Below are 288358 nucleotides of genomic sequence, written 5' to 3'. Positions count from 1 at the left end.
CTTCCACTGAAGCTAGCTCTGTTGCCGCTCATCCTTCCTTACAGCGTTCCCATACTACCCCTCCCTCTACAATGGCGCTGACGGTACTGGCCCACTGGCAGTCGGTGCCCTGATTTCGGTCTCAAATTTTTTGCCTTAATATGTCGCTTAAGCCTTCGTCGTCCTCTTCTTCCACAGCTGGCTCCGAGGCTGCTCAGGATGCCAGCGTTCCCATAATAACCCTCCCTCTACGATGGCGCTGACGGCACTGTCCCACTTTCAGTCGGTGAGTTGACTTCGGTCTCAAATTCTTTGCCTCAATATCTCGTCCTCGCTTTGATCGTCTTCTTCCACAGCTGGCTCCGATGCCGCTCATCATTCAGCGTTCCCATACTGCCCCTTCCTCTACGATGGCGCTGACGGCACTGGCCCCCCGCCAGTCGGTGCACTGATTTTGGTCTCAAATTATTTGCCTAAGTTAATTGCGAAATGAAAATACGAATGTTTATATTCGATATATAGCACGAATGAATGCGATGTATGAAAATACAAGTACGTGCGTACCTTTCGTGACGATAACCTCCGCTCATGGCAGTAAATGTGGTCGTACCTTTGTTCAAAATTGTGTGTCACCTCTTTGTCATGTGCTACACCGCTTCGCTGGTCACCCACCTGCATATAGTGGCATGGATCATTTTATTTTCATGAGTCGTTAGCATTGCTTACTTCCCGCCGTGGTTGCTTAGTGACTATGATGTTGGGTTGCTAAGCACGGAGTTTGCGAGAACGAATTCCGGCTACGGCGGAACGCGGTGCCCTCGACGTGGCGGTCGAACGCATGTTACATCGGCTCCGTGAGAAACCGATGAGCCTCGTGGAAATTCGTCAGACATCCCCGAAACCAGTCTCAGCGTCTCCGTGAAATCTTCAGGAACCTCTGGATACGCTATTTATCAAAATTGGCCCTTTTTTGGCAAATTACGACTAATTGAAGTCATGCCATTCCCTAGCCCAACTAAGCCAAAACCGGCGAGGCGCCACCGAGGTGAACGCCGCGGCTTCCCAGCCATGGCGGTCGCCGCGTAGGCAGGCTATGACCCCAGCTCGATGCAGTGGATTGAACTTGAGGCCGCGGAAGCACGGCAGGACCCTATCCCCAGATAATATGAATATCCTCAAATCATGGTTCACCAAATGCAAGAGAAGCACGCTAGGACGAAGCCACGAGGCTCGGCGGCCGCGTCCCAGCAACAAACTGGCAAACCAGGATTAGCTCCCGCAGCTGGCGCCGCCTCCGACTCCTCGATGGGAGGAGAAGGGCTGGCTCTGTCGAGGCAGCTGGCTCCGTGGAAGCCGACACAAACACAGGGGATCCGGCCGAACGAGTTGGTGATAGTGCTCAAGCCAAGAATTACTATGGATCTCCATGCTGCCTTTGGCCCAAGCGGTATCGGCACCGCAGTGCAAGGCCTCACGGGCAGTACCGCGAGCGCCGGTGTCGCCGTGTGGCCGGTATGCGATCGGAATATCGTTGTCGTGGGTGTGAAGACAGAAACCTTGGCTTCGAAGCTCATGGGAAACGTAACGCTGACAACCGGGGACAAGCAGATACCGTATCACTGACATTTAAAATCGGCTGCAGAAACCTGCAATGACGTAGTCACCGTTGTAGCCAACAAAATTTCCGAATCCCTGCGGCACGAACTCGAATGGATCGACGGCGAAATACAGTACATGTGGGAACTAGGAAGATCTAACATTGCAAAGGGGACTTTCAAGGGACGTCGCGTTTCAAGATTCATTCACTAATGTTCATAAAACGTGCCAATGCATTACTATAAGAAGATGGTTCCGGCATCCTACCGGTGGGGTTTGGTGGACCACAGACCAAATGCATGCCCCAACCCGGACAGTCAGAGCTGCATTCGCTGTGGCGCGACAAGGGGCATCAGCCCGGATGGCTCAGCGGAGCACAGCTGCGAACCCAAGTGCATCACTTGCAGCGAAAACCACTTGGCCGACTCTGCGGAGTGCGTGGGAAAATTCAGGAAGGCGTGGAAGCCCGCTCCACTGCAGCTGAAACACAGACAACCGGCACAACACAAGTCAGGCGAACCCGAAACACCTCCCAAGACTGGCGTAATTAAACCACCGGGTTCCAATCAAAGCCAAACTGGACAGCCAGTACCCAGCAACGTACAGGCCGGGCCGAGGTCGAAGCCGCCTGCCTTCGAGGCCGGGTATATCCCCCTGCTGGTAAGCCTGCAGCAAAAGGTGAGCAGTTGGTCAGGGGTTGCTCTCTGTCTCCCATTACCAACTCCCCCTCCCCTTCCGAAATCAAAATTATCAACCAGCTAGAAGTCATCAAAAACATATTGCCACTCTAGAACGCGAAAAGCAGGTGCTGAAACCGACGCAGGCTCCACCACGAACGGAGCCGGACTCTATGCATGCCTCAACCATCTCGGACAAGGAGCAGGAGTCCTTGTCGGACCTATCAGGCTATGCTAGCATTTCGCCAGCCATAGTGGCAACCTCGAAGGAGATAAGAGACACGTCTCAGCAGGCTGGAAACAAAATTAGAGGAACAGAATAACACGATTTTGGAACAAAGCAAACTCATGATGGAACACATTATTCTACAACAAGTGAACCTTGCAGTTCAGGCGGTGATCCAGGACCTGAAGCAGAGTCTCATGCAGATATTCACGGCCAGCGTAATTCAGACCTTCCAAAATGGGCTTACTCCCCAAATGGAGGAAATCAATGCTAGCATTAAGATATCGGAACAACTCCGACGCAAAATTTTTCATCGTAACCCGGCAAACTCAAAATCCGAGGATGCTATGGAGCAACCCATTTCATAACAAATCGAGACTTCCATGCCTACTCAGTCTCCCACGCAGGCCCCAGTTGTGATGTTGCCACCCTCTCAACAATGAATTGATGACAGACATTTCTAAAGACAATCATAAAAAGTTAAAGCAAGAGAAATTACAGATCATCCAATGGAACTGCAGGTGCTTTAGAGATGGGAAAAAGAGGGCCACTCTCCATCTCTACCTGCAGACCCTAAACCGGACTGCAGGCAGAACTGCCTGGATACAATTCATTTTAGGGGGTTACGTCCACCTGTATTCACGTATATAAGGAGTGCATGGCTCGTCAGGTAGATCTCGAGATCTCGGAGGGGCATGAATACACGAGGGTCAGCATCCTACCTTGTAGAACACGAGACCCTAGCTTGTACATTCTTAATCTTTACAGTTCCCCAAAATGCAAGCGAAGCGTCTTCAACGAAATCTTTGACAAAGCAATTCAGGAAGCGGATAAGCACCCACTAGTGATCGTGGGTGATTTTAACACTCCCAGCTGCCACTGGGGTTACACTCGCGAAATCCCCAAAGGTCGCAAATTGGCAGAACCCATCTCCAGTCGCCGTCTATCCCTCGTTATAAATACATGCCCGGATCTATTATTGGTTGAAGATATATCTCATGCAACGTGGGAAAACTTAGATGACACGCTTGGTAACGATTTCTGTATCCTCAAAATCACCATTTCCGCTAAAACAGCCCGCAGAACTTGAAGCCATGCCAAGCTCACAAATTGGACGGCTGTTCGCTCTCAGGCAATCCCCAGTGTTTTGGAAGCGGGCGGATACACAGAATGGGCGAAACAGCTCAATGCAACCAGTTCAAAATGTCTTACAATTCTACAGGCCACGGAAGACATTCCTGCAGTAGACAACCACCTGCTCCACTTTTGGGAGGCCCACAGGAGTTTACCCAAACGCTGGCGGAGAAACTAACTCAACCGCAAGCTCAAACTTCGAATAGCTAAGCTGAGTATGCAAGCGGCGGAATACGCGGCACAAGTCAACGACTTAAACTGGACGGAACGATGCAATGCGGTAGTTAGGCAGATGACCTCGAAGGCGGCATGGCGCCTTTTTCGGAGTTTCATCAACCCCGCGCAAACCAGAGGAGAAACAGAAACACAGTTCCACCGGACCTTGCATGGCTTTCATGGAACCAACTCTCAACTAGCTGATGTTCTTTGTGATAAATACCTGTGCCGCACGCTGGACCCGGACAGGACCGCATACAAATAAGCGGGCAGGGGAAACCATAAACTCGATGTTCAATTTGTCATGCATAATCTGAAAGCGGCGCTGGCCAAAATGCGCAGGGGCACCGCGCCGGGCCGGGATCAAATAACGGTAACACTTCTAGTATATCTGTCGGATGATACCTATCGGCATTTATTGGAATACATTAACGCGGTCTGGGACGGCCAACCACTCCCAATCGATTGGAAAACAGCATTAGTCACCTTCATCCCCAAACCCGGCATGTAAATTAGCGCAGACCAACCTCATACCCATATCCCTCCCTTCGTGTGTAAGCAAACTCATGGAAACCATGGTTAGAGATAGCCCATCTCCGTGCCTCGAAAGAAAGGGATACTGCGCGGATACCATGCTTGGTTTTAGGTTGCACCTCTCTTCTCAAGGCATCCTCCTTCAGCTAAATGGAGACATCATCCAACCCATCTATTCGACGGACAATGACACGGCAATTCTTGCTCTATATCTTAAAGGTGCATTGGATAATGTTAAACATGAAAACATTCTAACTTAAACGACACTCATTGCGGTAGGAAAACCTTTGCATACATCAGCGACTTCCTCTCAGATGGGCTGGCGATCCTCCGCGTAGACGATGAGGAACATGGTCCATTTAAAATGGGTACGTGAGGGACCACGCAAGAGGCGGTCGTCTCCCCTCTACCATTTAACATAGCCATGATGAAGCTCCCGCGGGCCTTGGCACAGCTGGAGGGGGTACATCCTTCACTCTACGCCGATGAAATCCCAATTTAAACAATCAAGGCAGTATAGCGGAAATAGACTACCGCTTCCAGCAGGCCGCCTTCATTGTGGACGTCTATGCGACTGAATGCGGATTGCAGTACGCTCCAGATAAATCTGAACTGCTACGTATGCGGGCGAACTGAAAAGACAGGATGACCCTGGACTTGACTCTATCAGGGAGCTCCATCTGGGTGGTCTCTGAGATCCGAATCTTGGGCCTTCTCCATACATAACAGAACCAAAAACGGAGCTACGTTGTACAAGTTACGCAAAGTTGGGGAACAGTTAGGACGTGTGATGCGCCTAGTCTCAAACAAACGCGAGGGCTTACGGGGTAGGGACGGGTTTCGGCTTGCCCATGCCTTTGTAACTAGCAGAATTTTTTGTTCAATTCCATATTTAATCATCACTAAACACGAGGCGAACAAGGCTGATGCAGTCCTCAGGAAAGTAACCAAACGCACTTAGCCCTGCCCGCCAGCACTTCCAATCAGAAGCTCTCTGCCTTGGGTGTCCTTTTACTCCATTCAGGAGCTGAAGGAGGCCCACCTGACAAATTAATGCACATGGCTTATGCAGACCGCCCCGCGGCGTCTCTTGCTGGAACGCTTGTGCATTTAACACGATTGCGAACTTCAACACACAGAGCACATCCTTGAGCTTTGGCGCACCAAAGCCTAGATGTCCCCGCTTCCTCGTAATACGACGAAGGAAACACATGAAGGAAGACGACAGGCACGTGACAAAGTGCAAGAAAGACAGCTTGGCTCCCGTTCTGGGGTTTACTATGTCGATGTAGCCGGACCACCACCCAGGGGATATTGCACGGCGGCCGTTATACATAAGGGAACTCAGGTGGATGGACTCTCATTAAGAGCCGCGAATCTAAACCAAGCAGAGAAGGTTGTTATCACCTTGGCGGCTGCAGACCCGAAATCTCAACGCATACTCACAGACTCTCGAAGGGCCTGTGAAAGCTACTTGGCAGGGGAAATCTCTGCTAGCCAACAAAATTCTCAGACTCTGCATCAGGGACCGAGATCCTGTGCCACAACGGATAATCTGGACTACAGGCCATCAGGGCTTCCGAGGTAATGAAGCTGCAAATGCAGCGGCCCGCGCACTCATTCCCCGGGAACCTCACTGTTGCCCTAAACAGCCTGAATCTGCTACCTCCCTGCTACGATTCAGCGCAATCCCTGATCACTTGGCGAAAAGCTTATCCAAACAGAAGAACGCGTCCTACGGCACCTCCTATATAATACGTCGATCTGCCCAGCTGTAGTTAAACATTTCGATCCAGATATCAATAGACAATGCCAGCACTGTGGTGATTTGGCAGATATATATCACATTGTCTGGCCCTGCCAACAGAATCCCAAGCTATCCCCTATTTCACACCACACTGGGGACTGGGAGGTGACACTGCTCAGCACCTCCGGACTAGAAGAACAACGAGCTCTGGTCCAACGGGCTTGAACGGCGGCTTCGACCCATGACGTCCCGGACTAAGGACGACACCTAGTTTAGTGGAGCCCACGAGCCTCACCCTCTCTTTCCCATAAAAGTTTTCACCACTACCAGCACCGGCTACGGCGGCCGCATTTCGATGGGGGCAAAATGCAAAAACACCCACGTACTTATTTATTTATTTATTTATTTATTTATTTATTTATTTATTTATTTATTTATTTAGTACATACTGGAGACCTTTCGGTCCAAGCAGAGGGGCAATAGAATGCATAAACGCAAAAGAGAATAAATTAGGAACAATTTATACAATAAGATTTATACAATTTTTAGTCCCACTGTGTCTGTAAACTGTCGTTCCAGTCTGATACTGTTCTGGAAAAAAAAGAAAAGTTAAACGTGTCAGTCCGAGCATAATAGGGTGTTAGTGAGTCCGGATGATGCTGTCTTAAGTGCCGTGTTATTGCAGGCGTTATATAAGTCGATGGTTTAATTTCAAGCCTGTTGTTCAGAAGAAGGGAAAGGAATTCAAGCCTTAGCAGCTTTCGGCGTGATTCAAGAGTAGGTACGGAATTTTCTGTCATAATTTTAGAGGGAGAGTCCAGTCTTGCGAATTTATTCAATATCAACCTAACTCCCTTTCTTTGTATTTTTTCAAGACGCACGATATTTGATTTAGTGTAAGGATCTTATGACATACATCGATACTCTAACTTTGGTCTAATAAATCTAAAAGAACACAGTAAGTTCACATTAGGAGGGGCATCTTTCAGTTTGTGCCTTAGGAAACAGAGTTTGTGGAAAGCAGAAAAACAAATATCAATAATGAGCATGTTTCATGCCAATGTGGACGACAAAGTAACACCTAAGTACTTGTAATTGTTGGATTCACGCAGAGCTGATGAACCTAGCGCATAAGAAAACGTTTGTGGTTTTTTTTATGAGCAATACGAAGAAATACGGATTTATCAGCGTTAATGAACATACCCCATTCATTACACCACTTCAATATGTTATTTAAGTTCTTTTCGAGGACAGTCTGATAATTCTGACAAGTTATATCACTGTACAAAATACAATCATCGGCAAACAATCAAATTTGCACACCAGAAGTTATGGTCTTAACAATGACATTTACACACATTAAAAACAGTACAGGCACCAAGACACCACGTTGGGGCACCCCTGATGTGACTGGGAGAGTGACCGAGCTATGTTCACTGATTGTAACGTACTAAGTGCGTTTGCTCAGGTAAGCAATAATCCAGTTTATGAAAATGTCAGGTATGCCAATAATTCTAAGCTTGAAGATTAATTTGTCTTGCGGAACCTTATCGAAGGCTTTTCTGAAATCTAAAAATATTACATCTTCTTGGCCATTATTGTATTATATTTATGTGCTAGTTAAAGAACCACGGGTGGTGCAAATTATTCCCGAGTGCCTCACTACGGCGTGCCTCATAATCGGATCACAGGTTTGGCACGTAAAACTCAACGCTTTAATATTTTCGTATTGCTTATTGGAAAGCGAAGCAGTACTGAGACACATATCATTCACCCGCATTTCACGCGCCCTTGATAAAAAATAATTTGCCGGAGAAGTAACTGAACTCCGGATGATTTTTTTTTAAGGTCAAAAAAGCAGGCAAAGCGATTTGAAGTGAAATGAACGTACATCAACATATTGATTCGCTTGGCATAGGCTACCCACATTATTAAAATTATTGTTGGCTAGTGCCCTTCTTTTTAAAAATATAACAAACTTTGTCCTGTGCATATATTTAAGTATAATGTACCTGCCCAACCTGTTTGCAGTGGAAATTAAAAAATAATGTTGAATTCACAAAATATGGATGAGGTAGCCGCTGCTGGTGCTTCAAATGGGCTTCTCCTGCTATTTTCCTATTGTATGAATTAAAAGCCGCGCACGTCCGCGCGAACAATGATGCAGTAAGCTGTTAGGCCCAATAAAACGTTGAAAACGGAGAGGCAACTCAAAAGAAACTAAATTGATATGGGTGACAGAACTCTGGTAACACAGACACACAGGGACGGGGAGGTTCTCTGCCCCCCTCCTCAGGAACTTTGGAGGGGACTCTAGCCCTGGAGCACTCCCGTAGTCGGCGCCGGGGGTATCTATCTATCTATCTATCTATCTATCTATCTATCTATCTATCTATCTATCTATCTATCTATCTATCTATCTACCTATCTATCTATCTATCTATCTATCTATCTATCTATCTATCTATCTATCTATCTATCTATCTGTATGTATGTATGTATGTATGTATGTATGTATGTATGTATGTATGTATGTGTGTGTGTGTATGTGTGTGTGTGTATGTATGTATGTATGTATGTATGTATGTATGTATGTATGTATGTATGTATGTATGTATGTATGTATGTATGTATGTATGTATGTATGTATGTATGTATGTATGTATACACGCACGTACGCACGCACGTACGTATACCGACAGACAGACGCTGTAGCACCAAAACTTGTGACTAGACATACATGGCATAGATCCTTTGAGTAAAGCTTTAAAAAGCACTACACGTGTTAAGCCAAACACAAGCTTATGGATGAGAACAGCGTATTGGCGCTTAGTTCTGGCCCCAAAAAAGCTTCACGTAGCCGCTCTCGCCGACGCAGGTGGAAAAGGATAACGAAAAATGAACAATTTCGTTTTGTTTGTGTCATATTCATGAAGTTTCAGGCACGTACCCAGGCGGCGGGACCCTGCTAGAAATTTAGCGGCGTAACCCTCCCCCCTCCTCGCATCTGTTCAACGGTCACGCCCATCGCTGTTGCTTCGTTAAATCAACCTTCTTTGTTTAGGCTGAACAAGGAACCGACAAAGGGATTTAGTTCTTATTCAGCTGGCCCGTATGCTCGTGGAACGAGCATACTGGCGACTGGCGAAAAAAAGCAAACGCGACTGGCGAAAACGCCAGTCGCGTTTAACTTTCCCTTTTGCTTCATGATTTCCTCGAGTGACGGCTTGCCACGACGCTGGCAGATACTCGGAACCATATACCCGCGACATGGGTTAGATACGGTGGAAAATAAAGCAATGCGAGACAGCGCCCATCATCAGACCCTTAAACCTATAAGCAATATGACTGTCAGCCGTCACCTCGTCCAGTTTTTCCCTAATTGTACAGCACTTTTCATGCAAAATTGGCAACTGGAAAGAAGATTCGCAAACAGTTGAGAAATTAAGCGATCTACTAAGGGAGGGAGCTGAGGCGACAGCCAGACAGGAAGGAAAAGCGAAAATTAACAAACTTCACCGTTGTTTGGGACAATATTTATGGATCAAGATCTTTTTACTCATAAAGGAAGTAGAGAAAATGCCGCCAGAAGTGGAGAATAATTCCGTGTGTCTTGAATGACGCTTATACAGTTATCAGGCGAGCCGCCTGACGTAGCCATTTCTCTGCTATGCTTGTGTAGGTGCTTTTCTAACCTTCCGCGGTGGGCGCAATATGTCAAGACCCACAGCGTCCTGCGCTCAACGCGGCTGTACAGGACTGGTAGCCACGCATCCTTACACAACTTCCCAAATAATAGCATGAGTTGGTTTTGGCACTAGGTAGAGCAGTAAACGAAGGATAGAAAAAAACTGTGATTGTTCCGCAAATATATATTTAGCTAAAATTCTTCCAGAGCTAATTCGAAAAACGTTACTAGAAATCATTGTTTTACACTTTCGCTTGTTTACTTGCTCTTGGCAATATTTTACCTGCGCTTCTTTCGTGAGCGAATCCATTGGATGTGGTTTGTTGTTTTCCAAGTAAAGGAGTGGTGTATCTCACAGGCGTACCTGTGAGATACACCTTATTTCATTTCACTTTTGTTGGTTTACCCATTTTTTGGCGAATAGTCGGCATTAATAACATTTGTGGTAGTAATAGTACCCCCCCCTCATTAGCATAGGAAAGTCACCTTCAGTTCGCCCCCCCCCCCCCGAAAAAAAAAATGCCGTCTACGTACCTGTGAAGTTCTTTATCTATATTTTAGGCACTCTTTTGGCTAAGTATTGTAATATCAAGTGTCCCTTAGCGCGAACTTGCATAGCACTTACTTTTCTGACTGATTAACACGAATTATACGTAGTACTCGCACAAAGTAAGGACAAGAGTTATAACTTGCGCACGGTACTGTAGAGTTTGATGCTATTGAGTGCTAACAACGGATTTGTTATTTTCAGGACAGCCGCGTTCATGTTGAATGATCTGCCCGGCCAATCATCTTCTAATAACAGCGCCAGCTGTCCAAACAATCCCAGATTTCCAAATTTCGTCCAGGCATTGCCACAACGAAGGCCTTCAGTACTCTCAATTTGCAATGGCGTTACTACGCGACGCCATAATATACTTGCGCCTTTTTCCTCATCAAGGACGCAGCCATAGGGAAAATGGCTCTGTTGGTTTGCTCACCACCATTATTTAAGAAGTAGCTTTATTTTTAGTTCGTTAACAGCGTACGAAGGGCGGTTGCTCTGAGGTGTAATATGTGACCGAGCGAGAAAAGCAGTGTAATCTGGTTTATCTTAGCCGCACACTGCGGCAAGGCTGTAAATAAGTAAACGACGGCGGCAGGGCTATGGCGAAATAGGAGAAATAACGATGGGTGCGGTGGTTGGCAACAGCGCGTGGATTCCAACAAAAAGGACGACAGAAGAGACTTACAGGTCGCGAGATAACAAGTGCCTCCTGTCGCTGTGCCGGTCGTTAGAGCACAGCAACAGCAATTGTTTAATGCAACATATGAACTTACTGGATTTGATTCCAGACGTTCTTTTTTATGTGTATGTATAAGATTACCCGACCGGTTCAGTAGACGCATTGCAGACATGCATCTGCTCTATCTTCTTGTCGCCTGTGTTTCTGTCCGTTGCCTCAAAATGAACGTGCTCCGACTATTCAAGCAACTGCTTCTGTGAAACCGCATTTCCACCCCAAACTGACTCATCATCTCTTCCCGGCATTGCCACACTTTGCCACATTCAGCGTTTTGTGCAGGTTCTATAGGCTTAAAATACTCAAGGAAAGATAGAGATATATGGAAAGAGGGAAAGTATGATAGTTAATCTCGATAAACCTAAAGAGCTGCCTCCAGTGTTGCCTTTAGACGTGCAAGTCCAAAGTGCACAAGAACGTACGCAAGCTCTGTGAAGCACACTTACATCAGCGATTGCGTAACTATAGTGCAATGCTTTTTCAATTAGAATTTATTGTGTTCTTATATCAGCGTGTCTGAAACAAAACCGAAAATACAAAAAAAAAGCGAAAGGTCGGGAGCTTAACAAGTTGCCCTTGGTTTGCTATCCTACATAGAACTGAACACAGAGGGGAAAAAAACGAAAAAACAAGAGGTGCAAGAAATGACCCATGTGCTCACGGGAAAGCTTTGGAATATAGGCCAATGGGCACACACATTCCATGCGTTTTCGAGAAGCACTCCATTGCTTTTGGGGCTCCTTGAAGCTGGGGGCAGTGGTCTTGATTTTGAACGTCCTTAACGATATATGGAGCGTCGGACAAACTTACCCTCAAACTGAAATCCTTCTTCAAGCACAAGCAGTCACGTGGAAGAGGATAAAAGAAACTTTCACAAATGCAGCCTTTAAAATATATATATATATATATATATATATATATATATATATATATATATATAGAGAGAGAGAGAGAGAGAGAGAGAGAGAGAGGCAGACATGCTTTATTCTCAATGCGTGCATGTGCGCTCATATCGCCGCCTTCGGTACGGAGGTTCAAATACACCACACATTTTGGCAGTTCGGGTTGCGATAAAATGATATGACGGAAGTAGCATACTGCCAACGACACACATTACGGGAAATAATTGTAATGACGCCCTTGCTGTGCAAGAGTGTCATTCCGTCTACGTTAACGATGATTATCATCATCAAAAACATATTTTTTTATGGGAATTCCCATTAAAATTGGGCCCCTACAAACGGTCCCAAGCATGACTCAACCACAACAATGTTAACAACATCCAGTGCCTCAAACATTTTGCCTATCGGTCCTTCGATCCTTTTTCTTTTTATTAAAACGTCCATCACTTTACCTATGCCTGTAACGATCCAGACTTTTTTTTGCTTTCTTTTCCTCACTGATACTATAGACATCTCTGGCTTAGGTTGGCTGCTGGCCAGTTACGTTTTTATCTGCGTCAACGCTACATCATCCCACCACAGTGGTGCAGAATATTTGTCATGATTTTTCTTAGATTCAAGTGCCCTCATATAGACAAACATGCCTAAAGATTGCCCGTGTTCTTGATATGTATTCGAGTCATTTAGATGGGCTGTCGTATGTTTATAACTGAATCGTACGTCAATGTATATCGTTTCCTGTTAAATTGAATTTAAGCAACGCATAAGGCTTTAACAGTCACCAGCATATTTGTTCTATAGGCTATAGCTATTGTGTCGCGACTTGAGAAGCTGACGGCACCCTTCATAACTCAGGAAGATCTCACCAGAAGCCTTGAGCTCTTCACACCTACCGGTGAGAAACATCTCCGTACTAGTAAAGCCTCCCCTAACGTCGCCTCTCACACGCCGCTGGCCTTTTCTCTCTCTCGCTCTCTCTCTCTCTCTATCTCTCTATCTCTATCTCTTAATGCTCTGACCTGTTAATGTAAGTTGAGCAACTGAGGAGCTTTCATTAAGAGTTATGCTTGCGCTGCATATAGTCCCCCCTACTCCCCACCCCCTCCAAAAAAAAGGAGTCGAAAATGTTTTCCACTATCCTATGCAAAGAAAATATTTCCTATAATATTCCAGCATATCGACTCTCAGGAAGCATCAGGCCTCGCCTTAAGCCTGGCAATTCATTGTCTTCAGGCTTCCATTTTGGGTGTCACAGGCCGAAACTGGTGACGCAAGCGCCTGTGCAGCGTGTTGATTTAGGGGCCATCAGTGTTTCTTCTAGACAGCCGAGGTTCTTAATATGCGTCGGCGACAGCAATGACAAAATGAAATAGTTTGACGGAAATCTATGTACCGTTCACGCGGCTGACCGGTCAGCCGAGCCGCGCTAGATGTTCGCGCCAGTCTCGGGAGAGCAGCGACAGCTTCGGGGCGTACTTATTGGCGATCGCTATAGTCACTTTCGTGCGGAAAACTTCTCGCATTACGCGTCGCCCTACGCACGGCGCAGGACGAGTGCACTTGGGCGCGTAATTCCCGTGAAACGGAAGGCGGCGAGCACGATCGACCTCAATTCCGACGTAACAGTTTTCACTTGCAAAGAGCGGAGCCACAAATAAAATTTAAAGTAACGAATGAGAAGAACTGAGCTATAAATAAAGTCCCTGCGATATGTGCGAAAATTTATGAACTTCGCGTTTTTAATGTTTTGTTCTCCTCCATATAGCAGCGTGAGATATTCGCATGCATATCATTTTGTAACTTTTATACGCACCTTCATTTCATTTTCGGTCCAGGTTCTGTAGTAACAAGCCTTTTGAAGAAGATATCATACAAAAGAATTCAATTTACTAACAGCGATTCCGATTTCAGCGAAGAGATGGCGACAAGTTCGCTAGCTTATATTACATGGACATAAGTTATTGCTACGGTATCTCGGATTTTTTTTTTAATCTGACCTTAGCTAAGAGCTCAAAATATAGCCTTGCTTGGGCCGTGCTTCCATTGATTCCACTTCGCTGGTGACTACCATTCACTTCAGTGAGGTTGCTGCTTCGTCAGACCACCTCACGCACTTTACCAGCGTCTTCTGGCGAAAAAAAAAAGCTTCGTTCATTACAGCCACTTCAGCGCACGCCCTGAGGAAATGCTAGTATGTTATTCCCGACCAAACACTAAATTGCCACATGATGCCTGCACAATGTATATGCAGGTCCATGTAAAACAAACAGCCCTGTCATGATAACAGCCGGTCGTAGTGAATGTTTTCATATTATAGGTGTAACGCTCGAGCGCCTGCAACATGTCAGATAATACATAACAAACAGACAAAACGCCTGAAATGTGGTCAAGTACGCGGTCTTAAAACCATGCTTTGCTAACTACCGTGTCTCCTCGCTCATACGCACACGGCGACATAAACAACGGTATGTATTAGTCAGAAACTGGAACATAACCTGTTCTTCTCTGAAAATGTACGTAAATTTAGAACGCGAACAGCATCATTATGAAAACAATTCACTTTCCTTTTGCTGTGTGGACGACAACGCAGTGGTCTATTCAATATGCATCTTCCACGAACGAGCAAGCTGAAAAAATGTTGCAAATCACAGACTCACAAGTCATGTTGATAAACGTCTTCCCCTGATTTTAGCGAATGCGTCTCAGTTACAGCTCCGATGTCCCATAACACAGTTATTAGGAAAGCAATGCTAAGGTTAGCTACAGGAAAACGTACTACTGAATCAGTAATTTATCAGCCGCGGTTGTTCAATATACCGTAATGATTGAAACTGGTACATGAGAAGATTCAGGCATAATGTGTAGCTAATATAATAAGAGAAAGCTCATGTTCCTCTCCGCTGCCGGCGTTGGCCTAATTATCACCGCTATGCCAGTTCGCGTAACTGCGTGCATTTGCGAGGTATCGAACCTCCACACCTTGATGTACAGGAACCTTTCACACGCGGCCAGTATCATTTGCAGCAGGGAATACTGACAGCCGCTAATGACACACAATGGAAGTTTCATTTTATGCTTTCGTGGTGAAGTGTCCGTAAGAAGACTAGACTGTAACACTCTTGTGTAACACCTCTCGAAGATAACCCTAAATCATTCTCCTGGCAAGTTAAGGAAAGTATAAAAGAAAATATTTGACATAGCTTCAGGCAACAAGCTTGAGATAAGATTTTTAAAATTCCAAGAAGTCCCTCGTACCTTATCCTACAACCTTCTCAAAAGACAGCAGTAGTTACATAAGGAAATTGGGAAGGAGCTCTTCGTTGTTGTTGCTGTTGTTGTTTTTTCCAGGGCCTAAACGGTTTCATGTTATATCACTCGCATACCGTCGCATTGCACGAGTCGCTGGGTGAAACTTAAGCGTACAGTGCCTTAATAGTTTATTCACCTTTCGTATAACTTGGCTCTCTAGGCATCAAGATGCTGATGTTATGCACCGTCGCACATATACAAAGCCGCTCCGTAGCACGAGGCACTGCAATAATCTTTAAACGAACGCTTCGCACGAACGTTTCGTTGCTTCTTCGAGAGTGGGATGATAACGCATAACTTGTTCAGACACCATTAATGTACCGGCGGAACGTCCCTCACAGCGCCAATCCCATTGACTCAGCGATATACAGTGAATGTGACAATAATATAATGCCAAAGGTAAATAAGCATAACATAGCTCTGTTCCATAATAAGAACGGTCTGCCAGCCGCCGTCCGACGGGACTGACCGAGTTTTTCTTGTACATTACGAGGGCGACTGGTAGTGACTGGGGGATGGGTGTAGGGGTCGTACATCTGACGTTCCTGGGAGGGCTTAAGCTGAATGAATTGCGAGCTCAACACGCCTAACTGTCCCCATTGGTGCGCACATTTACGAAAGGAGAGATTTCTTTGCTATTCTGATCAATCACTGCGAATGTCTGCGAAAATTACGTTTTGATTCAACACCTGCACACTGAATGAAGTGTAGTTTGCACAAACTAGTTTCTAAATATCTTAAGCGTGCAAGAGTTGCAAGGACAGCCGTACATACAGCCTGCCTTGTATAGCACTGCGAGTAAGAGTATCGTAAAGTTTTAAAAGATCAGGAATTAAGTTTTAATATACTTGCCTTACGAACATATTGGAATGTACAAATTGTAGCCGGTCAGACTGCAAGTCATATTCACTTAAAAGGAATTATGTGTATGACGCCATTCTTTAGATATGCGCCATCATATTAAGAAAGAAGTGCTATCATCGCACTTGCTTTTTTATCAAAACGTAATCCAATGCATTGAAGCAGAAAAGTAACTTGGCCGTCAATGTATTTTTTCGAAAATTTAGAGAATTAGAACCTTGAATCTAGCATCATCTAGCGAATTCGATACAAGTGGGTCCACCTTGTGAACACCCCAGCTACGATTTGTAACTTCCAATTAGTGCCGTAAGAGTGCCAGTTAAAACTTCATTACCTAATTTTCCTTGTATAGTTTATTATGCAGTTTGATTTCTCGCACAAATACTATCCGGCTCTTTCAGTATAACAGCTCAAGGACTAGAATGGTGTCATCTGCCGCAGGCGAAATATAAAAAAAATGCGGAAAGTTTTTGCAGGAACGCCTGATACGTTCGCGTTGCTGCATCAACCAGTGAATCATGCTAGATTGTTAAGCAAGCTGACATAATCAATGTTTACTGATGCCAGCATCTCTTATTTGGGAAGCAAGTTCATCGCACAATCAAAGCTATTGTGTCGACTGACCGTTTACTGCATTGCATACTTACGGGGCCGTGCATAACATGCCCGCGTACCTTCCGGGGACTTCTCAACACTTAAAGACTCCTAGCACGTCATTTGAGCGGTGGGAGGTACAGCTGACCGGCGATACCCTGGCGGGACAGGAAGCTCTCGTTCAGCAAGTACATCGAGCAGCCATGGCCAGTGGAGTCCTGGAATGAGGACCCCACCCACTCGACCTGAAGAGCAACCACCTCGATAGTCCGAATAAATGTTTTCTCTCTCTCTCTCCTACGAACTGTAATTTCACACCCCTCCCACCCCTTTTTTATTACCTCTAATACTTCCGCAGAGCAGTCCTGACACCTTGCTCAAACAGACGCATTTATTCATAGATTGCTGCAGACGTCATTAGCACAGCATCTATGAGACTCTCCGACAGCCTCTAAGAGGCTGAAATGCATAATCATCCAAAAATTACAGTACGGTCTCACATACAATCCATCCAGATTTAGTCGTCTGCTGTCCATACCACTTAAACGCCCAACTTTATATGCGAACTTTATCAGTTAACCTGAATCTGAACTTGTATGCATGCTCTATAGTACGAAAATTGCGTGCACCGTAGTTGTAGTCGACCAGGCCTCCCTCAGTGAGGGCTCCATGGTTAAAGCCTGCATGCATCTCCCGCAGCTGGGTGTTCTGCGGCGGCAGTCGCAAGTGCACTTGATGGACGGATCGCGTGGGATGGGAAATGCGCTTCCCGGTCACTTTGAGTGCCGCCAGATTTTCTGCCCTGTGTGCGGTCGTCTTCGGAGAAGCACTCGCAATTCTTCGCACGCGTTGCCTCAGGCATTAATCCAACGCGTCCGAGGAATCATTAAACATATCACCCGTTCTGCTCGGAATAGCGAGGGATAGCGAAGCCTGAATGTGGAAAGCACTTTGCTGACGATGGCGAAATGAGGTTTCGGGCGTAAAGTCGATAAGCTTGTCAGGAACAAATATGCGCGCACAAAAGGGACGCAAAATACATCGAGACGTCACTTTCTCTCTCTCTCTTTGTTTCTTTAGTCAGCTTCTTTGTGTTAGGGTCCACATGTCTGACAGTGCTTCAGTGATTCCTATAGCACATGTTACGTCTCCACCCAACCACCCGATGGCAACCTAGACGAATCTTTATATTTTATTCGTCTTCCTACTTGACGGTATTCTTATTTCTCTGGTACGCACGTTGGATCTGAATAACTGTCCGACGATATTAGAAGTGAACAAGAACGATATTGCTGTGCAGTGTCGCTCAGATAAAGTTGAAGTTACCAGTGTACGCCAAGCCGATTGCTCAAGAGTATAAAAACAGACGTGTTATTTACCGTCCAAAGCGGAACTATGTCAGTGCCCACCGACAGGCGGCAGTACGCTAGCAGGGCTGTGCAAATAGGTCGCTTGAAATTGATTGGGTTGCGAAACGGAAAGTGATGTTGCATAAAGGCGACAATGACGCACCGCCTTTTACAATGCGTATGTTTCTGTTGCTTGCGCCAGCACTTCAGTCAAGACGCGTCAAGTTTCACCGGAGCGTATACTGGGGTCTCGTGTAAGGTGGGCAGACACTTGTGCAGAAGCATCGAAAAGCAGGCGAGTTGCAACCTATCCATTCTTGGGCAGCGCACATACCTAAGAAATACGGGAAAGAATACAGGACAACCGCTGGTCTAACAACGGAACCTTTTTTTTTTACTTGATGAAAAAACGATTATATACACAGCGATTATGAAAGTCATGTGAGTGAAACGCAAAAAATTATCACATATTGACAAGCAATCAATGAACGCGATCTCTTCGTTTGACAGGGAAACTGACGGCTGACTTATACGTTTGTTCTTGTTCGTGGCAATGTTATGCACCTCAGCAATAGTAGATTTGCGCTGATCGTGTTGTTTCGTGATGATTGAGGTACTCTCATAAGAAGGCGGGCAGCCGCAATCACAACAATGGCTGGCAAGCTGCAACAGCGCTACTACCTTTAAGCAATTGGCATCTTCGCATAGCCTGATAATTTACACACCGCCAACTCCGATGTGTACAGCCCCTCAAGTCCTGAGAATAACGTTATGTTAGGAGGCTGCGAATCCTTGAGGAGACAGCCTGGACGCACCTGTTTTCTGTATAGTGCTAAGTATTGCAGGTGGTGTTTATTTATTTATTTATTTATTTATTTATTTATTTATTTATTTATTTATTTATTTGTTTATATATTTATTTATTTATTTATTTATTTATTTATTTATTTATTTATTTATTTATTTATTTATTTATTTATTTATTTATTTATTTTAGTACATTTAGGGCCAGAGGAATTAGAAAGAGGAGAAGCATACAAAATCAGCGGCGGTTTTCTTAAATTTGTTGGCGTCGGTGAAGGCAGCCAAGAAGGCAGGGAGATGGTTCCAGACATTTCCAGTTCGAGGAATAAATGAATTTATACAAAGGCTAGTTCGGCATTGCGGTATCCCTACCTTGAAGTTCTGGTCAATGCGTGAAGACATATAAGGTGGAGAGAGGAGTAACTTCTCGTTGAGAATTGGGTTGATATAAAAAATTGTCTGAAAAAGACATAAGCGAAAATATTTACGGCGCAGAGAAATAACGGGAAGACCAAGTGCAGATTTTATGGCAGATACGCTTGCTGTTCGGGAATAATTTGAAACAACAAAGGAGGAGGCGCGGCTTTGAACAGACAGAAGTGGGAATTAAAGTTATCTGATTAGAATCCCAAATGGAGCAAGCATATTATAGTTTAGGTCTTATTAACTTCCTATAGAGATTAAGCTTAACGATGCTGTTAGAAGCTATGAAATGGCACCGTAGGAATGCGAGCGTGCAGTTAGCGTGTTTACATATGTAGTTCACGTGCGTTTTCCAGGACAGACTGTGTGTTAACTAAATACCGAGGTATTTGTACGATGAGACAGATGATAATGGTGTGTTATTAAGAAGATAGTGATGGTGTATTTAGGAAGACGGCTGCAAATACGCAGATGTTTGCACTTAGTGGTGTTACGTGTCATGAGCCATTCGCTGCGCCATGAAGAAATTGCGTTCAAGTCCGATTGCGAACATGCTTCGTCAGAGGGATTAGTAATTGAACGATAAAGCACACAGTCATCTGCGAAAACATTTATATTGGAGATAACATTATCAGGAAGATCATTAATGTAAATTAAAAACAGGAGAGTACCTAACGCAGAACCTTGAGGCACTCCAGAAGTTACGGAAACAAGAAGTGAGTCATAATAAGTAACTGAGACGTATTGACTACGGTTGGGTAGAAAACATTTAATCCAGCCTAATACCTGATCGTTAATATTAAGAGGACCGAGTTTACATTGCAATAGATCATGAGAAACAGTCAAACGCCTTAGCAAAGTGCGAAAAAATGCAATCCGCAATAACGTTAGCATCCATAGCGCGAAATAAATCATTAGGGAAAGATAGGAGCTGTGTCTCACACGAAAAAAATTTTCTGAACCCATGTTGACATGAACTGAAAAAGGTTCTTAGATTCAAGGAAGGTAATAAGATGAGAATGAATAATGTGCTCAAGAAAGTTTACAGGGAACGTTGGTTAATGAAATTGGCCGATAGTTAAGTATTGAAGCGTTACTACCTGATTTATGCAATGGAACCACCTTCCCCACCTTCCAATCAGGAGGGATGGAACAACTCTGTAATTACTGTTCAAATATTTGACGAAGAATCAATGATTAGCAGGTAGATGTACTTTTCAAGAACTTTTTTGTAATGCTGTCAATACCTGAACAAGATGAAATCTTCTGTCTTTCAATTAAACATGTCACACCAACGGAATCAATGAGTATTGGATCCATGGGTAAAAAGTCACATGCACAAGGATGAGGGAAAACATTCGGCAAAGTAGAGGAAAAACACAAGGCAAAAAAAAATCATTTAACACTTTGCAGCAGTCGCTCTGATGTATTGGAGTGTTGTGACCTACCAAAAGTTCCTCGGATTATCTCTAAGAAGGAGCGAAGGCGTGTGCTGGCAATTTTTTATTTTTCTTCTTTTGCTTGAGACGAAATTTGTTTATAATCCATCTTAGCGGTGGCGTAAACGTGCCAGCGTTCGGCCGTTGGGGTTGCCTTGGCCCGCCGGAATAGCCTTCTTTTTTTGTTCATCAGGGGCCGCAGACGCGCGTTAAACCATGGAGCATGAGAGTCAGATACAATGCATTTCTAAGTGATGAATTGATTAATTAAAAAATTGAATTTTTCTTTGAATTAGGTCCAATTTTCATCAATGTTACGCGTGTGGACACTTGGAATGAAGTTAATGACAAAATCCATTAGTTCGCGGTTTATAGACTCAAATTCAGCGCTTTTATATTTTCGGATAACTTTTGGCGTTTTGGTAGCGGGAACAGACCTGCGTAGTTCAAAATAAATGAGACAGTGATCACTCAAACAAGGTAAAAATCTTAAACAGAAAACAAACTGGGGTGTAGTAGTGAGAAGGAGGTCAAGAATGTTAACAGATTTCTGAAGAGATCGTGTAGGCTGAAGGACAAGTTGCTTAAAAGTAAAGTCCAGACAGAGGTTTATGTAGAGAGAGCACTCAGCTGAGCAGTCAGATGAAGGAGGAGAGTCATGGCAGTTAATTGCTGGAAAATTAAGAACACCAAGAAGGGAGAGTGGACATGATGGTAACCGGACAATTAACTCATTTATTATGTCATGTAAATCTGAATTAAATGTCAATGGCGAACTGGGCGGCCGATAGCACACACAAAAAATAACAGCACGATATCCGGGGCGACACACATACACACGATTTCCAAACGAGTAGCAATATCTATAACAAAACAACTGAAGCCGTCACGTAAGGTGATCAACAATCCGCCACCAGTACGCGAGATGCGGTCACAGCGAAAATACTTGAAAGCTCTATCACATTTAAAAAATTTCATAGTCTGCAATATCATTCGAGAGCAAGGTTTCAGTCAAGATAACAACGTAAGCTGAACACGAGCCAATGGCTGAAGACAGGTCATCACGTTCATTACGCACGCTGCGCACATTGGATCAAAGGAACGAAATTGGTTTAGCGACCGGCCGAGCAGGTAGCTATAGTGATGAGCTACTAGCGGCGAATGAAGCCATTCCTGATAATATTCGTTGAAGCCGAAAAAGATGTGCCTCTGTTCACTCTGGAGCGACTTTCGACAATATGTGCTTCAGAAACAGGATCGGTGGAGGAACAACAGTCGTAGCACTTTTTCTTGATGTAGAATCGGTTCAACCGCACGAGCTACATCTCTCCCGAAGCCTTACCGAAATCAGCCAACTTTTTACGGGAATGGCGTGTCGCGCGACAGAAGCCCTCACTAAAGGATCCTTTGGAATTTTGGATACTTTCTACGTTGCGATTTAATCTTGTCTCTTAATTTGGGAGAACCGAATTTAACTATAATGGGTCGACATTTCTCCAATACGTACGATCCCAGTCTGCGAGCACGATGAATACCTTCGTCGGCAAAAGATAGATCCAGTTTGTCTGAAAAAAATTTGCGAACGTATTCTTCAGACTCTGCCCAAGTTTCAGAGCTAGTGTCCGGGATACTGAAAAAAATCAGGTTATCTCGACGGGAGCGATCCTCGAGATCGTCTAGCCGTGAATTTATTGCACCCGACGCCGCACGAACAGCCTCGGATATGGCATCGTTGAGTCCAGCATCACGTTCAATGTCCAACGACTGTACCTGGGATTCGACATCCACAATCCTGTTAGTAAGGTCGCATAGTTTCTGCTCTAGTTCAAGTTGGTTCGCCTTAAACTGTGTAAAAGTATCCATCAACTCATTGTGACGGGCATCCGATTTTTTCAGACAAGGCAGCAATAGCAGCTAGCACATCGGCACTTGGATTAGTATCAGTTGTTCCAGGGTTTGACTCTATGTCGTCTGCTAACATCAAAAGTTTAGCAACATGTATACAATCCCGTATTGTAGAAACTAACACTAGCGGGCAGGGGAAGGGAGGCGTACAAATGTTGTTGGTACATTTAGCGTGCAAGGAAGGACAGTCACCAACCTGCACAGCAAGGAAGCAGAACAGCTTGTCAAGCGTGCGAACGGTAGTCGCTCTTCCCTGCTCACAAGCTCATATTATTGCTAGCTCGCATCTTCCCTGCCCAATAGCTCATATTGCTCCCAATGAGCCAGTTCACGAAAGCTAACTCTGCCACACTATCCTTCTTTTGATGGTCACCGCGAAACTCGATCAGTCAATGAGAACTTCGCGGTTACAAAGTTTCCAGTTTGACGAAGCCATATGACTTCCCTTAATCCTGTCTGCAATCCCATGCCGTCTAGCACCTTCCGCTCAGCGTCGCGGGGTCTTCAGCCCCTGCTAACATTCTGGCTTCCAACTGCGGCGCCAGACAGCTTATCACCGAGTCTGTTCCCATTTCCGCCTGTCACCGCAATCTGCGACGTACTTCCGATGCTGTTGATCTTAACTAGAAAGCAGGCGTGTATTGATCGAAAGGAGAAAGGAAACGGAGACGTTATAAAAATAAATAAATAACGCCATATCACAGAGGGGAGCCTTAAACGCTAAGCAGCATACGCAGCCGGCAGGAGGAAGAGTGCGACTAGTCCTATACACAACGCTGGGAACGTGACCCGTTCGCAGTGTATCCAAAGTCTCTCCCGCAGCACTACCGGAAGGCCACCAAACGAGTCTTTACAGCGACTTCCCCGACTTCGCAGTTGCAACGCGCAGAAAAGCCGTGACAGTTATTGCTCTCGCGGCAACTTTTACGGTCGCCAAGACGGCCAACATACGTTTACGCAATTTCCCTGCTTCCTGCGGCTAGGCTCTTCTTTCCCGTCTACACTTACGTCCGTGTTTTTCTTATCTCACTGCTTTTCGCAGTCCACACCTTTCTGGCCTTACGCTGAAGGTTATGGTGGAGCGAAAATCAAAGGTAGGAAGCATTTAACAAAAGTTAATGCCGGTTCGGCACAGCGCTGCGTGAATTAGGTAGCGCAGTTTCGAATGGGGCGAGAGATTTAGGCTAGTGTTGCACCCGTTACTAATGAGTTCACCTTGATTAATTAGTTGTAATTTGGCCTGCGATATTTTAAAAGTGTTAGTTCTCTTCGATTTCAATTGATTATAATAAGAAAGTACCAATAAAGGCTTCACAATTGAGCAATTTTGAGCCGCATGCCACCGTGGTTCAGTGGTTCTGGGGTTGTGCAGCTAAACAAGAGGTCGTATAGTTTCGATTTCCCGGCAGCGAATGCCGCGTTACAAGGAAAATGGCATGTGAAAACCGTGTTTATTTTTATTTGCGTTCACGTAAAGTAACCTAATGAACACAACAACACTTATTAGCCACCCTCCTCTCCTCCTGATTGCGCCTCACAGCCACGGCATTACTTTGAGACGTTAGCTAAACAATTCGAATTGGAATGAGCAGTTAGCCGATGAGCCTTAATCAGTAAGGATACGGGATAAACCACGGACGACAGAAATGCGATATATTTGGTAACCGACACCTGATGGAGTAAAAGTTAAGATGGCAGCAATGTTCGACGAACTCATGAGTGTTCTTGCGCATATAAAACACAGGCTGTCCTCTGACCGTCCTCCATCTCCTGGTGCGTTGTTTTTAAAGTACGTTGCCAAGTAAGCCGGTCACGCACTTTGCTTCAAGTCAACAGCCCCACGGAGAAAATAAGCAAAATTTAATCTGCGCGTGACCGTCCATGAATCTCCCGTAGCTCTTGCGACGTTGATTTTTTTTTTACTATTCTGGGCGGACGGCTTCTTTATGAGGCTCTGCATTCAAAACTATAAGTCGGAACCTCCTGTGGGTGTCACAAGTAATATGGGGCCATAAGCAATGTCGTGTAGAAAGCGACAAGGTGAGTGACGTCATCATTGAACACGAAACACAGATTGAAATGGAGTATTGAACCAATATCGCATCTGCTCATTTATTCTTATGTCAGAAAATATAAACTTAGGAGACGGGGGAGGTTATGTACAGAAATTGCACAGTGCCTTATTAGAAATGTCGTAGTTCAATACTCCGGAGTATTTTGACAACCCAGACTTATTCAATGTGCACACGAGCGGTTTGTATTGCATCTTCCTCAGCACGCCGACGCCGCAGAAGAGAATCAAACCCGAAATTTAATCCTCAAAAACCCAACGCCTCAACCAGCGAGCGAACGCGAGGTTTTGTGTGTAGTACGCTTACCAAACCTGGGATGTGGTTCGTAATTTTCTTAATAAAATCATCTGATGTCATATTTAAAGGGACATTAAATATTACTGTAGATATAATTTTCATATTTTCTATTACGTGGTATAATATGATCCGAACCTACAGAGTTTACGCGCACTTAAAACAATAAAAACTGAAAAACGGCAAAGAGGTACCCAAAAATATGGGGGGTTTTACGTAACCTCTTGTGGACAACATTATTTATAAGCCACCCTTCTCCCCATAGCCACGGTATTAATTTGAGACGTTAACTAAAAGATTCGAAAAGTAGCATCCCGCCCAGCTACACGAAGGTATTTTATATTCACTGTTTGCATACGCCTATGTTCTTGGCTGCATAGTGTAGGCTAGATTGCCCCCTTGAAATTGCCACAAACGATGTAGTTGTCGCCATACTGCAATTAATGATCACAACCAGTGCATTTTAGTGGTCTGTGGGCCAGGCCTTGCCAGAGGGTGCAATGGGAGTCAGCATGTATTTATACTAGAGCAATGAATTGTGAGAAAGTATGCTGCAAGTGCACGCATGACCTTGCTGATCAGCAATAGCTAAAAGAGCGTTTACAAAAAAGTCCAACCAGCGCCGGTAGCATTCATAACAAAGTATTCAAATGCACTCTCAAACACAAACGCCATTGTACGAATGTAATAATCCCGGCAAGCACTGAGCGCTTTAGAAAAACGTTTCCATATGTACCGGCAGTCACCCGTCAGCGCAATGGATATTTAAAATACATTTTGTACATGCAAAAGTAAACATTCAGTGAACCGTCCATATAGCAGCCAGCGCTCGTCCTGGGTGTCAGATCTGCAAACACCTTCAAAATGACATGAAAGTTAAAAGCAATGCAGGCGATCGTATGCACGAAATCAAATCCAGCTTTTCAAGCACTACTTCAACTGCTATCTACATGTTGGAATGTGCAGTGTGCCAGATACAATGTATCTACAAAAGAGGATAGCCATTTAATGTAACACTGAACGGGCTCCCGCGGGCACGGCCGAAGAATTTCGCCATACAGTGCCGTAATGCTTTAGTCCGTTAGGTCACAATTTTGATGAAATTAAATTTCGAAACCTACAGTAAAACTTCCGATTTCCCAGGGATAGAAAATTGGAAGTTTTATCCCATTTACAAGTTTAATTCCTTCCAACCAGTAGGGTGATCTTTGCTTTCCCCTTTCCCATTCCCCCGGTGTAGGGTAGCCAACCGGACGTTATTCTGGTTAACCTCCCTGCCTTCTTCTTTTCTCTTTCCTCCTCCTCCTCCTCCAACCAGTAGGAATAAATATTTTTAAGGAAGGTCTTGAATCCATTGGCTATACTTATCGCTCAAGTATGCCCAGTAGCACTTAATTAATAATTCTTTAACTATAAGTATATCTTTAGGCTTATTCCTTCAGCAGGGAATATTATTAAGCCCTATATCAATTTATTCCTTTTATTACCATGTGCATTCCTTTGTACTTTCTCACACGTCGTCTACTACTTAAATATCATAATGAGCTTAATCCTTTTTTTACATAACCTTTCTTTTACCTTTTGCAGTGTACATTTGTAAGAGCCCTTGTACAGTACGCGCACGTTGCCTTCAATATCGTTTTCAAAGTTCGCTCGGAAACGTTTACTCAAAATATTTGTTCTGGATACCCGTCGTGGTAGCTTAGTGCCTACGGTGTACGGCTGCTAAGCACGAGGTCGCGGGATCAAATCCCGCCCACGGCGGCCGCATTTCGATGGGGCGAAACGCCAACAGAACCCGTGTACTTAGATGTAGGTGCCCCTTAAAGACCCCCAGCTGGTCCAAATTTCCGGACTAACCCCGTTACTCCTTGCCTCATAATCAAATCGTGGTTTCGGCATGTAAAACCCCATAATTTAATTGATTTAGTTAATTTAATTCTTCCAGATACATGGAGGTGCAGCTCCAGCCATCTGACTGTGGTATTTAAAAAATAGTTTTTCAGGTTTTCATAACACCAGTGGGCAATATAAACGATCATGAAGAGCGAATATCTTCCAAAGCTATATATATTCGGATCTGAGCATAATAAATATCTTCCTATTGTTTTTAAAATATTTTATTATGTATTTATTTACTATTCTTTCTGTATCCTTCATTTCCATGTCTGTGTGTATCCGTGCTCCTTCAGTTTTCTTTTGCACTCTTAAACGAAACAAAGTCCTTTATGACGCTCTTCTGCCCCACTCATCCCCCTCTCCCCCCTCGTTTGAATTCAGCAGAGAGTAAACTTTAAATAAAGTTATTTTCTGGTTGCGGTTTCTTTCTCCACTATTCGATAAACTGTAAAAAATGCGCCGTTATATATACTGGACTTTTCTCAGCAGCATCGGTAGGCAACTGTTTCCCGTAAACTGTACAGACATCAGTAATTTAATTCCACAGCACTGCGATAAATGGCCGTCGTACTTACAGGAAATACTCTTAAAAACACAGACTTCGGTCATTTCATCCCATGGCATCGCGAAAACATCACATTTCAGAAAATCGCCACAATAACTACAGATGTCTGTTATTTTATTCCATAGCACCGCAATAGCATTCCGTCATATTACCGAAATTGTACATAAAATATAATACCATGTGTAATTTCATTGCATGATACCTGAGTGACATGCTGTCCTATCTGCAATTTTAACAGTCTTTCTGTAAATTCTCCAGCTGTTATGTTTGATAAAAGCTAACCTGCTACATTTATTATTTATCAATATTACATTATCCCACTTACTGGAAAATTGCCCTTTATTGCCCGTGCTGTAGTCTCTTCCAGCTTTACCATGTGTTAGTTACTTTACAGTTTACATGTTATACATTTCATCTGAAGTAACAAAAAAGAAACTCATGAGTCATTCCACTTTGTGAAATGGCTCATTTATATTTCAACCACAGCTAATTTCCCCAATGCTTTCCTTGGCTTCATTGTTCGGTTGGCTGTGTAGGTTCTGTAGGTATAGGAACATCAGACATATGAGCGCTGCAGCAGTGAGTCAAGCAGTATACAAGCAGATAATTGTAGAGAAGCTGCTAGACCCAAGTAAAAAAAAAATAGAAGGTAACGATTTGTGATCTCCGGATAAAACTCCAGCGGCTGTGCCTGTACCATTGCTTTTTAACCGATCATAAATGTGAGTGTAGAACGTTCGAGCGCTAAATTGACAAACAATAATTTCCCGCCTGCCTACGACGCCCTCTGCTCATAGCCTACAGGAAGCATGCCAGTGGTCGGTAAACATATTCCAATACATCGCTTCCGTATAGGAACATGTCACCACGCCGCTGTTCTGTTCTTTGTAGGGCGCATCTCATTAGCAGACAGGATGGCTCATTGTCACCGTCGTGCCAGTTGCTGTTTTGTTAGGGAAGACGTGTCCCTATAGTTCAATGAGGCCTGCTAAGAGACTCTTCTGGCGAACGCTGAAGTCCTTGATAAAGGAAGGCCGAGCCACTGGACCTCGCCATGTGGCATTAAGTCCTCACTAAAATGTTTGAAACGATATCTCTGCTATAGAATGCGCAAAAGATTTCTGTTTGCAAATCGCTAGAAGTGTTCTCTCGGCTATGCGTCCATGTCCACGCAACATGTCCACGTACCGGAGTGGCCCTGTTTGGTGCTGCCCTTCCGAACGCCTAGTTGTTTGTGTTCTGACGCTATACATTCTCACGCATCAAACATGACAGCCAATCACGCAACGCAGGTGAAATCGGAAGGTCTTAAGACTTATGCAAGGGCCTGATTGTTTCTCCTAGTGAATGGAATCCGTAGGTCTAAGTTTGACGTGTACAGCAGTATATACACAGCCTGCGAAGAAAAAGTTGATTGCTCCATTTTTTTGCATAACGAGTGCGTTTGTATAGCTTGTTATAGGCGAAAGGCACAGACCGTAAGCGATTCTTCAAGCGCATAAATTGCGCAAATCAGATTCTCGTACGTTAGGTTGTCTGCCCGCATTAAAGACAGATTTACCTGGACAAACGAACAAGCGACGGTCTGAAGAGGCTGGACAGTGCTTCGCTTTGTTCATTAGCGACTTTTGTTCATTTGCGCCCGTCCCGCTTTCTTGAAGTTTACCATCTTTCAAAGGGTTCCAACTATCACTAATTGCAGCTGCATTGTTGTATTTTTTTTTTATGTCAACCACCTCGTTTGCGTACATTGAGGGGCGATTGCTTCGACCGCAGTGGCACGCTACAGTAAGTCAAGCTGGTCTGTAGATGATGGCCGAGTTAAAAATTAAACCAGCCCCCGGTAAGAATGCTGGTCGACTTCACGTTTGCCAGTAGTACAAGCCATCGCAACGACACAACTGCTTCGCTTTGGGGACAGTTAAAAATAAGTCACCTAAGTTAGGTATGATAAGCTTATATTTGATGTTATATATTACATTTTGTGCTGAATTTTTAAAGAAAATGCTTCATTTATTGAGCAGTGCTTCCTTGTGCTGTGTTGATTTTTATTGGAGAGTTATTGCCTTGTGCGATATTTGACACGTTACAGTGAAATAACTTCTTTAGGTGTGGGGTACGCGATAGAGAGAATGTATAACACTTCCCTCATTTACGTTAGAAAACATAAAATAATAAAAAAGACTGTGAAGTCGCTCGCACTGAAATGTCACTTTGCACGGCTTTGGAGTGTTGTTGACTGGCGACCGTACGCTGAAAGATTCCTCGGTGGATACAGTTATGAAACTTGCCAAGTTTGACGACTGGGCGTGTTGGTATAGCGTATTAGAGGTTGGATTGCGCACCATTTTGACGAGACACACAAAAGAGAAACACACACCACCAGAGCGCTACTTGCAACTATCGTTTTATTCCCTTGTCAATGGAATAAATACAGGAAGATACTCAGGGGGGCAGGCAGTAGCGACAAAAAACAAATAAAGCCAAAAATGTTTTTACAAACATGGCCATCTACCAATGCGAAGCCGGCTTTGTCATGTGATCGTTCTTGCTGCACTCGACATCGCAAAAAAGGAACAGGATGCGAAATTTCAGATTAGCGCGTGAGGAATTCTATTTCCTTTGCACCAAGGGAGACTGACGGCGTGCTCACGCGCATACTTCCCAAACGCGCAATCTCAGCGGCTTCGATTATCTCTCGTGTTATTTGGCCGCCATCTTTGCTCACAATCTTGCAATTCGTAAAGAATGGCCGACATCCGGAATCTCTATAATGTATCCCAAGGTGTCCAGCGACTGCTTTTGAAACGTTATATTCATGCTCCATTAATCTTTCGTTCAAACATCGTCCTGTCTGTCTGATGTACTTTCTGCCGCACAAAGTGGAATGGAATATACCATGAAAGAGCGTAGGTTAGGGCGTGTTGGTATTCCAAAACTGAGGTTTTTTAGCGCACGAAAAGGAACGAGAGACAGAGGCAAGACAGAGGCAAGCGCTGTGTCCGCATCTTGCCTCTGTCTCTCGTTCCTTGTCGTGCGCTAAAAAACCTCAGGTATGGAATATACCACTCCCATGGCCATGTTTGTCAAAACACTTTCTTGCTTTTTTTGTTTATTTCTTTTCCGTCGCTACTGCCCTGCCCCCCTGAGCATCTTCCTGTATTTATTCCATTGACAAGGGAATAAAACGACAGTTGCAAGTAGCGCTGTATGGTGGTGTGCTCTTCTGTGTGTCCCGTCAAAATGTTCCGCAATCCAACCTCGGATACAATTAGTTGCCGGGTTTCCCTGGGCGGAGCGCTGTGCTTATCGCACCATTCTGCACAGCTTGCGAGAGTATATTGCTTGACCGCGACAGCGACAGTTGCACGTATAGCACTGCGCGACGCCGAGTGCCGTGCTGTCAACGAGAAAGTCGCGAGAATGAGAACACTCGGGGCAGCGACACAGCGCTATTGCGCCAGGCATTGCCTCGCTTTGCGGTCAAGTGTCACTCGAGGTGTCGCCACGCATTCGCACTGAAGGGTGAAGGACGTGACAACAATTAAACCATTACCGGGGGACCGTGCAATGCAATCCTGCCTCACGCGCCCAACAGCCACGCTTTTTCCAGCCGCTGCGGTGATGGAGCGACGGCGCCGAGCATCCATCTTAGCCGGCAGTGCACTTCACGCTTCGTCGTGCGAGCCTGTGCACAGGAGCCGCCAGCACATCGGAGCGCCAGTGCACGCCGCTACGTTGGCGCCTGACGTAAGGCAGCTGTGATAGCAGCGAAGTTTGATGGCGCAGGACTGAAGGCGGTGCCTTCAGAGAACCTCGGCTCAGTGAATGTGTTTTCATTCATGCACCTATTCTTTCCGTCGCCTGCTAACTAGCAGCACAAAGTGAAAAGTCCTCAGTGGCCAGCAACTCAATCAGCTGCCGATTTCTGTACTTTCGTAGAAACTGACGCTCAAAGAGAGAGAGAGAGAGAGAGGGAGAGAGAGAGAGAGTGGGGGGCGAACATTTTTTGGTAATGAGGTGGAGTGACTTCCTCGTAGGGTGGAGCCCTTAGTTCAGGGCCCCATAGGCTCGTGCCACTCAGCGTGCTCGCTGGATCAGCTGTCGCTGCTCTAGCGGGTCTAAGCTGGTCGGCGCAATTTCCCAGGAGGAACTTGGAGGAGAAGGAATAGGGAAGTAGTTCGCGAGTGTAGCAGCAGTTCCAGATGAAGTGATGCTCCGCAGTGGTGACAGTAATAGGGATATTGTATGGTGTGGAAGAGGTGAAGATAAAAGATACCTTGAAATGAATTAGTTTGAAGCTGTCGCCACGCAACGGTATCTTCTCGGTTAACGGAATGGCGTGGCGTGGGGAAGTGTAACCTGCTGTCTCTGTGATATTGTAAAATTTCAATGTAGTTCAGTAGTTCTGTCGGTGCGTCGTCTGGGTGGCACAGCTCTTCCAATGGTGCCCTGTTATCGAGCTTTCGGGCTATCCCATAAGCGCGTTCATTACCATGCAGAGACACGTTTTCATGTGTCCAGTCGACACGTACTCTGTGTAACGCTGTGGGGTGTAAAGATGTACGGATGCGGTTTGTGTAGGGTGTCACCATCCCTTTTGCCAAACTCGTGTAGCCAGTTTGTGAATCACTGACCACTATGATGGGTCCATCCGGTGCCACTATCCACAGTGTTGAACATGGCCGGAACCCCCAGTGCGTCTGGTCTACCTAGTACGACTAGACAAAAATAACGTCTCTGTTGGTACCACGCCGGGTCGGTGTACGGTACCGCTATGTCCGACGTGTCATCGCCAAAGAGTTAAGGCAGGGCTTGTGCTCTTGTCTGTCTTCATGACGGACAGGGTTAATATTCCGCGGAATAGTGGATGCGTGAATTTTATTTCGAATGCTAAACGCAAGAAGTGCGAAGTGTCCCTGTTGTAGTTTTCTTGGTGTTTCGTATCCTAGCCGGTATAAAATGAGGCACTCCTACCTTGTTAGCTGGAGGCGTTGTACTGGCTCTTAGTGTGGCATTCCACTAGTTCTCCAATGGTGTTGTACACACAGAGTCATGGTAGGAGATGTGTGGACGCATGTTGGGGTAGCCCCAGTGCTGCTTTTAGTGCCGTGTGGATGAGGGTGTCCATTTGGTTGGCCTCGATCTGAGTGAGGTTATAGCAGGCAGATTATGGTAGATTAATCTCCAATTATGAGGCTTGAGCAATCCGAAGTAGATTTTTTTACAGGAGTCCTTGCCGGCGGTTCGTAATGCGCTTGATCATGTACGCTACTTGGATGATTCGTCGACGCAGTATGTGTAGCGCATGCGTCGTCTTTCTATTGTATTGTAGGTGAAGGCCTAGTACACGGAGTCTGTCTGCCCTTTAAATAAGATTGCCATTGAGATGCAATGTGACGTTTGGTGGTAGATAGGCTTTACTGCATTTTGCGATGCAAGCAGGAGCTCCGAATTCTCAGCTGCGTACGTGTTTTGCAGCTGTTGCATGCTCTTGCACTGTAATGACTGTTTCCCGTAGTGCGTCTTGAACGGTGCCATACGGCGCTGCAGTCATCTTGATTATGACATCATGTTATGACATCTATATTATGTCAAGGCGTGCTGCACGTTCGGAACTTTATCGAGTAGCAGTGATGCCTTTTCCATTGCTACATTGAAAAGTGTGCGCGAGAGAAGTGAACCGTGTGGAGTGCCTTGCCGGAACGTTTTTTCATCCCTGACCTAATTTCACCTAGGCCGATGGTGACCGCGCGGTAAGATATAAAGGCTCGTACGTAATCGTACATGCGTTTTCTACATCGGGAGGATGCAAGATTGCTTAGAATGAGGTCATGAATTAGGCCAAAGACCCCTTGAGGTAAAATGCCGAAATTGTTCTGGTTTTAGCTGTACTGGGACCATCCACAACATCCTCCTTAAGTGATAGCAGTATGTCCTGCGCAGACAGACCTGAACGATATCCACCTAAGGTATTGGGGGAAAATTGGTTCGCCTCGAGGTAAGACCGGAGGTGCACAAGAACAACATGTTCGAGGAGTTTGGCAATACAGGAAGCCAGGGAAATGGGTCTGAGTTTTTCGAGGGATCAGCGTTTCCCGGCTTCGAATTGACGTAATATCCGCGCGTAGCCATTAAAGTGGGAGCGTTCCCTTTTTCCAGTTATCTTTGTAGTATGCTGTTAGTTGCCGGATGGCCTCGTCGTCGAACATGCGCAGGAGTGCATAATGAATGCCGCCAGCTCCGAGTGCCATGTAACGTCTTAGGCCATGTAGGGCTGTCCTCACCTCTGTCTCTGTAATATCGGCATCGAATCGGGTTTCTTCCTCGTGTGAATCGTCTTTGTACTCTGGTCGGTGATCTGCAGCTATGTATCTTTGTTGCAGTCTTTAGAGAAGAGCGTCATCATCCATTTGTTCTTTCTGGGTAATAGTGCGGACGGTGTTGGTTGTGTGCGTTTTGGTGTGCGCTTGGTTGAGCATTACTCTAAGGAGGGATCATGCTTTGGATATACTCAGTGTGTCATTAAGGCGGTTGCAGAGGTTGTGTCAATTGCTATTATTGACGTTGATGACGTATTCCGCTTTTGCTGTGATCCGTGCGACTCTTTGCTTCAGCCTACGTTTGTGCCGCTGCTTCTTACATTGTTTGGTCAGGCCTCTTAGCGCATCCCAGAGATGGAGCAGATGTCTGTCCACACTCGGTTTCTCCGGTGTTGCAGTGAGTTGCTTGATGCTAGCATTAAAATTTCCTTGTAGCTGTTATGTCCACTCGTGTAGGAAGGCTGTGTCGTGTTCAATCTTAATTCTGGTGCTCCGGAAAACGTCCCAAATGGCTATTTAGATTGCACGTTTTGGGACGCGTGTGGCCACCAGTTGGACTTTTGTGGCTAGAATGCTGTTGTCACTGCCCCTGTTCTTCAGTAGATTGTTCCAGGCGCATTGAGTCAACAAAATGACTACTGTTAGGTCGGGGCAGAGAGAGAGATATATATATATAACTTTATTATGTCATTGATGGGGTTCAGGGGTGGCGGCGGTCGGGAGACTGACCCCCAGTCCCCACTTTCCTCAGATGGCGGCCAGTGCTTGCTTTCTGGCGGCGTCTTCGAACATCCGGACGGCCCAGAGCTGCTCCTCTGGGTCCAAGCTGAGAAGCAAATTCTCCCACGTTTTGGCCGTAGTTATGATGCGTGTCTTAGTGCGCTAGGTGTTCGTGGGTGAGGCTTTGGGGCATTGCCAGATAATGGGATCGAGGTGAGCGCGGGCCTTGCACGCTTTACAGAGTGCGGAGTATGCATCGATGTAAATGCGGTTGTAAAGCGCGGGGTTCGGGAAAGTTCGCGTCTGAAGGAGTCGCCAAGTGGTGGAGTGATACTTATTCAGTATTTTGTGTGCTGGAGGGTAGCGTAGCCGCTCTCTGCGGTAGTGGAGGAGAATTTCTCAGAACGTGACCATTCGGTCCCGCGCATGACCGCGATGCAGAGCAGAGGGATCGTCGGCAGCGGAAGACTCAGGTGAAAGATGACGCGCCCGGTGTGCGAGAGCTCGCGGGGCATCGTGAGCGGCTTCGCTTCCAGCCAGACCCGAGTGACCAGGGGCCCAGATGATCTGGACGTGGCGTTGCCTTGAGGGAGGAGGGCCAGAGAGTATCTCCTGCGCTTGGGGCGCTATCAGTCCTCTTGTGTAGTTGCGAATGGCCGTTTTTGAGTCGCTGATGATGCAGTGTGCATTGGTAGCCGCGTAGGCCAAGGCGATGACCGTTTCTTCGCCTTCTTCGGGTTGCGTGGTGAGCATTGATGCGGCCGCAGCGAGGCGGTACTGCGAGCCCGCGACTGCGGCGACCACCATGGCGTTTTGGTTTGGGTATTCCGCTGTGTCCACGTAGGCTACGTCAGCGGCTTGGTTGAAGCGCTTTTGTTGTTGTTTAGCTCTTTCTACACGTCGCTCCAGATTGTGTTCAGGGTGCATATTGTGAGGTTTGTGCAGGATAACTAGCTGAGCTCGAATGCTTGGAGGGATGGGTACTTTTGCTCCGAAATGGGCGGTGTCGGTTATGCCTAGGGTGCCTAGAATGTGCCGTCCCATGGCGGAATTGGCGAGTCTTTCATATTGGCTAATACGCTGCGCCTCAATAAGCTCGTCTATATTGTTTTGAATGCCGAGGGCGTCCGGTTTCTCGTTAGAGCTGGAGATGGGAAGATGTAGGGCTTGTTTAGAGGCCCTCTTGATCATGGTATTGAGTTTGAGCTTTTAACTTGCATTGAGGCTGAGGAACGGGGTTACATAGGTGATCCTGCTCAGGACGTAGGTAGTTACCAGGCGTATAAGGTTGCTTTCTTTCATGCCGTGATGTCGATTTGCCATGCGTGCTATGAGGTAAGTGGGTTGGTGTACATGAGTATCTAATAGCTTGAGTATCTCCGTACTTTTGCCGTTTTGTTGGATGTGAAAGCCGAGGGTACGGATGCTAGGTACAATAGGTATGCGTTGCTGGTGCACGTGGAGCTCTATCTCGGGCGGGTGAGGGTCTGGACGTCGACCTCCCCAATTAGGCTTGTACAGAAGCAGCTCCGATTGTAGCCCTGCTTACGCTGTTACTCGTTTTAGTTGGTGTGCCAGGTTCTGTCAGCAGAATGAATCGATCAAAGGCTATGGTGTGAACTAGACGGCGACCTTTTTGGAGTTTCTGCGTGGTAACTGAGGCTAGGTGGGACGCATTGAAATCTCCCAGAATAATCTTCTTTTTGGTTGTTTGTCTGTTTCTTTCTTTTTTTTTTTTGTTGTTGCTGGCGGCCGAAAAAGGATGGCCGAAGTCGTCCCGACGCGACATGGGGCACTGTAGGTGCTAAGTAAAAACAAGCTGGTTTGATATCGGTTCCTAGGTACAATGTTTAAGAGCAAATGTGTAACATGCGAGTTGTCAAGCGCGTGCTGCATCACTGCGATTTGTTTGAATACGCTCAAGGAGGAGGAGGAGACAAAGGAGAGGAAAGACAGGGAGGTTAGCCAGTGTAAGTACCGGCTGGCTACCCTGTGCTGGGGAAACTTATACTTCATGCGCAAAACTAAAGCGCCATATTCCTGTGGGAAATATTTAAGCTTTAAATAGATCAGCTTGGCAGCCTTGGTAACAGCCATTGCACTTTCTCACTACATTCAGTTTTCAAATACAATCATACATAAAGCATTTATTGTATTGTCTTTGGGATGTATCGAAAGCTATTGTATTGTCATGGTAATTAGGAATTTTATGGTATCATAATGGAGAAGGTCCTTCGAATATGTTGTTTAATATTACTATAGATCATTTTCGCGCTTGTCCAATCGTTATGCCCACATTATATGGAAAGTAGTGCATTGAAACAGTTGTACCGTAGCGTTTCTTTTTTTATTGTTTTCAAAATGCATGTCCCCATGTCACCTCCGTTTCCTCGAAAACCTACAAAAAAGATTTCCCATCTCCGTTGTCTTCGTTCAAACTTTTGAAATTGTACTATGGAGTTAGTCACCACATGGTTCTTCACTCAAACCTTTGTGCTCATTTTGTGCAACATTTTAGCAATAAACATGTATTCCACTAGGCGTTTCACGACAAACTGCCACCGAATATGTTCTTACCTTTGATGTTGCTGCACTACACAACAGGCTGCGCAAATACGATCGTGTCCAGCTCGCTGTCCCACATTTCTCACCTCGATGTACCTCTTTACATATTTATTCGTTCTCAGGTTTGTTACTGGCAACCATGCTCTCGCTCCACCAGTCATTGCTCACTGAGCTGACATAAAATGCATATTTATAATTTCCTGCGTTTTACAGGCAAACATTGCGATATGCGTGAAGTTTTACTCCATCTCGGTGGCAACTTTCCCTGACGTATCGTTGGTGTTAGATCATCGTTCGACACAAGCAGCGATTGTCACATCCGATATTTCACTAACGCTGTCGTCAATTCCGTAGCATGTACTAACAAAATTGTGGGGTATATCAAATGCTAAAGAGTCTTGGGCAGATACCGAATCTAAACGATCGCCTTCGATCGTGTTCCCCATAAACGGCTAATCATGAAAATAAACAGCCTTAAGTTAGATGAGAAAACTACCCAGTGGATTAACGAGTTTTTATCTGGTCGCTCTCAGTCGGTAACTATTAATAACAACCAATCTACTTTCTGCCGCGTTAGGTCAGGGGTACCTCAAGGGTCAGTGTTAGGCCCATTATTATTCCTAATATATATTAATGACATAGCTACGAATATAACTTCAACAATACGGCTGTTTTCCGATGATTGCGTAATTTATAGACAGATAACCACCCCTGATGACGTTGCCATATTACAAAAAGATTTAACCACATTAGCTGAATGGTGTCGCGTATGGAAGATGGAAATTAATGCAGAGAAAACTAAGGTCATGACATTTTCTTCCAAGCTAACCTTTCCATCTAACGTATACACTCTATGCAATTGCATACTCGAACGAACCTCTTCCTTCAAATATCTGGGCGTTATTCTTACATCTGACTTAAGCTGGGCCTTGCATGTTGAGCATATTACTAACAAGGCAATAAAAAAACTTGGCTTTTTAAAACGCCGTCTGTACCTTGCAAACAGTGGCACAAGACTTCGTGCATACATCTCCCTTGTCAGAACAACCCTCGATTACGCCTCAATTATTTGGAACCCTCACACAGCTAACCTTTCTGATTCCATCGAATCAATTCAAAATAAGGCCGCCCGCATTATTTTGCGCTCCTACTCTCCATATCAAAGTGTGTCAGCATTAAAACAGACCCTTAATCTTGCGGATCTTGACACACGACGGAAATATTTCCGTCTGTCTTTTTTTCACTCCCTTTACTATAGTGGTTCATCTTTTTCATCTGCTCCCATCTTACCCGCCCATTATCTGTCCACCCGCAATGACCATGTATGCAAAGTGGCTCCCATATTTGCTAGGACCAAAAAATTCCAAAATTCCCCTTTCGTGTTATCAGTGAACGAATGGAACGCCCTACCTGAAGATATTGTAACAATCACTGACCCGTCTGCCTTCCAATCAGCCCTGCGCACATTTTTAAATGTATAAAATGTTCAGCTGCCACTTCTTGACTGGCCTGTGTTACATATATGTATAATTTCTAAATTTCCATTTACCCGCACCCACCTGCCACTTGTGCCTTGTTGAAAAGTGCCATGTACAGCAAATATGAATTATACCATGTACTCTCGCCCAAATTACTTTTCGTTTTTCTTCCCCTCTTCTTTTTTTTTTCATCTTTCTTTTACAAAGTGTTTCTTCTACCGAAATCTGTGCTTGTTGCCTTCAGTCATTTTTATTACAATATCATGTGTGAATTGTATCCCCCCCTATGTAATGCCTCTCGGGGCCTTTAGGGTATTGAAAATAAAAAAAAATAAATGATTGGAAGCATTAACTGAGGTCGTCGACTCGTGCTCTGGTGCTTTAATTCATCGCGTACACCGCCTGGGCATTTTTTCACATGATAAGTGTCGTCCTGTCATAGTCAAATTTACCGGCTCAAGAATGAAAGAAAAGATACTCTCCTTGCGTAATGAATTCAAGTCGGAAGGCGTCACTACCAGTGAAGATTTCTCGCCTGCAACACGCTTGGCTCGAAAAAAAGTGTTTGAATTTTGTAACACCCACGCTGGCCCTCGCTATTTTAAACTACGATACAACAAGCTATGCTTGAATAACCGATACTTTATGTACAACGGAATCACCGGCACTGTGAACGAGGTCGTGACACATGGCGAACATGACGTGCAGGGGACAGTGAACGCTGACACTGCCAATGAGATTGTCACACATGGCGAAGCCAGTGGATTAGATACCGATTCTGCATCGGAAGTTGTATCGTAAAGAATCGCGAGGGGCAATGGGAAGTTATCTCCTGTGTATGTCCTTTATACCAATGTCAGAAACGTTCTTAATAAACATACTAACTCATCTTCTGCCATTGATACATGTACACCTCACATTGTTGCACTAACGGAAACTTGACTCCCAACGCAAGTGTCTGATTTTAAAATCTTTCACGACGCTCATCGTTATTCGATGTATCGTTGCGATAGGAGGGCAAGACGTGGCGGTGGTGTTCTGCTTACCATTTCAAAAGATATTCCTTCTACATGCATTCAAATCTGCAGCGAGTTGGAACTAGTTTTCGCTTTGGCAGTCATCGATCGTATGAAAATAATTATTGGTGCACGCTACCGCCCTCCATCCTATCCGTCCACATTTACTAACGAACTCCATGATGCGATAAACTTGATTCGCACACACTATCCCACATCACCGCTTTTTATACTCAGAGACCTTAACTTTCCAAGTATCTTGTGGACTGCTCATCCGCCTTATTCATTGCCGCCCTTGTGACAAGCTAAAGATTTCTTAGATCTATGTAAATTGCTTTCGCTAACACAGTTGGTCACGCAAGCCACTGGGACTGTAACAAGTGCTGCAAATAGTCTAGATTTAATCCTAACCACAAATCCAGAGCAAGCTACAGATCTAACATATCTGCCAGGTATCAGTGATCCTCTCCTGCTAAATTTCGTTATTAATACGCCACGTCCTAAAACGGATAAAATAAAAAAATACATCCTAGAAAATCAAACGGGCTAAATTTGCCGCTATTAATAATGAACCATCTGCATTTATTGGTCATTTTCTTGTCAATTTCGATACTCGCTCTGTCAAAGAAAATTGGCTACCGTTCAAAACGAAGGTACGCCAACTATCAGACAAATATATTCCTAACCGCGTTGTCACCTCTAACCTCCAAGCACCCTGGTGCAATTCATACATCAGGCGACTATCTAACAAAAAGAAACGTTTGTTCCGTCTTGCCAAGCTTTCACTTTCTATTGAGCGATGGTCGACATACAAGACTGCTTCCGATACGTACGTGAAAACCCTGAAACTTGCAAAGAACAACTTTCTGTCTTCTACTTAACCATCAGTTTTGAAAACAAATCTTGAAATGTTTTGGTGCATTATACACCCGGCACACGACCCTTTAATTATATTGTACGATGCCTCCGACAACATAATCCAAATAATCTCTGTGCTACCACACAGAATAGAAAATTCATTGAAAGCTTTTCCTCGAGCACGACACTTTATCTTCCAGATATGCCGCACCACGGATTTTCCACGACGTCACCAATAACTATTGATGCGCCTGGCGTTGCTAAATTAATCGAGTATTTAAAACACGATTCATCTCCGAGGTGTGATGAAATTAGTTCTAAAGCCCTAAAAGATACTTGCGCTTATAGTTCAAATATACTAACATAACTGTTTCAGCAATCGCTCGATTCATCAAGCCTCTCTAACCACTGGAAAATCGGGAAGGTGGTCCCAGTTCACAAATCCGGTAATAAGCACTTGCCTCAAAATTATCCTCCCATTTCACTCACTAGCCACATGCTGCAAATTACTAGAATATATAATTTTTAAAAACATCGCCACTTTCTTTTTCTTCTACGCAACGTGGTTTCCGGCAAACACATTCCTGCGAAACGCAGTTACTGTCATTCACTGATAAATTAAATTGCATTCTTGACCATGCAGTCAGCTTGCGCCGATTGCAACTTTTTAGACTTCTCGAAAGCTTTTGACAAAGTGTGCCATCAATTGTTGCTTTATAAATTCAGTCATCTTAACCTTGATCCACATGTCTTTAGATGGATTCAATCTTTCCTTCTCAACCGCTGGCAGTTTGTTTTCACTAATGGCACAACCTCACCGCTTACTAACGTGCTATCTGGTGCACCACAAGGATCCGTCCTCGGATAACTTCTATTTTTCATTTATAATAATGACCTTCCGTCCACCCTACCTTTTTCCAGCAACCCTTTTTCTGACCACTGTGTAATTTTCCGAGAAATATGTAACCTCAACGACATTAATACTCTCCAGACCGATCTTAATTTGATCTCTAACTGGTGCAAAACTTGGAAAATGTAATTCAATATTAACAAATGTAAGTTCACGCGCGTTTCTCGCTGCTCTAACACTTCCGCTTCTTATTGTCTTAATGACATTCCTCTTGATTCCGTCGCATCATATAAATATCTAGGCGTACATATATCACGAAACTTAACATGGAATGCCCGTACTGAATACGTTACCAATAACGCTAATCGCATGTTAGGGTATTTACATCGCAACTTGTCTGCTGCTCCATCGTCCTTATAACTCCTACTCTATAAATCACTAATACGACCTAAACTAGAATACGCGTCATCTATATGGGACCCTGGGCATGAACATCTTGGATCTTCTCTCGGACTTATACAAAATAACTCCGTTCGCTTCTTCTTTCCAAATTACAACCGTACCGCTGGTATCAGCGCCATGAAAACTAACCTTCCTCTCCCACCTCTAAAAGCTCGCTAGAAAATCAGTCGCCTCACTCTATTCCACAAGGTATAGCATCACGTCACGCTACACGACGATTTTATTTCATCACCGGAATATATCTCCCATCGCATGAATCATCAGCACAAAGTTGGCATCAAGAAATGCAATACTAAAGCTTTTTTTTTTCAGTCCTACCTTCCCCAGACATCTGCCGAATGGAACCACCTCTCTCCCGATATTGCATCCATTGAAGATAATCAAAGATTTCGCGATGCACTAACCTTTGTTTATATTGAAGAAAAAGATTCACTATATTGATTTGATTGTCTTTGTAACCTGTATTATCCACTCCCCTCTGTAGTGCCTTTGGCCCTGAAGGTATAATAAATAAATAAATAAATAAATAAAAACCACTCTCAATGCTGCGTCCCCCCCGTGTAAATGTATGGCATACTTGATCAATGGGATCAGGTTCGACGAAGGTCCAATGTACCGGCCCCAATCATTGTCACTTCAGCATTACTTACCTACCTGCGGGAACTTAGATCAATAAATGCTTAATTTCATTATCAATAATTATAAAAGTGTTTGTGCCCATTCACCATTATCGTTCGTAGTATGCTCGTCTAGAGAAACGAAAACCGATGATGCATTCTTGACTATCAAGAATACTAAAACCGCTTCTTTGTTTTTATGAAAGCATTTGGTTTCTTGTCAAGCTTTTTCAAGTTGAAATAAGCTTTAATAGCGGAATAACTCAGACCGGATAAAGAGCATTAATAGAGCAGTTGAAAATTTTTATCTTTATTTAACGAGAACATATTGCAGAAAAGCACTGCAAATCAGACATGGTTTTTAAATGCACTTTGCATGTAGGACGCCTTCTTCAAGACATGCCTGAATACCTCAAGGAAAAGGAACGCAGCATGAGTAATGCCAGCTATCCAAAGCAAGATTTTTCAAGAGCGAAGAACATCGTCAATTCGGCCCGATAACCTTCGTAAACTGCAGTCATACTTAGGTTTTGAGTAAACGTGTTCCAATTTGACCACATCACAATTGCCGTTTCCAACGCTTCCGTAACTAGTTGGGGGCTCTCACATTACATTGCTACATTGGCTAAATCACGGAAACAAAGACATGATTATATCATCAGGACAACAAATAAAGACGCACTTCACACATTTCGAATTGCAGATAGTATGAAAAATCACGATTTTACACTAAATGCAAGAGACACGCGTCGCGCCTCTTTGAGGTCCCAGATATATGATTAAACCGTGTTCACTACAGTGGCATGTGGAAGCCTACAATACAGATACTGAGATGCATTTGTATTTGACGTAACGGGATATTTCGGAGATGCTTTTGCAAAAAGACGAAAAAGGTATCCCGGAACACAGATACAGCAGTACAGGTACAAGAGTATACAGAGGCTGGAATCTTTTTTTGCTCGGTCTTGTGATGTGCGCTTCGGTGGTGGTGCCTTGCCCGTCGTCACAGTTACGAAGACTGCAATGGGTACGACACATGTCGCGACTCGAGGGCCCGACTGGGCGTACACTATACAACGAGACGCCACTTAAATACAACAGCGCCGGCTCTCCTAAGCGATGCCAATCGAGGGCCGTCGTCCCTCTACTTTGGGACAACTACCACTATCTCTGCCCCTCCCCTCCGATTGGGCGATTGCTGTCAGGTGATAGCGCGCGCTTTCTTTTTCTTGGCATGTTGGACGGCATGTTGAATGGACGGCATGTTGAATGTTCCTCTGCGCTCGCCACGTGCGCGCGCAGCGCCGATCCGCGTCTCGCTCGTCGTCTGCCGTGTTGCTGTGCGTCTGGCTGTTGTGATCCCTCAAAGGGGGAAAAGCGATGGCACGTGCTGCGAACGCGGCAGCCCATTTCCGACGAGAAGTGACGAGATACCCGCGTGTCCGGCACAGTATAGCGATATAATCTGTACATCGTAAAATGTTGCATTACTGAGATACAAATAGATTTGTCAAATGGATCTCTATACAGAAATAGAGGTACTCAACATTTTTGCATCGCGATACTGCTCAGGCATATATATATATATATATATATATATATATATATATATACGATTTTCTATCTTTGACACTGCTAATGTTAACGCATTACAAAAAGTTATGGTAAGCTAGAATGAATGGCGCGTATGACAGTTTTTCGGAGCAAGATAATAGAGAGAGAGACAGACAGATAGTTTATTTGAATGAAGGCAGAGGTCGGCTTGAGCTAACGCACTCTAGATTGCTACTCTGCACAGGAGGAGGGGAAACAGGGACATATAGGTGTGATGAGGGATGATGATATAGAAAAGGGGATGCACAACGGTGAAAGCAAGTTCAACATTCTGATAATGAACATTCAGAAAGCTCATTCATGAAGCCACTATCTGGTTCCGTATTGAGTCAGTAGTCACTAGGCCAAGTGAAGTTAACGTCGCTAGGACGAAGCTGGTGTGCGGGCCTACCCTGCGTGAGCAGTGCAAGCGCCAAACAAAAGCGTCATAGCTTTAAAACACAGTGAGCTCAGTGCTTAACACAGTGAGCTCAGCTTCGCGCAGACAAAACACTGTAATCATTATTTAAAAAAATTATTTATTTAGCACATGCGGGTGTTCTTCAAGTTGGTCCTCATAGCTAATGTTATTGCTCATGCCACAACTAAAATACAATGCTCGCGCTGCACGATAGGTTGGAGAGGACTTGGTGATAGCCATGCTTAAAGTTATTGAAAACCAATAAGTGCTAACAAAACTTCTCCGCGATTCGTACAGGAAAAGGCTTTTCTTTATGTGCGCGACGTTCCTCATATTAAGCAACGTTTCACTGGGGAGTATGGCGCGGGGAATGAAGTGCAGCAAAGAAAGCTGTGTGTCGACCTTGCTATCTGCCGTGACCAGCCGCTGCGAGACAAGGCGAAAACGAAAGCCAATCAGCACTCTTCCAAAGGTCCAGAGATATAGTCCCGCGCGAGAAATGTGGCTTTAGAATGTGAAAAACCAGCCTACCTATACAAGTACTGATGCCCGTTTTAGGGTGACAGGCAAGCCGCAAATGTGAGGAAAGTTGTCGCGGATAAACGTAGTATCACCAACTGAGCGAGCAACTGAATTCGAAGCGCACTATCCTATGCGCGTTCCCGCACGCGGCCTTACGCCGATTGATCCTGCGGCCATACGCTTTGCAAACTACGCGCTTCACATGCTTGTCTGACCGTAGCGATGCATAGCGACGGAACAGCGGGCGCCATCTAGTTTTCCAAGCAGAAAACAGGCGCAATTTCTAACCCGCGGAGCGGGTCGCTTGACTCTGCTGTCGCTTTGAAGTAAGAAAAGTTAGAGAGAGAATCGCGACAGATAGATCGAAGCGAAACTAATCTGTTAAACACGTGATCATCACTTCAGAGCGTGCGGCAAGTTTTAGTGCCCTGGCTCTGACTAGTTATTTTCCTGGGTTCACGGCTCTCGCGATGGGGATGGAAGACGAGAGCTTCTTTGTCGTATTTTCCTGACCCATTGCAAATGCATGATGTGCGAGAGAGAAGCACTTTGCCGTTGCCCAGGTGCCTCGGAGGACGACGCGCTTTGTTCCCGTTTAGCAGCCGCTTGAATTTCCGCCCAAACGGAATCATACGGACCGATACAGAGTCCCTAATGCCGAATTGGCAGTTTTTTGTCTCCAGCGGTTCGTTCGTGTCACTGGGGCGTACGTAACGCAACGTTTGATGCTTTGCGATGTCCTTTTGGCACTCTCGCAATTTTTTCCAGTGCCACTACTGCCAATGCCACGGTCGTCGGCAACGCCCCAGCGACAGGCATAAACGTAACTATATCCTGCAAATAAATATTTTACAATAATTCGCAGTGACTAAGTGTCATTATTCATTGGTCTACGGCGACTACAGCGGCATCTACCTAGTTCGTGTTTTCGTGGCGCCCCGTAGAAACATAGCACTGATGATTACGAGGTCCACTGTTGTACCCTGGTGTACAGCATACTTTTAAGTGAAGCTTTCTTGGCGATTTCCTGGCACTTTTCCGTACCTATCTGGCCTCTCACGCCAAACGTTCCTACTCGTACAATGCGCCATCTAGGAATGGTGCAGCGAAGACGTAGTTTATGAGTTTAAAATTTCAAGCGCGGACTTTAACACAATAATTACTAGCAGAGTGATTCAGCCAGAATAGGTATGGTGGTTACAGATGGAATTGCCTAAACTTCATCATTCTGACTTGAAACGGCATTGTGATTTTGTAAACTCATCGTTTTCAACGAAATGCGGCATTAAAAATAATTAGGTAAACAATAATAAATTCGCCCAATGGCAGTTCTCGAACATATGATCTCTAGAACACAGGCCTGATATCGAAAGCATTATGCCATGGAGGCTTTTCTTTTTCTTTTATTTATTGTCTTATACGCAAGTGCAGTCATCAACACCCACGTTCAGAGAACAAGTACGTAAAAGGTACATGTACATCTACCAACCAGCCTGATTGCAATCACATCACAATTCTCTCAGTTTTCTCAAGGGTAAAATTTTACGTCTCCAACCATTACGGTGGGCATTCTTGCGTATTTTTGACATCCATGCAGGTCTTTATACTTTCTTGGAAGTGCATTTGCGCCGGTAGTGCGTCTGGATCACAGTAATAGCCAGCCATTCTGGAGTGTCAGAGGCTGTGAAGGCCAACGAGCATTATTAGATCAAAAGAACGCCCAACATCGTTTTCTGTCACTAGGTACGTGATGTCGTGGGGTCTAATGTTTCTTTTTTTTACTTTCCTTGGTAAAGCATCCCAAAAACACACTCCTTCCCAGCAATGCAGGAATATGTGATCGATTGTCTCGGGTTCTTTACATAATAAAAATATGTGTTCCCCATAATGCAGAAGAAAGAAACCTTTGCTTTCAAAACTGTCTTTAGTATAATCATTCCTGTATCAACATTTAAAAAAAAGACATCTTCGTACCTGGTGAAATTTGCAGACTCATTGTTAGTACATTGTGGCCATGCCTACCAATGTACAGGGAGCTATATAAATGCACAGGAAACTCAACATTGCGCACATCCTCATGCAGCTTCTTTCTTTGGAAAGGACTCATTTGTTCTTTTGATAAACGTACTCTTAGAAAGCGCCCAGTGGAGACAACCACCATAACGAAGCCCGTAAGGGTTCCGGGAATGCTGTTTGCAGCAACGATAAATTATGGTAGTGCTCTGCTCATCTCGTCTGACACACATTACGCTATAAACAGTCTTGGACGTGCAAGAAAAAAAAATATAAATCTGTTTACGAGCTGACGCAAGAACAGGTGCCCCAGCAATACTCCCCCATCTTTCACGTGCCTCAACAGGTTCGTCCCACTACACTACGGCAAATATGCGGTGAAATTCCTGAATGTTTAACGGCGAACAGTATGACCCTGCATTGCATACCAAATCTTACTGATAAAGTACAAATTACACTCTTGCTCTGGCGAAGAAAGAAATATTAACCACTTTCCATCACGTCCACCTTTCATGCATCTCTATTACTTGTTGCTGCCAGCACTGACCACCGACGCATGCGTTGAGAAGGGCCATAGAATACTCTTTCTCACAGGCAAGCCGGCGCGTTGAGACGCTTGGCGCGTTTTGATCGGCAGTTGTGCTCTAGAGAAGAAACTGACGCATCAGAAACATCACGAAGAAAGCACGACAATGTTGACACCGCTTGACATTTGAACAAATAATACAGATTGGACTCAGTGCGTGTAAATATGCGTATTTAATCTCCAGCCTGTCTATAATTCACTGCAAACAATATAATTTCTTCGTATAACATGCTGCTCTTTAATACTAACGTTTATACTTCGAGAACCGCACTGCATATACACAAACGTGTTTCCCGAGCCAATCATACCAAGAATGCTTCACTTTACGCCGAGTTCAACTGGGGTTGCGGGTGCCTGTTTCTTGCTACAGCGAAGCTGTTAAGCTCTACCTCCCAGTGGGTCTGTCGTGTCCGTAGACAAACACTCAGGCCGCGTACGCGCTGCTTTCCTTGAAGCACCAGGAGATGGCGCTCGCCTCCACACATCCACGGCGGCGGCGGCGGCGGCCGCCGCGCGCGGGACAGATAAAAAAGAACCACAAATCTCGCGTTCGCGCATAGCGTTTGCTGCCAGCGTTTCCAGGTAAAAATCACGGTTTCATAAGCTGCAGTTGCTGCGAAGCGGCAAGTGTAGCGTACGAAAAAGGGAGGTGCCGTAGCTACACTTACGCATACAAATGAAGGACCCGCCTACCAATTCATTTTTGTTGTGACAGTGCTATGCGAAGGTCACGTATAGTGAGCACTCCTGAAGAGCAGCGTGCATAAGAGGCGCGGCGAAGTGTAGTTCAGTTCATTTCCTTTCTCTCTGGTGCACTCTTTGTAGGTACACGAAGTAGCGGCGCAAGCCAAGTCGTCGGCCGTTAGAACGTGATAGGCTAATAATTAGGTAAAGCGCGTGTTAATGACGGCATGTGCACAATTTCAAACTACGTCGCAATGAGTAATCTTCCTTTTGTCGTTTACAGCTTCGGTGTCCAACCAACTCCACAGCGTGGATTGGTGACCATTGCTTTTTCCCAAAAATATTGCTGCATTATGAAAATTAGTCTATGTTTGCACCTTCTGAGTCGAACGCTCCGTTATTCCGCTTTCAAATGCGTAGGTGTCAGTGAGAGCCGACGACCCTCGCAGTGGCGGTAATGACGCTGGCAAAACGTCGACACCGCCGACGGTACATGCGGAGCGCCGAACCGTACGCTACGTGGACCCCGTGGCATTGGCTATAGCCACGGGTGACAAGAAACATCCTATTCACCATTGCGGACTCTGTATCGGCTGCCGTGATTCCCATAGGACGGAAGTTTAAGCGGTGATTAAACGGGACCAAAACGCGTCTTTTTTTTTTTTTGCGGTACTACCACCGACGCAAAGGTAGATTTTGAGAAGCAAAACTCCCCAGATTTCTCTCTAGCAACTCACACCTGCGCAATGGATTGCAATAAAGAAGCTCTCGTGATACATGGCATCTAATACATTACGAGCGGGCTTGGTCGCGCAGGCCACGCTTGTGACGTCGCTGGCAAGCATGCACGGCGAAAGTGGTCGTGGCAGGACCAGTGACGACGGAGACCAACCTCCTTCTCGGGGACGAGCGCGCCTCGAGTGACCATATAAACCGTTTAGAACAATGGTTTTCGGGGCACAAAAGAGATGGCGCCACCGGTATTGACCCCATATCACTCCTTCTGAGTTCAGCTGAGGGCTTCATTCGCTCGGAAAGAGCTTGTGATTACTATATTGACTGTGTGACACATAGGACGCCAAGTGTGGCGCAGTACACTTGAAGAAGTATCCTGTAGTGCTATGGGACATTAGCGCATTCTGCAGTAACAATGAGGTGTAACGCGGGTTGGCGACTCGTGCGGACTGTGCCTTCTACCAAATAATTGGCTGCCTGTGGTACATGAACCATTATTTTCTACAGATTAGAGCACTCAGCTAAAAAAAAAAAGGTGATTTCCGATATGAATGCCTTATGAACGATTATGAGCTTCAGTGAGCCATACATAGTTTCATGTCGTCGTTTTGTACACTTTGTTGTCGCCGCACTATCGCGCTTATTTACAAACTTTTCTGTCCCGCAATGCGCATTTTATTACCAGGAGGATAAAATAGTCAGGCCTCGCACGCATACGCGTAATCGCAGTGAACTTCGCATCTAGTCATGGTAATAAACATGGAACTCCTCCTGCGTAAACGTATTTTTACTGCGATGGCAATTGTGTTGACACTGAAGGCGAAATTCCGCCGTCACCGTGACATCGCAGATATATACACTGGGTGCCCAAACTATCACGCATCAAGAGCTAAAAGTATGCAAATGCCGCGTGGCTGGACAGAACCAATGTAACGTGGTACGACGTGGCTTGGAGATACTCAGATTATTTTTGCATTCCGCCTAATTAGATAATTAGTCCTAATTAATTATTAATCTTCTCAAATATAATAACTACATAAAAAGTGTCAATGACAAAAATTGCGGAGCAACACGAGGAACTCCCGATACAGCTTTCTGTTGCTCAGTACGCGCAACATAAAGGTGTTTCTCCTATCGTGAAAGAAGGCAATATTGCGTGCATTTAGGCGGTACAGAACGCTCTTAAGAGGAAGCTTTAGCTCGAGCTCAACTCCAGCGCCCCCTATCCGAAACATGTAGAACGCAGAGACGCTTTTCTGAGATTTACGGATGGGCCGATTTTCATGAAATTTCTTGTATTTGAGAGAGATAAATTATAGTCACTGTAGGAAGCGGAAATTTGACTTAAGGCCTGAATTTGCTAAAAGACATTTTCAAAAACTAGTAGACTTGAAAAAAAAAACAGAAGCACCACATATATAAATTCGCGGCTTTGCACCAAGCACAGATACTGCAATTGTGAAAACTGCATTCATTAAAGCAGCCAAGGCGGACAAATTTTACATATAAATTTATACCTTGGGCAAATTATTACAATGTTTATGAGAGTTTTGCAAATGTCCTGCTCACATATTCATGGTCTAATTAAGAGCCATGTACCATACATCAATTTGTACGCTTTGTATGTACTGTTACATTCAATTTACTGAATTGTGATATGAATTTTCATAACTTAGTTACAGAGTTGTCAACTTAATAGTATTTTTTTCTGAAACTGTTCAGTTTCCAGCACTTTTCATTGAGTAATCGGCAGCGTAAGAATGAATAAACAAATAAAAGTGGTTGCGGAGAAAGACAATTTCTCCTTTTTGATGTATTCGTATCGGAGCCCCCGAGCATAAGCGTCTCCTTAAATACAACAGAAAAGCCATGAATATCAAATTACAATGAAGGCAGTGAAAGGACTGTTTCTGCGTCCACCATTGCCGCCAAAGCGGCGTTACACGAATCTGGCAGTGTTCTCACGTTAAGATATGCGTCGGTATGAGCACGCTGTGCAGCTCAATACCTGCTGACCTCGCGTCAGAGCTAATTCTGTCCGGAGCATCCCGTGCAGGCCGGTGTGCTCATCACTGGTGCAGCAGCTGCCGCATCTGCTTCGACTGCCTTGATGCGCGCGTTCACAGTAATACAAACACATTCCATTGGGTGTAACTCGACGCGATGCTAGACAGTTTTAGTTTCACGGCTTTGCGTATACGTAGAGCTCTTACGTGTGAGCAGTGCGCCTGCGCAGAACGCAAAGGGTTTGCGTGAGTCTCACGGACGTACGTGAGACTGAAAAGTTTGCTTGCGTTCGTTGCGCACGTAGGCAGCTCCGCGCGTCGGTCTCGCGAGATCTCGAACAAGCGGGAGCATCATTGCAAGATGGCAGCCAAACACGCCGACAAGGTAACTCCGCGCCTTCGTTTTTCTAAAAACGACTTGGATTTGTTGCGAGACGTAAGGAAATGCAACCCCTTCGAGGACAACATGCGGCATAGCACTTCTAGGCATTGTGAAGTTCCCATCGGCACAAGAAGACACTTTTTACGTGTTTTGCGCGCCAATCCAACTCCATTGGCTTGGCTTTGAATTGTCTTGGATGTCAGTGGCTACAGCAGTGTTTATACCTGGCAACAGATGGCGATACGTGGTCGCTTTTAGCGTGCGTCGCGTACGTGTAGCTAAAAGCGTTTCAGGTGCAGTTCGGGTATGGTACGTAGACCTTTCACGTTTGCGTGCTGTTGTGACTTCGGGGTGGAGGACAAAAGACGGACTCGTTCCGTATATGAAGAAACGAAAAGCTCTATACAATATTTAATGATAGTGGATAGTGGATAGCGCCTCAGACCGACTGGGCGGCTGCAAGGGACTCTCTCCTCACAAATGGGCTGGTTCGCCCTTAATCCCTTTGGCGACCCCTCGTCGGCAGGAACCGGTTTTGGCGATTTCTCGTCGGCAGGTACCAGGCGAGGCAGGGTGATGACCTCGCCCGCGTCGAATTCTTGATTCGTCGCGGAGATGGCTGGGCGCGCCGCGGAGATGGCTTGGCGCTTCTTGTAGTCGCCTCCCGTGTCGAATACTTGATTCGTCGCGGAGAAGTGGGTGTTTTCGCCGCCTCGCGGTCGCCTCGTGGTCGCCACGTGGTGCTCGTACTATGGCACAACAGCACCCCCGCCGCAAGATAATAGATTCAGAAGTCGAGCTGTTCGACGTGGCTCGACGTATGCGATGTGCTGATTGGGTGACGTCCTTGATGGGGCCAAGGAAATGGCTTTGCCGCCCTTTTACCCGCTGGTCTTTTCGTTGCTTGGATCTGAGAAAGCTCACAGATGGACCGCAAATCAACGCCAATCACTTCGGTGAAAGTGAGCACCCTCCCAATGCTCTCCACAATGCCAGACTAAACTCTATAAAAAAAACGCTCTCACCCCCCCCCCCCCCTCTGTGCTCTCAACTGCACTGTTACGGTGCAGTTGAGAGCACACGAAACACGCTCCCGATATGGGGCTCTTGCATTGCCTAGGGGGCGCTGCGAAAAAGATGCTAAAAAGCGCCCTCTGTCCTAAAATGGGTCGTACCATGCTCGGTCGTCTACTTCGGAAAGCACGTTTACAATACGGACCCGCCACTTTCGGTTGTGTTGTATCACGGCCTGCGGCGAATATCGGGCGCCGAAGATTTTTTCAGGGGTGGCACGCTGCGTAAAGGCAAGAAATTATGCAGTGCCGAATACGTGTACGCCGTTCAAGAATTAAGCGGCGAAGTTTTAGCGCGGTGTCAATCACAAGTGAAGCGAGTCGCGTACGAAGTGGAACTTCAGGTAAGGTTTGCACGCTGCTAGATTCAGGCGCACAAACGCGAGGAAATGCTTGCTATAAATGAATCCACAGCAGCGATAAGTAGACATCATGTGTACGGAACTATACTCGGACGCACGACGGTACGCGCCGCGACGGCAGCGGTCTTTCGACATGCCGCGAAACGGTGGGCCTCCTGCTATCTTTGTTGACTGCCTGCCGCTAGACAAGTAGTTATGCCTGCGCTGTAGTTGCGGCCATCTGTCCCTTTAGCAACTGACAAATAACTGCTGCAATACATATGAGCTCGCAGTAACGTACGTGCGAATCGCGCTGCAGCGCGAGTTCGTGCGCTGCTTTTGATGTAGCTTTTAATGACAGCGCTCGAACATCGATGTGCTGCAATCAATACTACCTTGGTGCGCAGCCTCAACGTGCTGGCTTGAGGTCAAGGATGAGCACATTTAACTCTCTAACCTGTACGTGCTGCTCGTAGTGGCGTAGTGAATTGTTACCGAATCAGCCCTACCATTTGTGATAATTTGCACACACCTGGTCACTTCACCACTTCGCATCGGTCAAATTGTTAATTGTCGCTGTGACCGAGTCTCGAATCGTGAATTACCAGCCATGACTGCATGCTGCTATGTCGGTCTGCTGTCGGGACTGTAGGTGCAAAAGACCGAAATTTAGAACGCAGATAATCAAGCAAGCTTCAAGACAGGCGAAGCAGTCAGCATGGCGCGAAGTTTCGCTTACTCAGCGCGACGAACTGCAGCTATGCAGCGCGCCCGACGCTCCACTTCGTGAGGAAGGAAAACGGTAGGATTTGATGTTGGGATTTAGGCCTTCTTGTTCATGGCAGCCCACGACGCAGTAGTAATGACGGTGACCCCTTTTCGAGGCTGGGCTAGGTCTCTCCGGATCGGCGTCACCGATTCCTTCTGTTCCCAGCATTACGTCCCACGGCACACGGAGAGTCCGTTTTCGTTAAACTATAGGCTGCGGCGAGCTCGCAGCGTGGTTGGCATGGTCTGTGAGAAGTGACGAGCCTTTTCGCACTCGCAACAGGGCAGAAAAAAGTGCGAATCGACGCAAAACTCGGCCTAGTAACGTGCTTCGCCGCAGGCAGGGCTCAATACGACCCAAGCTGGTACGACCCAGATGTCGTTTCCGGCGCCGCCACCAGGCGCCGCTACTATACCTCAAACTCCAGCGCAAGACGCCCATAGAGCCCGGGATACAGACCGCTATATATAGTGCTTTCAAAGAAGACACATTTAAAGAGAATTACCAGCTAAGGAATAGATTGCAAACAATTCTTAACAGTCATTCGGGAAGGCAAGACACAGCTGAGGCGATCGAAGAAAGTTTATATTTTGCCCCATCTTGCTCCGAGTGAAATGCTGTCACTTGTCATTGAGTTTACCAACTTGCTGATTTGCGTCGCATGACCGAACAAGTGTTTCAAGCTCTTTCCAGCATCCTGGCCAATAGAAATCTTGCACTAGCCTATCCTTTGTCTTCTGGATACTAAAGTGACCCAGCCAAACATTCCGACACACTATCTCTAAAAGCTGTGGTCGGTACTTTTCTGGCACGAGTAGTTGGTTGTATGTCCGACTCTTGAAATCCTGATATTTCTCGTACTTGAGACCTGACCTATAGTGTAGAACGACATGTTCTTTTGGGCCACTCCTTCATTTACATTAGCCTGCAGCACAGTTAGCGAAGGATCACTTTTTTGTGCCGTGATAAGCGCCTTTCGTTCAACCGTACTAAGCTGCTCCCAGCAAAAGGAGGCGGGAGTTAGCAGTGAACCTTCCACTTCAGCCCTAGGCGCCCCATTTTCCCGAGTCTCGAAAGGCTCCTGAACAACTGTGACTGATACGGTAATTGATCCATCATAAGTCTCAGTCGTCTGCTTTTCATCAGCCGTATTGATGGATGGATGGATGTTATGAGCGTCCCCTTTGGAACGGGGCGGTGGCTTGCGCCACCAAGCTCTGGCTACTATGCTGCCTAATATCCTACCTAGGTTAACCAATGAAAAAAAAAAACACTATGAACTACCACGTCCAAATTTTCTGATACCCTATTGCGAACTGTGCTTTTGTACGTCTCCGTCTTTTGTCGTTTCCCTACTTTTCTTCCATCAATCCTCCAATCGCCTCTTACTGATGTCTATTGCGGACCTGTTTGCTTTACCACTGCTCCCGCTGAACCCAAGAGCTTCAAGGAGGCCAGTGGTGCCTAAATCGACCGCTGGATAGACGTCTTCACATTCTAATAAAATATGCTCCGTCGTTTCCCTAGCTTTACCGCAGCAAGCACATGCTTCTTCTTCCTTCTTATATCTTGCTTTATAGGTGCGTGTTCTAAGGCATCCCGATCTCGCTTCGAAAAGTAATGAGCTTCCCTTTGAGTTATCATAAAAGGTTTCTTTCCTAATTTCGTTTTTTCCCCTTAAGTAGTTACTCATGGCAGGTTTCTTTTCCATTGCCACCACCCATGAGATTAATTCAGCCTCTCTGACTTTCCGCTTGACCTTCTTTGTTGCTGTGTTGCCCACCCCACAGGCCGCATACTTGCTGGTAAGCTTCCTAGTTCTTTTCCTCCACTGTGAATCAATGTTTTGCCTGTACAGATACCTGAACACTCTCCCAGCCCATTTACTTTCCTCCATATTCCTCAGCCGTTCTTCATACTCAATTTTACTGCGAGCTTCCCTCACTTCAAAACTAGTCCAGCCCATATCCCCTTGCACAGCTTCATTTGTAGTCTTCCCGTGAGCGCCCAATGCGAGGCGACCCACTGACCTTTGGTTCCCGTCGAGTCCTGATTGTACCCCTGATTTAAAGCAAACAACCGCATTTCCAAAAGTAAGTCCTGGAACCATTACCCCTTTCCACATACCTCGGAGGACCTCGTACCTATTGTATCCCCATAGCGCTCTATGCTTCATTATGGCTGCATTTCTCTTCCCCTTGACTGTTATGGTTTTCTCCTGTGTTTCCATATATCCGTTGCCTTCGTTTATCCATATACCAAGGTGTTTATATTCTGTTACCCGAGGTATTTCTTGGCCCTGTATCTCCACTGTCTGTTCACTGTTTTCATTGAATACAATAACACCTGATTTTCTAACACTAAATTTCAAACCTAAATTGTTGCCTTCCTGTCCACAGATATTAGCCAGACGTTGCAAGTCACTTTGCTTGTTTGCGAGCAACACAATGTCGTCCGCATAAAATAAACCTGCGAGTTGCTGCTCTATTACTGTACCTGCCTGTTTGTATGAGAGATTAAACCCGATATTACTTCCTTCTAGCGCCCTCTCCATCCTCACCATGTACATCATAAACAGCAGCGGGGATAAAGGGCACCCCTGCCTCAGTCCCTTGTTGATATGAACTTTCTCCGCGCTCCTCATCCCTTCCCATTCAACGCAAACAGTATTTTCTAGGTAAATCTCTCTCAAAAGCTGTATACAATCGTTACCTAAGCCTTCCCTTTCCAGAATATCCCACAAAATGCTGCGGTCTACGTTGTCGTATGCTCCTGTAATGTCCAAAAAGGCCACATACAACGGTCTGCTTTCTGCTTTTGATATTTCAATACACTGAGTAAGAACAAACAAGTTATCATCCAAACGCCTACCTATTCTAAAGCCATTCTGAAGCTCTCCCAAAATGCCATTATTTTCTGCCCATGCTTGAAGCTTTAATTTGATTGCCTGCATTGCTAGCCTGTATATTACCGATGTAATGGTCAACGGTCTATACGAGTGAATTCTGTCTTTCTCCCCCTTACCTTTATAAATTAAATTCATTCTACTTTGTCGCCAACTGTCTGGTATTCGTCTATCTTTTAAAGTTTTTTCAACTGCTTTCACGAGAGCTTCCTTACTTTTTGGTCCCAGTTCATTTATCAGCCTAACGGGAACCTCGTCCAGCCCTGTGGCTGTGCGCTTAGGAATTTTCTCTTCCACTTTCTTCCAGTTTAAATTTGTAAGCACTAGCTCCTTTCCCCCTTGGGTCTCTTTCATGCTCTTTTTTTCTTCAAATACAACCTCGTCCTTGCCTTGGAAAGATTCGGCTGTTACTTTTTGGATGTAATTTATTGCTGCTTCTCCTACCAGTCTGTTTTCATCTTCGTCTAGGATATGTTGTTGTATTGTTGTTGACTTCCTGCCTAATAATTTTATGTGATTCCAAAATATTCTAGGTGCGGCCTTCTTTTTCTCACGTATTTCTGACAACCAACTTTCACTTTCACCTTTTAATTTTGCTTGCACCAGTATTTGAACCATAGACTTTTTCTCCCGGTATATTTCCCATTTACTGGTTACTTCATCCTGTGGCAACTGCGCCTTCTTTGCCTGCCTGTGCTCTCGAGATGCTTTTCTGTCGTTCGGCGATCGCTTCTCGTATCTCCTTGTTCCACCAGCTTTTCGGTTTCTTTTTTTTCCTTTCCAATGAACATGTTGTTTCTCTTTCCGTATTTCTGTCGTTACTACACTTAGAAGCTCACGATATTCCCACCCCTTACTTGGCGACTTGCCAATTTCTTCCTCCACTCTAGTGACTATATTTGCTATTTGTTCAGCGTTCAAATTTGGACTGGCCATTTTGCTTTCGTTGCTCTCTTTCCCAACTACATATCCCATTTTCAAAATGATGCGTTTATGGTCACTCCCTATGCTGCTAAACCCTTCCTCATCGATGACCATTTCTCTCAACTTATCATGAATTCCTTCTGTCATCAGACAGTAATCAATGGTCGATTGCCGGTTTCCCACTTCCCACGTGATCTGTCCTTCACACTTAGGCCCTGTATTCACGATCACGAGGTTATGTTGCTCGCAAAGGTCTAGCATTGACTTCCCGTTATTGTCGGTATAGCCATCTAAATCCTGTATGTGGGCATTCATGTCACCTAGTAGGACTATCTCAGCACCATTCCCGAAACCCCTAATATCAGCGCTTATGCATTCCACTAACTCTTTATTCTTCTCTGTGCAATTTATTCCGGTCCACAAATACGTAACTCCAAGCCAAGTTTCTTTCCCACTCATTGTACCTGATAACCAAAGATGCTCTTGACATTGTGAATTTACTCTTTTCCATTTGGCTCCCTGATGGATGAGCATTCCGACTCCCCCTCCCTTTCTTTCCGACTTAGTTCTGTTGCACCCTTCCCATACATAATTCTCAATAACTGGCGGCTCTTCTGAGTCTCTAAGGTGCGTTTCTGTAACCGCATACACCCCTATTTGTTCTCTATGTAACTGCTCCTCAATCTCTGCCCACTTTTCCTTTCTTCTGCCGCCCTGCATGTTTATGTAGCCTATTGCATGGCGAGCTCTTGTTCTTGCTTTCCTCCTTTTTCTGTTATCGACGGCGATGCTCTTCTGATGTTCCCCTAGGGGACCTTCTTTATTACTACCTACTCTGACCTCCTGAGCGCCCGCGGGCCCCCTAAAGAAGCAACAGCGCGACCCCCAAGTCGCCAGCCCACTTCTCGTGCTAGCCTGTAATTGAAGTGGATCCCATCTCGTTTAAAACCACCACAACTTCTCACTTCCCTGTTTACTTCGACAACCCTCGAAGTCTTTCTCTCGGCTCATTTTCCATATTGCCTCATTGGCAGCCATCACGGCTCTTTGTACGTGATTGTCACGCACAGGCACCTCCGGCACCGTGCACACCACGATCTGCACCTGAGGGGATAGCTCGCGCAAGTCGTCCACCCCCTTCGCCAAGCGCTGGGCTAGTCCTGGCCCTTTCCTGTTCAGGACGTCATTTAGCCCACCTGCTACTACGACAAGGTTGCGCACGTGGGCATTTTCCGTGAGCTTTTCTTTTGCTCGCTCCATGACAGAACCCAGTGTCTGCCCTGGAAATGTCCCTACCGCCACTCTTTTGTCGCCTTTCACCCTCTCCACAATTGCTTTTGAGCACCCAGCCATGTTTGAGTCGCCAGCGATAATCACCCTTTCACTCTCGCCTACCTCTCCCTGCTTCCCGGCTTCCTGTGGCTGCAGCGTCGCCTCACTCGGGGCGTGTTGCGCTGCTTCGCTATAGCTACGCCGATTCAGCGGCGGCGAGCTGGCGACCGCTTGCTTTGGCTCCCTGCCTCCCACTTCACCCTCGCTTTGGCGTCCTGACCCGACATTATCCGCTGCCCGAGTCTCAAGAGCGTCGAGCCGCCTTTGCAGTTCGGCGCTCCTTTCTTTCGCCTCCCCAAGCTCGGCCACAGTCCTCACCAACTGCGCGGCCTGGGCCGCCTCCACCTTGACGAAATTTTCAACCTTCGCCTGCAGTGCTACCCGCTTCTCCTGCTCCTCCCTCAGGTTTGCCTTAAGCTCTTCAAACTTAGCCGCCCAATTCCCTTCCAGTTTTTGTACGGCTTCCCTGACGCCCTCGCACGACCTGCACGTGAAGCTAGACCCCACCGCGTCTGCTAAATTCTGGAATTTAGTCTCGTCGAGGAAGCACCAGCGAGGCACTCGTCGCACTGCACTTGCTCCCCGTCCCCCGCGGCCTTCACGTTTTTCGATTTCATCGCTAGGCCTACGTCCCTAGGCCCAACGAGCAAGTTCGCCAAATCACTCACGCAAACCCGACCTCGACCGCTATCCCAAACAAAAACAAAGAATTATCACTCTCTACTCCATGTAAGAATCCGAAGAGCTAGCTGAAAGAACTACCCCCTAGGCCTAACGGGGGAGCCGCCAGACCTAGACAAAGCCGGTACGTTTCCTACTCCTACCAAAAATTCAAAATTTGCGCCCCTACTCCATGCAAAAGAAAACACTTCAAAACACTAGCTAATAAAGATAAAAGAGTACTTAGCTACGAACGAAGTCGCTGCAGCCTCGTCCACAGGAGCGTCCGCGAGCCACGACCGCGGTGAATGCCGAATGCCGTGGCGAAAGCCACGAATGCCGTATCTCCCGGCCTACACTGCCGCCGTGAGGTCGCTGCATTGTCAGTTTCCTCGTTTGAAGATGTGCTTTCACGTTTTTTTGAGAGGGCGCGTGACCGCGATCGCGTTACTGCCATGCAAGCTCCACTGGCAGAGAACGACCGGCCCTCCTTTTCTAAAAGCTGCTCCGATTTGTTTGAAAAAAAAATATGAAAAGTGTTTGGGTAAACTTGGACTCACAGCTGCCTCCGTTTGCAACCTTCCAAACGCGCCCTCGAGGGTTACCTTGGCAAATGGCAAGCACGCGCTCTGCTCTTCTGCGACTTGTCTGGTCCAGGCGCATTGTCCTGTATAGTCTCCGGGAGAAACACAGCACGGATGGGTAACATCCATGGTGGTGGCTGAATCGCGAAGTGCCCTGCCCCTTTTCCTGTTTACCACAACATCCTGCATATATGGCTCGAGAAGCCTCAAATTTTCGTCCGACTGGCTAATGCTGGCGAACGCGATTTGCTCCATGCAATTTGAGGAAATATGGCCTTTCTTTCTGCAAGGGAAGCAGATGATTGGTCTCCGGGCCTCGAAAGCGCGCACTACGTCTGCCTTAGCTTTAGCAGCCCCAGCCGACTGGGCTGTCTCTGCTAGCCCATCCCTCACCACCTCCGCCTTAGTGCATACACCCTTGCTGAACTCGTCACTCGTGGATAATGTCTTATTCGGCAAAACTGGGTTGTGAGGGGAAAAACGCTTTTCAGAATAGTCCTTTGTTTCTAGCCTATCTTCCTGAATCGGTTTTCCTTGGAAGTTTCGGCGCGTGTAATATTCCTCCGCGAGCTGGGCTGCCTTCTCTTGGTCTGCCTCTGGGAGCCTGTCCTGATGCCAAAGTCTAACTTCGTCTCGAAGAACTCGCAAAAACTTCTCCAGTGATATGCATTCAAGCACCTTGTCTAGGTTGCCATACAATTCTGCCCTTTTGAGCCACTCTTTTAAGTTTGACTTAAACTCGTACGCGAACTCAGTAAGCGACTCGTTGCCCCTTTTTGCCTGTCTAAACCGCTGTCGTAATGCCTCGGCAGAGAGGCGGTATTTGCGAAGGAGCGCGGCTTTTACCTTTCCATAGTTCTCGTAGTATTCTTTAGACAAACGTGCTAGAACTTCCGCGGCCTCTCCTGGGACAACCGAAAGGTGTTTTTGAGACCAAAGGCTTTCGTCCAGCCCAGTCTTTTCACACATGCGTTCGAAATTCACGAGAAAAAGTGCGATATCACCGCCTATATTTTACGGTAACATCAGGTCCTGTATTCTCAGTTTAGGCGTATCGTCTCCACCGGAAAGTGGACTTGAGCGCGCCGAGCTGATTCGAATTTGCTCTATTTCCAGTTCTCTCATTATAAGAGCATAATCTCGCTCCTGGCGCCTTTTCTGCTCCTCTGCCTCGTCGCGCCTTTTCTGTTCCTCTTCGCGCATTTTGTTCTCGCTTCTCCTCTGAAGAATTTCTCCCCAAACCTCTTCGACTTCCTCCTCAGTTAACTCTTGTGCCCTCATAACGTCCAGAATGGCTTTCTTTCGCCTTGCCGCGGCAACCGAAATTGCCATCTCCTGACAAACATCAAGCAGGTCCTGTATCCTGAGCTTCTCCATCGTGATCTGACGTCTCGTCTCCGGTTTTTTCTCGAAATTACCTTTGCTTCCGAAGCCGCAGTGAACTAAGACAAAACCACTACAATCCTTTCAGAATACTTGAGCAATGGTCCTTAGCATTTACGTGCGCGACAAAGGTCTGGCGATGCGAAAGGCAAACGTCGGGCACTCGCCCCCTCCAAAGTAGCTGACGCCGGTGGTCCTCGTGGCTGTCGTTGAGCAGTGTAGCGGGCGTTATCTGGCTTCGAATCCCACAGGTTGCCATCCACTGTTGTAACTTCGGGGTGGAGGACGAAAGACCGACTCGTTCCGTAGACGAAGAAACGAAAAGCTTTATACAATATTTACTGATAGTGGATAGTGGATAGCGCCTCAGACCGACTGGGCGGCTGCAAGCGACTCTCTCCTCACAATGGGCCGGTTCATCCATAAATCCCTTCGGCGACGCCTCCTCGGCAGGAACTTGTTTGGGCGAGTTCTCGTCGGCAAGTACCAGGTGGGGCAGGGTGATGACCTCGCCCACGTGGAATTCTTGATTCGTCGCGGAGATGGCTGGGCGCCGCGGAGATGGCGCTTCTTCAAGTCGCCTCCCGTGTCGAATTCTTGATTCATCGAGGAGAAGTGGGTGCTTTCGTCGCATCGTGGTAGCCACGTGGTGCAGGTAGTAAGGCAGCTACCATCGCCTCGTGGTCGCCACGTGGTCTCCACGTGGCCGCCATGTAGTACTCTTACTATGGCACAACAGTGCGGGAAGTGACTGCGTACATGTAACTAAAACAGTCCACTATATGACAACGTGTGGTTATCGCAAGTACACCAATGACGCAATTACGTCCCGCGACCCATCCACACAAGTGATCGGTGCAAATGCGTCCTTGTTGCAGCGTTTTCCAGTTACGAAGATGTTGATGACCAAATTGCGATACACAAATGAACAGAAACGTTCCCTAATTCAAGCAGAGGAGCGCGACTGCTTTAAGTCCCCTTCAATTTTTGTTCCCGAACCGGCGTCGCTGAAAGGAGTTCTTTCTTGACTCTTCTTCGTGAGTCTGCATCAATCATACCGCTACGCAGACCAGTGATGAAAACTTGTAAAAATTGCAAGCGTGAGTAACGGAACCGTATAAGACGTCGTACTTCTGCATTCATGTAATATCACTTTCAGTCGTGTCTGTAAATACATGCCTGTACTTTAATGTTCCTTCTATTTAATGTAGTGAGTGCCGTATATATGGGGTTCCTGCAAACGTAATGGATAGCATACGCGCTGCAACTCACTTCGATGGTAATCAGTGCCAACGCGGCTGAGGGCTCACTTTGTGGCGAAACATATACAGTGACTGTTTCTGGTCAGTACATTATAGATAGAAGGTTAGAGTAGGACTTATGTAAAGTGCGCCAAAATAGGCTTCTAAAAAGGCTGAAATAAACCGTAATCAAGCGACAAAAAGCAGAAATGACACGATCTCAATCGCCCGTTTTTTTAGCGTTGCAGTAATATTTATTTATTTATTTATTTATTTATTTATTTATTTATTTATTTATTTACTTATTTATTTATTTATTTATGATACCCTCAGGGTCAACAGACATTACAGAGGGGATATCTCCGATAGTTGTGCTGAGAATCTGGGTTGAATTCGAAATCAATCTTTTTTTTTTCATTCGTTTCGCTTTCTTTCTTGTTTCTATTAATAATTATTTTTGCGTCAGTTTGCATGACATGGCGAAAACGCTTTGCGCATCCTACGTGCATCTAAGAAGGAAATATCACAGAAAGCGCTGCACCCTCACTGCTGCTGGACAGCGACACGCATCGGACAGTGGGGCCACGTGTTTAGGTAAATTTATTGCGTCGTTCTTACATGCGCTACAGATCACATGTAAAATCATCTTAATAAACGCAGTGTAGAAACTGCACAATAAACCTACTCATATGCATGCTGTGATGGTGCAGTATATCTGGCTGTCGAGTGGCAGTGAGAAAGCGGCAATTTCTGGCCTTTGCCAGATAGGTACTAGCAGCGACGACGTTTTCCATAAGGATATAAGGGTATAAGGGTGTATAACGGTAAATCAAATTTTAATTTATTTCTGGGATTTTACGCGACAAAACCACCATATGAAGCTCGCCGTAGTGGGGTACTCCGGATTAATTTGGTTAACCTGGGGTTCATTAACATGCGCCCAATGCATGGTACACGGGTGTTTCCTGCATTTCCCCCTCATCCAAACGCGGCAGCCTTGACAGCGATTTGATCCTGTGACCCCGGGTCCAACAGGAAAACACCGAAGCTAGTATGCCGAGAAGGGACGGGGGGGGGGGGGAGGGGTGTATGTCAAACGGGCGACCGTAAAGTGGCAATCAGAAATGCTACAGCTTCGACAACGCTGAAACTTACAGAGGTGCTTTTCCATGTGTTGTACTGACCACCGCCTCAAAACGTTTCAGGCCCTTTCCGCATTACTTTTGTTAATTTCGGCGTTGAGACGTCCCATTTTTGTGCACTTTATGTACATTCTGCTCTAGAATTTAGTCCTGCAACACATTTAACGCCTACATCCACTTTTAAACGCGCTTTTCTTAAGTATAGCGATGCTTGCGCCGGGCTAGCACTGATTGCCGTCGAAGTAGATTCCACTTAGCACATTTGATGGCGGGAAGGTATGCGTGTAGCATCGGCAGCGTCTTGCGTATTCTGGCCTCGGTACTCTAAAGGCAGCGCGAAGCTTCGCAGAATGCGGTCGCGGTGGAGCTTTCTCCTTATGTATTGGCCCTCTCTTTAACACGACAAACTGGACGGTTTGCGCGTACCTCCGGCGTAGCGCTAGATACTTTGATTATAATTACCAGCAATATAGTAGGGTCTATATTGTTCATAATCGTCATATTTATTGTCTCATTAGTTCAATGTCACTGTAAAGACATAACAATGTGAACCAATGAAAACGATGACCAATTTTTTTTTTGTCGCATTAGTTCGTTTTGGCACCCATTGGTCAAGCTTGTCAAGGACAGAATTATGGTACATCGGGAAAGTATACACAAAAGTCATGAACAAATTCTAAACGAGAACTACCCACATATTGGGCCTTTTCTCGGCAATCTCATGGGCGCCGCCATGTTTCATCACGTGGCGACGCATCCATTGCATGTCTCAGCTGCCTCTGTGTTTACGTTGGGTGTGCTTAACACCTGGTGCAGCTCAGCAAACCTCTATTTTGACTGATATCGTAGACGGCGGCTGGGTGGACGACACGAGGCTTTGGTCACAGCTTCAGAGGACATGTAAGCACTTTCAATGCTCATTACGAATTGTCTAAGCAGCGCAAGCTGGGTATACGGTGCTGGAACGTAAAGCGGGGCTAGAAAGTTATTCCAAGCTCTCCATACTTCCCGCTTATTAAATCAGAATCGGTGTGTTTGACTCTTCTTTCTTTATTAGGCAATTACTTTGAATCAATTCCTCACCATATTTCTGGCTCCAAAAACGTTCCTTGGTGCGGTCGCTATCTGATTTTTTATTTTCTGCCTAATTACTCGTAGGTGTGCTTAGTTGCTATAGATATCTAGTTGCTGCGCACAAGGCTTGGAATGTAGGTTATCTGTAGTTTGCAATAGCTTGTGGCAAAGACTTACTATCGCTCACTCGTTCACATTGGGGACTGTCACGAAACGTTCAGCTTCGAACATTCGTGTGCGTCTACACACGCGTAGTCACCGTCACCCATGCTTCGGCGTACTGATTTAAGAGTGAGGCCATTCACTCATTCTTCATACGGGAGCGATACAGCGATACAGTGGGCGTAAGTTTGTGTTTGAGCTGGAGTGGATACGTGTAGATAAATTGCGAGTAACTTCATGTGCCAGGAAGTGGCGATACTCCATAACGCCTCTGTTTAGCGTATGGTACGCACTTTTGTAAACTTTCCGGGGTTGAAGTCCCTTCCTTGAGGTAAGCGATACAATGCTGGTGGAAGAGTTTTTTTTTTTTTTCATCCTCGAGGAAAGCCGTGAACCGCGAAGGGTTGGCTGGCAACACAGCCAATTCTTGAGTAGCAGTGGTCCGCGAACTTGGTCACACAGACTCATTCCATTCCTTATTATGCCAGTCACTATCTTTGCAGCCAACCACTGCACATGCCCTCCCTCTACCGTTCTCCATTTTTCCACCGCGAATGGAGCGCAGTGCGTTAGCGAACACCCAGTTGCGTTTCCGACATCTTATCCCATACAAGCTGGGCAGAAGCAGTAATGGTTTTGCATTCGTGCGCATTCGCTGAGACAACGTGTGGTGCGCTGCCGGAAGCGCCATGTCGTTCCTCCCCCCCCCCCCCTCCCCCAGAACAAACTGCCCCACGAAAAGGTTCAATGGAAGAACAACAAAATTACTGCGCGACGTGTTACTTATGAACGAATTCACTAGTGTTTCTGGTAGCACCTTAAATTCACATGAATAATATAAAAAAATAGAATTCCTGCCATCCTTTTATACTGTTAACGATAGGAAATACCCACCATGGTAGTGTGTAGTAGTTATGACGGTGGGCTGCTAAACCCGAGAATGCGGGATCAAAACGCGGACGCGGCGGCTGCATCTTAATTGGCGCTAAATGCCAAAACGCCTATGTACTATAGATTAGGTGCAGCTCAGAGAAACCAAGGTGATCAGAATTGATCTGCAGTCCCTGGCTAGGGCACGACTCAGAGTTTTGGCACGTGAAACCTCATAATTTATTTCAAATAAATCAATAGGAAGCACCGAACCACTATAATAGAAATCGCCTTTGAAACTAAACAAATTTTAATCGATAACTTGGTTGAACAATTGCGTAACGAGAGAATTTCTACACATATCATATATGTTAATGGAGGGTAAAACGCAATACTTAGTCTGAAGACATTATTCTTTCGATAAGCGAGTCGCGAATTCCACAGAAACGAATTTTACAGATAGATGTCCGACGGTTTACTTTGCGAAAATGAAAACCGATAACAAGGGAATTTTTTCATGGATCTGCTGAAGATGTGTTATAGTTTATTGCGTTATTATTTAGTGGTAACCTTAATCAATCACGATGATTCGTTTACTACATTACTGAACATTTCGTGCGGAAGCGTATTTCTTGTCGATACGTGCGTATACTATCGCAGAAAATAAGCATGTCGCACACTATACGGCGACACTTCGTCCACAAGCGCGCACTGCTTACTGGATTTGAACAACATGGTAGAGTTGAAGGGGGTACTGACGTCGTATTTTGATTTATTCATATTTTGCGGTTAATCAAGGTCCGAGACATCTAATCACTATAAAGAATCCGCCTCTTTCATTTTCCTGTGCTGCCCTCTGCCGCACGCCGCTGAAAACGTTTTGGAAGGGTCCTGGGGCTTTCGCCGGTTGATTTGTGTACCTGCGCCTACGTTGAGTGCGCGTCGGTTGTGGGTTTCGTGGATTGCGAATAATTATTAATGGCTTCTTCGAGACAGCATGTACTTCCTGAAGTCATTTAGCACTCAATGACTACTGGGTGAGCAAGCCTGAGTGCGCTGTTCTGCAAACAGAGCGGCCGATAAAGGCGCGCTGAGTTCCGTTTGGCGGCACGGCAGCCTTGGAATTCCTCACTGATTTTTGCACTTGGACGTCACTTTTCGTATTCTTTTTACGCATTATTTAGACGTTTCGCAGATTCAAAAAGACTTCGAGCGCAGCCTTCTGCGTCGGATTTATTAAAGTAGTGCTCTTGTTTACGTCGACATCTACAGCCGCAGGTCGTTGTTATCGTCAAATACTGTGGAAAAGGTCCATCGCTGATATGAAATAGTGTCAAAATGTAGCAAAACATGCATATCTGCGCATATGTGCCATGTTGTTACACCCTGAGACGAGTCAATATATGAGTGGCCGAACCACTTAACAATGGCAACTGTGATCCAGATACATATATTACGGGCTGTTAATTTATTCTCGGTTTTCTTTACCACCATCATACTTACAGTTTTAGCGTGCCATAGAACATTATTAGAAAAAACTGTGCTCGCATAAGTGCTCATTTGTAGACCATGTTGTTCTCACGAAAACGCGCGGATGCCACCGCTCACACGGCGTTGGTATAAATGAGCGAGGCGGTTGCTTATGCTGCTGTATACCGAATACACCGTCTCTTGTTTGCCGCTTGATGCAGAGGCAAACAGTGCATCTCTGAAATTGAGAAATGTGTAGGCAAAGCAACACATACAGGTCCACCCATATACGTAGCGAAGGCGGCCGACAGCCTACAGGTACAGTGACGTACAGATGCTGGCACAGCGCTTTGTCGCCGTTTACCGCTTCTTGTGTACGCGCCGTGGGAAGTGAAGTGTAGCTGATTTCAAATCGCTAAGGCCAGAACTGAACTATACAAGCAGTTTCGTTCGACCTAAATGCTTACATTTCAGTTCAGGTCCACCGGTAGCGAGTGCACGAACTCGATGGCGCCAGGTTAACCTTCGCTGAACAGGATGGACATTGGCTGAAACTTCGTGGGCACGGCTTGAGAGGGTTAAAGTTTGTGCATTTCAACTTGGTATGCGTGCTGGACTCATTTTGAGCACGACTAATTATATATACAAGCGAAGACGCTGTCGTTATTGTTTTGTTCGGTCGAACAATGGTCGGCACGCTGATTTTGCTGGTGCCTTCGACAAGAAAGCCTGTCGCAGTACAACTCGCGCTCGTCGGTTGCGTCGTTGTCGACCTGGTATGATAAAAAGGTTTCAGTGACGCACAATAGTCGGTCAATCATTGGAGTGAGCGTCTTGTCGGTCTCGTATCGACCCAGCGTTGCCGCGCCTTACCAGTGCGCGCAGTCAGGAACGCGCTGCCACCACTAGCAAGTAAGGACCGACGCTGCAAAAGCATTTCGTCAGCAACGTGATTTACTTAAGTGTCGCCCAAGTGCAACGCACGGGTTTTTCGTTAAATTAGCGAGCCATTCATGAAAGCCGGCAACTACCTGGCTCAAGGTGCAGTCCCGACAACTCGGACGATGCCCTGGCCGTTTTCGCTTTTAATCTGGAGCTGCGGTCTTACGCTACGCACGTTTTCGGCACTGCATCGACATCGAGCTACCAGTAGAGTTTCAACGTGGTTCACGGCACGAGTGTTTGCAGCAGTGCGCGTCCGAGCATTTTTTTTTTTTCGGGGGACTTTCCGGCGCGCGGCCACGCGCGCGTCCCTTCCAAAACGTTTCGCGACTAATCCGCTAGGGCAGGGCGCATGCGCCGTGGAGCCGTGAAAGAAGTGATTAGAAGCCTCAGAGTACCGTAAATTTATTATTTTAGCTATTTATTAAATTAGTAGATATGGTCAAGAAGAAGCAAGACATTGCGACTTTTGGCGCTAGCACGGGCTCACTAGGTCACCTCGTATGCTGCTACTTTTTTTTAGGGCCGTTGTACAGCATAGCGGACCGAGTGAGCCACAGTTGGTTTAACAATGTCGCGATGTACTACTGCGCCTATATACTGTGTCGTGACGTCCCGATACAGCAATGTCCTGAATACGGAAGCAGAACTGACTATAGGAAGGCTAATGCATTAAATTAACAACGTCGATATGAGTCTTTTCGTCATTCTCTTCAAGGTTTAGAGATGTAGGACTTTCATTTGATCCGAGTAATGAGTAGTGAGAAATGCCACGTCAGCACACATTTAAGTTTGCCGTCAGAACCGAGTGCCCGGTCCAACGTGTATCGGCCACACATTCGCTACTTCCACGTGGCACACGCTCCCATCTTCATCTGGAGCTACTACATACATCCAGCTCCTCGTTCTCTGTATTTCTTAAAAAGTAGCAACGTATCGCAGCAAGCACCACCTTAAGAGGTAAAACGAACGCAATTCAATGCAAATTTAACAGCAAATATTAGTGCAGTGTCACACCCCTAAAAGCATCTACATTATATCGAGAACGAGCAGACTTGTTCGATTGCATTAGTCTACGACGAGGCGTACTATATATGAAAGTGCCCATTGCATAGCACAATGGTTCGCATTCATGCGCTGCCTTTGCCTACGGTCGCAAACTCCGTGAATACGTCTTCTAGAGTCGTCGGTGAGAGCCAGATATCGTCCAGCTGTAAAGCGACCTTCAGTTCCTCAATTTTGCTGTAGATGGTTCCCCACGAGAGACTTTTGTCCAACTGGTATTCGTGCCTTCCCTGCGGAAAAGAGTATATAAACACAACGGTGCTGTGAGCAGGCTACCAGGCTTTATATTAGTGATCTTTTTATTGAATCGTGCCTCATTGCTACTTTTTCAGCAACATGCGTAGTCATCTTAATTGTTATTCAATGTAGTAAATAAACTTCACCGCACATATCAGGTACTTAACCATGCAAAGAGCGCCTAGTGACAGGAGAAGCCACTGATGTGCTTGTAAACTGTCTCACATTCCATTAATAGCGAAGCAAGCAATGTGTTCGTTAAAACGGAAAACAGATCACGCGACCCGCCGTGGTGACTCAGTGGGTAGGGCGTTGCGCTCTTCAGTACGAAAGGTTACTGGCTCAATTATTCCTGGCGGCTTTGTTAATTCCGGTGGGGCGTTGAATGTTTTTGTGTACCGTGATTTGGGTACCCCTAGTACCCGGACAGGCCGCCATTGGAATCTGAACCTGGCAACGTTTAACGTTAGAACGCTATCTAGTGAGGCGAGTCTAGCAGTGTCATTGGAGGAATTAGAGGGTAGTAAATGGGATATAATAGGGCTCAGTGAGGTTAGGAGGACAAAAGAAGCATATACAGTGCTAAAAAGCGGGCATGTACTGTGTTACCGGGGCTTAGCGGAGAGACGAGAACTAGGAGTCGGATTCCTGATTAATAAGGAAATAGCTGGTAACATACAGGAATTCTATAGCATTAACGAGAGGGTGGCAGGTCTTGTTGTGAAACTTAATAAGAGGTACAAATTGAAGGTGATACAAGTCTATGCCAATACATGCAGTCATGATGACCAGGAAGTCGAAAGCTTTTATGAAGACGTGGAATCGGCGATGGGTAAAGTCAAAACAAAATACACTATACTGATGGGCGACTTCAATGCCAGGGTAGGCAGGCTGGAGACAAGTCAGTGGGGGAATATGGCATAGGCTCTAGGAATAGCAGAGGAGAATTATTAGTAGAGTTTGCAGAACAGAATAATATGCGGATAATGAACACCTTTTTCCGCAAGCGGGTTAGTCGAAAGTGGACGTGGAGGAGCCCGAATGGTGAGATTAGAAATGAAATCGATTTCATACTCTGCGCGAACCCTGGCATCATACAAGATGTAGACGTGCTCGGCAAGGTACGCTGCAGTGACCATAGGATGGTAAGAACTCGAATTAGCCTAGACTTGAGGAGGGAACGGAAGAAACTGGTACACAAGAAGCCAATCAATGAGTTAGCGGTAAGAGGGAAACTAGAGGAATTCCGGATCAAGGTACAGAACAGGTATTCGGCTTTAACTCAGGAAGAGGACCTTAGTGTTGAAGCAATGAACGACTATCTCATGGGCATCATTAAGGAGTGCGCAATAGAAGTCGGTGGTAACGCCGTTAGACAGGAAACCAGTAAGCTATCGCAGGAGACGAAAGATCTGATCAAGAAACGCCAATGTATGAAAGCCTCTAACCCTACACCTAGAATAGAACTGGCAGGACTTTCTAAGTTAATCAACAAGCGTAAGACAGCGGACATCAGAAACTATAATATGGATAGAATTGAACAGGCTCTCAGGAACGGAGGAAGCCTAAAAACTGTGAAGAAGAAACTAGGAATTGGAAAGAATCAGATGTGTGCGTTAAGAGACAAAGCCGGCAATATCATTACTAATATGGATGAGATAGTTCAAGTGGCTGAGGAGTTCTATAGAGATTTATACAGTACCAGTGGCATCCACGACGATAATGGAAGAGAAAATAGTCTAGAGGAATTCGAAATCCCAAAGGTAACGCCGGAAGAAGTAAAGAAAGCCTTAGGAGATATGCAAAGGGGGAAGGCAGCTGGGGAGGATCAGGTAACAGCAGATTTGTTGAAGGATGGTGGACAGATTGTTCTAGAGAAACTGGCCACCCTGTATACGCAATGCCTCATGACCTCAAGCGTACCGGAATCTTGGAAGAACGCTAACATAATCCTAATCCATAAGAAAGGGGACGCCAAAGACTTGAAAAATTATAGACCGATCAGCTTACTGTCCGTTGCCTACAAAGTATTTGCTAAGGTAATCGCAAATAGAATCAGGAACACCTTAGACTTCTGTCAACCAAAGGACCAGGCAGGATTCCGTAAAGGCTACTCAATAATAGACCATATTCACACTATCAATCAAGTGATAGAGAAATGTGCAGAATATAACCAACCCTTAAATATAGCTTTCATTGATTACGAGAAAGCGTTTGATTCAGTCGAAACCTCAGCAGCCGTGGAGGCCTTACGGAATCAGGGTGTAGATGAGCTATATGTAAAGATACTGGAAGATATCTATAGCGGCTCCACAGCCACCGTAGTCCTCCACAAAAAAGCAACAAAATCCCTATAAAGAAAGGCGTCAGACAGGGAGATACGATCTCTCCGATGCTATTTACAGCGTGTTTACAGGAGGTATTCAGAGACCTGGATTGGGAAGAATTGGGGATAAAAGTTAATGGAGAATACCTTAGTAACTTGCGATTCGCTGATGATATTGCCTTGCTTAGTAACTCAGGAGACTAATTGCAATGCATGCTCACTGACCTGGAGAGGCAAAGCAAAAGGGTGGGTCTGAAAATTAATCTGCAGAAAACTAAAGTATTGTTTAACAGTCTCGGAAGAGAACAGCAGTTTACGATAGGTAGCGAAGCACTGGAAGTGGTAAGGGAATACATCTACTTAGGGCAGGTAGTGACCACGGATCCGGATCATGAGACTGAAATAACCAGAAGAATAAGAATGGGCTGGGGTGCGTTTGGCAGGCATTCTCAAATCATGAACAGCAGGTTGCCACTATCCCTCAAAAGGAAAGTGTATAACAGCTGTGTGTTACCAGTACTCACATATGGGGCAGAAACCTGGAGGCTTACGAAAAGGGTTCTGCTGAAATTGAGGACGACGCAACGAGCTATGGAAAGAAGAATGATGGGTGTGACGTTAAGGGATAAGAAAAGAGCAGATTGGGTGAGGCAACAAACGCGGGTAAACGACATCTTAGTTGAAATCAAGAAAAAGAAATGGGCATGGGCCGGACATGTAATGAGGAGGGAAGATAACCGATGGTCACTAAGGGTTACAGACTGGATTCCAAGGGAAGGGATGCGTAGCAGGGGGCGGCAGAAAGTTAGGTGGGCGGATGACATTAAGACGTTTGCAGGGACAACATGGCCACAATTAGTACATGACCGGGGTAGTTGGAGAAGTATGGGAGAGGCCTTTGCCCTGCAGTGGGTGTAACTAGGCTGATGATGATGATGATGATGATGATGAAGAGGAAGCTTCTCCTCGGGACCAACTCCGACGCGGCCTATTCAAACACATGTAAAACGCAAAAACGTTTTGCTGAGACAACCCCTTAACCGATTTTAATGAAATTTGCTGTATTTGAGAGGTAATGTTAAATTCTAGTGACTGTTGGAAGAGGAATTTCGATTTATTGCCGGAACGTCTTTAAAAACATTTCCGAAAATTCGAAAGTTTAAAAAAAATAGAAGCACGAAGTTTATCAATTAATAGCCCTGCATCAAGAACAGATATCGAGGTTCTGTAAACGGAACCCCTTAGATTATTGAAAGTCGACAAATTCGTTACGTCATTTTATACCTTACGTGAATTTGTTACGTTGTGTACAAGGGTGGGTTCTGCGAAAGCTGTATTTCCATATTACCAAATTTCTTTATCTTCATGTGTTGCATATTAGACTTGTCTGCTTTAGATGTACTATTGGATGCAATTCCCAAAATTTTGATATCATTTATCGTTGCTGAGTTACAGAGTTGTAAACTTAATAGTTCTGTTTTCTGAAAATTTTCAATTTTTGCCAATTTTTAATAAACAATTGACAACCTAAATTAAAAATTCGAAACACACAGTCACTAGACTTTAAGTATTTCTTTTAAATGCAACAAACTTCTTGAAGACGAAGAAGAGCACGGAGCAGACACGTCTCTCACATCGGCTCCGTCTTTTTCGATGTTCCGCTGGCTAATTTTTCGAGGTACGACGATTTCAAGCACATCATCAGATTCGTGAAGTTGCCCAGACTCGACTGATACGAAGTTTCGAGGTGGGAACCAATTTTTGACAATTTTATTGGACTTTCTCTGTTCATCTCACTACGTGCGGAGCTAACCCTAGCGAGGAGCAGGGCCCATTAGGCCTTGCCGGCCTACGTGCCAGGGGGACATGGCAGACTCCCGTATGGAAGAGGAAGAGGACAACAACGAGGAAGATTTCGGTTGGCATGTGGCTACCGGACGACGATCCCGTGCTGGAAAGAAGAGCAGCAACGCGGCGAACGCGACGCCAAGTACCTCGCAAGCGTCCGGCGGAGACGCCGCTACCGGTGGCAGCAAGGGACCCGCCACCAACACCGGCTCGATCAAGTACCGTATAGTCAAGGCCTCAAGGATGCCCCAACTGCCCGAGGAGCCCGAATCTGCCCGAATCTGCCCGAATCAGGCCACGAGGAGGGCTAAACTTGAGCAAAGTAAGTACCACCGCTATTGGAACTGCAGTGATCGAGGCTTCAGGCCTAACGGCAGAGCAAGCAAGTGAAGACATGGTGTGCCCCAACTTCACGCAAAATATCGTGGTGGTGAGCACGCCTGAACCAGACCATGCGGCAAGGTAAGTGAGAATGAAGTCCTTCAAAATCGTGGACACGGAGTACGAGGTCAGTGCGTACGAGACGGCCCCGCACGCCACGTGCAAAGGGGTGATTAGACAAGTCGACATCAGGGACTCCCAGTCTACTATCACAAGGAATATCGTGCATGAGCGCAACCCGCTCGCTTTGGCCGCAAAGCGCATCAAGACGTCGGGCTCAGTCATCGTCCTCTTCGATGGACTGAAAGTGCCAAACTTTGTGCGCTACGGGCCGACCTTGTTGAGATGTTATCTCTACAGGAAACAATTTGATGTGTGCTTTACTTGTGGTAGGGTAGGACACCGCTCGGACGTGTGCCCCACGCCGGACTCTGTTCAGTGTAGAGGGTGTGGAGCCCCCAACCCACGAGCGGACCACGTTTGCACGCCCAAGTGCAAGTTCTGTGGAGGAGACCATCCCACCGGAGACAAGACGTGCAAGCAGAGATTTCAAACACCCTATGTGGTACGAGCTCGCCGAAGGGAACGTGCCCGGTCACGATCGGCCACGAGGGAGAGAAGCCGCTCCAAGTCGGGAGGATCGCAGGTGCAAAGGGAACGCGCCCGGTCGCGATCGGCCGCGAGGGAGAGAAGCCGCTCCAAGTCGGGAGGACCGCAGGCGTGCTTAGAAGATGGAACACCTGGTGCCAAGCCGACAGTTGGGACCGCCTGGGCGGATAAAGTCAAAGGTACGGTGAGAATCGTTGGTGGCGCCACTACGCCGGCGGTGACTGAAAGCAATGATGCCAGAATAGAACAGTTAATTAGGGAGGTAAACTCTTTGCGTAAAGCTAATGAAGAGCTGACCAAACAGGTAGCAGAACTGAAAAAGAAGGCACAGCCGAGCACTGCCAGCGTAGCAGTAGCCCGACCAGTAGGTCAACGCAACGAACCAAGCGAGGGAGATAACTCCCCCGCCCCGAAAAAAAGAGCAGTAAGCCCCGAAACTGACTCGGTTTTCTCAGTCCTCAGCGAGCTGAAAGAGGTAATCAAAGAAATTAGAGAGACGACGGAAAGGACTAACTTTAAAGTGGATAAACTATGGAAATGGAGGTTAACGGCCGAACAGCGATTCAAGAAACTCGAAACGAAATGCGACGACGACGAATTCTTGCCGTCAGAATCAGAAAGCGTAAAATCGCTCTCCGGAACGTCAGGGGGCGCTCCAAAGAGATCGATCGCGGGTAACAGCAAAATTAACCCATTCAATAATCATGGATAGTGCCCACAGTTTTAGTGTGTGGCAGTGGAATTGTCGCGGATTCCACAACAAAAAGGCATCGCTGCGCCAATTAATTAGATCGATGGGGGTCAAACCAAAAGTAATTATGCTGCAGGAAACTTTAGCGGACGAAGTAAAGCTAACCGGGTACAAATCGGTATGTAGAGAAAAAGATTCCGGAAGGGGATTGGCCACCCTCGTTGACAAAAAGCTACCCTTTATCGAACACGATATCCATCTCGGATTGAGTAAAATCGAGTATATCCTCGTAGAAGTCGTACTCAAAAGGCACAAGGGCAGGGCGCAGAGTATCTTCTGCCTGAACATTTATAGCAGTCCCACCTACAAGAAACAAAGCTTTAGGGCACTTTTCAACAAGGCACTCGCAGTCGCAAAGAGCTCCCCGCTCATCATCGGAGGGGACTTTAATGCCCCCTACCAAGCGTGGGGATACGCTTGGAATACAAAGAAAGGTGAGGGGTTATGGAACCTTGCCACGGACCTGGGACTGTGCCTGATCACCGATCCGGCTTTCCCCACCCGCTGTGGCACGTCCACGTGCAGGGACTCTACGCCCGACCTAACTTTTGTCAACAACTCGGAACAAGCTAGTTGGGAAAACTCGGGCACCGATCTAGGCAGCGACCACTATATCATACACATAGGTATAGGTATGCCGAAACAAGAGACTAGAACCTTTCGGTGCACGGACTGGGACCTTTTTAGGAAAGTTAGAGCGAAGAGACTAGAATCGGAACCGATAGAAGCGGGCAGACAGTCCTTCCAGACCTGGATCGACCAGCTCGAAGAGGACCTCAGGGAGGCCACTAAAGAAATTAAGACCGAAGAAAACATAGAGAGCATAGACAGTAGGCTCGCGCATCTGATCGAGGCCAAACAATCCATTCTGCAAAGATGGAAAACGCAAAGACTGATCCGAAAGCTCAGGAAAAAGATAGCGTTGCTAAACAGACAGATCGAGGAGCATTCGAGAACGCTCGTGAAACAGCAGTGGGACGAAGTTTGCCACTTGGCAGACGGCAGAATCAAACATGGAGGCAGTTGGAACATCCTCAAACATCTCTTGAACGAGAGCGACACTAAGTCAAACAAGAGAACAGCAATTACAAAACTGGTACATCAAGTCAGCCAGTGCACGACTCAGGAGGTAGTCATGAGACAGCTCGCGGACAAATATCTCCCGCTCGAACAACCGGGCGATAGCGACGAACGCGTGGAGTACATGGGAGGACCGTGCGAGGATATGGACCGCGATTTCACCGAGGGTGAGGTACGGGCCGCCCTCCATGGTCTCTCTAGTAGATCGGCAGCCGGACCCGACGGTATTACCAATAAACTCTTAATGAATCTAGACGATGAGTCGATCACTTTCCTGACGGATCATTTCACCGAGTTGTGGAGAAAGGGAGACTATCCGGAGGAATGGAAGATAGCTAAAACCATCCTCATACCAAAACCGGGCAAACCACTCCATCTGGATAACCTACGTCCAATATCGCTTACATCGTGCATAGGTAAAGCTATGGAACACGTTATTCTTAATAGACTCACTAGATACGTCGAGCAAAATGACATACTCCCGTATAACATGATCGGTTTCCGGCCCGGACTATCGACTCAGGACGCCATGCTCCTGATCAAACACCAGCTCATACACGTTAGCCCGGTGCACGCGAGAGCGATTCTGGGACTAGATGTCGAAAAAGCTTTTGATCGCATAGAGCACAAGGCCATCCTCGAGGTCCTGTCCGAGCTGGGGTTGGGCGAGAGGCTATACAGTGTAGTCAAGGCGTTTCTGGGCGGTAGGCAAGCGAGCCTCACGCTAGGTGAACTAAAATCGAAGGTGATGAACCTGGGAAACAGGGGCACCCCGCAAGGGGCCGTACTTTCGCCCATGCTATTTAATCTAGCAATGACCAGAGTCGCGAGGAAACTGGAGAGTATAGAAGGTATACACTTTGCAATATACGCCGATGATATAACCATATGGAGCGCCAACGGTAACGTAGGGCAAACGGAGACCAGACTGCAGGAGAGCATACACGCCGTGGAAAGCACGCTAGGCGAGATGGGACTCAACTGTTCGGCGGCAAAGTCTGAGCTTTTGGTCCTAAAACATCGACGCAGGGGCCGAAGACCCAGGGGCTACGTCCCCGGGGAGGAACCCAAGATTATGTTACGCTGTCACGACGGATCCGCGATCAGGCAGGTGGAAAATATTAAAGTTTTAGGCTTCCACATAGCAGCGGGAGGTACCAACATGAATGCCATTCAACACATTTCAAACAAGACGGACCAAGTCATCAGATTACTAAGGAGAATAAGCAACAGACACAGAGGCCTGGGTGAGGACAGCGCTCTAAGGCTAGTGCACGCCTTCGCTCTATGTCACTTCACCTACGTGGCAGGTCTATTTAAATGGTCGCAGGCCGAGCTGAACAAGCTAAACACTCTGATCAGAAAGTTAGTGAAGGCTACCCTAGGTATACCCATCAGCACCTCGAACGTGAAGCTCATGAACCTAGGCGTGCACAATACGATAGAAGAGATGGCGGAAGCGCAACAGATGGCGCAGCAGGAAAGACTGACGAAAACGCGAGCGGGCAGGCTTATACTCAAAGCGATAGGGACAGACGCAAATAGATCGATGAACCCGAAGGAATCCGAGGTAGAATTGAGCGGGCAACTTAGAGACGCGATCAGAACCACCCCCCTCCCGAGAAATATGCACCCGGAACACAACGTTAGCAGGAGAAAAGCGAGAGCGAAAGCTTTGTTGAAAGAAATTGAACAGCTAGGACAACAGGCGGCCCTTGTAGACGCTGCCTGGGTCCAAGGCAAAGAGGCCTACACCGCCGTGGTGGTCGACAGCCGGGGCGAGGTACGGGACGCCGTCACCATCTTCACTAAGGATTCCACGGTGGCGGAGCAAGCCGCGATTGCTCTAGCCATCAGGAACCGTAAATGGTCTTTCATCTATAGCGATTCCAAAGCAGCAATTAAGAGCTTTGACAAAGGCTATGTAGCTGGGACTGCGGCTAAAATTATCGACAAGGTCGAAACTATCAAAACAGAAATCCGATGGTTTCCTGCACATATGGGACAAGTGGACGAGACTCGGCCCAACCTCAACAAGGTGACGAACGACCTGGCACGAGGACTTGCTTGCCGTGCCGGTCAGAACCGAACCGACGCCCACTACCATTCCGGGGAACATAAAGATCAGTTACTAACTTACAACGACATCACTAAATATTACTACTTGGGGCGTAGGCAATTCCCTCTGCCACACGTAAAATTGAACAGGGCTCAGGCAGTGACGTTACGTTTACTGCAAACCGGGACGTACCCCACTCCGTATTTCATAAATAAAATTCACCCCGAAAGAGAAATTAGGAAAGAATGTAACGTGTGCGCTGGCATCATTGATATCAGACACATGCTGGCGGGCTGTCCCGCGACTCTCGCCGACCCGGAAGAAAAATGGCTTTACCGGCACAAGTTGATAACAAGCTCTTCATATCAAGATCAGTTACGGGCTGTCCAGAGGGTCCATGATGACGCCATAAGGCTCGGCCTGGCGGTGCCGACGTGGACGCGGCCCACCTCGGTCTGAAAATACCGGGCTTGAGGACACTAATAAAGTTTTGTGAATGAATGAACAAACTTCTTGAGAATTGGTGCAGTGGTTGCCGTGAAAAACTCCCTCTTAAGAACAGCACTTGCTCAAAATTATTTCCGACCACTCCACAATGCGATGTACCTCATGTCTGTGCATACCACGCATGCTTATCTTTGAATGAAGAGTAAACGCAGGGCTTCCTTTTAATATCTAAATATGTCACTACGCGAGCCACAATACGCATCCTAATAGAGTTCGGCAATAAATTTTCTTCGCTTTATTCAAAGCACAGTGACAGTTCAGTACGATTTCGGAGCGTTATACCCCACAATTTATTTATTATTATGAAGGCCACGCATTCACATTTCATTAGCTTAGCGATGTGTTGAACTGTAGAGAAAGAGCGAAACCGTGGCGGGTTATTAGGGGAGAGGGATGGAGATGTGGCCCTAGTGATTTTTACCATCTTGGCTTCTTTAACATACATTCATATAACACATAATATGTTCATATATACATGATTCCTATAATATATAATAAATTCATATATTTCTATAACATAGCCGAACCCACTATCACCGGCTTAGGAGTGAAACAACGTTGCAGCTGAACCGTCACGGTCAGTACGAAAGGTAATCCTTGCAGAGCTGCCACACCTAGCTACTCCCTCGTCCAAGCACAGATACACAAGCCACGGTTTCTTCATCTTGAATTTTGAGCGCGATAACGAAACCAGGTTATAGAAATTATTCTCCTTTTCGCACTGCTTCATTTGCCAACACTGTGCTCTACCTGCGTTATCAGCAGGATCAGTCGGTTTTAAATAGTGGATGATAAGAATTAGAACAGAGCGAAAAAAAACACTATGTTATTCCGGCCTTGTCCCATCGCTTCTTGTATTATTATTGAAATGGATAATACGATAGGTTGGCGCCTTTAAGACGGCACCAGCTACTCCTTTTCACTTAGCAAAGGGGATAAACATGCGCAAAAAGAGAGAACAATGTCACAAAATATGGCACACGTAGAACACTAGATGTATATGAACAATACAGTCCAACAGTGGAATGTGCATGTTTCATCTATTTGAAAACACCTTTTTCCTTCTTGCATATTGTTTTATGCCTGGATGATACGCTCCCGACCGTGCTGGAAGCGCTGCACTTCGATCAGCAGAGCACCACATCTCCTTTCCAAGAGGGCACCCTGCGTAACTTCTGCTATGTGTCTGAATAATTTATTGTTAGAAAAGTCAAATAATGCACATTGTTTTGTGTGCCAGCTTATAGCTTTAGATTATTGTCTCTTTCGTTGCAGCCTATAGTTTTGGGTGAATATTTTCATCCTCTTCGTTTGCCTGTAGGTCCTTTCTTTTTGCTTTGATTTTGTTTCATTGATCAAATGGCGTTTTATATTTTTGAAGTATGCTTCGAATCAGCTCACGTTATTAGAGCTTTCCAAAATGTTCACAGTGTAAGATGGCAGCATGCTTTCTCTCTTCCCGCGAGCCCCTGGACTCCTAAATACTGCTATCTGTCTGAACAGAATGTAGGCCCAGGCTCACGGCACGCGTAAAGCCACGTGGAGCCGCTGTGGTACCAGGAACTGCGCTGCTCTGACATTACGAGGACGGTTAGCACCTCCGGCGGGTACGTACACCCCGAAAATTCAGTAGCGTCAGCAAGAAAAGCAACCTACTAATATTCATCCTGAGCGACAGCATCTCACGTGAAAATATGCTACAGACAGAAAAAAGTGCAAGCTATATAGTAACGGACAAAAGGGCACACCGACACAACTCACCTTGTATACACGCAGGCGCTTGCTCTTCGGCAGTATTTCGTTCACGGCTGAGTCTATCCGTGCTTTGTGTCCGCGTTCTGCGTCGTTTGCGGTGAACGCAAGCGTGCAACCACGGCCGTAGCGCTGCATAATATGGCGTAGCGGTCCGAGGCAGCGAAACTGCCCTTCAGCCATGATGCCCACTCGATCGCAGGCAGCCTCGCACTCTTCCATCCTACGTCGAACAGAGCTTATCACTCGTTCATGCTTTAGCATGAAACAAAGAAACACGGAGCATCTTTCTTTTCAAAAGCAAACAACGATGTATATTTCATGCTGCAACGCCTCAGTCTTTAGGTAGCACTATTCTCCCTTTCTCGCTCTTCGCCTATCGTTATTCTACATGGGGCGCCGCTACGGCTCCCAAAGATTTGAAATTTACCAATACGCGCGCCAAAGACAAACACCTTCTAGTTGTCGTCGTGCTACATATATCGTCAACACTCGTTCGAAAACTGCATTTCTCGCAGTAGATCCTTATTCATGCGTATGTTGGCGTAAACCATGCTACGTGAGAAAACGTTTGCACCTTCTGAGGGAGCTACCGATGAGTACAATCACGTGGAAATCCCACATGACCGCACTACATTAATCACACGTGCGCAATGGCAGGAAAGCACGAGGATGAGAAGGATGGCTGCGAGATGAAAAAAAATGGCGCCACCTTGAAACTTATTTATCTAGGAACTTCAGCCAAGGCAAGCCTGATAAGGCGTCTAGGGGACGCGAGACGCTGGCAAGCACCGCTACGTTTGTTGCCTCTCGACAACAGAAAATACATCTGGACGCGCTATAAACGGGACAGTTTTCACAAATTCCGCTAGGAATATTGACCTGTTTTCATTGCACCCAGGAAAGTTACACCCAGGACAGTTGGGACCATTCGCCACGCCCACGGCACGACGAGGTATGAGCGCACATCAGTGCTGCTCTCTGCATAATATCAATTTTTAGCAGTGTATATCATCAACTTCATTTTCTGGATGTAGTCATTCGTTTCGATAAAATTATGGGTGGGCATGTGTAATTTCGCCTATAAAACTGCGTCTTAAACTGAACAAATTATTGCGCTTCAGTGGATTTAATTACGAAAGTTTACGAACGGAAGTCTTTCATAATTTGTGCAGTCTTCTACGTACAGCGCATACAAAGACAAATAAATGAAACTGTAACGGAATACACACATCGATGTGTGCCATTCTTTCTTTGCGTCTTGTTTTTGTGCGTTGTACATAGAGGATAATAAATCAGCAGCTTTCCCAAGCCCCCATCATAGCAACATTTCTGCATGTTATGAGACGGGTTATCGTGAGCATCATTATTACACTGCTAATGCCGCACAGGAATGGATAACTTGCGCGTGTCGTCACTATGACCAATATGGCACGTTGGATGATGGCGGTGTCATTTTCACTATTACGCGTCATCTTTTCCGTGGAGGAAGGTTAGCTTATTAGAGGCCCGTGCTCTACAGGCTGTGTTGAAGATTGTTGAAGTCACGCGAGACGCCATTGAACGCAGCTGCTCACCGTGGTGGTTCACCAGCATGGCACCTATAGGATGATGTCATGCAAGCCATCGGTAGGGTTAGCCCCACAAAATAACAGCATTAAATGTAGTTTCCACCTGTTTTAGGCAAGGTGTCGTTCGGCGTGACTTCTTTCATTTCGCGTGGCCCGATTACCGAGCTGTTATTCCTGCAAAAGTGTGTTCCTTATGTTACCCGGGGAAGTATAATGTCAATAGGAACACATCTCGCTTCAAGGTGAGAGATTTGTTATCGAGCGGAGTGATACTAGACCTGCCTATAGGCAGAGCTACGCCACACTGACCATTTGCCCTAACTGCATTGACGTCGTGAACACCTAACACGTGATCGTACTTGTGCGACGTCATGACGACCGCTGTACCGCAGGTGGCGCTGATGGCCCTCAGCGCTGCCAGAATATCCCTGCGCGCCATGACATCGACGCCGGCCGAGGGCTCATCGAGGAACACCACGCGTGGCTGGCCAATCAGCGCGGCAGCCACGGACAGCTTCCGTCGGTTGCCGCCACTGAACGAATCGGACGAATGAAACATCTGAAAAGCGCACGACGAAACACTGTCTCCTAGTGAAAACCGTCCGTTATGTCTACCTTTTCAAAAGTCTCTATATAAATGATCAGTCTCGTTTTAATAAAATGCAAGTGCATACGGTGCCCTAGTTTTTCAAAGGTACACTGTGCCCAGCTGGCTACTAGATAAGAGCTTTCTCTAGAAATGCCTGGTCACTGGAAAAGTTCTGGGCGCACTAGAGGATTGAACAGAGTAACTTAGATTTTGCTATGTTTGTCAGCCATAGTAACTCACTAGTTATAACCTTCGTATGCGGACCCCATGCAGCGGGTCCCATTCAGGGTTGTTTTAGAGACTTTGCAAGTGCGCTTGCGTATCGTAATTTCAGTCTAACTCAACGACCACTTAATAGAACAATATAGTCTCATGGTTGCAAAATGTCTATTCCCTTGGTCTCCTGAGTCAGTCTCGTTCACTCTGGAGTAAGGTTCTCGACTTAGGGAGCCTTGACCTATTGAGCCAGCATACTAGAGTTGGTACACAGGCCCAGTAAACTCTGGGCTTTGTCATCAGGATTCCTTTAGCTCGATTCTATACATTTTTTCTCCAACGTTTGTGGCTGGCCGAACATAATATATAATATCGTAGGCGAAGCGGCGCTCCAACTACTAATGGAGCTCGAAAAGGAATATCACTGGAATAGAATTGTTATATATTACACCATCCCGTGCCATTTCAAACTGTTGTAATGACAAGTCCAATTATGTATTCAGTTTAGGAGGTGTTGGACATACGACGCCCTGTTCTCGCGTAGCTCCGCATAACCGCGCGACGGCTAGGTTGCACATTCAGGTACTTAGGTGCCTTATAACGTGAGAGAAGGGACAGCCGTAGCCGTAGCCAGAGTACCACGGGTATCACGCATAGTTGCTCCCTCAATTACGGAAAAATTGTCTTGATTCCGACTTCCGTTCCATTTTTCTTTAGTAGAATACTCGTCTCATAACACCGAGGACGTAATTAAAAACAATTCTTTCTAGTATGTTTTGCAGTTTCACTCCTGCAGCTAGTGCTCTTGCTGAAAAACTTTGCATAGATATGTCACACGTTTTTGATGACGGTAACACAATTATAGATGCAAAGAAATGTTGCGAATGTATAGGAATGAAATCAAAGCAAGAAGCAATATAAGTGCTCTTCTAATTAAAATCTAACTGAGACTTTGTGTATGATGCATGCGGTGTTCTACCAGTTGATCCATGGCGACGCCTATCCCTCGATCCACTTTCTCATATAGGTTTGGTTATGAGCATGCAGGCGAATAGTACTAGTCAACGCCGCTCGTGGCAGATTTGTTAAGTGTCGAATATCTAAGCCTCCGGTTTCACGACAGACGTGTTCTTAAAAGCACGTGCAGCTGTTGGTTGGTATTAACTGTTGACAAATGACAAGTGCTTCTGTTGCAAAAAGACTGAAAGGCGGCCTAGTTGGCTTGACTTCAATGTGGAAAGTTTTGCGCAGGCTCAACGAAGACAACAAGAAAAAGACACAAAGACCAGCGCTGACTGACAACTGAATTTTTACTCCTAAACACAGCACATACACACCCTCGAGACCTATCACATGATCACCACGCATGGGCAACAGAGCAATCGTTCCACATGATAACAACACTCATAAAATACATCATAATCGACCCAATATCGTCTAATATTGAGCAAGTTGATTTTACTTTCATTCAAAGCGACAGACGGATGTCTAACACATGCTCCCTGCAGTCTTGATATGTGCCAAGCTTCTGCAATTTCTCTTGTGGTCTGATTAGGACTAACATACAAAATAGATGTTTGGTCATACAGTGGCTTACACGTGCTCAATGAACATTGCGCACACTGCATCGTCAAGTGCGTATAGGGCCTTCCCTTCAAGCTAGCTAAGGTTAAGAGAGCACATGGCCAGTTTGAAGGGAAGGCCCCACACGCATTTGGCGATGTAATGTTCATTGGGTATGTGTACACCACTGTTTGACCAAACTGCTATTCGGCATACTAGCCCTAATCAGACAGCACGAGAAACTGCAGAAACTTGGCACATATCTAGTCTGCAAAGAGCATGTGTTAGCTATCCGTCTGTCGCTTTGATGATAGTGAAATTAACTTGCCTAATCTTAGACGATAGTGTGTCGATTATATACCGTGTTGACAAAAATTGACTGCGTGGTATTGGAAAAACCCCTAGGCGATATCACTCAGTGCCGGTTGCAAGGTTTCGCATCAGTGGTGCTCATGACATCTTTCGCCATATAGAGTAACAATGTTGTCACATAAGCAAAGAATGAGAAAAGCTTATGTTATGTTTACACGTTTTTCCTGAAGGGCACTCAGTAAAACACTCTAAAAAACGTTTACACCATTTGGGGTGGATATCTGCCACCCATCAGTAATCGTCATCTGTCTTCCTTGCGTTTCCTTTCTTGAAAACGCCTCGCCCGCTACTTTCCTGTCGGCAATGCTATGTCATGCTGATAACTCAGATGCCGTTCGTTACTGGGAAGTCCCGGGCTCGGACAAGACAGATGACGTTTCTTGCTGTGTGGCAAGATACGACTCAAGGGGTGTAAGCCTAAACTTATAAAAGTGTGCACACTTTGAGTCCTATCTTGCCACACAACAAGAACCGTCATCTGGCTTGTCCGCCTTTCCTTTCTTTAACGCTGTGAGCCCGCTACTTCCCAGTAACGAACGGCATGCGCGTTATCAGCATGACATAGCATTGCCGGAAGGAAACTAGCGGGCGCGGCGTTTTTAAGAAAGGAAACGCAAGCGAGGCAGATGACGACTATTTTTCTGTTGCAGACATACAACCCAAAGGGTGTAAACGTTTGTTAGAGTGTAAAGCCAGCGGAATGACTGATTCGGTATAAAATGGCGAGACAGTTATCCTAGCACAAGCAACTGGTGACCACAAGCCCTTGAGAACTATGGCTTGTTCTTTATCTTTTTCTCACCTGTAGGTTCCGCACCTTCGCCCTGCGTGGCCTGACAGTCTGAACGTGTACAGAAGGTAATCTAATATAGGCGATATCTCTCCTTCAGGCACGCCACGCAGCCTTGCAATCAGGCGCAGGTACTCCCGTGCCGTCAGGTTGTCAAGGAGGCCATCGGTCTGCGGGCAGTAGCCTATCACTGATTGCCACTGCAGTGAAAAAATATTCGACGCAAATGACCCGAAATTTCGCATGATTGATCTTGACGTTTCGCATTACTTCATGTTTTCGTTACAAAGGGAAGCGCGCGTGCCTAAGCGAAATGGCATTTGCAAAGTGTTTGCAAATCATCTCTAAAACGGGCCTGTTTCAAGACCTCTTTTTATAGGATTCTTTCATCAATCAAATGATCAAACTTCTTATATAGTAATTCCTTGTACTATAGTGTCCCCTCTTAAGCCAGTTTTTGTGCTTCCGTCTTGATTACTCGCGTCCGATGTGCTCGATTACAGCAACTTGCATTTCCTTCCTTGGATCGCCTCTCTGATCATCGCGCGTTTGGAAGGTCGCCTGCGTCTAGCACTTATCAGCTTTGAATTTCATCTTGCTGTCCGCCGTCTTTACTCTTCTACTGTTGAATCGCGATCAGTTTCTGCATTTCGTCTTATGGTAGGACTTCGGCGCGGCAGCATTAGACAGTTTTAGAATAGCCTTTGTCGGCTTACGTAGGCTAAACGCAAGCACCTTAAGGTGCGTATCCTTTCAAGTCCTTTAGCTTACCTTACGGAAAGACAAATGTAAAAAAACAACTTTAGAAAACCGGGCATCGTCTGGTGCCTCGTGCCAAACGCATCCAAGCCAAGACGGTCCATTAGCAGCCATCCTGCTGTTTCTATGAGGACGCGTCTCGTTAGATGTACGCCGCCACAATCGCCGAACGATCTGAGAAAACGGATGTTCTATGCGCTCATAACTAACCTTTCAGGTGAGTTTATAGAAAGCGAAAACTGATTACGATAGTTACTGGCGATCAACGCGAGTGAGAGCGTAGTCATCACGAGAATTCACGCTGAAGCGGGAGCCATGGTTGCCGCCATGTTCGACAACGCTATTTCTTAGCGTCCGTAAACATTACGTATGTTAAACTCGCCAAATAAGGTACATTAGCATAGCGCGCGTAAACCGCCGACACCCAATAACGTTCCGTGCAGGCGCAGTGAGGACGACACTGTTTATTTACGTACGTAATAATTTTACGTTCGCTTGCAAACGCTAAGCTAAAGCCGTCTATTATCTCGCGGGGCGCCTACGATACCATCTTGCTTTCTGTTGCTTTCGCCGTTTTCCCTGACTCTCTTGTGGCATCAGACATTTTTATTACTGCGTACGTAGCGTACGCAACCGCGTTGCATACGTAAGATCGCTACGTTCTGCAAAGTGTCCATGTGCAGATCGCAACACGAACGGCATGCGATGCGTACGTGGACGCTGCGTACGCACGCATCCGATTCTTGCGCGCGTGCGCAGGGAGCCTTGCGTGCTGCTCTCGGGTTTATCGTTTGTTCGAGCGAGCGCGAGGCTGTACGTTTCAATGGCCTACGATTTGGCTTTGCTGTGTGAAGTGAACGCGCAGAAGCCATTCCCGGATCCTGCACGGTGGGAATGCATAGCAAAAATATGAACTTTGTTTTTGAGAAAGTGTTCGGTGTGTGCTGCTTGCGCGAAAGGATCGACCTGCTTTTGGCGCAGCTCGCGGCAAATGACCGTGCCAGCCTCAGAAAGCAAGTACTCGGTTTTCATATTTCTCGATATGATTCGTGTATTTCATCAGTATGAAAAGTAGAGTCTCTTAAAGGCCTAAATATAGTTCGACGAAGCGGGAACGCGCCCACACGCTACATCACGTTAGCGAGATCAACAGTGTCTAGTTCAACCGATGGTTCGACTTACTGGCGGAAGCGTCCAATGCATGCGCTTCAACGCACCCGGCGTCTAACGCTCGGCCGCTTACGTGTACGTAAACATCTCGCAGTACTAAAAGCCCTAACGCGACACGCATTCCTACGTTCCGCAAAGCGCTTGCGTGCTGCGTGCGTGTCGTCGTGGCGCAGTACTAAAACTGTCTATTATTGACTTTTTTTCCGGACCGTCGGGGATAGCACAAGCTCCTTGGAATAGGATATCAAACGCAATTATGAGTGGGTATTTCATTACCCAACAACTGCCTCGTTCACCTTGGCAAACTTATCGATTAACCAGCATAATATGAGTTGAAAGAGTGTACAAGCTTGTAGGAACCTGTAGACTTACAAATTCGGCTGCGCAGTTAAAGCGCTCTTTGATATAAAAGTTCGCTTGCTAACGAGCAAAAACCTAAGCATACACGGGACCAATGCACGTGGCTCGTTTCATCTATTTGAACACTTTGAAAATGTACCAGTAGTTCACTATCGGCCGAAATACGTTATTTTATTAGGCAACCGTTTTTTCCACTAACGTGCAACCGTAAATTTTGTGGAAACGCAAAAGCGTATCTGCCGTTCTTTGGTTGAGAATGACCTGTAGTCGTTTGCTTACCTGACGTGGATTCCTGGAGAGGACGGCTTGGCTCATGTAGGCGTCACCCTCCGAGGGCCTCGTTACGGCAGCCAGCATGCGAAATGTGGTGGACTTGCCGGCCCCGTTGGCGCCTAGCAGGCCGACGCACTCTCCCGGGCGCACTGCGAGGCTCACGCCACGCACGGCGTGCACGCGCCCATACCTGCGAGGGAGAGTGTTGCCCCCCGCTTGGCAAACTTGTCTTTGTTGCTGCCCCATTCGCTCCGTTGTTCTGCCACAGGGCCGTCACTTGTTCGATGGATTTCTTTTACTACTCCATTGTCGCAAAGTGTTCCTAATACATGCCGCACTTGTTCGAATGTAGGTGAACCTCTTTCTTTTTTTAAATGCTAGGCGAAGTGAGCTCTCAACCTACTATACTCTTAGGCCAGGCTTCTTAACCTATATTCGTGAACGAAGCTTGCAACAGTGCTGAGCTGACGGAGTTTCTTCTTCGCGCACGCCGTAAAGTTAGTCTGGAGATGGTGCAGCGAAGGTTTAAGAAACACTGTATTTGTAACACATTCGACGGCACCAAGGACGACGATGTTTGGGGCGAAGTATATGATGAGGATGACTTCTGTGTCAGTTCTGACGAGGATGCAGCGTGTGACATTTACTAGCGAGATTTAGTAGACGAGCATAGGGTAGATTAAAGTGTGTCATGTTCAGAGCTTTTGTTGTACTCTAAAGAATGGGTCGACCTACATTCCAAATACAGATTTCTTTTATTAGTTATGGATGCGATCATTCAGATCAAAAGGTTGCGTGTTCGTATCACGTCCCGTTCACCAATATTTGGGAGACGGCGCGAAGAAGTACAGCCGCCGTGGCCTCGGTTTATTTAACCCGACCAGCCATGATGTCGCGGCATCTCTGGAGCGGCCGGTCTCGCGGCCGCTTGGGTCGAGCCCCTCAGCGTGTTCTCTTCTGGCGCTACGTGCACGTGAGCAGTCTTCTCCTTCACCGGCTTCGGAGGCGATAGTTGCGCCGCTTGGAGTTCAGTATATAGGCGTCGACATATATTAGTGTAAATACGGTAAATTACCACCTATCACTTGGTTTAGGTGGTTTATATATTCGAGAACGTGTTGCTTGTTCCATACTTAAAATGGCCATACTTTGCGCCTGTATACAAGGAGCCACTCGTTCTCCCACATATCTAATCCCGGCCACGGCGGCCGCATTTCGATGGGGGCGAAATGCGAAAACACCCGTGTGCTTAGATTTAGGTGCACGTTAAAGAACCCCAGGTGGTAAAAAGTTCTGGAGTCCTCCACTACGGCGTGCCTCATAATCAGAAAGTGGTTTTGGCACGTAAAACCCCAAATATTATTATTATTATTCTCCCACATAGGTTACTTGTTTTTGAAGCTAGTTTTCCTTTGTGTTCGGCAAGAAGCAATGTTTATGAATTACGGTACTAATTAACAAGGAAACGAATGAATAACAACGTAGAAAATTGTAAATACACTTACGAGCTACACAGTACATCTATATATAGACTGACGATATGGATAACAACGGCATAACGATGACAACGGGACAGCTCATACCTAACGGACCATGAATTCTGTGCAAAGAAAAATATGCATCCGCTTCTGAAACATAAGCATGATGATGGGGATATAAGTATGATCACGATGCGTGCAACAGAATTAGGCTACGAAATCTGAACTCAATGTCTGTAACCGCTGTCGCTGCAAAACAATTTAACGGGGCAATATAAAAGGAAGAAACACTGATCTGCAATTCGGCTTCCTTTCAACGCCGCCTGTCTCTTCTGAAACCACCACCAGCTTTAACCTCGCCGTGGCAGAAACGCCCTCATTAGCAGGCAAGCTTCCAGCGGTTTCCTTGAGCGGCGTCGTTAGTTCAATTTATGCTCACGTGTTCTGCACGTACTCAAATTTCACGGCCGACCACGTGAAGGGCTTTGAAGCAGGGACTTGCAACCTTGTTGCCTCAAGAATATGCCGGTCATATTTGTGTGGCAACTTGACCTACGAGCAGTGATACTGAAGTCACTCGTTCCGTTAAATGGCTGAAGGCGGCACCGCGTGCCGTGTAAACTCAGCATTTCGAACGCAATGCTGGGAATACTACGATCTGGCCTATCGAAGCATGGGACAAGCGGTCGCCTGAAGCAAAAGAATTACAGCCCATTCGATTGATTGCATAACGACAAAGAGAAGAAAAGTTCACGCTCTTCAAGAGAAAACGAAATGCTTTTCGAATCGTTTTTTAGCGCATATATCTCTATTGAGCCAAAAAAAAAGAACAGCCTCAAATAATGCATGTTATAAACGAACACACGTAGGTACTTTGAAAAAGTCAGAAATACCATAATTTCAATTAGAACCGTGCCATAGAATATCGTTCGTATTACTGCGCAGTGTCTCTTGACAACTTCGTATCGAAAGGATGAAAGAAGGAAATTTTTCCATCCGTTAACTCCTCAGTCGGGACAAAAACGCTTATGTAAGGACCGACAGATGCCAGTAAACAGCTAAACTTACTTTGTCAATGTTTTTATGCAGCATTGTTAATATCAAAATGTAATATTCCATAGTGTGTGTGAGTATTTGGCGTATCCTGTTTACCTTACGCTATGGCGTAGACATCGAAGTTCCATATACGTTGAAGCGACAGTGGTTATCAAGGCGGGTGTCAGATAAGGAGATAAAACTCTTAGGAAATGCAAATATATGTTGAAGACACCTGCACAACCTCACCCTGCTTACTTCTTTTAAAGCAAATAGCATTTCTGCCTCGTTCGGCCGTTTTCCTGATAGATACGACGATGCACCGTGCATAGTGATGCACTCAATACATAGGTGCCCCATGAAAAGGGCGCGTACTCTGGTGCAATCGAGTGACCGATTCATGGAGTTGCCAACAATAGTTACTAGAGGGCACTCTGGCGCTGCGACCATTCAACCATCATGGGAATCATGCTTAGTAAATGAATTTGTTTGATCTTCGCGTTTGTGGCTTCATACGTTGTTGTGGCTTTGTTTATTACACTTTATTTGCCTTCATTGTCCATAATTTCAAAGTAATCATGCGCCATACCCTATGAATACGCATGATCCTTACTAAGCAGCTGCTCAGCTTGTCGAGATGGCCAAATGAAAACGCGCCAAGCGTCTCAGCGCAGTCGCTTGCCCGCTAGACATTCGTAATGTTGTTCCATGGCGCTTATCAATGCATGCGTCCGTGGCGCAATGCTTTCAATATCGGGCCTCTGTATTAGACGCCCTGTGTTCGGATCCTGCCGCCTGGTAATTTTAATGGTGCTTGAAAATTTTACACTTAATGGTTCGCACTTGGAAGCGAGAAGTGCTGCCACTCTCTATGCCACTAGGACTTACTGCTCTAGTGACAAAGAAATAATCGAAGGCAGTGCCGACAGCGACCAATTTACGCCCGATTAATTTTTTAACCACCGATTACTAAGCTTCAGCTAAAACTAAACCGGGACAGCTTGAATTTGTCTTCGGAACAGTCATCGGAAAACATCAATCATGCGGCATCAAAGAAGGTCGCATTAATGATAATGTGCACGCAATGCAGGATACTATGCGAAGCCACCTCCGGTGATGGATTAGCGGTTGGTGTTGAAAGTGGATCTGAGCAAGGCTTTTAATAGAGTAAGTAGCCACATGACTTTCTATTCACCTTGTTTAAGGCCAGGAACACAGGGGACCGGGTTCTTAAATAAATACGCGTCTGCTACAGACACGACTAGTAATCAACGGGCAGGCAGCACCTACAATAGAGCTTAGCAGGTCTGTCAGGCAAGGATGACTTATGTATCCAGCTGTTTTGATTCTGTGCGTCAAATCCGGGTGCCGGCCAACTTTGAAAAACGGTGAAATAACACGCTTCAGTTTCGCAGATTCCTCCCTGAAACTTCTCGCCTATGCTGATGACCTTCGCTTGGCTGTGCCTGTAAAGAAGTCCGCTGATGAGAGTAGCATGGTATGGACTTCTGTAAACTGTGTGGCGCTAAAGTAAATTGTGAAAAGGGCGAGGGAGCATGGCTATTTTTATGGGACACAAATCCGACTGCCTTTCTTGAAGTGAACCGGGCCTCTGAAAACATCGGCTACCTCGGTGTGCGTTTTGAATGTGATAATTTACAGAATGGACAAAATACAATTCGAACTGCCACTCTCGCGACAAAATTCCAACAGTGGCATGGGAGAACTGTTCATCTTATGATCAGAGCTATTGTATGCAATACTGCGTTCTTTCCAGCTGTATGTTACGCAGCACAGGTGAAGCTCTGTGTGCCGGCTCACGTTGATCGAGCGCATATGTGTTGCGAAACAGTTATTTGTGAAACACGGTTTGAGCACAAGAGGTGCAGCATTTATTTTGAGGCAAGGCAGGCGGAGGTCTGGGTCCTGTAAACGTAGAGGTAAAACTCAAAATTCAGCGGGTGCCTCCTTTTAAAAAACCGAAGTCGTCGTATTATACTTCATTATTTTACACAACTAGGCGGCGCATACTTGGGTGAGTGAATAGATGGAGCCCAAGGAATCTCACGAGCGCGCACCTTAACATTTTACCTGGAGGTGGAGCAGGCAGTTCGCTTTCTGAGCAGTTTTTTCCAAAGAATACTTAATAAATTGAAAATGTAAGAGCCTCTACTGGAACACCATAGATATGCTATTCCTATCACTACAGCGGTCTCGAGCTAGAAGCCAGCTCGACTCTGATGCTTTCAATCGTCTTCCAAGATACCCTGTAACAGAGTGATTAAGGATTTTTTTTTTGTAAGACACGGCTAATACGATTTTCTGTTTACGTGTGCGCGTGTGTTTGTACCGCGAGGACTGTGCGGTCTTCCCCATATCCCGAGTCGTTGCAGCAACTGTTCCTGCGTTCTACAAATGCAGCACTGATTCTGAGCACAATACAAATTGTGTTTCATGTACGCATATACTCACATTGCGAACACGTGAACTTTCTTACAATGGAGCGCCACAAAAAATAATGAGTGTTCAAGTTGTACCATTAGTAGGTCTCTATGCAATTTCCAGATCACGAACAGGCTACGCAATAGCTCTAGAAAACTCGAAACAGACGTGGACCCACTTGTGCAACGTTTTTGCATATACACGTTCGGTGCTTCACGACGAAGATGAGTTAACAAGAGATGGCAAGCGTGGCTGAAGCGCCTCCATCAGAGAATGATCTCATGTAGTTGTGCGATTCCTTGTCTCTCTGGGTTATGGAATCTGCGAAAAATGTTTCAAGGCATGGTACTTGATGTTCAAAAAAAGAACTTTGCAGAATAATGATGCGTTTTCGCGCCGGGCACTGTCGTCTACGAGATAGTCACTAAAGTATGTCTTCTGTTCGATTCTCCAGGTTACATTAAAGAATGAAGCAAAGCACCGCATCAAGATACGTCGTTCCGTTTGCTGGTGCGAGCCGTAGAGGCTGAAGGAGATTCGTGTTACGCGGCGTCTCTTCTACTTCGGAGCAAGCGACCGGGAAAAAAGTGTAAGCAAGCCACACGAGAACTAGGGCAGCCTTCATGCAGCATTTGACGGACAGTGCTCCTCTCACATTGGCCAATAAATGGAAGCTGCTCGCAGAGCGAGCCGGTAGGTCCAGTCTTATGGCCGGGGGAAATTGCACGCCATCTATCCCAGCCTGGCTGGCCTCCTCCTCATCTAAGGCACCAACCCTATGTTTCAGCTTCCGTGCTCATAGCTACACTGATGAGAGCGTCTTGCGCAGGGAAGAAGAGAAGGAAGAGAACTGATTTACAGAAATGCGGAGCGCTCGACCTGACCTGCGAGTAGCTTGTTCCGGCCTGGTTCTAATGCACTGGAAAATGGGGATGCGAATAAAAGGGAGCTCTGAGTGATGATGATGATAAAAAAAACTGAAGTGCAACGAAAACTATAAGTCCACAACAGTTTTCTAATAAATTTTGGAGTGGTGCAAGTTAGTCAGGGATAAAATTCTATTATCGATACTAGAAGTGATGGGTTCTGCGACTTGTTTCACGCATTCGGAACCTAAATACTTGGCGCATGCTGCAGCGACACAAGCATGCGCGAAGTAGGTAGCAGATATAGCTCTGAAGCAGCGTTTATCGACGGTGATGGGCAGTGCAAGTAAAAAACAGCCGTATCAATATTTTGGTTGCCCTGATTCCCTCAGCAAATGTGGGCGCGTTGTTGTCACAAAATGAACTATTTGCCTCTAATGTGAAGTTTTCGTATTTCTGTGCTTTAGACGTTTGTTTTTGTCATTTGAGAGCAGTATCACAGGCCGAACATAAAACCACATACTCTAATTTGAACAGTTGCGGGTGTCGCATATTACGCGTACTTTAAGTACACGAAAAGCACTCTCCAATCAAGTAGCAAACACGTGTGTTCCTTGCTTTTGCATCAGAATGACACTCAACAAGAATTGGATATCGACGAGAAAGTAGACGTGTGTACCGCTTTTGCACATTGTCGACGATCACAGCATTCCTTGCCGGATCGACTCCAGTTTGCAACTCCCGTTGTACGAGCTCTCTCTCCGCACGAACGTCAACATCCAGTTCTGCCTCGATTTTCTCGGTGTCATCATTGCGCCAGCATTTCTGGAAAAAACAAACAAAAAAACGGTGCCATGCATAAAAACTGGCAGCTTGTTTACACATTTTATGTATATATAGACTCGTTAAATACGTACTCTCCTTGATATCGCTTTATGTGAGACGAAAGGTGGAGGAGATTCATTTATTTATTGCGACTCTGGAACAGTTGTGAATACGCAAGCCGTTTTCCCGAAGTGGCCAAATTATTGTTTCTGAGAAAACATGGGCGCGGGTAGGATTGCCGTTTCCAGTGGCAGCAAAATGCAAGCAAAATACAAGCCTAATGCAGCAGCTAAAATTACGATGCCAGAACTCTCGGCCTCGTTATGTGCATGTTAAGAAAAGCAAGAAAACCTTGCAGTGACAATTAATGCCAATACTATGCGCAACCTTTGTACGTATAGAACAAGAACAAAATGCACTTCAGACGCAGGATTGGTGTCATTGGTGAAGAAGCTTTTCGTTGGCACAAGTCCATTTTTTGCACATTATATAATCGTCATTCTTAAGAGGAAGCTTTAGCTCGGGTGCTCCTATCTAAATACATGTAAAAGGAGATGTCGTTTTTCTTGGCAACCACTGCACCAAATTTGAAAAGGTTTGTTGCATTTAAAAGAAAAACATAAAATCTAGTGACTGTTTGTTTCGAATTTTTATCTATGTCGTCAATTTTTTATTGAAGATTTGCAAAAACTTAAAATTTTCCAAAAACGAAACTACCAAGTTTGCAACTCTGTAACTCAGCAAGGAAAATTGATAATACAATTCCATGAATTGCACTTAATAGTACATCTAAAGCGGACAAAATTGTTATGTTACACATGAATCTCAATAAATTTACTAATAAGGCAATATAGCTTTCGCAGAACCCATGAAAACAACGTAACCAATTCACGTAAAATATAAAATGACGTATCGGATTTGTGCGCTTTCAGTGATCTAATGGTTCCCATTTACAGAACCGAGATATGTGTTTTTTATGCAGAGCTATGAATCTTTAAACTTCGTGCTTCTATATTTTTCCAAACTTTCGAATTTTTGAAAATCTTTATAACAAAATTCAGGACCTAAATAGAAGTTCCGCGACAACAGTCACTGAAATTTACTCTGCTGTCTCAAACGCAACAAATTTCATTAAAATTGGTCCAGGGGTTATCTCAGAAAAACGTTTTGGCATTTTTACGTGTATTTGAATAGGCCGCGTCAGAGTTGGGCCCGAGCTAGAGCTTCCTCTTGAGAGTGACCTAATGCATGTCTGCGTGACAATTGTTGTTGTTTCTATAACTCGTCAAACATTTCAAAATATCCTTTCTATGTTTAGTGTATTTTTGTGTTCGCTGCAGGACAAAGGCCTCTCCCTGTGATCACCAATAACCCTTTCTTGCGCTAGCTGATTACAACTCTGCGTCTACGAAATTCCTCATTTCATCACCGCACCTAATTTTCTGCCGTCCTCGATTGCTCTTCCCTTCCCTTGGAACCCATTCTATAACTCCTACGTTTCACCGTTTGTTTGGTTGGCTTTCCCATCTTCATTTCTTTCTCGTAATGTAAACTAGGATATCAGCTATCACCGTCTGCTCTGTTATCCACACCGCTCTCTTCCTGTCCTTAAAAGTTACGCCTGACCTTTTTTTTCGTACCTATGGTCTTCGCGCAGTTGTTCCTAACTTGTTCTTCAGCTTATTTGTTAGCCTCCAAGTTTCTGCCCTTATGCACGGGTAGAATGCAATGATTGTACACGTTTCTTTTCAACGACAGTGGTAAGCTTCCAGTCACAATTTGGTAATGCCTGCAGTATGAATTCAAACCTGTTTTTATTTTTCTGTAAGTTTCCTTCTGATGCTCACGGTCCCGTGTGAGTAATTGATCTAGTTAACGTATTCCTGTACAGAATCTAAAGGCTGGCTAGGGATCCTTAATTCTTGTTCCCTTGTCAGGTTATTGAACATTAACCATGCATTCTGCATATCGATCTTGAAACCCACTCTTACACTTAGTCGTTTAAGGTCCTCAGTCGTTTGGTGTAACTCATCCGCAGTGTGGCTGAACTGGAGAATGTCATCTTCAAACCAAGGGTTGTTGAGATATTTGCCGCTGATCCTCACTCCTAAGCCTTTCCAGTCTGACAGGTTGAATCTTTCTTCTAAGCATGCACTGAACAGTATTGAAGATATTGTCTCCTTGGCTCTCCCATTTCTTGGTAGGTTATTTTTTTTTAGTTTTCTGGTGGATAACCAAGGTAGCTGTGGAGACATTGTAGTTATTTCTTAAGATATTTACGTACGCCTCCTATACTCTATATTAGCCAATGCCTCGATGACTGCTGGTATCTTCACTGAATCAAATGCCTTTTCATTTTCTATGAAAACCAAATCAAGGGCTTTGTTGTACTCCACAGATTTATCAATTGCCTGATTGATGACATGAACGTGATCCATCGCATATTATATCTTCCTGGAGCCAACATGTTCTTATGGGTGATTGCAGTCAAGTGCCGCCCTGATTTTATTGAAAATTATCTTGGTGAATATATAATACAGTACTGAAAATAAGCAAATGGTCCTATAATTGTTAGATTCATTAACGTCTCCTTTCTTATGAATTAGTATATTTTTAGCATTCTCCCAGATGTATGGTGCACTTGAACTCGTGAAGCTTTACGTATAAAGGGCAGCAAGCTTTTCAAGCATGATATCTCCTCCATGTGTTTTTACTTGTCGACAAATGCGGTATCATTTCTGCCTGACTTAAGTGACAAAACATTGCTGAAGCGTCTGTTCGCGCTTCACAGTAACGAGCTGTGGAGAGCTTTATGATGTAGAAAATCTGATCAATTAGGTTTTCAACGTACATATGCGGCGAACGATCCGCGCAAGGGTGTCAGTAAGCGCCCTCTGGCTGTTGGTCTGGCATCCCTCCATACGACGAGCGCAAAGAGTAGCGCTCCCTCGGCGGCCATCACGAGAATCTCCAGGGCGACGCCAGCTTGGTGGAAGCTGAATGGGTTCAGTGTCTTTACTCCCACGGTAGCATTGTTGGTGTAGTCTGCGATAAGTAGTTATGTAAGTTGCACGACGGTTCAGAAATTCAGTAAATAACTGATGCGTAATAATGGCTCAGAAACACAAGATCCATAGGAAACATCGCAATATCGGTCCCGTTTTTTTTCTCACTGTGCTCCCGGCGCTGTGTATGTCAGAGTTTTCGAATTCGACCTCAGCGCAAGACGTCTCATGCAACTTGTAATTGAACGGCTGAGCTGGTTTACAGCGCCACAGTACCATTGCTGCTGAAACACGACAACCAGGTTGGTTTCAGTTGTCTTAACTCAAGATTTCTACATATTTGTCGTATGTATTTGCTTTTCGCAGAAGGAGTGTGACTTAAGTTTTTATACTCGATTTTTTTTGGGGGGAGAGCACGTGAACCGATTGTACTTTCTGTGGTTGTATTTATGGAATTTAAATCATATAGTTCTGAAAATCAGCAAGCAAACAGGAAAAAATGTAAGTTAATCTGAGTTAAGCACACCGACACTCAAGTTCAATATATAAATACCGTGGCTGGGCAATCTTATTTTTGACGGTGGCGCACAGCGAGTATTTCTAGTAACATATATGACCACAAGAATTTCGGCAGAACCCATCGCACGATTAGTGTCGACGTTAATGCGATTAGTATAGAAGCAGAGAAGCGACAAACCCTAGTGCTACCACGGAATTTGTCATATATGAGGCGTGTATGCTGCCGGTTTCCTTTCTCGCGCTTGCCACTGAACAGGCTGTGATATGTTGCAGGGCCGCCGCGAAATCCGCGCGTGGCGCCTCTGTAAATATATATTCAAACTAGGTTGTCTCACTATGTACGTCGCGAGTTCTATTCCGGCCAGCACCGAAGAAATATTAAATAATATTTTAAACTATCATTGATGACCGGCACATGACAGTAGCACATTCACAGTTAGACAAGTTTGCGTGAAAGAGGTTCGTTGAAGAGCGGCACATACCCAGAGGCACATGCACTTTCTAGGTCCGGCGGCTGGCTTTCAACGCTGTTTCATCAGCTCAACAACCCGCTGCCTGCGTTACGCACCAACGATCGACTATACCCAGTAACGCAAGCTGATGGTAGAACGGTTAAATAACCAATCAGACAGAAGTATACGCAGAAAGCTAGTCTTTTAAAATTGCCTGAAGTTCACAGAGGATGCTGACCGCATTAAAATTCGGCAGCACCCGCCTCACGATCACATTCAGCGGTAGTGGGTTTATAGCATCGAATCAATAACGACAGCATGTATTGGCACCATCGGAACGAATTCATGCATGAGGCATGTACTGCAGCGGTACTCCTCTTTCGTGCTTCCGTACGAACATTCAGTGTCATCTAGAGTCGTCGCCGCCGCGAAGCGTGCATGTTGCCTTTTAAATGCTTGGCACGCCGGTGCGTGCGAAAGCTTAAACGCGTCATGCGGCAACTGCGCTGCTCTCTCGCGCTTCTTTCTGGACACGCTGCGTCATCTAGTGGCGCTGTCGAAAACACCGCGCTTTGGCTCCTAGGCGATAAACCTGTCGCTCCGACGCCTGCGAACGCTGAGAATTGTTTCGTCGCTTGCAGCATGCCCAGTGACATATACACAATGACCCAAACTCACGAGAGGTTCATTGCTGAGTGTCACATACCCAGTGCCTTCACGGTGCAGCTCGCTAAACTGTTGGCCTGAAAGACGTTCGTTGAAAAGCCGTACATGCCCAGTTCATTTGTGGCAGAGCCTGATAAAGTGCCGGGTTGCTGCACTCGTGGAACCCTTCTGACGTGGATTTGATTTCGCTCGGCATAGGAGAAATCTGAGGAATTCTTTCGTCACTGTACAGCGGTCCATTTCTATTGACCCAATTTGTCGTCGAAGACGTGAAATGAAGAGCGGCGCGCACTGGCACATACCTAGTGCTCCAAGTCAGCGTCAAATGATTTCATTGAACAGCGGTACCTACCCAGACCGGCTTCCCATGTTGGTCCACCAGACCCATGTTGGTGTGAAAGAGATTCTCTGAAGAACGGCACATATGTACTCACTGCCATATACTCAGCCACCCATGTTAGAGCGGCGGCGGTTGGTTTCGAACCCTGTTCGCTCAGAACAGCACCCTGACGCGCCGCCCATTCGATCATCAGTTACCCTGATGAGCTGGAAAACGGTTAGATAGAAACAAACATAATTGACACGTAGACAGATAGCTCCTGCAAATTGTGTGCAGTAACATAAGAATGCAAATGCTTTAAAACGTAAAGTTGAAAATTACCAACCTTGGGCAGTATTGCATCTTAATGAGATTAGAATTCGTCGGATACCTGACGCATTTTCTGATGACTTTCTGCCTGTCCGTCTCGATTTTTAACTGTTTTCCCGCCATCGTTCGTCACTGGATAGAACATGGTCTAATTGTTAGCGAATGGGGCTGCTCTGCTTGAGGAACCCGGTTCGAAACCAACCCTGCGACCAACCTGAGTCACGGGGTATGAGCCGATCTTCAATGACATTTTTTGACGTCCAGTTGCGTAACATTGTTTGTGCCACTCAGCATGTAACGTGATTTAACTCACACCTTTGACGCCAGTTGTAGCCACAGTATACGCTGCCTTTCAATGACAAAAATCATTTGGGGTGTGCGAATAGTGATTTCTGAGACCGAATCGAATACGAATCCAAGAGTGTCAGAAGCGAATCGTATCGAATACCGAATATCTTTCGAATAACGTTGGAATAATTAATAGCCGTTATCACAATTAGGATGAGACGATGGTCAGATCCCGGTATTCTCAAAGATGGCAAGGTTCTGTCATTATATAGTCCGCTATGATGCGTACGTACGGAGCATTACGAGCAAGCAAGTTTCTTCGCATGCACAGCGCTCTTCAGAGGGTGCGAATGATCACTGTACAGAGACCCGCCGTAGTTGCTTAGTAGGTTCGGCGGTGCGCTGCTAAGCACGAGGTCGCGGGATCAAATCTCGGCCACGGTGGCACCATTTCGATGCGGGCACCGCATCGAAAAACACTCGTGCATTAACTGCACGTTAACGAACCCCTGGCAGTCAAAATTAATCCGGAGTTCTCCACTACGGCATGCCTCATAATGGTATCTTTGTTCTGGCACATAAAATCCGACAATTTCATCTTATTCATCTCTGTACAGCCTGTAAAGCATGGTCACCTAAGCGACGTTGCCTGCTCACTACGCAAGTTTTCAGGTTTTATGCCTCTACTATGGTTGCCGGAATGAAAATTTAGTATACTATTGCTTGAATTTTATGTTCATTTGGGCGCAATTGACGTTTTGAAATATTTGAAGAATATTCTCATTTACGAATAGGGACTATACGATTTGTTATTCGGAAGCGTCAAATATTAGCACACCCAAAAATCATTGTATATTCGTAAAACGCACACAGTGTGCGTGTGTGTGTGTGTGTGTGTGTGTGTGTGTGTGTACGTGCGTGTGCGTGTGCGTGCGTGTGTGTGTGTGTGTGTGTGTGCGTGCGTGCGTGCGTGCGTGCGTGTGTGTGTGTGTGTGTGTGTGTGTGTGTGTGTGTGTGTGTGTGTGTGTGTGTGCGTGCGTGTGCGTGTGCGTGCGTGTGTGTGTGTGTGTGTGTGTGTGTGTGTGTGTGTGTGTGTGTGTGTGTGTCCGCTAAAGGAAAACTGCGATTCCTTGTTTTTAACCTGTTTTAAAGGCGTTATGTGGAACGATTCCCGAAGTTGCCGTGGTGCCGCAGATTTCGCAAAAAGTTGTGCGAAATCTGCGGTTCGATGGACTCCTCGGCTATAACAGCGAATTTACTTGTGCTGCGATTTCCGTCTCGAATGACATCTATGTGGTGCAACATTATTTCTTGTCATAGCGTGAATATATAATGGTTCAGGATTTATTTTTCTAGATTATTCGTTCATATCTTCGGTATGGATTCACCACTACTCACTTCCCAATATGACATGTTAGTGGACATTAAATCGCTAAGGCTATAAGGACCGTTCATCAACGTGTTACTCCAACAACATATTCTCTTTTTTATACGGGTTACAAAGTATCACATTATTCAATTACTTTACGATATTGTAAAACGTTAACATTTTGGTTGCCATCCGGTTGTCACGGAGGATAAGGGGACATGTATGTCCTTCATTGGACGATACACACTTAACGATCCAGTGTTGACGAGTGATTGGCATCAGGGAATTTCTGTCGCTTACGTTCGCAGCAGAAGTGCATGGCCCCCGGAAAGCGGTTGTTCGAGGTGAGCGCCAGGCAGAAGACGTCGAGCTGATAGAAGCCGCCGTGCTTTGTTCGCGCGTACCGCTCGCACTGCGCGTTCTCGGCGTCCAGTTGCAGCAGCTTGACCAGCGCCCACGGAAAGGCGAATGCCGGAAGCGGACACAGAGATTGTGGCGCCCAGCGTGGAGCCTCGATGCCCCGGGACATGTCCAGCGCCGTCACCACCAGGTACACGAAGATGGGCGCCGCGCCTGCTCAGCCAGCGACAGCAGTGTTAAGAGGTTCAGCTTCTAGCATCCGTATTGCTATTGTTTTACTATGCCGGGCCCAGACGGTACAGCGACCACCACGTCGCATGTGGCGCCACATTTCCCGAGTTCTGTTTAGCAGCTGTATGATATTGCACTGCGGACGGGCTGCAAGTAGATATTGTACGCATGTACGAGGGCTTGAAAGCTGAAATTTCACGTAACTTATTTTGAAGGCGAGACGAAGAATGCAAATGTGGCTTTGCGCAGGTCGTTTCGTCTCCTTCGCGGAAACACTATGCGAGGCAAAATTATAACTTGAAAGTGTATAATTAAATGAAACTGTTCAACTATGTAATTGTTGCGTTTAACGGTGTCAAATTTAAAATTAAAAAGTATACTCGTGTTTCCGAAGTCAAGTTCACTTTGTTTATTATTTTTTCGAAGCCTGTCTTTTTTGAAATAGTCGTCCCATTCAGCACTCCGTGCCACCGTCTTGAGACGCGCCTCAGTGTTAACCAAATAACAGTTGCGCTGCCACTTTCTCCACGCGAAAAAAAAAAACACGATAGATTGACGAACTTTGTGTCCCTTGAAGAAAAGAAATGAGCGCTACAAAGACGCGGACTAAAACAGGAACATATATGACGGACGGGCGCTTAATATAGCGTACACAAATAGTATATGACTGTTCATTTTTCAGTCGTTTTGCGACTCTATTTGTACATCTTTTCACCCTGATTTCAGAAAAATAACACGTTCCTGGAAGTTGCGCTTTGAGAGCTCGCATCGCGCTTCAGATAATGTCGGTTCTCTGCTGTTTTGCTGTGATATATATCGCGTACGTGACACGTTCTTTCGCTAGGAATTAGAAATGAAGCTGCTGCGTGCCGTCCTCGAAGCAGCCACAACGTGACACGCTTGTCACTTGCTTCTAAATATACGCCAAAAAATGGATGCATCCGAAAGCATCATATAGCGGTAGAAAGAGAGTGGATCTTAGAGTACTTTCGTTTCATCGCAGTATCGTGGCTTACCCGTGACGATATTAAACTCTGAATCAGAGGAAAGTTTCTGAAAACAGCAAGAAGTGGGCTTCACGATCATTCCTATCACGATCATTCTGTAAATTTTAAACACTCACTGTTCTTGCTGCCATGCGCAAAGTTAAGACTTTCCTTTGGCCCACAGTTGCTCTGAAGCAACTGTTATAACAGGTTGTGAAGGACGTGCGCCGGTGTGTCAGATATGTTTCTGAGAATGCGCAAAACGTAGTTTCAATTACCTTTAAGAAATGAAAGCACAATCTCTCAGTTACCTTTACGGTAATATACTTGTTGTGCCATGCTTTCGTTAGAGGCGCATGCCACTTATCATACGATTGCAATCTTAACACCAGCTTTCAGTACGTCCAGGAGGTTGTCTAGAACGATCAAATTATCTATGCAAGATGGCATACATATCTTGGAAGGAGCCTAGAGCTCGCAAGTATGGCACCTAATTCTACAAACGCTTGGTAGCGTGTGTTTAGAGGACTTGGGTTATCATCCTGTCAAAACAATATTGACTCAAACGAACACATCTCAAAGCCATTGGGATTTCTTAGAAAACACTGTGGTGCTAGGTGCTGCAGCGTGATGAATTTGAGAAAGTTAGACTATACAAAAACAAGCGTAGTGAAAGCAAGAAAACCAGAGTAGGCTACTCTAACCCACTTAGTACGTTCCGGTGCCGCTCGGCCAGTATTGTCTGGCAGCGATCAGTCGGGCTCAGCGACCTTTACGTAGCCAGGTCAACTAATTCGTTGACACAGATCTATTAAATATGTCAGTAAAACAGGCCGGCAACGGCACGTTTGTGGCGGCAGATAACGAATGGCGAAAGCTAATGGGGCATACGCCTCTTGAACGTATGCTGTGTGGTCGTGAAGTTACCCTTTCTATCCAGCAATTTCAACTTTCGCAGGTGAAATGACCTGTACTTGTGGAGGCGCAGTGCATATCGGCACGCTTTTATTCAAAGTTTGTACTTATGGAAGCTTCTATAGGAAGGGCTGAAGTTCTCGTTTCGGAGAGAACAGCTAAACGCCCTTCGACAAAAGGGCGTAATGCGTATTTGTTCAATATTGAAAGACGGTACCCCTGAGATGCCTGCCAGTGTGAAAAAAATGTCTCCACAAAACTATCAATGCTGCAAGTCCAAACTAGAAGGCCGTGCGTACGCTGCCCCTGAAACACCGTTTGTGGCCTTCACAATGTTTTTATTTAACAGCACGCTCTTAACGGGGGGGGGGGGGGGGAGGCAGCTGAACTCATGTTCTAGATATAAAATAAAGTTTTTACAAATATCTCCCGATTAATCGAAGCGATCTTTCTCATACAATTACGAGAAAGGTTGAACACTGTTGCACATACCCAAATTTTTACGTAATAAACTCGCATAATAAATATGCAGAATTTCTGCTATTATAAACAGTGTGCTGCGTATCTGTATTTATCATTTGCAATGTTTTAACACACCTGTAAATGGAACGAAGTTTAAGGGTCACAAATCATAATAACATGTGCGACGAAGTCCCACATAGTATTATGATTTTAAACACGCATTCTCTAACTAAATGTGGAACGGCTTCCACTTAGGTAAGCTGAAGGCATTTGCTATATTTTCCACTTATAGCTCACACTAAAGTTGAACAAGATTGAAAATGTTAAGATTAAGATTAAGGCCCTCCCCTAGGTAGAAAATATAGACAGTCATACCTCACTCACAAGTTTAACACACTCCAACCAACATGTAGAAATGTATTCAAAGGGAGCTCTTTAATCCGTTTCGCTATAATAGTCACTCAAATATACCCACTATCCTTTAATCATAACTTTTCTCTCTTTTTTCAGACGTTGATGTATGCGTACGTGCTGTTTCAGTTTTCGTTTGTACTCTTACCCAAATCAAAATCCCTTAATAACTTTGTCTATTCAAGCTAACCCAGACTCTGACCGAACACAGGTCGCTGCCAAGTATCCTTCCCTATCCCCACCTCTTTTAAATTCCACAGAGATTAGTTGAATACTTCAGGCTTTCTTAGAAAACAAGACACACAGGATTGGCCGCCATGTACATATGTCCGTAAATTATCTAACTGGTTCCGGTTGTTATCTCCACTCTTCAACAGTACGTAAAACCAGCACCCCCATTTTTTGCGTTCACACTCATAACTCCAAACATTCCCCCTGGCCCTCCCCTTATCATTTCTCTTATCATGACCCTCCATCCCCCCCCCCTTTTTTTTTGACGTTAGCTACGCCACACCAGGCCACGGCCTATTCTCCTCCTCGTCGACTCAGGGTGAGAGAGAGGGAGCTACGCGGACATAAAAACGCTGTTAAAGAAGCTGCTGCCCAGATGAAGACAAGTCCCTTTGTCGAAACATTGGCTAATAGCGACATTCTTTGTTCTCATCATACTTTGTCTTCATCATACCGCATAATAAAATTCAGAGATAACATGGTGCGTTTAAGGCAGTCGACCTCACCTAAGTACTTTGGTAGCCACACCCAAGTGCTCTTAATAATGTGTCTTTAATGAATCGATTATTCATGAGGGCTTGATAGTGCAGCCGTAATCTATTGCATCATGCGCGAGGGTAAGATTACTATACACCTGAACACCGCCATATTGATGAGCGCCGGTCGCGCCATCTATCCAAAGCGCCGCGAAGTAGCAGTCCTGGGCTGCCACACCGGGAGAGGCGACCCGGCGCAAAAGCGAAACCTTGGCTTTTTAGCAGGGCGGAAGGCGTGTTTCACGTTTTTTCTAACCTGTCATTGTCGCTGTGTCGATTCAATCCAACCTCATGCAAGTCCTCAATGGCCACACTGAGTGCAGTGCAGATTGCAGAAGCGCATACAACGGGTAAGTACGCCATTACGTTTGTACAAACCGCGTGCTATATGCTAGAACACGTGTGAGCTCTAATATCTCTGTATTTTTGGCACGTAACCTGTGAAGGAATATACAGCACTGTGTTGGTGCCATATAGTATTAAAGGCTCCGCGATACAGCTTTATGAAAATTCTACTTTTCAACATGGATCACGCGGCAAAATTTTGCGCAGGCGTATGTTTGCGACGAGTTTCGCGGAAAGCGGTGTGACTCGTTGTTGTTCCTGCGGTGAATTCCTCGTTGGCGTCACCTATTCCCCTTGCATAAGCGCGGTACATCGGACACATTTTCTCGCGCCTGCGGTGCTCGTGCTGTATCAGTCATGCCGGATTATACCATTCTCGCGCCTTCCGGCGCTTTAGCTCAAAACAGCCTCACTGATTTTCCCGGGGGACCAGTAGGGGCCGTTGTAGAGACAGGGCCTGCTCTCCTGGAACAGTATCTTCGCTCGTGCCGGTCTTTTCGTTTTGTGTTCTCCGTGACTTTTCAAATGCATTTTTTAATGTTCCCCTTTGAGTTAAAATGTTTTGAAAGCATGCACTTGCCGAGCATCACCTGCGATACTCACTCGTGCATTTTTAATGGGTTGCTAGTTCTTCATATTCACTGCAGCTATTCACCGGCGGCGCAGCGTGGCGTTCTTCGTTGCGGATGGAAATCGGTGCAAGCTGAAAACACCCCACCGGCACGATTCCCTACGTGTGTTTTGCTCTTTGCTAACAGCGCTAAGTAACCTGCTCCTTTTGCGCTGGTTGTTTTGGCATCCAAGCAAGACGCAATGCCGTCCAGATGCCTTCTTGTACTTTGGATCCGCGTGAACGGGCACATTTCCGCACTTTGGAGTCCTAGAGCTGGCGCTTGCCATGTCTACTGGTCGCCGACGAACACACTTTGGCAGCCCAGCACAAAATGGCGCTGGCCGACCGGGCAACACGGAGGAAGGAAACTAAGGAGAGGCCCTGACGTCACTCTTTGTGAAGCAAAAGTGAAGCCGGAATCTGGCGTTGCTCATGGCGATGCTCCGCCTTTTGGGCCACCCTCCTCGCTTGTTTACATCTTTCGCGAAACCACGCCGCGCTGCGCGTGGTGTCGCGCGCTCGCGCAACATCTGGCAGAGCACGGTGCAGGTAACACAGCGCAACAAGACACGGTGACTAACGCAAACCCGCCCACTCAGCGCCTTTGCCACGGCCCAAAACCTACCAGAGCAACACGTGTGAGCGCTCAAAACCATAACAACGCCGCCATTGTGGCCCAAAAGGCGTGACCATACAAAAAAAAATAAAAAAGCAGCAAAAAAAATGAGAACCTACTACGTCATTTCCGCCACACTTTTTTCCTAGCGCGCGGATGGGGTAGGGCCTCTCCTTAGTTTCCTTCCTCCGTGCCGGGCAACCAGGGTGCGGGAGTATGCCTTCGGTTAGTCTGGGTGCGAGGCTATCGTGTTCTGGCCTATAGAAGAACTGGACCCTATCTTTAGGAGAAATTATTGCGGCCGATAATGAAACACAAAGGTGTTTTACGTTATTTTCAGGAGTTATTTCGAATTAAGTCGATCATAGACGTTGTTGCTGATGCTGATGTTGATCCTCTACAGCATGGCGTGTACCCATAAATTGGGCGCTTGTACCGTTAATTAATAATTAAAAGCAACCAAAGAAGGTGTAAATGGGAATATTATTTATTACTTAGCATAGAATAGAAGAGCATCGTTTAATTGAGCAGTTAGACTAGATGACTGGGCAGGTAAATGAAAGAAATAATAATAATACTCATTGAAAAATTGTAGTGAAGGACTTTAGAATGAAATATCGTAAGAATAGTAAGGAAAATAGGAATTAACATGGTATACGTCTCACTGCACGAATGAAATCACTCACCATGTCAAACACGTCCCGGTGAATAAAACGTAATCGAACCCTAACAGAGTACTCTCTTTAACTCGCCGTCTTCATCAGACCGCTGGCCAGTGCTATTGCGTTCAGATGGCTAGTTTTCTTTCGTGAGCTCGCTGCTGAAAAAGGAAGATTCAGTGCTTACCTCCAAAGAAGAAGAATAGGGCGGTGAATGTGAAAGCTGTCGTGGGGCTCTTCGAAAACGAGGCGATCAAGTAAGCAGTGCAGATGCCGACAACCGAGAAGGCCAGAACCACTGCAAGTGCGCCTGCTGAAATGTTTTGAAGAGTGAGATTGCGTGTACTTAGCACGCAGAATAGAAAATACGTCACGAAGGTTTATTAAACAACTTGTTACAAAAGTATGTGAAACAAACAACGCGGCAGAGAAAATACTAATTTACACAAAAAAGGAGCCTCGAAAGCAGGACTCCGTACAATTGCGCTATCCACACGTATTACATTTACGATTTTCTTTTTAAACATGAGAAAAGCTCGTATTGAACGCAGTAACACGGATCATATTGACATGTGAACTCGTTTGTCTTTCGCGGGTGAGCGCTTTCACCCTCTAAGAAATGACTATCGCTCAACGCAGGACGCGCCTACATGTATTGGAAGTTTCTAGAATGTTATCGATGCTTCTATCTGCTGTCTGTTCTCGCCGAACCTTGTGTAATATGAATGCATGTATGCGCGTCGTTGGATTGTGCCTGCTTTCTTGCTTCCCTCGGGTACCTTGAACGTTCTGGTTTTTACAAAAATTCTTGTAGAATCTATTGCAGAGACCTGGCGCGTGTAAAACTACAGGTTGAAGCGGTCCTCTCCCATGCCTCTTAGGCGAGGGACACCAAGCAGCATGCCATTATTGTTAGTCTTGCTCGTGTACGTGAACTGTACGTTTACACGGGAGTAAGGACTCTATGCTTAAACCGGAGCCATGTGTACTACGATTCTAGGAAAATCTCCAATATTTTGTTGCAGGTACTGTCACGACATGTGACAAAGAAGACGCTAGCCACTGAGGGACAGAAAACGACGATTGTAAAGATAGTCCTTCCGCCACCTTGGCAGTGCTAGGGCTCGCTGTACGTGGTTTCTAATATATATTTTCAGTTATATTTCTTTTTCTCGTGGCAACATTACGGCTCAGGTGTGTCTCCTAGCAGTGAACTAACCTTTTTCAGGCGATGCTGTTGGTGCGACTACACCGTGTGTTCCAGCTAACTTTATCCACAGTGTAAAAATACGCGAATGCCACGTAGCTGGACATAATCAAGGTAATGTTCTTTGCTGTCGCTTCGAGTCACAGAATTTTTTTCTTACGCGTAATTAGATCATTAGTCTTCACTAATTACTGAACTTCTAAAATGTTATATTAAGATGAAAAGTGTCAGGAAGAAAATTGTAGAGCGACATGAAAAAGTCCCGAAACAGCTTTCTGTTCCTCAATACGCTCCCCATAAAAGTGTTTTCCCGAGCGTGAAAGATGCCCACGAACACACGCAAAGTGCATCGAGCGGCCAGTCGCGCGGCAGTTTTGCGTACATTTGCGGGCTTGTTTCACGCTCGGAAAAACACTTTTATGTTGCGCGTATTGAGGAACAGAAAGCTGTATCGGGAGTTTTTCATGTTGCTCTACAATTTTCTCATTGACGTCTTCCATGTAATTATTATATTTTAGACGTTGATTAATTAGTTAAGACTAATTATTTAATTACGTGGTATAAAAATAATTTGAGGATCTCCAAGCGACGGGAAACATCATTACCTTAGTTCGGCTCAGCTACGTAGCATTTCCATACTTTTAAACTCTGGCTAAAGTTAGTTGGCACACCCTGTATATAAGCGCTAAAAACATTATATGGGTGTTCTCACGTTGTCGTTAATTACATCCTTAACTAAATTATCAGGTTTTACGCGCTACTACCACGATCTGATTAGGAGGCACGCCATAGTGTGGGTTTCCAGATTAATTTTGACCACCGGGATTTTTTTAAAGTGTGCCCAATCCACGGTACACAGGCTTTTTTGCATTTCGCCACCATCAAAATACATGGCCAGGATTTGGCCCGCGATATCATGCTTTATAGCAGAGCTTCACCATATCCATTGAGCCTCCACTGAGGGATTCACGTTGTGCAGAAAGCACTAGATAATTGACTGAGTTTATATATATGTAAAGAATATCGTAAGTAAGGAACGGGTAATGTGCAGGCAAATTGTTATGGTTTAAGGTAATTATCGGCTAAATGAAGACTGCGATGCCTTTGTTTTTAGCCTGTTTTAGACGCGTTATCTGGAACCATCACCGAAGTTTCCCTGTTGCCTTTAGAGGAATAAACGTGGAATCAATTTTAAATTTTAAGAGAAAATCACTATAGCATATATGCGTGACGTTCACGGAAAGCTTGCAGCGTGTAAGTTAATCTTCTTCTTTCAAAATAATTGCTGAATACTCGTTTTCTCATGTTCTTGCGTTAAAATAGACGTTCATTTCATTTTCTTGCTGTCGTTGATGTAAAAGACACGTTAATTATGTTTCGATTATCCAAAAATGACGGTGTGAGCGATGCACGACAACACCTTAAACAGTGCAGGTTAACTACAGACTTCGTAGAATATTGATTATATAATCGGTTAGGAGCCTTCCTAGAGTATTTTTCAGACCTCTTAGGAGGTTTGCTCAACTTTCTATAAAAAGAAAGAAAGCTGGACATGCTGCAATGTTTACATTTCGACGAAATAAGGCACATCCGCAGGTGATGGGTGCAGGGTTAGGTAATTATGGAATTTGCAAAATATTTATTCACGAAATGTGTCAAAATTTTTGTGGCTATTGTTTCTGATGTTTCTGCGTGTCCCGGGAGAACTCTGCGCTGCACGCAGTTCCGGTTTGGTGAAAATGTTTGTTGCACGCGGTTCATACTAGGTTTCCTGGATGCTTTCGGTGAACTAACAAAAACACGTTTTCTTTTTATTTTGTGGTTTATTTAGTAGTTCTAGGCAGTGTGGAACCCCCAAAAGGAAACGTAGTCGGTATATTTATAATGCTTATCAGTCGTAAGTGCTATTGACCATTGGTAGACCACTTTCGCTAATAATTTGCATGAAATTACTATTCACAGGCATACGGCGAACTCATTCCGCCTAAGAGCATTTTTTTTAAATGAGCCCTAGGTTTTTCCAAGAGATTTACTCCAATACATTGTGTCCAACCTCTTACGATGAATTATTCACTGATGACAATTGACAGGTCTTATTTGTGCAAGAGCATCTTCGATAGAAGAGGCCCACGACTGTTATTTTAGGCTGTAAAGTTGTCAAAAGCCCCTTGTTGAAATTTCAAAGTGGTATCGTATATGAATTTGTTGTGGGAGTCATTCAAAAGACAAATGCGTGGGTGTGCGGGGGCAAGGAAAAACAATTACTGTAACAACTGCTGTTTCCAATAATTGCACAGGAACAGACTGATGACTATAGTGGCGCTCAGCTGACGGATGACTACAATTGTAGCGCTGCTAGAAATCACCCAAAATATGGCCACCAGTATGAAACTGACGTTACAGTAAAGTATCAATCTGCCACGATTTGCGGTCGATGTTAACGAGGTGACTTCCATGAGCTTTTACATGACAAGCAGATTTTTATTAGTACGCAGAAATATCATTAGACTAATTCTGTCGTCAGACATTGAAAACTGTTTTGTGTAACTTTAGATGTCTCGAAATCATGCTAAAAAATTGCATATTATTTTTTGTGCTGTATTGTGAGCATCAATGTACGTTCACTGCAAGAAGGGTATTTTACATAGACTTGGCACTATATGATTTCAACAACAGGTTTTAGATGCTATCCTAATGTCCCATAATCCTTGGCTAGCGTTAAATTGAGGCTACGCGACGGCTGACAATACGGGAAACTGCAATTCAGAAATCATCGTTCGCTGTATCTTATATCCTTTCGAGTTGTGCTCGTGAAACTGAAGGCTAACATTATTCTACGCTGCTGAAGCGTCTCCTGCTTTGGTGCAGGTGGCCGAGCTTTTAGTCTGCGCACCCTCTTATGCTAGCCGGCGGTCGCGTTTTTAAAAGAAAACGAACCCGTAATGTCAGTTGCACGCTTTAAGACGTCAAGCGTGGTCGCACCATTAGTCTCAGCAGCCAGGTCGTACTGGGCGTTGATGAGAGCGCCGACGAGGCTCCAGGCGAGCGCGTACACGCAGAGGTCGAACGCCAAGTTCGCCGCCCAGAACAGCAGCGGCGACACGCCCGCCATCAGCTGGAAAGCCAGCACGCCACCGACACGCTCGGCGCTCGGCTGCAGCGCCATGGGAGCGATGCAGAGAGCCGTGCCCAGTGGTATGAACACGGCCCGCACGAACATTGGCAGAACCACCGACAGCGCGTCACGCTTCGCCGCCTTGGAGAAGTCCAGCATTGGACCCACGTTGCTCTGAAGGCGCAGCGTTTTGAGAGAGCTCTGATGGGGCATCTCGTGTCACTTTGGTTTAGTTTAATGTGCCGCCACAGCCTTGCTTTAGATATTTGCCCTCCGCGATAAAGGCCATCTTTTCTTTTGCCGTAGGAAGGCGTGAACAGCACCCAGCAGCAATAAGGGCCACAAAGCGTCGTCGAGTGACATTTAAAGACTACGTACGACCGGTCGTAATTAAAAGGTAATGCCTAAAGCAATGATGCAAAGAATGTGACAGAGCTTCGTGCTCAGAATTTAGGCACAGGTGACATGGTCTTAAATGCTACACATACAATGGTAAACGCCGCACATAACTACATGGTTGCGTCGCCTACACAATGTAACGAGATACTGGACTTTTACGACTCTACCTACTATCCCTCCATCGGGCTAGGTGGAATGATTATTATTGTCATAACAATTATGTGCGCATGCGCATTTCCGCCGACGTAGTCGGCGTCACCCTGATGTTCCGTATAAAGTCCAAGGGCGATAACATCGTCGCCGCGCGCCGTATGCTCTATGCGTGAGGGAAGGCGTGCGAGGGTGAGCCGACGATGGTGGCTCAATATCGCGCGCGCAAGGGAGGAAAGCAGAGAGGTAGCGCGCCATCTTCCATCGCGCGCAAGGAACCGGGGGCCAGGACGGGAGTGGGGGAGTCCTATTCCGGCTGCGGCTACGTATGGGAAGGCCGTGCGCGGCGGCCATGTCATATCTTGAAAGCGATCTGCGATGAGTAGAGTCTAGATGCACCTATGGCTAACAGCTTCGTGTGTGCTCTGTTCTCGCCGCTGAGTTCGCGTTGAAGCAAACGGCAGCACGAAGGCCAATTCACTCTCTGCTGCTGCCGCGCTTTCTCTCTCCAGCGTTTCGACCGCGAGTGTGCCCGGTCATTGATTAAGATGAGTTCACGCTTCCTTGTGGCGTGTGACACCATGCTTGTTAATTTAGTTAGTAAGCGAATGCTTACAAGTTTATAGTGTCGATAAAGGTATTATCGTTACTTCGTAAGCTGTCTACTAATTTCCTATCGCAATCGATACTTCGTCCTTCCGGCTAAACTACGACTTTTGTTTTACGAAAATGCTAGATTGCTAAATGACTTGTCCTATAGAACCATTATTGCAACGCTTTGGTTTTCGTACTATCTTCTATTGCCCTAATCGTGGTCCAATAGTGTACTACAGAAACTGAACATGCTATAAAACTGAACTGCCTGTCACATGTTACCCGTGAGGGATTTCTGCAAACTCACCTGGTGCCATATTAAGTGAGGGCTGCGGAATGGTGGTTAGCACCTTAGCAAAAGCCGCTGATGTGCAAAACAGATCAACGTGCAAAACCTCTCATTTCCAACATAAGGCTTCTCAAGGTAAGAGTGGGGAAAAACAGATACTATATAAAATGTGGAGAAAAACAGATAATGTATAAAATAATGCCAGGTATTCACCATAAGCAAGCGTCAGTATATACAGAGTCGCACTGCAATTGTGGTACTGCGTGGTTATGCAGCTTTACTGCTGCAAAACCACGCAGCGTAATTCGAAATTGCAATAACGACACGTGATAATTAGTCGAGTGCATATATAGCCAAAAAGCTCCTTCAGTGTACTGCTAAAGGAAACGGGAAAAAATTCTTGTACCCACATGTTTCTTCAAGGTGGAACAAAGCGCTAAACAGACCATACATCGACCATGAGTCGCAGTCCAGCAAAGGCAACGCTTTGTGAGCGCGCGAATTGACTTAACGAAAGATACTTGCCGCTCCTTGAGATCAAGCAGCGCCACCCTTCGGGATAAGCTTGAATGCGGAGTTTAATGCTCCAGCAGGTTCCAACTTAACTGTTGACAGATATTTATATGATATCTGCCCGTAAAGTTATACTTTGTAATAAAATTGTAGTGCCATATAAGTCATTAGGAATACAGGTACTGTCAGCGGGACTACCACTGTGACTCGCAGGTTTCTTCTGGTTCTCGACTTGGGTCCCACCTGTAGACCGCACGCGCAAATTCTTAAGTAGCCCAGAGAGCGTAGGCGGAAACTTACCTCTTCTTCTCTGTAGAGTCGTACGCCCATTGTTATGCTAGCAGTGGCGTCACCCGACAAATGACGAAGCAGAGTGGTGTGCATAGTGTTCAAAGCTATCACGCCGCTCAACACAGCGTGCGGATTCCACCATGCCTCCAGCCTGGAACAACGCCGTACAAATTGTTATGTAAGGCGTCGTGATGCATGGAGTCAATGAATGAGATGAGAGAGTTCTACAACTGGCGGACACGAGTGGCTTACGTACGCTAAACTGATGTTAAGGTACCAAAGAATGAGCATCAATGGCGGGGCATGTTTGAGGAAAAGAAGTTTTTTTGTATGCGTGAGTCATAGCTTCCATATTATATTTTTTTTCAAGAATGTTGCAATATTTGTCACGCCTGGATCAATTTGTTGTATTTAATTGAGCTATCACTCGCTTCATTTTCATCAAGACGGTAGGTCTTTTTTAATACATTACATATTTTACGCCAAATATAGAACACGTTCTAGAAAACCGCAATCAATGCAAATTGTCAACTCATGTTAGGGAAGCATCCAAATGAAGAGAACAAAACAAGAACAATACATCAACAAGAAAAGGAACCCACAAAGCTGAGGTTCCTTCTACTTCCTTTTTGCGCGTTTCTAGGGATGCTTCAAAGTTGTTGCGACTACGTGGCAAGTCCCTCAATCGTCAATCACCATTGATGTTACGACTGCTGTCTTTTTAATTTATTGTTGTACTCCTTACATCACCCCTCCAGGTGAATTTTCGTCGTCACCCTGATGATGCGTATCAAATTGAAATGCGATAAGATCCTATCGCGCCCCTGGCGCCGTGTGCTGTGGCTGCAGAGGAAAGCGTGCGAGGGCGAACGCAGAACAGTGTTGGAGGTCATGTGGTCAAACGCGTGCAAGTGTGGAAGTGTGGAGTAATCGCGTGGTCACGTGATCAAGCACGCGCTATATAAGAAGAATGAGCTAGCATGTAAGCAGGGTCAGGGTAGGGGGACTTGTCTTCCTCTAGCTCGGATGTCGCTGCGCGTGTCCCTCCTCGCCGCTGAGTGCATACGCCGTCCATGCGCCAAACCTTGGAGGTAATCTGCGTTGTACTCAAAAAATAAGGACGAGCCAAAGGGGCTGGTAGCTTTATGCGCACCGAAATACTGTGCGTCTGGTGTTGGAGGCCCCGCAACAGTTTCCACGAGGTGCGATGTATGTGATCGCTGCTGCCGGCGCTCTTCATCCGGTCAGCGTTATGTTAGCCTGTGGTAATATTTGCCTGCGCGCGTATGACAATATACTCGGTATTTAGGGGAATGCTTACTGCAATTTATATGATGTTAAAACTATGAAAGTATCCTGGTGTAGTTTTCTCATACATTGCGGTCGCTGAAAATGCTTCACCTTTCGGGAGAATCCTCAATTTTTTGCTAATGATGGACACTTCTTTACATAAGCACAAGGTAGCACAACGGAGTACGCTGATTATAGTAAATCATAATTAAAGCCCAGCATTGAATACTAAAACATAGCAAAGTAAGAACGCGATAAAGATTACTTACAACTTACAGTGGTGGCGTTGTTACGTGCTTACCTTAGCGAATTCGAGCTTTCCTCACTGGAAGAACACGAGAGAATATAACACGTTACGAAGGTCATATTCTCTTTAAATAAAAAACGCCAGCGCCTCTTGGTTACATGCCTTTTGCAATATAATGAACTATGACTTTACACAAATTTCTGAAATTTCGAGTTATGAAACATTGTGTAAGAGGTTGACGCCGATATTTCTGTCCCATTCAACGTTGTTATATGTAAAAAACACATGGCCATATTTTAGATGGAATTCATTGCCTGCAACACAGAAATGGCATGTAGTGTTGTGTACTTATATCGGGCAAGTGATTTAAAACTGTGCATATGACAACGTGCCACAGCAAAAAATGCGTCAAACGAAACGCTCGTTTCCCAATAATGAATATGCGAATTATCAGTCATTGTGTGCAAACAGCTAGTTTACCATCGTAAGTAAACACGGAGAAACTTTGCGAACGTAAAGAAGAATCCCTCACACAGGTTAACATCTACACACTGCAATATTTTGAACGCATTTCCGTTATAGTATATGATGTCCTCCCAGACATCTGCTAGATTGTAAAAATGAGACGCTATGTTTCTCTTTTTAATTTAATTATTTTCGCCATCTTCAGGTAGATTATTCGCTGCAGCATCAGCGTACTAGTGAAACAGGACAATTCGCCAGAAACACTCACTCATCCTGGCGGAACACACTTCCGAAGACAAAGGCTCTGGTGTATTCGAGGAAGTTGCCAAAACCAATGGCAAGCAGCGCATGCTGTGCCGAAGCAACGCTGACAACGTTGTCCATGCTGGTCTGGGCAACAGGGCCGAAATACTGTTGCACGAATTTCACAGACACGTTGTCCACCTGAAACATGTGGACAGCGTCGGTGCTCGCACTGTAGAGACTACTGGGATTCCAACGTTGGTGGGAAGGCAACTCTCTGGGGCATCCAAGGGGCAAACGCAAGGTCGACACCAACCTAAACTTATTTATTTATTTATTTATTTATTTATTTATTTATTTATTTATTTATTTATACAACACTGAGGGCCCAAACTAGATCAAAGTAGGAGTGCCAAAATCACATGTATATAAACAAAAATTAATTATCATCCTTTTGTGGAAGTTCGCCTGCAGTGCCACGCCATAATCCGATTGTTGACTGTCGCAAAGCACAGATTATAAGTATACGGTGCATGATGACACACTGTTGCTTTCGCCAAGAAAGCATCACGACCTACAGCAACTAGGAGAGCACGTCCTTACAATAATTACTGTTTGTTTAGTTCAAGAGCAGCATATGTCTTTCTTTTTCTTTTGTTGATAGAAATAAACCCTTAAAGCCCCCCTCACCAGATCTAGCCATGCTAAGCTGACAAGTGCAGAGCATACAATGCCCGATACGATCGTGTATGCAAAGTATGATATCGCTACGCACCGCGGAGAGAATTGAAAATTCAAACCAAACGCTGTTTTTCCAAACCAAACGCTGTTTCGAGCACGGCCGCCGCGCTCAAAGCCAGAGGATGACGTACACGTGCTAGTGCGCCTACGTACGCGTGTTTGCACTGTGACGTCCCTTGTGGTAACACGTGACTTTGAAAATTATCCAATGCAACATCTCTTATTGGTGTAATATGTCGCTTGAATAAACGAATGAAAGCTTAGAGAACTAATAAATCATACAAACCGAATGTCATGTTTTTGTTTTGCTTCGCGCCATAGCAAGAGAGGTGTACTTCCGTATCGTCTGCTTGGTCCCGCGTCGTATAGTCGCGTGCGCAGACACCGAAACTATGTCATTTGCTACCGTGTTCCAGCGCGCGATCATGCTCTGTGATCAGCTTTTGTTTGCCTCGGTATTCGTATAGCGCTGTCTTATACCGCTAGTCAGGTATTCTCGTGCACAGTGCGCCAAATCGTGCGCCGCGCGAAACGAGACAATCACAACAGCTCACGCTGGACGCCATCAGCGGAAGTGTGCCGCGCCACAAGAAAAGAAAAAGAACCGACGAGTAAAAAAAAATTAAGGTGGGACCCGTGACCCTTGAGGTCCGGTATGGGAGAACGCAGGGAAGGAATTTAGCTTGCGGAGGCTGGACGGCACAAATGGAGAAAGTGTCTTGCTTTGCAGTGGAGCTCGCCTTTTGAAATCATGGGTTCGCGGCACTGAAATATTTCTTCCTCGGCTATTCATGAGCCAATTTGAATTTTTGTTTGTGGTGGAACGCTTCCTAGAGGACACGTAACAACTGAATCGTATGACAAAAATTTGCTGTGAGGCCTGGTGAGGGGCCCTGTAAGTGTAGCTAGTACCTGTAAATATCTTGCCATATAGCTTTCTGTTCGTGCACGAGGCTGCAGCTTGAAATAGCTAAACCACGTTATTTGTTATGGTCCATTCCTAAGGAATAGTTGTTTTTCATTAGCGATCAGGTACCTGTGAAAGAAAGGCTAATGAAATATTAAGGGAAATCTTATCATAACCAACTGGCATCACATATAGTTTGGAAGGCGGTTAGTGCAGTATATTCTAAAGGCCTTCCTTCGCACTTTTTTCTGCTCGCTTTATCATCATCTGCGACGGCACCTAGAATTACACATGATATTTTCTGTCATTGTTACTCGGTGTTTTCATTGACTTAGCTTGCTACTAGGGATTTATATGACCGTTTTCACCTTGCATTTACTCTAATACAACCGGTTCTACTATTAGCCTAATTTAATTACAATCTACCCCACGTAAAAAAAGCGAGCAAGAGTTGATAATCCGATGGTGCCGCGAAATTTTTGTTCGCAGAATGGGCATGATGACTGAAATGATGGCTGAAATACATGGCCAGGTTCAAACAATTGTATGTACACCCTTGCAATTTTATTAATATCGCGCGAGCGTCGACCGCACAGCGTGTCAGCAGTCTTGTAGCGCTGAGGCGGCACTCCTGAAGTGAACAGTGCAGCAAATGACATTTGAACTGTAAATTGCCTGGAACGCCCGCGCATACTGTCACCAACCACGCCACCCCACGCCGCTATACAAGGCCACTGACACGCCGAGTGGTCGATCACTCGCACGAGATTAAAAAAATTGCGATGGTGTACTAAAGCGATTCGCTTCTCATAATTTGGCTAAACTATGTATTTTTTTCTTTTTATCCTTGGTCTCCGAACTTTCGCTGGCGACTGTACATGATGCAAAGGTTCCCTCAAGCTAGGCACCATGAAGCTTCATTTGAAAAGCTAGCTAGCATGGCGCTCAAAAACAATCGCAATATATAGCTTCTCTGGTTAAACCAGCGCAAACGCATTGTCTCCCTCATTGTCCTGTATACGAATATTCCGCATGCTTTCTAGGTTACCTGTACGAATGAGGTGCCATGCGGGTATAGGTCCTTGGGTGTGACGGCTATCAGCTCGGTGTCGACTTGGCGCGCGACCAGATCGAGGCGTGCCGTCAGAGGATTGCGCCTTGTGAGGAGGTCCTGCTCGAGCCGGAACTGCACGAAGAACACTGCAGCCGGAAGTAACCAGCAGACAAGCGGGGTGGACGGGGAGCGGGCGAAGCATCGCCACCTCTTGGACCACAGTGCGGCGAGCCGCGACGCAGTGCTGGCGGGCTGAGCACCATTGTTCGTAGCTATACTTGCACGAGAGAGCGGTCGCATTTCCAAGCGATAGCCGACGCCTGATGGTGGGGAGAAAATGCACCCTGTGTAAATTGTAGTCCGTCGTCTACGCCTTACCGGCGGTGCCCATGTTCTGAGTACAGAACGCGAAATAACGATAAAAAATTCGTCTATGCGAGTTTGGACGTGTTGGGAGGAGAAGGAAAGGCTGTGTGTAGGACCAACGTGTGCGTACCTCAAGATTTCAACAACGAAGAGCCGATGACAAGCGATGATGTGAACTTAACGAGGATTTAAAGTGTGCGGTAATGTTACAAGCATACGCTTATGCACGTCACAGCAAGAAGCACAAACTGTGGTACAAACCATAGTGTGCGTCATGTGGTATGAATGAAAGGGACGTGTAGTAAGCATCCTGCGAATGTATTTCAGGGAAGAGAAAGAATTAGGAAGAAAAAGTACGCACATTTTATGGATCACAGCACAAATGCTCCGCCGAAAGCATAAAGACGAATATTTATACCAATTTTTCCGGCATGCAAGTAGCGCCAAGACATAATGCGACAGTGAACACGAGAAGCAATACGCCGATTGCTAAGGTCATCTCGAGGGAATTACATGGCATGCGTGACGAGTCGGCGGAATTTAGTTGTCGTTTCGTGTTCAGTCGCTTTTTTCACTGGCGTCTGCAGTGAACAGGTGAATGTCACCTTCTACCGATACATTATGGATACTTTGAGCTCATAGCGTCTACAGATATGCAACGCACATGATAATAAAAAAGCTGGGCAGCTACATGTTGCGTGTCCCTGATGACGCAATATGCTACCGTTCTTTGCTTGGTAATTTGTTTTCCACGAAGTGGGCACAGAATGAGCGGAGCTGGCTCTTAGGACAGCGCTAGTTATAACTGCCACGGTCGCCGAACACGGCACTCTTTGGGCAATCTTTGGCAAGATCATCTAAAAGTGGGAAGGGGATTTGAGAAGATGGCTGTGCGCTGTTCGCTACTGTTTGATGCTTCTAAAGAAAGGCATTTACATCTTCACGTCCCTGAATAATCGATGAACTGCAGATTTCATGTGAAGATAGTTGGTCTTTCATAACTTCTAAAAAGTTATAGCTAAAAGAAGCATGAGCAAAAAGGGCAGACTAACCCAAACCCGTTCATCCCCGCTGTAGGCTTTTTCAGCATGAATTTCAATCAAAAATATTTTCACCCCTTTGTGCGTGACATATTTAGCTTTTTATAGAGGCGACTTATCAGTTGTCTTTTCTCTGCATAACAAAAACTTTGCTATTCAATGAATGTGCACATTCAGGTAGATGTATTATTCCGCAGGCCCTCTGCAAAGCAGTGTCAATTTAAGTACACGCAATGGGTTTCCGTGCTCGGGAAAGATTGCAGGGTGTAGCAGAAAAGAGAATTCCTAAAACGCTTCTCTCACCTGTTGTCAATTGGCAGTCTCGAGAGTCCTCGATTGCTGCGTTGTTGTAAATGCTGGCGAAAAAAAGTGAGGTCGGAATTATCATGGAACCACATTATGCCTCATATATTACGATAATAGTGCAAGTTCGCTAATCATGACCTTCCGTCAACTGTTCCTTACCAGTAGTGAACTTATTGGTTTCTATACGATGACTTTGAGATTATGCACGCATTGAACAAACAGACATCCGCTGATTCACCCTATAAGCGGGTGCTTTCATACGCCAGATTCTATTCAAATAAACCTAGGTGAAGAAGGAAGCAGTGTAATAACATAGGCAAGCATGTTCCACAGCTTATGCTGCACAGCTATAATCATGGTTCAATCTTATGATTCCGTGGTTGTTATTGTTCTCTTTGAATACTTGTGCGGCCGCCATAACGTAGTGCTTCGGTTGTATGCTCTTCCCGATTGTCCTACCCTGCCTCCTGTAATGTACTGTTCTCTAGCAGCTCGGTGCCTCAATAAGTTCCCAGAAAAATATGGAAGAAGTTTAGGCTTTGGCTTCAAGAGTGGAACGCGATATCACTCAAAGAGCCCTGACTGCTTGTCACGCTTCCCAGCAATCGCAGCTTTCTGACGGATACGCGGAGACGAGTGCCATCTGGATGGTGTTGTTGCAATAAGCCGAGCTCGCCGCACCACTTTATGATTGGTAGAAACGCTGGAAAAGGAGTTTGTGTTTGAGTTTCCGCGTAACAGAATTATGTTTTCTGGTATATTCAAATTACAATCGACGCTATCGTGTCTGTAAGCTCTATTAGTACTTTACGCTTTTTCTGACGCATTATACCTTGAGGAATTCAATTAGTTTAGGAACCTGCGTCAGAGTCTGCGTAGTTGCAGTGCGGAATGATTTTTAGCAAAACAACGTCCGACGCCGACACAACATTTTTTCCCACACGGGGCCCTTAAAGCTATCGTGTTAAAATGTTGCGTGAGGCCATGGTTCGACCTTCCCAAATTGATATTTCGAAGCATCTGTTGCTACTCGTCTACGTAGGCCTCTGACGTTTTCCCTACGTTTTTTTTTTTCAAAGAAGTTTGATAATTGTTGGAGCTGACTACGTCACGCGCTTTGACATCAATCCAGCGCTGGCAAGAACGTGGCGCTGATGACGTGGCAGGCCCTGTGCTTCATGAGCCCACCCTTCAGCAAGGTGTATCCGGACGTCTGATCACGGATAGCGAGTCAGACACACATTGTTCCTTCTCCAGAAAACACCAGCCAACAATTCGCAGCTAAAAAGATTAGCGACTGACGCATTCATGCATTGTAAGACATGCACCGCGTTAGTGTTAGCCCGTCAGCCTGCGTAATCTGCAGTTATTGCTCCTTCATTTATTTATAACACCGCTGGCTACACCTACTTATAGATTTATCTTGCTACGTATTGTGCCCGTTGGCACGTCCTCTTGCCTTTCGACACCTCACTGATTCGGATTCAAAGTGTACTGCCGGATAAAACCGCGAAGCGTTTTTTCAGGCTCGGAAAGCTCGGAAAGCTCGTCACATTGCATCTCAGGCTTTAATATAGTATCGTTTCACGTTTACCTATATAAAAATTAAGTTTTCTTTGACCTCCATGCTCAAACAAACTTCTTTTAAGTTACACGCATCCCTACAGTGTAATAAAAAAGCACACCGACAACAGCTGCCTAATGAGTCCGCTAAAGAGTCTCCGGTGCTCTTTCCAGTTTTGAAATATTGGTGACCACGTGCTCCTTTCAAACCATACTAGTCGGTGAGCTTGTTAGCGAGCTAGTTTGGCGTCTGAAGTTATTGTACAGGTGACCAAATATGACGTGTAAATGACCACCCAGAAGTACATTGCACAAAAAGTCGGTCAGCTTGACCAGACTGCCATGCGTAACAATTGTATTGGCCGGAGGCGAAGCGTTAAAGCGTTTAGTTTGTCAAGGGTGGCTCATTAGCCTAATGAGAAAGGAAGGGTTGAGAGGAAATAATAAGCCTGTTCAGCGGTACAATAAAAAAAATTCAATTCATAGAAGGCATGTTAATGACAAGAGAGCATCGTGAAAGTAAAACATGGTTAATCTTGTTTTCGTTTCCCAGTGCGCATGCGGACGTGCTATGGCGGCGCAAAGAATTATGGCTTCGACGTAAGCGCTCGCTCACCTGATGTAAATGTCTTCAAGCGTGGTTGTCTTCAGCCCTACGGCAGCGACGCCGAGGTCTTTACTTCGCTGTTCGAGCAGTCGCAGCACTCCGGCCACTCGCTCAGTGTTGCACTGGTGGAGTGTAAGCGAGACTTCGTGCATTCTGTCTTCGCCAACGATTGCTTCTGGAACGATTTGCCGAACTTCTGACAATGCCCGATCCACTCGGAACGTGTCGTTGAGTTTCGTAATGGTCACATGACATCCAGTGCCTTGGCCAAAAAAGAATTACGGACAAAAGTTAGTGTTCTACCGTGCTCAAAGTGCTCTGACTGACACGAACGTAAATTAGTCACAAGCAGTCCAAAATACCGATTCACTTTGTTCGGAGGGAGCAAGGGTTGATCTCGATCAGCACGACGGGCTCGCGTAGCAAACGTCTCAACATGCAAAAGAAGCCACTGATTCCAGTTACTATGTAATTATAGCGCTGGCTTCTAGCTTATGAATACTTATACCTTCATAAAAACGAAAGAATTTAAGCGCCCGATTTGTTCGTGCTTGCATATATGTTACGCAACTAAAACAACTTTGTTTCCTGAAATACTAAGCTTCGCTTTAATCCATTAAAGTGGCAGAACGGAATGAAGACCTGTGCGCTGTTCTAAGTAAAAAATCACAGTACTATAAGATATCTCCTAAGAGGTGAACGGCGAAAGCCTACTCTTCCTCCTCTTATCATTCGCGTTTTTCAGTCGTTATTAGGCATTACTGCTCACTACTAAGCATGTTAGTCATTTGTAATGAATTGTGGTCATCACAAGCCGTCGTTAGACTTCTGGGTCATATCATAGTAATTACTAGCCATTACAAGTCATGTCAGTCCTTATTAGTCATTACTGGACATTACTAAGCACATTTGATCATTTCTAATCAACTGTAGTGGTCACAATTCGTCGTTATACATACTGGTCATTTCGTAGCCCTTAGTAGTCATTAAAAGTCATTTCAATCATTATTAGTCATTACCGATCATTACTAAGCGTTTTTGGTCATTTCTAATCAATTTTAGTCGTTACAAAGCGTACTTAGACATGTTGGTCATATCATAGTTATCAGTAGTTATTACAAGACATTTCAGTTATTATTAGTTAATACTGCTCATTATTATGCATACTTAGTGATCTATAATTAATTGTAGTCGGCATAATTTGTCGTTAGACATATTGGTCATTTGGCAATCATTAGTAGTCATTATAGGCCATTTCAGTCATTATTAATCTTTACTGCTCCCTAGCAGGCATTCTTAGTCCTTGTAATTAATTGTGGTCATTACAGCCGTCGCTAGACATAGGGTCATTTCGTAGCCATTAGTAGTCATTACAAGTCACTAGTAGTCATTATTAACCTCTACCAATTTATATTATAACGTTTTCATTGACTAACTGTCACTATGAATCATTTTTTCATTCTTTAATCTGTCTAATCTGTCTTCATATGGCGCGACGACGCTTCGGCGGTCACTCCGGCGGTCAGGTCTGCTGACACAAACTTCATTAGCCTAGAAAGGCGTTTGCCTCAATAATTTGTAAGTGTCACTTCTCGCTGGGATAGTTTGTCTCTTAGCATGAGATGAAAAATGTCATAAAAGTGGAGAAACCAGTGTAAAGTCAAACAACCGGAATGAAGGAGTCATTGGGCATCTGATATGGTGAAGCCAATTAAATCGCTATGCAAAAGCTTCAGAAGCTTTCTTTTTTGTTTCAAACCGATTTAGTTACAAAAACAGTCTTGTGGTTTTGCATTCGTATAAGGGCAGTGTATTCATCACTAAACCGGGAACGATTAATACCATTTGCATTAAAAAGCATGTCAACAAGAAGAGGCTGGTCATCAGGACGAGTAAAACAAGTAGTTTGCTGGTGCTATTATCCAGAGCGTTCCTCTATTGCTGATCGGATGTCGTCAAAGAAAGAAAGATATAACACACAAAAGCAGATATTGATAAAAGGTCAAACATCTTGTTACGAAGAACCATATGGCACAAACGTATATGCATTTATTTACACGGGAAATTCAGTGGTAGACGCGCCCGGTGGAGGCCAGGTCACAGCTCCAGTAGAGAGTCTACCACTCGTTCATCTTTTTTCTTGCGCGCACGGTCCTGTCCAAATGCTCTCGAACATAAAGTTGGAGCGCCGTGCCGACGCTTGTTAGAATGATAGCGGACAAGCTGAACAGTACGATTTTAAAAGGGACACGTGGACGAGTCAGTTCGTAACTGGGAGGAAGACGGAGTGGCTTCAACAAGGGCTATCTCTTAATTTACCTAGCCTAATGTTTGCAAGGCCTGGTAGGGCCCCGTATACCATGACAGCAGTTTTTTCGGACAGGCCAGCATGGTGACTTAAAGACCATGGAAGAACGAGTGTTCTGCGAGGGAACTGAAAGTTCTGGTGGGGACTGTCGTAGCAAGTTCATTGTGACGCCTCAAACGCTGTAAGTCGATCATGGCGAGCCATACAAGTCCGAAAACGGTGTCAGAGGCGTATTCCGCCGAATGTTGCGACACAGCAGGTAGTCAAAAGGCAGAGTGGGATGACGAATAGGTAGAGGGAAGAAGGGGGAGAGACATGTGGTATCATGACGTGGCGATTTGTATGCAAATGTCACTTGCTGTCCTAACCGTGATGGTCTGCTGAAATGTACATAACATCTCTACCATGGTGCGATTCAGTCATTAAGTCAGTCAGTTAGTTTATGGGTGATATGCTGTTGTGAACTTGTGTTTAGTGAAGTAGGAGTAAAGAATGTCTTCGACAACATGGGAGAGGAAGTAGCGACCACATAGTGTCAGAAGCAGCCGTGACGCACCGTGAGATAAAACCATGTCCAAGGAAAGTTTACGACATCTGTCGCGAAGCTGGTCGAGAAGAGCACGTGTAACAGCATAGCGCGTCGCATAGTTTATTGCAACGGATGTCCATTTGTTCCCTTTTATAGTTGTGATGAAGGGGCGAAGAAAGCCCACGCCAACAGGGAAGAAAGGCTTCGTGGGATCATCTATCGGATGAAGGTGGCCAGTAGGTTGCGCACATGGTCTCTTTGGCCGCTGGCAGAGTTCACAAGCCACAAGGTAACGTCACACAGGCCAGTACAGGCCTGGAAGGAAGTGGCTATGTCGCACTTTGTCTTAGGTGCGGGAGGCGCTGACGTGTCCGCGAGTGGGTATGTCGTGGAGCTCAGTAAAAACAGTAGAACGAAGTGGACGAGGGACAGGTAGCAGTAAATGCGGTTCATCAGTGGTCATCTTGCGTCGATAAAGAAGTTCGTCATGTAGCACGAACATTCTGACTGAGCTATTGGAGTGGCCAGTAGCCAAGCACTCAATGGTAGACCGTAGAAAGTCGTCCTTTCGCTACACGGCAATGACGTCGCGATACTCAGAGATGGCCAAAAGGGAAGTTTAGGCATCCTGTTCATTGTTCTCGGGAGGATGAACAGGGTGACAAGACAGGCAGCCAGCGTGCAGATATAAGCGTCTGAACTTGTACATAACAACGAAAGTATGCCCAGCGACCAAGGCGGCCAGTGAGGTCTTTCAGCGACGATAGCCATGAAAGAGCATGATGATCCGTGATGACAGAAAATTTGTGGCCAAATGAGGGTGAAATTTAGCCATGCCCACACCAGAGCGAGGCACTCGCGCTCAGTGATAGGAAAAATTGCTCTAAGAAGAGGACAAGAGGCGGCTGGTGCAAGCAATGACGCGCATGGTATCGTTCCGCTATTGGGCAAAGACAGGACCTATTCCATATCCACTGGCATCATCGGGAACTTCAATTGGTGTCCTAATAATGTGGCGTTGACATTAAGCGGTTGAGGGCGTAGAAGCCGATGGCTTGTTCACGGCCCCAAAGCAACGCAGCGTCCTTCTTGATGTGGTGCGTCATTGACCGAGTGATATTCACAAAGCTTTCACAAACCGTTTAACATCAGAACATATGCATACGAAGCTGTGTACATGATTTGCTGAGCACGGTACAGGAAAGTTATTGACGGCGTGAATCTTATCAGGCGCAGGATTTATGCCGGCAGTACTGACAAGGTGGTCAAAAAGTTTGACTTCGCGGTGTCCAATATGGCACCCAAAAGCACCTGTTATATTAATGGGGGACTTTAACTTCCCGAATATAAATTGGAATGCTGATCCACCTGCTTGTTATCCATATTCTTCAAAGTGTAATGAATTTCTTGATCTTTGTTCTTTATTTTCTTTAACTCAACTAGTATCTGAGCCAACAAGAATTTAAAAGGGTACTGCCAATATCTTAGACTTGATATTATGCTCTCATCCTGACCTTATTACGAATGTTTCATGTATACCTGGTGTAAGCGACCATCTAGTTCTTCCATTTAACGTTACGTCTCCTCTGTCAAAGCCGGCTGTTAAAGAAAAGTTAATATATGACTACGACAAAGCAAACTTTAACAATATAAACTTGGAATTATCTAACTTCCTTGACTTCTTTTTTAAGTAACTTCGATGATCGTATGGTACACAATAACTGGATCATATTCAGAAACAAAGTACATGAACTAACTGATTGTTTATTCCGTCGCGTATCATATCGTCGAATTCTAAGGCGCCTTGGTTTAATTCCCACCTAAAGAGGCTTTGCAATCGTAAAACGCGCCTGTACCGCATCGCAAAAAAATGTCGCTTGGCATCTAAGTAGGACGCTTACAAGGACGCCAACGAAGCCTACATAGCAGCTAAAACACTCGATAAAAGTATGTTTCAAGAACACACTTTGCCTGCAATACTTACAGAAGACCCGAAAAAGTTTTGGCGCATCATAAACCCTTCCGATGATGGTACAATAACCTTAGCTGATTCTAGTGGATCAAAAATACCCGACGCTGAATGTCCCCGAACCCTAAACTCTCCGTATCCTGCACTAATTTCGTTCTACGTCCTGATCCTGTGTTTCCCACCCTAAATAGCTGCAATTACCCGGCCATGGATTTTATTAGGATCGAGCCACTTGGGGTAGAAACTGCAATTAAAAATCTAAAGATGTCGTCAAGCCCTGGCCCAGACCTGGTTACCGCAAAGTTTTTGAAAAAAACTTCTGTTTACTCATCTTTGTTACTTTCAAAAATATTCCAGCAATCTTCGGACACCCATCAGCTCCCTGCAGACTGGAAAATTGGGAAGGTGGTTCCACTTCACAAGTCCGGCAACAAATGCTCACCTCATAACTACCGCCCCATTTCCCTCACTAGCATTCCTTGTAAACTAATCGGACATATCTTGTTTTCTCATTTAGTTAAGCACTTGGATGATAACTCATTCTTCACACGCGCACAGCATGGTTTCCGCAAGCATTTGTCCTGTGAAACACAACTGCTGTCGTTCACTCACGATCTTCATCTTATTCTTGATAAAGGTTCATGCGGAGACTGTGTTTTCTTCGACATTGAAAAGGCTTTCGACAAGATATATCACAAACTACTCATTTTTAAGCTTAGCACACTAAATCTTGAGCCTAATCTGCTTGCATGGCTAGAGAACTTTCTTCTTAATCGATCCAAGTTCGTTGCATTTAACCACTTCTCTAAATTTAGCCCTGTTGAATCTGGCGTTCCTCAAGGTTCAGTGTTAAGCCCTCTCCTTTTTTTAATTTATATTAACGACTTACCCGATGAAATTTCTTCTAACATTTATCTCTTTGCCGACAATTGCGTTATTCTTCGTGAAACTTCTGACGCCGATGATGGTAACGTTCTGCAAAACAACATTAACGCTGTCTGTAACTGGTGCGACTTGTGGTTAATGAAACTAAACCCATCTAAGTGCAAAACCATGCGTGTAAGCCGCCGTGAACTTCCTCTTCCGACCTATTACCTTAGTAATATTGCCATGGAAGCAGTTACATACTACAAATACCTAGGTGTCCATTTAACCTCTACTCTTTCCTGGTCTTTACACATCGACAGCGTAATCAATAGAAGTAATCGCATGTTAGGTTATATCCGCCGAAACTTCTCTTCCGCTTCGTCATCATTAAAGATAATTTTGTACAAGATGCTAATTAGGAGTAAAATGGCATACGCTTCGTCAATTTGGGACCTATATGCTGAGACACTAATCCAGTCTCTCGAACGTGTTCAAAGTAATGCCTCGCGTTTCATCTTAAGCAATTATAACCGCACGGCTAGCGTAACTTCTATGAAAAACATTCTCCAACTTCCACCACTTTCTGCTTGTCGCAAATGGTCTCGCCTGGCTTTGTTTCATAAAAATATACTTCCATAATTCACATCTGCGGGATAATCTTATTTCATCTCCAACCTACATTTCTCCTCGCGTTGATCATCATCACAAAGTTGGAGTTCTGCAGTGTCGCACTAGAGCTTGTCATGCGTCTTTTCTTCCTAGGACGTGTCAAGAATGGAATTACCTTTCCGCCGCGTTGATTGCAATTGAATACCAGGCACAATTTCGTACGGCCATAATCAACACCATAGCTTCGGCCTTCACATGTCTATGACTACATCACTTGCTGCCTTCTTTGCTTTCCTTGTTATGTAACCTTTTTTTTACGCCACTCCCCTCTGTAATACCTTGTGGTCTTGACGGTATAATAAATGAAATGAAATGAAACGGCACTTAGAAGAGTTAAGTTGAAGGCCAACCTCCCTAAAGGTACCACGCACGGCAGACAAGTGGCTGAAATGGCCTTGAAAGGTAAGGGAAAAGGTAATGACGTCATCGACATAACACTGACCATTTATAGCCCCGAAGGAAATAGTCCATTATTCATCCATAAGCTGCTGAAGCATTACAATGCCCCAAAGACATAACCTCGAAATGTTAGCGGCCGTACGGTGTAACGAAAGCGGTCTATTCACGGTCGAGATCTTTTACAGGAATCTCCCAATAACCGGATGGGTGTAAGATTGAAGAGAAGTATCTGGATCTGTGATGGGGGCAGCCGACAGCGTCATGAATCCGCTAGGGACGGCACGCATCATTTTTCGCAATCTTGTTCAATTGACGGTAATCTGCACAAATCGACAGCTGACACCCTTGTTTTTGATAACGACGACCGGCGATGCCCAAGGGTTCGAAGAGTGCTCAATGACACCTTTACCTATCATTTTGTCTACTTTAGTTGGTATACCATGAAGATCTGAGTGAGATACAGAATAACGACGTCGGCGGATAGAGCTAAAATCACCAGTGTCAATATTATGGATGACAACGAAAGTCTGTACCAGCGGGCAGTACTCAAAATCAAAGACGCCGCGATAAGACGGCAGGACAGGAGAGCAATCTGCAGCCTGTTCGGGAACAGGTCATGAGCGATTATCTTTGAAGATAAGCCGGGAACGGGCGATGCGCAACTAATCGTACCGCAGGTGGCTGCAGACAAGCATGGAACGTCCAATGCAGAGAGGGAAGTATTGTCGACGGAAGAAGCGTTGCCGAATGACATGCTCCTCAGAATAACTTGTGTACGTAAACCAAAGTTAATAAGAGAAAGCAACGTTTAGTTTTCGGCGACAGTCATAAGGGTATGATTACCGACGACTGTGCCTAGCAGGAAAACATTGACATTAGGAATCAGCACATAGTCGCCGCCAGGTAGACATGAAAAGCAACTCAAATGTATATACATGCTAGATTTAGGCGGCAGGCGTACGAAATCTGCAAAACATAAACCTGGATGAACTGATTTCGGAGGACAGCAGTGAGGCGCGCGATACTGTCCGAATGCTCCATAACAATACCGTTGGAAACTCCGTAAAGGTAATACACTCAAAAATAAATAACACAAACATCGAGGAAATACGCAATGATTATGTTGGAATGTGGCTATGCATGCCTGCAGTTGTTGCTGCTGTAGAAAATGAGGGCTCTTTAGTCAGAGAAGTCGTAGTGCCACTGCCCCTACATATCAGCGCGTTGATAAGCTACCGGGTTCACTTCGTCTGCATTCGTTATTTACAATGTTTTCTTACAGGGAGTATTGCTATTGGCGTTTTATATATTTCACTGAATGGGTGTTTTAGCTATGCATTTTTGTTTCTGCATAATAAAGGATCTTCCTCGAACTTTGAATATTCGTCAGAAGCAATTATATCGCACAAGCTCTTTTTCTTTCATATTTTCTCTCATAAGGAACCATATTGAACGCATTACGTGTCTGAGCCACCAATCAGTCAACCGCATATATTATAAAGCTGATGATCGCTGACGTATACTAACTGTAGAATATTTGTTCTTAAATACACACTCTATTCTCAAAATACTGAATAATCTATTCTTCTTTCATGGCCAAAATAAACTGATGCGCCAAATTGCTCGTTCAAGGGACATCTCTGTTACAACAATAGAGCTTGTGACGCCAACTCACTGAAATGTTTCTTGAGGAACGCCGGAGATCCAGCGCAGCAGACGCTGCCGCGGCACAACAGTACCACTCGGTCGGCGAGCACATCCGCTTCGTGCATGTCGTGCGTCGAGAGGAGGACCGTGGTCTGTCTTCTGCGCATCGAAAGCAAGACGTCCCACAGCTCCCGCCGGCTCTCGGGGTCTAGTGACGACGAAGGCTCGTCCATGATCACCACCTGTGTAATTCACGTACAAAATCACAAGTCCGAAAATAACACCCACTGTGATTGCGCGAGAACTACCGCATTTTCTTTTGTTTTCCGCCCTTTAGTGTATGGTACATGTACAAAATACATGTGTAATAAAATTTGTGAGGGCAAAATCACGGTGGGGGAGGCAGACGCGTAGTAAAACGGATCGACTGAAAAGTGTATTCATTATTGGTCAAAATTTACCTAGAAGACAATGAAGCATTGAAACGAGAGCCACAGCGACGAGCACACTTGGGGGACGTCAGATTCAAGTTACGCTGCTTTTGAAACGGAGGCATGGGTGCATAGCGTCGCGTGGTGAACTTACGAAGCATTCGCAACATTTGTAAACTTCTATCATTGTTGACCTATCTAGATATTGGAATGACGAGGACATTCACGAGTGTCATGACCGTATAATTTTGGGTTGGGCAGCAGCTTATGGTTAGAGTAACAAAAATAATCCCCTGTCACAACCGTCAGAGTGCTTGCGCGTGAGCTCTGCAAGCGCTGTAGTGCTAGAATCTCTTGGCGTTCACCGCCTTGCTTACGTCGTAGGTTACCGCGTGCGTAATACACAATCGCCACATTGACTTCCTCAACAGCGGGGTATTCAATATTATAATCCTATTTTCCCGAATTTCTCTGAACCCGCCGTAGTGGGTGCTTCCAGGCTATGCGAAATGGTTTTTGCACTAGAAGACTAGGAGTAAAAAAAAAAGTGGACACAGGACACACGAAGCGCTTGGTGAGTCCTATGCCACCCTTTCTTCGGTCGCGTCTTCTAGCGCAAAAAAAGAAAATATTTGTGAATGCGCAACCAATTTGCCAAAATCACCACTATGATTACAGGCTATGGCATTGCGCCGAAAAGCACGAGGTCCCGGAAAGAAATCCCGGCTGCGGCGGCCGTATTTCGACGGGGGTCAAGTGCGAAAAACGCCAGCGTGCCGCGCATTGCGTGGACCATAAAGACTCCCAGGTTGTCATAATTGTTCCAGAGATCTTGCATATAACATTTTGATCGTCACAAAACAAACATACAAGCATAAGACGAGTAAAGAACAAAAGATTAGCCTACCATCCCTGATCCTGTTTTTTTTAAGTACATGTGCTGTAGGTAATACGAATTGACATCTTCGAAAGCTGATACACGAAGTACGAACTTTTCTGCACGTCGGTCGAAAACATCTATGCTACATGCCAAAATTTAGGAGCAATTCCGGTAATCGCTATCGCGGGAACTTTTACACACACACTGCTTACAAACACGTGAGAAGCAATTACATGTACCTTAGGTCTCGATACCGTTGCAATGGCGACACTTAGGCGCTGTTTTTGCCCTCCTGAAAGTGTTCCACAGAGGCAATCCTTCTTGTCAACGAGGCGGGCTTGTTTCAGTGCGTGGGAAATCCGCTTCGGTATTAGAGCAGCCCTGTGTTCCTTCACCTGCAGTCAATGATATAACCAGTGTTCGCACTTTGAAGGACACCGCCCCCGCTTTGCACATTGCAAACATACAAGTGTGGTGCGTACAAAACGAAGTGAGGATCATGTGTGAAAAAATTCAGGGCAATGAATGGTCTCAAAAACAGCTCAAATTTCAAACAAAAAGCTGCACTGCTTTCCTCTGGTTCCTACGGAGCCGCGCTTCCTGGCGGAGAATCACGGCCGCACATACAAACGTCTCTACGTAAACTGAATGCTGGCACCGTTAATGATGATTGTGTGTGAATGGTAAATTATCCAATGGAGAACGCGAAACTCCACTGCTGCAAGTGCGCTGAGCACCAAAAAAAAAGGAAGCGAAAAAGAACAGGAAGCGGAGCTCGTGACGTAAGCATGACGCGGTTCCTCGGCCGCGGTATAGGAAAAGGTATGACCAACTTTTACATGACTAATGGGCAAGTTTTTTCTTTGTGATACATTTAGCAAACCGCACGTACCTCAAAAAAACTCTGCACACCGAAGTGATAGTCCCGGTCACCGTCCAGATGCCGTTGCAGTTTTGAGACGAGCAGTAATCTTAGCTAAGAAGAATAAAATCCTGGATCACGTTGCGAGGTCTGAACGCTTCCGCGTTGGAGGTACCATTGCAAGAAATACTTGTTCTCACTTAAGGCGCAGTTATCACATAATAAATCAGATTTTGATGGCCTCATGTGGAAACTGTGTTGAGATTATATTAATGCCAGTTAGGTTGTTTAAGTATACTGGAAAATGCGATTGCAGCTGCATTCATCTCACTCACGCACCGCAATTGCTCTTTCGTTTTCTACGGTGCGATAGATGTGCAAGCAGTAAATATAGCACAGATGGAAACCTGTTTTGTTATAAAATACATTAGAGCATAGCAGAGCAAGTGAACAGAGGTATTTCCTCTTTTTTTAATAGTGGAGCTGGGATGAAAGCACGATCTGGGATGAGGCACGCAGTAGAAGGCGATGCACGATTATTTTTACCACCTGGGGTTCTTTTGCTTTCATCCAAGTCACGGCACGCGGGTGTTGTTACATTTTGCCGCATCATAATGCGGCCGCCGCGTCCACTTTTTGATCCGCCGACCTCGTGCTTAGCAGTGCAACGCCACTAAACCACCATGGGGGCTACGTATTATATGGCGGGATAGGTGATCTCATCAATTGATTAGGTTATCTATAAAGTGCTGGGCAAACGCCTCAGTTTCTTCAGCATTGAAAGTACCAACCTCTCCGTACACGCTTTCAATGCATCAGCATATACAATATATGTTAAATCTAACAGGTGGGTTTGTTACCTGTGCTAATACCTAATATTACTTCTCTGATATTCGCATTTGTTACGGCTTCTTCATGCTGCGTTTCACCTTTCATAAAGTACGTCCAAGTAGCGCACTGGAAAGCGCTGCCTCCCTGTTCTGTTTCCTCCTTAGAGGTAGTACTGCATTCGCTTCAAACGTAGCACGCATTTTGCAGCTTTTGTATTTTACGCTTAATCGGAAGTACAGTGGCTTCGTGATATCCTTACCGTCGCGTAGAACACGAGGTGCTCCCAGACAGTGAGATCAGGAAAGAAGACGCTCTTCTGCTGGCAGAAGCTGACGATCTGGCGCGCCCTCTCCGGAAACCGAGTCGTGTCCACGCCGTCAATCACGACTTTTCCAGAGTCAGGCTGTAACGTTCCTTAACAGAGCGAGGAAATTGAGGTAAGACAAAAACCGCTTTGAGAAATTACGCAGGGGCAGAGCATGTCTCGAAATGCATGTGAATCGAAGCTTTCGTGAAACAGTTAATTAAATGACACTAATTTGCCGAGTTCATTGCTGCGTCTCTGGCGTAAAGTGAGGCGCGCGCCCATGCTCCCTCGTACCGTGCTGTACGCAATGCGACACTTGCGGTGAGAATGTGAAAGAGCGAGTAGGGGTTGGCACGATAGAAGCATACGTGCAAATGTGTCTTAATGGTTCAGCACCGCGCTACTATAGGATGGGAGAGCGAGGTTAGACCCCACCGTCGGGCAGGCAGTTTTGTTGTTGTTGTTGTTGTGTTTTTATGTTTCAGTTATTCGATAAGACAGCAGTAACACCCAGCATCCACGGTCATAAAATTCCTGGAGTGTTCACAACGAAAGTTTCGTTATCAATCTGCGGTCTGTTTGCTTTAGAAAGCTACTTGCCGACGCCTTAGGGAGGCACCTTCTTGTCGTAGTCCGACCTCGAGATACTTGTCAACAAATGTTTTTTTTTTCCCAGCAACAACCATAACAGGAGTTTATTAGCGGTGCTTTTTCGTGGCTTAATCCTACCGAAAGCTTTCTTGCTTCAAATTCAGAAAGCTAAAAGAAACTTTATGCTGATCATCCTGCCACTACTGAGAATTTGCTCGTCGAAGCATATTTTGATCTACCTAGATGTGGTTATCAAATTGAACCGATTGCCTAATGACTCAAATCTACTTGTACTGCACATGACAGCTATGGCGAAAGAGTAACACCACGAAACCAAGCAAGTACTTCAGTACATAATCACCCGCCGTGGTGGCTTAGTGGCTATGGTGTCACGCTGACAAGCCCGAGGTCACGGGATCAAATGCTGCCCCCGGCGGCCGCATATCGAGGCGGGCGGAAATGCAAAAACGCCTGCGTACTGTTAATTGAGGTCATGTTAAAGATCCCCATGTGGTCAAAATTATTGCGGATCCCTTCACTACAGCGTTCCTCATATTCAGATCGTAGTGCTGTACGTGAACCTCTGGAATTTAATTCCTTTTACTTAATTTCAGTGCATTTTCTTCTAAAGAATACAGGAACGTCATTTATCCTTGTTATATTAAAACGGGCAACTGGTATTTCACAGCAGAAATGCTAATAAACATGGCCTACCTGCTATCACGTTCATCAGCGTCGTCTTTCCAGCTCCGTTGTGCCCAAGGAGCACTGTTATTTGGCCCTTGTAGACATCCACAGAAACATGAGAAAGCGATGTAATAGATCCGAAGCCCTGCAATGTACATTTGAGAACACCGTACGCGTAAGAAGTTAAGTATACTTCTAACTGCATTTTATTTACTTATGTGGAGTGCGCAGAGCGCGTTAGGCTGCAAAAGCGACAAAGCGAATTGAACGGACCTAGGGTTCTTTGACATTACAGCCTCTCCCTGCTGCTATCGACGCACCCAACGCAGCATCAACAATATATACTCAATCGCTCAGGTATGAGAGCAACCGAAGCGTTTTGCCTTCAACTGCTGGCATGGGCGTTGTGCACCCTATAAGCGCAATATAACGTTTTTGCTGAGGTGTTGTGTGTACGCTCTAGTCTAAGTAGTTACCGTCGCGCTAAGGTAATCTAACATTACACTGGACGCTGACAAACGACAGGCCCATGTTGGCCTCAACTCGTTCAACCACCAGTACACCTATAAATTTCCCAGAATATAGGAAACTACCTTCAAATATGTAACAGAAACGGCGGCGTAGTGAACTGCAATAGAGCGCCAGGAGAAGGCGCTGCAAGAGTTATCACCAGGATTATGAGAAAGGCAATATGACCGTTGCTGGTAAGCGCGGGTTTCGCTACTCGCTCACCGGTATCTAGTATTCTGTTTGTTTCCGTTGTGCAACGTATAGAAAGGCAAGAAAGCAAATGCGCTAATCGCGTTTTTCTTTCTCTTGTACTTGGTTGCTTTCCGCTAGCTTTAACATAATCATCATTAGGGATAGCCGGGGGAGTGAGAGGTGTCGCAGCAAATCACTTCAGAATCTCGCGCATACTCTTTGCGTAATCACGAGGTCCACGCAAAATAGGCCAACCTGCTTTGCAATGATTCCCTTGTGGGTGCAAACTGCTTAGCTCCTCAACGGGCAAGTGCCATCGGTAGTGTTGGCGAATAGGCGAGTGAAGGAAAATGCACCCATATTACAGGGACTGATACACTAGAAATTCACTTCTGGAGGTATGACTGTTGGGTTAACTTGTCTTGGATATATCTGACAGTCGTCTTGGTCACTTTTGCATAGATTTTGGTACAGGACTTAGCGGTAAGTTGTTCTATTAGAGTCATGGCAATTGCTAAATCTTGCTGACATATTTATCTGTGCTTCTATGCTATGTGAAGTTCTTTAATACTATAGAGGAGAGGACACTGAAACACCGAAATAAAAGTGTAATTTTAGTCCTAAGTGAACTTAGCAAATACTGGACAACTAAATGTACTTATCTGCTAACATAGTAGCTATCTGGAAATAAGCATTTGAACAGCTGCGTTATATTTATTCTTCCCAACCTGCCAGTATGTGCGGCGGATCAGTATATATAAACAGGTGCGCACGCTAAAATATAACGGCGTGGCTCAAAGTTCTCGCGACGTTGGCGCTGCTCATTCTATTTCGCACCATTATGCGCCTCCTTTACCGCGCTATACACTGGCAGGTGGTTGATATTGTTTTGCACTAAAACACTATTCAGTGGAATAACGCTTGCCGCACGCGACTTACTTTCGTTACGTTGAGCACGGACACCATTCTCTGCAAGTTCTGTGGCTGGCTCTCCATTGGAAATGGTTCTGGGGCTAGTTCAACGGGCTCACCCGTGTCGTGTGGTCCACGGTGGGGTGGTCTAGCCTGGGAATTTTTTACACAAATGGTAATTAAAAGTATCGATGATCGCAAGCGTCTTCGCTTAGCGCCCACCGCACTTTAGGAAAACAAAAAGAAATAATATTAATGGAAATGAAGATATGCTTCTTGAGAAACTGCATGGTCATTATTATAAAATAACGCGCGGAACTTCTGCCCGGGTAATGCAAGCTAGTGCTTTCATGCTTCGAAGAGTACCTGTTACTGCTGCTAGAGTGAACGATATGGCAGGAGTTACACCGTGCTCGAAAAAGCAAGGGAAGAAATGTTGCAGGCATTGCTTTCAAGAGAACAACAAGTCTTGTAAGGATGAAACTTTACCGCATGCTTGGCACACAGACTATTATTTGTAGTGCGAATTGAAAAATACTGGGTTGAATGTGGCCGCTGCAAACAAGAAGGGAAATTAACATTATTGCTAATGCCATTGACTATAGGGCATGGAACATATCAGTCACATAGAATGAAAGTTACGATGCGCGATAAGCGGTGGGCCAGAAGAAAAAAATAATGAAAATTTGTGGGGATGTGCGACTCTCACGCGTTCCCTGATACGTTGTTTTTCCGCATAGCTCCCGTCTCCTGTAATGCGGCTTCACCGCATGGCCTGGGGCCCGCGGCGGTCGGTGTGGTTGAAGCGCAGTACGAGAGAGAGCGCGAGTGTTACGCTGCTAACACGGCCTCACGGCGGGGTTACGTGGGCGCGGAGAGGAGAAGGCGCTTCTTCTTCGGCTGCGGGTCGGCGAACATCGCGGAGGTCCAGCGCGTGCACCGATCGAGCGATCCAGCGCGTGCACTTTTGCGAGACCGTCTCGCCTGGCCTCCTTCGAACGCGCCACCGTTCGCGTGACTGAACGCGCGAACGACCAGGTGTTGGGATCCAGCATGAGGCTAACATATTCGCTCGTTATCCGGTCGCGGTGAGTCGGACTTCTAGATTTGTCGCGCGCCCATCGGCATGTTTTGTGGATAGCAACTCGACTAGCAGGCATTGATCTATGAAAGGTGCAATAAACACCCTTGTGATTGTTTGCACTACTGTGTTGTCGTACCTTTGTCCCAAGAGCACGGGTGACAATCCCACAATTTACACAGATTGGAACGTGCCAGTGATATTGTGTTGAGACTGAAGTTAGACGCGAATAAAATGTATTGATTAATGGATGGATGGATGGAAAAACTTTATTTTCGTCAGAACGCATTTGCGGACGATTCCGTGCTAGATGGCCATCAACTCATGGCTCCACGGCGCTGGTCTGGACGACCGGGTCTGAGCTGGCCAACACGGCCTCCCACTGCTCGAGAGAAGGATCACGCATAATATCCGCCGGTGACGGCGCTATGCTACAGCTCCAGAATATGTGGCCATAGGTGGCCAGTTACTGGCACCATTTGCAGTCCGGCTGAACGTCAAGGTAGATTTTGTTAAACACGTATGGGTCATAGAAAGATCTCGTCTGTAATCTTCGCCAGACGCTTTCCTGCGCCTTCACCAATTGCTTGTCCGGGGGCGGGTAAATTATCCGCTAAAGTTTGTAATGGTTAGTAATGTCGTGAAAGGACACCAGCCCATATCTCGTGGACCTCCCCGGAATGTCTGGCTCACCTTATCGGCTGACGAAACCTCGAACATTCATGTGAGCCGCCTCGTTCCCAGGGTTCCGAGAGTGTGCCGCTACCCAGATAATTTCCACCTCCGTAGTCCCTCGCCCCGTGGCCCCATTTATCATTCCTGCCGCAGTGACAGATATTCTGCCCCTCGCCAAATTTCGGATGGCTGTTGTAGAGTCGTTGGAAATCAGGACAGCTTTAGTATTACCTATAGCTAGCGCTGTGGCCGCCTCCTCTGCAGTTTCTGTGGAGCGGATTTTGACTGATCCAGAGCTGACCAAGCGTCCCCGCCCGTCAAGCACCGCAACTGCAAATGCGTCTTTCTTCTTATACTCGGTGACATCTACGGAGACTGCCCCGTTGTACATCCCGTACTTAGCATGTAAAGCGGTTCCTGCGGTTCTCGTGATGTATCGGACGCATATTTTTGGGCAAAGGTTTTTATGTACGAGCGCCACAATGAAAGTGCGCAAAATTCAAGAAGCTATTGCGCAACTTATGAGGGGAATATTCGAATAGTATGAGGTATTCATGTGAGGCACGCACATAATGTACCAAGGAGAGATTGAAGTTTAATTCAAGGGCTGCCACTCGGCACCTTGAGAAGCGAGAATATAGATTTCGGGCTAGAACATACAACAGATATATAATGTTTGGTCCAGTATTTCACTATATTTCGCATGCGCGGCAGTCGAGGAGATGAAAGGGTTCATTGTAGTTATTCATTGTGCTCGTTTCTATTTTTCTAACATCCAAACCACTCACGACCGACAGATCATGTTCATAACGTGGGCGGAGGGTCGTTCAGACGGTTGAGAAATCTTCGAATGGGAAAGAATCGGAAAAGATTAGCTACATTCTCTCAGCCATGGATCATTTCGCTGCCTTGCTAGTTTGTCCAAATGCTCTCTGCTGCGTAGCAAAATATACGTGTTGCTGAGGATAGCAATAGGGGCTTGTTGGTACGGCATATCTTATTTTGTTATAGCGCAAGCTTGACACGGAGAACAGAAGGCACATCTGACACACACAGCGCTGTGTGTGTCAGATGTGCCTTCTGTTGTCCGTGTCAAACTTGCACTATAACAAAATAAGATACGTGTTGCTGAAATGGTTCGTAAATGTTTCAAGACTGCTATGGTCTACGTAGTTTAGCGTGCCAACTTCTGCGATGCAAATGTTTCTGTAAGACCTACAGGCGGGATATAATTTAACATAGCCGCCTCTTGTTCTTGTCGGAGATGTGGACGGTGTACACAGAGCGATGTGTGCACGCGTGTTTCAGCCTACAGCAAACCCCGTAAGTAGGCAGCAGTGTGTTGTTGAAGAAACATGCGACGCGATCGTAACAAAAGGACTCCGTTGTACATTTTACTTTCACTGTCGTTCAAACGATGACAGGTGTAGATACACTACGCGATTAGTTCGTTCTTCAGAGAAGTTTTCTCCCCCCCCCCTTCACTCTCAGTAAGATAGCATTTATAAGTAATAACTGCACGAAGTACAAGCCACCAAGGCGCTTAAACTAAGTTTCTCTAAGGTTTGCGTAAATCATGCGACGACAATAAGCCGACGCGTTGTATTAGGCAGTTTCCACTGGATGTTACTGCTTTGCGTATAGTGCAAATAGCTGGGACTGAAGTGCAAAGTTCATGAGGCATGTTGGTTTACCAACCGCGTTGCGGATGATGACGAAGGATTGCACATGAATCTAAACATGCTCGACCGGAGACATGTTTAACCTGAATTGTTAAGTAGCTAGGCGTCGCGCCGTGAACATAAGAAAGGTGGACGAGTAATTTCTTTGTGCGTGATGACTTGATCTTTAATAATATGCAAGCAATCTTTCACAATGCACAGGTGGTGGGACTGTATATCAGTGAACGAGACATTTAATATAGATGATGCGGCATTTACAGACCCCTTAAAATTACATGGACGTGTACTTAAAATAATACCTGAAAGAAGCCTGCTTAGCTTTAAGTGGACGTATTAACATAGGCAATATGAAGGGATCTAGTCAAGTTGTAACAGATCATTTGATCTACCGAATGTAAATGAAGACTACACTTGAGAGAAATACATTCGTTAAAAAATGACAAAATCCTCTCTAGGGGACATTATCGTTCGATATGCAAATGAATGCTACACTGTTGGTACCATAAAAACAAAATTTGCTGATGATTACTTTCTGTTGATTGCGATAGTGACGGAGAAACATAGCAAATTTGTGATGGCCTCATTATGACAAAATAGGCATTAGATAAAAAGACTATATATATATATATATATATATATATATATATATATATATATATATATATATATATATATATATATATATATATATATATATATATATATGTATGTATGTATGTATATATCAGGACACTGATTAGAGCTCGTTGTAACATTTTGTTCACACCGTCATGTACCAGAAAATAGAAAATAACAAACATCTTTCAAAACACATATTTACAAACGAGAAAATTAGCAAAAACTAAAATGAGAAACATTAACAACAAATGAATGACTTATAAAACAGTTATATTACGTTATCTCAAAGATCAAACTTGTAGAAAGTGCAAAAAAGACCCAGAAAATATTCTATAGAATAATTAATAGAGATCCTTAAGGAACCTAGTAACCGCAGAAGTTCACCAAGCAAAATCAACGCACCTTATGCGCCAGGTTACTTCAAAAAACTGTGATAGCAGAAAAATTGGCAAATTGGAAAGAAAATGATGGGCACATCAAAGAAGGCGCCCCCACCCTTCCCAATGAAGGCGCTATGAAGAAAACTTTTGCATAGGGCAATTTGCAGGCCTTATGTGATGAATCCAATGCGATTTTCAAAAGTGAAGTAGAGAAATTAAGAAGTACGAGCTCTACTAAAGATAATGCGTATCGGCTCAAACATTGTTGCGCGCATTCTGCGTATAAGCCGCGTGGTTCTAAATCTGACCTATAGATTATAATATGCCAAATGAAAAACCACAAACCAATTGGGTATGAGATCATTTGCTTTATAGGCTTGCTGGACAATCTTTCTGAGCTAAAGGAAGTTATTTTCATGATTTTGAATGAAATTTTTGCAACGGGGGATATACCGGATGAACTAAAGGCATCCCTAGTAAGATCATTATATAAGAATTCAGTGCTCCAGCTACATTGCAATCCAAATTTTATCATTGTTATCACATATCACGGAAATATACATCGCGTTTATCATGCATCCATCCTGCGGCAAGTTTTCTTACCACAACACAGTTCGAATTCACAAAGAACAAATACTTGATTGTACCAGTTGAATAATTTGCAGATTTTATGTACAACGCGTCAGAAAATCACCACGTAGTACTGTCACTATTCTTAGACCTGAAGAAAGCATCTTACAGACTAACTCACAATTTATTATATAAGAAGTTAAGTTGTTAAAGTTATGAAATCAGATTTACAATTTCTGTAGTTATTACTTTAAAAATATAGTAGAATGTCTATGATTTAGTGATGTTCATGCCGACATTAAGTCGGGAAAGTATGGAGTATCACAGGGAAGGACGCTCAGGCCGTTGCTTTTCAGCATACCTTCTTTTTTTTATCTTAGTGGTTTCAATGTGCAGATGATACCGCACTTGGCTTCACGGTATCTCTATATGGCCTGGAGAATCAACTCTTTCAACGAAATATTAGTAACGTACTAGACTGGTTTCCAGAAAATGCTATTTTTGTAAATCTCCAAAAGCAAAGCAGGTACGTTTCCTAAACCCACATATGAATCTTTTACACTTGCCTTTGTATTTGCACGGTTCGAAGCGCACCTTGTGTGAATGCCTCCTTTTAAAATGCGAATTTAAGTACTTGGGTGTTAATTTTGACGAACACATTACATTGCATACGTATGTTGCTTACACTTCTAAAGGGATAAGGCCCCTTTCGGCAACTATGTGCATTCTGCAAGGGAGAACCCCCCTGAATTTGAGGCTGGTGATATACAAACCGTTAGCAGAATCTGTATTGATGAGATATGCATTATGAGATGCAAGCTTTGAGCATTACCGCTAAGTGAATTACAAACACAATAACTTATGGCACACCATTGCAATCAGTTTACATGGAAGAAATAAATGTTTTCTTATTGGTGCGCTACAAATAAAACTTTTTATTGTTTTGCTTACGCGGAGTTCTTTCTCAGGGAATTTTAAGTGCGTGCTAGTTTCGTGAAGGTCACGTGCTGCAGCTTCGCAAGACAGGTGTCGGCGCTGAAGAGTGGAAACGTAAGCACGCTTAAGCGGCGCGTGCTCGACGGGCCAGTGTTAGTGCCGACGCGCCTGAAGCTCGTCTCGCAAAAGCACGTGCCATTCCCGCCAAAACGACAGCCGAAGTTCCTGAGACCCGTATTGCACAAATTCGTGATTCATATCGACCCAGCCAGCAGCGTTTGGAGCAGCGAGTATCGCGTGAAGCATCGACCAGTGTTTGGACCTCCTAAAGCGGATGAGAGTCGCACAACACAGACGCGTGGCTGCCGACACTTCTGAAGAATACAGCGAACCTCTGGGCGGCCGGGGGTACCCAGTGAGGGTCGACATAATTGAGCGTGAAATACGAAACGAATAATAGGCGAAAAAATTTAGTAATGAACATGAAAAAGTCACAGTTCCGCCCGGAAGGCGAAGTATCGATTGCGATAGCAAATTAGTGGACAGCTATACAAAGTAAGCATAGTTGTTTTTTCGGCCGTGCAGACTTGCAAACACAGGCATACTAGCTGAATTACCAAGCATGGTGTCACGCGCGCACGAGCAAACATGAAGCAATCTCACTGGATGCCCGCAGAAACTCGCTGTCAGAACGGTGGCTTGAGGAAAGGCGGCAGTAGCAGCGAGCGAAGTGATCTTCATGCTGTCTATCACTTCATCGCAAAGCGAGCGCCGAGAGCACACAGCAGGCAAAAAGCTATCAGCCCCCAACGCAACCAGACTCTGACCCCAGCGTAGATCGTTCTCAAGATGAGGCCGCGCGACCATGCGCAGCCGCCACATCCGCAGTTGCAGCCACAGTAGAACACCGCTCCTCCTCCCTTCCTCCCGCTGGATGGATGGATGGATCAATGCTTTGAGCGTCCCCTTTGGAACAGGACGGTCGGTTGCGCCACCAAGCTCTTGCGCTGCCTCGCAGTGTTGTGTGCCGCGTGCTTGCTCTTCGCTTCCGTCCCTTTCGCACGAGCGAGATTGAGCGGCAATCGTGGTCTCCCCTCGCACATTTTCACTCGCACAGACAGCATAGGCCGCGCGCCGACGGTGTTTTCACCCTTGGACTTTATACGGAATCTCACTGCGACGTCGACGCCGACGGCAGAAATGCGCTTGGGATGTCCGTATAATTGATATCGCAATAAAGGAGGACGCGGTGGTAGAAAGAGTTGAACGAACACTATAGGACAGGGCAGTGGAATAGTATTACGTTTCTGCGTATAAGGCATAACTGGTAAAGTGCAGCATTGCGATTCAATTGAATCACTATAACGCAGCGGATTCATCGCTTCAGCACACTGTTACCACAGCAGCTCTTCCTGTAGAACAGATATTCCTTGTCAATCAATTGCAGGATAGTGGTCGTTCTTGAGCAGCATTGGTTTTTGTGCCTACACCTTGGAATGGTGGCGCGATGTAAATCACTGTTTTGTTCATTTCACATGCAAGAAATCTGGCGATACACAAACGATGTCATTCTCAAGTTGCTAACTGCACGGTGCACTTGTACGAAGGACAGGCAGTCATCACCATTTTCTAGTTAAATTGCTCGGTTAGCTTTCGTGGACTGATAATGCACAAGAGCGTCATGTTCGCGTTAGAATGGGTTCGTATGACCCTGACTCTACCTTCATAGTTCTTTCCTTACGCTCACCTCTCCGACGTTGTCGCTTTGGCTGAGCATCTTGACACCATGTCCGTCCCTTCCTTTTACTAATTCTGTATTACGCTTCCGCTACATCCAGCTATGATTCCTCTTCTCGGTGCGCCGCTCACGGAGGATCCGCCTTGGAAATCTCGTCGCTAAAGTCCGACAACATTCCATAGGATATTACCACATTAAAGCGAATGACAAAATTCTATCTTCTGATGCAAAGCCGCGAACTTAGCCGTCATGTTTTCACTAATGATGAAGCAACGCTTGTGATGTTCAACAACACTTAGAGCCACTCAACTGCTATTTCTAGAGAGGAGTGTACATTTTGGATGCTTTGTCAACAGCCGGTCCGATTCCATTGGAATACAAGCTCTTATAATATTCATTATCCTCAGTACCATATTAACTTATAAAAACTACACATAAAAAGTTCTATAGCAGGATTGTCACATTATTTCAAAGCAATGATGAATGTTTTTACGTATGACAGTGGCTGAATTGTGTCCGGACATTGTCAACCAGCATTGTCTTTACGTCCTACGAATCCACTGTAAAACAAGAAGTAGGAACTTTGACTTCAATATACAGTCCTAAAGGCATATTTGTTTCGCAACATCACCTAGCAGTGGCTATAAGTATCCATATAAAGAAATTGTTCAATCAATTGATATCCATATGTCAACAATTCGATAGAAAGAAATAATAATCACGTAACAGCTCGTGAGCATTCAGCTACACGTACACAGGCTGTTCTTGGGATTCGCTCCACTGATGTCAACGTTTTTCACTGTTGCAGTTCTAATAACAATGAGATGTCAGAGTAGTGGACCAGCGATTCGGTAAAGCGTGATTCGTAATTTCAGATGCACAGCTTGGAAGCTATTTGTGTCTCAAACGGCAATAAATTCAAGCATCCTGGAGAGTGAAGCTCGAGGAAACGAAAACAATTTATCTGTCAAACAACTAGACCCCCAACAAAAATATCCGTCTTGGCATGACTACAGATCGTACCTGAACAAGCGATCCTGTCAGCATGGCCAGGGCTCGCAATCGCGACTGCAGGAGGTTGGAGTACAGCACCAGTATGGCAAGAGCCAAAGAAGTCCCGGCCATTACTGCCCATACTTCGGCAATGGTGATGTTGTCCATATTTAGCACGTTCGTGTTAACCAAACTCCATGTAGCCGACCCTGAAATACGAGTGTTCTTATAAATATTCCATGGTTTTTCGCGTAAATGTGTCACATGCCTGGCTTCTTAAAATTCGCCAGCTTGTACAAAAATAATGTATATACGCCATAGACACTGCTAGGTCATTGTAAAATATACGAACGCAATTAGGCGTGATGACACTAACGTAAAGATGTTCAAACGAGCGATTATGAGTGAATAAATGAGTTCCCAGCTTCTAACACGCAGGTATTTCTAATAATTTGGGAACCTACGGTTTCCGCTCATATTTACGCAGTGAAGTATATAAAAAAAAATTAAATGCCGTAAAATAATAGTAATAATATAATATTTGGGGTTTTACGTGTCAAAACCACTCTCTGATTATGAGGCACGCCGTAGTGGAGGACTCCGGAAATTTTGACCTCCTGGGGTTCTTTAACGTGCACCTAAATCTAAGCACAAGGGTGTTTTCGCATTTCGCCCCCATCGAAATGCGGCCGCCGTGGCCGGGATTCGATCCCGCGACCTCGTGCTCAGCCGCCCAACACCATATGCCGTAAAATCAAACGCAAGTGAACCAAAGTTTTCAAGACGAATTTGGAGACATGCACTACGAGAAGTCACGCCCATTACTTGGCATCAATCAAGCGGCGTTAAAGGTTTTGTAAAGTCTGCAAAGAAGCATGGCTGTGCGTAACATACCTTAGGTAATCATCGTAGGCATAAGTTATCGACTTCTTGAAAACTACAGCTCGTAATGAATGCTTAGCTTTGCAGTATTATTGTTATGATGGTCGCCCATATTAGGCATATCTATTGGAAAGTAACTATGCTCATGGATTCACATGGTAAAACGTTTTTCTGGCCTTAATTATTTATTTTGATATTATTTAAAACACTTGGAAACAGGGGAATAGAAGAGGAGGGATGAGCGCTAAGCACCACTGATATATGCCAAGAAACTGCGGCTGAGTTCGCAAAGTCTTTCATCTAGCCGGGTGCCTACACTAATATTATTATGTTCAGCATCGATGTTGGCTGGAATCTACTCCTACAATAAACTTAGCGTGATAAGGCCTTTCATTAATTCAGGCCCTGAATAATAGTGTTCGTTTTTGAATGGATTTTGATTGTAAAACACAAATGTGCTTTGTGAATGTATAGCTTTCGAGAGACTGTCACTCGTGACCCTCATCGGTGTGACAAGCACAGGACGACAAGTTCGGCGATGGTGGTCGCCGTAAGAGAAACATAAGAGAAGCTTTTGTACCTTTGTTTTTGATCTTCTCAATGAAAAAATATCGACAGATACTGGGCGTATCATTAGGAACTATGACATAAGGGGGCTTTATACACCTCTGAGAGGAATAGTTAGGCGACTTTGAAAGCACGTTCTGTACCATCTTCAACGTCTAACTGCTGGAAAGAGCTGGAAATGCTGCTGTTTGGGTAGGTTTGGGCCATTTCTTCGACACACAATCAGCAAAATTAAACACTGCACTTAAGACACCAAATATAGATGACGCACGCCCATCCACGCTGCATGTAGACCGATTGAGAGAATTACGTAAACCCGATTTCATATCTTGCGCTAAAGACGATAATCACTAAAGTCGAAGGCGGAAAGGAAACCGTAAGTCCCATATAGCGCGTATTATATTTGCACCTGCTTACTTTTTCAGCCCTAAGTAAGTCATTGCACAGCAAGCGGCAACACTTCCTACACCGTCTCCCTTACCTCGGTATCCATGCCATTTTTGTTACATAACGAGTAGAAAAAAAAATCGAGATGTGAAATTTATAAAAGCGCACTGCTGGGGTGTCCCAAAATTATATGCAGTGAAAATAATTGTCTTAAGATTTGAAGTCACTTTCGGCAGTGCAGTTATCATAATAAAAAATGCTGAAAATATTCACCACTTCCTTTAAAACACGTTTTCACACGACACAAGATATTGTTAACGCTCGATGGAAGGTTGTCCCAATTATATGGCCTTTGTTCTGCGCAATGACAGTCTGTAGCACCGGCGCAACCTGTGAGGATTGTTCTCCTAAACCTGTCGATGTGCGCACCCCGAAAAGGTGATATCTTATCGCACGTGAAACTGCGATGTAATTCAGAATTATCATAACATTTTGGGCGGGGGGGGGGGGGCTTACTCTCGTACTGCAAATTTACTTTTTCGACACCCAGTACTTGTTCCCTTTAGGTCATTCGTATAGAAATCGGATAGGAGCTCGAGTTTCACTGAAGCTACAATACCTAAGCAATTCTTATGATGTGTAAATGCGAGAGCGAAACCTCGCCGTGGCCACTTCTCATAATCAATCAGATGAACATGGCGTAATTCGTGTGTTATTTTTCTGCCACAGATTTCTGATGACGGTGGGGTCGCACAATGAGTCAAGTAATGCTTTCGCATTAAAAGAAGTGTGCGCTTAAGCTTTTGGAACTACACAGTAGGTTATGAGGAATGCTGTATTGAAGGGCTCAAGAATAATTTTGAGCACTGTGGTTCTTCAACGGGTGCCTAAAACTACGTACAGGAGCATTTTTCCTTTTCGCCCTTATCAAGATGCGGCCGCCGCGATGAGTTATCGAACCCGGGACCTCGTTCTCAGCAGCCCGACGTCAGAGCCACTGAGCCAAGGAGGCGGGTTCGGAGATAACAGCAAATGCTTAGCCATTTCACTGCATTTATCTTCCAGATAGCTTAAGAATACAGTTTCATTCTTGTAATTCGACGACGGCATTGAGAAATGCACATTTTCAAGTAGGGAAACGGCCAACGAAGTTTTTGTGCACAATGTCTTTTTGGTAAATGCCAGTTTCGAACTATTTACCCTTGTAGTCGAGAGAGATGCCAACAATCTTGAGGATCCAATATGTTCCCAGGCATGGAGTCATAGACGAGATGAGCTTGAGGTGCCTCGGCGCGTACAGGTAGCTGCCCAGTGGAGACTCGTAGCCTTCGATCAGTTGCCACGGCAGGAACAGCATAACGGGAAACCAGTAGATGACCCCGAAAGTAATGGCGATGCTGGCTAAAGAAGAAGCAAATTAACACACTGGGACGTCATTCTCAGCATTCGTCATCGACATTCCTTAGCGCGGAAGGTGGTGTGAACACTCCCGACGAGCGCAAGGTAAGAACGAGATGCGCTGTATCACGGTTGCTTCTTTCGCTACTCCCGGCTGTGTCCGGCGAAATATGGCTACCACCTTGAAGCGCTACAAATTCTGGTCTCTACAGAAAATTAAACTGAAATCACTAGTGATGACACAGCGGAAGGGAGCGGGAGGAAGGGAGGAGTAAGTTTGCTAGAATTTATTTCTTGGGAATATTAGTATAATCAAAACTGAGTCATTTTGACAAAGTCACCCAGAGTTTCGCTGCTTGTTGCTAATTGCACTGCACCAGTCTTGTCCCGCATTGTTGACATTCTTCCTGGCCAGCCATGTAGGTAATATAGAAAAAGAAAGTTGTTGTTCTTCTGGGAGGGGGGGAGGCACGTAATTGATCATGTCTTACACATACTACCATTTAGTTGGTTGCTCTAAGCTTAGTTGTTAGCTTTATTATATTATATTCTATAATATTATATATTATAGAACATTACGGACGAATAGCAAACACCACAATCACGCACACGAAATAACCAGAGACACTGAAGAAATAAGAATACAGCTTCTTTAATGTCTGTGTGTGCAAGGATCCCTTCTTTCAAAAATAATGCTTTACCGTGGCTAACGCGTTTGCATTTTTAGGCCTTGTTATTTTTTTTCATTATCTGCCAAGCTGTGCCTGCATGAATGCAGGGTGTCTAGGGCCTAGTCAGGTGACCACGCGTGTCACATTTAGCCCTATTCACCTGGACAATTGTGTGTTGTCTAAATTTCAGTAAAGTGAAAGTCAAAGAAAAAAAATTGGTTTAGACATCGTGTGCATGAGCTCAGGCAGCCGTATTTCGCATGTATGGCTGGAGAGACGCGGACAAGCAACCCTTTCTTAAATACTCGCTCCTGGTTTTCGGGGCCACAAAATCAAGGGTCGATTTCTTTGTGAGCTGCCAAGTCAACTCTATTCGAGGAATGAATGTTTCGTTCGCACTTCCTTGTCAACGCTTGTATTTGACCTAGTACCACATAACAGTGATTACATGTCGGCTCTGTATAAGCCCCAATGGTAGCTGAAGCAGCCTATGTGATTCAATGCATATTCATATGCATATTCAAAAGACGCTAATAAATTTCTGCGGTTCATCAAGAGCGGCAAAAAGGTCTATGACCTTATTTTTGTTCCGGTGCCAGAAGAGAACTGAGACACAAGGACAGTGGTTCTCGCCAAGCTATATTGATGTAGGAATTCTTGCACGCGCACGAAGGGACACTTGGGTCGTACATGGCCAGCTAAACTAGTTCTGCCCAATCAGTTCTGCGGAATACCGCAAAGAGGAGGAGGTATCATGAAAGGGAAAAATTGTAATCCACCCGAATGTAGCACGAAGCTGCAAAGGAAACCCATACGGGTTTCTCGGAAAAGAACCCTTCGCAGTTGAGGAAAATTTTGCCCCGGTCCGGGATTCGAACCCGAATCCGATTTTCCATTCCTTATAAAGCCAATTTGTACATATACCATTTAAATTTTCATACCGAAAATAGTATTTTAAACTCGCCTCTAGCACTTACAGCAATTGAACTTGTTTATTATGTTTCGAGAAGATAGCGGGGACGCAACATTGTACGTCATGTTTACTACGGAGAAGGCAGGGCGAAGCAAGGAAACGCTAGACGACGAGACAGACAAAGCCAAGCGCTGCTTCCCACTGAGGTTTATTGAGAGGAAACGCGAACATAAGTCGTCCAGCAGAACATAAAATGAAACACGCTGGTTTATCGAATGAATAAAGCAGAGTTGCCAAAAAGCGCTATGGGAGACGGCTATCGCCTAATACACGCGCCTCTACTTCCCATGAAGCTAATTTTCCTCTCCGGTAGGATCACTCAGGGCTCGCTCTCGCATAGGACGTGCTCATGTGTCATCCACACAGCATTTGCGATTATATGCGTGCGTGGTCATCTCCCGGTTTTTATAACATCATGGTGTTTTCTAACACAGGTAAACACTTGCACGAATAGTAGTTCTGTGCTAGGAAGCCAGCTGCTCCATTGCGGCCTCTGAGACATCTGCCTGCCCGCCCCACGCAACACGCGCCGCACGAGAGAGGTAAAATGACCCTCGCACATAGTCCACATACAGCCTGCCCTGTGCTTTAAATTACACACGGCAAACTTTCGCACGCATCATGGTACTGACTACTTTGGCAACGCTCGCCAAGTTGAAAGGGGCGGCCCGTGCCTGTCATCGCAAAATAGCATTTTTTTTTTCTGTGTAGACTTCTTAAAATCAGGTGGACAGTCATCACCGTTTCTTCTATCATGGCATACACTACGCGACAGGGACTTAGTGACGACATGCTTTCCAGCAAGGCATCTCCTCGAAAGTCACCTGTCCGAAAGAGGCTCGCCACGAATAGGGCATGCATCGTGAAGAGGCAAGAGAACAGCAGGAACGTCAGGATCAGCGGGCCAGCGTCAAGCGTCTGTGGCGACAAGTAAGGCAGGTATTCGCCACCGGAGGACATCATCAGCAGAAGCACGGCTGCGCCGCTTGTGGCTCCCATCAGGACACCGATGGACAGATGGCCAAACCAGTACGCAGTCTCCAGAAGGCCAGAATGTTGAACCACAAACTGAAAGGAGTGCAGGTGGTTGTGGTTCAGTAAGACAACGGTAGTATCAAATAGGCTTCTTCAATATTTGAATAGCATGATCCTTCTTGAGAAGAAATATACCTTCTCATTCATAAATGTGCGTACTTTGTTTTGTTACGGACCTCCAGTGACCCAATTGGCTTTCAAATACCCTTGCACGTTGCAAAGAGACGGCGTAAAAAATGGCTTCTCGTTCAGCTTCGTGCTCCTCTGCTCTAGTGGCACTTGTCATGTTTACGCAGGATATTTCAATAGCGCTTATATGTTTCCGCGACGGCACCGATGTGCTCTAAAGAGGTTCAAACATTTTAATAAAGGATTAGGTTTTTAATATTAATTTAGCTGTAGGCTCCTTTCATGGATGTTATGATAGTTCACCTACGGAAAGTACAAGGTGGCGTATGAGGGTTGGACTCTATGAGTCGGGCTCGGTGATTGGAGCATGGGAACGCTTTTCATTTACAACCTTCAGAAATCATGAATTGTCAGTGCACTATCTGCAAAATGATTTATTCTACAAAAAATGTGGGGAATAAATCTTCGTTTTATAGGGCGATCATCAGTCAAATCAATAGCGAGGAAGAAGCGAACCACACCCTCTCCACGTTCGGTATGTATGTTGTAAACCCAAACCCAGCAGCAGTTATCTGAGTATAAAAAAATTTTGCTAATTCGATGCCGTGTTGTCTATTAACACACGTTGTTGTGATGTGTAGTGCTCTTCTTTTTAATTTTCAGATTCCTTCTTCCTGGCTGAAGTCAGAGAACCAAGTTTGTCCTACTACTAAGTATGTCAAAAAATAACGTCTAATTGCACTGCAACATATGTACTTGTGGTATTGAATAATTTATGGGGTTTTGAGTGCAACAACCACAATTCGATTGCGAGACGCGCCGTAGTGGAGGACTTCGAATTAATTTTGACCACCATGGGGCAAAGCAGGGAACACGGTTATCTTTGCATTTCGTCCCCATCTAAATGTGGCCGCCGCGGCCGGGTTTTGATCCCGCGACCTCGTGCTTAACACCACAACCCCATTAGCCGCTAATCCACCGCGGCGATTACTTGTCGTATTAAGGCGCCTGTATATTGGCGTAGTCCCTGACGTAAGCAATGTTCCATGGTATTCCTTACAGCATAATGATGCCCGCCTGTCGGAAACTGTAAAACCCACGCCTAAGCAGTGCATGGGAGCGTAAAATTGGTAAATAAAGTCATAATCATACAGCCCATCCAGGCATTGTGTGTTAAACGTTTCTTCCACATTTTAAAGATACTTAAAGGAAGTATGCAGGAATGGTATTTCAAAATGTGGATTTTTTTTCAGACGTAATGATATAAGCAATTGCTCATTCATTGTAATACAAGTTGAGAAGCAAGCATTTCAGGGACGCTTTATTCGTTTTAAGTGGCTCAAACGAACGTGCATTTTGCAAACAACTACACGGGCGTTAGCGCAGTCGCCACCAAGGGGTATTACCGCTGCCGATTTCCATCTGTAACGAACAAAAGCGCGGTTGCACATTCAATTCAAATGCATAATAATGGTTGCGAGCACGGCTTCGCTGTTTCAAAACTATATAGGCTAAATTGAAGTCGCGCTCCACAACATTAAGAAACTGTTTGTCTGACAGTCCAAGATGGCGGTTCCCGTCAATCGAAAGTATAATTGCTCTTTCGTGCCCATTTCTCCAATTCATTCCTGGTGGGTTCAAGCTCCTAAAGGCTGAACCACCTTCTGGATTGGCCCAAACCGTAACAAAAGAAGTAAAATTTCTTGACGAATAAAAACTAAAATTCATCGTCACGTTTTGCCGTCATAAGGCCACCACCACCGTTGTCTCGTTGCTATGGTTCTGACCCACACACTCAGTTCCCCCACACACAATTACATGATGCACACGAACTTTTTCATCCATCTGGTAGCGGTTTGCAGAACCTCAAACAGTGATGGATGGTTCGCTAACTGCAAAATATTCTGCACAACCATAATTCCAACAGTGCGAGCAATCAGAGTAATGTGTCTGTACATGCGCGCGCGCGTGTGTGTGTGTGTGTGCGTGTGCGTGTGCGTGTGTGTGTGTGTGTGTGTGTGTGTGTGTGTGTGTGTGTGTGTGTGTGTGTGTGTGTGTGTGTGTGTGTGTGTGTGTGTGTGTGTGTGTGCGTGCGTGTGCGTGTGTGTGTGTGCGTGTGCGTGTGTTTCGCGTCCACGAGCAACGATAACACCAGCACGCTTTTTTCTCGCCACATGTGAGCTCCCACGGTGTTTCTTTTTGGTCTGGGCGGTAGTATATTTGAACACGGCTTATCCTATTTTCATTCCGCTTCCGTTTTCGTTGCCCCAAATTACACCGTATGGAAAAATTTTGACAAGTGTAACTTAAATGTTTTCAAAGCATTATGATTAATGCTAGCCCGGAATATATCCGCTGTTGTGTACGTAAGGCAATCGCCAAACAAGACTCGATTGCATGTTTCTATACATCGATAAACAAGTGTCGATTGCACATTTCTAAATATTACGCTTATGAAACTAGCCAGCAAAAGTTTCCCCGACGTTTTTATAACGAGATCGACAAAAATCTTCCATTATTGAACCAACCTGTACGAGAAGGTGGGAACCCAATTGCTCCAGTTCTCCCTAGAATGTTTAGTATGCCCCATTTGTAAGCTTGCCGTAGCTGTACATGTCGTCACGCCGCGCAACATCAACAAATTGAGCCCTCCTCCCTCCTCATAGAAAACTAAACGGTAATCTATTGAGAGGTGAGACTGAGGCACCCCGGTGTAGATTTTTTGTCCGTTTGTTTATGTTGATGTGTGATGCGTGTGATGTATGTTGATATGCGTGTGTTGAAGGTAGGCGTTGCAGCTTGCAGGTGTATAGTGGAAATTTTGAGTGAGCAGTGTTACGGGATAGATGCTTACTACTACATCTTGTCGCTAGCATTAAATACCATAAAATAAACGTGTCTTAAGTTTTATGAAGAATACGTTCTTCAAGCAGTCGTACCCTAAGTCCCGACGAAGCCTCGGAGACGGCGCTGCTGATGCGAAGACAGAAGGGCACGCTATAAGAAAGAGCCAAGAATAGAAGCACCTTTTCCCGGTAGCCTCGTATGTCAAGCGGTAGTGCGGTTTGCGGAAACTGCCGTGTGTACACCTGCATTGGGAAGCAAGAAACCTCTTAACGCACAGCTACAAGTACCGTGCGATTTGTTGGCTGCTTATTACGCGATGTCCACCGGAGTTGGTTGCTACCTTAGAGGCAACTTTACTTGCGGGGAAGAAATTCTAATATTAAGCGAGCTGCTCTCAGACACCTAGAAAGGTGTCGGAAGTCTGGCATCAACTTGAGCGATTCGTGATGAGACTAATAGGACGAGATAACATTACGTTGTATTTCAAGTCAAGTATCTATCGCTCTTGCATATAACAGTATGTATAAATACGCGTTTCCTGTATAGTAGACAGCGCACGTACCTACTTAAAAGGTCATGCTTTAGAAATGGTCGCAAACATTCGGACCACTTTGTCGAGGCAACGCCTGGTACAAAATTTACCGGCGTGTCCCCATTTAGGCGACACCATGTAGCAGCGGGAACGGGATGAATTTATATATAGAGACTGGGGATCTTTTACGGCACGGCTGTGCATGGTAATGCAGTACTATTGAAACATTCGAAGTTTTTAACATCTTTAACAATGTGTGCAAAAGTTTAGCGATGAACAGAAAATATTTATTGGACTGAGCGGCCCGTATTTGCAGAACGGGTAATGAGGAACGCCGCTTTGGAGGGCTCAGGTACGATGTTGATCACCTGGGATTCTTGCGCAACAGTCACCTTGGTTTAAGTGAATGCGGTGTCATAGTTCGAATGCTTCTTTTGAGGCCAGCCAACTGAAATGTTGCTTTGGTGCATAAATTAACTCTATATGTTTAGTCTTAGTTTTTTTATGTTAACACGAATTTTTTTTAGCTCGCTTATTGCATCTTTTAAGAAGAGCAGGAAATATGTATTGTTAGACGTGCACAAAGAACATTTTAACAGAGCGCCTAAGTAACCACGAAGCGCTCATTTGGACCAATCCCGTTCAGAACAAGGTACTGCGTTTTGCGTGATCCTTTTTTATTTATTCTTTTAATTTTTTATTGCCAGAGCAGGTACATGTCATGCCGTCTTGGACAGAACTCGTTCTCCTTTTCGCGAGTCAGCAAGCTGGCGAGATTAAAGAAGAAGGCAAGGAGAAATGAAAAAATCTGTGTTACATCTTACAATTGATGACTATCTTGACGCGTTATATTAGGCAAGTTCAAACCGGCAACGACAGAAAAGCTCAGTTCGTGTAACAACGATAGAACGTGCTGAGCGACAGTTGCTTAGCCGAAAAAATAGTTTAAAGAAAGCGCGAGTGTAGCAAGCCTGATTTTGCTTTGGTATTTTCTCTTATCGTTATCCTGCTTCCTGGTAAGAATGAACAGCGTCCTGGAGAGTTTACGCAGGATGTTCCAAACACAACATCTCGCCTTCCCGATAACAAACAAGGAAGCGTTTACCTCACGCTAGGTTTCCAAATAATCAGCGCCTTGTAGCAGCCTTCCGTTTGTCATCTTTAGGAATGTACGTGGCACATGGGCAGCCGCTGAAGATGGTTGCCATGTACACCGATGGTAGGGTGTACAGACTGGTCGCATATAGTTTAAACCCAAGCGGGGATAATTTTGGGAGCTTATAGGCAACGCTCGCATACTGAGCAAATGAGCACCGCACAGACGGCCACAGTGAACACACGGCCAAGCGTCTAGCCTGTCATCTACCTCAATTCTTGTAAGGGGTAGCCCTTTCTCAGTACAGGAAAGTGATCTCGGAAGGGCTGATCCCAACGAAGCGTTGAAACATGAAGCATTCAGAAAAAAGTAATATGTGACAGGTCTGAGTAATTTGACAAGGCGTAACATTGACTGCATTCCAACGATAACATTCACGGTCTCTGCCAATGACTCGGTAAGGCCAGTGTACTTTAGAACTGAAAGACGGAATTTATTTTTAATAAGCGCGAGTAGCCGCTGGCGACCGCAAATACTTTCCTGAAGGCGTACATGGCAAATATTCGAAGAAAATATATCGCTATGAGCTCGCCATGCACAGACCACCCTTGAAGTCAACTAGTAGCGGGCGCTGAGCGAATATCTGAGTATCTATAAATAAAAGACGGGTTATTTGGACAATCCACGTTAATTTGGGATGAGTCAAATATTTGACGAGACGAAAAGACGTACCGTGTACCATTCCTTCTTGATTCGGGCATTTCGGTCCACGAGAGTAAGGTGCTGAGTATCAATCCAGACCTGTGCTTTCTGAATGAGCTCTAAAAAATAAAGAAAACATGAGATAAGGGATACGCCAGTTTTAGATTGGTTGATGAATTTGTATTTGCACAAGCACGTATGCCAATATCAACCATTCTCATTTTTAGTAACGTCGTAAAACATTCATTTCGTTTTTCACTTATTCAACGTCTCTGCTCTGGCATAACTTCGCTGCACCCAGAGCAAGATACCAGGAAGGTGACAGAAGCAGAGCAAATGAATGGCGGAAATGAGGAAATGGCGTAGTTCCTCGTGGGATTCATGCGAAACGAAGCAATAAATTGCTAAAACTATGAAACTGGCTAAAGGACGTGCTATTGGTTGTATATAGTGTGCATTGTTTATCTCGACAACCAAGTAAAAATTAACACAACCTATAGGATGGTAACGTACTGATTCATATTGCTAAATTATACTACTTTCTTGAAAAAGGATAAGATGATTATGCATTGTACCTGAAATATATGGAACAAAAACTTGGAGGTTAGCAAAGAAGCTTGGCAACGAGATAAGAACAGCGCAACGACTGATGGAATGCAAGATGTCGGGCGAGAAATTATGTCGGGGGCGAAACAGGAGGACAGCGGTTTTCATCAGAGCGAATGCCACGTAAGCGTGCAGAGCGTGCGTGTTTCATTCGTTGGCCCATTCGGCAGAACAGCCAGGCCGCCGCACCCAGGGTTACGAAATCCAGCGAGGTTGGCATAGAAAACCTTCGCTTTTAATCAATAATCTGCGACGCCTCGAGCCGCATAGACACAGAGCTACCATCAGAGATGGGGAATCCAACTTACTCTCCAGGTAAGTCGGCTCTTGGTCACCGAATTCTACGGGCTCCTTGAACCCAACCTTGGGCAAGCCACCAGCGAACATGTGTAGCGTGTAATTCAGCGACGGGAAGCCGCTGCTGCCGTTTGCGTTGATGCCGTCGGAGGGAGGACGACTGTGGAAGCTGACGCAGAGTACGTAGTCTCGCTCGTATGCCTCGCGCACCTGGCCTCTGCAGGCGGCGCGCAGCTCCTGCTCACTTCGCACGGCCCTCACAGGACTGCGCAAGTTCAGGTACTCGAAGATCTCTGCAAGCGTAGACAACGCAAATGAAGCGCTTTAAAAAAAAATTGCAAGCACAATGAAGGGGCGAGGAAGAAAAATTAATCTAGAAAACAACGCAGTGTTGAGAGTGAGCAGGCCGATAACAGAATCCTGAAGTACACGTTGCTGGGCTGGTCGGTTCATATTGCTCAGTAGACCATAAAAGAATTGTGATCGCTTAGTGCAAACAAGGAAAGACGGAAGGGGACAAGCGGAGCTCTCCCTTTGTCCTCTTTCATGGTTCGTTGCTTGCGCTAAGCGACCATAATTATTTATAGTGCTCCCCTTGTCCTCTTCCTCCTTCCTCGTTTGCGCTAAGCGATCATAATTGTTTATGGTCTACTGAATGATAATGGAGTAACAAACGCGAGCTTATTTCTAGGTGAGCATAAATTAGTGACATACGTATTCGTTGACGAGGTTCGTCTGAACGTTCCAATGTTAGGATATCCCTTATACGGATGCTCGGAGCTTGTTCACGCCGTTGGTGCTGCCACGGTGCTATAACGACTTCGACGGTGCATGCGCGGCCTGCGCGTGGAGAGTTGAGAGGTCTGCCGAGGCGCCCAGTGGGTTTGGATGCAAAATTGACGAAGTCAAGTCGACCCACCGTCGAACTCCACTTAACCAGCTGTGAAGCAAGCTGTGTGTTACTGTTACTGTGTTACTCTGCAGGAAAGCTGGGCCAGCGTTCCACCTTCCGCTGCTGGCATGAACATTGTGCGTTGGGCTGGGGAGAGTCGTGTACATGAACACGGATATGAATTTCATAGTGGAATGGACAATGCACTTATATCCGCAAATGCTGACGGTTTTTTTTTTTTTTCAAGTCCTGCACCGTGGAGATGCGCCTATAGTGTACTTTGCAATGTCGGCGACGCGGCTGGCGGTGAGAGGAACATTCAGGAGAACGTTAAATAGCCTTCATTTCCCTCTCAGTGATGCATCTTGGTGATGATGCGACGCAGCCTGATTGAGTGCCGTCACTGGGGATTCTGTTTTGAGCGTTTTAATTAATGAGAAAGAAGATGACCGTCCGAATTATTCATAACTGAAATATACCACAGCTTACTTGCGCCTTTTCTTGGCCTGTGAACTTTGATCGTTCGTACTGACTTAAGATTTTACCTTCTCCTCGTTGGAGGCCAGAAAGGCGGTAAACACTTATGACATTGTCCAGCATCTCCGTTTACGTGGTAGACACCAAGTGGCATTGTGACCAAAGGTAGTTCACAATAACCAGGGCGTTGGAGAGAACGCGCATGGCTGTTGTAATAGATGATCGAATTGTCATAAGAGTAACTAACGAGCAAACAATTTGTGCTTCCGAAGAGCGAGACGTCCTTACGTAGCTTCGCTAGTTTTGACGTATATTTGCTTAGATTCGATTGACTCAGCGAAAACGTTTTTCTAATGTATGAAGTATGCCTCGCGGGTGCGACACAAACGTTTGTCTTTAGGTCATGTATACGTTTCCTTTCTTGTGTTAATTCAACTACATGAAGCAAGCTTTTAGACACGATGCGAATTGAATGATAAAAACTCACGTGTATTTAGATTTAAATGCGCAACAAGGAATCCCAGCTGGTCAAAATTGATCAGGTGTCCCCGTTTACGGTGTGCCTCAATACAGCGGCTTTGGCACGTAGGAGCCTCGAATTTGTGTTTCATGAGCCCTAGTTCAAATGTGACCAAGGGAGCGCCTTTTTAATATAGCAAGCAATAGGTACATCCTCTAAACAACATAACAATCGCGCTTCATGTCAAAGTGCCTCCATACTAGTCACAGAGTGCCGTCTAAGGCCAGCACAACTAAACGCGGAAACAAAAAGAACGACAAAAAGGGAAGATATGGGTATCAATCCCTGTTATTCGGCTTGCCAGTATAAACAAAAAGGCGTGTTTCCTTTTGAACGCACGCATCTGAATCTACATAATGCTTGCCAACCAATGATGAGAAAAGCGCACGGCACAAAAGCGATTAAGGTTGCTTCACACTGTGCGAAAAAAAAAAAACGTTCGGAGGCGGCTCAATTTCTAGTTGACCTTTTTTTTCTTCTTGAGTGAGTTGGGGATGAGAATGAGGCGGAATCACTGCTCACGGGGCTTTATTGCGACACCCCTTTCGTGAGGGGAGTATAGGAGGAGCGTCCGAGTACTTAATTTTTTTATTCGCCATCTGCACCACATCCCAAATTTTTTATCAGCACGTGCCGACGCGAACAGCGAACATTTTCAGACTACGCTACCGTCGCGATCGGCCTACATATGCAGACGGTACGATCTCGGGGATCGACTTATATGAAAGCGGTAAGAACTCACACCCGATAAGGAAAGCTGAGTGTCTCTCGCAAAGGAAGACAGTGTCCTCAAAAAAAAAAAAGAGGGAAACGATGTAACCGCACGCGTTGCAATGCGATTTTTGCTCACGCCTTGCATTTGCCGAGGCCATTCTACGATTTCAGTTGTTCGGCTGCCCAAGGCCGCTTCCAACTCGCAAGGCATCTGTTCATTCATTCATTGTAGAAATGAATATAAAACTATAGGCGCGTTTGCATTTTGATAGATATTTAAAAAAAAGAATATGTTTATTGCCCAGCCTAAAGAAATGCTTCCGAGAACATATAGTGCGCAGCTGCTGCGAGTGACAATTAACATTGCAATTGAGATACGATGCATGTATGCCGATAGAACAACGACTAGAACGAAAAGATTACGTGAGCGTGTAAATTAATACGCGGCCCTGCAATACGTGTCCCTCGTAACCCACAGTGCGGTTCAAGAATATTGAGCCTCTCAATTTCTTTGAAATAATTGGCATGCCTATTCATTTGTCCATGTCTGCAAGAACAGTACAACGCCTCACAGGCGTTGGGGTCGTCAGAATCTTCAGAACGTGCCTGTTTCTACGTTTCATATCATGCTATACGGAACCGAGTAATGCGCAGAAACTGATGGAGAAGGAATAACCGGGACAATCCATATATCTGTAAGATGGGTGAAGCTAGTATATGGTTACGAAACTGCAATATTGAAGTGGAACAGGCGAATACAGTTTTCTTAACCTTCATGCACTTACGTGTAGTTTCAATCCTCAGTTTCAAGACACGAACGGTATAGCCAAACATGGCAATGCTTGCCCAATAATATTTACAGAAGCAGCAGTCATAGACATACCCGTCCTGCCATACAGGACGTATATAGACACAGACGTCCTGTCTTTGTGCGCGCAAAGTTTATTAAGAAGCATAGACATACAGGTTGGCGTGAGGAAATTCTGAATTTTCTCGTTCAAAAAAGAAGTCCCATGGAGAAAAGTCAGGCATGCAATGTTCTTTTGTTGGCACATACGTATGTTTTGCTTCTTACATGTTGAATTTCCGTCATTGTTCTTTTGTTACACACACATCTTGCAATTATCGCTCAGGTGTTCATTAGCTTATACTACGTAGACGGCAGTCTACAGTGTCTATAGATGGCAGTCAACTGTTGCAACTGATGGAACAAACGACCGTAATTTCGCTCAGCCTGCTGTCGCATGCTTTTTGCCAGCGTTCGCTCGTCCGGGCTTTGTCATCAATGGTCCAATCACGAACCCGAAACCCCTGTGCGAGCCATATGAATAGGTTCCAACCGGGGTTGAAATTAAGTGCACTTACTTTAGATGGTGGTGCGACAAAAAATATTCTAGGGTCGAATTCATGGAGTTTTCCCTTACTTGCTTCGGTGGGCTAGCGGCTAAGCACGAGGTCGCGGGATGAAATCCCGGTCGCGGTGGCCGCATTTTCATCTTTGCAGTATGCAAACAAATGCCCGTTAACCAAACATCGCTTGGACGTTAAATATTCCCAGGTGGTCAAAATGAATGCCGAGTCAACCACTACGTCAGGTAAAACTTCAGAAATGATTGAATTACACCAGGAGAGCTTCCTGTTTTTAAGTGCTTTAAGTTTTCAAGTGCTTTTAAGTGCTTTAAGTGCTAAGGCCACCTTCCGCATAAATATGCTCGAGAGCAAAATTTGTTGATACAAATGCGTGTGCGTGCGTGTGTATGTGTGCGCGTGCGTGCGTGCGTGCGTGCGTGCGTGCGTGTGCGTGTGCGTGTGTGTGTGTGTGTGCGTGTGTGTGTGTGTGTGTGTGTGTGTGTGTGTGTGTGTGTGTGTGTGTGTGTGTGTGTGTGTGTGTGTGTGTTTGTGTGTGTGTGTGTGTGTGTGTGTGTGTGTGTGTGTGTGTGTGTGTGTGTGTGTGTGTGTGTGTGTGTGTGTGTGTGTGTGTGTAAATAACAACAAACAGTAACTATCGTCTGCCAGTAACTTCTTCACTAGCTGATTTAGCCCTAAGACGCGAGCTGTGCCACGCCCCGGGACAATCAGATGTACATTGCCTTTTAAAGCATTCACTTTTTTCACTCACTCACTCATTCGTTTTGTTTAATAAACCTATCCCACATTCATTCATGTTTATTTCCTTTTAAGCATGTTATGTTTCCAATAAGTACAGTTTTTTTCGAACGTTGTACTTTTACATTCTCTTTTAAATGAGGGAATGAAGTTTACTTAGGGGCCCTGATCTGCGCTTCACTAGTGTCGGTCCGCCTTTGTGCGTCCCAACTCTGTCTTTGTATTGCAGTCGCTGTCGCAATGATGGCCGACTAGCCCTGTAAATATAACCTGTCCTGCTTTAAGTCGACTCCCACCTGTCCTCTTCCGGTACGACGAGAGCAGATCCTCGGCGTACGCAGAGGGCGGTTCGTAAACGACAGCCACCGGCCACTCGTTAGGGAAGGCGAACCGCGCAGGGAACAGTCTTGCAGTCGTGAAGTTGCCAAGTTCGGAGGGCCTCGGTGCTATGCGGCCCACTTGGGTGAAGCAAGCTACGGTGGCCAGTAGCTCAACGATGGAGGCACACCAGTGCCTGCGGAGCATCTGAATAGCCACACGATGCCATAGGACGAGCCGCGCCTGGACCAGGAAACGCTGCATGGTCTCTGCATTAAACGAAGTGTTTTCAGGCGTGATTTCAATTGCTAAACAAATTCGTCGCCCTTAGGGAGAAGTTACGCTCAATCCTCACAGCCTTCCCTGCGCTTTCCGCAAGCGTGCGAACAGTCGCAAAACATACTGCATATGTCACACACAGGTGCACCAATTTTGGTGTACATTGAGTGAATACTTGTCGCAGACACGTGGAAGCAATTCGGTTTGCATTGTGTACGCAGGGCGCAATGTAAACCGAAATTTGTGCGTCTGTGTGCGAAGTACAGAGTAAGTTTTCCACCCATCCCCACACATGTGGAAGGCGTGCGGTAGGCCGTGATGATTGAGCGTAAGTTGATCTTTAAAGTAATAGATAGCTTTAGATTAGTAGAGGAAGGCAGCTTGCCTATCCTAGAAGAAAAGAAGTCTGCTTAGGTTTTGCTGGCACGCATGCGACTTGTGTACGCAAAAGAAACGCAAGCCTTTTGCGTTCCCTGATGTGAAACTACTGAATAATACTGTAAGAAATTTTCGTGATTGATTGATTGATTGATTGATTGATTGATTGATTGATTGATTGATTGGATTGATTGATTGATTGATTGATTGATTGATATTCAAGTGCATAGTCTTATTTACAGCTATTGCGCGAGTGGGTACAAATGTAATGCACTGGAAAAGAAAAATGCGGCAGTACAGTCAACCTAAACACATTATTGGGCTGCTCACAACATCATTGCAGTTCCTTAAAAAATTGCACAGTGCCTCTGGCAGACCGATTGGGCATTGCCTTCTAACGTTCCTCAACTCCCAGAAAAAAACAACTATGTTTCAAGCTGTTAATGCATGCAAGGAAGGGAATAAGAGTGAGGCTACGGTATAGCCTTGATTAAAAAACACTGACAAACGCGAAGCGAGCAAGAGCAGATGTAAAAGTTCGTCAATAATGGATTGAAATAGTTTTATACATACAACGCGCAGCATAGTGGGTCGAATACAAAGATGTCTGAGTTGACGAAGATAAGAAATCCTGATCTTGACGATGACAAAAGAAACAACCCGCTTTCCTCTGTTCATATTCAATTTTGTGGACGCTACAACACATATTCTTTTTTGGCGCACGAAACAAGGTAAAAATATGGCGAATAAGTGATTTATGCATTGAGATTGAGTGTTGCAATAAAGTTCAATGTAAGTAACAAAATTCTTAATGCATTTTTTTTCATAATGCCGAGAGTTTTGCGTCTTGCGTGTGGAGATAACCACTAGGTAATTGTATTCAAATGTTGGGTGCAATACCACGTTTTTCAGCGTGTACTGACAATGCAAATGAAAATGGCTGTCCGTGAACGATATTGCAACACCTTTTATGGGAGGTTATTATGCATCTGCCAATCCCTGCACAAGGCGCAGAATAACAAGCTGAAAGTTGGTTATAACGCAGCGCGCTGAGAATCAACATCGAGAAATGCTTTGATCTCCAAGATGAAATGACATCGCGAGGTGTTCTTGGTTGCGTGCGACAACCAATTGAAGACGCTTGATTGGTTGAAGTGGCTAGCGCGTCGGTGGGGGAATCCCTGCACAAGGCGCAGAATAACAAGCTGAAAGTTGGTTATAACGCAGCGCGCTGAGAATCAACATCGAGAAATGCTTTGATCTCCAAGATGAAATGACATCGCGAGGTGTTCTTGGTTGCGTGCGACAACCAATTGAAGACGCTTGATTGGTTGAAGTGGCTAGCGCGTCGGTGGGCAAGAAAGCTGCTACGAATAACGTAGCCGTGTAGAAATTGGGCATAGTCGATGGAATGCGGCTTTCTCCCAGGACAAAAAGAAAGAGAAATCCGTTTGAGAGTGAAGTAGGTTCACTTAGGATAAAGGACTACGCATCCCAAATCAGGAACATATCAAATGCAGTCTCTTCGTAAGAAGTCCCGCTTTAAGCGTTGCCGAATCGCGGCACTTACCATAGTTTTATGCCTTGCGATGTTTACACGCTGCACCCGCAGCAGTAACGTCAGCGTCGCGAGGGCATTTATGCATACATAAACAGTTGTCATGCCTCAGTTGTATCAGAGTAGACACTCATGCCAGGTTTTATCGATCCCTTTGAGCTCCCAGTGCGTTCGGTCGCGCTATCAATGATGCATCAAAAGCCTGTAATGCAAACTGAGAAGCCAGTGCGGCTCTGCTTCCATCTGCATAGGCGCCGCACTAGAAGGCGCCATTTAGAGCTTGGCGTAAGAGCTCGGTCCCCATGAAAAGCTACGGCAAGTTTCTTATTGATGGCAGATGGTCCCTTCTCGTGAATAACTCTTGTAACTTCAGCAAATCCTGGTCAAGAAAAGTGTGCTTTGTGCATCAGAGGTTAACAAACATTTACTTTGCTAAGCAAGCAGTGGAGAGATCTACGTACCTTTTAGTGGGCAAGCGAGTTTCCACAAGATTTTTACCAGAAAAAGGCTCTTACGATCAGTAGCTTGCTTTATACATCAAGAAGGCATGGCTGATATTCACATATAATTCCCAAGCCAGGATCCCATTCAAAGCAAGCATGAATGTGACGAAAAAGAACTAGTTCCATGACGTCTAAATACACACCAAGGCGGCAGGAAACTGAATCGTAGCGGAAATGAACTTCGGAGAAAATTGATCACTCTCACGTCGTCTCACTTGTGTATTCTTTGATTTGAAGACACGAAGCAACGAAAGGTAGGTGGCGTTCCATTTCTGCCTATGAGAATTTATGTTGCTTACGAGAAATATTTCGCCTATATTCAGTACTAAAAAAGCATACGGATGTTATCATGCAAAAGATAGCATTGCCATGACAAATTGAAAAAACTGTGTTTTGAACTCTTATTGTGCCGCTCTTTCAAGAGAATCATGCAATGCGTTTTTCGCCCGCTGAAATGACTTGTCAAAAATTTCTTGACTTGTAACTAAATAAAGCAGCATGCAGAAATGCTCTTCTCTGGGTCATACGTGATAAAAAATGTGTGTAATGCGATAGTTCTTCAAGCGTCATTCAATGCCTAAAACAATCTGATCGCCTGTTACCTGTTTAGGCTCAGTAGGCTGCAAGCAGCACATGAGTATGCGAACACATGCATTCTTACATTAATGTTGTTTTTAGGTAAAACGAGTCACGATATGACACAGGTTGTGCGCGCACTCACGTCAAAGCCGGTGTCGTTGCTTGAGTGCTGGGGCCACTGTTGTTGTTGGCTTAGTGGCATATATTCATGCTGATAATAATAATGATGATGATGGCAAAGCCAGTAGGCTAGTACCCACTAAGGGGAATTCGCTAAAAATTATACGTGACGTTCACTATTTTCTTTGCTAGGTTTACCATGAACTAACGTAACTCATGTGATAGACGGAAGAAAGGAAAGGAAAGATAGCATGGTATTGAGTGTCATATTAGCTTCGATAACTTTCTTCTTGAATGAAAAATGACAAAAAAATCTGTTAACAAACAAAATAAGCAAACCAAAAAAGAGTAAGCATCCAATAAAAGTTCCACTGATCCAACTTTGTATTCCATATTTTCTTCAGTTGTTCGTTATTTATTTTTTAATATTATTTATTATTATTTATTTATTATTACTATTACTCATTGAACAATTACATTTTCACCAGTGCCACTCGCTTCTTTAACAATGGGGTTGGGGATGGACATTGCGCCTACCCATCATAATATGATGTGATGATCACCATCAAGTTTGGCACTTGTTGCTATGACATCTAAACATTGTCCATGCCCACAAGGGCGACTCGCCGCACATTAGTAGATGAAAACTAGGAGTACAATAATATTCGGTAGGATTCGGGAAGGAGTTCCTCCATCCACGTATCAACGCTCAGGGAGGGAGTATGGATGGAAACAACTTTATTTTGAATCCGGCAAATTTGACGACCCGGGCTCAGGTCTCCCATGGGGGGACTTCGAGACCTTGCCTCGTCGCCGCCTCTCGGGCTTGCTGGACAGCCCACTCTTGTGTCTTGTGTTCAAGGGCACGCCAAATCCTTGCAGTAGGATTCGCAAAATCGTTCTTATTATAAAGCAGTTACGACGACAATCTATTAATACTTGAGTGGAAATGTTCCTATTGCAGTGTGATAGAAGTTAAAGAGCAGACAAGCAAGTTCTGACCACGTAATAACAATACAAGTAGGCTACTACAAAGAAACGCCCTTACAATGCAGCTAACTTTTCTTTTATTTCGCGTAGGCGGAGCAATAATTGCAGACAAATAATGCTCGTAGTGTGATGAAGTCCAAAAGCAGAAACTACCCGAGTATAGCAAGACTGCCGAGGGCTAAGCGCAATACGAAACAAAACACGTCAAAAAACACAGAACGCTACACTGGTCAACTCAAAAGAGAAAACTGAAAGTGAACGAGTTTTCAATGCTGCTCGCCTTGCGAGCGAGCACCGTTAGCATTCGCATCTCTGCTCCCATATATATATATGGCCGAAGTACGTGTGTCGCAAGTTGTCATAAGGAAGGAATAATACATATACTCGACACTAACCACATAGCGAAACGCCGCTCGTTTATACTCGCAGACTACTCTCTGTAGCAGTCAATGGAGAGGTACAGGGGCAGAGCTTCCGCACGTGTATTACAGCGCCAGGTATCCAGGCAGTTTATGAACACGCTTTTGATTTCTTTGACGACATGCTCAAACAGCATAATTTCTTTCATGTGCCACTGTTTTAAATTTGTCAAATCTCTGAAGAGAAAAGAAGAAAGAAAAGATTTAACTTTAATGCTCACTGTTGCGTTATGTCTTTATTTGCTGTTGTCAAGAAAATTTTTACTTTCTCTCTTACTGATATCAGACTAACTCAGGTGAGAATACAGGGGAAGTACCCTGTAAGTGTTCACCTAGTGGACGTGTCCATTTTGTCTGCCACTGAAGTACTGATTGGCCGTGGCGTCTGGTTGCAGCGGTTGCACAGCCCAGCCCAGCCAATCAGAAATTCAACAGCACACCAAACGGAGACGTTCGCTAGGTGGACTCTTGCAGAATACCTCTACAGCGCTCTCGTGCAACCTTTGGCTCCGTAACTTAGCCTTCATCACCAAAAAAAGTTGTCCACGAGTGTAATCACATTGTCATTGTAACAAATGCGCGTGCACGCGCATTTGTTTACACTTACAGCACGCGCTTACAAACGCTTACCGCACGCGCATGTCTGCGCGTGCTGTAAGCAAGCACCGACAAAGACCCTTTGTGACGAACATTTGAGATGAATGTAAATGGAAAAAAAGGGCGTTACATTAGTATTATCCTCGTTTCTAAAAGTTAGTAGAGAATTTTAGAATAGCGTTTTTCGCCTTAAGTACGTCAAACGCAAGCACCTTTCTGGGACGTTCCCATAGAGTTTCTCACTATATTACCTAGAGATAAATCTGGCGCTGCTGCGGTGTGGTATGCATGGGAATGCCGGTATATTGTGACTTCTGAGTGGCATCGTTCTCGGAAAGCAAGGCAAGCACCGTTCCCTCTGTCACAGTGACTAATTTCCTACTAAAACTTCACCTAAAAAGCTGTTTCAGCTTAATTATTACATAAAAACATGTTTCGTTTAACTATGAGAACTTGTTATTTCACGTACAATTATATGATACGTAAAAAGTATCAGCGGGCCGCTAAAGTTGGAGGACAGACGACAAGATTCGTGATCGCTCTGAAACAGTTCGTCGTCTGTTGCTGCTTTTCTTCCCTTCGTCATCCATTGTAGGTGAATAAAGATGCAATTTGCGTGAATGCAAACATTTCATGAAGATTTTACTTCAGGAACGCGTTATTTGTATAGCCATATCCACGTTTTAGACGAAGCCTCTTACAACACCAGTCAACACAAGCCTCGCACACGCATATGCCGTCATTCCTATGACGGCACGGTGCCCATTAAGAAACTCCCATATACGATGGCGCCAGATTTCTCTCCAGGCGGTATAGTGAGAATCTCTATGGAAGTCCCAGTGCGCGTCCCTTCAAGACTTAACGTGCACGAACGCAAACGTAAGGAAGACGTTAAAGATGGTGCGCCGTCCGCTGCCTTGAGCCAACCGTATCCAAGCCAAAGCAATCCAATAGCAGCCATCCTCTTGCTGCTATGCAGACGAATCTCGTTTAGGTACACGGACGCCGGAATCGTCGAACGATCTCAGAAATTGGACATGCTATGCGCCCATAAGTAAACATTCAGGTGAATTTAGAAAAAGCGAAAGCTAATTTGCATAGTTCATCATCATCATCACCATCAGTATGGTTACACCCACTGCAGGGCAAAGGCCTCTCCCATACTTCTCCAACTACCCTGGTCATGTAATAATTGTGGCCGTGTGGTCCCTGCAAACTTCTTTATCTCATCCGTCCACCTAACTTTCTGCCGCCCCTGCTACGCTTCCCTTCCCTTGGAATCCAGTCCGTAAACCTTAATGACCGTCCGTTATCTTCCCTCCTCATTGCATGACCTGCCCATGCCGATTTCTTTTTCTTGATTTCAACTAAGATCTGATTAACTCGCTTTTGTTCCCTCACCCAAGCGGCTCTTTTCTTATCCTTATCTTATTTCAGGGTGCCTTCCAAGTTGACATTTCCAATTTCCCTGAGTTTTCCAGGTTTTCCCTGAGTGCTTTTGCAAAATTCCCTGGGTGATGCAGAACTATGTTTTATGTCAAGACGCGCTGAAGCTATATCGCCCTATGCTGTCACTCTCTAGTAAGCACATGAAAAAAATTTTAAAGAAAACCGACTTAATCCAATTTGAATACTAAGGAGTAGTGTTTATGTTATTCAAAAAAGAATATAAGGGAGGGGTTATTAAAATTCACAGCAAATAAAATGTCTTCGAAAAAATTTTCAAATCGAGTTGGACATTCTTTAGTACAAATAAAAAGGAGATGCATACAGAAGCAAATGTTTTAGAATATGAGCTATTTCTATCAACTGATAGCATGCTCAGTGTCATGCAACTGTCCTGACGTACTCTCAGCTCGCGCAAGACGCCTCATTGTTGTGTTTCACTGCTTTAAAGAGTTTATTTTGGTTTGGATGAGGGACACCTGCATCTCAGCATCAGCCAACAATTTGTTTTTTGAGCTCAGGCTCCTTCAATGAAGCGGTCGCATACTTAATTCCCCGTTCATTCCTCAGTGCGTCGATCCTTTCTGTTCTCGTCCTCCTTTCGCCGCGCGTTCGCCCCACGGACCATTTGAAGAATACTCTTGGTTAATTTACAGTCAACGTCCAATTTTTCGGACCCCCTAGGGGCCGCGAAAACCACCGAAAAATCTGGCAGTCCGAAAAAATAAATTAATGTCTTTTACTGCCCTTAAGGGCTAAAATCGACACGTGTACGTCTGAAAAAGCTCTGAATGCCTGTCAGTGCACTTATTAGGCATATCGGTGCTCCTACTGTGACAGGTGAGGGTGGGTGCACACTTGTAAAATTCAGGAATACCTACAGTGTCCCGCGACAATTGACCCTTCTTACGCTTGTTACGCTTCACCGCGTTACATTACTGTACTGAGGCGAAGCAGACTTTCGGAAAAGAGCATTATACAATACGCCGTGCTTTCCGAGCTTCGAAGACAAAATTATTGCTCTCAGCGGAGAAATTAAGAAACACGGCACCGAACGACAAGAAGCTTAATATCGAACGTCGAAGCAGCTAGGCCTAGCGTTGCCGCAGTGGTGGCTACGGCTGCCAGCGGATCTGCGTGCGAGAGCACCGGTTCAAGGCGGCGAGGTATTCAAAATAGCAGCGGTGGTGGTTTTCATTAATGCCGTCTCGGACCTGCGATCACGCAAAACGTTTAGAAAATCGGACGGCGAAGAGTTCTTGCGTCTGAAATTTCAGACGTTATGATACATTGACTCTTTGGGGTATGTGGTGGTGCCGCGAAGCCGTCCGAGTTATCGGGAATCCGGAAAGTCGGTCGTTGACTGTACACTGGCAACTCCTCCAGCCGAAGACGATTCGTTACGATTCTTGTCTGTTTCTCGAGCCAGCATTACCACGACTTTTGACCCTCTAAAAAGACTACAGGTAATTTTCCCTGATAGAAGCACAAATTCCCTGAGTTTCCCCTGAGTTTTTCCAGACTACTCAAAATTCCCGAGAATTCCCGGTTGGTAGACACCCTGTTATTTGCATAGTTACTGGAGCTTGACGAGAACGAGAGCGTAGCCACGACAAGAGGTCATGCTGAAGCTGAAGCAATCGGTGCCAGCATGATCAAAAACGCTACTTCTTTGCGTACATAAACATTACGAACGGTAAACTAGCGAAATAACGCACGCTATAAATAGTGCACGTAAACCACAGAAACCCAATAACGTTCGGAGCATGCGCAGTGAGGGCAACACTACGTCCTTACATACGTAATGCGTTTACGTTTGGTTGCAAACGTTATTCTAGAACTGTCTGTTTATTCACAAGTTGGCGGAATTGAATGAATTGAAAATGACGCAAGAAACTCGGACAAAAATAATGAAATCTTGATTGAGGTGAATTCAGAAGCGCTGACAATATGACATAACGCCAATTTTGTTACAATCTGCAATCGCGCATTCATTCTTTATGGTGTAGACCATTGCGAGCCTCTAGTTGTGCAAAGGAGTGGCAAAACGCACCTACCAATTGCAGCCTTGATTATGAATTGATTAACGTCTCGCCGGCTGTCAGAATGATGTGCGCCCAGTTGAATTGTGTCACTCTTTATTCATAAGATGTTCAACTAACGGCGCATACTCGCACAACAGGGCTCTTGTTATGAGCAAGCATTGCCTGAAAAATAGGCTTTGTGCCTCCACATAACAGCTTGCTTAAATACTGACCTATTACGTTCAATTTTACCCAGGAATACGTGTTATGAGAATAAGATGTCCAGTGCAGATTGACGCACACAATGAGAGACAGCCCAATGTTGTGTGTCAAGATCTGTAAGTAGCAATGAGAACAAGAACTAAACAGTTAATTGGTTATATTTCTCAGTTTATGGCCGTTTTTCTTGAATTGTTGTTAGGACGATATTGAAAGGTGTGAGACGCATTTCCTTTGTGTGAACTTTCACCTACGTTCTCGCCAATTTAATACCGAAATGGGAGTTGCAGTTAGATCGTACGCATCGCCTCAACGGCGTTGTGCCATCTCGCATGTAGGTAGGACTAGCTTAGTTTGCAACATGCTCTTCCTCATGTATAGTTAGTACACCACCGAATTGGCCAATGCTATGATATTAGGCTACCGACGATCGTGGTCACCGCTATGGTTGGCAATTTAGTGTTGTTTTTCGAATGAACAGCTCAACTTCATGTAGTCTCTCTCGAGTGGTGCATCTATATCTTCATTGTCACTACAGAGAAACAGCATCACTCCATCATGCATCTGTGCAAGAGCACCGCACAAAAGACTGAGGTTCGTGTGCTGGTCGACGAGGTCTTGCGCCACACGGGTAATCTCGGCAACGAAGCTCCCCAAGTTCGTCAGAGAGCGCGGCCGTGCATTCCCGCTCTTTCGGTAAAGTCAAGACAGAATCTGCATGTCCGTTGTAGACACACGCGGATCGTGTCCGGGCTGAGGCACCTTCCGTTCAGCAGAAGAGACTGCGAGAAACCTGTACTTCTGATTCGAGTGAGGTGCACTTGCAGCTCCCTTGCCGTGCAAGAAATCGATATTGTCTCTTCTGTACCCTTATGGATGTCCAGACTTCTCGCTTGCTTTTTAAGTAACTACTCAGTGATAAAAGGAAATGATACCGAATATTTCCATTGTAGCAAACATATGTTTGTCAAGAGGACAATTCCTTTAATAAAGCAAACCCTTCCAGACATTTTATGTCTTTCTTTACCATTAAGCTACAATTGCACGTATACTTCTATCTTATTAACATGAACCACCTCCTTGAGATGAATGCCGCGTGTTGATGAAAAGAATGCTGATTTCCATACCAAGGTGCATGCGCACAATGGGCAATTGGCGAAGAAGTGGAGGGCACATTTGAAGGAAATAAGAAAACATGCAAAAATAGAAGGCAACTACAAAACTGTATATTCTAAGGCAATTGAAACTGTTCTCTCACGGGTGCGCGAGAGAACATGTGTGCGCCAGGTCCCGTTGAGCCTAATACGCTGGAATGAAATGAAAAAGAAACGCATCGTTTCATTAAGCCCTTCACGTAAAGCTTCGCTTCACAGAGATGTGAAAATCTGTGTTCGACCTGCTTAATTTATTTTTCAAATTCAGAGCAATTTCTTTTTGCTCGCCCCCTTGTGTGCAGTGAGCATTTGTAGCTACTAAGCGCGGCCTTTGCTTCGTCTGAGTTTGTTTCCTTATGACACGCTACACTTTATTCACGGCTTGAGAATCTTGCTAGTGTTTGTATGCAAATGCCGCATCCTATTAAATGGTCGCACGAAATGCTTTGGTCAAGTTAAAACACTAAGAAAATTACTAAACATGGCCTGAATGTATGCACAAGAAGTCATATCAATACAGTCGTAACGTACAATACAGTCGTGTGTGGCTCTGGTATTACAGAACGTGGGTATATACAAATTTAATGAAGCGAGGAGCCATCGTAGCAGTCACTGCAATAGTATGAACGGAGTATGAGGCCAGGAGGAGGATCTCGAACTCACTTTATAGCAAAGTCTAAGCATTCGAGAGGGTGTGACACAGGAGTGTTCATCTAGGCTTTCGCATTGTTTGCACCCACAGAGTTTTTGTAAAGACTATAACTAGGGCAATACATACATTTTCTCATTGAAATAAATACTGTTTTTCGATGCTGTTCATATTAAAAATTTCTTTCTTTAGCTAGTGAGACAGTGTCTTATGTATATATGTATCACATTAGCCAGTAAGACATAACTTCTTTTATAGTGTGACTGTCTGACAATATTCGAATTGCTAAACAGAACCTCTTGCGTAGCTAATTGGTTCAAAATGATGTGTTCAGGTCTTCATTCCAAGATCTGTGCGCATCGTTTTCAAGCGGACTGGACTGTAATTTCTTTATCTTTTACTATTAGTCATGTGTGGCTGCAGGTATTCTGGAAGAGTCCAAGATTCGACATGCAAGACTCTCAGTTTGTCTATGACAAAGAAAGCAGGAAGAACCCACCTAATGACAGTGGCATACGTCGTACTGCAGTGCGAAAATACGGACACAGTGAGGCAACAAACAAGCGCGCTCTTTACAATGGTGCGTTTTCGTTTTAGTTCTTTTGGGAAACTTTTAACGTTTTCATTGGCCCCTTGTCTGACAAGTCATCAGCCTGACAAGTCATCACGAGGTACAGTATATGGTGTTTTTAATTTAATGTGTTTCACGCATTGAATTTACCACTGGTTATATCGTATTTGTTCAAGTGACGCGACTACGCTAGATAACGTTCAACTAGACGATTTTTAATGCATATGAAAATGATATACACCTGTCTTTTTGGTCGCCACGTTAATTTCCATGCAATAATAGGAAGTGGTCACGAGGGGAGCCTATGCACCGGTAGTAAATTTTGAGTTGTTAGACAGCAGCAAAGCGTACCTCAGAGAGGAATAGAAGTTGAATTTCTTGGGTGAAGTCAATCTGCCAACCATGAATGATATTTCCCCGAGACACGCATTTGTAAACATCACGGTTAGTGTAAAACCCTTTTCGAAAACGCTGTGAAATCGTTGACAGCGCGATCGGTCCCATCTCGTTGCTGCGCACAGGCGGTGGCCGAAAATGTAACCGACACCAGCAGTAAAATTAGCGCAGCGTCAATCTGACTGGTGTAGCGCAAATTCCGTTGTTTGACAATGACCCGGATTCTGAGGGTCATATACATCGCATCCACGACCCACATTGTTTGCGTGACTGTAATAAACTCGCAGACACGTATCTTACACCACTCGTGGTGCTCTTGGATTGCCAAGGCCCTTCTCCACAGGAAAGAAATGTTGAGCCCGAAAGCATTTCTTTCTAATGCGCTTGTTGCGCCTTGCTATACGGCAGCAGTGACCTTGATTCGTGCGTCACAGTGATACGCATTTGGCGGGATGGAAAAGTAGCTGGAATCTCACTGATCGCTGAGCAAACAGATACTACGCAGCCATCCAATCAAATTGTGTCTTGCGGCCACGTCACTATAGTGCTAGATTAATGGTGTCGCCTGGCGTCGACATCAGGTCGAGGCCATACCTCGTGGAAGCCAGAAAACGTAACAAGCAGCACACGGCGCGCAAGTGGGACGAACAAGGCCGTTTGCTTTTTCTCACCAGTTTATTCCTCGCCTGTCTTCCGGGCACGCCCTTCGGAAGTATAGGAACGCAAACGACGATGTCATTGGCAGCAATAGCAGAATAGGCACGCGGTAAGTCCACGATGGTCTGCCAAGCGTTACAAGAAAACAATATCTGGATCGTTTGCCCGCCTCGCAAAGCCCCCTTGACCTCGTGTGCTCGCTCACACGGCAGCTCCATAATATTGGCGGCTGCAGAAAACATGGCACAGTGCTATTTACTTCGCTCTCATTTCTATGTCGAACTGTTTGTTTCGCTGTAATTATGACATCAAACTTTCTTGATAATTTAACGTGAACGTCCTAGGTTAAATGGCACCACAACAGCTTGTTTTCATGAGAACGTTTGCACTGTTTCTCTTTGGTGATTTTGAACGAACCATTTTCTATCAACGTGCCTAAGCAGACATTTACGCAATATAATCGGCCTAACGAGCCTTAAGAATAGAAACAAAAACATATTTTTTATATATGGAGGCTAAGGGTATAAATATTTATAAATGTCGCGTATATTAAATTATAGCAAAGAACACATCATCTTTATTAGTACTGATTTTCACAAATAGCTGCGTTTTTCTTCTTTCGCTTTTCTATATTGTTGCAGTATAATTTTCTCCCTGTGGTGTATTTTCAATGCAATTCTATTTGCTTTTAATTTTCCATTTTTGCTCATCTGCTACGTACATTTTAATTAGGTTGTATACAGCTTTGAATGCGCCCTTGCAGGCACAGGCAGATGTTGATGCACAACTTTTGCCAGACATGCGTTGGCCTTGGATGCCCTGTCAACAAAATTATTAAAGAAAGAACGAAAGAAAGAAAAGAAAAGAAAATGAAGTCATGCTGCCGAAGGTTTTACTTGTTATGGTATAGTTGTCTCGATCACCCGAATAATATCTTTCAACATAATTGATATAAATCTGCACACATAAAGCAAGCAAGTAATGTCAACATAAACGTTAAATTCATTAGAGTTTCCACATCACAGAAAATTATGCTTTTTTCCACGCATGAAATAATTTGTTCATGTATTTATTCAACTCTGTAAAGGCCCTGCTGTAATGTCCTACGGGGCGATGCAGGTAACTAAAAAATAGATAAAATGACACTCAGTCATTTGAATAGCTTAAATGAATAGCATAAACTTCAAAGAAATTGTACTTTCGCTCGAAGGAGACACATTGAAACGAATGGCAAGGTGGTGCTCTAGCTCGTTGTGCTCCAGCTTTTCACAGGGCGTTTTGTCAATATGAAGAGGAGACATGGCGCGACGTAGCACGTGAAATAACTATTGGTGCGCAATAGAAACATCACCACGACAGGCACCTGGCGTCTCACAACGCCGGCAGGAATCAGGAATGCCGGCGATCAGGAATGCCGGCGGCGGTGTCACCGCATCGCGCCTGGACGGAGCAGGAGATGATGCATCGGCTTTTTGTCAGCGCACAATGAAAGGAGCTGGAATTCAACTGCACTACACTCAGGCCAGCGTGTGCGCCATGTTGTGGACTGCACAGAGGTGCTCGGCAGGAACAGCAACTTGCGCGCGCAGAACGATCCTGCCAACCGCGCCGTTCACAACGCTGCCCTAGCTGCAGCAGCGCCTTCATGGGTCGGGCCGATTAAGAAAAGCGTTCCAGTGCGTCCACTACGCATCGTCCATTTTGCAGCCAAATTTACGGCTCGTCTGTGGCGACCGCCCTACTCTCCACGTGCTGGATCGTGATAGTGCGTACAGCACGATGACGGTGCAAACGACGCAAACGCAAATTGAGTGTTTCTATAATTGCTACCGCGATAAAACTGACTTTAATCTCTGAGTCTGAGTGTAAAAAACTATACGACTGAAAGAACGCATGGGAAATCTGCGACGCAACCGCTTGGAAGAAATTCCCTACAGATCAAGTTCTTCCTTGTGTGGGAATTTGCACATAACACATGAATAATTACTTCACAACGCTTTTACCTTTGATGTAACGCTCTTAGATCTCCTGATTAACGTAAAGAGAGACAGTTAGTTCGAAATACTGCGCGAGAAACATAACAATGTGGTCAGCTTGGATGTCAAATCTAGAGCCTTTCGCTGGAAAATACCAGTAAAACGGGAAACCGTTACTTGGCATTCTGAAGTCGAAATGGACTTTGACTGCAAGGTATACTTCATTGCTAAGCTATCCAGCAAAGAGATTAAGTTCAATAACTAATATAGCTTCTCCCTAAACAACCACTCGCTTTTACGCGGCAAAAAGGGACTCTTTTCCGACGATAACCACGGGATTTTTCTTTGACTCTTGACAACATCGAAACCGACGACGGATTACCATGTGCTCATTTCTGCACACTTACGTCATAGTCCCAATGGCGTGCATAAACACTGCTAGACTTGGTCAGTTTAGGCTAGAGATCATGTGAATGTTTATTTATTTGAGTCACTCATTTTTTTTACACATTGCCTTCAAGAGAAGAACCGTGGCTGCTTAGAAAGTTAGGCATGTTAACCTGAGATAAGTATGGTTGGCTAATCTGGTTCGGGAGAAGAGATTAGGAGAACAGAAAGTGCAAGTAGTCATGTATAAGGAGAGAAATTGGGATCACACACAGTAAACTGCGCCCACACACAGCGGTTCAAAGTAACACTATATTAACCTAATATGTACGCTCGAAGGCCCTAAGAGCTTCAGTGCATATATAGCTTCCCACAAAAAGTTACTTTGGCAGCCTCGTATCAAAAGAAAATGTTCTCAGCTGATATGGCTTAAGAAAAAGAGAGAAACTAGGTGCGAAATTCCGAGAGGTTAGGTGGGAGACAAGCATCCAGTTTGCCTTCCGCTGAAGTAGAGTAGATTTTAATGGAGAGAAAGGAGGAGAGGTCGGCCTGGAGAGCGTGTCTCTAGCCTGCTACTCCTCACTGGGGAAAGGGGAAGTGGGAAATACAGGGAAAGGTAGGTGGCGGGTGATTATGTTATGGTACAATGAGATACTATATACACGTTGTCCATTATGCGGATGCGCACTGTAGACGCAATACACGTAAGAGTAATCTTGTCCATACAAAAAGTTATTGCGCAAACACATTTCGCACTGGCTGCACGTCTCACAGTTTCTAGAGGCGATCGTCTAAACCAGCCTCACTTAAAAAGTTCAAAAGTGATTTTATGGCACGATGGGCACAGTAAACACTCCTCCACGCGCCCAAAAGCTTTTCTTCTGAAAAGGGGCGGGAGTCCAAGCTGTCAACTGTAGATTTAAATGTTCTTCGTTCGGCCGCATATTGAGGGCACACGCAAAGTACGTGAGGTATTGTCTCGACAGTGTGACATACGCTACATTCAGGGTCCCGTGTTTGGCCAATCTTGTGAAGGTATCGGTTGGTGTATGCCACACCCAGCCGTAATCGATGAATGAGTGTTTCCTGGCTTCTCCGCAACCGAAGTGGAAGCCGGAATTGTAATCCAGCGTCAAGTCTATGGAGGCGCTCTTGTCGATGTTCGGGGTTGTCCCAATGTCGCGCCGTAGAAGTTCTAAGGGAGGTATGCAGCAAGGCGTTAATGTAATACCGGGAAAAATAAATATTTATAATAGTTCCGTCAGTGTGCGCCTGTTTTGCTTCTGCGTCAGCCTGTTCGTTTCCAGCTATTCCACAATGGCCAGGAATCCACTGCAGCACGATGGTATGTCCGGAATGAGACGCCTCAGCAAGCAGATACATGATGCCAAAAACCAGGGGACTATATGCGGTTCTGTCACTCATATAATTGCTAATGAGTTGCAGTGCTGGTTTTGAGTCGCAGAATACTGTCCACTTCTCGAGACTTTGTTGCAGTATGCAGCGAACTGCTTCTCGAACTCCGGTCAACTCAGCTGCTGTAGACGACGTCCTGTGTCCTATCTTGAAAAGTTGTGCGATCCCCATTTCTGGCACCGTGTAGGCCACCGCGGAAGAGGTCTGTGTCACAGAACCATCTGTAAAAATATGTTCGTAGTATCCATACATGTAAGCAATGTATGATAGCGCGATATGCTTGAGGCCAGCAAGCGGCATCTTCGACTTCTTCGTTATTCCAGGGATTGAGAGCCTCACCGTTGGCTTTGCCATCGTCCAGAGTGGAACGTCGGGTATGTCATACGGTTCGAAGTCCGACGGCAATAAGTCTTGCTGCGACAACACGGCTTCTGAGTAGGCGGACACAGGCCGTACGCTTGTGACGTTCGTGAGTGGATGGTTCCTGTGTCTAGTCAGTACCCTTAGATGCACTCGAAATGGCTCATGTTGCAGATAAACTCGAGCTGGGCACGCACGTGCCTCTGCAATAGTGCTCCAAGTAGACGCACATCGTGGTAGTCCTAAGCAAATTCTCCGTGCACGAGCCTGAGCACTTTCAAGTGTGCGTACAGCAGTTGTACTAACCCGAGAAAGTACAGGCGCACTGTAGCGGAAGTAGCCAACAAAAAGTGCCTGGTAGAGCTGCAGAAGAGATGACTTGGATGGCCCCCATGATTTTCCAGACATATGTCGAATGATCTGAGTAAAGCTGTCTAGCTTTTTCCTTAATCCAGAGAGGTGCTTCGACCAAGATAAGTCACGGTCGATGATGACTCCGAGAAACTTGTAGTGGGTTACTGAAGGTATAATCTTCCCATCAATCATAACGGGGTAGCAGGCCATTGACTTTCGTGTAAATGCCATGGTTGCACTTTTTTCCGGTGAGAGCTGCAGTCCGCGACTGTTTAGGTATGTCGACGTTATTGACACCGCGCGCTGCAGCTTCGTTTGCACTTGTAAGCGCGTTAAGCTCGTGGTCCATATACAGAGGTCGTCTGCATACACAGAGACCGAGACTGTGCGTGCATGTTCTTTGACCAGTCCAATGAGAACGATATTAAATAAGGTTGGGCTCAATACACCTCCTTGAGGCACTCCACGATAGACGGGGTGGTTCTTTGTTTCACCGTCTGGAGTTGTCATGAATATCGTTCTCTCTTGAAGATAGCTGGCTATCCATTGATGCATACGTCCCCCGACGCCACATTCTTCTAGGGCATTTAAAATTGCATCATGGAGAACGTTGTCAAAAGCACCCTTGATCTCTAGAAAGACAGCAGCCGTTAATCGACGGCGACGTTTCTGATGTTCAACAGTTGTTACTAGGTCAATGACGCTGTCGATTGACGACCTACCCTTTCGGGAACCTGTCATTCCGTCTGGATATATATTACGCTTCTCCAAAAACCACTCCAGGCGCTTCAAAACCATGCGTTCCATGGTTTTACCTATGCAACTGGCAAGCGTCACAGGCCTGTAGGAATGCATAGCATGGGGTGTCTTGCCTGGTTTCAATAATGCCACAATTTCGCTTGTCTTCCAATGTGCAGGCACAGTTCCCGAGGACCACGAGAGATTGTATAAAGCCAGAAGCGCTTCAGTCGCTCGAGGGCCTAGATGGCGCAAGGTAGAATAGGTAATGCCATCAGGACCAGGCGCACTTGAATGAATGAATGTTTATTTTGACAGAAATAAAATACAAAGAATCTCTGTCAAAGAGGCTGACAAAAAGGCACGAATGCCTGACTAAGTGTCAATCCCCTTCCCCGACCCATTCCCAGTGCACAAAACACTCAAGCACACCGGGCAAGCATGGTACACAAAGAAGATACATATACAAAAAAATGAAAAGTACATGAAATATGTAACAGAAATACTGAATTTGATTTGTGTACAAAAGAATGAGAAGTCATACCTGAAGCGACAGCAAATACATGTTCACTTTTTTTTTCAAAATGTTTAGGGACGGTGATTCATTTATTATAGTGAGTAAGCCAGGGTGATGATTCAAAAAATCTGCAACTATGAATGCCTGCTTTTGCATGCCGTAATTGGTACGGATCTTGCCCTTGTTGTAAATTAATTGCCTTGTGTTATATTTATGTTCATTCGGGAGGTATGTTTTAAAAAAGGCGCTTTCATTGAGTCTTACCTCTTTAAATATTGCAATGGCTGTTTTTTTGTTAATAAGGTTTTCTAATGTTAAAATACAATTCTTCTTGAAAAGCGGAGCGGAGTGGCTTCTATAGGGCGCATTCTCAATTACCCGAATCATGCGTTTCTGTAAGGTTAGTAAACTATGGATGTTAGTTTTCGTTGTGGTACACCACACAGATAAACAATATTGGAGGCGCGAATGCACTAGGCTATAGTATAATTGTTTTTTTAATCTAGAAGGTAATAGACGTTTTAATTTATTAATAACACCGATGGATCTTGCAATGCTGGTTTTAATGTTGCCGACATGACTGGACCAGTTTAAGTTTTCTTCAAACGTAACACCAAGGAACCTCTGGCACGTAGAGCGTATAATGACTTCATCACGGAATTGTAATACTAAGCTATCATCAATACCTTTGTTACGAGGCCGAAAAATGATGTATTTTGTCTTTTTAGTGTTTAATTCCAATTTATTTCGTCTAAGCCAGTCTGAAAGATTACTGAGCCAAATATTTGCTTCTTCCTCGAGAGTAAGCAAGTTTCCACCAGAAAAGAATATATTAGTGTCATCAGCATACATGATTATGTCAGGTGTTAGAGGAACGTTTGTGATGTCATTAATGTATAATAAAAAAAGAAGTGGCCCTAGGATGGACCCCTGCGGAACACCGTATTTGATTTCACCCATTGCCGATTTGGAATGACAAATGTATGTGTACTGTAGTCGGTTGGTTAAATAATTTTTAATTAGGTTAAGAGCAGTTCCCCTAATGCCGTACTCACTTAACTTTTGTAACAAGATATCGTGTTTAATGTAATCGAATGCCTTTTTAAAGTCAGGAAATATTCCTATTGTGTACAGCTTGTCCTCAAAGTTGCTTATTATTTTTTCTTTGATCGTTAGCAGCGCCATTTCAGTACATTGGTGTTTTCGGAAACCGTATTGCTTTTCTGTTATAATATTATTTTGAGTACAGAAATTTAAAATTCTTTCGTTAATGACCTGCTCTACTATTTTGGAGAAGATTGGGAGAACTGAAATCGGTCTGTAGTTGTTCACGTCATTTCTGTCTCCCCCTTTAAAAACTACCGATACCCGTGCGATCTTTAATTCATCGGGGAATGCGCCAGTGCACAAAATTAAATTGCATATGTGTGACATCACTTTACAAATATGCAGCGCCACAGCTTTTATTGGTTCTGCCTTTATGTCATCTACACCACATGCTGTGGAATTCTTTAACTTTAGAAATAAGCTACTTATTTCAGCCTCATCTGTCGGTGCAAGAAATAGCGATCTGCTCATACTACATGGAATATAAGACCTGTAACTTGGGCTATCAGCATCAAACGCATCAGACGCTCCACATTGTAAGAAATGCTGATTAAACTTATCGGCCAGCGCAGACCCTGTGAAAGATACTCCTTTATCCATAATTTCAAAAACAGGATTACGGTCGCTGTTCGGAAGCAGATCATTCAATGTTTTCCAAACTTTTTTTGGATCATTAAGAATATGAGTGAACTTATTCTCATAGTACCTCTCTCTTGCCAGCTTTATATCACGGCCCAATTTATTCCTGATCTTCTTGTAGTTCATTAAGTATTCTGGTTGTCTTGTCTTTATAAAAGTAGCGAATAGTCTATCACGTTCCTTTGTGCGTTTTAGAAGGGCGGTGCCAACCCACGGTTTCCTGCATTTCTTGCTTCTTGTAGCTTCTCTTAGAGGGAAAGCTTTGTGATAAAGGTCTTTGATTACGCCGAGAAAGTGAGTGAATGCCTTGACAGGATCCGTCAATGCGTATAGTTCGGACCATTCCACTTTGCTGACTGACGCTTCAAAATCAGCAATCGTGTTCTTGGTTATCAATCTGTACTGTGAGTGTGTGTCATTTTTGCGCTGTCGGTACACTTTCGTCTCACGTGTAAAAAACAGGAAAATAGGCATGTGATCGCTTACATCAGAGATGAGGACACCCGACACTAATCCAATTAGTCGCGTTGTAAAACACAAGTCAAGTAGGCTTTCGGAATTGTTCGTCACCCTGGTTGGAACATTAATAACATTTTCGTAGCCAAACGAAAAAAAAACATCCAGAAACGCTTGTTTGGATCGGTCCATTGAAAGCAGGTTAATATTAAGATCACCCGTTACAATGAGGGGAGTGCCAAGCTGTGTACAAAAATCCAACATACATTCAATGAAATCTAATAACATGGATACAACACCGGATGGAGGCCTGTAAATAACCACAAATATAGTATTCGCACACTTGATCATGAGGGACTCATAGTGCTCGTGTATTACAGAAAACTCAGAAATTACATCAAAGCATAGATCGTGTTTTACATAAATAGCGACACCACCCCCTTTCTTATGTTTTCGGGACAGTGAAGAACACTTATAGCCTGAGAAGTGTACAGCGTCGTATTCGTCGCGGAACCAAGTCTCAGAGAACGCTAAAATATCAAATTCATGCAGTATTTCATGTAGAAGCATGCAGACAGATTCGTGTTTGCTTTTTAAACTTTGTGCGTTCAAATGAAACAAAGAATCTGATTTCTATCACGTAACTCTCTGCTCTGTCTGAAGGAAAGCTTGTCGTAGTACTTGCTTTCCTGAAAAGGGATTGCCATCTTGAAGAATGCGCATAAAAAGCCATACTTCTAGATTATCTTATTCTGTCAAGGTCATGCATTGTGATAACCCTAATGACTCGATCACGAGGACCACGATGCACGAAGAATTTTCCATTCTTGTGCCAGGCGAACTTGTACTCCTTTTCAGCCGCCCGCGTCTTCATATGCCAGAAAAGCTTTTTGTTCTGTGCTGTGAGATTTTCATTCAGGTAAATTTTTGATTTTGACTTTCTCAGTTGCGTTTTTTTCCCGAGCCAAGCATCTCTGGTCACGCGAGATGTGAAGCGAACCAGGCTATAGGTGGGACTTTTTCTGATTTTTCTGTACCGATTGTTTCCTTTTCATCGTCAATTGAGTCAGCCCTGACTTTCAACGGAATGCGGTGGACGGCTTCAATGTCCTGTTTAGAAACTTTTGGAAGCTCGAGATCAACCGCTAAGCAGTTCAACTTTTCTAGCAAGTTTTCATTGACATGATGCGGCAGACCATGCACATCCAAATTCAGGCGTCTGCCGTACTGATCGATGTCATTCAAGTCTTTCCTAAGTTTGTCGATTTCTTGCTCTTTTACCGTGATCTCAAGTTTTTCCACACGCTTTCGAAGGCCTGCAATGTCTGAACTTTGCTGCTTCATCTCAAGGATGACCTCATCATATTTTGTAGCCATTTCCTGTATTGCCTGTTCAACGCTTGTCACCGTTTCTTTTATTTCTTCCAGAGCGTCTATCTTGACTTTCATTTCAAGCAGCACAGCAAGCTTGCGGTTTATTTCTGATATTTCGTTTTTTAGGTTTTTAGGTTTTCTGATATTTCGTTTTTTGAGCAATTCTGGTCCTTCGTCGTCATTTGCTGTGCTCGGACTGCTTCTGGTCCTGCCTGTTTTGCATGTAACGCATTTCCAAGATTTCAAGGCGGTTTCGGATTTTTTTCGGTACGTGCTTAATGTTACTCCCGAGCAAGTGCCCGCATGATAACCAAAATCACATTCACAGCATGATAAGTATGGCTCATCGTCGTGAAGCGGTTTGTGGCAAACAAGACAGTCCGACCTTATTTAGTTGTCACGTCGAAAAACACGATCACTCGGCAGCAGTGGTAGCACCAGACCCTACGAGTACAAGTTGAAAAACAACCAACCTGTGAAGAAAGATGATGCTTGCTCAGAATCGGAGCAGCAAGACCGAGTGAAGCCACTGCTGCCGAGTGTGTGCGGGTGCCTGCAGGATGTCAGCGTCCTTTTGTAGAAGTTTGCGCTGACGTAAGCAGCTGGTTCTTTCTTGGAGCCAATGGCAGTCTTTTCTAGGTCACAGGATGCGCCGGGCTCTTTCCTGGTATGTGACGCGTCAGTTCCTGTGAAGAAAGATGATGCTTGCTCAGAATCGGAGCAGCAAGACCTTAGTGAAGCCACTGCTGCCGAGTGTGTGCCTTGAGTGTCTTGAGGAGGAAATCGCTGCACGTAGCTCTTGCAGCGTGAATGGGAGGTCGAGACGATCGTCCATTGCTGGAGGAGGACATCGATGTTGTAGATCCAGAGAGGTGTATGCAGAAATCTTCCACGATTTCCTTCTCACTGCGCGTCTGGATGATAGCCAAAGTTCGGAAGGGACGTAGCTGTTGTGTAGGAGATGGTAGTGCTCGTACAACATGCCATATTGTGGACAACTGTTTTCTTGGGTCCAGGCTGGTGCAAAATGACCTCCAACGTTGTCTGTCGAGCTTGTCTATGTATCTTTGAATTTTCTTTTGCACACGGAGTGAAGTCCTCAAATCTGATATCAATTTAGTTCGCCTGTATTTCCTCTCGGCGCGACGTCGGACTGCCCGCAGCTCTTCATATATAACGTCAACGGATGTTCTTGAATTTGAAGTTTCGATGATGCGTGTTGTTGCGTGCATTGCTGCTCTAATGCGCTCTTCAATCTCTTTCGGTGAAATTACACAGTTGCAGGATTCTTCTAGCTTGTTCTGAAACGCATCCCAGTCAGTGCGTCACGTATGAGAACTTGGAAGTCTTGTAAACCATCTCAGTTGTACATAAGTAGGTAGGTGATCACTGCCATACGTTTCAGCATCTGTGCACCAGGCAGCAGAAGACGAAAGGCATCGTGAAGCGATAGCTAAATCGAGACAGCTGCTGTACGTCGTGCCACGAAGAAATGTTGGTGAGCCATCGTTCAGGATCTCAAGATCATTGCTGCTTGTGAAGTTAAGAAGTTGTCTTCCTCGAAGGTTTGTGATGCTACTACCCCAAAGATGGTGGTGTGCGTTGAAATCGCCTACAATAATATGAGGTCCTTGGCAAGAGTCAAGAACAAGTTTCAGGTGTCCAGAGTCAAATCTTCCCCTGGGAGAAATATAGCCACCGATGATCGAGATTACCCGGCGCTTTAGCTTCAGTGTTATAGAGACGTACTCGTTGCTGTTATGCACCGGAACTTGGTTTAGCGAATACGTGAGGTCACATCGCACACATAGTAAAACTTTGCTAGTATTTCCACTTGTCCCAGACGCGAATTGTTCATATCCAGAGAGTCTAAATGGCGATGTCATATTCGGCTCGCATATTACGATAACTGGAAACCGATGCTTGAGCACTCTCTGTTTAAAATCTCCCAGGCGACCCCGTAGACCTCATGCGTTCCACTGGAATATTACGGAACCGCTTATCCTTTCCTGTAGTGACAACCTTGAAGTTGATGATGCCATGGCGTTTACTAGCCTTTATACAGCAGCAAGCGCTGGTTCTAGTGCGTCGAGAATTTGCACCGCAGCCTTGGAAACGGGCGTCTTAACTCCGATGAGCAGCATTCGCAAGGAACGAATCAACTGTGCAAGCATTGCCTTGATTTGCCTATCCGACGATGAAGGTTCATGGTCACGCTGGCGTTCCGGCTGCACTTCTGTACTCTGAGATGGCAGGGAAGGCCATATTGTAGTGTCCTTGGTGTTCAGAAGAGTAGACGTGGTTAAAGGTGCCTGTGACGTTTGACGACTAGCAGGAGCGCGCGACGACTTTTCCTGGAGTACAGGTTGTCCTGTTGTCGATGCTGATCTCCTTCTGCGATTACGTGAGCGCCTCTGGCGGCGGTGGACCTTGGTAGCAGCTTCTCTGTGTGTAGACCGATCTCGTACCATTTTCCTTAGCACGGACATTTGAGTCTTTAATTTTGGACAGTCCTTCGACGTTGCCTCGTGCGGCCCATCGCAGTTAGGGCACTTCAAGTCAGAGCCAGCACACGTCAACTCATCGCGAAACACAGGACCTGCGTTAGGCACTTTGTAGCACAGGTACGAATGGCAGTGATGTGTCGATTCTGCAGCCATATGTTCTCATCCTTGTTCGCTTTCTAACTTTCGCGAAAAAAGCAGCTCAGTAAAACCGGAAAGGATGTTTGGGAAACAATAGGCCGGCTCGACCCCTTCCCTAACAATAAAATATGTAAGCGAACTTAGTACCTTCAAGTAGCGCTTGCTACTGTTCGCGTGGAATCAACACATAGAAAAATTTATTGTGAGTTTAACTGCCGCTGATTAGGGGTGGGATAAGTTTACAGTGTGTTTTAGCTAAGTCCTGCCAATTTAAAACAAATCCCCTGCGCGTTACGGGACCGTAACAAACTTACTACTGTTCGCGGTGCTCGAGAGTAACTCAAGTTTTTTTTACTAAGAGCTCAGCTGCTATTTACAATAAAGTATAAGCAACATTTATAGCGTTGATTTAATCGCTAAATCTTCAGTGTAGAAGTTCTAGAACTTATCGAGAAATATCAAATGTCTTCCCCCCGATTATAGCTGCAGTTGCTTAAATTTTTCCAGGTTGCGAAATAACAGTGTGGGAGACATGAAAAAGTACCACGTGATTGTGCGTTTACGCACAGCAACATTATACTCGCCCATAACTTCTCTTAGATATGAAACGAAAGCTCATGAATACATTCATGTGCTTCTGCACATGAATGTATTCCTACGCAGTGTAGTCCGGGGCTGGCTCGGCACTTGTTTGATTTGTTAGACCTCGAACAAATTCATTTTTTATTGAAGGCAGAGGCAGATAACTCCTGCAACCACGGGTTGCCCGTATCACGCGAGAAGTGCGGGAGTAGGCTCAGACTCTTACCAGTAACAACCGGTGAGGATTCTGTGACCGCCTGTCCGGCACGCTGGGCACGGGTAAGATGTGGGCCATTCTCCGAGCACTGATAGATCCACCGGGCACCAAGACGCAGGCACACAAGCGCTTGCACGTCCTTACTCACTCGTTCCGGGACAATCCCGATCGCCTCCTCCAGAACCTCGAGACGCGCTTTATCCCATCAGGCTCGAGCTCTCAGTATCGTCCGTACCCATATATTACAGCGCCGCCCACCGCCTTAGACGCAGAAATCACAGTTCAGGAGGTCTGTGCCGTGCTGGAGGATGTCCGCAAGAACTCGCACCGGGAGCGGACCACGTCCGGTACGCAACTCTCTCCAATCTCGGTAACGAGGATCTTGAGCGGTTGGCGCAGACGTTTAACGAGCATTGGCTGAATGGCACGCTGCCCCAGACATGGCGCAACGCGGATATATATCCCTCATCCGAAAGCCGGGGTAACCTATCTCCATCAACACTCTCAGACCCGTTTCACTTACGTCTTGTATAGGCACGCTCATGGAGCACGTGGTCCTGCGGCGCCCGCAGCCGTTCCTCGGGCGCCAGTCCTTTTTCCCGCATACGCAGTTTGGTTTTCCTTCCCACCTGTAGACACAGGACGTGCTACTACAAATAAAGGAGGAGGTTCTCGGTCCCCAATCCCAAACCCGCGCTTTGTTCGCGCTCGACCTTAAGTATGCCTTCGATAATGTGGAGCACGACCTGATCATCCACAACCTCGCCGAATCGCGCTGCGGCGTCCGGGTATACAACTACGTCCGAGCCTTCCTCCGCACAGGAACGATAGGAATCGGTCCTCACCCCTCGTGTATCATTCAACTAACAGGATCTGGCACCTCCCAGGGATCGGTGATCTCACCAACCCTCTTTAACATTGCTATGGCAGGTCTCCCCAAACATCTGGACCAAGTCGAGCATCTTCACCATGCGCTCTATGCCGACCATATAACGCTGTGGACGGCTTGAGGCTCCGACGGAGCCATCCAAGACCGGCTCCAACAGGCGGTCGAAATCGTGTCAGACTACACCCGAAAGGGCGGCCTCATTTGCGCCCCCCACAAGTCCGAACTCGTCATCTTCCGTCCACGTGGCAAGTCTCCCCCAGACTCCATCACAATACTTGTCGACGGGACATCCGTACCATGGGTGTCGCAAGCGTGCGTTGTCGGACTTTACGTTCAGGACGATGGCAGCGCTGGACACACCGTCTCTCTACTTGCGCGACAGACGGAGCAGAACATCGCTATGCTGCGCCGCGTTAGCAATCATCGCTCGGAACTTAAGTAAAAGGACATGCTCCGATTAATAGGCGCATGCATTCTTAGCCGCTTCAATTATAATCTCCCCTTTCACCGCCAAACGCGGGTACAACGTGACCGCGTTGACACGCTTATCCGCAAAGCCACCCAAGTCGCACTCGGGGTTCCACACTATAGCTCCAATCAGCGTCTTTTATCTCTCGCAGTACAGAATACCATCGACGAACTGCTAGAGGCCCAGTGGATCAGCCAGCGCGAACGTATTCTCCTCATTCCGACGGGAAAACAGCTCCTCACAAGCTTGGGCCCCCCGCTTCTGCCTGCATCCCCGCGCATGCAAGGGTTCGCCGTACCGGCCAGGAGCACTAGGATGCTTCGGGTGCATCCCACACCGCGTAACGTGCATCCCGAGCACAATGTCGGTCGACGGCGGGCACGGGTGAGATACCTCACTCGCACTCTTGGCGAACTTGATGAGAACAGAGTCATTTACGCAGACGCGGCTTGTATAGCACAAGGGCATACAACGGTGGTGGTCGACGGCACCCATGAGATCACGAGCTATCCTCTATCACCTCTATCCTCTAAAAAAATTGCTGGCTGTCCTGTAATCGAGAGTAGCTGTAAGCATGAAATAGCAACCGGCATATCAGACTGGTTGGAGGTGCTACGAGCCACACTCTTAAAATTGGTATAGTGCATGTTTGCAACGGCACACACCACCCCACCACGCCGCATCAAGCTATACTGTGCACCGGTCCATATAGACGCTGCCTAGCTAGAACAAGAAAAGAGATTGAAGGAGGTGACGCAAAACCCGCGCCGCGGAACTCACGGACCGCTGACGTTCAAAAGAGCACAGGCAACCCTGTCCCAGCGCCAAAAGATGACATTGAAGTGTATGGTTACCAGTACCTGCCTTTCGTACGTCGCTATTGGAAATTATGAATAAAACATCAGCGTACTATAAGTCACAGCTTGAGTGATATCGCGGACAAACATTAGGAAGAACTCGGAAGCAATATTCCTTGCAACTGTTTGCGCAGTAACTAGCGTATGTAATGTGGTGCTGTACAAAAGGTTGGGGGCCAGAGACCGCATTTTATTTAGTTTTTGATTGGTTGCCCGGATGATCTCGTTTTGTGCTCGCAACTTGCGCGAATGTTCTCGTTCGAGTGCCTCGATAACGGCTCCGGGTTATAGCTCAAGGTCACTTGAAGGTCGCCAACAGCGGCAGCTAAAATCATTTTATGCTTAAAGTTAGTGTGTTCTATTGCTTGACATCGTTTTACTGTCGTTTCGAACGGCGTAAGATTCCATCGGTGTGCGCGTGAGCATGGACCAAACAACAAGTTTCTGCTGAAAGCTGTCGGCTTTGCTTGTGTAGGCCCAGGGATACCTTCGTCGTGGCCTAATGCGGGGGTGAGTTATACCGGCAGCCCAAATACAGGTGCCTTCTGCATGTATTTATAATTGTAGTTTTTGTGGCAGTGACTCCAAACGACCGGTCAGCGCAAGATTATAACATGTAGCGCTCAGCACCTCGAAGGGCCCAGCGGTACACCACGCGATCTCGAATAGAACGACATTGATCCGTGTTTAGTCATGACGAAGAAAGCTATTGGCAGCTGCCTATCCAACAATAAATGCGACCTCCGATTACTCAGCCTAAAAGCGACCATTATAGCGTGATTAGCCTCGCTACCGTGCGCTCATTTGACATCTATAAATAATGTCGGGGATAGTCGTTCATAGCGCTTCTGGTGTTGTGGCGACGTCACGAGATCAATCACATTGTCTATTGATGATCGACCACGTCAGAAGCCAGCTATAGTTTATGGGGTAAACGTTGCATCTCTCTAGATGCCATTCAAGGTGCGTCATGGCAATCCGCACCATCACATTCCCTATGGAGACTTTGCCAGGCTTCAGAAGTGAGGCAATGCGTGGCTAGACTAATCCCATGTGCTGAAAGAGGACCGGTTCCAGTGCACCCGAAAACACTGCAGCTTACCGTGCCCAAATCTTGTCATGCTTGCCCAAAGCGCGGCCAAAAAAAAAAAACTTTTTCTACTCAAGCTAAAACTTTCGTTGTGCAATTTCCTTTCCTTTTCGTGTGTGTGACTGTGGGCGTGTGTGTTTCAGTGTCGCAACTATCATGCACCAAGATTTTAAGATATTCAAATACAATGAGCTGGACAAAACAAAGGTAATGTTTACCGTCGCTTGGATATACTTAGTATACTTTGTTCCATTTCGCCTAATTACCTAATGAATATTAACTAAACAATAAGCTTCTCAAACAATATCGACATAATAAGAAAATTCTGGCCCAACATGAAAAACTCTCGATACCGCTTTCTGTTCTACCGTGCTTTTCCGGGCGTGAAAGAAACCCGCGAATACACGTAAAGTACCTTGAGCAGCCATTTGCGCGGCAATATTGCGTATATTTGTGGGCTACTTTCACACTTAGAAATGTCTTGGACGCTCGGACAGCAGCAACATGTCTTGTATAACACAAAAAATTTGATCGGTGAAGACGAGCATTAAGCAAATATTTTCTAAGCACATATTACCTTGCACACTTGAAACTTTCGGAATATGTCTCCCACAGAGTGTCCGACGTTTTCTGAAGCTATAATATTTATGTCGTTTCGGCGCTCTCAGGCAAGCGGAGAAATTTTTCAAGCGTTTAATATAACGCATCTAAACGATCCAAAGGTGACAATTTTGCAACCTTTCATATAACCGCTTATTAACACACACACACACCAATATTTGTCTGCATAAGATCACGTTATTTTCCACATTTTTTCTAATATATACTTCACGGATTAGCTAGTTTCCTCAGAGAACCGTTCAAACTAACATATAACGTTTTCGGGCGCTTCTATGGTCACATTAATAGCTTCGCTGTAAAACGGAACAACTGCTCCGAGTGTTTGTCAACGTACAGCAGGCACCTCCAAGGGCTTCTAGCATGCCATAGAACAAGGAAATAAGCAAGCCAGCACGAAAGCATGCAAACAGGCAAGAAGTGGCAGCGAACATCATCACCGGATCTGCCCCTTTCAAGACAGCGCGCGCATTGCTCGAGCACAAAAGAAAAGAACAGGCTAGCGCAGGGACGTCGCATTCGGGATGCCGCCTCGTACGCAGCAGCTAAAGGACGTCGCCGCCGCACCGGCCTCCAAGCCACCAGCAGGCGCAAATGCTGTGGCTGTCGTGGCGCAGGCCGCACCAGTGGGCCCAGCCGCACCAGTGCGCCCAGCCGCACCAGTGGGCCCAACCGCACCAGTGGGCACAACCACTTCAGTAGAACATCCGCGCCCTGCCGGCGCGAGAAGGGCTCCGCCTCGACAAGAAGTCATACCGCCGAATCCAAAGGCCGTTCTCACCGGTACTGTGGCGTGTGGCGAGCAAGACGAGGTAGTGGCGAAATACTCGACCAGTCCGACCAGCGCCTTGAAGGACACAACTGAAATCACAACTGGCGTGTGGGATGCGGAAATCGGCGCCCCTCTGTCTGGTAGCGAGGAACGCAGGCGTCGCCACGGCGTCCGGAGGCCTGCGGAGTTGCCCAGGCTCCGTCTTCCTAAGGTCAGTTGCTGAACCAGGGATTAGTTACGGTAGCGGGGCGGTAATCTAGGGCTGCCCTTGGCGCACACTTGTCTTTAGCTCGCGTGCATCGCACAGAGATTGTATTCACAAGTACGCGCGAGCGTTTATTAACGTTGCACGCCTTCTCCCGATTCGGAAAGCGCTTTTTTCCCACTACCCCATTGTGAATCTGGCGCATGTGACTGAAGTCTAGCTTTGGAAAGTCGCTTAGTTTCGAATTTTGTTGGTGCAGCACATGCGGCAATGATATTAGGTGCTCCTTTAATGATATGACGCATACCTCATAGCTTAGTAAGGCGTCGATCATTCAGCACTGGAGTGAAACCGAGATAAGCTGGTTGATAGAAGAGAAAGCACAGCTTTTTAACCGTCGATAGCGAGAAGCGGGGAGCAAATTCGGTGAAATTTCATTCTAATATGTTGAACGACTGATATAGCAGGCCTAACATCGATGCTCGATGTCGGATTGTCATTGTCTTTGTTGCACAAACCTGCATAATTTCCTTCAAACACAAGAGTTGCTGCCCTTGGCGAAGCCCTCTATATTGTCTACAGCGCGCCAAATACAGAGTGTGTTGGCTCATGAGGTGTGGTTTTCTCTAAACACTGTTGATCTTCTGTGCTTAGAAAGATTATAATTGGCACATATGAAGTGTTAATGCTTGAGATCCAGAGCTGCGTGTATTGTGCGAGGTTGGGGAGAAGTGAAACGAGGTTCAGGAAACCTAAATGAGCTGTAATCGAGGACCAGACGGAAACATTCTCGCGAGAACTGCTTGTTCCTTCCGGCTTAATTATTGCGTAAGTGGATGCGCAACGGTCCATTTCGATATTTTTCTGTATGCAAGCGTTCAATACAACCTGTGCTTGTGGGTTGGTTGATTTTCAACAAGAGCGCGTGTTCTCGATTGTTTCGTCAGCTACTATGGCGCGAGACTTTACGTTTTATCTTCACCTCTCGAAAAGAAAAAAAAAATCTCATCCACTTGCCTGTAAGCAAGTAGCTACAAAGAAAACCATGCTGGTTTCTCAGAAGAAAAAAAAACTTCGCAGTTGAAGAAACCTCCTTCCTGGTTCGGGACGAATTTTTATGCAACTTGTGGGGATGCGTGACTCTCACGCCTCCCCTGAGATCTAGTTTTCCCGCATGGCTCGTCTCCTGCAGGGCGGCTTCGCCCGGCGCGTGGCCTGGCGCCCGCGGCGGTTGGAGTGGTACAAGCGCGGTGCGAGAGATGGCGCGAGCGTCGCGCCGCTGCGGGGTTACTCGGGCGTCGGGAGACAAGGCGCTCTGGTTGTTGGGTTCGAGACAGCAAGCGGAACGGTCGTGCCGCACGTGCAGCGACCCTCTTGCCCGGCGGGTCGGCGCACGGCGGGGACGTCTCCCACGTGCGCGCCGAACCATGCTTCTGCGAGACCGCCTCGCGTGGCCGCCTTCGAACGCGCCACGATTCGCGTGACCATACACGCGAAGGACTAGGCGTTGGGATCCAGCATGGGGCGAACATATTCGCTCGCTTCCGGTCGCGGTGAGTCAGACTTCTAGATTTGTCGCGCGCCCATCGGCATGTTTTGTGGATAGCAACTCGGCTAGCAGGCATTGATTTATAAAAGGTGCAATAAATGCCCTTGCGATTGTTTGCACTACTGTGTTGTCGTTCCTTTGTCCCAAGAGTACGGGTGTGAGAGACCCCCACAAACTGCGAAGCTATACCTTTCATACAAACCCTTGTGGCTTTCTCTTTGTATTTTCTTGCTACATTCATGTGGATGACACTCTATCTTTCACCAACTTTCCTCCATATTGTGCGCCACCGCAGGAATGGTTTACCCTCTCCACTTCTTGCTTTGTCATCAGGTCTTCTGCACGAGCTCCTATTATTCCTTTCGTTCGTACCCTAGCCGCGCGAAAATGTACGACAGCTATGTTTTTGTAACATTTATAGTCTCGGTATAGTGAGCGTACCCATTTTTTTTTTTTTAGCCTGCAAGTACATGAGCTTCGTAAAGCGAAAGAGACCAGGCTACAGGGATTTACAAACACCTCATGCTGGCCCGCCCTTCCGTAAATAAAACATCAGTGCCCTTCCATTCTGTGACCAGTGAAGCTGTGTATGTGGGCCCCTTAATGGGGAACTGCACATCCGCCGCGGCCCGGCCTGGCATCGCACCATATTCGGGATCGGTCCACGTATGGGGAGTTTCGTATCTACACAAGCACACAATCACACACAAGCACACGTCTTCGTCTTATTATTAATTATACATTAATAGTTTCGTTTAGTAGCAATAATTTAAATTGTAATAGTAATTTTTCTCATTATGAATAATTAAATATGACGACGACGAACGCGGAGCAGTGGCACGAGCACATTCGCGTGGTAGCGCCGAGGGGAGCCAACGAGCCACCCGTGGAAGAAGACAATGATGGAGCCAGTACTGATGATAGTTTTGCGTTAACACACGGAGGCGATCCTGGGGAAAATATCGCTTAACAGTGTTGCTATAAAAAAAGAAATTGGAGATGACAATGATGATGAAACAGATCTTCATAAACAGATATAACCGGCGATCTCGTGTGTGCCGCCCTCGGGTGGGTGGCTTTCTTCGTGCGGGATGGCACCACACTCTGCTGCCCGCTTTGCTCGGTTTATCAGTCGTCGCTTGTCGTCCGGGCCAGCACTGATCAGCAGGTCCTCCCACTCCTTTTGTATCGGCGCTCTATTCTCTGGCGCTTCCGTGAGACCGTTGCATTCCCATACCATGCGATACAGGGCACGGTTATTGCGCAGAACTGACAGTTGCATTCGTGTAGTATCGGATGTTTCCTTTGCAATAAAGTGGTGTATGGGAACGCATTTGTTTGCAGTCTTCGTTGGGCAGGCTGTTAGGCCTCCTGAATGCTATGCGTGGGGTGAAGTGGTGGGTATTTTTTCTGTCTAATGTGTCATATTCTAGGATGCCTCTGTGTCGGTTTGGAACTGGCGCCGGAATACGATCGGTTCTCGCCATTACCTGTTTGGTATGACCTCGGACTGCATTATTAGCCGCTATATTCGCCGCAACGAAATAATTGAAAAAACAGTATTGGCAATAATTATGTACCTTCCCATAAAATATAAACGATACAGCAGCACCAGTACATGATTAAACAAGTACGTCAGTAGGCAACAATGTACACAGTGCATGCGATGAAAAAGGTATGTGATACACAGCATTCATCATTTGTGAAGAGTTTCTGTAGATTTGAACATTAAAAAAGCTCGCTTATTCGTGATAGTCCTATAGTGCCTTTGCACCAAGGTTACATAGTGGGCAGGCAGACCTCCCACTGCAAAGTATAGGACCAGTTCGCTAATAAACAAGAAGTAACTTATTAACATCCTAATTTCTGCGCTGAAGTCATACCTTTCGGGGGCAGTTTTTTTCTATGAAATGAAAATTTTATATTGTATACATCGTAGCGACAAAAAATACAAATATTTGTTAATATTTTGGCTTTGAATGGGAGATTTTCAGCGTAAACTGCCATCAACTGAATGTTTTAAAAACAGGATGGCTTCGTTAGATTTCTGAATTCGCTATCATAATGGCATACATTATGACTACCCATTATCTAAAACCGTTTTGCGGCTACGGGAGGTTTGGTAAGAAATGTGGAAGAAGGCTCCAAAGATACCGCACAAGATTCTAAACTCAGCAACTCTACAAAATATCAGGAAAAGCCATCTTTACCTGCGCCACAGGGTCGGCATGTAATGTAGTTGCATTGCTGACGCTGGTATTTCTCTTTAAGGCAATGCTTGTTTTTTTCCAGGTCGAATGCATCATCTAAATCATTGCGATTCCTGCATGAATCATTCTACCCGAAATGGTTAAAGAGCAGTAGTGAAGTTTATCACACTGTAGCGCCATTAAATTTTAGTAAACTTTTCTAGTGGGCTTATGCGCCAAGGTACTACATCCTCATGATAATATGGATCGTAGCTACCAAATCACGCTGTGGGAAAGAACAACTCTCGCTTGGACATGCGTATTCGGTTTGAGATATGTTGAGGCTGGCCAAAAAATTTCCTTGTGGAAGGCTGCCCTTTGCTGCCAGCTCTGCCACCTGGCGACCCAGCAAGGACGCGTCGTTCACATCACACGGTGCACCGCATACGTTAAGCTTGCAGCAAGACGCACGATTGCTGATATTAAGCTAGACTGTTGGCGATATTCTAAACGAACATTTGTTATGCACAAGCGTCCCGTAGAAATATCAAGGTCGATCCATATGCGTCGCAAAGCTTCACGCGAACAGCAGTTGAGAACAAATTTGTCACTGAAATTAGCAAGGGCGAGTATTTGAGCAGCAATTGAAGGGCGACGATGCGAGGAGGGAACAAACCATTCGAAAAGAAAACGTTTTTTATTTAATACGAGAGGCAGTTTGATTTATTCAGCAAAAATTAAATTCCTAATCTGTGTTTTACTTTATCCTTACTAATAAATAGCATATTTTTTTTCAGCGGCCACCATAAGAACGGGGCTATCATTTGCTTTGCAATGCAGCTCTTGAAGTGTGCAGAAAGACGCACTCGTAAAGTTCATGTGTTGCAATACACCCCCCTCACTCGATGTGTTATTTTGCTTGTCGACGTTTTAATTTGATGACGTGTGCAGTTTGGTCGTTGCTTAATCTGTTCATTCAGTAGTAGTCATTTACGAGCGCCAGATAATTGCTTACAGCTGTTTTCGTGCGGCTGCGCTGGGCGACTGGCTTGGCATTTGACGATGGAACCAGCACTCCACACCCAAATCTTTCGTCGGCCTCCGAAGAAAGTATGTTCTTTGCACGGCTGCAATTTGTACACCCTTGCGGCTGGCATTTTGCTGCATCGCATTCCGCGCTGAAAGCTCAAAGCTCCCATCAAGTCGAATGGCGGGGCATTTGAATATACAGCTCTAATGGCTGGCCAACAATCAAATTTCGTGCCTTTGAGAACAAAATGACGCCACTTCTGTTTTTAGCGGAAAAGGGGTCACAGTATTTTTTTTTCTGCCAGGAGTGTTCGATCGTCACACAGACGGTGCTAAGCACCATGAACCGCCGCAAAACCGCGATCTTTTGAACGTATGGGTTCCTGTGGAAGCTTCACTACCAGGTATATTTTCAAATCTTACCAAGCATGTTGACCTGGAAGAACCATGCGCTTCAACTTTGCTGCGTGAGCTATAAATTCGGTATATTTATGTTGGACTAGTCGTTTCTACTTACTCATCTAATTTACTAATGTAGTGAGTGGCGCATGCGTATGTGCGAATTCAAATCACAGTAGATGCGCGATTCCGCCTTCTTAAACAAGCAGGGCTTAATAACTTCAAATGGGGTTGAATCAATACGGCCCGCATTAAGTCTACATTGTCGCTTTTTTGCCTGCAGTTCATGCTGATGTGGGCTCCCATGAAAATCATTGGACTTCTGCGACCACAACCCACACGTGCCCGCCACGCTCCTACGCTGCGTCAGTTGCTGCGCGAAGTGCAGCACAAAGAACAGGAAGCTTTGGTAAGTAGCGCCTTCGGCAGCTCTAAGAATTCTTGTCCACAAGGATTACGTGCTTTATGAAAAACTGACCGATTGCAACGAGCCAGTTCCAATTTCTGTTGACTCGATATTGTGTTACGGCTCATTTTATTGCGATAGCACTTGTACGGACACTCCGGGCCCGTTTTGCCCATCGCCATTGCCGTGAGGTTTCGTTAAAGTTCAAGGGCGATAAAATCGTCGCCGAGCGCAGTATTCTGTGCGCGCCTGTTAAACGCGCGAGGGTGAGCCGGCAATCGTGTCTCAATCTCGCGCACGCAAGCGACAAAGGATGGATGTTACGAGCGTCCTCTTTGGAACGCGGTGATGGGTCGCGCCACCAAGGTCTTCCTATTATGTTACCTAATGTCCTGTCTATGTTAAAAAATAAAAATTTGGAGGACGCTTAAGCTTCGCCTTTAAGAGGGGAACGCGATAGCGTTAAAAGATCCTGACTGCTTCTCACACTTCACGGCAACTGCAGCCTGTGTAACCGTAATGTTTACTTGGAAACGCTCGCGTCGAACGCTATGCACGTTGGCAGGCTTTCTGGTAGAATCGCGGCCTCTTGCGTGGGTCGCGATGAGGTGGAGGCGAGCGCCTTCTGGAAGTGTTTCAACGAAGCGGGCGCGCTGCTCCGTGGACTCCGAGATATCCACGCGCCGGCGCGCGCGAATGGCTAACCCCGTCGCCAGTCTATGAATGGTAGAAACGCCGGAAAAGGGGTTTTAGTTTTCATGTAACATAATTATATTTTCTCGTAAATTAAAGTTACAGTCCGAAAAATATCATGTCTGTAGGTTGTGTGTAAGTCTTCCTAACGATGTTTCTACGGATTTTAGCTTGAGACACAACATTAGTTCAGTAACTTGCTTGTGACACATGGAGGGCGTGTGTATGGGTGGTTCAAATATCTTTTAGCCGAAACTACCTCTGACGCTGGACGCCCACACCTGAACTTCTGCGACACGGGGCCCTTAACGCAATCGCGTTCAAGAACAAAACCCACGATGAATTTCCACAACCAAAGTTTCTGAACTCCTATTGTGAACTTTGTTCATGTATGCCTCAGTTTGTCGTTTCGCTACTTTTCTTCCAAGCGGGGAGGAAGCGCGCCGTCTACCGTCGAGCGCAAGGTTCCGGGGCGATACGAAGGAGGGGGGGGGGGGGTGCGTTCTACTCCGGGAGGCCGGGGTGCCCGCACCCACCCGTCCGGGTCTCTGTATCTTGAACACCATCTACGACGAGGACAGAGTCCGCCCGTGCGCTCTGTTTTGGCGGCTTAGATTGCGTTGTTGCAAGACGCAGCACGAAGGTTAATTCGCTCGCTGCTGCTGTCGCGCTTCGTCGCTCCAGCGCTTTGAAAGCGAGTGTCCACAGTCATTGCGTGAGATGAGTTTGTATTTGCCTGTGCGCTAGTGACAATGCTTGTTAATTTGTTTAGTAAGTGATTGTTTACAAGGTTATACGGCCAATAAATCTATTATCCTTACTTCGTCTAGATGTATACCAGTTCGCTATCCCAATCTATGTTTCGGCTTTTGGCGATACTGCGAATTTTTTTTATTATTCTTCCAACGAAACTGTTGACAAATCCGTTCGCGCCATCGATACATTACTTAATCCATCTTCATGTCCCTACTCCAAAGAAATAAAACAAAAAGCGCCCGTAACTTAAGGCGCATTGCAAATAAGGGTGACAACTTTCGTCGCTGACGTATCAGAAAGAACATCTTTGAGACTTCAGTTGGTATTCGCACTTTTTAATAAGAGCAAAAACACACTTGTAAAAACTAATATTTCGCTGCTAGGTGGTGCGTCACAGCGTTCATATATGCACATGAGTACCCAAAAATCGGACAGTTTCATTAGGATTTCTCGAAGATTCACAGTAATATTGGATTCTTGCGGGTGCTATAGCAAATCCCATGGGTAACAACGTTACCCTCGAGGCTGTACGAACATCTTTTTTACTGTACATGACAGAGAGCTTAAGGCACACCAGCGATGAGAAAACCGTTGTTGAAAGCTGCGCACTAATTCTGGCCCTCGAGGCTGTACGAACATCTTTTTTACTGTACATGACAGAGAGCTTAAGGCACACCAGCGATGAGAAAACCGTTGTTGAAAGCTGCGCACTAATTCTGGCCATTTGGTTTTTCTCAGTTTTTCTGCCTTCTGTTTTTGTGTTGTTATGCTCCTTGCCACAAGAAGTCACCGTCAGAAAGTTCATCTATATCCACCACTGTAATTTAAGGTTCATGGTCTTATCTACGGCACAAACCAGCACCCGTAAGGGCGCAAATGTTTTGACTTCGTAGCTTTGTAGGATTATGGTTCTACATCAGGCCGACAACAAGCTAGCGCAAACGTCCTTTTAAGAGTTTCATTTGTCAATAATACCCCGAATAGTAAACGTCTTTTTTTTATTCTGCGCCGAACCTCTGCCTTTGCGCGTGCAGAACCGTTACACCAAAGAGCGTCAGCGCCAAGTAACCGTGGTGTTGGTCATCGTTGTGCTCTTTATCTACTTCGTGGGGGTCGTCAGCGCCTACTTCTACTACGAGCTGACAGACCAGACGCCGGCCGTGCCGGGGAAGAGACGCGTGCCCCTTCACCTGCTGAGGAGCACCATCAATGGATCTGCAACATCGTCGCCTCAAGAGGCCCAGTGGCGCTCGGTCAAGCGTGCGGCTCGGGCGTTCTTTCGAAATCGCCTGATCTAGAAAGTGGTGGACAAACCTCCAAGCTTGCATGCGAACAGACCTCGTACCGTTACTACGGTGTATTTCTCATCAATGATAACTACCTTTATCCGCCCTTCCCCTTTTTTGTGTCTGTATGTGTTGCAACGACTGTGTTCATTTAGATAACTTGTCATTGGCACTATACTGTCATTCTTTGCTCGCGTTGCCTGCCACCTTCGCTGTGTCTCTCGATCACGCACTGAGGGGGCGTTCCGAATGAGCGGCACACTGTTTAGAAACATGGCTGAGGCCCTGTTACCGGTTCACATAGCATGACTGTCTTATTGAACGTGTGATGGTGAAGGTAGTATTACTACCGTCCCCATTTTGTCAGCAGTTCAATCAATGCTGAACTGTAGACCCATGTAGGCATCCACCCTCCCCTACATGGGCGGCAGCATGGCTCCCGACATGATGTTTGGAGTGAACGTTTCCTCCCGTTCGAACTGAATTCAAACTAGATTTTGTCATTGAGCTCACGCAGCCGGTCCCACCAATGACGAAAGGCACGCACCCGATCCGCTCATAGCGTCATGAGCAAGAGAAAATATCTGTGCCCCCAAGCAATGATGTATTAAATTTTAACGCTTATACGTTTAGTTTAGACGAAGTTCTCCAGTGATATCGATTTACCCTGTCATCATACAAAATGTTGTTTTAGAGGACGCTTGTTTTAATGTACATGTCCCTTTCTTCACATATTAGCGGAACAATTTACTTTTTTATGGGTGATTGAAAACTGTTTATTCCATTGATGTGCCAATGCTGATAAAGTACCGACACAAAAGTATTGTGTTCCACCTTTCTGGCTTTTTTACGCAGTTGTCAACTCTAATTACGGTACGAAGCTACGTTGACTCGAGAATACCACAAATTATTATTGCAGCGCCTTTTGCCCTACTCGTTTGTAACGCTCGCCAAGCGCAGCGCAGCTTCGGACGTGAAACAGGAGTCTGACCACGTGATCGAAACCGGGTGTTGCGGTCACCGGGTGCCACTAACAGCATACGTTTCCTTCAATCAATCCGGTGCGGCTGGAGCCCATATTTTGACCTTGGCGCCAGATGCTGCCGAATGCGCCTTTCCAATTATTAGCTAGTGATGAAAACGCGAGGGAGCACTCCCTCCCCCCTTGTCCCGTACAGTGTGGGATTCGGCTTGATGTCAAGATGGTCATAGTTTGCTTTTAAGCGTCAGTGGTGTCTGGTTCCATGACACCACCAAAACGGGTTTCGATGACGTGATGAGTCTGTTTTTTTTTTTTTCACGTCCTCAGTCGCGCCGCACCTTGCGCGTGTTTTCAAGCGAAGCTTGCATTGGGCTCAGAAGTGTCGTTGCCGTGGTCACGCAAAAACGTAGTGGCTCCCACAGTAGAACAGCCGCGGGAAAGGGCGGTTTGATGAATTGACAGCTGCGCCGGCACCGGAGATTTGAGGCATTATCACGGAGTCCTGTCCGGCCTCGGGAAACTCCGCAGCTTCGGTGGCAAAGGTAACTGGCGCCATCCATCAGAGTGCAGAAAACCAACTCCGCCTCCCTTGCACGGCGTCCTAGATGGCCTCTCATTCAAGAGGCTGCGCTCTTTAACGCTCCTCTCAACTCCTCTCCCCTTGCCCTCCCTCGCAACTCCCTCACTTCCGACTGCTGTCTCCGCGCGCGCCCGCCCCCCCGGCGATAGCTTAGCTCGCTGCATGAAGTTTCCTACTTCGTTAACTGCTGTTATCGGGAAGCGTGCGCTGCTGTGCATTGACCGGCGTAGACAGTTTCGTGGTCCTCGACAGCTGCCTACTTGTGCTCCGCGATGTTTCACCCGCTTCACGACTCGCACCGCTCGTGCATCGTGCAGTCGTGCACGAATACCTCAAAACAAGCCCTGCAAGTTTCTTCCGGGTGCCTAAAGACAACAGCTGAGTGGGCAGGCCAAAGGACATAAGACGACGCATGTACAGGGAGGTCCCTTATGAAAGGAAATACGCGAGCGGCGTGTCCTGTGGGCGGTAGTGTTCCTGTATATGCTCCCGCAGGGAGCAGAGTTGCGCATAGGTCCGCTTTATGATCCAGCCATACAGTGAAGCCACTCCTTGCGCACGCAGGAGGCAAATGTCGCGCGGTGTTCCATTTGCTTTTTCTGTCTGCTGGTCGCGAGCTACATGCGGAAATTGTGGGCAAGCGCTGAGCGAGCTGACACTTTTTAATGCAGGCAAAGCTCGAACGATTGGCGTAGACGAAGAGGCGCCAACCCCTCGAAATTTCTAATCTGTGTGTACACATATACACGCACATATACAAACACACGCACGAATGTACATATAAACAATAGGGCCCCCCTCGATCCCTCGAAATAAAATCCTGACTACGCCCGCGGCTCGAACAGCTTAAAAGTTCGTGTGCAAATGCGCATTACCTCGCAACAAAAAGCTGTGCAATGTTTTTCAGCACGTATATATGAAGTGTTCTCGCGGAGGCGGAAGACAAGAAATGTTCTCGAGGGCGTTTAAAGCAAATCTCACACGTGTGGTAGACAACTATGTGAGCACATTTTGGCTGCCGAAACGAGACGAATAATCAATGTCGCCAACAGAACTATCGTGCCTGCAATGATGTGAGTGACCGTTGACCGTCATTCATCCCTAAACATCGTTCACAGTAACTGCACGTTTTCTATATATACGGTGCAGGCGCGTAAACTTAAACGCATTTCAAATGGTAACATGCGCACATCTTATGCAAAGCTTGTTTTTACGATTCATAGCGCAAACTTAACAGCTGCGTCGTAGCAGCAAATCTGCAAATGGAAAAATATTTAAGAGACGCGAGCTTCTAGATCAAATTTATTTCGTACAAGGGAATGGATGAGCAATGGCTGGTGGTTGCAGGGGATGAGTGCTGGTTCTTGGAGCCTCGGGTGGAAGAATTCAAAGCCACTGGAAAGGCAACAAGTTATTAAGAGTAACAACAGGCTATTTTTATTCGACTAATCACATAAGATGACAAACTGGCAAAGTAATTATTCACACATTGCGGACTGTAATATGACAGCACATCGTTCTTTATCCCTTCATACTACTCAGGTTAATTTACTATAACAGAGCGCTTATTAAACGTACAAAAATAATTTCGCATGAAGGCGGATCGAACAAGCGACATATTGCGGGCGGTAAATGCTGAAGCTATCACAGCTGTCTCATCAACGGGAACGCACCATGTTTTCGCTTACTACATAAAAATGAACACCAGTACATCAATCGAACTCGTATGAAAAATGAGAACGCTGACAAAAAATTTAAAAAAAAGAGTAGAGCACAGCCAGGGTGCAGTGGGCAAATTGTATCTGCTAGCATTGACTATGTTTTTAACACACTGTTCTGGAGCCGCATAGTCAGAACAATCGTACAAGCAACAAAGCGAATTGAGGGAGTTGGTAAGTTAACATTCTTGGCGTATATGTGCAGCGCGACACAGACGTGTCGTCCTTTCTTTGTACCGCGTCTGTGTCGCGATGCACATATACAATAAAAATTGCACAAATGAACAACTTCTCATGGCAGGCGTACGCATTTCAGCGTGTACACGAGTGTTACTCGAGATAAATGCCGCTTTAGTGTAAACAAGCCGAACTCACTTCTGCAAACAAGGCGAACGGACCTCGCATATCCCGGTCCCTTTCGGAGCCGGCCGGTCTCGTTCGTCCGCACGGCACCGAGTAAATGGCTTTGCCACCTTCCGTGCGATTTGCGCAGTTTGGTGCGCAGCAACCCGTCATACTTGAATACACTTGTCAAAATGATCTGCTTCGTAGCACTTCACCAAAGTCATTAACTTAATATCCTCGAGTACCATACCTGCAACTCGGAGTCGATCGTTGCTACGCACGCTCGCTCGACGGTCCGGTGATTGCAATTTCGGTGGCACTGACAGAAAAGAGTCGGCGCCATTTCCGTAAAGTTGGCTTCGGAGCGCGAAGTTGATCATTTGACGTCATTTTGCGCCACGTGATTGAACTCGGCGAATAGCGGTGCGAGCTGCGCTGGAAAAGGTATGCGCAACTCTGCTCCCTGCGGCAGCATATACAGGAACACTATGCGGCGGCTGCTTAGAGCGCCACCAACAGGCAGCAAGGGAAAGCACGCCCGATGGTAGCGCCGTCTATTGGCGACCAGAACAACCAGATACAGCTGATAGGCAAGCGGCTTCCGCTTGCCTATGAGCCAGGTGGATGCGCAACAGGTGCGGCCTGCAACGCAGTGTGTCATGCTACCAAAGCGCGCTCGGTACGCTAGCACACTGGAAACGTGGAAGGACCAACATATTGTCCGCTAGTTAACAGGTACTCCCACCTATTTTAGTGCGGAAGCATTCTTCGGTGAGTACCTCCAGAAGATCTGTCCGCCACGCGAAAAGTGTAATCCCTTTTATCTGCACAAAACTGCGCAATGTACGAAGATAGCACATCTAATCATTATCATAGTGTAAATATAGATGATTGTTAGCTTTATAAGCAATAAGGAACAATTGAAAAAGATTGATTAGATAGAGTAATTATAGATATACATAGGGTCCATATAAAATGCACGGGGAAGACTTCAGTAGGGGTGGGCCAACTTATCTTTTGGGGTGGGGCAACTTGAAGTTTCGGGCTAGGCTTATAGACGCTTTGACAATTATAGTAGAGTTTCCGCGTACATTTTTTTTGCAGTACGGAGCTCTGGCTCCCCAGTAAACCCGTAGCGTGAATAAACCTCCTCTGATTCGGAGCAGTTTAGGAGAGAAGGGCATTCAGGTGAAATATTAACTTAGGTAAATAAAATTAATTATTTCGTTAAGCAATTATTCAGGCTATTATATTTATAATGATGGCGTCTGTATATTTAATTATTAATAAAGATTATTTAAATTGGTCTAACTAATCTCAGGTTACCCTTAATTATTCTTGATTAGGCTCCGTTGATTTAGCCTTAGTACCTCTTCATTAGCCTAATTAGTTAACATACATATTCATTAGCCTCACTATTCATAATTACCCTAAATTAATCGCCGTTGCGCTTAACTAATCTTATCGTAAATAATCTTATTAGTCTTTATTAACCTTAAATAGACCTATCATCTCTGTAATGAATATATATAGTCATAATCATAAATATTAGTACTCATCCGCATTCACAAGGCATATACACCTCCATAGGACCTCACGTATAGGACCTCCAAAGGACCGCACGCAGTCATAATCATAAATCTAAGTACTCATACGCAGTCATAAGGCATATACACCTCCATAGGACCTCACCTATAGGACCTCCATAGGCCCGCACGCAGTGCATCGTGTCACGCGCTAGAAACAGACAAACGGACGGACGCACAGATTCCGATGGAAGTAGCCCTAGAATATTTACTCTTTAATATAAGCGCGCTGGGAGTGCCGAATAACTACAGGGCGTAGGTTTGCGCTCCTACGTTTTCAAGGCGCTTGCGTATCCAACGCGGTTTGCTAGCAGAAGACATTGCGCTGCAGGCCCCGGTTCTTGCGACGGGAGGAGGATGGTGGGTGGAGGCCTTCCAGCTAATTGTAACAGGCGCTTGCCTATCGGCCATGGCTGGTTATTCTGGACGCCAATAGATGGCGCTACAAGCGGAAGTGCTTCTCCTTGCTGCCTCTAAGCTGGCGCTCTAAGCAGCCTCCGCAGAGCACGGGCCACGCGCTCATGTGTTCCCTTTGGAAAAAGGCCACCCTGTGCACGGCCCTGTGCATGTGTGCGCTCCATGAGTCTCCAGACATCGTTGCGCCTTGATTGTGCTACACGGCCCTCTTACAGGTAGAGAAAACTGTCAAATAGATGTTCCTCCTCATTGTCACCTGGTCTGTCACTTGTTTTTCTGTGCCAAGACTCATTCTGCAACTTCAGTAACTCGCCCAGCTTTCCATTCTGCCCTTAGTGGTTTTTCTGTGTGTCACCGTTCCACAAACGTACTAACAGCTGAAAAATTACTGTTCGTGTTTATGTATTATCTCAGCAAACCAATGGGAAAACTTCGCGAACAACCTTCATGTGTAGTCATGATAAGCTTTTTCTTTTTTTTTTGGAAAGCATGAGCATTGCAAGTGCTTGCAGATTTTTGCAGTTCGTATTTATTACACGAAGGAGCGCCCAGTACGTATGACTTAGTGCCTTAAGTGAAATAATTTTACTGCTACGGATTGCATTCGTGGTGAAAGATCGTGTTGTTGGTCAATTCACCTGGTCTTTGATTGAAGAATGAGACTTTCTCCGAATGTTTTGTGTGCTGCTGCAAAAGCTGACTACCTTATGTTCCCATTGCCATCGTTACTCAAGTTGCATCAAGTGCAAAATAATGTGATAATGTGTATTTCCGTTTTTAGTACAATGTTATTTTTGTTCTTCCATGTCTTTTTTCACTTTCTTCAGTAATAATGAACACGTCACGCATTTCATATACTTTCGTGCAGATTTATAAGTAGGCTGTTGTTTTTTCTTGTTATGGCTGTCAATAAAACAATCTTAGCATTTCATTAAAATTTTAGGTATTTTGCATGTCAACGTTTTTGCCATTACCAGTTAATTTTCCCTTTAGTTGTCATGACTGTCATAACACGTCTTCCAGTTTTGTGCAATATCTCAGTGAGTATATCAGAATATCTCAGTGCGCATATCGGAAGCTCTTCTACACCTTGGTCTTTAGGGCATTATATAAAAGTATTTCGTATGTGTGCATAAAAAACGATTATCGCGTTTTCTTGAGTTTTATCTTTTTGCATTTCACTGTCTGAACTTTTGTGTTATTTAGTTGTCATGTACATGTCATGCATTTCTCACTTTGTTTATTTTCTGACCGTGTATCATTCCAAGTAATGCGAAAATATTTATTTTCGGAAGCGGAAGTCAATGAAACGAGGCCAAAGTTCTGTTGTGTTGGAAGTGCAATTTATATATGTTCTGGCATATGCTGGCACACTCAAAATATGGACAGCACTGCGTGCGTGCTAAAGCATAAAGAATCCATGGTGCACTAGGCGCCAGTTCGCAAACAATGTCTGGGGTACTGCAGGCGCGCGAGACAAAAAAAAATAATAATAAGCGCCGACGCGCTGCGGATATGCAAAAAGAAAGCAAATGTGAAGGTGCGCGGAGCATGGCGAAGGGGGAAGAGGAGCGGCGCGGGCCGTCATAATAAAAACAAACAGAAACAAAGAGCTCTAGGGTGAGGCGCCGCCGCACGGCTGCTGTTCCTGGTGTCATGACAACGTAACAATTGTGCGCGCCGCCATTTCGCCAAAGCATCGCGCCCCTGCTAGGCCCGTAACTTAAGGGTACCTTGGCGCTAGCGTCGAAAGAGCGTCTGCTTAAAAACAGCCAATGGCAGCCACGCTTAGATTCACCCCTGGGGTACAGCTGCCTAGGCGCGCGTTCACGCCACTCGCTCAACCAGTTACGAGCTCTTTAGCTTCTGCAGGGGAGGGAAAGGGCAGGAAAGTACATCGCGGGCACTGCGCCGGCTTCGTTTCAATTCAGTCAGGTAGGGCTGTCGGCCCATCCAGTTATGCACGACTATAGCCGCAGCCGGTACAGCATAATGTATTGGCGCCTCAGAATCATAGGCAGTAGTACATATTGAAGTCAGTAACCAGGGAATGTACGCGACTTTTCGTAGAACTTGTTGACAGGCCAATGTAATTCGCGTTGCTGACGCTCGTATTTCTCTTGATGATATTGTTTGTTTTTCTCGATGTGTGATACATTCTCTCAAACATTAAGATTCCTGCAGGAATCATTCTACCCGAAATGGTTAGGCAGCAGTGCTAAAGCACGTCACAGTGTAGTGCCACTAATTTTCAGCAAACTTTTCTATTGCACTTACGCGCCAAGGTACTAATTCCTCGTTGTAATATGGATAGGAACTGTGAAGCGAGGCTGTGGGAAAACGAACTCTCGATTCGACGTCCATACGCGATTTGAAAAATGTTCAGGCTGGCCAAAAGATTTCCTTGTAGAAGGCAGCCTGATAGTGTCGCTGTCAGCTCCGGCACCTGGCGACCCTGGAGCGACGCGTTCTTCACCGCCGTTAAGCTTGCATCAAGGCACAGGACTCCTTATATTAAGCTAAACGGCTGGCGATATCCGAATTGAGCATTTTTTATGCACAAACCACCCGTACAAATCTCAAGGCCGACTCAAATAGGTCGCGAACCTTGGGCCGAAAAGTGGTCCAGAACAAATTTGTCCCCGAAATCAGCAAGGGCGCATACTTGAGCAGCCATTGTAGCGCGACTATGTCAGGCGGGGTAAATCATTGCTCGAGAAAAAAAAGAGTTGTTTTTTATTTAATATGAGACACAGCTCGTCCTGATCTCCAGGGGCGAGGCGGCTAGGGAAGCATATGGGTCCCGTGGTCGGGAAGCATATGGGTCCTTCCATCGACGGCGTCTAAGAAGATGTCGAGGTCGGCTCAATAAAGTTGTTTCTCTCTCTCTCTCTTGCTAATATAAAGCTTTTTTCCATTATGTACCATAAATAGGGGCGCTGACGCCGCCATGATTTGCATTGCAATGCAGCTCTTGCAGTGTGTACAAAGGCGCGCTCGTAAAGTTCATCTGTTAAAACACGCCACCCTCACACGTTCTGTTGTTTTGCTTGTTGACGTTTGACTGAATTTGATGGCGCGGGTAGTTTCATCGTTGCTTAACCTGTTCAGTCAACATTCCCACGAAGGCGCTAAATAAAACACGTGGTTGTCCAGTGTCGCATTCCTTCGTCCGTTGTTTTATTGGGCGCCTTCGTTGTGATCATGTAAAATCAACTTGCCCACCCCGTGGTCAGTGACTGCTCAGTTAAAAGTAGTGTTACGCGTGCCAGATAATGGTTTACTTTAGGTGTTCTTGTGCGGCTGCGCTGGCCGACGGGCTTGGCGTCCCACGATGGGACTAGCACTCTGCACCTAAACCTGTTGTCGGACTTCAAATAGAGTATCTTCTGTGCACGGGTACAATTTTGACACCCTTACGGCTGAGCATCTGCTGCATCGCATTCCGCGCCTGCGGCATTTGAATATACAGCTCTAATGGCTGGCCAATCAAACAAATTTCGCGCCTTCGAGAACAAAATGACGTCACTTCTGTTTTTAATGTATATGGCGTCCCAATATTTTCTCTTTTTTTTGCCGCCGGAAGTGTTCCCTCGTCACACAGATAGCGCTAAGTCCCATGAACCACCGTTTAACCACCATGTTTCGAACGTATGGGATGCTATGGAAGCTTCGCTAAGAGGTACATTTACCTTGCAAATCTTACCAAGCATGTTCGTATGGGAGGAGAAGGCACTTTAACTTTACCACATAAATATAAGCTCTAAATTCAGGAAACATATAGGTCACACTAGTGGTTTAGTCTTGTTGGATCTGGAGAACAATCCCAATTGCTGTCCCCCAGATATTGGACCTTGCGGTTGGGTGCGGGAGTTGGCCGAGGTTGAGGAGGACGTCGGGATGAAAAACTGGAGGTTTATTTAGATTATTTACAGTGAGAGTACAAAGAAATTAACAGTCATAAAGTCATTACGGGCTGGCAGCAACTCGGACGCTGCGCCCAGTGGCAAGAAGCTCGAAAAAGATGAATGAAGGAATGCACTTGGAATGCTGCCTTGCTGCTACTGGCCTCAGGATTTTAAGCCCTTCGGTGTCTCGAAGTCACGTCACATTCGGCCAGTCGGCGAGCCCGCTCAGGTGACGCCATTTTCGGCCAATCGGCGAGCCCGCTCAAGTGTCGTCATTTTCGGCCAATGGTAGGCGCCCGTGCGAATGTGTCACATCCGGCGCAGAGGGTCGCTCCTTGGGCCCCAATTATCCGAGTACTTACTTCTCTCTGCGGTATTGCCTTCCCGGCTTGCAAGCGCATAGGCGGATGGTGCGACGTTCCAGTGCTCTAAAGAAGCTTTGCTCGGGACCTGCGTTAACTGGAACCGTTCCAGGCTACCGCTACACTTTCGGGAAGAGTTAAGCAGCGAAGTGCTCCACCTGCGGCGCACGAGGTGGGGGACGCCAACTCGTTTGCACGTGCTTCTGCGCTCCTTAATTAGCTGTGGCGCGATTCGATGTGGTCTGGTGAACTCGAAGGAGGCTCAGGAAAAGGTCCCGTATCTAACAGCTCCTCCTCGCCTCGAAAGTTCTTAATGGCCGGTGAAATCAATTCGCTGACCATGAGGAACGCTGAAAGAACCTGCAGGGTACTGGTGTCGAGCCTCGTTTGACGAACTTCGGGATCCTCGACCCTGCAGAACGTACGTCAAACGAACAAAACAACACAGCGCTGCACCACGTGTAAGCGCAGGCTCTTCACCCCTTATTCGCCAGGCTATTACTAGGCCAAAATGAACCCTGTTTTTTTATTTCCCCAATTTTGACAAAGCAGTTCTAACCACCTTTCCGAACTGCTATCCATATCTCCCCGAAAGCTGACAAGGCCAGAGTGACATTGTTGTTGCAAAACAAAGGGCCGTTGTCGTTGCAAACAAAAAAATGAAAACAGCCGAACATAACTTAAGTGGCCTAACTACACGAACAGCATGTTTCCAACCTATCGCAGTGGCGTACTTATCGCACGTATTGGGGCCACTGAACAGTCCGGTCAACTCTACAAGTACATGATCGCAAGCGCGCTAGCCTTGTGGTCACTATTCAGAACGCGTACTTGCGTCGTAGGCAAACCTTTCATTACGCTTACTCACGATTCTTTCTTTAGTCCCTACTGGACATGTAACCTAAAGACGAACTTAATTTGCGTAACTTACGCACTCCGCAGAACCCTTTTAAATAATGCGTCTCCTAATAACTCGTTCCACACACGCTTATTAGAGAAGTCAGAATACGGCTGCCCTCAATACACACGAGCAACCCAGTCAAAAAATCTGCTTCCTTCCGTCCGCACAAGACAAGCGCTAAAGGAACTAAGAGCGCTTCTCAGTGCAAATCATGCACTGACTGAAAATCTACGCGCTTAACCTTAGAAAATAAAAAAACACATAAAGAAAGAAGGTTAACTAATATACACACGCGTTACGATAGGCCTCTCAACGATAACCTTGACCTTCCGGTTACTCACGCACACAAGAAAGAAAGCCTATTTACTCATTAACTAACAACTCGCTAAACTACAGGTTTACTTAAAACGCGTCTTTCAACTCTCGGAGCTTCTCAAACAAAACATAAACAAAGCTCATACCTTACAAATTGAAACAAATTAGTTTCAATTCGCGAAAATTTTCCAGATGTTCAAAAATAAAACACAACACGTTTCATTTCTGCGGAAGCTCTCTTGGTCTCCCGTTCCAAACGTTTACGTCTGACTTATACTTCGAGCCGTACTCGAGGTACCTTTATGATAGCTGGCTACCCAGGTACAACAAAAGGGCTGACACGTTATCAGCTCCTCCAAGACATTACAGTCTCCTGCCAATTTGTGTCCTGGCGCCATGCGTTCATTACGATCTCGACTGACGGCGTCCCGACTCCCTACAACCTGGTCTCGTCTTGCCACCTTGCGCTCCTTCGTACTACACGCTGAACTTCGAAAAGAACGACGGACCGACAAGGAACATAACTGCCCCGTGCTCTTTGTCCGCGTCCGTGCAGAACATGCTTCTCGGTCTCCTTTTGACCGGTGGGTCGAACGTGTTTGATGCGCCAACATCGTCAACGACTACCGCACCTTTCCTTTCCTCGCGCCCTGCCCTTTTGGGTCTCTCGCCGTCTTTGGCTGCGCTACATTAGTCACCGCATTCCTATCTTTACGGCGCTTCTTTCTGCGGCGCTTTTTCTTTGAATTCCCTCTCATGCCGCCTGCTCGCGCCTCGTGCTGGCCGGTACACATTTCGTCGGCCCTGATCGGTCTCTTACCCGTACAGTCTGAGTGATTCCTAACTACATCACCCCTCTCTTGGCTACCTAGACGGGCGGAGAGCCGCATCGATCCCTGAACAATGCAGTTGTCTTCCCTTGAGGTACGTAGCTCGCCATCCTGAGAACTACTCTCAACTGCATCGTCCAGCTCGCACATCACTTCGGCGCGCAGATCCGACTCGACATGTGTGCTCGCGTCTGTCGGGTCAACAGCACTCTCTGCCTCGTTAGCAACCTCGCTAGCATTACAAGCGACGCACACGCGCGGTAACTGTGCCAATTTGTTCGCAGCTGGCCTAGCTGTCTCTACAGTCCTCTGTTGGCACAGCACCTCGTCGTTCTCACTCTGGCCTTTAACGGCCTCTGCTACCACTAATCGTTAGCAGCTCGCTTTTTCCGTTCACCTACGAATGTGCCGCTACTCTCGCAGGTACAACTCTTCTAGTCGGCCTTTTGTAAAAATCCGCCAGATACTTCCTCACTCTCTTGCTCTGTACTGCCTACAGAATTTTCAGACAGGAGTTGTCTTTGTTCCTTTAACTTCTGAAAATATTGTATCTGTTTTTTCCAATGCTGCCTTCTCTTTCTTGTACTTTTGCTTACGTTCGTGACTCTCACGCTTACGTTCACGACGCTCACGCTCCCGTGGTTCTTGTATCACCTCCAAAGCAATCTTAATGCTTTCATCATCATTGCCACTATCTTGAATTGCCTTTATGATAGCTGGCTTTTTCATCTGTTCGTCCGCCTCAACTCCCAAGTCGTCGCACACCAATAACAAGTCTAACCTCGTCAACCTTCTAAGATCGATGGCAGCTGCTCCGACTAGTGGTTAGAACTGTTTTCCTTAATTAATTTATGCAAACACACAATATGCAAAAAATTCCCGATTCCTAGAACTATCAAAATAAACTCAACATTTGAAGTCTGACGAATCAAAAGGAAAAAAACGACACGCTCACTTACGGTTGCAGCACCTTGCCATCTGGTTCATTGGTCCGCTGTTCACGGTTCCTCTGGACTCTCTGGGTCGAAGGCTCGCTCTTCGCTACTCCCAGTTCCTCAGGACTTCTTTCGACGAGGCCTCTTTTTCGCTGTTCCGGGTTTCTCAGGACTCTCTGGGTCGAAGGCTCTTTCTTCTTCGCTGTTCCCAGTTCCTTAGGATTTCTCTCGACGACGGTTCATCCGTACCGCTGCCATCAGTTATTGAATCTTCCTTGGACGAAGGTTTATCCCTAGCGCTGCCACCAGTTGTTGGATCTTTCGACGAAGGTTCAATCCCACCGCTGCCACCAGTTGTTAGAGTTTGAGGACGATCCTACCGCTGGCATCCAGTTGTTGGATCTGGAGGACAATCCCAATTGCTGTCTCCCAGATATTGCACCTTGCCGTTGGGTGCGGGAGTTTTCCGAGGTTGAGCAGGACGTCGGGATGAGAAACTGGTTGTTTATTTACATGATTTACAGTGAGAGTACGAAGAAATTACCAAACATAAATTCATTACGGGCCTGCAGCAACTCGGACGCTGCGGCCCGTGGCAAGAAGCTCGAAAGAGATGAATGAAGGAATGCTCTTGGAATGCTCCCTTGCTGCTCCCGATCTCGGGCTTTTAAGCCCTTCGGTGTCTCGAAGTCACGTCACGTTCGGCCAATCGGCGAGCCCGCTCAGGTGGCGCCATTTCCGGCCGATCGACGAGCCCGCTCAAGTGTCGTCATTTTCGGCCAATGGTAGGGGCCCGTCCGATTGTATCACACCCGGCGCAGAGTGTCGCTCCTTGGGCCCCAATTGTCCGAGTACATATTTCTCTCTGCGGTATTGCCTTCCCGGCTTGCAAGCGCATAGGCCGATGGGGCGAGGTGCAGCTTTGCTCGGGACCTCCGTTAACTGGAACCGTGCCAGGCTCTCGCTACACTTTCGGGAAAAGTTAAGCAGTGAATTGGTCCACCTGTGGCGCACGAGGTGGGGGACGCCAACTCGTTTGCACGTGCCGCGCCTCGGGAACGGGGTAGATGTGCTCTGCGCTCCTTAACTAGCTGTGGCGCGATTCGATGTGGTCTGGAGAACTCGAAGGAGGCTCAGGAAAAGGTCCCGTATCTAACAGTCTTAGTTATCGAATGTATTAACGTAGCGCGTAGCGCATGCGGATCCCTTATTCCAAGTCACTGTAGATGTGTGATTCCGCTATGTCACACAAGAAGGGCTTATCGTAAGAAGCCAACAAACACTGACACCAAGGACAACATGGGGGAAATAGCTTGAGCTTAATAAATGAAACAAAGAAACAATAAATTAATGGAAATAAAAGTGGATGAAAAAACAGAGCATCGCACGCGAAATGCGATGGTTGTGGGATCGTTCCCCACCTGCGGCAAGTATTATTTTCATCCACTTTCATTTCCATTCATTTATCGTTGCTTTATTTCTATTATTAAGCACAAGTAAATTCCCCTAAGTAGTCCTTGGTGTCAGTGTTTGTTGGCTTCTTATGATATGACTACGCTCTTTCATGTTCCACGTCCGCCGCCAAGGTCTGTGACTCGTGGTGCTGGCTAACACTCCCAGGGTTCTACAAGGAAACATAAATACCCACAAAAGTGGACGGGGAATCGGCAGAGCATCGCACGCGATATGCGAAGATTGTGGGATCGTTCCCCGCATGCAGCAAGACCTTTTTTCATCCACTTTCATTTACAATGATTGATAGTTTATTTCATTCATTAAGCACAACTAATTTCCCCTATGTTGTCCTTGGTGTCAGTGTTTGTTGGCTTCTTATGATATGAGTAATAAAAATCGGGCCCCTCATTTAACCCCCTTTGTTCTCGTTTATTACAAGAAGGACTTAATAACTTCAAATGGGGTTTAATCAATACGCTCTGCATTATATCTACATTGCGGCTTCTTTGCGTGCAGTTCGTGCTGATGGCTCCCATGAAAATCATTGGACTTCTGCGACCACAGCCCGCACGTGCCCGCCGCGCTCCTACGCTGCGTGAGCTTCTCCGCGAAGTGCAGCACAGAGAACAGGAAGCTTCGGTGAGTAGCGCCTTCAGCAGCTGCAATAATTCCTGTCCGCAAGCTTTGCGTATTTTTTGAAAAATTAATCTATTCGAACGCGCCACTTCCAATATCTGGTGACCCGACACTGTGTTGGGGTCATTTTATGGCTATATCAATTATATGGACACTCCAGGCGCATTTATGCCGTCTCCGTCGCCGTGAGGTTCCGTATAAAGTGCAAGGGTAATAAAATTGTCGCTGCGCGCCGCATGCTGTACGTGCGAGTTAAAGCGTGCGAGAGTGAGCCGGCGATCGTGGCTCAGTCTCGCACACGCAAGCGAGGAGATCGGGGAGGAAGTGCGCCTTCTTCCATCGAGTGCAAGGCTCTGGGGGGGAGGCGGGAGAGGGGGGGGGCGAGATCTACTCTAGGTGGCCCAGTCAGCTGCGCGCCCTCTCACCCGTCCGGCTGGACCGCTGTATCTTGAAAGCCATTTGCGACGGGGACAGAGTCCGCCTGTGAGCTGTGTTTTGGCCGCTTAGTTCGTGTTTTTGCGAGACGCAGCAGGAAGGTCAATTTTCTCGCTGTTGCTGCCGCGCTTCCTGACTCCAGCGTATTTACAACGAGTTGCCACGGTCATCGACTGAGATGTGTTCATGTTTGTTTGTGCATCCGTGACACCATGCTAAGTCAGGATACGTCGTCAGTCAGGAGGCAGCCGACCTTGTTCGCCGAACGCGCGCTTGAGAGCCATCACAATTCTACTGTGCAAACCCTCCGCCAAGTGGCTTTCTTCATATCTCGCGGGCTTTCTTTGCAACCCTAAAAATATCGGTTGAAGAAAGGTGAATTAAAGGGTGAAAAAGGATACGTGAGACGTATCGTTAGGGAAACAACTCGATCGGTGGTTTGTGAAGGTGCTCTACAAATGTGCACATCATGCTAGGGGTCCGCAGCCAATAATTAAAATGTTGGATAATCAAACTTAATTAATTAGTGAGTTATGCCGAAACGAAAAAAATTGTCTGAGTTACTATAGGCAATTGCGAACAGTATGCGTTCGGTTCAGTTGCAACCACAGCATGCAATAGTATTATCGCTTAGTTCTTTCAAAACGTACTACCCACGCGTTTTAGTATGGCATTGTAGCCTAGATGAAGACGCCATTACTCGATCATGCATGCCTCACGTGCACAGATGGCGCCACTGTCGTGCCGAGCGTGACGCAATCGGGGCTAAATTTAACTTCTCACTCGGCGTTCAGAGATGCATAGCTCGGCAGTACGTTTGTCGATGCAGGCGGGAATGGTCTCAACTTGAGAGAGCACACTCTGCCATAGTGAGTATGATTCATCAAGCTCAAACCTGTGCTCATCTAGAATTAAAGGCTTACAAGTGTGCAATGTAGTACAGAAATTTGACTTGTTTCGCGGCTATGTCGCCCCTGCTTTAGACACGTGGAGTCAAGAAATGCGCCGAGAGACTCTTGCAGCAAGGCAAAGGAGTGCCATTTCGCGGCGACCACCTCTGACCAGGGCACGCCCACTATGAATATGGAACGAGCTCGACTGCAAACTGAGACCGTGAGACTCCTATTCGCCGTTTCACGAGTTAAATATGTAAGCGTAGTAACGTGTGAATAAACGTCAGGTAAGTATTTAGTTGAGGACGACGCAACGAGCTATGCAAAGTAGAATGATGGGTGTAACCTTAAGAGGAAGCTTTAGCTCGGGTGCTCCTATCTAAATACATGTAAAAGGAGAATTCGTTTTTCTCGGCAACCACAGCACAAAATTTGACGAGGTTTGTTGCATATAAAGGAGAAACTTAAAATCTAGTGACTGTTGGTTTAGAATTTTTTAATTTAAGTCCTCAATAATTTATTAACAATTGGCAAAAAATGAAAATTTTCAAAAAACGAAACTATCAAGTTTACAACTGTGTAACTTAGCAACCAAATATGATAACACAAGTCTGTCAATTGCATCTAATCGCAAATCTAAATAGGACAAAATTGATATTTTACACATGAATATAAAAAATTTAGTAGTATTGAAAAACAGCTTTTGCAGAACGCTTGTAAACAACGTAACAAATTCACGTAGGATGTAAAATGACATATAAAATTTGTCCGCTTTCAATGTTCTAATGGATGTCGCTTACAGAATCGCGATATGTTTCTTTATGGAGAGGTACGAATTTGTAAACATCGTGCTTGTATTTTTTTCAAACTTTCGTATTTTTGAAAATTCTTGTAACAAAATTCAGGGCCTAAATCAAAATTCTGCTTGCAACAGTCACTAGAATTTAGCTTTCTCTCTTAAATGCAACATATTTCATTAAACTCGGTCCAGGGGTTATCTCAGAAAAACGTTTTTGCTTTTTACATGTATTTGAATAGGCCGAGTCAGAGTTGGGCCCGAGCTAAACCTTCCTCTTAAGGGCGAATAAGAAGAGAGCAGATGGGGGGTGCGGGAACAAACGCGAGTTAATGGCATCTTAGTTGAAATCAAGAAAAACAAATGGGCATGTGCAGGGCATGTAATGAGGAGGGAAGATAAATCAAGAAAAGGAAATGGGCATGGACACGGCATGTAATGAGGAGGGAAGAGAACCGGTGATGATTAAGGGTTACGGACTGGATTCCAAGAGAACGGAAGAGTAGCAGGGGGAAGCAGGAAGTGAGGTGTGCGGATGAGATTAAGAAGTTGGCAGGGACAACATGGCCACAATTAGCACATGACCGCGGTAGTTGGAGAGGTATAGGAGATGCCTCTGCCCTGCAGTGGACATAGCTAGGCTGATGATGATGATGATGAAGTATTTAGTTACTTCATTTCTGAGCCCTGATAATCATATAAACTCAGCAGCACGATAGGATGTTTCGTGTCTCCGATGCAGCCTACCAGATATTCCTTATGATTTTGAAAGCACCGTTCGGGTGTGCCTTCGTACGCAAGCCTACGACGCTGCTTTCTTGCGGGTGACGCTAGCGGCTATCGACCCCTGTCGACGTAACGATCCACCACCGTCTACACTCTGGCGCCTCCGAAACTCTGTGACGACAGCGGTTCTGCTTGGAAGCCACAAGTATGCTGAAGCCTCTGAGATTATGCCAATGAACTGGTGACATCTAGGACGCGAGGTGCAAGCGGCGCTCGTTTGGCAATTGTTTCAGAGGTGGCGGTAGCAGTCTGCGGCGCGCCCTTAGTCGACGAGAGTTTTTTTGTCCCCGATTTCCCAACCCAAAAAGTCCCCAGACAGAAATACGGGGTCTTTTTTTCTGGGGAATGTTCTCACTTGCGCCTCAAAATGTGCCGTGGCGTAAATACTAAGAAAAACGACACGCTTAGCTGGCTTTGCTTCCTCGGCCGCCTTAACCTCCGTCCAAACGGGATCATCGTAGCCAATGGAGTAGCTTCAGCTTTTTGTCGTTAGTGGTTGGCCCGAGTCATAGAGTCACTGGGGCGCCCTTAACAAGGTTCACCGCTTCGCAGTACGGCTTTAGCGCGTGCAAAAATCCCTCACGTGACCTGATCCTAGGTGCCTAGGGACAGGATCCTTTAGTGATTTTTGAGAAGGCATGATGGTGGCGCGTTCGTTCTTGGCGTGATCGTTCTCTGGCCCGCGCGGACCCCGCGTTGTTCAAAGTTGCTTATGTGATTGTGCTTGCGTTGTTTGTGCGTTGGTCGTAGGTTCTGTGTCACTTGGCGGAAAGCCGCGAGTAGTCGTGGTGCGGCAGTGCGGCTTTCGCCTCGGTGAGCTCTGGCAGTACTGAATCTGCGTTGTGTGACCCGTGCTTCCTTGACAATTGAAATGTCGAAGTGGCCTAGCGCCTCGGCTGCGAAGTTCTGCGAACCGCGATTTGGCGTCGCCGTGTCCGACTTTGCTTAACGCACATCGAGGGATGTGCTGCTCGCTACAAGTCATGTAAATGCGACTGCGTCGACCGCCCACTGTTCAGCGCTGAATGTGTGTTAGGTGTGCTGTGCTTGAAACGAGTGGCGCAGCCGTGCAGCGGGGGCTGGTAGAGGAGCAGAGTGGCTTAGGGTCTCCATTTGCACGTTCACAGATATGTGCTCCTGTCTTGGTCTCATTAGCGGCTGTCGCGGGATTGTGGTGTGCTGCTTGCCTAGTATGAAATTTACGATGCTAATACATAGCATGTTCACGTTTTTCCGTACTATATGTCATTTGCATGACGACCGATTTGAAAACGAGGCTTATGTCTGTTCTTTGCATTTGTGTGTTGTAAATTACTTTCTATTGTGGAACTCCTGGCAGTCTTATTACGCAAGGAGTATGAACGTAAATTTATATACACGCTTCTGTGTGTCTGAAATTTTGAATTACCCATAATATCCTTTACGGCTGATAAGTGGGCTACACAGCCTGTGTGAACCGGCTACCTTTTGTTGGGACGCTCTTCTGTGTGATAGACTGATGCATGGTGCGCGTTTATTTCTCTACTGTTGCAAAAACCATTTGTTTTGTAGTGAAGAGGAATGCCCGGCGCCGGAGCCACATCGCCAGTCGGCCAGGAGGCGCGAGCTCGAGATTGTCTGAGCTGCTCTGGTTGAGACACCCTGCCTGCTGCTCTCTTGTGCTGTATTCATATTAGATTCTGGTGGAGGTGCTGGGCATTCCTCTTCACTGCAGTTTATTCACTGCTTCTTCGCCGTAGTACATTTGTTACGCGGTGAAGCCTACTAAAAGTAGGAGGGGGCCGTTATCACCCAGCATAGTATGTCCACTTCGGCGACCTCAGAGGCGGCGAGTGCCCGAGTGTATAAATAAACAACTCTTAATATGTCCAGTGACAATGGCCCCTTTCCACTTTTGGTATGCTTCACCATGGTACATTGCTTAGGCTTCACCGCAAAACACAGGTGTATTGCGAGAAAGGTAATCTTGAAAAGCCCAATAATGCAACGTTTATTTTGTGGCTTGCTACACCACAATACAGGAATGGAAATAAGCATCATGCAGTAAAGCATACTAAGAGTGGAAGTGCACATAGGTTTACACTGTCCTCATTATTTTCAGTTGTGATATAATTTGCAAGTGCATCTGTGCCCTTGGTAAGCTTCATTGAGAATTCTTTGTACATTACAAATTCATATTGCAGGAAAGCTTACTAAGGCACATTTGCCATTTTGTAACGCACTATTCACCTTCAATGCAGGAGCACAATGCGGATTCATGCCTATGCTTCTGGCTGGACTGCACGTGCTCTTTGGGAATTTATTCATTGTTCATAAGTGCACTGGTACTTGAAACTAGAGCGCTGAAGTTGATACGGAAGCATAATTTTTATTAAGGGGACAAGATGTTGCCAAGATGGTTGCAGCACAGCTTTTTTTTCTTCCAGGCACCTTTTCTACTAGAAGCTTCCATTGCAGTGCTTCGAGCCTCTTTGAGCCAGCACATAGTGTATATAAAGATCGGACACCGATTGGGAACATCACCCGTGCTCTCTGCAGTAAGCTCTGGACAGGATAAGTTCATGCCTATCTATAGAAAAAAATGCAGCATGACCAGACAAAATAAAAGGGGGTTGGCTGCAGCGATACTAAGTGGTAAATGGTGCCTTATCCTTTCCCTTCAGTTTTCTGTTTTTTAATATGGATCCTCCACAGTAACCACACGAGTGCCGAACTTGGGCTTGTTGGTTTCAGATCTCATGGTTGTTACTAACAGAACAGTGTGATGAACGAACAAGGGTTTCCAAAAGGACTTCTTCTTGGGTAAGTTGGTGCTTAGATTTTCTAGGTATACATTGTGGCGCAAAATACATTTCTTGAAAAGGGACAGAAGAACTGTCTCCTTTCTTCTGTCCTTTTTGTTCCTTTCTTCTGTCCCTTTTCACGAAATGTATTTTGCGCCACAAAGTATACCTAGAGAACAAGGGCTTGGAGGCATCCGGTCACCTTGCTTGTCTCATGGTGTCGCTCCAGACCAACTAGGAAGGGAGGTTTGTTGCAATCGCTTCTGAACTGTATTGCCACCAAACCAACAGTGCTCTCAATGACAACTTTTGGGCGGTAGAATGCTTGCACCCGAAAAAGTCTAAGGAAGCATTCAGGATGTGCCAAGTGGGCCTTTTGAACCTGGCAGCATTGCTGAAGGGGCTTTGCCTATCCGCCTTCTTTATGGATGCACAAGGATGATTTCCTCTTTGAGAATGATTGTTTCAGAGGTGTTACATGGCAACAGTGTTGGGTGTTTAGCAGCAGAGAAGCTTGTCTTTGCCCACTGTCAATAATCTGTTCCTTCTCCAGTGCCCCTGTGAAATACATACTTTTTGGACACAATGTGCTCTACATGCAGGCATGCATTTTTAGCTTGTAAAGATGTCTATTATCCCTTGCCTCAAGCTGGTCCTTGCTGATGTCAACCAAGAAGGCAGTGGGGAGTATGGCAATGCGCACTTACAAAGCACTGCTGATACCAGTGAAACCAGATTAATGGAGCTGCCGTTTTTTTTGTGCACTCCATGTCAATCAGTTAAAATTAGCAGTTCTTTGTCCAAACAGAAGGCATATGTAGTTGGCCATGCATAGCCTGCGCACTAAGACTTGTTGGCGTGTTACAAGAGACCTGCCTGAGAACCTTAGCACAGTGTCTATATGCAAAAAACCTTCTGATGTGTTGATGGCTTCCTCCTCTTTATCACACTTTGCCTGATGAAGCCAGCAACTTGGTCAATTAGATGTTCAACAGGCAGGCTTCCCAGTAGTTTTCCCAGCGTCTCCTTTACCAGGGTGCTGCTCATAGATATCTGTTTTCTTGACCTTGCACTGCACTTCAACCGTGGCCACACCTGCTGAACCTGTAGCATGCGATCAGAAAAATGCTATACATCACGTTGCTCTAAACTCGTGACGTGCTAGAAGGCCTTGAGGAACACCCTCATTAATTTCCGCCCTCATCATACTGTATGAAGCTTCCCATGACAAGTGCGACAATTAACATCTGCTGCTTTTTCAGTGATATTCCTGTCCAGCTTGCTGAAAGCTATCCTGAGTGTTTCAAAAGCCAGACTGCTGCCGGACAAGAAGTGCATAAAGCAAGGATCGCTATAACCACATTTTTCACACAAAACGAAGAAGGCCACTGAGTGTACAGGCAGTTTACTTCGTATCCAACAAGCTGGTTCTCCCTTTGCAAGTGAGTAAATTCAACTTGCCCTGAAGACATGGCCTGTGACAAACTATGTGCCAGATGCTGTGTCCTCTGCAAAGCTGAAGATGTGTACAAGATCCTGACACCCGCAGTGGCTTCTACATTGGGCACACAGGCTACTATAAGAAGGACTGCCTCTACTAATATGCTAATAACATGAAAATGGGCAGAAATTTGGCTATTCATTGGGCCCAACTGCAGGTGCAAGCCACTCTTCCACCAGATGTGTGTTGTTCACTGGAGCTGGAGCTATGCAAATGCAAATAAAAACGATGATGTTTGAATGTAGTAGAGTTAACCTATATTCTGCACAAACAGTGCTACTTGCAGCGCTGGTACGTTAGCTACAATTCATGGCTGCCCCATCATTCAAAGGCACTATTCTTGAATTATTAACCTCTATTTATATTTATGGTGGTCATATATTGCAAGTACATATCATCCACATTGTGTGCAATATGGTTAAATGATGTCAACTATGATAGCCATTCCTAATCTGAGATGCAACAAAAGAACTAATATAGGCAACAAATTGTAATTCAAAAAGACAACCACTGCACAGGATAAGTGACAGACTTCCTTTTATTGAACAAAAGTCACCTGTGTCACATGTCACCAGCAGTGGGTCGCAAACTTGCAAGCTTGGGTGACAGAGGCAAAACTTAGCGAAATGCTACACTCGTACTCAAATGTAAAACAGCCTATGACACAAAGAACGACATTATATTTTACTGAATGAAAGGTCAAGACTCCATCCAAGAACACACTATGGCACCACATAATTGACATGGTGTAAAAGATGTTAACATGCCCTTCCTATAAAAAAAGAAACACTGAAAACATGCCTTAAAAGGGAATTTGCAGAGTCTGAAAGCAAGAAAGAACAATCCAAAAAAGGTTTCGCTAAGTCTTTCAATCATTAAAATTGTCAGACTGTCTTGTCACTTCTTAATGAATCTCCACAGCTGAAAAGGAAGGAAAAAAAGCCCAATGGCAGGGCCACAGATAATATCACCGAATAAATAAACCTTGCTTACCAAAGATGCCTCTGGTTTAGCTGTCTCACTCTGCGCAATAATTGTTTATGAGCTTTTCTTGTTTAGAATGGTTTAGCAGATAGTGGGATAAATGGCCATGAGAGCAACAGGTGTAGGCATAGTCGATGCACAAAAAGCCACTGTTTTTTTTACTTTTTTTCTCTACTACTATTCACGAATAGTTAAGTGCCTTAAAGCACTGCTAACATCCTACTGCAAAACACAAGAGTGGGCAAGTTGTGGCATAAAGAATATTCGAGTTTCACTCGTACTGCGAAAGTGATGCAATAGTTGGTGAAATATGCGCAGGAAGCTTGCTTCATTCAGTGTTTGTTGAAGTGAACACTTGCAAGTGCAAGTCAGTAATCTCCTTTAAGGAAGTAAAATAAGTACAAGTCGTATTTATTTGTGGAAGTTGTGCCTCCCAGTGTTGAAGTGGAAAGACTACTTTTCTTCCTCTTCTTTCATCTCTGAACTTGGCCACTGGTCTCCCGCAAAACAACCCTTTAGCTTCTTACTGCTGAATTCATTTGGTTTTCTCAAATCTATATTTGAGCTACCCATTGCTAGGTCTCGCGCTCTGCCCCATCAACCAGCCCCATCCAGTAAACCTGAGAAGCCAAGCACTAGAAGATTAAGGAAGCAGATGCACCCAATCACAGTCATTACATGTAATAAGAAAATGTAACATAGGACTGCCTTCACAAGTGGGGAAAGTGATGAGAAAGAACTTGATGGCGTGGACGCCAACTCTATATACAGTACACAGACATTGAACAGGTGTTAGCCAATCATGGCACCTGTTGGCTAGATCGCACTCTCCAGGATCAGTATTCGCCACGACTGTACCTTCAGCAGAGTGGCTGAAATCTAGAATTGTGGACTGCCAATCTTTTGATCATATGTTTGAATCCACACATCACAATGAGAACTTTATCTGCAATATTCTAGCAATAAATTTAGGAATTAGAGTGACAACACCAGTAGACATGAGAACCAGGGGAGGTGGCCCATAGCAGCTATTGGTGTAAAAAAACTGGCATGAGGAATTGAGATGTGCACGCTACATTCCTTTGTTCTGATAGTGGTCCACTACTTTGGTGCTACAGGTAATGATCTCGAGTGAGCTCAAGGAGCAAGAATTCAGCCCAGGAAGAATATTACTCTTAACAGCTGTATCTAGTTGTATCATTTTGCCTATGCCGCTTTACATAACCCTGTCCACACTGCTAGCAAGGGAAGCGTAGCAGAGGGCAGCAGAAAGTTAGGTGGGCGGATGAGATGAAGAAATTTGCAGGGACAACTTGGCCACAATTAGTACATGACCGGGGTAGTTGGGAGAAGTATGGGAGAGGCCTTTGCCCTGCAGTGGGCGTAACCAAACTGATGATGATGTCCACCCTTACCTAAAGCACATGAGTGGCATCCTGAAAAAAATGAGCTTTTGATATTGCTTTGGAGAAAATTCATCTGCTTCGCCCTAACAGTATGTATACATACTGCACATATCTGCATTCAGTATACTTTATCACCAACTGTTAAGTCACCTTCTTACCTCATCAGCGAATCACTCCTGCAACCAAGTGTGCTGGTCCGGGTTCTACCTGCATTTCCACCTGTGCAGTTGGTAAAAGTCTGGCTGTTTACTGTAACCTTGTATTTAAACGTTTGGTTGCATAAGAGGCTTTGGAAACACTGGCAACACTAATGCATGGGCAGGCTTCACGAAAGGCCACCAGTACCTCCTCGTTTAAGACTGTGCTCAACATCCTTCTTGGTTGGACTGTGACTAAGAACCCATATATCTTTCCTCCGAAGCAGGTGGCATTGGTGATGGTTTGATGTAGACAGAGGCTATTGTAGCACATGTCAACCTTAGGTCGGAAACCAATCTGGCACAGGTGGAAATCGTCTTGTCTTTCCCAGATGCTGGTTCAGCCTCGTGAAGCACATTCCTTCAGTCAATTTGCACACTGTCAATGTGAGCGAGACTGATCAAAGGTTGTCTATGGTGGCAGATTTGTTGCCTGGTTTCGGTAGTGGCATCATGAGCAAGTGTTTCAACTCTGTGGAGAATTCCAATATTCCAGATTTCATTGATTACAAAAAATAGTGCTTGCTTCCTCGTTTCGGCTAGATTTCTCAAGATCTGAAAAATGACTCCATCTTTGCCACGTGCACTTTAAGTGTTGACATGCTCGAGAGCAACAACAGGTTCAGCCATCATATATAGAGACTTTCCATTCCTTCCTTGGCAAGTGCTCATTAAGGTGCGTACAACTCAGGTGACGGTCAGTCACTGTGAGGTGGTCGGGGAAGCATACGCAGCTTGTTCCTCAAATTTCTCAGACGTGCACTGAAGATCGAGCAGCGTGTTTTCAATATTATTACAGTATTTGGTTCATCCTGTTATAGCCGAGAATGTGTTACGGCTTACTGAGACCTATACGTTTAAATGATGCGCAGTGGTCCATCCACTGGTCCCTGGCAAGTTTCTTAGCATAACATCTTGCCTGCTCAGTCTTGTGCAGAACATTGATCAGTGTTTGTTGCGTGCAGCCGCAATTTAATTATGCAGGTTGGCTTGCTCACCCCAAAGTTGCAGCAGGTGCTTGCCAGGGCTGGATGTGGCCCCAGTAAGCTCTAGTTCGCATGTCGCTCTTTGTAGTGGTAAAGGATGCGTGTTGCTAGCGATTCTTCAACACCTTCACATTCTGCAGACTCAAGTGCATCACAGAAATGGTCCCAGCCTGAAACCCTGATTTTGTGGATGTGGAACTTTTTCACCCCTACATCAAGTATTACCTATATCACATAATGGTCGCTGCCTCTTGGGGCACAGTCGCAATGACACTCTGGATGAACGCCCCAGTTGCCCATGCTAGGTAAGCGTACTGCCCTTCTGGTTTGAATGGAAGTTATGGTAGTTGGGATAGTTGGTGTCATTTGTTAATTCGAGGTCTGTGATGTCTGTTCCGTCAAGGTGGCATCCTCTTGGCCGTATGTGTTTGCATCCCCAATGTGGGTGATGTGCATTGAGCTCACCTCGACTCAGTATTACGTGCTGGTGAAAGCGAATTTGAAGCTGTCAAAGCCAAGTGAAGTCGCCTTGGGTGCGGTGCCTGGTTTTGGAACAGAGGTAGACCAATGACAAAACGGCTTCCTTCCATTACCTTAGCCTGCAGCACACCACCGCAACTTTCTGATGAGACATATGTTTATTCAAGCCGTTCCTTCCTTGCCCTAATTCAACAATAGCCAATTTTAGCAGCTGCAAATCAAGCTGACTTCTGAAGACTGCTGAGTTTTTAGCCACATCTAGTGGATTATTGCGTGATTAATTTTCTAGTTGGGCATGACATGCTTCGAGCTTAAAAAATGAACTGTTTTAAGAATTATTTGAGTAATATTAGGACAGGCAACTCCGACTGAGTCATAGCTGTTTTTTTCGCAAAATGTGGCAATGAGCTAGGCAGATGCTGTCAAGAAGCCGTAGGTTGTACGAGTACAGAAGGAACAAAATTAAAGTTGTGAATTTCCAAGCCATATTTTTACAGCCTCTCTTTATACTGCTGACATTAGAGAGTTTAGATTAGTGGACGTAAGCAGCATGCGTAAACAAGTACCAAGTACCATGTTTGGGTATTTCTGGCACCCATGTGGTTTGCATAACCAAACAGCGCACGAGTCGCTTGCGTCCTCTTAAGCAGTACTATTATTTTCATTGTAAAGCAACCAATATCACAGTAAGTCTGATCAACCTGCATCAATATGCTAGAAATTTTTAAGCACTTAAGGTGTGTTGGTAGAATGTTTGTGCAAAGTATTTCCTTTTCTTTCTGATAGGTGGTGATGGCTTTGTGCTGTAGCTAAAATCTCTTTTCATACGATACCTTCAGCGAGGACAGCGTTGCCCGAGTCCCCTCGCTCCGCGCTATAGTCACTGCCACCTATAGATAACTCTTCTTTAATTCTATAGTTGTACGTGCCAAAACCACGCCCTGATTATATGGCACTATATCTGTTGCGTGTCATTCACAAAACAAATGAATACAACAACAATTAATTTCGCCTCACTGCTTCCCGGGAACCACGAAATATCTGAATTTATTTCCTTTCCTTAGTTTTTCTTTCCTTTAGATGACCGCTCTAGGTTAAGCGCACTTAAACATGACACAACGCGACGCCATTAATACATAACTTCACTCAGCAGGAATGTTCAAAGCAGATCGCGCCGACTGTTCAAATTACTTATCTTAAAGGGATCCTTTCTTATGTTATCTATAGCGCCTTTCACGAACTTGACATTTTAGTGCAGAAAGTCGTATAGAAAACACGTAGGTGTCGATGCGTCTGGTGGAGTGTAAAGACACAGGATTGTATAGTTCTGCATGAATGCTCGCATATACAGGTGAAGAAAATTTAAGCCGAAAACCTTATATTCCCCTGAAACGAAAAAACCTGGCGTGCGTCCGGCGTTGTCATCCGATAGCAAGAAAACCCACGTGACCAAGTGATGACGTCACGTTCCCGGCGCTGTACTTGCTGTAGCTTGCACTGCGAAAACTCACGTCACCAGTCACGGCGTGGGACGCACACCGTGACCCACGCCCAAAAATATGACACCCATTCTACTCTGTAAAGATGGAATGGCAGCGAAAGCTGACGACAGTCAAAGCTCTCAAACGAAAGGCAAAGTGCTTTCTCTGTTATTGCACCTTCACAGAGTGGAATGGTTGTCATTTTTTGCGTTGCGAGTCTGGCTTCATAGCTCGTTCGGAATTAGCCGGGATCACGATTGTCGTTTTCGTTCAGCATCGCCTGATATATATATATATATATATATATATATATATATATATATATATATATATATATATATATATATGCATATATAAAGAGGAAAGGCAGGGAGGGTAACCAGATATCAGTCTGCGGTTTGCTACCCTACACTACGTATGGGAGAGAGGGGTTACAAAGAGGACAGAGAGGAAAACGTTAAAAAACACGCACACACGGAGGCGCACATACACACAAGAGGCTTTCCTGTCACAAAGGCCGGTAGATCGCAAAAAGCGCAACACAGCATCCCGAGAAGTTTGTTTGTCGGTGGTTTTTCCGCGCCGGCGCCGTTTACATTCTCGTCGCTGTTCCCTCCGGAGCTCCTCGTATGCATGTTGCTCTTCAGGTGTACGAACTATACGTGTCCGCCTCATCCATAACGCGGCTGCTTTGAGGGCCTATACCTCTCCTGCTTATATACTGCGATAACCTTGACCTCACGCTATTGTTCACGGGGAGTGTTGTAATCTGTTCCGAATTTTGATATCTGCGCCGCCGCACTGCGCCGGTATGGGTTTGTCAGAAATCTCCAAGTCCGTTTCTGTTGCCGGACACCGAAAAAACTACCGAAGGTTTGACATATACAGCGTTCGCTGTAAAAAAAAAAAAAAAAAAAACCGACCTGGCGCACTCCCAAAATTGGATTAAGGTGGATTAAAGTTCATAAAGGTGGAAAAAAGTGGATTTAAGATGTTTTGTGTTGGATAAAGGTAGATTAAATTGGATCAAGGTGGATTACGGTAGATCAAGGTTGGTACACATTATAGCAAGGTGGATTAAGGTAGAGTTTTAATTTAGGGTGATAATTTAGAGAATTCATTATGCTTTCGCATTCAAATCTCGTAAGGATGATTAAGTGACTGTTAGTTATTCATCAAGCGGTGAATAAATCAACTAAGAACTAGTGCGGGCTTCCTATATGCACCCTTCAATGGCACCTGAACGCCCCCCAAGAGGGTATGTGGCGAAGACGAAACAGATGCCAATTTCGAAAGTAGTAGGAGGCGTATTAAAGGAAGAAATATTCTTGCTTAATACAAAACGTAAACTCATAAACTTTTCTCAGCTTAAAAACAATGCAAGGTGCCATCATGAGTGCTGTTCAACATATTTTTACTAGGAACGCATAAGCGTTCGAATGTCGGCTAAACATAGGGTAAAAATGGTTTTCTTTTTGTTTATTGTTGCCTGTGCGCACGACTCCACATTATATCAGCCTGAAGCCACGTTTGACGAGTCGTAGCGCTTAACTTGTATTACGTTGTGTCCTCGCACGGAGCGATTTTCTGAAGATATACCAAATAGGGTACAATATTTTCCATATTTAATGGCCTATATAAAAAAGAGGATAGGTTAATAATTGACGAATTTAGTTTTAGGGTTTAAGCACTCTCTTTAGCCTCCGCAGAAATCTAAGCGGCAATTTTTTGAAACTGGAACGCAGTTTCTGGCAGCGTCTTTCGTGGCGCATACTTTCATGCCTTGCAGCATCAGCAGCTGAAGAACAGTGTTGGGGGGAAAATATGTCGTAGTATAACTTTTCATGTTATATGCAAGCGCGTGAAGTATTTAGAAGGAAATCGCAGATGGTAGAGTGTCAACGTAAGTACAGATGGCGTGGAATGGCAAATGTAATAAACAGATTGAGAAATATGCATCTAATGGTCCAAATCCTCGGTCGATACCATTGATCGTACTAAGCGAAGAAACAAAAACTGAACAGCAGCTGTTACCACCTATGAAGGCGGCTTGAAAGTGCTTCTAGGAGATAGATAGAGAGCTAAATTTATTATCATAGGAAAGCTCAGGGGTCACACTTCCAAAAGAGGTGTAGAAACCTGCTAGCCTGCCGTGTTCAAGGGATCGAGTCATACACACAGGACGCTGACTGTGGGAAGGAGGTTGCGTATGTGTACATGTTTTAGTCTCTTTGGACACTGTAGTTTGCGTCAAATTTAAGTTCTCAAGATGGGTCGCTTGTTTTAGCTTGTTTCGTCAAGTAAATGTTACGTGTATTTGGTTGCTTGAAAAATATTATTGAATTTCATCGAGGGTTACAGACTAAACAAGGTAATCGCGAAATTATAAAGCTAGCAAAAACTTAATTGATTGCAACTAATTACTTACATGTAATTCGTTACGTACAAATATGATTGTACGTACACACGTACGTGTGTATGATTGTACACACGAAATTCGGAGCAGTATCATCACCGCCGCCACGCACGTCATCAAACAGGAAGCCTACGCACAAGCGCAGCGGCTATAGATCGGCCGGCTCAGCAGGTGACCGATGAACACAAGCTGGCTGAGCAAGTTTAGGCAAATGCCCTTCTAATTACTACGTGTCCCTTCAATTGCGTCGCTCCTGTGGCGGTTCCTACAGGCCTCGACAATCTTGCCGATCTGAGTATGTGCTGCACGGTATGGGGGAGAAGAAGAAGAGGAAGAACCAAGTCCTCGCCGCGTAGAGAAGCTTGCTGCTTCTGGGTTGCTGGGTCCATGCACGCCACGACAACGTGAACCGGTGAGTTGACAACGCATGCAGCAGGCTACCGCTAACATGCCGAGTGTTTGCCTCTTGCCACAAAGGGTCTGCCTGTCAAGAGTAGCATGAGTACTGCTGCAAAAAATGCTGCGCGAGAAGTTTGTTTACAACAGATGTTTTGCATCCGAACGCAGCTAGTGTTACGTATTTGTAAACTTCTACGAAGTGATGGAATAATTACACTATATCCTCGTACGTGCGTCACGAAATAACCATCAAGGGCACCTACTTCATATCAAGTGTGTCAGACTTGTATATATATATGTACATATATATAGTTGCTAAACGGTGAACAGCACTGCAATGTAAGCAGAGTCTTGTGACAGCTGTTCGCTTCAGCGTATTCCGCTAAAAACAACGCGGATATCAGTTGAATTTAGTAGTCTGCGGGCGGATGCATATTTCAAAGCTCACAACGAACTTGTTAGCAAGTGCTACTTTTGTTTCGAGGTGATGTTGCATTTCTCGCTCCGTGCACACGGCTATAGCGCCATAGAAAGAATCACGATGGTGTGAGTAGTAAGAATACGACTCGGCGAGCAAGGGGCACGCCTTGTGTAGTTTTTCACAGGTCCACACGCTTAAAAAGGGAGAGATAGAGAGACACAGGGAGGGGAGAAAAAAGGAGTCAACTTTGTCCCGTTAAACGCCAGAGCAACAGGAGCGTACAGGAATGCACAAAAACGGCAATCACGATGCGAGTGGTCGCTTCGCTATTCGCTGGTATTCCCGGATACACAATGCTGCTTGAACATGAATTAACTTATTTAGCGCACAGCTTTCTGCGTTCCTGCAAAAGAATAAATAATAGAAGTGTATCAGCGAGCGTCCTTCACCTAAAAAGCACTGTGTAGTTCTGTGCAAGAACGGTAACCTGCAACAACATTTGAAGGGAGCGGTGCGCGAAAACTTGGCCAACGTGTCTGGCTACGAATTGATTCTAATATGACACGGAAGAACGCGAGTGGTTGTGTGACGTGTCGCCGCGGCTCGATTGCAATGAGCCCTCACCTGAGAAGCCCTGCAACTCACCGTTGCGGAACAGACCGCGTAACGTGAACTTCCTCCTGCACCCTTTACACCGTTTCATTTTTGTTGACTATAGTACTTCCGTTAGCAGGAATGATAGCTGCCACAGATACGTAGGTTGAATGTTCAAAGCAAGCTTTCGTTCATGTTGGGGAGAAAGAAATCTGTTTGTCTTCACATGCACTTACTCTCGTTAAGCCCGTCGCTGATAGACTAAATCACACTGAAGACGATGACAAAAATATTTATGTTGGCTTTTCATACAGCGGGGAATACATAACTGGTACACTTCCTCATGTGCCGCTTGATATCTCGAGCTTGGTGCTTGGAAACGCAGTGTGGGCTTCCTCTATCGTGAATAGTATAGACCGCGCTCATAAAGACTTCGATATTTCTTAAGGAAGGGGCAGGTGCAATGCAGCTCGCTCTAAAAAACAGGAGTTCAACTTCGCTGTTAACACGTCGCAATCGGCAAGTGTTATAACGCCTCTCATGTACATCAATCACCACATTCCGAAATACGTGAAAACATCCACGCGTCACACACTTCTAAAAGCAATGCGTTAGTCAGTGGTTTAGCGAAATGACTGTCTCGTCGCGTATTGCTCAACACCATCACGTGGTGTTTTCGCCGAGAACTGCACGCGCTACAGTTTAGCTTACAACACAGCGCGATCGTCACGCAGTTTGAAGAGCATGCTTCAACGCCGTGCGACATGGCGCCGGTAATGTGTCGGAAGATGCACTACGCATGATGGTTTATCTTTACCCGCGCGTTGAGCGCAACGAAGGCATTCGAATGAAAAGTACAGCACACCATAACGGGACAAGAAAGTGCTACACTTTTGCGAACGACCAGGCACCCAGTAGGTCCACAGCAAAGTCTCCACGAAAGCAGGAGTCAGCATTCAGTCTTCTTTCTCGTACGTGCGCACTCAGCACCGCAGGAACACCGGCCCGGTGGCGGCGTGGCCATGGCTGGCAAACCCAGCGCACAGGCGCCTATCCGGGACAAAGCCTTCCTGACGTCGGTGTTCGAGTCGATGGACCGCGACCGCACGGGCTTCATCAACGTGTCCGAGTTGCAGCGGGCGCTCGCCAGCGGCACCTGGAAGCCGTTCTCCGAGGAGCTCGTGCTGCTCATGGTGAAAATTTTCGACCGCGAGTTCAACAACAAGATTAACTTCGACCAGTTCTGCACCCTCTGGTCGTACATCACAGAGTGGGTCAATGGCTTCAAGAAGTGAGTGAAGTACGCAGACACCATTCTCCGCTCTCATAGGCGTGGGACCTGCAAATAATCTTGCAGGGTAAATTTCATTCAGGAGACCCCAGCTTCTCGGGTCTCTATGGACATCGCCATAGAATTTTAGGGCGAAGCTCGCGTTCCTCAATCTCTCCAGCGTATGGCGTTCCCTGTTTCTCACTTGGTATAGTGGGGCCGGTTCAGTAGAGAAAATAGTCTCTCCGAGAGAGCATAACATTAAACTGACGTAACCCGGATGCGGTGTAATAAAAGGTGTGTCGATTATGTAGACTGCGTAATCGATGGTGGTGACTTGGCTGGCCGATGCTTACTAGAGTACACAATATGTTGCCTCGTAAGTTTTATTGTAGTCTATTACGCGGGCTGGTACTAGATTAAGTGCAACCAAAAGTGGGACAATCAACTGTGGTGCTATAGCTGAAGCGTGGCATGTAAACCAAGCTTCATTGCTTCTTGCTCTGGATTTGACATCAGGCTCTCGATAACTCTACTAGCTAAACATTTCTCTCAAAGATTTCATGTGAAGAGGGTAGGCACGAAGAATAAAGAACAGCTATCACAGAGTGCACGAAGTTTGGAGTGAGAGCACTTGCGTATTGGCGCTAGTTCATACGCCACAAATGATCTTATATTCTTGTGCGGCCCCAAAGGACATTTACTGACGTTGTGATTGGGGAATGGAACTGATCATGTCTTTGAAAAATGAGTGGACACGTTACACGTCAAGGGTTGCGTTTCGTCCTTGTCAGCACCTCATTCTCGCATTTGTGTCATCACCAAGAGATTGGAGATTAATGTGCAAAAGGACCTATAAAATAGTGTAATACGGTTTGTTGGTTCCTCCATCACTACAGTACTCTAGCTCACACTGCTTTGTCTGCGGAATAGCATTTAGCCTCACAGGAATGGGCAGCCGTTCCGCACCCGCCCTATTCTTCATACCGAGCTCCCTGTGATTTTAGTTCGATTAGCCGCCTTTGCCTACTTCAGCCATTTTGAACAAATCTATCTATCTATCTATCTATCTATCTATCTATCTATCTATCTATCTATCTATCTATCTATCTATCTATCTATCTATCTATCTATCTATCTATCTATCTATCTATCTATCTATCTATCTTACGCCGACCCAGTAGGCCAGGTTGTCTACAAGATAGGACCAGCAAGTTTGTGCAGTTTATCGCGTTACTATTGTGGTCATTACATAGCCATCATTACCGCCTCGTCATTCGACTCACCAAATGCCGTCATCGTCAGGCCCTATACGCCGACCCAGTCGATCAAATTGTCTAATAGCTTTGGTCACTATGTACACGCTGGTTGCTTCACGGTAGTTGCTTCATGATGCAAGTCGTCGTCGCTCAATCGTCATCACTCCAACTTCGTCATCCCACTCTCGCCATGCCGTCGTTGTCATGTCATTGTGACATACACTCGATCTCATTCTATTGTCCTCATACGTACGGTTGTCATGCCATCGTCGAAATTGTGTCATCGCCATGCCATCTTCGTTCTTCCATCGTCGTCACACAGTCGTCGTCATACCATTGTCGTCGAAGCCGTGGTCGTCATACCACCTTCGTCCTTCTGTCAACGTCGTCCTTCTTAATCTATCGTAATTCTGCTGTCACGCGATCGTGATTATGTCACCGTTGTCATGCCATTGTCCTCATCCGTCGTCGTCAAACAGTCGCTACCATGCATTCGTTGTCATATTGTCCTTGTCATGCCTTCGTCTCCGTGCTATCGTCGTCATTCAAGCCTAGCGTGTCATGCTATCGTCGTCACACAGATTTGCGTGATACACTTGTCGTCACGCCATTGTCGCCGTAGGATCGTCATTCATTGTTTTTATGTCGTCGTCATCAAGCCATCTCATTTTCGTCATGCCGTGGTCATCAGACTACCGTTGTCGTTCCATAGACGTCGTTTGTTCTTCGTCATTTCATTTTAATTTTCGTCAACGTGTCGTTGTCACAGAGTCGCCGTAATACCGCCATCGTCATAGGTAACCTTGGCAATCGAGTACCGTAGCAAAGGGTGACGTTAGCAATGCATGTCGCATATAGCCTAAGCAACGGAAGTCTTATAATGACCATTACAGATATCAAATAAACGTGACCTCGGAAGCTCGGTGCGTTGCTATATAGCACGAATGCCAATCTCATTGCCCCTGCAGTCATCGTGAGGTAAATTCTGCCTAAATTTCTTCCTTCATCCCTACGGCCATCGGAATAGTGCAGTTTCCGAATGAAATCAAATATATCTATTCGAGGAAAGCGACCTTCAAATATCGAATATTCCCAATTACCAGAAAAAGAAACGCTAAAATGAAAGTTTATTTTAATCTCTTTTATAACGAAGCGCTTGTCTATGTTGTCCGATATATTCAAATCCGTCAACGACTGGCCATCCGATCAACTCAGAAGCTTGTCAATGAGAAAGAAAGGAAAGTACCATTATATCTGCTGCACGATGACTGGGACGATAATCAAACAAAATTGAATAGTGCTTCTCACGTGCATGTAGTGTAGTATATAGTGCTCTAGCAAAACTCTTGCTTGGGCTAGTTGGTTCATGCTTGAATCAGTAAAGGCAAGGCGCAAAAGACAAGAACTGTAGAAGGACATAAGGCGCCGGTCCTGTCGTTTGTGTCCTTCAATCCTTGTCTTTTGCGCCTTGCCTTTACTCATTCAAATCTAGTGCTCGTTGAAGGACCTAAGCGCAATACCACAGCATCGCGCATGGTTTTGAAGGGATCCAACCAGTAATAATATTGCCTAATCGAGACAGCGAATGCGTAATGTGACTATGACGAGACACGTTTATTAGATCGCTGGTAATTATTGTTCATAATTGACATCTTTCATGTGTTTGCTCAGGAACTGCTTCGTCTGCGCGACAACTGCGGCTCTCCGGTGCCAGCGCATTGAGAACAGTCTCTATTTGCATCAGTCTTGTTCACTGTGGAAAGGAAACAAAATTTTTGGCAACTTCTAATAGTGAGTTCTCGAAAAGAATTCGAATTGAATAGCGAAGATCATTGGAATCGTATTTGAAATTTCGAACATTTCCACATCACTAATTATTTTAAAAGGATAAAATCCAATAAAGACGAATATTTGCCACTGTGCATGAGGTAAAGAGAGCTTTCCAGGGGCCACTCACCGGCATTAAGCTTGAAATCCATAATTGCTTGGAACGGTGGGTCAAACAGTGGAAAAGTGGATCAAAAGATCAAAAGTGTATTTAGTTTGATGCAGATTATTTTGAAGGGAACTAGTTGCTTTGTTTTTCTAAATCAAAAGAAACTGGCTTTTGGTGGCAGCCCGGGCTCACATTATTTTTCAAAGGCCAAAGGGAGGAGGGAGGGCTGGTGGACTACTTCTGTATTAGCATGCTTCAAAACCGTAAGGTTGCAACATGCGGGACCTCTAGGAGATGATATGCGTGCCATGATATTAGATGCTTACCGCAAGTATCACGTTAATAGTGGTCAAGCTGTGTTTGCAAAAAAAAAAAGCTATTAGCTGGCCAACATAACTAAGAGTTCACAGTTGTGAAATTTGCTACGAGTAATAGGCGACTCTGCGGGCAATGCACTCGTGGTTGCAGCCCTTACGGCGGCAACGAGCAAGAACACAAGTCGGCGCATAAAAGCGGCGAACGAATTAGAGTGAAGTCGCCACTACTGCGCCGAGTTAAAATGCTGCTTTAGCCCAGCGTCGCCTAAACCTCGCTTCCAAAAATGCATCTTAACTTGGAAGCCCAAGCTTGTCTTTATCTAAATGAGGCCTTGCGCGGACGTGGCCAAGACACTCATTTTGTTTCCATCGGCGTGTTCACTGCAGGCGTCATTTAAATCGTGTGAAGCATGGGCGTCAATTTAAGATTCATTTTTGAATACGGTGATAAGGCTCCGCTTCGGTCACAGTTAGTGGGCTCAAGCAGTGGACTGGACGAATTATTAGTTCTGCTCAGGCACTATTTATACGTTTTGATAAACGCTTATCTGAAAGACATGAGCACCGTGCTACGAGTGGGCATTTGAAATAAAAGCCACACACGCGCGCCATGAGGTTATCTCATTATGTTGGCCGATGGACTAGTCGCGGTCCGTTTACCGCTGGCAGTGGGAGCGTTGTCCTTCCATGAGTTACAGGAAGCCTTGTTACGCACATGCTCTAAGTGCCGCGCGCAGGCGTACTTACGAAAACTGCCTAATGAATAAGCGTTCCCCTGGGGTTTCCGCTAAGCGCATATATCCAATATGTAGGAAACGGCACATGCGACTCAACAGAGCCGGCAGCGTAAACTACAACACTCTTCCAGTAGCCATCATAGTCGTGCCAACATTTGTCTTCGCATGCACACACGTGTTCGCACTTTGGGTCGCCAATTTTCTTCGGGCCCTGTTTTGTGCTTGTATTTCAACCTGAGCCTGCATGTTTCGAGCCAGGGGCGGTATTTCCGGACAGTAATTTTCGAAAATACGTTCACTTTTGCGATATTTCGGGAGACTAGCGCCAGATGCGTTCGGCATCTACGAGCCACAGCGTTCCAGCACTGTGTCAGCTGGCGCTACTCTGGCGCTACTCTCACGAAATCTCGCGAAAGTATTTTCGAAAGGGACCACTCGAGAATACTGCCCTAAAATGCAAGAATGGGTACCGCATCTTCAGAAGAGACAGATGAGCCAGAGGGCTGTCAATTTCTTGGGCCTGCGAAAGACGCCAGCATTTTCAAAAGGAGGAAAAAAAGCAATATCTAAATAGAGCAGGTTGTAAAATTTTCTTCTGCGGAGCACGAAACATCGTCCATTATGCCATCGCCACTGCCCTCACAGTATCATCTCGCCGTAGTATTGATGATATCGTCACACAAATGCTCGCGTCACATACACATTCACTCGCCCCACGCTAACACGTCGGTCCATCTGACAGCGCTCTGAAAAAAAAAAGAAATGGTGATGGATAGCCAACCACCCGCAAAGCGCTTCTCATGACCTCCATTCCCACGGTGTATGGACTTCTCGTATATCAATGGGTTCGTATTTTTCTCACTATGCCAGGTTGTATCTTAACAGGCATTGTTGACAATTACTCCGGCTCATTTAGCGGCTCTGGTAACGGCACCTTATTATAAATCGGTTGATACTGTAGTTGACACAACAGACTCTTACAGATAAGATATGTTGTATAACAGAACATATTTTCAGCCTACAGACGCCAGAGCGAATTGCACCATTCGCGCAGTACAACCACTTGTACAATAAATTTAGTTTTTACATGCATATATGATGCCAATACTAGACACTGGAAGTGATGTTAATACCTTCATGTTTCAGTAAACACTTTCAGTAACTACATTCTTATATACATCATGAGTAAGAGGAATGAGGTGATTGGAACGGCCTGATTTTCGGTAAGTTACAGCCTTACAAAAGAAACACACAGCGAAGCCGGGGGATCCGCGAGATGCGTGTTCGGCTTCCGTCCTGCAGAAAGTTGCGCTTGTCCCCATTCGTTTCCAGTTTTACTATTAGGTCCACATTGCTAGTGAACACACCTATTATTGTTCCCTAGGCCTTCACTGTCTTTATCGCTTGTTTTCTTTCTAGGTTTCTAAATCTTATTTAGCGCGAACGTAATTATACTCATGACACAGGCCCGCTATGAATGAAAAGGCAAAAGTTAGGTGTTTAATATATTGTTACGGAAGGATGAGAGAAGACAGAGGAAGAAGAAGATCGCAGACGCGTAATTCCGTGTAATTGTCGTCAAAATAGACGGCGTACCTGTCCAAGCACTCGTCGGCTAGCCTACATAGACGCTTAAATAAAGCCCTCAACCCAGCTGCTGCCCGAGTGCTTCCTGTGGCCGACGGCGGCGTGCTGGTTGTTCTTGGAATGTGTACTGCGTGTTTAATTATAGCCGGCCGCCCTACTTCTGTTCTCTTTGCTGTGATCGACAACTGCCCTCACGACGTTATCCTTGGATTGGACTTTTGATCTACTCATTCTGCTTTCATCGACTGCGCGACCGGCGTTCTTCAGTTAGAACTGCCTCAACTCGCCGATGCTCCTAGTACCACCCCGCCGCGCTTGTGCTCGCTTCAGGATGTGCGTCTATCACCCGAGGCAGTTACGTACGTCACTTTGAACACCCAGCCACAGGTTCCTGACGATGAATATGTGCTTCACCCCATCATCGACGTGCTTTTGAACCGGAACGTTGCTGTTCCGCATAAGTTGGTCATGGTTACTGTCATAATATATGGTGCGCGGGAGTGCGAAGCCTAAACATATGAAGGCAGTGCGCCGTGCGGGGGCGAAGAGGACACCGACTCTTTGCAAATACCCGCGAGAGAGCTATCATCATCATCGACGCCGACTTGGGAGCGTCGGCAGTGGCGCCTCAAAAAGCGTGGCGCGAGAGTGTGGCCCGCGGCCCCGTCGCGTGAGCAGTGCGCGAGGTTCGGCGGTCGACGGAAAACAGCTTCCTCGCTGGGCGTCTGGTCCATAGGAGCTATCGCCGCCCGCGCCAATACGCCACACCCCAGTCGACGCTGTCGCCCGCTGGGAGGTTACCTCGCCCCGCTCTTCCACTGGGCACTGGTCCAGGAGGGCTGGCGGTCCTGAACCGGGGCGGTCGAGCGTTCAGGTGAGCGGCCAAAGGGCTACTCCGCCAGCTGTGGACGCAACCCGGTGATTGCGGCCCGCCACGTGAGCCCCGCGAGGTGGCCGACGCGGCCGTCCGACCCGGCCGTCCAACCCGGCCGTCCGACCCGGCTGTCCAACCCGGCTGTCCGACGCAGCTGTCCAACCCGCCCGGCCGACACTGCTGTCCGACCCCGCTGACCGACATCTGTTCCACGAGGTCTCCGACACGGCGACACGCGCTTCCGCCTGAACTGTAGGCCAATTATAAGTCACCGATACAGAGCTACAGCTGCATGTCATCTATGGGGTATTTGGGGAACTGTCACGTGTGTGTGCCGTTATCTGTGTTATGTACGTCAATACATGTCTGATTTGTGTTTGTGCTTCTGCTCGCTGCGTCTGCCTCTTACTGGAGTGATCCGGCCCCAATAACATCACAAACTGGCGAGCCTGCCAGGATCCACTCGTAAATACAGTGAAAGAGGGCAGTTTCGCTTGAGCGCAGACACACATTAGTAGACGGCACCATGGATTTAGAGAAAATCACGGCTATAGGACTCCAAATAGGATTGTCAGGCTTAGAACTTCGCAGATGGATTGCGGCCGAACAGGCAAAACAAAGGGACGAGAGAGCTGCAGAGCGAGAGGCAACCAAGGAAGCTGCTGAATTAGCGCGCTTAGCTGACGAGAGGCGGCGTGAGATCCTCCAGCTAAAGCTGCAGCTTCAGGAAGGAGCTCGGAATGTGCCGGCAGCGGCTTCTGAAATTTTGACTGCGCCCAGCACCTCCTCGTCACCCCTCAATCCACAGAAGTTACTTCCTTTGTTCGACGAGAAACGCGATGACTTACACGCGTATTTACAGCGATTTGAGCGCGCGGCAACAGGACAGGACTGGCCACAAGAAAAATGGGCTCTTGCTGTGAGCATGTGTCTAACTGGTGAAGCGTTAACTGTGATCGGTCGGAGGACTGCCGCCAATTCATTAGATTACCCGAAGGTAAAGAAAGCTTTGCTACAGAGGTTTCAATTCACGGCTCAAGGCTACCAAGAGAAGTTTCGGAAAGCACGAGCAATAGAGGGCGAAACTGGAAGACAGTTAGCAGCAAGAATTGCAGCATATTTTGACCATTGGATTGAGATGGCTAATGTGCCTAAAACATATGAAGATCTACGAGATCACATGATCTCTGAGCAGTTTCTGCGTTGTTGTGAGCCAAAGCTAGTAATTTTCTTGAAGGAGCGAGAGTGCAAATCCCTTGACGAACTTGCTAGCTTGACGGATCGCTTTCTAGAAGCGCAGAACTGGACAAACCTAGGAAAAGGTACGGATAACACAAATGATTCTGGTGGGAAAACATTGAAGCTCCCAGGAAACCGCAACTTATGTGCACCCTCTGTCACCGGTTTGGACATTTGGCTCCTGACTGCCGTAACCCACCCAAGCGTATGCTAAAGTGTGAGTTGTATGACAGAACGGGACATACAGCTGCAAAATGCCAAAATCAGTACGGGGACAACAAACCAAGTTCTTCGTGTGCACTTGCGGAATCTCAACCAGTTAGGCGTCGTCCAGTGAAAGCATCAAAACGTTCAGGAAAGAAGACCCTACGATCAAGTGACAGCGACGACGAGAAACCTGGGACTGCTGTAACTTTCCTCATCGACGGGATGCCAGTGGTAGAAGGCCGGCTGCTGGGAAGAAGTGTTCGTGTGTTACGAGACACCGGTTGTAATACGGCAATTGTCAGACGAGAACTCGTTCCAGAGATGTATATGACGGGAAGAACGAGCAACGTTGTTCTCCTGGACGGCTCAACAAGCTACCTACCTGAAGCTGTCGTACAAATGAACACGCCGTACTTTACAGGCAAATTAACAGTGGCATGTATGGACGAGCCTCTACGAGGTAATTCTGGGAAATCTTCCAGGCGTCAGAGGACCATACGATCCAGACTCTGACTGGAAGCACCCCCTTGCTCCCAACGAGGAGTCGTCGTCGACAGAAATGAAGCTGACTAAGGCGCCTAGGAAGCCTCAGCATGTATCGAGCGTGGCTGAAGCCAAAACTGAAGAACAAGAACAAGGCAAGATGCGTACCTTGTGCGTTCCGACACTTGTCTTTCGTGACATAACTAAAGGACAACTTATTGAAGAACAGCGGAAAGACCCGACGCTGAAACATATTTTTGCTAAAGTAAGCAAATCGTTTAACTCGGGAAAGGGCAACACCTACGAATTCCTCAAAGAAAAAGGATTGTTGTATCGCCTTTACCACCGGGACACTGGCAGAACCTTTAAGCAGGTGGTCATACCAAAAGCATTTAGACATGGCCTATTAGAAGTGGCTCATGAAAACATTATGGCAGGACATAAAGGTATCAGGAGAACAACCGATCGTGTCCTACAAGAATTTTATTGGCCAGGTGTGCACAGAGACGTAAAACGCTTCGTGAAGCCGTGCGACAAGTGCCAAAAGACAACCGCTAAAGGGAAAGCACAGGCCGCTCCACTTCCTCGTCAGTGTGTGGTTGTGTGTGCGTGCAAGAATACAAGTTCGTTCGGTCCTGAAGTCTTAGAAGCGCCGACACAAGACCCTCCGAAGTCGAGAAAGCGCCGGGGACCAGGCTAGCGGAAACAAGCCCACAGAGGAGCGCGCCAGGCACGTCAACAGAGTGTTGCGTTGGAGTCTCCTTTTGCAGGAGTATTCTTTTACTGTTAACTACATAAAAGATTCTGACAATGTCGGAGCTGACTACTTGAGTCGAGTCGCGCGTGATCACCTGTTTATATATCAAAATGTGATTAGACATTTCGACATCTCAAGTGCTTAGTATTTAGTTGAAAGAGAACAGATTTCTGCGTTCGTTCTTTAACTGGGTGCAATGTCCTGTGTACAAAATGTGTCATGTGCTCATATGAACAATCGGACCAACGTACATGACAATTTTCCTTTCTTTCTGTTTCTCATCCCGCGTCGTTGTGTTAGAATAGTTGCGAACAACTTTCTCGAAAAGGGGGGTATTGTCATAATATATGTTGCGCGGGAGTGCGAAGCCTAAACATATGAAGGCAGTGCGCCGTGCGGGGGCGAAGAGGACACCGACTCTTTGCAAATACCCGCGAGAGAGCTATCATCATCATCGACGCCGACTTGGGAGCGTCGGCAGTGGCGCCTCAAAAAGCGTGGCGCGAGAGTGTGGCCCGCGGCCCCGTGGCGTGAGCAGTGCGCGAGGTTCGGCGGTCGACGGAAAACAGCTTCCTCGCTGGGCGTCTGGCCCATAGGAGCTATCGCCGCCCGCGCCAATACGCCACACCCCAGTCAACGCTGTCGCCCGCTGGGAGGTTACCTCGCCCCGCTCTTCCACTGGGCACTGGTCCAGGAGGGCTGGCGGTCCTGAACCGGGGCGGTCGAGCGTTCAGGTGAGCGGCCAAAGGGCTACTCCGCCAGCTGTGGACGCAACCCGGTGATTGCGGCCCGCCACGTGAGCCCCGCGAGGTGGCCGACGCGGCCGTCCGACCCGGCCGTCCAACCCGGCCGTCCGACCCGGCTGTCCAACCCGGCTGTCCGACGCAGCTGTCCAACCCGCCCGGCCGACACTGCTGTCCGACCCCGCTGGCCGACATCTGTTCCACGAGGTCTCCGACACGGCGACACGCGCTTCCGCCTGAACTGTAGGCCAATTATAAGTCACCGATACAGAGCTATAGCTGCATGTCATCTATGGGGTATTTGGGGAACTGTCACGTGTGTGTGCCGTTATCTGTGTTATGTACGTCAATACATGTCTGATTTGTGTTTGTGCTTCTGCTCGCTGCGTCTGCCTCTTACTGGAGTGATCCGGCCCCAATAACATCACAGTTACAAATAACGTCGTCGTTCTACCGCTTCTTAATTTCAGCCTCTGCCCTCAAGTGCTTCCGGCCGGCATGTTCTTGGCCAGCGTTTCTAGTCGTTGCGAATTTGACATTGAGTCTGAATGTCGAGAGTGCCTTATTGGCACCAATAGCAGCTGACAGATCTGGTTCTTTAACGGATGACTTCGCGAAAATGATTGGACCTGGCCTCACCTCTGCACAGGCCACGGACATACGACTCCTGCTTGAATCGTACAGTGACATCTTTGATTTCTGCGACAGGTCATTAGGCCTAACATCTGTTGTTCACCACCGCATAAACACTGCAGATACGAATTCTATTCGTCGGCGTCCCTATTGTGTATCGCATGCTGAACGTCAAGTCATCCAATTAGAAGTGGACAAAATGCTCAGCAAAGGGGTCATCGAGACATCAGCCAGCCCTTGGGCTTCGCCTGTCGTCCTTGTGAAAAAGAAAGATGGTACCTGGCGTTTTTGCGTCGATTATCGCCACTTAAACAAGATCACGCGGAAAGACGTCTACCCTCTACCACGCATCGATGACACCTTGGACTGCTAGCACGGAGCCAAATACTTCTCGTCCATCGATGTTCGATCCGGCTACTGGCAGATTTCAGTTGATGAAATGGGCCACGAGAAGACGGCCTTCATCATGCCAGATGGCTTATATTAGTTCAAAGTCATGCACTTTGGCCTATGCAGTGCTCCTGCGACATTTGAACGTATGATGGACTCTCTTCTGCGGGGCTACAAATGGACCACCTGTCTTTGTTACCTTGACGACCGTTATTGTCTTTTCTCCCACGTTCGACAGCCACCTTACACGAAACGGAATATTCTTGAGGTCTTCCGAAAAGCCGGCCTTCAACTGAACTCCACTAAGTGTGAATTCGGGCGCCGTCAGATCACCGTGTTGGGACACCTCGTTGACGCATCCAGTGTCCGAACAGATCCGGAAAAAGTTCGCGCCTTACGCAGTTTCCCTGTGCCACATTCTGCCTCTGACGTGCGCTGCTTCGTCGGCCTGTGTTCTTACTTTCGCCGTTTCGTAAAAACTTCGCCGACGTTGCTCGGCGTTTGACAGATCTTCTAAAGAAGAACACGCCATTCTCATGGGGCCCGGAGCAGGCTGACACGTTCGCCGCTCTTATCAGGTTTCTCACAACCCCTCCCATAGTTGCCCACTTTGATCCGTCTGCACCGACCGAAGTCCACACTGACCCAAGCGGCTATGGCATCGACGCTGTTCTCGCCCTACACCAGAATGGTGTGCGTGATAGCTTACGCCTGCAGCCTGCTGTCACCTGCCGAGAGCAATTACTTCATCACCGAGCGGGAGTGCTTGGCATTAGTTGGGGCTGTGGCCAAGCTCCGGCCATATTAGTACGGCCGCACGTTTTCGGTCGTCACATACCACCACGCACTCCGCTGGCAGTCTTCCCTCGGGGACTCACTGGACGGCTTGGTCGCTGGGCTTTGCGGCTCCAGCAGTTTTCATTTAGTGTCCATTACTAGACTGGACGCCTCCACAAAGACGCTGACTGCCTCTCACGTCACCCCGTGGATCCTCCCGATACTGTTGCGCATGATCCGGTGACCTGCTTGATGGCTTTGACTGACATAACCAACATGCGCGCTGAACAACTACGCGACGCATCCTTACAGTCCATCATCGCCGGAGTACAATCTGACAGCGCCGACCTCACGTGCCGCATGTTCGTGCTGCATGACGGCATCCTCTAGCGCCGCAATATCAACCCTGACGGCTCTGAGTTGCTGCTTGTCCTTCCTCGTCATAAGCGATCCGTCGTTCTTGAACAACTTCACGATGCACCGACTGCGGGACACCTTGGAGTTTTGCGTACATACGACTGCGTACGACGCCGATTCTTCTGGCCGGGTGTCTACCGCTCTGTGCGTTGTTATGTCGCAACTTCCGAATTGTGTCAGCGCCGGAAGAAACCTCCCCTGGCACCTGTCGGACGACTCCATTCTATTGAAGTCCCCTCTGAACCATTGTTTCGCGTAGACCGTGACCTGCTTGGCCCTTTTCCGACAACGATTGAGGGAACAAGTGGATCGCCGTCGCTACTGATTATGCGACACGCTACGCGATAACAAAGGCGCTGCCGATTAGTTGCGCAATTGACGTCGCCGATTTCCTCCTTGACGACGTCATTCTCCAGCATGGTGCACCTCGACAGTTACTTACGGGCCGCGGCCGCTCGTTCTTATCTCGAGTTGTCGATGACCTCCTGCGCTTTTGTGCCACTGAGCATAAGCTGTCCACTGTCTGTCACCCACAAACGAACGGTCTTACGGAACGTCTCAACCGAAAAATCACAGAGATGCTGTCGACGTACGTCTCCAACGATCACCGCGACGGGGACGCCACGCTGGCTTACGCGACGTTCGCGTATAACTCGTCGCGACATGACATCGGAGGATATTCACCCTTTTATCTCTTGTATGGTCGCGACCTCACACTGCCGTTTGACACCTTCCTTCTGTGCCACGTGTTGCAACTGAGTACACTCGTGCAGTCATCGATCGCGCTCACATGGCACGTCAAGTCGTCCAATCTCGTTTATTAGCCTCACATCATACACAGAAAGAGCGTTACGACCACTGCCATCGCGATGTTAAGTTCGCACCAGGTGCTTGGGTGCTCCTCTGGTCACCATATTGTCAGGTTGGCCTCTCCCAGAAGCTTCTCTCTCGCTACACAGGGCCTGAAGTACTACGCCAAATTAACGACGTCAGTTACGAGATTTCACCGCTATACTTTGATGCATCCTCGAGTCAGACGCCTGTCGACGTCGTGCAACTTTCGCGGCTGAAGCCATATTTCGCTCGCAATTCTTCGCCTGCCATGCGCCGGGACGGTGCTTCACCACCCGGCGGTCCTGTTACGGAAGGATGAGAGAAGAGAGAGGAAGAAGAGCGGAGACGCTGGCTGCTTCGTGTTCTTGGAAGTCAGCCATCGTCGCTATTCTGACTCATCCTGTATATATATTGTAAATATAGTTTTTATATACTCGCAACATCCCCGTAACAATATAAACATGTACGCATAATCTGGAAGTAGAGGTGGGTGATCGCGTACGCCGAGTTATCACTGCTTTGTTTCACTGCGAGCCACGCTAGATGTGTCAGAATACGTCATTACTGCCACGCACCATTGATGCAGCTAAATATACGGGCTCCGTCTAATCTCATTGTACGCGAGACATGAATGCTATAGTCATTGTAGTACACTCTCAAAAAAACGCAGGCAGCATCGACGTCTCAGAAACTTACAATGACGCATATATAAATTTACAACATATCCAGGTACGACTAATAGGCGCGACGATTGCCAACTGCGCTACCAGTAACGTCACTGGCACTGCCAAATGGTGATAGAGACTTCATAGGCAAGACTGTATCGCTTGTGAGGCACAATGATCACTCGGCAGTCCGTTTCACTCAACTGAAGCTGACTGAAGTACGTAGTCTGGCTGGCCGCCTATAATCGTCCGTCGCTACGACGAGACCTAGTGCGGCTCTTTGCGAGGATATCAATGTGGCTAAAACGTCAATGAACAGAAAAATAAATGTTTCTTATAGGGACGCCGACATCGCAGGAACCAATGTTGTGTTTTTGTATCCGCGGAAAAGGTCCTAGCTAGGCGCTTTAACGTTTCATTGAGCCACAATTCCACACACATGCGCCTCATATGATGTATGCGTCTCCCGCATGAGCTGAGACGCAGAAGTCTAGGAGCATCATTCCGACTTCGCTCTCACAATGCTGTAGAAAATTGGAGACGAAAGTCAGATGTCGCGCTCAAACGTCCATTTGTTCTGCGACATCGGTACCTGTCACATTGCGTATGTGCTGTCGTATGCGTGTGATCACATCACAAAGCTTTCTTAATTGGTATTGATGGGTTAGTTGGTTATCCTTAATTTCAGTGAAGCCGTGAGCTTGATGAATGGACGTTCATACAAAGGTGAATGATCTAAACATGAACCATCAACATGAAACACAAATATGGAACGATCTGTGCCTGTACACAAACATTTATGTTTGTGGGAATTTTTTTTTAAGTGCGCTGCTTCACCAAAATCACATAGCTTTTTTTGACTTATTTACACTTGTAATAACATTTATGGCACGTGGCTCGACAGTAACGTTCTTCAAATGTACGGCTACTGTTAACTATGCAGCCAAAAGCCATGTGCTTCGCACTATATAGTTGTCGACATTAACCACGCGAAAGCATATGACGATTACCAGTACCAAAAATGGCCCGCCGCGGTGGCTTAGCGGCTATAGTGCTGCTCTGCTAAGCACGAGGTCGCAGAATGAAATACCGGCCGCTGTGGCCCCATCTCGATGGCGGCGAAATGCAAAAATGCCCGTGTCCCGCCCATAAGAGTCCGTTAAAGATCCCTGCTGGGCAAAATAAATCGGAAGTCCCGCACTACCGCGTACTCCTTCATTAAATCAGGGGTCTGGCTCGTAACCCCGCAAACTTAACTTTAATTCAACCACCAATCGCAGGGTTGATCGCACCAACTGTGGCCGCTTGGACAAGGCGGATCTGCAGACAGTCTTCGGCAACCTGGGCCACCAGGTTTCGCTCGGCCTGTGCCACATGATGATTCGCCGCTTCGATCAGCTCGGCGACAACAAAATTATGTTGGAAGACTTCGTGCGCATGTGCGTCATCTTACACAACGCCGCGGCGGAGTTTAAGAACTTTGATCCCAACAAGACGGGAACCGCCAAGCTCACCTTAGATGATTTCCATCGTACGACCTTTCAGATGTGCAAGTGACCTCACCGTTGCATTACACGACCTGGCTGCAATAAAAGAAATTGCGCGCGGGGAGCTTCGTTCGCGAAAACGAGCGCGGTACAAGACAGCAGAAAACATAAAAAGTTCGCATAATACACTCTGGCGCTCCTTGAGAGCACTACCAAGTACTGGCGCTCTGTGAGAAACATTGTAAGAGCCCGCTTTATTACAATAACTAAACAAGACCTTAATGATTTAAGAGGCAAACATCTGCGCAAAAAGGTACAAAGTAAAGCAGGCGGGTCATCATTTCATTCTTCAACGCACGGGTTTTTGTGCGCATTTCCACGAATGCACTACAACTGCAAGAACTTGCAGCCTTCACGAGACCTTCTGCTGTGCGTGTCTACTCGTTATTACGAAAACAAACACCCAACAGAGACGACAGATGAGCGCCAATTCTAACGCCAGCCTCCTACATGCTTCTTTTCACTCGAACACATGAGGTTTAAACTGAGTTTGCGTGGTTCTTCCACCCATTAAATTTGCTAAGAGCGGCTGTTGTAATAATCGATATAATGCGATTATCATTGCTGGAATACTTCACGCATTTTCTGGTATGTTTACATATATATGACTGTTTTCACGCCAACTTTGGACACTGAGTAGGCCATCTTCTAATGGGCGCAGTATCAGACTGCTGTGAGTAAAAAAACCGTGCTTGAAATCAACCGTTGGACCAGCGCAGGCCGATATGTATGTGACATTGGGTATGGGTCATTTTTGTTAAGAACTTTTTTCACACCAAATTGGGTTAATGGGTATGTGCCACGATTTAACGAATTTGTTTGACGCGAACGTTTGCCACTGTCTTCAACACAGAAGCGTGATGCCCTACTCAATAGACCGTGGTCTACTCAAATGATCCAAGTTACGTGAAAAATGGTTAGATAACGAGAATATTGGGCAGAATCCATTTCCTTACGATCTACGATACATAAGAGTGTTTTCCAAACGTGAAAGCAGCCGGCGGATACACGCTAATGGCCGCACGACCAGCCGCTTCAGGAACTTTGCGTGCTTCTCTCACGATCACAAAAGAACTGTTATGTAGGACGCATTGAGCAACAGAAAGCTGTATCAGGAGCTTTTCATGTTGCCCTACTATTTTCTCATAGGCACTTCTTATGTAACTATAATATTTGAGAAGGTCATCAGTTAATTAAGAATAATTATGTAATTATGGCGGAATTCAAAAAATATTCTATTTCCAAGCGGCGGAAAACATTAACTCGGTTCTGTCCAGCTACGTGGCACTTACATATTTTTTCATCTTGGTGCATGATGGTTGTGACACCCTGTATATCTGGATATGAATGACGCGCCATGCGTGCACGATCTGACATGAATTACACGGCATAAATGTCATCGCGTGAATGACATGCGTCTCATGAATTCCTTGAATTTCATGACATTACATTAATGGCAAGACGTATGGGGATGTCATTCCATGTTATTCTCGTGAAGTCATGCACGCATGTCACGACGCACATATTTTGATGCAAATCCGATTAAAGCAATGACTACGACGACATCCTCATTTCATTCGTGCCATTCATGGAAATCGCGTCATGTCATGGCATGAATGTCATAAATAACATGAATATTATGGATTTATGCATGGCATGCATTTATTTAACCGGATATATTTCGGATATGCATGTCATAATGCAGATGTGTGGCATTAATGAACTATTCTGCCCCATACATTACAAAATGATTGGGAAAAATGTCATGTTATGTATGTCAATCCATGACACGATTTCCGTAAATGTCATCATGCGTGAGCAGAGAGACGAATTCATGGCATACATGTACGGCATGACGTTACCATGGCAAGAACTTATGCCGACCCAGTGGAGAAAGTTACCTGCAAGCTTGGGCCAATCACTATATGCTCGTGTTCGGGAAGCCGTGATGGTCGTTGCATCGTTACTCCAGCTTCGGAATCTGACTCTCGCCTCTGATTCTCACGTGCCACCTGCGCTCGAGCCAGGTGGCACGCGTAGGTGTATGCAGGCATCTCAGCAGCAGAACACCGGGCGCGGGTTGCATACGTCCTGAACAGCGATTGAAAAGCAAGTTTCCCACTAGGCTTGATTTCTCCACCGGTGGTCAGCAATGCGTCGCCTCCTCGTTCCTCCCAAACATCGAGGCGTTCTCTTTTCTGGTGCGCGCAATGGTCGCACCAAATGCCACTATGGCAGCATCATCACGGATCACCCTAGGCGAGAAGCTGCGCCACCCCACTCGTGGGTCTGTCCAGTAGAGGACAGAAGGCTAGAAAAGGACATGAACTTCAGGTTGTTCTGCAGTACCGCCTCAAAGTCGCCCGTTTGTGTCCTGTAAACGATACCACGTGGTGCCGTCAGTGAGCCTTTAGTTCTTGTGTTTAATACCCATGTGGCACCTCCACGCCACCCGTTTACATCAATTCGATCGTTCGTACAAATCATCCAATCGCTGCCGAAGTCGTTGCAGTCTTGCCGCTATCGTCACGCACATGTACTCGCGTTAATTCTAATTCACTTTGCTCGCGTCAAACGCACAAATACTGGATTTACACAAACACAATGGTCAAGCTGGTAACGCTTTGCGGAAACCCAAACAATGCTGCACAGCCAACCGCCTGCAAGATTCTTCGCATAACGTCGATTCTCACAGCGTGTGGTACCTGCGCACTTTTTTTGCGCGTGTGTGCGTCATTGATCAGCAGCCTATTCCAGAAGCACCGCCAAAGTGACCCATGTTGACGCCAAAACGTTTCTTTTAACATCTGGCAAAATATATTGGCTAGTTCAAATTTTGACATACCATTCATTTCCAGCGTTTAAGAGGAAACAGGAAAGCTGGGAGCAGAAAGTACAATAGGACTGGGAGGGCTGCGCCAACATTCTTTCAGTGGAAATGCACTGTTTTCCCAGTTACGTTAAACAAAGAACGGTGTTTTATGCAGTGAAGCATAAATGATAATGAACATCTCGACACGTTTGTCGTGCTTAAAATTTGCACGAAGTGGATAGGCTTTGCCAGCTCACTAGCTATAGTTCTTAAATTCCTAATGCGCCGTAAAGTAATCTATTAAGGATTTAATTAGGCCATTGCGTATATTAATTTCTCGTGTAATTAATGTGCTCTTTTTTGGGCAATCCAGCTCAAGGACTGACATTATGGGATCTGCCGAGCAGTTTGTATATAAATCTCTCTTCTCTCTCTCTCTTTATATATATATATATATATATATATATATATATATATATATATATATATATATATATACTCTGCTGCACCCAATATCTGAAAGTTCGGGACTAGTCAAAATGTGTTTGACCAACTTGTTTCGGCTCCATTCCATCGCTATCTTGTTCTTGTTTTTCGAAGTTAACCATTGTAATAATATTGCAATAGATCACCATGTCAACGATATCAAAATATTGTGCAGAGGGCACCGATAACTGTAAAATCCAAGTTCTCTTTTTCGTGCGGATCAATAACACCATAATCATTTTTTCTTACGTTCACTCAGTATGACGATATGATAACAGGCTGATCGCTAAAACGCGTTTGTCAAGGCTATTTTCAAGGCGAGTAAACGACACATCGAGGAATACTTGCAAACAAATCTACACAAGAAGTACAACACATCTGTTCGCAGTGCCCGCCGCTGAGATGAAAGTTTCTTTGGATGTACTTTTTAATCCCTTGCGACTGGACTGCGAGACATTTTTTCAGTTGGAGTTCGATCGATGCGTCCTTTAAGGCATGATCTAAACAGTGCGTGCTCAAGGCTGTTATAAGTGAGTGCTGTGCCTCCTCAGTGAACCGATGAGTATCCTTACGTATATTTGCAATTAGAAATGTTTGTCATTGCATTCGACTTGCTACGTGCACTCTTGGTTTTAATTCTGGCACGTTGGAGTTTACGTATAAAAGATAACTTGTTCAGTAGTTCTTATTTATTTAGCTTTCTTTTCCTCAATCATAAAAGACTGGTGAATTCGACGTATACACAACACGAATAAAAAGAAGTTCCCTATTGCACGCGATAAAACGCTGAAAGCGCCTTCTGCGCCAAGCGTGTGCTGATTGAGTACAGCGTTCGCATTTTGAACATAAAAAAGGGCTGTACACGTACATGATTACAGTCCAGGCGATTTAGCTTGGGCACGGCAACACAGTCAATATCTCTGAGTTCATAATTCGGAGAGAAGTGGTATCCTCACGCGGGACAGATCAGATGGCCTCAAGTCTCACAAGCATCGCGAAGGTGAGTTGGTGATGCTTTTCCTTTCTCAAGTTATTGACTACACGCGCAGCACTCGTTCAAACCGTGCATGTCCCACTAAGAATGACTGCCGTTGATCCCGTAGTTACTTTACCTGCTGTAATGTTCACAGCACTAGACATATCTTCAAAATAAAAAGCGTAAAGCTAACACTTGCGAGCCCTTAAACTTCTGTAAAACAATGTAATCGAAGCTTAGAATCACCTGTACTGTGAATAGCAGAAACCGCATACGAAGGGTATGGAAAGCACCATCCTCCAGCAGACTCAGCGTATTTAGATAAAACGAGACAACTCAGCCAAAAGAACACAAACGCGAAAAACAGTAGACATGACGTGTGTTGCCCTTACAAGTAATTTTATTTGTTCAACGAAACTGTTATGCGCACGACTTAATCAACAAAGGAAACAAGAGTATCAGAATTCACGGAAATACTCTGACAAAACCAAGGCGTAAAAGGTCAGCACAGGGCTCGGCAATGCAGTAAAACAGGGATAATTGTAGTTACTCTTACACAACGCACGGAGCTGCGAATTAAGTAACTAAAACAAAAGTCAGTCATCATGTCATGGGCGCCTAGCTTGTTATTTTCATTCCTAAACTGCACAGTTTACGTGTCGAAGTACACAGGCAGACGCAGGCGGAGAGAAAGCAGTAGGCGCTGCACGCAACTCGTAAAGGAAATAAGATGGCGGTGCATTAATAGTTTGGAAATAACTGGTCACGGTAATGCCATTAGCAATCGACGTTATCACGGCAGTGTAAATGGTGATATTTTTGTATGTTATGTTTATTACTGTAGAGAACGCCACATATCCAGAGAACCAGCTTGGCACCAAGAAGGTTCCTTGAAGAGCGGCAGCTACCCAGCAGCAAAGACACATTGACACATACCAAACCAAAACACTTTATTTACAATGCATACTTTGGGAAAAAGAGCACGGAGCAGACACGTCTCTCACAGCGGCGTCGTCTTTTTCGATGTTCCGTTGGCCAATTTTTCGAGGTACGACAATTTCAAGCACATCATCAGAGTCGTGAAGTTGCCCAGAATCGGCTGATATGAAGTTTCGAGGTGGGAACCTATTTTTGAGAATTTTATTGCACTTTCTCTGTTCATCCCACTACGTGCGGAGCTAACCCTAGCGAGGAGCAGGGCCCATTAGGCCTTGCCGGCCTACGTGCAAGGCGGACATGGCAGACTCCCGTATGGAAGAGGAAGAGGACAACAACGAGGAAGATTTTGGTTGGCAAGGGACTCTCGAGGAAGAACGAAGTCGTTCGGATCGCAACAGTGAGCTTTCGGGGTTTTGGCTAAGTGTCGGGCGGATCTAGTCCAGCTTTGTAGATACCAAGCAGGGTTTTAAGATAAATTTATATTGTCTGCTACGGAGATAGTGCCACAAATGTCTAAATGTTCTCCAGGGGACGGCACGGGGCGATCTCCGCCCTGGTCGGCCTCGCTACCACCTGATCAAATGCCTCTTGAAGCTTTCTTTCGTAGTGGGGTGAGCAGCATTCCTGTGGCGCTGGTGCCTCTGCATGGAGGAGCCATCCGGCTCAACAACCCGAAGGCAGTGCAGGCGGAACTTCAGGCGGCAACGCATCACTACTTGCACATCACTGATGTGCGACAGTTTGGCAGAGGTGGGATTGTTTGCCGTTCGCCAGATCAGGCGTGTGTGTACGACTTACTTAAGTGCTCATCATTTGGATCGATGCAAGTGAGTGCCTTCATTTCCCCGCATCTTGCCTGCACTAAGGGAATTGTTCGTGGTGTAGACTCATCCTTAAGTCCGACAGAGACCCTAGAAAAGCTATCCGCGGCTGGAGTGATTGCTGTTTACCGGTGCAACAGAATGGTGGACAATACACGCGTCCCTACTGAGTCAGTAATTGCCACGTTTGCAGGTACGTCTTGCCCTACAGAGATAAAAGTCTGGCCTCTAATATTCAGAGTGGACCCGCTTGCCTCGCGTCCATTACAATGTCGAAATTGTTGGCGCTATGGTCACAGCATGGGTGGTTGCAAATCCAGCCTTCGTTGTTGCGTCTGCGGCGGGAGCCATTCCGCTAGTAATTGCTCGGTCAAGTCGGACTCTTGCTGCCTCTGCGGTGGAGCCCACAAAGCTGATTGCTCAAACTACCCCGCCCGAACTCAAGAAGTCCAAATAATGGAGGTTATGGACAAAAGGCGTTGCTCACGCCAAGAGGCAATTGCGGCGGTAAAAGAAAGAGCCCATGGTTATGCGAGTGTGACAGCACGAACCCAAGCTGTCGTTGATGGAAGCCTGTCAGAGATAATCGCACAAGCTATTGAAAAGTCTATGGCTAAAATTATGGAGCGCATAGTAGAAAGCGTCACGGAATGCTTCAATGGACTGGTTTCCTCGAAGTTAGAAAAATTATTACCGAGTGTTACTGCCCTGCCATCATGCTCTGACGTGAATGCTTGTTTAACCCACTCTCAGGAAAATGGAGCAATTGCATCCGCAACCCATATAGAGCGAGTCAGGTATGTCCCAGGTACCTCAACCAAGGCAACTAATAGCCCAGACAACCCTGATTATGCAGATACCTCAAACATGGAAATTGACGTGAGGGCACATAAAAGGAGGTATTCTCCCCTTGAGGCTACCACTTCACACTCAGTTAGTAAATCCAAGAAAATCCTCCCTGAAGTGAACCCGAAAGGTAATATATTAGAGGAGGCTGTGGCCTCTGCGGTGCTCTCATCACTGGAAGGTAGATGATGGTATTGCAGTGGAACTGGAGATCAGTATTTGCTGCTTCTACAGATTTAAACGTTCTATCGTCTCAAATTTCTCCAGATGTAATTTTACTGCAAGAAACCTTGTTATCCCCTGAAAAACAATTTTCTCTGCGCAATTTTAGGTCCTTTCGCCTAGATCGCCCATCTAGAGGTGGGGGCCTGTTAATTATGGTCTCAAGCAAGTTTCGCCACAGGGCAAATATATCATTCCAGCTGATGTCTCCAGAATGTGAAATTCTAGCAGTAGAAATTACTCTCCGTGGCAGTAGACCTTTCTCGTTAGTCAATATATACTTTCCCTCGGGTGTGCAAGATACACACCCACTAGACTCGGTTATGGCAAAATGCGGTAAAGAAATCATTTTGGCAGGTGACTTCAACTCTCATCATGTATCATGGGGATCCAGGACGGACCTGTGCGGAAAGCGTCTATGGGACTGGGCAACCACAAATAACTTTTCGTGTCAAAATTCGGGATCAGTTACGTTTCTTCGCGGACAGTTCAAATCTGTGCTGGATCTTACATTTTCAGGTCCAGGTATTCTCACATCCGCATGGGAAACGGTGAATGTCGGGACGACCAGCGATCATTTGCCTGTTGTGTTTGAAGTGGTAGGTCCGCAGTCCACCGTGGAGGCTCGCATCCACTCTTTTGTGGATTACCGTACATTTAAAAATTGCTTGCGGACTACTTTCAAATCAATGGAAAATTCTCCATTGAAAGCCGAGGATATTTGCTCAATCATTGATAATTCGCGCAAAAGATCAGAGTTCCAGTTAAAGGCATGTAAAAACACTGCTTCTAGAAATTGGTGGAATGACGAGTGCTCGCGGGACTACAAGCGACGCAAGGCTGCATGGAAACAACTCATGCATAACCAATCTCCGAAAAACTGGAAAAACTATAAATTTATTGCTGGAACATTTAAAAGAACGGTAGGTAAGGCAAAAGACGACTACAATGTCCGACATTTCGAATTCCTTTCGAAAGCAAATAATAAGCGTGCATTATTTCGGTTTTTAAAATCCCAAAAAATGATTCCACGTCCCTTGAACTGGGAGTCGGTAGTTTTAACCACAAGTGAAAAAGCTGACACTCTAAATGTAATCGCGCAAGGGTTAGAGACCCGCTTCGCTACCTCTCGTCCCTTCTCTCCTTACGCGCAGGGCACTTCAGAAGATTTCGAAGAGTTTTCCATGGTAGAATTGTCCCAAGCCGTTTCCTGTTTATCAACTGCAGCCCCAGGTCCCGATGGAGTCACTACCAAGATGATTAAGCTTCTCTTTGAAGTCGCTCCTAACGGCTTGTTAGATACCATAAATTACTCAGTACAATATGCATGGTTCCCTCCTGTGTGGCGAATTGCGAAGGTGATTCCTCTGCTGAAAGACCAAACCAAAGGGTATGTCCTAGACAATATTCGGCCTATTTCTCTAACATCAAATTTCGTAAAATTATTAGAAAGATTATTAAACGCACGTATGGTTCAGTTTGTGACCACAAGAGCATTATTGAGCCCCTGCCAAATTGGATTTAGACCTGGGATGTCCATTTGGTGCGCACATATCGACCTAGAAAGCCGAATTCAGTTGGCTCGTTACCAAAAACAATATGCTGCCCTAGTCACATTAGACATTTCTAAAGCATACGATAGTGTGGAATACCCTTTATTAATAAAGAGGATGCAGGATATTGGATTGCCAGACTACTTCATGACGTGGACTGCCGAGTTCTTGCAGGGCAGGGAGTTTTACTGTTCACAAAGCGGAATTTCATCGGGAAAATTCAGACAAACACGCGGGGTTCCTCAAGGGGCAGTTTCGTCCCCGCTGCTGTTTAACATCCTACTCAGCTCCATTCCTCATCATCAAAATGTAAGCACGTACGTTTACGCTGATGATATAACGTTTTTTGCATCAGCAAGGGATATTCAGTCTATAGCTAGAAGCTTGGCTGGACAGTATTCGCTTGTCCCTTAATGTAAATAACAGTGCCGTTCTTGTCTTTCCCCTACAAGACCCAGTTACTATATCCCTTTCATACCGTCATTCCACTATCCCATAAGTGGAAAAGGTCAGGTACCTTGGAATTATTTATGATAGTAATCTTGATTGGGGTCAGCATATTGAACATATATCTTCGAAAGCTTCTCGTGCAATGGGGATATTACGATGGATAAGTAATTATCGATGGGGCATGCGCAGAGACACACTCATAATGATTTACCGCATGCATATTCGTCCTATAATAGAGTTCGGTTGTGTGTTATTCTCCGGCGCCGCGGCTTACAAGCTACGCCCACTAGTTTTGCTGGAACGGGAAGCGCTTCGCTTATGTCTGGGGCTACCAAAGTTTGTAGCCAACGCTGTGCTCTACAAGGAAGCACGATTACCTTCCCTTGAAATGAGATTTAAAATACTTACCATCCAAACATTTATAAGGCTCTATGAATCCCCACTATGGAGATCCCAGTCCATCTTCATCAAACAACGAGTCCAATTTTTTGGAGTCAGATGGCCACGGTTTCACACGCCACAAGTCATTGTATCGCAATGGTTATTGAATCCGTTAGACGTAAATATAACTGATATAATCACGGAAAACAGCATCTCAAATTCACTAGTTATTACTTATGATGACCTATACCCAAATAATGCAAAGCAGCTTCCCTCGCATATTCTTAACGGCTTACTCCAGGATCACTTGAATCAACTCCACACTAACGTAATTATAGCAACGGATGCTTCGCAGAGTGAAGAAAAGGCAGGAGTTCGAATTTTCTCATCATCATTGGGCTGGTCTTTTTCTATTCGGCTTCCCGACTTCACTCCGATATACCTAGCAGAATTCCTAGCTGTTGTCCTAGCTTTACGAAAGCTACAATCTTCCAGGACAACGGCGGTAATAATCACAGATTCTTTGTCGCTGTGCACCTCACTTACTGATCCCGGCGAGTCACACATATTGAAAACTTTTTACTCACTGGCTCCTAGTCATTTGAGAAGTTTACGATTAATATGGGTACCTGGGCACAAAGGCATATTTATGAATGAGGTGGCAGACAGCTTGGCCAAGGCTTCTATCAGCGGCCCAGTGCTTCCCCTTCTGCCAACGATGGGTTTTATCACGTCCGCCCGGTTCAGAAGATACATCCTTTTAACATCACAATCGAACCTTAAATCATCCTTGGAACTACGCCACTTACAATTCCCTTGGAGCAGGAAGTTTTGCAAAACAAGACAAACGGAAGTTATATTAACAAGACTACGTTGTCGAGTCCCATCTCTAAATTTTTACATGCACCGATCTGGTCTGGCAATATCCCCATTGTGCCATTTTTGCAATGCATTAGAGACGATTGAGCACTACTTGCTGGAATGCCGGCGTTTCTCTTCCGTGAGGAAAATGACATTAGAAATTACAGTGCGACAGCTTGGCCTGCCATTGAACACTCCGGTACTCCTGTCTTTCGGAGCGTCTGTGCTTCGGCACTCACACAGGAATGTGTGCTTCGCCATAGAAAAATTTATTATTGAATCAAACCGATTTCATTGATGACCGTATTATTCTATTTATTCCTCCTCTATTGCCGCATTGATATATTATAGATAATTTTTTTCCTCTACGTAGCACGACAGTCTACTGAACCGTTTCGATTTTCTCTCGCCTAAATTCATGTAACAAAATTTTAGGTTGTTACCTCCATTTTCTGAACACTTAAGCAAAGTCTGCCCGACTCTTGGCCAATCCCCGCGAGTGGGTAAGCGCCAAACTCATCAAGGACATCATCATCATCATCAAGTGGCTACCGGACGACGTTCCCGTGCTCTAAAAAAGAGCAGCAACGTGGCCAACGAGACGTCAAGTACCTCGCAAGCGTCCGGCGGCAGCAACGGACCCGCCACCAAAAACGGCTCGATCAAGAATCGTATAGTCAAGGTCTCAAGGATGCCCCAACTGCCCGAGGAGCATAGGAAAATTATAATCAGACCACGAGGAGAACTAAATTTGAGCAAAGTAAGTACCACCGCTATTGGAACTGCAGTGATCGAGGCTTCACGCCTTACGGCAGAGCAAGCAAGTGAAGACATGGTGTGCCCCAATTTCACACAAAATATCGTATTGGTTAGCGCGCCTGAACCAGACCATGCGGCTAGGTACCTGAGAATCAAGTCCTTCAAAATCGTGGAAACGAGTACGAAGTCAATGCGTACGAGAAGGTCCCGCACGGCACGTGCAAAGGGGTGTTTAGACGAGTCGACATCACGGACTCCCAGTCCACTATCACAAGGAATATCGTCATCATCATCATCATCATCCTGGTTACGCCCACTGCAGGGCAAAGGCCTCTCCCATACTTCTCCCACAACCCCGGTCATGTACTAATTGTGGCCATGCCATGCCTGCAAACTTCTTAATCTCATCCGCCCACCTAACTTTCTGCCGCCCCCTGCTGCGCTTCCCTTCCCTTGGGATCCAGTCCGTAACCCTTAATGACCATCGGTTATCTTCCCTCATTACATGTCCTGCCCATGCCCATTTCTTTTTCTTGATTTCAACTAAGATGTCATTAACTCGCGTTTGTTCCCTCACCCAATCTGCTCTTTTCTTATCCCTTAACGTTACACCTATCATACTTCTTTCCATAGCTCGTTGCGTCGTCCTCAATTTGAGTAGAACCCTTTTCGTAAGCCTCCAGGTTTCTGCCCCGTAGGTGAGTACTGGTAAGACACAGCTATTATATACTTTTCTCTTGCGGGATAATGGCAACCTGCTGTTCATGATCTGAGAATGCCTGCCAAACGCACCCCAGCCCATTCTTATTCTTCTGATTATTTCCGTCTCATGATCCGGATCCGCCTTCACTACCTGCCTAAGTAGATGTATTCCCTTACGACTTCCAGTGCCTCGCTGCCTATTGTAAATTGCTGTTCTCTTCCGAGACTGTTAAGCATTATTTTCGTTTTCTGCAGATTAATCTTTAGACCCACTCTTCTGCTTTGCCTCTCCAGGTCAGTGAGCATGCATTGCAATTGGTCCCCTTAGTTACTAAGCAAGGCAATATCATCAGCGAATCACAAGTTACTAAGGTGGTCTCCATTAACTTTTATCCCCAATTCTTCCCAATCCAGGTCTCTAAATACCTCCTGTAAACACGCTGTGAATAGCATTGGAGATATCGTATCTTCCTGCCTGACGCCTTTCTTTATTGGGATTTTGTTGCTTGCTTTATGGAGGACTACGGTGGCTGTGGAGCCGCTATAGATATCTTTCAGTATTTTTACATACGGCTCGTCTACACCCTGATTCCGTAATGCCTCTATGACTGCTGAGGTTTCGACAGAATCAAACGCTTTCTCGTAATCAATGAAAGCTATATATAAGGGTTGGTTATATTCCGCACATTTCTCTATCACCTGATTGATAGTGTGAATATGATCTATTGTTGAGTAGCCTTTACGGAATCCTGCCTGGTCCTTTGCTTGACAGAAGTCTAAGGTGTTCCTGATTCTATTTGCGATTACCTTAGTAAATAGTTTGTAGGCAAAGGACAGTAAGCTGATCGGTCAATAATTTTTCAAGTCTTTGGCGTCCGCTTTCTTATGGATTAGGATTATGTTAGCGTTCTTCCAAGATTCCGGTACGCTCGAGGTCATGAGGAATATCGTGCATGAGCGCAACCCGCTCGCTTTGGCCGCCAAGCACATCAAGACGTCGGGCACAGTCACCGTCTTCTTCGATGGACTGAGAGTGCCAAACTTTGTGCGCTACGGGCCGACCTTGTTGAGATGTTATCTCTACAGGAAACAATTTGATGTGTGATTTACTTGTGGTAGGGTAGGACACCGCTCAGACGGGGGCTCCACGCCGGACTCTGTTGAGTGTAGAGGGTGTGGAGCCCTCAACCCACGAGCGGACCACGTTTGCACGCCCAAGTGCAAGTTCTTTGGAGGAGACCATCTTACCGGAGACAAGGCGTGGAAGCAGAGATTTCAAACACCCTATGTCGTACGAGCTCGCCGAAGGGAACACGCTCGGTCACGGTCGGCCACGCGAGAAAGAAACCACTCCAAGTCGGGAGGAGCGCAGGTTCAAAGGGAACGCACCCGGTCGCGATCGGCCGCGAGGGAGAGAAGCCGTTCCAAGTCGGGAGGAGCGCAGGCGCGCTTAGAAGATGGAACACCTGGTCACAAGCCGACAGTTGGGACCGCCTGGGCGGATAAAGGCAAAGGTATGGTGATACTGGTCGGTGGCGCCACTACGCCGGCCGGTGACTGAAAGCAATGATGCCAGAATAGGACAGTTGATTAGGGAGGTAAACTCTTTGCGTAAAGCTAACCAAGAGCTGACCAAACAGGTAGTAGAGCTGAAAAAGAAGGCACAGCCGAGCCCTGCCAGCGTAGCAGTAGCCAGACCAGTAGGTCAATGCAACGAACCAAGTGGGGGAGATAACCCCCCGAAAAAGAAAGCAGTAAGCCCCGAAACTGACTCGGTTTTCTCAGTCCTCAGCGAGCTGAAAGAGGTAATCAAAGAAATTAGAGAAACGATGGAAACGACTAACGTTAAAGTGGATAAACTATGGAAATTGAGGTTAACAGCCGAACAGCGATTCAAGAAACTCGAAACGAGATGCGACGACGACGAATTCTTGCTGTCAGAATCCGAAAGCGTAAAATCGCTCTCCGGAACGTCAGGGGGCGCTCCAATGAGATCGATCGAGGGTAACAGCAGAATTAACCTAGCCAATAATCATGGATAGCGCCCACAGTTTTAGTGTGTGGCAGTGTAATTGTCGCGGTTTCGTCAACAAAAAAGCATCGCTGCGCCTATCAATTAGATCGATGGGGCTCAAACCAAAAGTAATTATGCTGTATGAAACTTTAGCGGACGAACTAAAGCTAACCGGGTACAAATCGGTATGTAGAGAAAAAGATTGCGGGAGGGGATTGGCCACCCTCATTGACAGAAAGCTACCCTTTATCGAACACGATATCCATCTCGGATTGAGTAAAATCGAGTATATCCTAGTAGAAGTGGTACTCAAAAGGCACAAGGGCAGGGCGCAGAGTATCTTCTGCCTAAACATTTATAGCAGTCCCACCTACAAGAAACAAAGCTTTAGGGCACTTTTCAACAAGCCACTCGCAATCGCAAAGAGCTCCCCGCTTATCATCGGAGGGCACTTTAATGCCCCCTACCAAGCGTGGGGATACGCTTGGAATACAAAGAAAGGTGAGGGGTTATGGGACCTTGCCACGGACCTGAGACTGCCTGATCACCGATCCGGCTTTCCCCCCGCTGTGGCACGTCCACGTGCAGGGACTCTACACCCGACCTAACTTTTGGCATCAACTCGAAACAAGCAAGTTGGGAAAACTCGGGCACCGATCTAGGCAGCGACCAATATATCATACACATAGGTATAGGTATGCCGAAACAAGAGACTAGAACCTTTCGGTGCACAGATTGGGACCTTTTTAGGAAAGTTAGAGCGAAGAGACCAGAATCGGAACCGATAGAAGCAGGCAGACAGTCCTTCCAGACCTGGATCAACTAGCTCGAAGAGGGCCTCCGGGAGGCCCTTAAAGAAATTAAGACCGAAGAAAACATAGAGAGCATAGACAGTAGGCTCGCGCATCTGATCGAGGCCAAACAATCGATCCTGCAAAGATGGAAAACGCAAAGACTGAACCGAAAGCTCAGGAAAAAGATAGTGTTGCTAAACAGACAGATCGAGGAGCATTCGAGAACGCTCGTGAAACAGCAGTGGGACGAAGTTTGCCATTTGGCAGACGGCAGAATCAAACATGGAGGCAGTTGGAACATCCTCAAACATTTATTCGACACTAATTCAAACAAGAGAACGGCGATTACAAAACTAGTACATCAAGTCAGCCAGTACACGACTCAGGAGGTAGTCATGAGACAGCTCGCGGACAAATATCTCCCGCTCAAACAACCGGGCAATAGCGACGAACGCGTGGGGTACATGGGAGGACCGTGCGAGGAAATGGACCGCGATTTCACCGAGGGTTTGGTACGGCCCGCCCTCCATGATCTCTCTAGTAGATCGGCAGCCGGACCCGACGGTATTAGCAACAAACTCAATGAATGTAGACGAAGAATCGATCACTTTCTTGACGAATCATTTCACCGAGTTGTGGAGAAAGGGAGACTATCCGGAGGAATGGAAGATCACCTCATACACGTTAACCACCACCTCATACACGTTGACCCGGTGCACGCGAGAGCAATTCTGGGACTAGACGTCGAAAAAGCTTTTGATCACATAGAGAACAAGGCCATACTCGAGGTCCTGTCCGAGCTGGGCTTGGGCGAGAGGCTATTCAGCGTAGTCAAGGCGTTTCTGGGCGGTAGGCAAGCGAGCCTCACGCTAGGTGAACTAAAATCGAAGGTTATGAACCTGGGAAACAAGGGCACCCCGCAAGGGGCCGTACTTTCGCCCATGTTATTTATTCTAGCAATGACCAGAGTCGCGAGGAAACTGGACAGTATAGAAGGTATACACTTTGCAATATACGCCGATGATATAACCATATGGAGCGCCAACGGTAACGTAGGCCAAACGGAGACCAGACTGCAGGAGAGCATACACGCCGTGGAAAGCACGCTAGGCGAGATGGGACTCAACTGTTCGGCGGCAAAGGCGGAGCTTTTGGTGCTAAAACATCGGCGCAGGGGTCGAAGACCCAGGGGCTACGTCTCCGGGGAGGAACCCAAGATTATCTTACACTGTCACGACGGATCCGCGATCAAGCAGGCGGAAAAGATTAGAGTTTTAGGCTTCCACATAGCAGCGGGAGGAACCAACCTCAATGCCATTCAAAACATTTCAAACAAGACGGACCAAGCCATAATGTTACTAAGGACAATCAGCAACAGACACAGCGGCCTGGATGAGGACAGCACTCTAAGGCTAGTGCACGCCTTCGCTCTCTGTCACTTCGCTTACGTGGCAGGTCTATTTAAATGGTCACAGGCGGAGCTGAACAAGCTCAACACTATGATCAGAAAGTTAGTCAAGGCTACCCTAGGTATACCAGTCAGCACCTCGAACGTGAAGCTCATGAACCTAGGCGTGCACAATACGATAGAAAAGATGGCGGAAGCTCAACAGATGGCGCAGCAGGCCAACGAAAACGCGAGCGGGCAGGCTTATACTCAAAACGATAGGGGCAGACCCCAATAGATCGATAAACCCGAAGGAATCTGAGGTAGAATTGAGCGCGAACCTTAGAGACGCGATCAAAACCATCCAACTCCCGAGAAATATGCACCCGGAACACAATGTTAGCAGAAGAAAAGCGAGCGAAAGCTTTATTGAAAAAAAATGAACAGCTAGGACAACAGGCGGCCCTTGTAGACGCTGCCTGGGTCAATGGCAAAGAGGCCTACACAGCCGTGGTGGTCGACAGCCGGGGCAAGGTACGGGACGCCGTCACCATCTTCACTAAGGATTCCACTGTGGCGGAGCAAGCCGCGATTGCACTAGCCATCAGGAACTATAAATGGTGTTTCATATATAGCGATTCCAAACCATCAATTAGGAGCTTTGACAAAGGCTATGTCACTGGGACTGGGGCTAAAATTATCGACTAGGTCGAAACTATGAAAACTAAAATCCGATGGTTTCCTGCACATATGGGACAAGTGGACGAGACTCGGCCCAACCTCAACGAGGTGACGAACGACCTCGCACGAGGACTTGCTTGCCGTGCCGGTCAGAACCGAACCGACGCCCACTACCACTCCGGGGAGCATAAAGATCACTTAATAACTTACAGCGACATTACTAAATATTACTATCTGGAGCATAGGCAATTCCCACTGCCATACGTAAAACAGAACAGGGCTCAGGCAGTCACGCTACGTTTACTGCAAACCGGGACGTACCCCACTCCGTATTTCATAAATAAAATTCATCTCGAACGAGATATTTGGAAAGAATGTAACGTGTGCGATGGCATCATTGACATCAGACACATGCTGGTGGGCTGTCCCGCAACTCTCGCCGACCCTGAAGAAAAATGCTTTTACTGGCACAGGATGATATGAAGCTCTTGATATCAAGATCAACGACGGGCTGTCCAGAGGGTCCACGATGACGCCATAAGACTCGGCCTGGCTGTGCCGACGTGGACGCGGCCCACCTCGGTCTGAAAAGACCGGGCTTCAGGACTCTTAATAAAGTTTTGTGAATGAATGAGTGGGGATCCTCCAGGCGTGCGCCCAGTGACACACAGCGTGGCCCACATACCCAGTGAGCCATGTTGACGTGAAAGAGGTAGACACAGAAAGCATCCATAGCGCAAACGGGGTGAAGCTCCCGAAGAATAATAGTGCCATTAAAACATGTCTGGCAATTGGTTGTGAACGCGGATCCCAGAGGACAGTAGCCCTATGCACTGCTCGATTCTGAGACCATCGAGTGCCCTGGGACAAAAGTTGGAGTGAAAGAGACTAGATGCATAGTTACCGGAAAGTGCGTGAGTTACCTTAAGCATTCTAATCGCAATAAAATTAGGTGACTGTTGGCTAAAGAGTTAACTGATAGCACTGATTGAAACAGTGGCATAAACCATGAACAAATCAAATTGTTCTTCGCAGAGGTTTAATTAATCAAGGAAGCTTGCGTTCCAAGAGCGCACTTTCTTTTTACTGCTGAGAATATCGCTTTGACACAGTAGCTCTGCAAAAAAGTCACAAAATAATGATGGCTCGAAATGGTATGATGGTTGCTTTCTTTTTTCGAAAATGTGTGAATGTCTACAGCAACACCAACATTTCAAGAAACGCAGCAGGGTCTCTGTGGCCTTGCACATAGCAGACGCGCGAGACCATGGTTCCAAGACCACCTCCAGTGCCCCGAAGTTGTCCGAAGGGCACTCCTTTCATCTTCGTATGTGGGGCAGTCACACAGGAAATGTTTGGTCGTTTCTTGAACAACACATATGCTGCAATTGGCACTATCCACGATGACAATTAGGAATGAGTAGGGGTTTGTGAAACTCCCATTTACCGGCGGCACAGTAACGTCTCTTCCTGTCGGTTAAAACAGCGTAAAAGTTGTGATCTCATTGTGATTCCATGGTCTACAGGCGACAGTTGATGAACTCCGGTGTATTCCATTTTCTTAGAGTATTGATATGGGCAAGACCGCTGAGGCAAACACTTTTCTGGGCTTTTTTGTCATTCATAACGCTGCGTATGCTCTCGCTCAAGGACTGCTGTTTCAGAATGCGAGGCGATGACGCCGCTAAACTTGGTTTGCGCTGTTGGGGGCCTTCCGTGTTCTTTGGGAAATGTCGGTGGTGGCGGCGGGAGCTTGATTTTTTTCCAGAATCGGCGGCTCGCCCATGCGTAGACCCTTCCCTTACCATCTTCTGAAGTATACGCCACTCCTTCATTCGTGGGAAATTTCTAGGCGCGGCTTTGCGGGATCCTTTATAGCTTTTGCACTTAAACGCAGCTCCTTGGCAGGGTTCCGTGGCGTAGCACTCAACGCAGCGAGCACATGCTGCCGTTTTATTACGAGCACCACGGGTGCGACACAACCCAAGGCACTTGTGTGGCAACCCAAGGCACATTCCAAAAGAGATTTCGGAATGAACGGTTTTGCGGGGTGGCAAGAATGGCCTACGTTTACATTAGATGGTATGGTGTAGCCCTTAAACATGACCTTCACACACCGTGAATTGCCAATCCGAAAAACCTGCATTATGGTAGCATCAGGAGTGGCTCTCTCGACTAGGACAGACAACTCTTCATTCAGTATTGCAGCATCTACGTTGTATATCACGCCTGTTGCTGTACCCTTGTTGACTGGAATGTGGAAGCGCACTCTGATCCTGTTCAAATCAGTTACTGTGCGCAAGATTTCAAAAGCGGATTTATTTGAAGGTGAAGGTGTCGTGAGCCTCCTCTGCTTCGCCTTGCCGCTTCGCATGGATTCAAAGCCGTCTTCGGAGTCTTCTCCGCTGGCCGAGGAGAGTTCCGTGCTGTCACTCGCGGTATCGTCCATCACACACCCCCTGCACCTAATCTAGCTCTAGAATTCAGACCCACCACCTGGCCAGAGCCGAGCAGAGTGCTTCGAGTCACACGGTCACGGTATCGTCCAGTTAACTGTTATGCTGCCGCAATGGACCCTCACAACACTAGGTGAAGTCTGAAGGAGCTAGGGCAATGTCCACTTCCATCACTGCCGGCGGGGGATCGATGACCGTCATCTAAGCTCCAAAAAAACTGAAAATCTGGACCATAAGGAAAAAGACCGCTTAAATAGAGACACAACTCGCCGCTCATTCATATCTGTTTCATTCCAATATATCTATCATATTTATGGAGGGCATCAAGAGAGTCTCTGGCAGGACAAACGCCATATACAATAAAGTGTCAGGATAATTATATATTTATATATAAAGCGCATTTGGGCAGATATATAGGAACTTCAATATCTAAAAAGCTGTTGGTAAAGTTGCCCTGTGCCAAGTGCTTCATATCTAAAATAACATTAAAGGTTTCATCGCCGCTAAATTTGTTCTGATATATAAGTAACGAGAATATGCAGGGACGAATGTTAGCCGCAGAAGCTTCCATTAGGCTACCATGTTGAGATTAGGTGAGTGGAGGAAATTAACAAAAAGTGAGAGCAATAGAAAAAAAAGACTTCTTGTACACATGCGCGCAGAAATAAAATGTCATGTTGTCGATGACATCAGAGACGCGCTGATGTTAAAAATAGGATAGCGCCTTCGCAGCCTAGTGCGCCAAAGAATAGCGAAGTCTGCTTTTCACGATCTTCTCCGCACACGAAATCCGGTCGTCCAATTGCTCTAATTCTTAGGGTAAAACCGTCTATATTTACCAAACTGAGTAAACTCACTCGACCGTTCGATAGTTCCTGTTCAACCGCATACAGCTCGTGCCGTTCTAATGCCCGTGCAGTAGGCTTTTGTAAACTGAACACCTAACCGCACTCTACTCGGGGGAGTCGCCTCGCGACGCCTGACTTCGGCTAGAGCTCAGAGCTGGAGCGATATGTTCAAGGGTTGCCTAAATGACTAGCGAAACACTATTTTTGTCTTGCTATTATTGCTTCATTAGAAAATCATCAAGTCACAGCTTACACTGTGGAGCCTCATTTCAGCAAGCAACGCAGTAAATTATTAATTGCGTTACGTTTTAACGGCCCCAGTTCAAAACGAGCACCAACAGCATCACGGGTTCGGACGTGGAAATGGATGGCAAAAAATGGGTAGGTGGGCTAGTTGGTAATGCATCATTAAAAAAACTTACAGCGCTATAAACATACAGCACGTAGAAAAGCAATATCGCTCTCAGTTTTTCTTATAGGGAAAATGGAGACTCACTATACCCAGCGAATACTTTGTGTGGCAACGCATCCAAAGGCACGAACCCGAAGCACAATTTGTTTCCTCCGCGCCGGCATGTACTATGCAACGAAAACACTTGTAGAATATGTAACGTGCAGAAAGATTGCGCAGCTGCATTTTTTCCATGTCCTGTTTAAGGCTTCTTTTCTTTGTGTTGAATAAAAATACTTCCTTAGAAAACTTTTTTTTCTTGCTGTTTCTAGTTCTCTACTTTTCTGGTGCGTGCAAATGGTCCTTCTGCTGCTCTATATAAAGATGTAATCCCTGGGTTACTACACCTCGATGGCACCAAAGGCGGAAACTCCGCCGCGTTAGGTGACTCCATTTGCTGTGTCACCACAAATAACTTCAAAGTTGTCGAACCAAAAGCTGTTCAGATGGAGAAACTAAATGGGAAGCAAGATCCCAAGTAGGAAAAGCCAAATGGCATATGTTCATCCATCAGAATCACTTTTTGGGAAAGGAGATGTAGTACCGGTGCATGATATTTATTATTATCTTTTAATCTAGTAATATAAATTGGAAATGAAAAATAACGTTTATCGACTTCCGGATATTGCAGTATCGATCACCTGTGATCCTGTGAGGAGCAAGCCGCGTGATCCCTCATACTACGCAAGGGAGGCGATTCCGATAGATGGCGACTCCGTAGTCCTCGCCCCCAATAGGTGCGTCGGTGGCTCGTAGCTTCGTGCGTGCTGTGTGCTCTCGGCACTCACTTTGGGTTGAAGCAATAGACAGAACGAATCTCACTTCGCTCCAGGCTGCTGCCACGTTTCTTTGTGCCAGCGTTTTGACATTCAGTTTACGCGGTGATCGAGTGAGCTGCGTTCATGTTTGCTTGTGCGCGCGTGACACCATGCCTGTTAATTTAGTTTGTATGCCTATGATTACAAGCTTATGCGGCCGATAAAACTACTATCCTTCGTACGACTGTAAGCTGTCCAGTTATTTGTTGTCGCAATTGATAAAATCGTGATCGCAGGCGATAAAAGCGTCGCCGTGCGCCGTATGCTGTATGTGCGAGTGAAAGCCTGCGAGGATGAGCCGGCGAACGCGGCTCAACCTCGCGTGTGCGAGCGAGGAAGGCGGGCCGTTTGCGCTCCCTCTCCTGCCGCGCGCGAGGCACGGTGGTGAGGTGAGGGAGGGGGGCGTTCTTCTCCGGCGGATGCTGCTTGCGGCGCGACCGTGCGCGCCGCATCTCAAAAATGAATGGCGACGTGGCCAAAGTACGCGCCCGCGCGGGCATTATCTTCAAGGCGATCAGCGGTATTTGTAGAGTGCGCGTGGTGCCGGTAGCTTTGTATGCGCTGTACTGTCGACGTTTCGTTCGCGTTGCTGCCGCGATTCCTCACTCCAGAATTTCGAAAGCGCATTTCCGCGCTCATCGAGCGAGGTGTCTTCATATTTACCGTGCGCGCCTGACATCGTGCTTGTTAATTTAGTTGAAGCACGTTGGCGGGCTAGTTGGTTTGAATCCACATAGAGTGTGTAAACGCGGCTGAACTAGGACGTATACAAAGAAACAGACACACAAAGACAGCGCGGTCTTATTGTGCCTGTTCGTTCTACGGCTTCGTTCAGTGGCGCTTACACATCACATATCGTTGTTAGTTTAGTTAGTCGGCGAATGTCAGCAATTTTATACGGCAGATAAAGCTACTATCCTTACTAATTCGCTATCGCAATCGGTGCTTTGTCTTTCTGGCGAAACTAATTTTTTTATAGCCCCAAGCAACGTTTTGAGAGTTAAAGTCTCCACACAGCACAGCGTAGTCACGTGGATAAACTATGCGGAAGTGGGACACGAAGCTCATGTCGATCGGAGGCTGCCTCCCATTCCTACTGTTATATTTCGGCAGGGCATAGAGGGAGAATATCTGCACGGAGCGGTCAACGACGCACTCGATGCGGCAGCCGACGACACTTGTTCCTCGGCTTTGTGTGAAGCTGCGCTTGCGGAAGTCCTTTTTTCATGTATATAGCAACCATGACGGTTTGGATTGGTTCGTCGTTTGGTGCATACCCTTTGAAACCTAGTAACTTCAGCAGGGGACCGCTCACTTCTTGGAACGCTGCAGTCTACAGAATAAACGACGTTGCGCGGTCCTACGAGTTACGAACTCCTCGTGAGAAAGCGAGTGCGTTGAGACGCCTGGCGCATTTTCATTTGCCCTTAGCGAGGCGCAGCTAAAACGCAGGCGAGCTTGCGCAGACAAGGAACGGGCTAAAACAAAAGAAAGAAACACTTCACCAAAAGGTCTATAAGGCTTTCGCATTCGCACACGTAAGCAGTTTTTAACGCGATAGCGTTAAGGAGCTCGTGTCGCAGAAAAGCCGGTGTCGTCGGCGGCGTTGCCCGTCAACGAAAAATCCCCGAAGGCAATTCATAAATATAAACAACTTGTAAGATCTGGGTGGGAATCGAACCAGGGTCTCCGGAGTGCGAGACGGAGACCGCTCAGCCATGAGTTCAATTGTTCAAAGCGGGACAAAGCACTTCTAGTGAATGCGGTGTTGCCTTAGAAACGTGCCGTAGAAAGTTATACTGCGGTGTATATCGATAATTATGAGCCCGTAAATTGCAGAAGCCGCAGCTCAACGAGTAGCGAAGTACGTTTCCGCTACATTACTTTTGGGCACACGCAGAACCATCTTGCGGCAAACACAAAGTGGTTGACCTCGGCCGCTGCCAGCATGATGGTTTTCACTTCGGACAGCTTGGACTTTGCCATAAGCCAGCGCGGTGACTCATCGATGAAGCAGAACGCTGGCAGCACCAGCAGCGCTGGCAGGAGGAAGAGCGCTAATCTCAGCTGCCAGTCTAACCCGGCTCGCTGCAGAACTGCCATCGCCAGATCGGAAGTGAGGATGCCGAGCGTTGCGGCAACGACGTTCAAAAGGGACCTGTGTGTGTGAACGGATACTTCGAACAGGATCAAGCAGGACACGGTCATAGCGACGGCATTGGAGCCCGCTGCGAAAACAAACGTCGCTACAAATACGGGATAAGAAGCGCAGAGAACGACCATCGACAGCAGCATGACCACCAGGGACGGCACCACTACAGACTTCCGACCGATGCGGTCCGCAAAGCATCCGGCTGCAGACACGCACAAAGCGGCTCCGAAGTTCTGGACCACGATCATGATGCTAATGAGAGAGTGCCTCGAGCAGACCATGTTCCATGTGGACACGGCGCTCTCCCTTGACCAGCGCTCTTCGTACTCCCAGTCCAGGCAAAACACAGTCGTCGCGTTAACCAGCTGCTCGGGATTTTCGTACATGCTGCATCGGCGTGGCTTCCCAGACGCGTCCAAAGGAATAGCCTCATTTCTCCAGTCGGCCTCGGATATGTTGGAATGCGGCGGCCTCTTGCACCAGTGTCCCACGTCGGTCGAGATGAACGGCACGATGTGTATGTTAGCCGCCGCAATGTACACGCAAACGTTGGTGATGAACAACATCCGCTTCTGCACCATGCCATTTCCGATCGCATCGAAACAGTCAAAAGACTCGCTCACGTATAAATCCTTGGTTGTGAGGTTCTCTGGGAAAAGAATGCCCATGCTTCTTTCCTCCTTGTTCTCTTCTTCTTCGCCCACTCTATGTGGATCGTCCCTCACGACGGCGAACTTGTCAAGCAAATGCATGGCGAACAAAAAGGAAGAAGAAGAAGGAACTTTATTAAATAAATTGAACTTTCTTTTATTGCGGTAGACTGCGGATAAAGGAAAGTTCGCATAAATAAAACTGACGCAACCCCTGTGCAATTGGAAAGATGGTACGTACGTGATATTGTTAGCCGACCATATGCCCGCCGTTTCCCACCAGTTCACGCCCGGCAGTCAGATAGGCGGGGGGGGGGGGGGGGAAGAGACAACCCTTTAATGAAAGGTAGAGATTGTAGCCGGCGTATAGAGATCGCTGACATACTACTCTGCGGGGATAAGGGAATTGTGGCGAGAGAGAGGAGAGAGCTGCAAAAGAAAGGAATAAGTTCAAACAAAAAATTGGCAGTGGCTTAGCCCGGCTATGCCAGGATATACGTAGCGAAAGCTAAGGTATAGTATGGTTAGCCTTGGTTAATCTTGATTGCAAGTCCAGGTTAGTCTGGTTGTTTAGGTATGTTGCGGCGTTTATCCAGTCGTTCGGCGAGCTGTTCGTCTGTTTCCTGGGCGATTCGTTTCCTCTTCATTTCATTCCGATGTCGATTCCAGGCCTCCTACTGCTTATCACAATTGTCGCCGTGCATGCTGCCACCTCAACTGTGGTTGCGGCGCACGCGAGCTCTCCTTTTTAATCCGCCGACATGTTATCAGGCATGCGACGCAGCTGGCGAAGCGAGCGGAGGCGAACGCAACGAGGAGGAACGCGGTGTGACGAGCAACGCGCTGTGACTTCATGTGCCTCCTCAGAGCACGGCCACGGCGAAATCGCAAGTTCGCGACCAGTAAAGCTTTCGCTTTAAAAAAATGGGGATGCCACGCTTGGTTCGTTTTGACGAAGAGTAGGCTGCGTTGAAGGAACGGAAGCGGGAGCGGGCCGTGCGTCGCCTGTTCTGACAAAGAACACGCGGTATTTGATGAAGAACACGCGGTGTTTGATGAACGCCACCGGGAACTTGCTCGAGAAAGGTCTCGTCTTCGAGGTACCGACCTCGCTGTGACGGGGGGAGAAGCCGAGGCATTACGAAAACGAAAAACCACGGATCCCGAGCTTCGCCTGCACCTTGCTTCAGAGTAGTGGAAGGGCGGTCAATTTTACTGAGATAGCAATTATGTGGACACTCCAGGCGCATTTCTGCCGTCGGCGTCGCCATCGGCGTGAGGTTCAATGTGAGTGAAAGCGCGTGGTTGAGCCGGCGAACGCGCTTCAATCTGGCGTGGGCAAGCGAGGAACGCGGCCCGGATGCGGCCCTCTCTTGTGACGCGCGAGGCAGGGGGTGAGGCGAGGGAGGAGAGGGGTTCTTCTCCTGCGGCTGCTCAAAGCCACCTAGACCTAGATTTTTCTAGGTGGCTTTGGGCTGCTACGTTTCTTCGATGTCATCCTCGCTCGCCGCTCCGTACAGAGCGGAGACAACCGCGGCGTCTCAAACGGCGTTGGCCACGCTAATCGCGGATGCCCTAGTAGATGCCTTTGGCGGACGCCGCAGGAACGCGTTGCCCGCGCTCGTGTGTTTTGAAAGCGGTCTGCGACGTGGCAAAAATGCAGGCCTCATCTTCAAAGCTATCGGGGATGTTTGCATAGTGCGCGTAGTGCGGTAGCTTCGTTGCGCTGTGCGTGCTTTCGACGTTTCGTACGCGTTGGAGCTACAGATGCACGGAGGTGAATCGGCTCGCAGCTGCTGCCGCGATTCCTAACTCCTGCATTTTCACAGACAGTTTCCGCTGTCATCTAGCGATGTCTGTTCATGTTTACCTGTGCGCGCGCGACATCGTGCTGGTTAAGTTAGTTAAAACACGTTGATGGGCTAGTTGGTTTGAATCCATGATAGTGTGTGTAAGCGCGACTGAACGAGGATGAGAAAGAAGCAGACACTCAAAGACAGCGCTGGCGCTCCGTGTGGCTGTTTCTTTCTACGTCCTCGTTGAGTGACGCTTAAGCATTCTATCCTTGTTAATTTAGTTGGTAAGCGAATGTTTACAAGTTTATACGGCCGATAAATCCACTGTCCTTACTTCGTACAGTTATCTACTAATTTGCTATCGCAATCGGTGCTTCGTCTTTCCGGCGGAACTGCGATTTTTTTTTTGTGACGCACCGTGCATAAAGAGGGCACGTAAAGCTGCAATGATCTTTCATATTCTGCTTATATCATGCTAACCTCATCGCGTGCCCTCGCTGAATGGCTCTGGCGGAAAGATGAAACAATGCTGTCTATAGTTTCGCACTGTGATGTTGCAATAGCACTATTTTGTATCTTAAGATACATGATACAGTCGCTCACGTATCGAAACTACAGATCTACGTCTTGCCAGACGTATCATGATAAAGATACAAGATACCCAAAGAATGTCTAAGATAATATCTAAGATATTTGATTGTTCGGTACTGCCCAGCACCGGCTCATAAGATATGCATACGGCCATTACTTAATTCTAGCACACACATCGAACTGGCTTTAAGTATATCTGCTGATGCCTTCAGAAGGAAATAGAGCGATGAGGAGCGATGAAAATTTTGAAAAACAATCGTAAGTATCATCAGGATGCTAGTTAACGAAGGTTTGAAAGGCTGCGGCTGCGCACTGAGATTGCCAGGCCAGATCGTTTTATGGACGTCAGACTCTGGAGTTTTGCAAGACGCGTAGCGCCACCTGCCGGTGCGAAGAGGCAGTAATTGAGTAGTGCGAAGCCCGACTCCCTTGCTAAGTTACCTATGCAGCTAGCGACTGCGAAACAACGATTTGACTAGATTTTGGTCCATATTGCGAGTGTTTTGCGCATTTAACACCCAGACAGAGAGCTATGAATTTCTACGCTAGTCGGACGCGCCGCCGAACTGCCATAAAGCGCTTGTTAGCTCACTCTTCAGACTGATGGCAGAAACGACGGCAACCGGGATAGCTCCTCGCGCTACGAAGAAACGCCGCAATCGACGCTACTGTTGTGTTGTAAATTGCCATGAACGTGAAGGACGGAATAACAACGTTCAGTTTTACCGATTTCCATCGCGATCGTATAAAGGGGAAAGGCGAGAGCGCTGGATACGGGCCGTTCAACCTGTTGGGATATCGGATTAATTGCATTCCCCACAACACAGCGGCTCGCATGAGAAAGTGCGACAATTTTGTTCTTCTGTAATTGTGTTGCGTGGTAACTCAAGCGAAAACTCAAGAAAGAATCTGCAGCCGCCACTTGGCTGGTAACAGAAAAAAACAACGTTGCGACCCATCCTGCTTAAGCATGTGCTATCGATAGCTTCACCTTTTAACAGACGTCCGCCTCCGCTTGACTCAACAAGTGGAATGGAGAGATTTGGCAGGTCAGCTTAACCAAACATCTTGGTTCATTTATGAATTCAAAATCCTGTTCTAGAGCTTCGTTGTATCGCGAGCTCATTTCTACTTTCGGTATTTTGTATGTTCTGCGCCGATACAACAAGCACGCTTCGCAATGTGCTGAGCCTGCCCGACTGCATTTTTAAAATGTGAGCAATAAAGTTGCTGTAGCAGCACTGGATGAGTAATTGTGAAGTAACGCACGTGTGTAAAAAAAATCGCGTTTATTTACATTTATTTGTGCGCGCTTGTTGCTCGAAGCGTCTGCGAAAAGTTCAAATTAAGGTACTGAGTGATGCTGTAGCTCCTGCGAGAAAGAAAGATGCAGCGCGTAGGCACTGTAGGAAGCTTACTTTCGTTATGATCGCACGCTGTTTGCTGCCTTGGAAAACGTTTTCTGTTTGCTGCCCTGGGAAAGGCTATGAAAGGATTTACTCTCTGTAAGTAATAGCAAGACAAAACATTACTATAAGATACATCAGAATATAGGAGATACTTAAGTCTTGTGCTCAGGACATATTCAATATGAACCAATTTGAAATGCTTAGATTTTTATGCTGATATGCCCATAGACAAACCTGATGCTCTGTGTACTTGCGAGTTGCAGCACGCCGAAATAACACCTGAGACTTTATTTTATATTGTACACGTACTTCGCCCTGCTGAGCTTCGTTTCCGAAGCGTGGATGGACGGAAGAAGCTTTCCAGGTGATTGATTTTTAGGAAACCGTGCCTCAACACAAACCAAAGAGAAGGGTCCATTGTGGCCTATGCACCTTCGCTTGCGGACAGCTCTCCTTGCACTACTCAGTTAGCGCCAAGGCTCCGATGGGGGCGCTGGTGACGGGTTTTTTCGCAGCGCCGCCTGGGCAGAGTCTGAGGTCTATAACGTACTGTATTCGCGCAATTGTAGGAAAGTACTGCATTCGTGTTGTTAGGAAAGTAAGGTAAACCAAATTGATTACTGCGCTAATTGCAGAGGCATTTCCGTGCGACAGTAATTCGTAACTGCAACCACTTACATCTTCGATTGAAGTAATTGTAATTGGTTACATTATTTTTCTGTAACGTGTACAAGTCGGCAGCCCGTGTGCTCGTAATCATCGCCACTGCGGATCTAGATCTGGTTAATGTCGTGCCAACCTTACTGTGCTAGGAGTTTAAAGAAACTATCAATTTAAGGAAATGATGAGTGAAGTTGCGAGCCTAACTACCGTATGTAGTCGCGCTGTGGCAGCACATTTTTTCCCGAGATTTGGGGTGAAAGTCGGTGGTGCGGCCATTGCGAGGGAAGAAGGCACAACATTCTTTCTTGCATAAACATTTTCGGTGGTACTAGCCTTTATTGAACTACAGTACTCGCTTTGACTGGCTCTGGCTGTTGTTGGCTATTCTCGTAGCGCGTGACCTGCCGGCTGGAATAAATGGCGGCACCTCATAGACCAGAGACGGCAGCGTCTTGGCGGGTGTCGTCGAGTCTCGGAGCCTGCACTGTTGCTGCCTGGAGGCGCCGAAAAGTTGGCGCGGCTGCCTCGTTTTACTGCCCAATCAAAAAAATAAAAGCCTCGGAATTCTCGCACCACACACACACACACAAAAAAAATAACACTGCCAACCGCCTCAAAAAACGAAGGTTGCTGCTTATAGAGGGGTAATTCTTAAACATATTTTTCTGGTTCTTTAAAACAAATTCTTCGTTGCGGCTTTTACACGGGTGCGACTAATTACTCGAGTATATACAGTATAAGCTTTTTACTCTTTCCATAATCCTGGAATGATTTGGTGCTTCCTTGAAACACCACAGTTAGCTTCGTCATGCTCACAAATGATTAGGCGATAAATGTCATTACTTCGTACATTTTAAATCTCCAAACACGCAAGGTGTTCTTAACTCAGTGAGACATCATCGAGAATTTTATTACTTTGTACTTTCAGCCTCTTACTGCCCTCAGTATGAGCCAAAGTGACCGAAGTTAACCGGTGAGCATTCCTTCTAGAGAGTTAACCGTTGTCAGGGGATGCTATATTAAGCCTTTGGCATCACTGCCGATCTTGGTTTCAAGCCATCTGTGTATTATTATTGTTTTTAAGTACGGGTTTCGAGCCTAGGCTATGGCTATATTCTTGAAATATGTGTTTTGAATCTTCCTTCTAGCGTCCTTGTCTGCCATATTTATCCACTATCATTCTTTCTTCCACTTCACCTTGTGAACTGTTTAGAGGAATGCACTTCAGGCCTACCTCACTTTGCCTTTCATGTCGCTTATTTTGTTTCTCTCTCTCTCTCTTTGTCGCGTGTGTAGCGTCACTTCGCCGGATCACAGGGAAAGAGGAAGGATGCCGGGGCGCAGTCAGAGGATGCGCATCGGCCGTGGTCTGCCTCCTGTGACGGGTGAAGGCCACCCCATGTGGAGCACTGCTTCGCACTGGCCGGCGCTTGCGGAAAAAGAAGAGGCACCTGCAAAGAAGAAGGCCAGCGTCGAAGTCAACGCTGCCACGCTCGTCGACAGAGTATCGAGGATTGCGTTCCCCACGGCGTTTCTGCTCCTCAATATTGTCTACTGGTCGTTGCTTTTATTCAGCCGGAAAGCCACATAGCGTGAGTAGCTACTGTAGATGAGCTTCGGTAATGCGTACGCTTGCAAGAAGCCGTTTCTGGCGCACATATTTAAATACGTTCCTATCCGAGCACGAACAACACGCACATCCAACGCGCTATTTTGGAGTCTAAATTATTCCAAGTTTGTTTGAGTTAGGGAAATAGCAGCAGTAACGGTGGACACTAGCACAGCCTCGTCACCTTTTGCTGTTAGCTGTCAGAGCTACGAGGACGAAGGTGATGTACGATGCTTTTCGAGGGAGGGGTATTAGTGACAAGTGTGTGCACAGTAAGGTACGACACATATCAGAATGTATTTAGAGCTTCTCTATTCCTTGAGTCACGACAGCCTATACATGTCCGGTGGGATTGGCCAAGAGGGGCCACATATCCATTGGGGCACACACAGCCCGTGTCCCAAGCTGCCTACTCTGAAAAGCTGCGGTCTTAAAATATTGCTTTGCATCTGACTGCGTGCTTATTTTGGTTGATGAGACTGACGACATCCAATTTTTCCAACATAATGTTGGCTTGAATTTGCATAGCCTGGATCCAGCGAAATCGCAGGTAAATAAATAACGGATGTTGCATCCACATATCTTGCGTATGATATAAGATCATCCCTCAATGTGATATTTATAACTTTTTCTGCATTCCCACTTTCCACTTTCTTCTCACGATGACGTGGGTTTAAATCACATTTCATCGAGTTCAGAACATCACGCGCACCAGCCTGTTGCCACTGACCAAATAAACTTTAAAGAAAGTTGATTGGGGCTTACACGACACGGTAAAAGTTCACGTCGGCAATGCATTTCGAATCTTCTCAATTTGTTATCCTCGTGTATGTTCCCCTTTACCTGAACTTAAACATCGGTAAGAAAGTACTCAAGGGTTCCAATGATAACGGATCTCTTTGCTCTAGGACACGGCTGCAGAATATGAAGTATTACCACGTTTAACGACTGCTTTGTGTAACAACGAGCCTGCATTTAATTTTATGTAACGCGAACTCATGTTCACCGTTCTTCGCCAAGCACACTATTTCAAGCCCTTGAGATTGCCCTGTTATAGGAGCTGTTGCATTCAGGGACATTTACTGAAATTCAATCGATGGATGTGTCTTAAAAGGAAAGCTTTGGAGGCACGGGCTTTGGAGGCACCACCACAACTGCGACGAGAGGCAAGTCGTAAATGAGCTGAGTAGGGAACTCAGGAAAAAGATGAGGGCGGAGGTTGCAGTATTTTTCATCTTCAATGCAGTCAATATTGTGGCATCCGGCAATTACTAAATATAAGAACGAAAGTAATGGCTTTCCATACTAGGATTTCGAGATGGGCGCACCATACGGCATAGCTGGCGCACACTGCGTGGCATCTGCATTAAGAAAGCTCCATGCACTCTAGCATCGGCAGGGAAAAGGGAGTGCGAGATGGACATCTGAACAAATAATACAATCAAAACAGTGGGTATAAATGAAATCGTATAGCCTAAAGGAAGCCTGTAATGTTAATAAAAAAAGTGGCAGTTTCGCCCGAAAGACGAACCATTCATTCCAATAGCAAATTAGCAAAAGTAAGGATAGTAGCTTTATCGACCGCGTAAACTTGGAAACGTTCGCTTACTCACTCAATTAACAAGCATGATGTCAGCGCGCACAAGCAAACGTGAACACATCACACTCAATGAGCGCGGACACTCGCTGCAAAACGCTGGACTCTGGTGTGAGCAAGCGCGGCAGCAGCAGCGAGCGAAGTGGCGTTTGTGCGGTCGTTTCAACGTAGGAGCGGCCAGAAAACAGCGCGCACAAAGGTATGCGCCACCTGCAAATCAGTTTCAAGATACGGCGCGACCAACCGCGCGCGGCTGTGCAAACTGCGCGCTTGTTGGCGAGTCGATGGGCTGTCCCCAGCTCCCCATAGAATAAAGAACCAACTTTAGAGAAGGGAAACTGCACCTTCCGCAGTGGTACGAAAATAATCAGCGACAGCGCATGGAACTTACCTAGGCAGACGACAGATGGCGCTGCTCAACCAGAAGCGTATGCTCATAACACCCAACCAAAGAGGACGCTCATAACATCCATCCATCCGGACGTGCAGTTTTTTTTAGAGCAAAATCCAATATGGCTGTTTTTCCCGGTAGCGTGCGCTGGTACGCTCCGTGCTCGCCCTGATGGCTATGCGGCATGCCTCATTGCCTTGGCTGTCGCGTAGCTGCTGCGTTCTAATTGCCAGGAGACAAAAGAGCCTCTACGGACGCCCATACAAACAAGCCGCAACTGAGTGAACAGGATGTGCGACTTTTATTGGCAGAAGAAAAGCAGTGCACCTTCTCGTACATGACCAGAAATAAAATTTGCATGTCAAGATGCGCTGGAAAGCTCACTTTTGTCGTCGCACACACCGGTCTGGTAACGAGCGACAATCAGCAGCGCAAGCAAATTGGACAGTGCACCACCTGTTTGTATCGACCGTCGCCGTAACTTGCGAAGCAATCGGGTGACGCAGGCACCTGCTACCGCAGCCAACACAGCGACATGGACCACCCGGCATTTTAGCGTTACGTTCTTTCCAACCTGCACGTTTCTTTTTGTTCTTTCGCGTGCCGCTAATATGTAACTCACACTTAGTACCCTACATTCTCATTACGGGCATGACCGGTTTTGTGGGCATCATCATTTATCAGCCACTTTTGCAGGCCTTTCCACCCATGTGGCTATCAACTTCATACACTTCGGACCATGTAGTCACGTATGCAGGTCTCCGGTCACGCCACATCACGGACGATGAAGGCCCACAAGCATAATTTGCCCACGGCTGCAGCAGGAAATGTCGAACGAGGAGCACAAATTAAGGTGTCTGTAAATTAGGAGTCTTTGTCGCTGTTCGGACTGCAGCAGGAGATGGTTACCTCGAGAGACTGTTTCCCAATACAGCTGACCAGGTCGCAACATCCAAGAAATGTAACACGGTGACCATGATCAAATGAGCCTCGGCATTCAATCACCACGTAAGGTTCTGGCAATACACTGTACATTGACTAAGATCCACTTGACAGCAGTGAGCATTCAGGCACTGCGGGTCGCTTACAGCACATTCAGCTATCCGGCTTCAGGCACAGTGCTTGCCTTCGTCGCACATGGCGGTTTGGTAACGAGTGAGAACCAGTAGCGCAAATAGATTGGACAGTGCCCCACCTGTTTGCATAGACAGTCGTCGTAACTTGTATGGCGAATCAATCGGGTGACGTAAGTTTCTGCTGCCATAACCAACACAGCGACATGAACTACCCGGTATTTTGTGTTACCTCCTTTCCAACCTGCATATTTCTTTTTGTTCTTTCGATGGCCGCCAACATGTTGCTCACACATGGTGCCCCACTTGCTCTCAATATGGACATGGTCTGTTTTGTGGGAATCACCATTTTGCAGCCACTTTTGCAGGCCTTTCCACCCATGTGAATATCAACTTCGTACACTTCGGACCATGTAAGCACGTATGATATTCTCCATTAACGCCAAATCATGGCCGAGGAAGGCGACAAGCAAAATTTGCACACGGTTACAGCAGGAAAGGATGGAACGGTGACCAACAATTACGGTGCGTGTAAACAGGGAGTCTATGTCGCTGTGCGGACTGCAGGATCGGGTGCTTACCTCGAGATGCTGTTGACCAATGGACTGACCTCGCGGCCACATCCGAGAGTTGCAACACGGCAACGATGACCAAGTGGGACAGCACTGAAACGGGACTCTGCAATCAAATCACTTGAGCATACCTCTAACATAACGCTTAATCTATACATTGCCACTATACACTATACATTGGCTACGATCCACATGTCAAGACTGAGCATACACGCACGCGGGTCGCTTACGGCACATTCAACTGTCCGACTGCAGGCATAGTGGTTGCCTTCGTCGCACATGGTGTTCTAGTAGGAAGCGACAACCAGCAGCGCAAACAGATTGGACAGATAGGCCCACCTGTTTGAGCCGACAATTGCCGTTGAAGGTAAGCGACTACCATTACGAAGCAATCGGGGGATACACGCATCTGCTGCTGCAACCAACGCAACGACATGGACTACCCAGTATTTTAGCGTTAACTCCTTTTCAACGTGCACGCTTCTTTTCTTTTAGGGGCCACTAATGTGGGGCTCGAACTTGGTGCCCACATTCTCTAAATATGGGCAGGGTCGGTTTTGTGGGCATCACCATTTTGCAGCCACTTTTGCAGGCTTTCCACCCATATAGCTATCAACTTCATACACATTCAACAATTTAAGCACGTATGCTAGTCTCCGTTGACGCCAAATCATGTCCGAGGAAGGCTACAAACAAAATGTGCACACTGCTGCAGCAAGAAAGCACGAAATGGGGAGCAGCAATCATTGTGCGTGTAAATTCGGAGTCTATGTCGCTGCGGATTGCAGGAGCAGGCGTTTGCTTCGAGATACTGTTTCCCAGTGCAACTGACCAGACTCGAACATACGGGAAACGTAACACGGTGACGAGCACCAAGTCGGAAAGCAGCGAAATCAGATTTTGCAATCAATCGCTTCAATGTAGCTTCGCAAAACACAGGCCGTTGAGCAAGAATAGCAGTCCTGAACCACACTCGGAAATAAACATGGGAACGAGAAAGCTTGCATTCAAGAAAGAAGCCACTGCTCTGGAAACGTCGAAGCCTAAAAACATTTTTTTAAAGTTAAATGCTACACAGCACACGGTGCAAAGGTTAATGGGAGACACAGGCCTATGCTGCATCCGCTATTTAAGGAGAGGAATGACACATGGCAACGTACGATAGAACATACTGCTACAAATATGTTATGTTACCAGACAGTGACTGGTATTAGGTATGACCAAAGAATCGGTTGACCTTCATTTATGTTTGGATGATCTCTAACAAGGATGTGGAATGAAAAAGCTTGCGTCTATGTAAAAAAATTGTGCTTGGCACAGATGGAATTTGACAAGGCCAGGAAGCTAATTAAGGAAGGGCAAGCTGACGGAACTCTTTTGGCCAGCGTCGTCTGTGCTTGTTCAGAGGTTGCAGGTACATGTGAAGACACAGAATTTTTGTTGTTGAGGTACCTGGATGACTCGGCCAATATCCGTGCTCATTGAATGGTGGCTGAAGCTCCCTTTTCAGTCTTGACACAGTCCTCCGTAGACTTGCTATCTCATCCGAATTCTGCATCCGCTTCTTTGTTCATGGCGTAAAACTTTGCAAATTCGGCTCCAGCCTCTTCCTGTTGGTGTAGATGGGGGCTCCTGTGACGACCAAGATGTGCTTGGCACAGACTCTGTTGGGGCAGAACACTGACACATGAGATAAAGCAGAGATTATCCAAACTCATGTAGTGTTTTCGTTTAAGTTCGAACTAGTTATGCAAAACTGTAAATATGAACAAACGTTCATATCATCTGCTACAAACAAATGACATGTATCTCAATCTAGCAAGCCAATACAGCATATATCAGGCATATTCATTTCTGAACCATGCGCTGTTTAGCTTCTAGTATCAGCCAAAGTCCACACAATGACCTTGTTGTAGAAGGCAGCAGCTTCTTTTTAGTGCGTCGAGTGTGTTGCTTTACATTGGTGCCGTCATCATTACTGCATGCCTGGAACAAAAATTTCGACTCCATCAGAAATTGAATAAGCACAATTTTGCAATATGAAATACAAAAATGCGTTACATATACAGTGTAATGGTTTGTGACTACAGAACACATGCAAATGTACACTGTTTGTTCCAGGCTTCTTAGGCAGCATGGTAAATAAATATTGCTACTCTCCATAAAATTGATGTCTGCCGGACTACAATGCATGTCAACAGCTTAAGTATATTTAAGATCACAAATGAGAACATCTCTGTGCTCATTTATGCACTAGAAGAGTTCACACGTCTGTTTTCACAAGCAAATGAATTAAAAGAAGCTATTATAAATGATGCATTCTTTTTCTGCATGACAGTGATGCACCGCTTCACTACTGCAAAAATGTATGTCCTCAGGTAAACCAAACTGAACAGCAAGAACATTTAGAACCAACAGGTACGAAATATAGGTGAATTATCATGCATGCAACTGTTTAATACATTAAATTCCGTCCTTGAGATTCATTTTATCAAAGGGTTAGTCGGTTCTGTGGATGAAAGAAGTTGCCAGCGGACTAAAAAACATTTAATAAGGCTACTCACTCACCCATGGCTACGGCTACAACCAGATGAAATATGTGACACGCGTTCCGCGATCGCTTTTCATTTCGTGAATGTGTGTACAGATGGCCTCGCAACTAAGTTTATTTGGCAAACAGCAACGAAGGCCCCGATTGCCCATACGTAATGCAGCATCTAGTTCGTTAACTTGTCTCCGCCTGGAAGTTAACGATAGCAATATTACATAAGGATTCAGGCAGCATTATTAAACGAGCCACCGGTACTGCTGTCCTCAGTCACAGAATACGGTTCCCGTTTCGATGCAGACGAATGTCTTACGACCGAAGCCTAGCTTTCGGGCTTGCATCTGCGCTTGCAAACACGTCACTTCACCGCAAGTTAAATAAAGCGAGGCATCGAAACGCAATAAACTATTTTCAGCAACAAAGAAGCAGCCAGTCTAAGTGTATGAACGAATCCGTGCCTTTGTGCACTCGAAAATACCGGTAAAAATTTTAAATCCAGGCCAGCGGTCACGTGGAAGATCGATGATGCTGAACGCTATTTGCGTTTATAATGCCAAATAAACCTATAAATTTGCTAATAAAGAGTACAATATCTAATCAGCGATGTAGTTGTGTACTCTTCATTATGTAATAAAGAAGCTTCGGTAACTGTAGGAGAAAGTAAGATAAATTTGGGCTTATTACGGCGCCCCTAGCGGGAGATGTTGAAACTAATGTGGGCATGCCTTGAGTGTTTCAACTATGCTTGTTTGATTAGCAACGGCGTGCGATCGATTTTTTCGCCCATTTTGCCATTTGTTGAACTTGAGGGTGTGCGGGGCCTGGGCTCCCTACCGCACTGCCTCCCCGTTTACATACGTATTTATGCGATATCGCTAATTAGCGCGGGTTGCAGAAAATCCGGCAACGGCAGCGGCGTCAGACGTAGCATCGACAGAAATATTTTCGAACCACACATACCCACGCCGTTCATGTGACGCAATTAAATCACTAAACTAATTGAATTTCTCAAGCTAAAATACGTGCAAAAATCGTAAACTACCACTTACACAACCTACAGACAGACAGCTGTCGGATTGTAATTTGAATATACGAGAAAA

At 46.0% G+C, this 288358-nt stretch overlaps 3 protein-coding genes and 1 pseudogene across 3 annotated transcripts; 2 read left to right on the top strand and 2 right to left on the bottom strand.

Moving 5' to 3' along the window:
• Positions 1–68593: 68593 nt before the first annotated feature.
• On the bottom strand, positions 68594–186102 carry LOC142570542 (phospholipid-transporting ATPase ABCA3-like). Its single transcript, XM_075678914.1, has 27 exons — positions 185763–186102; positions 164215–164505; positions 159221–159502; positions 158337–158425; positions 156069–156218; positions 152790–153033; positions 150124–150324; positions 147118–147296; positions 138442–138567; positions 136828–136945; positions 135475–135629; positions 132240–132453; positions 123833–123998; positions 121651–121703; positions 119936–120087; positions 117265–117440; positions 115004–115145; positions 112626–112932; positions 108624–108749; positions 102372–102644; positions 97975–98168; positions 94978–95123; positions 88484–88667; positions 85928–86115; positions 82745–82918; positions 80824–81037; positions 68594–69494 (listed from the first exon to the last, which is right to left on the bottom strand). The coding sequence occupies exons 1-27, from the start codon at positions 186100–186102 to the stop codon at positions 69330–69332; spliced, it is 5049 nt and encodes a 1682-aa protein (XP_075535029.1). The 3' UTR covers positions 68594–69329.
• A 7831-nt stretch (positions 186103–193933) lies between these two features.
• LOC142571058 (uncharacterized) lies at positions 193934–202860 on the top strand. The gene is made up of 3 exons (XM_075679354.1): positions 193934–194449; positions 199893–200018; positions 202499–202860. Exons 1-3 carry the CDS (start codon positions 193991–193993, stop codon positions 202760–202762), a joined length of 849 nt encoding a protein of 282 aa, XP_075535469.1. The 5' UTR covers positions 193934–193990; the 3' UTR covers positions 202763–202860.
• A 32428-nt stretch (positions 202861–235288) lies between these two features.
• Positions 235289–250960, top strand: LOC142570541 (programmed cell death protein 6 pseudogene; annotated as a pseudogene).
• A 23122-nt stretch (positions 250961–274082) lies between these two features.
• Positions 274083–275111, bottom strand: LOC142570540 (solute carrier family 22 member 4-like). Its single transcript, XM_075678913.1, has one exon. It carries the CDS (start codon positions 275109–275111, stop codon positions 274083–274085), a length of 1029 nt encoding a protein of 342 aa, XP_075535028.1.
• Positions 275112–288358: the final 13247 nt, after the last annotated feature.

The sequence above is a fragment of the Dermacentor variabilis genome, chromosome 2 (assembly GCF_050947875.1).
Source record: "Dermacentor variabilis isolate Ectoservices chromosome 2, ASM5094787v1, whole genome shotgun sequence".
NCBI classification, from domain to species: domain Eukaryota; kingdom Metazoa; phylum Arthropoda; class Arachnida; order Ixodida; family Ixodidae; genus Dermacentor; species Dermacentor variabilis.
This window is presented reverse-complemented; position numbering and strand designations above follow the sequence as displayed.

What these genes read in the sequence shown, in the direction of transcription:
- LOC142570542 (XM_075678914.1), bottom strand. Translation starts at nt 186,102, where the DNA reads ATGGCTACAAAATATGATGAGGTCATCCTTGAGATGAAGCAGCAAAGT. An exon ending in CCTGGCTGCTGAGACTAATG is followed by an intron (nt 108,750 to 112,625) that starts GTGCGACCACGC and finishes AAAACATTTCAG; the next exon opens with CAGGCGCACTTGCAGTGGTT. An exon ending in GTCGTCATGACGTCGCACAA is followed by an intron (nt 81,038 to 82,744) that starts GTACGATCACGT and finishes TGTTCGACGTAG; the next exon opens with GATGGAAGAGTGCGAGGCTG.
- LOC142570540 (XM_075678913.1), bottom strand. Translation starts at nt 275,111, where the DNA reads ATGCATTTGCTTGACAAGTTCGCCGTCGTGAGGGACGATCCACATAGA.
- LOC142571058 (XM_075679354.1), top strand. Translation starts at nt 193,991, where the DNA reads ATGCCGCCTCGTACGCAGCAGCTAAAGGACGTCGCCGCCGCACCGGCC. An exon ending in CCAGGCTCCGTCTTCCTAAG is followed by an intron (nt 194,450 to 199,892) that starts GTCAGTTGCTGA and finishes TTTTGCCTGCAG; the next exon opens with TTCATGCTGATGTGGGCTCC. An exon ending in ACAAAGAACAGGAAGCTTTG is followed by an intron (nt 200,019 to 202,498) that starts GTAAGTAGCGCC and finishes TTGCGCGTGCAG; the next exon opens with AACCGTTACACCAAAGAGCG.